The following is a 281,364-nucleotide window of genomic DNA, read 5'->3' as shown; positions in this document are numbered from 1 at the left end:
TTGTAAAAGGAACTCGTAGTTCCTTATGTAAAGAAATTTGTCAATTTAGTGCATGAGGCTGTTGGGGACCAGTTTTACCAAACTGCACCAAAGCGTGGCCTTAGCGTGTCCTTACATGGGTCATTCTCAAATGCTAAGGGCATTTTTACCACCAGGGTAAAATGACCTATTTTTCACTATTAATGACCACAAACTAATTTTTCCATTAGCGCACGACCCCCTACTGCCACCCATTATGTAGGCGGTAAGGGCTGAGGCACTAATCAGTTAGTGTGCAGCAATGAAGTTATGCTGATTAGCGCAGAACACGCCCACTCCCCACCCCCAGACTCAGCCCAATATTGTCTCTTTATTCTATTAAAATGCACGCACAAATTAGGGGCATGCCTAAATTTACGCATGCAATTGTGGGTGATTTTTATAGAAGCAGGGGGAAAGTGCATTACATCTTGGTGCCTAACTTTTGCCACCCTTTATAGAATTGCCCCCTTTGCCCCAAAACAAAAATTAATGATAATAATAAAAAGAACAATGAAAAAATCCCAAAAAAAGACTTGGGAAACTAAAGAAAACAAAATGTGTTGCCCTGCACAGTCCTAGCAAATACCCAGAAAATGACACTGAATATCCAGGTGTAAATTAACCATTGTGATTGGTATGCTGACTGCCAATGGGTGAATAATGGGTAGTCCATTTCAGCCATCTTGTGTTTTACCATCCCCAGAGCTGCCAAGTTGCTCTGTTCCAGAAGGGACTTTGTGGCCAGACTGGGGTTACCAACTAGATCCGCATTCATCTGACAGGGTTGATCCAGTCCTGGGCATACAGGGACTTGTGATTCTGATTTCCCCCAACAGATTCCCTATGAAAAGCAAAGCTATAAGTCCCTGCATGCATTGAGGTACGCTCAGGACTAGATAAACCCTGTTGGGTGAATCTGGATCTAGTTGGCAACCCTATGCCAGTCCTGGTTTTGAACTTACATCCCCCAAACAGTTTGGTATTATAATCCCTGAATCTACCCGTTGAAATTGGTGCTCCAGGTCCCATATCACGATGGGGGATGCCAGAAATCCAGGACTGACATAACATCTCCCTGCTGGAACTGAACTTCGCAGCTCCACAACCCAGCTACACTTGCCTTTCTTCTTCTGAATAAATATTGAGTTCTCTGACCCTCCACTGTGAATCCAAATTTCCCCAAGTCTTCTTCAGTATCTGAAAAGAATATCTAGTCCCCTCTGCTCTTCATTCCACTAATACTTCCCCTTTAACCTTCCTCTTGCATTGCAAAACCTCTTTGCTCTCTAATCTCACTTCTGTAATGAGGTCTGAGGAGATGCTGAGTATTATCTGGAGGACAGTTAACAGTTAATGAAATAGCAAGCCTGCTCAAAAACCACAAATAAAATTGCCTCCTTCCAAACATAGTCATTCTGGGCAGCAACAGAAGAGAGCAAAGAACTGCACCGCACCGATAAAGTTCTTTATTTTTAAAAATGTTTGAAATTAATTAATGTTGCTTAGCAATGTATATTTGTTAGTGCACATTCAGTTTGTTCCTGAACCTGAAAAGAATGGAATGCCTGCTAAATTGATTTAATGCATTAACCTACGAATTAATGTGTGTTAAGTCAATTGGTGCACATTTAAAAGCTCTAATGTGCTTTAAAACAATTGTAGTAAAAGGAATGTGTGAAATGAAGTGAAAAAATGTCTGAAAATAGGGGTGGGGAAGCCCAAATGATTGAAAAACAAACCAAAAACTGTTGCTCTGTGCACATCCCTAGTACTGTTTTACTTCTGACAATCAGTTGCATAGCCAGACTTTGAATCTTGAAATGCCATTGAGCAAAAACTGACCATATGCAGGGGGGGGGGGGGGGGGGCAATGAAGACGTGGCCCATGGAAGGTGCTGCTGACTGCCAGGTTGCTGGTGGAGGACCTCTTGTACTGGTGGGGCTTGCCACAGTTTGGGGCCTGACCCCAAGGATGGGAGTCTAGCCCTCCCCCACCTTCCATGGCTATGCCATTGATTGTGACAGAGGGACGAGTGCACACATACTCATATCCCACAGCTGAAAAAAATGGTTCTATCATGAACCAAAGGTTCTGGATTTCCATCCTTGAAGGAGATTCATTCTTTAGTATGGAGAATGAATCTCCTTCCACCCATCAAGGTATAAAATCCAGTATTATTCTTCTTGAGCTTTTTTTTTCCCCCCTTTTATTCTGATATCAAGAGGAGTTGATGAATGGTGAACTATGTTCTCACACTGTGTGATCAAAACAGTATTTTGCAAAATTACCATGTGTTTTCATAATTGTTCTTAGAAATGTAGCTTCATAGGAAAGGCATTATCTCTGCCACCATCTATATTTCTGAAGTTGATTAACTAAAGCATGATAATCCAAGCTAGAGGATAGGGAAAGGGGATGAGACTTGATATATCACCTTTCTGTGGTTAGAATTAAATCAGTTTGCAGATTATATACAGGTACTTATTTTGTATATGGGACAATGGAGGGTTAAGTGACTTGCCCAGTGACAAGCAGCTACAGATATTGTTGTAGGTGACTGTGTATTTTTATAGTCAATCAGTACCATTGAAAATAATCCATGTTAAAGAAAATATATGTTGCTGTACTTTAATGAATTAGCCTTAATGTGGTAACCACTGTACTACAGTTTTCCATAAAATAGAAAGAAAAAATGCAAAAATAATATATGGAGTTATAGAAAGTATTGTATGGAATAATTCTGGTTCTTTTAATGACAACATTGTTTCGAAACTGTAAATATTAGTGTGGTTGCTGTGTTAGTCTACTTGAATGTGTAGAAATAAAGGTTAATAAATAAAAATAACAACAAAAAAAGAAAAGAATATAAAGTGATACCTTTATATTAAGCTAACTTTTTAAAGACCTCTTTTGCTTAGCTTTTGGGAGCCAAAACCCTTCATCCTAGGCTAGTGAAAAGATCCACAGGGATCATCTTGATACTCTATGGTTTGCCTGTAAAGTGGCCATTTGGAGTGACAGAACAATATCTGGAGAAAATTGGAATCTTGACTTCAGATCTTATAAGTTCATGTACTACATCTTTCTTGTTGGTTCTCTAAAAAGTTATTACAATCTATACAAATTATTGAATATCATACACATCTTTTTTACTTGCGGATCAGTATACAGTAATCTTGATAATCAGTCTCATTATCCGTTATGCCCTTTGACAAAGTCCCATATTTCCTGATGGAGAAGAAAGAGTTCTAGACTGAGATGGCACCATGTCTAATGTTCTGTAATAGAATGAAATCTGTGGAGGGGCATAATCGAACGCAAACGCCTATCTCCATGGGCATCTATGTCCGAAAACGGGTACGTGAAGAGGCAGGACAGACCATATTTTCGAAAAAATGGACATTTTTCAGCTGGGCGTTTGTATTTTTTAGCGATAATGGAAACTAAAAACGCCCAGCTCAAAAACGTCTTAATCCAAGCCATTTGGTCGTGGGAGGGGCCACAATTCGTAGTACACTCACCCCCCTGACATGCCAGGACACCAACTGGGCACCCTAGAGGTCAGTGCGGTGGACTTCAGACAACGCTCCCACATGCACAGCTCCCTTACCACGGGCAGGGTCGCCAAGAGCCAGGGCCGCCCCCCCCCCCCCCACCTGAGGTCACCGCCCACCTGAAGTTGCCGGGCCCCCCCTCCACCTGCTACCGGGCCCGGAACTAACCTTAAGTCTCCTTTTTTCACTTTGCGCAAGCAGCAGCAGGGCAGACCTCTCCTCCTTCCGTCCGTGCCCCGCCCTCACGGACATTACATCAAGCGAGGGCGGGACACGAAAGGAAGGAGTGGCCTGCCCTGCTGCTGCTTGCGTGAAGTGAAAGAAGGAGACTTAAGGTTAGTTCCGGAGCGAGGCGGGCGGGCCACACTGCAGCGGTGGCGCCGGGCCCCCCCCCCCTGGAGGCCTGGGCCCGGGGACTTTTGTCCCCCCTGTCCCCCCCTCTCGACAGCCCTGACCACGGGTGCTGAGCACCCAACCCCCCTCCCCCAAAACCCACTACCCACAAATGTACAACAGTACCATAGCTCTTAGGGGTGAAGGGGGCACCTACATGTGGGCATAGTGGGTTTTGGAGGCCTCCCATTTACCAGCACAAGTGTTACAGGTGGGGGGGGGGCATGGGCCTGGGTCCACCTGGCTGAAGTGCACTGCGGTACCCACTAAAAGTGCTCCAGGGACCTGCATACACGCAGGCCTCTAGGACTTGTTGCTGCTATATAACATTGGCACACCAGTTGACACCTGAAGACTAGTCTCTCCAAAAACGTCCTTTATTGGAATAAGCACGCTTACTCACAGTTAACTGCAGATCAGAGGTTGTGCCCCACTGGCAACGAGTCTCCCTGGTACTGAGATTAGCAGTAGGTCAGAGTTGGCAGAATGCTGTACAATGCCCTCTTTCAGCCACATTCAAGGTAAGAACTAAGTTCTGTAACGTGGCTAACACGTGAAAGGGATCTAAAGACGTCGACACTTACTCTGACCCCAATGTTATACTCAATCCCTCATCTTCTTCCCTCCATCCTTTACCATTTCCCTCCCATTCTCCTTCCCTTTCACCTATCATATCCTTGTCTACCTTCCCTATTCTAGTTCATTACGTTCTTTTCACATGTCCTTTGTAATGCCTTTCATAATGTAAGTAGTTATGATCGTCACAATTTATAATACTGTTCCTACATTTCCTTGTTTTTACTGTATTCTTTACCATGTAAGATGCTTTCTTTTACTATGTAAGCCACACTGGACCTGCTGTATGTGGGAAAGAGCGGGGTACAAATGTAATAAATAAATAAAACTGGCTTACAAAAATGGCCACTACCTCATGGACTACCGGAAACAAAACAGGGCACATTCTAACCCAGTAAGCAGGGGGAAAAGCACCATGAGAGTAGAGCCTACCAACTACCAACATCGTGAGCATTTGCCACAAGCTAGTGGAATCACGGAGCCCAATACCCTACACCCACCACAATGCATTGCTGATGTGACTCTGCAGTGCGCATAACAGAAAGAGTGTCAGACTCACCCGAGAGCCACATCAGAACCAGGCAAAGACTGTCACAGGATAGTACACATTCTGCTGTCATGGAGGTGGGTACGGCATTTGAGGCTGGCATAGAGGCTGGAAAAAAGTATTTAAAGTGGGGGGCTTTTGGTGGGAGGGGGTAGTGACCACTGGGGGAGTCCGGGGAGGTCATCCCCGATTCCCTCCAGTGGTCATCTGGTCAGTTGGGGCACTTTTTTGGGACCTGTTCATGAAAAAAAAGGGTCCAAAAAAAGTGACCCAAAATCGCGGTCAAAACGCCTTTTTTTTCAATTATCAGCTAAAGATGCCCATCTCTCCTCGGCCGATAACCACGCCCCAGTTCTGCCTTCACCACACCTCCGACCCCCCCCCCCCCCCCCCCGTCAACTTTACCCGTTTCCGCGATGGATTTCAGTTGGAAACGCCCAAAATTGGCTTTCGATTATACCGATTTGGGCGCCCACGGGAGAAAGACTCCCATCTCCTGATTTGGGTCGCAATATAGGTGTTTTTCTCTTTCGATTATAAGCAGGATAGTGTACCAGCATTCAGGGCCACCAGCAAAAATTTCAGGCCCAGCCCCTTTATATTTTCTTAAACTATAAATCTGTAGAAATTTGCGACAGAGGTGAGTACCATAGAGGTGCTGGGCATGCACTGGCTTAGTCCTATGCCAAAACTGTTGCTTCTCTTTCTTAGCAGGATTAGGGCAACTTTGCTTGGAGCAATGTGAACAAGGAGTAGAATATGAGAAAACACGAGGAAGGGAATGGAGGACTTTAAGGAAGGGAATGGAAATTTCCAGAGGGAAGCAGAGGCTCTTTTTTATAGGGCCCTCAACAACTGCCAGCTAAATTAAGAGTCAAATATTCAATGTTGGGCCATGTCCAGGCATGGGCATTGAATATTCAGGTCTTAAGCAAACCTGTATGTTATGCAGATGCCCAGGGTCAGCTTAACCATTGGACCAGGTGAGGCTCTGACATTAAGAGTGTCAACATATTCAGTCTCTGACCTCACCTGGTCTACAGGTTAATCCTTTTCTCCCCCTCCCCACAGTCTGGTCTCTCCCCTTTTATTTTTCCCCTCTCCCCATGTCTCTGGCACTGCTCTCTCATCTCTCTTACTCCCCTGCAGTCCTGTAAATTTGCATTGGTCACCGTTGCCGGCAGCAGCAACAGCATGATAGGCTGCCTTTGGCCAGCCCCTGGATCTTCCCTCTGCTTGTCCTGCCCACAGGAAATTGCATCAAAGGAGACAAGACATGGCAGAGGGAAGACCCAGCAGCTGGTCAAAGACAACCTGCCACCAGTGACCAATGTAAACTACAGTACTGTGGAGTAGTGAAAGAAATGAGGGAGCAGTATCATACCCGCAGAGAGGGAGAAAAAGAGACTGGATCAGGAAAGGAGGCGAGAGATGTCGAACCCTTGGGGAGGAAGTGAGGTGATGGGTGGGGGGGTGCCGTCAAAACAATTTGGTTCAGTTCACCACTGTCTCTTGAGCTGGCCATGCAGATGCCAGTATTTACATACCAAAATGAGCAAAGGCCACAATAAAGGTTGTGTTTTAGAACATCTTATCCTGGTATTTTGTTTGATCTCTTGAAGTTGGTTTCTTTTCCACTTCCTTTCGTGCTGTTGAACTCTTATGGAAATTGTGAACCCCACTTGGTTTTGCCATCCTGACTCTCAACAGATTGCCTTGACACTGCCTGGATTGTCCTGTGACAGTCAGCCAATATTCAGCAGCACTTCCTGGTTTAGTGCTGCTGAGTATCATCAGCCGGCCAGCTCAATGTGGTTCCAGTGGGCAGGAACCTCTTTCTGTTTGTTCTCAGCTTGGAGAGATTTTGTTTTACAACAAGAAACAGTTCTGAAACATTTTCAACAATAATGGTAGAACTCTAAACCTATTTAAAAACTTGGATTTATGGTGTTATTTAAATTTAAAAGGTCACAAACAGGTTATAGGATATATCTTTTTACTGGGCTGACTTCTGACATTTTTGACTAACTTCTAAGTTATGTTTCTTTTCGCAGTTCAATAAAAGTTACTTATTTATTTGAGTATTTCCTTGGATTTAACCCACACCTTTTCATTGATAATGCAAGGTGAGTTTCAGATACGGTAAGTATAATGATTAGTATACAGATAAATCATAGCTATATGCTTGTGTTTGCTTAAAAGTCTGTAAAAAATATTAAATTAAAAGGTTGTGGGTAGGATGGTTTGCTAGAGAGGTGAGAAAGCTGAGGGAGTGGAGACACAGCACAACATATACAAAAGAAAATCCTGGAGAAAGGACCACAGTTGGCTGACAAAGGAATATATGGGAATGCAGTATATCACAGCACTTACTGAAGAAAATGTTTATGAGCATCTTAAAAAAAATAGTTGTATTCTTGTATTAATATTAATTGTCTTATACAGCTTCTTCTTTAATTTGTTATGTAAGCTGCATTGAACCTGAGCTCTCTTGGGAAAATGTGGGGTAGAATTGTCATAATAAATAAATAAATAAAGCTACAGGCGGACTTTCTGGTAATGAGTTGGTAAAGTAATGTCCCTATTAATTCCCTTTATCTATACCCCATTGTCTCTATTACTGCTGTGCATATTATCCAGTGCAGAAGAAGGCAAGATGGATGCCACACTGGCAAAATGAGACAAGAATTAAAGATAAGAACAATCCTTCAGATAGAGAAAATAACATACGAGATGAAGAGAAGACAGTGACACTGCTGTAGAGAGGGAAGTCTCTAGGCCAGGCAATTACACCACTGATCCAGATACTACAAAGAGACTTCAGAGCTACCCAGGAACATAAAATGAATATGATCAAACCCTTTGAAACAAACATAAAGGGACTTAATAGGGACCTAGGTTGCCTAATGATCCTTTATCTTATAGTCCTTCTGTAGCTGTAAATTCAACGGTCATTCTCATTCCTCTTTCTCAACCTGATGCAAATACATTATCCCCCCCCCCCCCCCCCCCCAACATCCTCTCAGTCCTTTTACTTTCCAACTTTTTAACACCTTTATAAGCAAACTTCATTTTTGTGGTGCAATGTCACCACTAGCTCATTTTGCATTGATCTGATGAATGGCTCTTAGTTTTAAGGAGTTAGTTACAATGTAAGACATTGGTCCAATAAAATCAAAACCAATCTGATCTCTTACTGTTAATGAATAAACATATGGGGACACATAATAATTTGTAGGCTGATCTCCAAGATCTCTGCCTATTCTTTTCTATCTCAGACAGCGTTGTATGCGGTGTTTTGCAGCTGTGATATTAACAATCGCTGGAACTATACTACAACAAATGAACAGGTTTTTAATATTACTGGGAGCTCTTTTCTGTTTCGCAGTATGGAAAAGATTCTGTTGTTGAAGAACCATGCCTGTTTAGAAAAAAAGAATTAATTTCAATGTTTCACTTCAGTTTGCTTTACATAGCATTCCAGATACAAATTCACTGCTGTGGCATCTGATCAAATAATTCGAAATGATGGTGTAATTTTATTTTTTCAATTAGGTAATAAAACATATGAAACAAAGTCATAAGTACTGTTTGTAATTTTCTAGCAATTCATGAAGCTTGTCAGGGGTTCCTGTTTAAGAAGGCAGAGGGTGAACAGTAGCTGGTGACAGCCACGCAGTCAGGAATTATTAATTTGTACTGTCGGCATAGAGACCATATTTATACCTGGCAGGTTCCTCCTGCTCCCTGGAACGTCAGTCTCATTCAGATCTATCATCTAGTAAAGCAGAGCATCACTATTCAAGGAGCTGACAAATTTAGTACACTGGCAATGCAGGTCAATATTCCGACTTCATGGTCAATGTTTCAATTAAAGCGGCTGCAGGATCTGAAGCTACACCTGAATATTCATCAACAGCCGTTATCCAGATATTGGCGTTGAAACTTCGGGTACCAAGCCACAATAACCTCCCTGCTCTGTTTTTGCTGCTATAAATCAAGGTACCAAGTTATAGAATTGCCATATTAGTGTGTGCTAAAACAACTTAATACACATCAGGGGCGTAACCAGACTTTGCGGTGGGAGGGGGCCAGAGCCCAAGGTGGGGGGCACATTTTAGTCTGCTGCCCTGCTGCCTCGCCCCCCACCGCCTTGCCGCTCCCCTGCCGCACCCCACAGCAACAAATACCTTTGCTGGCAGGGGTCCCCAAACTAGGGTTACCATGTGTCCGGATTTATCCGGACATATCCTCTTTTGAGGACATGTCCGGGCAACCAGGCGGGTTTTGCCAATCTGCCCGTTTGTCCGGATTTCTGGACAAACTGGCAGGCGGGCGGGCCATCCTATGCTAGCCTCCTGGCCCTCCCCTCCCCTTACTTACTACTCTACTGCCCTAGTGGTCTAGTGACCTCTTCCGCCTTCGGGGCAGGAAAGAGCCCCCTCTTTCCTGCCCAGATCGCTGCCCTGCATCCTGTTGCTGATCTTGGCGCCGAGAGTTGAAGCGACCTCGTGAGACTTCAACTCTCAGTGGCCATTTTGAATTGGCGCTGAGATCAGCAACAGGATGCAGGGCAGCGCTCCGGGCAGCAAAGAGGGGGCTCTTTCCTTCCCCGAAGAGGTCACTAGACCACCAGGGCAGTAGAGTAAGGGAAGGGGAGTGGAGGGAGGGGAGTGGAGGGGGGTGATGGTGTGTGTGATAGGGGGAGGGGAATATGTGAAAGGGGGAGGAGCGAGGGTATGAAAGGGGATGGGGTGGGTGTGAAAGGGGCGGGGCATGTCTCCTCTTTTTGAGGGGACTAAATATGGTAACCCTACCCCAACCCCCACCAGCCGAAGCCTTCTTTAGCGCCGGTCTCTGGTGCCACTGTGTTTGCTGCCCTGCTGCTCTTTCTTCCTCCTGACATCCTGTGCACGCTCCTTTAAGTGAAACAGAGCATGCTCAGTTTCACTTAAAGGAATGTGCAGGACGTCAGGAGGAAGAAAGAGCACAGAGCAGGGAATGCAGCACGCCGGACACCGGCGCTGAAGAAGGCTTTGGCTGGGGAGGGTTGGGAACCCCCCCCCCCCGCCAGCAAAACTAGGGGCCCGGATGAAATTTGGGGGTCCCAGGCCCCCGTGGTCCCACCTAGCTATGCCACTGATACACATTAACATATGAATTAACCTTTGTTAAATCAATTAGGAAGGAATTCAGTACATGGTGCTCACAATTCCTCACCCAAAAAATCAGCACTAAGCACGATTCTATAAAGGACACGCACACTTTATAGAACCGCACTTAGATGCGGTTCCACACCTAACTGTTGGGTGCAGGACTTACATCTGTTAAAAGCAGGTCTTGAATGTACCTAATTTACATATTTCTGCAATATTGGAATCTTCAGACTCTGACTCTGCTACTGCAGCCATTTTGTTGGCCACAGTGACCTTAACCCCAGATAAAGATTGGTTGATGAGATTGTGTTTTAAGAACAAGGCAAAGACATTTAGGGGATTTAAGATACAGTTATTCACAGATGTTTCAAGGGAGACCCAACGACATAGCAAGCAATTTTTGTTAATAACACCAGGGGTCCTTCAGATTGGGGCAACTTTCTTCTTAAGATTTCTCTGTAAATCTGTTATCACATACCAGTCAGTTAAATATGTATTCTTTGATCCATCACAACTTTTTTGGCCACTAACCATATATCTGGGGAGCTAGATTTATTCCCATCTGGTGTTAGTTCTCATTGAAATGTATAGCCTTCCCGTCCTTTGATTATTGTCCTGTATTCTCCCTGTATAAGTCTTCCATCCCATTTATATAATGCTTTAAGATGTTATTCTTTGCCTCTATCACTTCGCTGTAGAAGCATGAATTTGCTTGGTATGTTATTTTGAAAGTTAATAAAAAGAAAAAAAAAAAGGCAGGACTAAATGCCAGTGCCTAATTTAGGTGTGGATCGACCTAATTCTACAATTTCACATACAATGTTTGAGAATGCCTCCAACACATGAGTTGTTATAGAATAATGCACAGCAAGATGCATGCAAAACTACCAATCAAAGCCACAATCATTGCTAATTAAGGGCTCCTTAATCGATTCAGTTGCATGCTTATCTTGTGCGTGCATCCAAAATGTGGCATGCAGCTTTTGGCAGGATGCCCTAATGCTTGCTCTGCCAGGAGGTTGGGGGCGGGTGGCTGAGACCAAAGACTCAGAGATGTACAGTATGTGGAGCTGGCTGGAGAGCTCCCAGCTGGAGCAGCACACAGCTGAACGTGGTGCCTAAAAGGGTACTCCTGATTGGCCACTGCTGCTGGACTGTGAATCGGGTCTTGCTACTGAATCCTGCAGAGCCAGCTCAATAGTCCAAGGAAACTTGACTGACAAGGGAGCAGCTAAAAAAGGTATACCGTATCGGTGTGTACCAGCACAAAAAAAGCCCTGCTTTTACACAGGTCAGTGTTTTATAACAGATCACTAACAGGTATTTGTGACCACATACACAGGAAAATACAAAATTATCCCATTGGTGTAATGGTTAAATGAATCATGAAACAATTAGACCCTAAACAACCCATTCAATCAATTATCTGATGCCACCAATTGTAAAAGAATATTGAATTGTTAGTTAACTTCATCTTGATGTGAATTACTTGAAATTTTGTGAATTATTAAATAGTAGGTTATACAGTATGCATTTTCTATTTTATGTTACTTTATGTTTTAAATTTTGATTTGTTATTGTTTTAGTAACAATATTGAATGTTAGTCAACTTTGTCTTGATTTGTCTGTAATTTTTATTTTATTCTGTAATTGTTATGTAATTTTCGTTATACTGTAAACTGTTCTGTGCTATTGGTTGGATACAGTATATACTGCTATATTATGTTATGTTATGAATCAAAAGTCATTACAGTTAAAAATCATGACTTACTAAAAATATGCTTTATGTAAATTGATCACCTTGATCTAACATGATGAACTAAGTTTCTCATTTGTGCATACCATCTTATTGCAGGAGTAGATGGACCTGGAAAATCCATCAGATATCCAAATTAATGCCTGGTATGTAAAACTTCAGAAACTGTAGGGATGTTCCCAATAGTTTCCCAGTCAATTAAGGCAAACAAAGGTTAGTTATCACTCATTAATTACATATCAGATAACACAATGCAGTTAGTTATGTCTATTCAAGTAGTATTAGGGGCAGAGAAGCCTAATGGTGTGCTCAGTAGGCTGAAAACCTGGGGAACTGGGTTCAGCTCTCACTGTGGCTCCTTGTGATCCTGGGCAAATCACTTAACTCTCCTTTGCCCCAGATGCAAACACCAGAAGAACAGTCTAATATTTGGCAATTAAAATTGATTGCAAAAAAGTTCAAAGTGATGCATTTGGGGAGTAGAAACCCAAGGGAGCTGTATGTCTTAGAAGGTGAGAGGCTGATATGCACAGACAGGGAGAGGGACCTTGGGGTGATGGTGTCCAAGGACCTTAAAGTGAAAAAATAGTGACAAAGCGGTGGCCATAGCCAGAAAGATGCTAGGCTACATGAGAGAGGAGTTACCAGAAGAAAGGAGGCGCTGATGTTCCTGTATAAGTCGGTGGTGAGGCCTCACCTGGAGTATTGTGTTCAGTTTTGGAGACCGTATCTTGCTAAGGATGTAAAAAGACTAGAAGTGGACCAGAGGAAGGTGACAAAAATTATATGGGGCTTGCACCATAAGAAGTAAGAGAAGAGACTGGAAGACGTGAATATGTATAGCCTAGAGGAAAGAAGGGACAGGGGAGATATGATACAGATGTGTTTATGTTTCAATAATTTTTACTGGAGGCATCACAGAAAAACATTGCATGCTACTTTTTCTTTTCTGCTTACATAGTTAACACTATCTCTTCAGCAGTTTAATCACAAAACATAGTGTCTAACCTCAGAACATGGTGTCTAATGCCTTACCAAGGAGAGCTCATTTCTTTCAATCAGTTTTAGTTAACTTCCACCAACTTTTCATTTTTCCATCCCTTACCCTCCCCCCCTTCCCCCCTCTCCTATTTCCTCCCCCCTCCTCTCACTATCATCAACTCTTTTCTATCTTCACACTCTACTGGCTTTAGGACAGCATCCCCTTCACATGTTCATTATTTGTCCCCCGGCATGGGGTGTCAGTGTTAGCCAAAACGGAGTCCAGCATCTCCAAAAGGTCTCAGTGAGGAGTGGGCTTCGAGTTCTTAAGCTCGTTCTTTCCGTACGTAGCAGGTGGATCATCTGTCCTCTCCACTGAGACAACGTGGGACCCTCCGCCGCTAGCCATGCTAGTAATATTGTTTTCTTCGCCACCATTACTGTACGGTTGACAAATGCTTGACATCCCCTGGGCAGGGGTCTGGATAACCGCAAGCCGCCAAAGAGAAGTCCAGCATCCACCTGCCAGTCTGTCATCCAAATGGTGGTTATCTGCTTAGTCAAGTCTTTCCAAAACTTCCGGATTCGTAGGCAACCCCAAAACATATGGCCCAGCGTTGCTCCTTCCGCTGCACATTTGGGGCATGCTCCATCCGGATACAGATGTGTTTAAAGGTATTAATATAAAACAAATCTCTTCCAGAGAAGGGGAAATGATAAAACTAGAGGACATAAGCTGAGGTTGCGGGATGGTAGACTTTAATGTCAGGAAATTCTTTTTCATGGAGAGGGTGGTCAGTGCCTGAAATGCCCTCCCGAGGGAGGTGGTAGAGACAAAAACAGTGATGAAATTCAAAAAGGCATGGGATGAACACAGATGAACTTTATTTAGAAAATAGATGGTAGAAAACAAAAATAAATTAAATAAAATAAAACCTTACATGGCTACAGGGGGTGAATGTGTGAGTGATGTCTTGACAGCTATGCTGGCTGGTGCCAGGCAGACCTTTTAGGTCTGTGTCTGTATATGGCAATCTAGTTTAGGAATTGCTAGAAAGGGCTTCAATAGCAACTTCAGTAGCTGGAACCGAGGACAGTGTTGGGCAGACTTTTATGGTCTGGTTCCTACAAATGACAAGATGGATTTGGGTAGGTTGGAGTGGGCTTTGACGGCAACTTCAATAGGTGGGACATAAGGATAGAGTTGGGCGGACATTTACAGTCCAAGTCCCAGAAATGCCAAAGAAAGACTCATGATAAAGTATAGAATATCACATTCATTGTTCATTTAATCATGAATTGATAATGGGTGTGACTGTTGGGCACACTGGAAGGACCGTTCAGGTCTTTATCTACCATCTCTATGTTACTATCAGGCTCATTTTCGAAAGAGAAGGATGCCCATCTTTCGACACAAATCGGAAGATGGGCATCCTTCTCACAGGGTCGCCTAAATCGGTATAATTGAAAGCCGATTTTGGGCGTCCCCAACTGCTTTCCGTCGTAGTAACGACCAAAGTTCACAAGGGCTTGTCGGAGGAGCAGCGAAGGCTGGACTTGGGCGTGCCTAACACATGGGCGTCCTCGACCCATAATGAAAAAAAAGGGCGTCCCTGATGAGCACTTGGACAACTTTACCTGGTCCTGTTTTTTTTACGACCAAGGCACAAAAAGGTGCCCGAACTGACCAGATGACCACCGGAGAGAATCGAGGATGATCTCCCCTTACTTCCCAGTGGTCACTAACCTCCTCCCACCCTCAAAAAACATCTTTAAAAATATTTTTGCCAGCCTCAAATGTCATACTCAGGTCCATCACAGAAGTATGCAGGTCCCTGGAGCAGTTTTAGTGTGTGCAGTGCACTTCAGGCAGGCGGGCCCAGGACCATCCCCCCCTACCTGTTATACCTGTGGTGGTAAATGTGAGCCCTCCAAAACCCACCAGAAACCCACTGTACCCACATCTAGGTGCCCCCCTTCACCCATAAGGGCTATGATAGTGGTGTACAGTTGTGGGTAGTGGGGTTTTGGGGGGGATTTGGGGGGCTCAGCACACAAGGTAAGGGAGCTATGTACCTGGGAGCAATTTCTGAAGTCCACTGTAGTGCCCCCTAGGGTGCCCGTTTGGTGTCCTGGCATGTCAGGGGGATCAGTGTATTACGAATGCTGGCTCCTCCCATGACCAAAGGGCTTGCATTTGGTTGTTTCTGAGATGGGCGTCCTTGGTTTCCATTATCGCCGAAAATCAGAAACGACCAAGTCTAGGGATGACCATCTCTAAGGACGACCTAAATTTCAGGATTTGGGCGTCCCTGACCGTATTATCGAAATGAAAGATGGACGTCCATCTTGTTTCGATAATACGGGTTTCCCCGCCCCTCCATCGGGACATTTTGCAAGGTCATCCTCAGCAAAACTTGGGCATCCCTTTCGATTATGCCCCTCCATGTTACTTAGCTTGTGAGCCCACTAGGGTCAGAGTGAGTACCTGTATATGAAATGTAAACCACTTTGACTGTAGCACAGAATGGAAGTTTATCAAATCCATTTTCCTTTACCCTAGTATTGAATATTCTGCATTATCTTCCACATTAACTGGTAAATACTTCTATAAGGCACAGTAAATAGACCCCTTTGTCTTCTGGAGGAAAATGCTTTAATACAGAGGCACCTTGGAATAATATTTTCTAAGAAGAAGCACATTATGACAGATTACTTACTGTAGCTCCAATTTTTTTCTAACGAGGTTTATTCACTAATAACTCACAATAATGGGCACTATGCCTATTAATACATGCCGCACCTTAGTACAGTGTTCTCAACCTAGCCCTCAGAACACACCCAGTCAGTCGGGTTTTCAGGATACCCACTATGTATACACATGAGATAGATTTGCGTACAATGGAAGGTGTGCATGCAAATTTATCTCATGCATATTCATTGTGGATCTCTTGAAAACCAGACTAGCTGGGTATGTTCTGAAGACTGCATTGAACATCCCTGCCTTAATAAACACACTAGGTTAAAGTAGTGTGGACGTCGTTAGTCTGCTTTAAAGGTAGCCAATGCAAATAAAACAAGAGGAAGAAAAATAAAATGATCCTGTGAGGGGGTACATAGAATGCTGCCCCTCACCCTTAAGGATAATCCCCCAGATAGTCTGAACCGACTTAAACCCATTAGATCCACCCAGAGAGGAAGCGAGACAGAAGAGGTGGAGCCAAAGGTACAGGAAAGAGGAAGTATAAAAGGTAGGACCAGACTGGGGTTAGAGAGGCCCAGGGAAGGAAGAGTAGAAGCCACACCATATGACTCTACAACTTATGTCTAGCGACCGTGACTTGGCTAAGGTGAACCACTTTTGATCTGAGGGGTTTGAGCTTACAGGCTGTGTTTGGGGCGTGGCAGTCACAGACCCTGGTTAAGACTGTATTCGTTAAACCAAAGAGACTTTTCACCTTTTGTTCCTGGTCCTGTGATGTAACAGGCTTTAGGTTTTCTGTTAATAAAGCAGTTGTTACATTTTTACACCTTTGTCCAGCTGTGTTATTTCGTAGGCCCACCCACAACCCTCACTCACGGTATCACAGATCCCTTTTTTATTGGACTAACTCAATAAATCACTTTATTTTCCTTTGTTTTATTTCTATTTATTAACTAAGAATCTAACACACACTAACTTAGGGCACACATATACAAATGGAAAGGTATTTTATACCTTTCCACCATGCACATTTCCAATTAAGTAACGTAATAGATCCTGCTGAACTCTTCTGTAACTCTCTGACATTCCACATTTACTAGGGAGGGTAACAATGAGTCACCTAACCTGAACCCAACTATGTGCATACTTTACCTTTGAAAATCATCCCATAAAAAGTCCCTGCACACATTTACATCTGCTATTTAGATTACCCAATTTTCCCAGCAAATTTTATCACATGTGTGCATATTTTATAAAGTATGTATGTCAAAACAAATCTGTCTCCCATCCCACCCCTCGGAATGTCTCTGCTCAGGGCAGAAAAAATTAAGTGCATACAAGCTGTATCCCTCTAATTCTGAAAATGACACACAGTTACACGGGCAATTGTATGCATAGTTCAGAATAGTATCACATGTCTAACTTAATTATTTAGTTGACCCTTGATTGGCACTTAATTGGTGATAGCTATCAATTATTGGCCTTAGCTAACATTAAGGGAGGAAGTTAATAAGCAGTGTTATGGCTTTAAGTCACGTTATTTACACCTTAACATGACTTAAAGGGCTCTAATGCAGCATAATTTACTGTGGCAATATTTATGTTGCCATGGGTTGGTTACATAGTAATTTGATGCAAAACATGCAAATGCATGTAAAGCAGCTCATTAATATGTAAATACCATACACAAATTGCTTTTAGGTGGGGTTATTTTACCGTCCGGGAGTATTGGGCTGCAAAGCCATGGCCCAGTGCTCCCGAGCCTGATGTGAAAGGGGTCGTAGGGCTGCTTGAAACACCTCCCCTCCCAGAAGATCAACCTCGAATTCACCACCAAACCTTCTCCTCCTCTTCATCCTATAACCCACTCTCTCAACCAACCTACCCAGGCCTCCTTCGCCTCTTTTCCTGCTATCACCGAAGAGGAAACCGCCCATCTCCTCTCCTCCTCGAAATCCACCACCTGTTCCTCAGACCCCATCCCCACCAACTTACTTAACACCATCACTCCTACTATCACCCCCACCATCTGTCATATCCTCAACCTCTCTCTCTCCACTGCAACTGTCCCGGACACCTTCAAGCATGCTGTGGTCACACCACTCCTCAATAAACCATCACTTGACCCTACCTGTCCCTCCAACTACCGCCCCATTTCCCTCCTACCCTTCCTCTCCAAGATACTTGAATGCGCCATTCACAGCCGCTGCATTGATTTTCTCTCCTCTCATGCCATCCTCGATCCGCTTCAATCCGACTTTCGCCCCCTACACTCGACAGAAACGGCACTATCTAAGGTCTGCAATGACCTGTTCCTCACCAAATCCAAAGGTCACTACTCCATCCTCATCCTCCTTGACCTATCCGCCGCTTTTGACACTGTCAATCACAACCTACTTCTTGACACACTGTCCTCCCTTGGGTTCCAGGGCTCTGTCCTCTCCTGGTTCTCCTCTTATCTCTCCCATCGTACCTTCAGAGTACACTCTCATGGTTCGTCCTCCTCCTCTATCCCACTCTCTGTTGGAGTTCCTCAGGGATCTGTCCTTGGGCCCCTTCTTTTTTCAATCTACACCTCTTCCTTAGGCTCCCTGATCTCTTCTCATGGTTTCCACTATCATCTTTATGCTGACGACACCCAGCTTTATCTCCCCACACCAGAAATCATTGCAGAAACCCAGGCCAAAGTATCGGCCTGCTTATCCGACATTGCTGCCTGGATGTCCAACCGCCACCTGAAACTGAACATGGCCAAGACTGAACTTATTGTTTTCCCACCCAAACCCACTTCTCCTCTCCCTTCACTCTCTATCTCAGTTGATAACACCCTCATCGTCCCCGCAACCTCGGTGTCATCTTCGACTCCTTCTCTGCGCATATCCAGCAGATAGCCAAGACCTGTCGCTTCTTCCTCTATAACATTAGCAAAATTCGCCCCTTCCTCTCCGAGCACACCACCCGAACTCTCATCCACTCTCTCATTACCTCTCGCCTTGACTACTGCAACCTACTCCTCACCGGCCTCCCACTTAGCCATCTATCCCCCCTTCAGTCCATCCAGAACTCTGCCGCACGTCTTATCTTCCGCCTTAACCGATATACTCATATCACCCCTCTCCTCAAGTCACTTCACTGGCTTCCGATCAGATACTGCATACAGTTCAAGCTTCTCCTACTCACCTACAAATGCACACGATCTGCAGCCCCTCCTTACCTCTCTACCATCATCTCCCCTTAAGACCCTACCCGTAACCTCCGCTCTCAAGACAAATCCCTCCTTTCAGTACCCTTCTCCACCACCGCCAACTCTAGGCTTCGCCCTTTCTGCCTCGCCTCACCCCATGCTTGGAACAAACTCCCTGAGCCCATTCGCCGGGCCCCCTCCCTACCCATCTTCAAATCATTGCTCAAAGCCCACCTCTTCAATGTCGCCTTCGGCACCTAATCACTACACCTCTTCTCAGGAAATCTCAACTACCCCAACTTGACATTTCGTCCTTTAGATTGTAAGCTCTTCTGAGCAGGGACCATCCTAATTTGTTAATTTGTACAGCGCTGCGTAACCCTAGTAGCGCTCTAGAAATGTTAAGTAGTAGTAGTAGTAGTAGTGATTAGAGCTGCTCCCTCTCACTCAAGCCCTGCCAATCCCAGCCCCCTCAACTCATGTCCCCCATCTCAGCCCCCTGACTCCCAGTCCCCTTATTCAACCTACTACTACTACTACTATTTAGCATTTCTATAGCACTACAAGGCGTACGCAGCGCTGCACAAACATAGAAGAAAGACAGTCCCTGCTCAAATAGCTTACAATCTAATAGACAAAAAAAATAAATAAAGTAAGCAAATCAAATCAATTAATGTGAACGGGAAGGAAGAGAGGAGGGTAGGTGGAGGCGAGTGGTTACAAGTGGTTACGAGTCAAAAGCAATGTTAAAGAGGTGGGCTTTCAGTCTAGATTTAAAGGTGGCCAAGGATGGGGCAAGACGTAGGGGCTCAGGAAGGTTATTCCAGGCATAGGGTGCAGCGAGACAGAAGGCGCGAAGTCTGGAGTTGGCAGTAGTGGAGAAGGGAACAGATAAGAAGGATTTATCCTCCCCTCGATATCACTGATTGGATGCCACACATGGATCTAAGCCCTCCCAAAGTTCCCCTGTACCTCCAATGCCTCACCCCCCCTCCCATGCTAGGGCCTCAGGGCCCTTGCCTGGTGGTCCCATAGTTGTTGGACAGGAACGATCTCCCTTCACTGGTGCCACATCCAAAATGATGCCCCAGCATTGTTCTATTACCACAGGATTCAGCAACCTGCAAGACTGAGATACCACAGGTTGCTGAATCTCGTGGTATATCAAGATTCGGAAAAAGATTGCATCTACCACACCTTGATAACATCCCCCCCCCCCCCCCTTGTACTAATTTGCAGTCACACACGTAAGTTATGACCCTATTCTATAAAGTGTATGGATAAATTCTCTACCGCGTAACTGGAAAGGGAGTATTCAAATAGAAGGGACATGGGTGGTTCATGGGCCTTCTGACTGTTCTAACACACACTATATTAAATAGTATTGGTTATTTGTGCAAGGTGCTACATTTGGGAGCGTGCATTTACACTTACCATAGACATTTCATAAGTGGTTGTGCCTAAATGTTGGCTTCCAAATTACAACTTACACTAGTTTTCTATCATGGCAGTTATGCTCGTGATTGTCATTATAGAACTCACACTTAGGACCAAATTCTATATATAGCATCAAAAAATCAGCTCAAAAAATAATGAGCACTAAGCACTATTCTATAAATGGCGCTCGGAGTTGGGCACCATTTATAGAGTAGCACCTAGTGCCGGGATCCACGCCTAACTTTTGGACACAAGGATTTACACCAACTGAAACCTGGTCTAAATCCCCGTGCATAAATTTGGCACAGATCAGTCATATTCTGTAATACTGCTCACAAATCCTTGGAATGCTCATGACCTGCCTATGCCCCTCCCATGGCCATGCCCCCTTTTCAAATCCACACACAAGAATTTACACACTCATCTATACAGAATAGCACCTAGCAAGATGGGCATGTAAATTCTAATTATTGCCTCTGATAATTATTAGTACCCAATTACTGGTGCTAATTGGTTCATTACTCAATTACATTGTGCACACAAATTGGGTCTGTGCCCAGATTTGCACACACAGGTTTGTGCACCATATATAGAACCCAGGGTTAGTGTATGATATTTTGGTACCTAACTTCAGACATAAGCACCGCCATACTGGGAAAAGACCAAGGGTCCATCAAACCCAGCATCCTGTCTCCGACAGTGGCCAATCCAGGCCTCAAGAACCCGGCAAAAACCCAAAAACAAAGCAAAAATTTAAATTAATAATGTTCAATGGACTTTTCCTTCAAGAATCTGTCCAAACCCCCTTTAAACTCAGCAATGCCAACTGCTGTCACTACATTTTCCGGCAACGAGTTCCAGAGTCTAACTATGTACTGAATAAAGAAAAACTTTCTCCTATTTGTTTGAAATCTACCACATTCTAGCTTCATCTTATGTCCCCTGGTTTTATTATTGTTAGAAAGTGTAAACAAACACTTCACATCTGTCCGCTCTATTCCACTAATTATCTTGTAGACTTCTATTATATCACCCCTCAGCCGCCTCTTCTCCAAGCTGAAGAGCCCTAACCGTCTTAGCCTTTCCTCATAGGGAAGTCCTCCCATCCCTTTTACCATTTTCGTCACCCTTCTCTGCACCTTCTCCAATTCCTTTATATCTTTTTTGAGGTACGGTGACCAGAACTGAACACAATACTCGAGGTGCGGTCTCACCATGGAGCGATACAACGGCATTATAACATCTGCGTGTTTGTTTTCCATCCCTTTCCTAATAATACTCAACAATCTGTGCACCTTCTTTGCCTTCTTTAGGTGACCTTTCTTGAATTGACTCCTTTGTGTGTAAACTTACACACATACATTCCAAGCACTTTTATAAATCCTACTTTTTCCATTCAAATTAGTCATCTAAGTCATGGGGAGGGGTTGGGTTTAACTGCTAAATTGAACACTCAGATATTTTTGCTTGTTGTGAACATCACTGTTTTCTGTAGAGCAGTGGTTCTCAAACCTGGTCCTGGAGGCACCCCAGTCAGTTAGGTTTTCAGGATATCCACAATGAATATTCATGAGAGACATTTGCAGGCATTGCCTCCACTGCATGCAAATGTCTCATGAATATTCATTGTGGATATCTTGAATGCCTGACTGGCTGGGATGCCTCAGGACCAGGTTTTGGAACCAGTGCTGTAGACTGTACCTCAATAAATTTCTTCAAATATAAAATAACCACTAAATGGAATGGATAGACCCCTGAAAGACTGAGATCTAGCCCCACACATCTTTATCATTTCCAGTTTCTGTTCGAGCAGGGCTGTGAGTCATAAGGAAACTTCCTTCCAAGTAAACAGGAAAGCATTAGCTTTGAAACAGAAGGTCATTAAAAACCCTACAGAAGCAACAGATTCGCTAGCAAATGAACAGATCTTAGAAGGATGGATGGGAGATAAGAGGTTTGGTGAGTGAAGCAGTCAGGTCCCTAAATCCATTTGAGGACAGCAAGAAGAAATGAAGAGCAAAGATAATTGGGCAGTAGATAGATAGGCAAAAATCCAACATGCAACTGATCAGGTTTCCTTTCTGAGATTTGCACTGCAGGACCACCCTGATGTGGCTTGGGTTGGAGAGGAAATGGGAAGTTGATGTTCAGCCTGAGATAACTGAGCAGCTCTGAACTGCTGCCAGAGAGGTCAGTTGCTAAAATAACCTGATCTCCAGTGTTGATAAAAGGACTCATAAGACTGTGCCATCATAGGCTAAAATGAAACAGGGGCAACAAAGAGGGCCTAACTGGACATGAGGTTCAAACAGATTTCTGCTTAGGAGGTTTTCATTTTACTCTGGTATAAATGTGAAAGCTACACTAGATGACTCATGTTAAAAGGCAGAGGCTTCAACTCTTTGAGTCTCTGACTGACTAATCCTTGTCATCTTTGAGAAAATACAGAGGTGATTTATGTGTAAAAATTCATATGCAAATCTTCATACATATATAAGTAGTGATTTTAGAAGAGGCACTTCTTATATGTATATACTTTGGGAGTGTCTTGGGAGAACCTAAACATTGTATGTGAATTTTCTGTTTTTGCAATGGAATTCAAAAGATTTCCCTGTCAGCATGTATACCTGCTCCAAGATAGGTATAAACGTCTGCTAACAGCTCATTTCAACCTGGGGTCTGGAGGAGAGATTTAGGGGGGAATTGTGCTTTCCTCTTTGGGGTTCACTTCATGTGGCACTAAGGACTAGATTCTATATATGACACTGAAAAAAACGTGCTTAGCTCTATTCTGTAACATTAGGTGCAGTTTATAGAATACTCATAGCGCCCAGACCTGCGACTAAATGTAGGCACGACCATTTACACCAACTAAAACCTGGTGTCAATGCCTGTGCCTAAATTAGAAGCGGATCAGGCATATTCCATAACACTGTATGTAATTTCTAGGAACTGCCATGACCCGACCATGCCCCTTTTGAGATCAGCGCATTAGAATTTACACATACCACTTTACAGAATATGTTTAGAAAGTTGCATGCGTAAATACTAACTAGTGCTTAGTGCAGATAATTGCTTGCTATTGGCTAATTATTGGTATCGATTGACTTGTTAAACAATTAAGTTGCAGGCCCAATTTGGCCACAATGCTAAGTTTATGCAAGCAACTTTAGTCGCCATATATAGAATCCGGGGGTAAATGCATCATATCTTTCTCCCATGGCTTTATACATATTTTACAAAAGACTTTAAAATCAAATGAAAAAACTGACATCTAAATTTAGGGCACCAATAGTGCACCTAGTTTATAGAATAGTAGCCCTTACATTAAGATTGGTGCCAATAATCAGCAGTTACATGCTTAAGTACTAGGCACTATTCTATAAACAATGCACCTAAATTGCTTAGCATGCAACTGTCAGGTGGTATAGATGTGGGCAGAGTATGGGTGTACAGTTACATCAGTTTGCACCGCTATCTGGTCAGTACACTGTTTTGGCATTTCTTTTGGATTTCTAGTCTTTCTAAAGACTAAATCCATTTTTAGCATTCTTGTGAAGCATTCCGTGCTATATTTTGGCTTTATTATACATGTACAGACTCCTAAGGCAGGCATTTTAGCTGAAACATGGTGCCGTGTCATCATTTTTAAAGATCGTCTCTTTTATGGAATAACTAGTAAAACATGCCCATTTCTTGAGGAAATAAAACAGGCGCTAGCACGGTTTTCCTTCCGAACCTCCCCCCCTCCCTACTCACTCCTTTGGCATTCTGAAGGCGGACCTTGGCACGCCACCTTCAATCTGCTGCGTCGTTTGTTGTGTTGCCAGTGACGCCATTGCTCCGCCCTCGACGTCATCACGTTTGACACGAGGGCGGAGCCCCAACACAGTGTTTTTGGTGGCTTCACCACCACGAAGGCTTAGAACCGGAAGGAAGTGCCCGTAGGACCTGACAGTGACGTCAGTGTCTTCAGAACGTTGAGGGTGAGTTTTATTATGTAGGAAGTGAATATGACTTCTTCCGTCTCCCTGTCATTATTGGATGAGTTTTGTTGATCACGCTACTTCTTTGTCTGATCTGTCATGTTCATAGTGGATTGTTCCTCCACCTCACGTTCATAGTGGATTGTTCCTCCACCTCGGTGGGCGTGTCACCAAGAGGGGGATAATCGAACGGGGCACCTATCTCTAAGGATGGCCCCATAAAGGGGCGAGGCAACCCGTATTATCGAAACAAGATGAATGTCCATCTTTCGTTTCGATAATACGGTCGGGGATGCCCAAATCATGAAATTTAGGTCGACTTTAGAGATGGTCGTCCCTGGTTTTTGGCGATAATGGAAAGTGAGGATGCCCATCTCAGAAACAACCAAATCCAAGCCATTTGGTCGTGGAAGGAGCCAGCATTTGTAGTGCACTGGTCCCACTAACTGAATGGAAAAAGCCCTTCCCAATCCGGAAAGGAACGGGCATGCATGAAGGAAATTGCATGCAAATGAGCTGCTCGCTCATTTGCACACAATTTCCATCCTAAGGAGGGGAAGCAATGGCAGTTGAGGACAGCTGTTTCTGTGAGAAGGATATTCATGCCTTTGCTATGTTTGTCACACCCTCTTTATTTATTTGGATTTTGGATCACAAGTAGCAGTAGTAGGATTTGAACTGGCCACCTCTAAACTGCAAGACCAGTACTCTAACCACTAGGCCACTCTTCCACTCTACTGCACTCCCTTGAAATTTGGCCATCCCTGGCTTGGAGGAGTGGTGGAGTGATCTAGTGGTTAAAGCAATAGTCTTGCAATCCAGAGGTGGCTGGTTCAAATCCCACTGCTACTACTTGTGAAACAAAATCCAAATAAATAAAGAGGGTGTCAGAGGCATAGTGAAGGACATACTCTAAAAAAAGACAAAAGTTTTTGAAGTTGTTTTTTTTCAGGGTGGGAGGTGGTTAGTGACCACTGGGGAAGTCAGAGGAGGTCATCCCCGATTCCCTCCAGTGGTCATCTGGTCAGTTCGGGCACCTTTTTGATGCTTGGTCATGAAAAAAAAGGGACCAAATAAAGTCAGCCAAATGCTCATCCGGGCACCCTTCTTTTTTCCATTATCAGCTGAGGACACCCATCTGTTAACCACGCCCCCATCACACCTTCAGTACACTGCCGAGACGCCCCCTTGAGCTTTGGTCACCTCCGCGACGGAAAGCAGTTGAGCACACCCAAAATCGGCTTTTGATTTTGCCGATTTGGGCGACCTTAGGAGAAGGACACCCATCTCCTGATTTGTGTCTGAAGATGGGCACCCGTTTCCTTCAAAAATAAGCAGGCAAGTGACACATTCAACTTACAGAATACATGTTGATGATCCCCCTGGCCAATAGATTCATGCTTTCTCAATCTCTTTTCTGATCTTAGACTTCAACAATTTATTTAATTTGTATACATACCACTGGTCATACTCTAGATTTAGTTCTCATTGTTAGGGATAGTATTCCTCAACAACACTCCTATCTCTTGGACTGATCATTACTTGATTTCTGCTTTCCCCCCCCCCCCCCCCCCCAATCCATTCCCTTCTGATTTTTCTGGCATAACTCTTTCTAATCAGGATGAGTACTGGAATGATACTCTTCAGCAGGCATTTGATGCCATTGCCCCACTGCAGATAGTTACAGTTTACCCACGCTTCGCTCATCCCTGGTATCATTGGGTTCTTGGTCTGCTCAAATGTTAAGTTCAGCAGGCACAAAGTTATTGGCACCACAATAAATTTCAGAGCACTTCTGCGTACTTTAAAGAAGTTCAAAAGTTCTATCATACTAAAGTTACTGAAGTTTGGAGAGCTTATTACTTAAAGTTAATTACTTCCACTACTGAACTTTTTTCCATTGTATCATCTTTAACTGCTAGGCATGCTGAATATATTCCCCATTCCTTAGATGCTGAATCTTTCACCCAATTTTTTCATTCCAAAACAGTTGACCTTCAGAAGCAATTTGATCTCCTTATCCCCACTTAGTTCCCCTGACAAGCACGTCTTACCAAACTGATAATGATCCTATGTTTTCTTCCTCATTAACCACAAACAGTCTCTCTGTGGCTTTTTCCCTACACCTTTAACCTCCTTGGCTCACACATGGTCCATTTTCAACAATTTTCCTTCATCTGTGCTCCTTCAGCTTTTTTTTTTATCTTCGAGAGCCACTATTCTATTATTTTCTTGTTTTTTATATCCTGCCTAAATCAATGTGGAATCAAAGTGGGTTACATTTCTCATCCCTTTCCCATCTGGATAGCTTAAGATTCCTACTTTGAAACTTCCCCCTATGCTTCAATCTATTTTACATCATAGCTTGTCCACAGGGGAAGTTCAATCCTTATAAAAGCATGCCCTTGTTTGCCCTCTTCTAAAAAACCCTAATCTGAGTAATTCCGTCCTCTCTAATTATAGATCTATTTCAAATCTCCCCTATGCATCCAAAATTCTGGAACTGAAAGTTTTCTCTCAACTGCTACAATGTTATGATCTATGAAACTTTCTTCACCCTCAAAAATCCAAATTCTGCCCAGGTCATAGCACTGAAACACTCATTACTGATCTTCTTAGCAAACTTAATAGCACCCTTGATGGAGGTAATATTGCAATATTAGAGGAGATAGAGTTCTATTGTGGATTAAAAACTGGTTAAAAGATAGAAAACAGAGAGTAGGGTTAAATGGTCAGTATTCTCAATGCAGAAGGGTAGTTAGTGGGGTTCCCCAGGACTCTATGCTGGGACCGCTGCTTTTTAACATATTTATAAATGACCTAGAGATGGGAGTAACTAGTGAGGTAATTACATTTGCTGATGACACAAAGTTATTCAAAGTCGTTAAATCGCGGGAGGATTGTGAAAAATTACAAGCGGACCTTACAAGACTAGGAGACTGGGCATCTAAATGGTAGATGATGTTTAATGTGAGCAAGTGCAAAGTGATGCATGTGGGAAACAGGAACCCGAATTATAGCTATGTCATGCAAGGTTGCACATTAGGAGTCACAGACCAAGAAAGGGATCTAGGTGTCGTCGTTGATGATACATTGAAACCTGCTCAGTGTGTTGCTGCGGCTAAGAAAGCAAATAGAATGTTAGGTATTATTAGGAAAGGAATGGAAAACAAAAATGAGGATGTTATAATGCCTTTGTATCGCTCCATGGTGCGACCGCACCTCGAATATTGTGTTCAATTCTGATCGCCACATCTCAAAAAAGATATAGTGGAATTAGAAAAGGTGCAGAGAAGGGCGACGAAAATGATAAAGGGAATGGGACAACTTCCCTATGAGGAAAGGCTAAAGCGGCTAGGGCTCTTCAGATTGGAGAAAAGGCAGCTGAGCGGAGATATGATAGAGGTCTATAAAATAATGAGTGATGGTAGATGTGAAGCGTCTGCTCACGCTTTCCAAAAATACTAGGACTAGGGGGCATGCGATGAAGCTACAATGTAGTAAATTTAAAATGAATCAGAGAAAATTTTTATTCACTCAACGTGTAATTAAACTCTGGAATTCGTTGCCAGAGAATGTGGTAAAGGCGGTTAGCTTAGCGGAGTTTAAAAAAGGTTTGGACGGCTTCCTAAAGGAAAGTCCATAGACCGTTATTAAATGGACTTGGGGAAAATCCACTATTTCTGGGATAAGCAGTATAAAATGTTTTGTACATTTTTGGGATCTTGCTGGGTATCTGTGACCTGGATTGGCCACTGTTGGAAACAGGATGCTGGGCTTGAAGGACCTTTGGTCTTTCCCAGTATGGCAATACTTATGTACTTATGTAGATTCATCTTCAGCATTTGATCTGGTTGACCATTCCTGCTCCTCTCACATCTTTCAGATTTTGGACTCTCTGGGACAGTTTTAAAATGGTTCACCTCTTTTTCTCCACCACCATTCTTTTTCAATCCAGATTCTATCCTCATGCTCCTCACCCACACTGTTACAGTATGGTATTCCACAGGGTGTGGTGCTTCTTTTTAATGTTTTCATAAGCCCATTAGCTGCACTACTTCAATCACAGGGAATTTCTTCATATCATTATGTTGATGATATTCCTCCTGCTGCCCTTCTTAACCCTTTCTCTTCTGATCTCTCCTCCCTACAAATATATCTGGATGATATCTCCTCATGGTTGAGGAGGGGTTGACTTGTGCTCAACTCCTCTAAGTTCTGTGCTTGTTGGATCACTGGTCACTATGATAGGCCTATGTCTGTTACTCACTTGGCAGGTTCAGCTGTATCTGTGGACTAATTTAAATATCTGGGTATTATCATTGACTAATCCCTTCCCTTTGGCCCTCAAGTGATGTTCAGTGATGCTTCTAGAAGTTGTGCCAATTTTGTTCAATCTGCAACATTTTTTGCCCCCTCAGTTCAGATCAACTTTCTTTATGCTACACTCCTGTTCAAATATACTGCTCATTGGCCTTCCATCTTACCTTCAAAATACATCTGTCCATTTGCTTTCTCATGCTAGTAGGTTTGGCCATGAAACCTCCTTACTCCTTCATTTTGGAGTGGAGGAGTAGCCTTGTGGTTAGTGAAGTGGACTTTGATCTTGGGGAGCTGCGTTCAATTCCCAATGCAATTCCTTGTGACTCTGGGCAAGTTACTTAATCCTCCATTGCCCCTGGTACAAAATAAGTACCTGAATATATGTAAACTGCTTTAAATGTAGTTGCAAAAACCTCAGAAAGGTGGCATATCAAATCCCCTTTCTCTTTTCATATTTAGTTTAAAGTTTGCTTTCTTATGCACAAGGCTGTGTATCAGGGTTGTCCTCCATATTTAGCCTCTCTCTTATTCCCCTTTTCAAGCCCACATTTTCTGTGTACATCAGCTGGTCATCACCTAGCTCTTCTGTCTGTCTCTGCAGCCCACTTAGTCTCCAATAGGAGCTGTGCTTTTTTTAATTCCTGGGTCTACATATCTGGAATCACCTCCCCATGGCATTGCAACTTGAATCACCCTTCCCTAAATTCAAGGCTTCTTTAATGGCCCACACTTTGTCACCCTGACTTATAGAGATGATGTCTCAGATGGTTCTACAAAGCACACTGATCCTCTCTTTTATATCTGTTATTCTGTTTAACTCTCTCATTCCCTGTCCTATATGAAATGGCGTTCCTTTCTTCCCTGTGTTATTTTAGTTGTAAACTGCTTTGTTTTAATCCAAGAAAGGCGGTACATAAAATTTCAAATAAACATATAGGACTAGATTCTGTATATGACACCTGAAAAATCTGAGTGGAGACAAAATACACCTAGGTGTATTCTCTAAAGTATGCCTAAATGTTATAGAATAAATTTAAAGGCCCATGTGGTATATTGAATAATGCCAAGTGTCTCTTCATACTACTGAAGTTGGTCATGTCCTGAAGAGGCCACTAGACCATAAAGCCGCAAGGTAGACCCAGGAGGAAATGGGAGGGGAAGGAGAGAAGGGGGCAAGCTGCTCATGGATGGGAGGGAGAGAAGGGGGCATCTGCTCATGGATGGGAGGAAAGGGAGTGGAGAGGGGGACATGCTGTACATGGAGGGGAAGGACAGGAAGGAAAAAGAGGGAAATGCAGCACATGGATAGAAGGAGGTGGCGAGGAGAGGGGAACATTCTGCTCATGGATGGGAGGGAAAGGAAAGGGGGACATGTTGCTCATGGATTTTTGCTTTTTTGTAAATGTACATCTTTTCTAATTTTGTATTTAGACTAAAGAATAAAATGCATTTCTGTTACTTTTACCAGTGTTTTCACTGCCTGGAGCAGGGCAAGGGGCGGGCTGGGGTGGGGTGGCATTTTATTTTTTGTGTTCTCTTTTTTGTCTCTGCAAATACGATAACCCTAGGAGGGAGGTCCCTGCCAGAGGGCTGGATTGGTGGGATGTCCCTAAGTGAGAGAGAGACCAGCCCAAGGGTCAGTGGCATTTGAAATAAGTTACAGAAAGAAAGTTTATCCCTGTGACAAAACAGTCGGTTTTAAGCCTGTGAACTGTATTATTTCTTGAAGCAAATTTCTCTAGTTTGACCAGCAGGTGGTGCATGTGTATGTTTAAAGCCATTATAGAGAAATTACCATTCTTTCTTTAGTCTAACACAGATATGAAGTAAGATGCAGTATACTTTTGAAAACTTGTTGTTCTGGGTTCTGATTGACCGAGGAGCTCAATTCATCTAGGATGTACTGGCTTTTTTTCTCCAGTTTCAGATTGTGAGGGAAGAGAGAAAGATCTCTTTACTGAGACCCTGTGAGGAGTTATATTTCCTGTACTCTCCAGGCACTATTCAGGTAGTGAATAAATGTTTAAATATTTTTATAATTGATTCATATTCAGTTACCTGCTATTATGTGCTGTTTTTGTTCCATCTGTTTTTTTGGTTCACTGTTCACTATTTGTATGACAGTAAACCTTTTTTAGTTTGTTGCATCTGCTTATGTGGACTGACTAAGAACCCTGGTGGTTTGTTGTTGGGTCTGTGAGTACTTTCTAGGAACTGTGGGACCACTGGGAGTGTGACCCCACTAACCTAGAAATCACCGGGGACCACCTTGAGAGCGGGAGACTCACCCAAAGGTAGTTGGGACCCAGTCGATAGGGTGCTAGTGTAGAGCACAAGTGGCAGGTGCAGGCAGACTTGAGCTGTGCAGGGGATAGACCCTCTAAGTGGCCACAGGGTTAGCCCCAGGTGGGTGCTAGGTGGTTACATGACAATCCCTGTAGAGAGTGACAGCAGGGGTGGAGTTCGGGTTTAATAAAAGGTGTTATGGTGAGGTACAAAAGGTTTTTAGTTGCCTGTAGCCCATCCAGGACCCTCAGGAGCATTGGGGGAGCCTGGAGTGAAGGAATAAAGACAAGCTGGCTAAAGGAGCAGATGTTGCCCCTATAAGTGGCAACTGGAGAGGGTATGAGAGCTTCAGGTGGACAAGGGGAGTCCAGCCTGGGAGCGGGACCAAGACAGGGAGAGCCAGTCGAAGGCCATAGTGTACCCTGTGAGGTATACTGCTGGAAGGACAGCCTAGAGGGTCTGTGCCTGAAAGTAGCAGATTGGAGTCATGAGTAATAAAGCAGCTTTGGATTTATTGCTGGCACAAAGGACAGGTAAAAGGATAGGAGTGGGGAGAGAACTGAGAGCATTGCTAATGATCTTGAACAGGACTGTAAATAGGCCCTTTTATCAGCAGCAGTAAAAGATGGCCTCGGTGCATGGCAATGCCACGTGTTGACACCACCATGGGCCTCCTTTTACCACCATTTGGTAAAAGGGCCCCCAAGTCTTAATAATTGCTTTATACTTGGGAAAGGAGCTCTGCATTTGGAAGTCAGGGGGTAGTGCTTTCCAAAGCAAGGTGGCCAAGCAACTACAGGCTGTACTGAGGCTGTACTGGGAAATGGAAAGAGTCACTAGCAGATTGGAATTATGGCTTATGGTTTATTATGGTAAACTGTGGGAAACAGACCAATCCAGGAACAAATGACTAGAGTTTGAATAGAGTTTATTAATGAAGCCTTGACATAGTACAGTGTTTCGGCCATAGGCTTGCTTCAGGAGTCTAAATAAGCATCAATAAAATACAATTAACTATAATATACTATAATGAACATCAAATAAATTAAAAAAACATTAGTAATTTGAAAACTAGATCACAAACATAAATGTAAAAATAATAAAAACAAATAACAAAGCGATGTCAATGTAAAACATCATGTAAAAACAAATGCACCTAGACAACACGAGTAAAGGAAAAGAACTCCAAATTAAATAGGATAGCCATCAATCATACCTAGAGAGTAAAGTAGAAAACATAAAACCAGTCTTATAATATTGAGAGAAAAAATAATTAGAGGATCAAAGCGAAAAAGATAGCTGATATGGTATTAATACTGAAGCCAAATAAACACAGATACCCAAATAGAATGTGTGTCAACAGGAGGATCTTAAAATTAATCTTAAAAGCAATAGGGGGCCAGTTTTATGCAAGTAATAATGTGGAGAAATGATCAAAATGTTTGACATTATAGAGAAGCTTCACAGCAGTATTCTGAAGAAGCTGAAGGCTTCTTAACTGGTAAGAAGACAGATCTACTATAAGCAAGTTACAGTAATCAAGGCAGGTACAGTAAACAAGGGCATGAGGTACCATATTTAAAGTTCTATTGTCCAAGCAGCGTCTCAATGACCAAATTTTCCTAAGGGCAGCAAAGGATTTTTGCACCACATTCAAAATATAGGCAGAGAAAGATAAATCTACATTAAAAACAACACCTAAAGACTGAATTGCCTCCTTAATAAGGATAGAAATGCCCTGGATGGAGGGCCAGAATGGGAGAGGAGCAAGGCATCTAGACATTCGGATAGTCTTAGACATATCATGGATTGAGCAGCATCTTGTGCTGTACAATCCAATCAGCAATCTTCTCCAGACTAGTGGATAGGACCTCTGGAAAGGCTGATCCCAAGTATCATAGGCAACCAAGAGCACAATGTAATCTCTATAAAAGTAGGCTGCAATGTCTAATTGTTACACAGGGGTGGTGAGAAAGGCTATACAATATTAAACAGTGTGAATCGAGATGGAGCCTTGAGGAACTCCATAGAAGAAAGGGAGGGGACTAGAGACAGGCACAAAAAGAGGAGTGAGTGGTCAATTAGGTCGAGGGCAGAGCTTAAATAAAGTTGAATTAGAAGAACATGTTTGCAGACATCGAAGTGACGACATGATCACCAATCATGACTATTTGTCCCATCTCTAAAAAGGGCTTAAAATGATTTGGAGATGTAAAATAGTCATTACTGAATGATTAGGAGGAAAGGTTTGTCTTTTTGCAGATGGCACAAAAATATCCAACAAAGTGGAGAAAGAAGAAAGCATGAGAAGGGATCTACAACAATTAGAATGGTCTAAGGTTTGGCAGTTAAGAATTAATGTGAAGAAGTGAGAGTGATGCACTTGAGGTGTAGAAATCCAAAAGAGATACAGGGTGAGAGACTGATAAGCACGATCCAGGAGGAAGACCTTGGAGAATAGTGTCTGAGGATCTCAAGGCAGCGAAACAATGGGACAAGGCAATGTTCATAGTTAGGAGAACGCTTGGCTTCATAGAGAGGTATTACCAGCAGAAGAAAAGAGGTGTTAATGCCCTTATACTGGTCATTGGTGAGGCCCCATTTGGAGTACTATGTTCAGTTTTGGAGGCCCTATCTAGCTAAGGACATAAAAAGACTTAAAACGGTCCAGAGAAAAGCAACAAAAATGGTATGGGGTTTGCAACAAAATATGTATAAGAAGAGACTTGAAGATCTGAATGTGTACACCCTAGGGGAAAGGAGGGATAGAGGAGATATTTCAAGTATCTAAATGTATGTATCATATTTGTCTTGAAATTCATCTGTATTATGCATTTTCATGATTATCTGAATTTTAATGTTATCTGCCTAGAAATAGGTGGGCTAGAAATGTTTTAAATAAACTTACATACAAATATTTTCCAGAGGTGGGGAAGTGGTAGAACTAGAGAATATAGATAGAAATTACAGGGTGGCAGACTTAGGAGTAACGTCAGGAAGTACTTTTACATGGAGAGGATGGTGGATGCTTGGATGCCCTCCCGGAGGAGGTGATGGAGATGAAAACGGTGCTAGCTGAGAAAAGGGAAACAATTGAGGATATCCAAGCAAGATGATACAGCAAAGTAAGACAAAAGACTGGCCTGGATAAGGAAAAATCTTGCATGTGTACCCATATTGTATCTGGTTGTTGGGATGTACCTTTATTGATGTGGACAGAACTGGACAGAAGAGATGGTCTTTTTCTGCCATCGACTATGTTACTGTGGGGCTCATGTTCAAAAGAGAAAAACATCCAAAAAGTACCATTTGGACAGATTTCTTCTCAAAACATCCAAATCAGTATTTTTGAAATCTGATTTGCAGATGTCTATCTATGCATTTCATCCATACAGTATCACAAGGGAAGGGAAATGGGACTTGATATACCACCTTTCTGTGTTTTTTACAACTACATTCAAAGTGTTTTACATAGTATAAACAGGTACTTATTTGTACCTGGGGCAATGGAGGATTAAGTGACTTGGCCAGAGTCACAAGCAGCTGCAAAGGGAATTGAACCCAGCTCCCCTGGAGCAAAGTCTGCTGCACTAACCACTAGGCTACTGGGTCATGTTAGGGGCATTTCAAAGGCAGGAATAGAGTGTGCCTAACACATAGATGTTTTACAGCCATAATGGAACAAAACCAAAACATCTAGGGCAAAAACGTCAACGTTTTGGTCTAGACCTGTTTTTCTAATGAATGACACAAAAAAGGTGCCCAAATGACCAGATGACCACTGGAGGGATTCAGGGTTGACCCCCCCCCCCCCCACACACACACACACACTTACTCCCCTCCCACCCCCCAAAAATGTGTATTAAAAATAGTACTCACTAGCTTCTATAACAGACTCAGATGTTATAGCCAGGTCCATTAGAGCAGCATACAGGTCCCTGGAGTAGTCTAGTGGTAGATGCAGTGCACTATAAACAGGTGGACCCAGACCCATACGTCCTCCTACCTGTTACTCTTGTGGTGGAAACTATGCCCTCCAAAGCTCACCAGAAACCCACTGTACCCACATCTAGGTGACCCCTTCACCCATAAGGGCTATTGTAGTGGTGTACAGTTGGGGGGTGGGGGGTTTTGAGTGGGTTTAGGAGGGCTCATATGGAAGCAATGGTGAGATGTGTACCTGGGAGCATTTATATGAATGACACAGTAGTGCCCCTTAAGATGCCCCATTGCTTTCCTGGAATGTCTGGGGCCAGTTTGCTAAAAATGCTGGCCCCTCCTATATCCCGATGGCATGATTTTTTGCATTTATTTTCATAAATGGCCTACAAAGATAAACACACAAAGCACAAAATCTTGTTTGAAAAAAAAATAGACATTTTTATTATTATTTTTTAATGGGTATCTTTCCTATTTGGATTTGCTACATTTAGTGCAAAATATCCAAAGTCCGACTTAGACGCACTATCAAAAATGCCTCTCCACGAACACAGAGGTTTCAGAAAGAAGGAACTGACTAATCTAGCTGTTGCATGGCATACTTACACAACATCTGCTTTTGACTTCATATTTTGAAATGATCTGAAACCTACTATGTGTGCCAACAGAGATAAGCACTAGATACTATTAATGCTTCAGGTCAGGGCAGCAAGATTCCTTTTCGGTTTGGAGGTTCCTGGTTGTATGGGACAAAAACAGGGGCATAATCGAAAGGGGTGCCCAAGTTTTCCTGAGGACGTCCTCGCAGGATGTCCCGGTGAAGGGGCGTGGAAATCTGTATTATTGAAACAAGATGGGCGTCCATCTTTCATTTCAATAATACAGTTGGGGCGCCCAAATCGCAAAATTTAGGTCGACCTTAGAGATGGTCATCCTTAGAGATGGTCGTCCCCGATTTTCGGCGATAATGGAAAGCGAGGACAACCATTTCAGAAACAACCAAATCCAAGCCATTTGGTCATGGGAGGAGCCAGCATTCATAGTGCACTGGTCCCCCTGACATGCCAAGACACCAACTGGGCACCCTAGGGGGCACTGCAGTGGACTTCAGAAATTCCTCCCAGGTGCATAGCTCCCCTACCTTGTGTGCTGAGCCCCCCAACCCACCCACAAAACCCTCTCCCCACAACTGTACACCACTACCATAGCCCTAAGGGGTGAAGGGGGGCACCTACATGTGGGTTCAGTGGGTTTCTGGTGAATTCTGAAGGGCTCAAATTTACCATCACAAGTGTAACAAGTGGGGGGGGGATGGGCCTGGGTCTGCCTGCCTGAAGTGCACTGCACCCACTAAAACTGCTCCAGGGACCTGCATACTGCTGTCATGGAGCTGGGTATGACATTTGACATTTGAGGCTGGCATAGAGGATGGCAAAAAATATTATAAAAGTTTTTTGAGGGTGGGAGGGGGTTAGTGACTACTGGGGGAGTATGGGGAGGTCATCCCCGATTCCCTCCGGTAGTCATCTGGTCAGTTCGGGCACCTTTTTGAGGCTTGGTCGTAACAAAAAATGGACCAAGTAAAGTCGCCCAAGTGCTCTTCAGGGACGCCCTTCTTTTTTCCATTATCGGTCGAGGACACCCATGTGTTAGGTACGTCCCAGTCTCACCTTCGTTACACTTCCGACATGCCCCCGTGAACTTTGGTCGTCCCCGCGACGGAAAGCACAGCTTTCGATTATGCCGATTTGGGTGACCCTGGGAGAAGGACACCCATCTCCCGATTTGTGTCAAAAGATGGGCACCCTTCTCTTTTGAAAATAAGCCTGACAGTCAGTCAGGCCATGGCCCTGGTGGCCCAACCTATTCCTCTGCTACAGCATGTGACCTCCAATACAGTCCTCCAAAAGAGTGTATCAGATATAAAACTCTCTCTACAGGAAGGGGCCTGTTTACTAAAATAAGTTCGGTGTTTGCACTTACCATGCATTAACAGCCAAAATTAACAAGTGGTAAGTGCAAAGACTGTGCAGTAACTGTTGGGGGTATATCCAGCATTCTCCCATCAGTTTCTGTATAGATGAGTTCCATACTGTGCATTACTATCAAGCCCATTAGCATGGATATAGTTAATGCCACCTCAAGAATTGTGCCTATGCTAACTGCACATTTAACCAAGCATGTTACTTACCATCAGGGGCATAGCCAGACTTCGGTGGGGGGGGGGGGATCCAGAGCCCGAGGCGAGAGGGCACATTTTAGCCACCCCCCCCCCCCCCCCCACACACACACACCATTGTCAACCCCCCCCCCCCCCCCGCTAATGACCCTCTCTACCCCCCTCCCGCCGCCAGCCCCCCCCCCCCCCACCGCCGCAATTGCCTACCTTTGCTGGCGGGGGACCCCAATCCCCGCCAGCCAAGGTCCTCTTCTTCTGGCGCAAGGCTTCTTTCTGTTTCTGAGTCTGACATCCAGCATTGACGTCAGACTCAGAAACAGAACGGAGCCTTGCGCCAGAAGAAGAGGACCTCGGCTGGCGGGGGTTGGGGTCCCCCACCAGCAAAGGTAGCCCACGGCGACGGCGACGGTGACGGTGGGTAGGGTTGGTGGCGGGAGAGGGGTCGAGAGGGTCATCGGCAGGGGGGTCCAGGGCCAAATCTACAGGGGCCCAGGCCCCCGTGGCCCCACGTAGCTACGCCACTGCTTACCATGCACACTACAACGTGCAGTCCATACCCAATTTCTGCCCATACCCCACCCAGTTCCCACTCTATCCCACTCTAACTAGTTAGACTGGGATACTTACCAGATTGACTATGTTAGCATGCGGTAGCCATTAGCCCAGTCCTGCGCTTATGGCTAGCATGCTCCAAAACCTGTGCCTAATGGTTACTGCAGTGGCCTGAGAACCTGGGTTTGATTCCCACAACAGCTCCTTGTGACTCTGGACAAAACACTTAGCGGTCCTTTTATTAAAGCTGTGCTAGATACAGAGCATGTTTTTGATGCGCGCTGAGGCCCTCTTTGCCGCAGCGGGTAAAAGGCTGGCCATTTTGGGGAGAAAGAAATGGCTGTGCAGTAAGTGAACCACTTGACACATGGCCATTTCAGGGGGGAGGGGTGGCACATGCCAACCCTTTAATAAGAGGGCCCCTTAATCTTCAGTTGCCCCAGATACCAAAACAAGTACCTGTGATATGACATGTAAACCGTTTTGATTATAACCAAAGAAAGGAAGTATATCAAATCTCATCCTTTTCTCCTTACCTGGGTGAGTGGAGGAGTAGCCTAGTGGTTAGTGCAGTGGACTTTTATCCTGGGGAACTGAGTTCAATTCCCACTGCAGCTCCTTGTGACTCTGGGTAATTCACTTAACCCTCCATTGCCCCTAGTACAAAACAGTGCCATAGCAAGGGCTAATGGCACCCGGGGCGGGTTGCCACTGCGCACCCCCCCCCGGGTGCAGCATGGCGTGACCCCCCTCTGCGGCGCACCCCCGGAGCGCACCCCCCCCGGACTGTATTCTTACCTGCGGGAGGGCCGATCCGCCCCGAGTGCACGTCACTCGGAGCTGCGTCGGCCCCGCTGGTTCCCTGCTCTCTCTGCCCCGGAACAGGAAGTAACCTGTTCCAGGACAGAGGGAGCAGGGAACCAGCGGGGCCGGCACCCCCGAGCGCGTACACCCGTGGCGGACCGCCCCTCCCGCCCCCCCTTCCTACGCCACTGTTACAAAATAAGTACCTGTATATATGTAAACTGCTTTGAATGTAGTTGCAAAAACCTCAGAAAGGCAGTATATCAAGTCCCATTTCCCTTTCCCTATTTGAGATTCTACATGGAATGTTGCTATTCCACTAGCAACATTCCATGTAGAAGCCTGCCCTTGCAGATCAGCAACGCGGCTGCGCAGGCTTCTGTTTCTGTGAGTCTGACGTCCTGCATGTATGTGTAGGACGTCAGACTCACAGAAACAGAAGCCTATGCAGCCGCATTGCTGATCTGCAAGGGCAGGCTTGTACATGGAATGTTGTGAGTGGAGGAGTAGCCTACTGGTTAGTGCAGTGGACTTTGATCCTGGGGAACTGAGTTTGTTTCCCACCACAGCTCCCTGTGACTCTGGGCAAGTCACTTAACCCTCCATTGCTACTGGTACAAAATAAGTACCTGAATATATGTAAACCACTTTGATGAATGTAGTTGCACAAACCTCAGAAAGGCAGCATATCAAGTCTCATTTCCCTTTCCCCTATCTCACTTTAGCAAACATCCCCATAATAGTTAACATTTGACAAGCCTGCTCATAAGCCAATGTTTTAGGCCTTCACTTCCTTGCAATCCAGCCTTCTGACAGTTCTAGCTGTGGCTGAAGCCTTTCTATCGACAGTGCTCACAAAAGCAAAGTAACAGAAGGAAGTAGACAGGAGTCATATGTTCATGTTGCTTCCTCTCGGGCAAGCCAAAGACTGTTAAGAAATTATTCTTACTTTGTGCTCTTTCTAAGCCTCTGTTTAAAGATAAAAAAGAAAAGTCAGATGTGTGACTTTTATCAAGTTCAAATTACAGGAAACTACTGGACATAACTGGATTGGAACAAAGTCTCCTGTTTTCAAAAGTGAGCAAAATTAACGCTGCAGCAATTGGACCAGCGGCACAAGTTCTGTATCCAGACAGGAACACGGGTTAGAGAACAGCAAGCTTAGCAAAGCAACAGTGGAAATGAAAAAGAGAAATGCATGACTGGACCAGCTGACCGTTGTGTTCATTTTTTTAAAATAAACCACTGGCTGCTTTCATAGGAAAAACCTACATGCCACTAACAGATGTGCTACTGAAACAGAGGCACCGCATCAAGGCAGACAAAGGTGGGTGGCTGAACTTTGATGAATATAGGAGCTGATGGATGTGTGCCAAGAAAAGCTGGAAAGCAGAGATTTTTCTATTTCTAGACTCAGACACGCATTGAAAATCAAGTCCAAACAATAGAAACATTGAGCAGACGATATGGATTATACATCTGTACAGTAGAGATTTGCATTAAAACATTGCGATCTTCCTCTCTCCCTTTCCGTCCTTTTCCATTTCATCACACACTGCCCCTGTACTGTGGGAAAACAGGAAATCCCAAATGGTAGGGTGTTTCCAAACACTGCCATGGATGGAAAAACCTTTTCTCTCTAATTGGAACACACAGGAGGGAAAGGAAGTTGGGACAGAGCAGGGGGACTCAGTGTGATGAGTACAGGAGCTCTGAGCTGCAGAAGGAAGTTAGAACATTAGAGGGAGGGGGGAAGCCATGACCGAGAGGAGAGGAGAATGGTCTGTGGATGCAGTGCTGCCCTTGAAGCTGTAATTTGGGAGAGGACACTGGGGCACCGAACACAGCCTGGATCGTGAGCTTCCTCTGCCACTGAGTCCTTAATGCCAATTGCCTGAACTGGAGCTTAAGCAGAGACAGCAGGATCGGGAGTACAGAGTTCTTCCAGGTAAGGATCACAGTCCAGATCCAAGCTAGGCACACAGGACCAGGGCTAAGGGGACCCTGAAGTTTAGACAAGAACATCTCATTTAGAAGCCAGCTTCATTGTCCCCAGTTGTCCCCACACGAGCATCTAGGCCAGGGGTTCTGTACCCAGACCTCAGGACACACCTAGCCATCAGGTTTTCAAGATATTTACAATGAATGTGCAGGAGATAGATTTGCATACTGATATCTTGAAAACCTGACTGGCTAGGTGTGTCCCGAGGACTGGGTTCACAGCCCCTGTCTAGATTAATTAACCTGTGGCGCTCACAGGGTTTTCCCACCCTCTGCATTTTCTGCCCCTCACTCACGTTCCCTGTCACTTGGCCAATCTCTTCTCAGGATTTTCTTTTTGGTGGTGATATCTTGTTATAACACAGATACGACAGCAAACAGTTGTGCACAGTGTTCCTCCTCACTGCTCTTATGCAGTTTGGCTGTCAAAGATGTGACACACTCTTCTGACTGCATCTTTCCTAGGAATTCAGGAAAACAATTATATCCTTGAGGTCTCTCAGGCTGGCACAGCATAGGTAGAGCTTGATCTGTTGTGCTTTGTGTCTGTAAGAAACTGCAAATTCTTTCTCTGTAGCCTTTCAGGAATGGGCTAATGTGGGTTCGTGTAGAACACCTCAGGATACTTTTCATATCTGTTCCAATTCTGCTCAGATTCCCTTGGCAGCCTGAGGTTTCCCACAGACAATTCCATTGTTTTGCATGGCTTTTCCCACAGTCTGCATACAGCTATCCAGGGTCTGCCTGTAGAAACCTGTTGTAATTTGAAAATCTGCATCATATTGCAAAAGTCTGATACATTCAGTTGCAAAAGCACTTTTACCTAATTGTCAGAGGTAAAAGAAGATATTTTTATATTATTTGTGGAAGTAATCATTTGCTGGCTGGTGTTATTTTTTCTTGATTTTGTGTATCACGACCCATTAGGATCCTGCCTGGACTGTGATGCTTTTATACTGGACTAATACAAGAATAATGACAAGTTGCTGGTTTATTAGCTTTCAAGGTTGCACAGGCCCCCTTTAAGGTGTGATAAAAAGACTTTCCTAGTCTCAGAGGCTCATATTGCAGCCTCCTTTGCTTTATCTTGGAGCAATTAGAGGTACTATAGTCTTCAAAAAAAACACTTTTTCCTAGAATTCTGTACCATGGTTCATGAGGGTGGAAAGCAACATTGCTCTTTCACCCCACTTTACCTTCTTAACTCTAGATGATTACAAGTAAATTGGTTAGACACTGTCCATATTGTACCCAGTTGCTCTGGTACCATATTATAATGAACATAAGCCTAAAATAAGATGTCATGTTTTATAACTTTAGGAAATATTTTTATTATAGCAGAATGCTATTTATACCTGTGCATTGAAATACACCATCCTTGTCCCTCTTCTCCCTTCTCCCCAGAAAAGAAAAAGAAATAAAACCAACAATAAATACATATATAAATAACCCTAATGCCTGATATCAGCTGTTTCTATACGAAGTGTTGACACAAGGTCAGACACCTGACCTAGGGATATTATCAACATGGCAGTGTCAGCCTGTTTGGAAATACAAAATATCACAGCATGAGAAAAACATACTTTTGCAATCATTTCACACTGGAGCATTGTTTCAGGATCTAATAACATGGGGTACTTTAGGGGCCCTTTTACTAAGCTGCGGTATAAGGGGTCCTGCGCTAGTGGCGGTGGCTGTTTTTGCCACGTGCCAGGGCCCCTTTTATCGCAGCAGGTGAAAAGACCAAAAAAAAAATTGGCCAAGCAGTAAGTTCACTCTTGCCACGTGACCATTTTAAGAGGGAGCACTTACCACTACCCATTGAGGTGGCAGTAAGGGATCCCGCGCTAACCCAGCGGTAACCTGCCCGATTACCTCCAGGTAACCCCTGCACTAGAAAATCAGGTGCTGGAAATGGCACATGCTGAGGGTGGAGCTACTGCTGACACCTGCATTGAGCTGGCAGTAGTTCCGGGTTGCCATGCGGCAACCCTGTAGTAAAAGAGCCTCTTAGCAAGCAAAAGATAAGAAAGATTGTTTATTCCTTTGCTAGGCTGTACTAGAAATTGTAGGGTGATGGTCATTGTTTTCATTTCTAGGTTCTATAGTTTTCTAGAAATTGGGCACATAGTAGCCAGCAGGGCAGGTATCACTATAATGTTATGGTCAGGTTATCACTTCCTGATTCCTCTGGCCACTGTCCTATCAGAGGTCTTTAGGAGTCCTTTTACAAAGCCACGGTAAAACATGGCCTGCGGTAGTGTGGGCGCATCTTTTAGGCGCGCAATGGGCCATTTTTTACTACAGCTGGAGAAAGGACAATTTTTTAATGGGTTGGGAAATGGGTCTGTGTTAATATTAAAACTAGCATGTGCCTATTTTGGCCTGAGCCCTTACCACCACCCACTGATCTAGCAGTAAGGGCTCACATGCTACCCATGCGGTAACTATACAGCGTTCGCCAATGTGGGCGAGCTGCTTTTTTATCTGTGCTGTATACTTGTATGCTGTATTACCCTCTCTTTTGTTACTGTGAACAACCAATTGTCAGCAATAATTGGCATTCATTTATGCACACTACTTACTAAGCATGTTCTGTAACATGGTACATGTAAATATATCACTTAGTTGAAAAGTGGGCATGGTTATGGGCATGGAATGGGCGGGTCGTAGGAATTTCTAAAATCTATGCACATTGTTATTGAATACACCTGCTCTGTACCTAATTTAGCGTCAGGATTTACACCAGTTTTTACTTGGCGTAAATAACCGTGACTAAATTTAGTTGTGTGGACCAGCATTCGGCATATTATATAAATCACATAGAAATATAGGTTTATTCTTTACAGTAAGCCTAAATTAAAGCATACTTTATAGAATACGCCTAAGCGAATTTTATTTTGGTGGCAAAGTTTTAGGCATGATATATAGAATCTAGTCTTAAGGGGGGATTTCTATAAATAGTGCTAAAAAAATTGGCGCTGGAATAAATCAGCGCTAAGCAATATTCCAAGAAAGGTGCTCTGGGATGAGCGTTCTTCATAGAATAGTGATTGGCACACCTAAAGTTGAGCACCAGCTGAAACCTGGTGTAAATGCTGGTGCTCAATTCATTTAAGAAAACAATGGCTCACCAATGGTCTACTATCACCAAAGTAATTAACTCCACAAAATGTCAACACAACATTCACTCAAAAACTATTATAAGGGGGAAAAAAGTCTCATATTGTCACTGGGACATGATAATGGTTACGAGCACCGAATTCATAGGTGGATCCTGCTTGTGACTGATATAATCATTGACACCCCCCCCCCCCCCCCCACACACACACACACACACACACTACCAAAAACTGTGTATTTATATCTTTTTTGTACAATTTTTTAATGTTATATTTGTTTTACACTACAGAGTACATCATTATTTCATACTCAAAAAACAAACAGAATGACTGGCAATTGGCACAAAGATTCAAAATGCAGAGTCACTTATCTGCAAGCTCAGATCAAATGAGATAAGTGACACTGCATTTTAAATCTTTGTGCCAATTGCCAGTCATTCTGTTTGGTTTTTGAGTATCAAATAATGATGTACTTTGTAATGTGAAACAAATATAAAATAAAAAAGAAATTGTACATAAAGATATAAATACACAGTTTTTGGTAGGTGAGAGGTTTTGTCAATGATTATGTCAGTCACAAGTGGGATCCACCCATGTATTCGGTGTTCATAACCATTATCATGTCCCAGTGACAATATGAGACTTTTTTCCCCCTTATAATAGTTTTTGGGTCAACGTTGTGTCTACTTTTTGGTGCTCAACTCATGGCATTTTGGCTTGTAAATGGCGCTATTCTATAAAACTGCATGCAAATGTTCAGAGTGCCCTTGACTCATACCCCTCCCCTGGCCACACCTCCTTTTGAGTTGCGAGTTATGGGATTTAGGCGCTCAGGATTATAGAATAGTGTGCAAGCAGATGCATGTGCAAATCCAACTTAGTGCCCATTAAGTGCAATTATTGATTGCTAAGGCCCATTAATTCATACTTGACAGCTTGTTAATTAATTTCATCTCACGTGGATCTTGGATCTCCACCTAAATTTCGGCACCAATATTTCAGTACCATATAAAAAGTCCAAGGTAAAATGAATTGTACACTAATATTATAGACTATTGTTTAGTCTCCAACTACTACTCTCCCAACATGTGCTAGTGTTCCATAAAATTATGCATACACTCAACATGTAAGCACCAAGTTATACAATGAGGTTAGTTTGGATACAATTATCTTTTCCCTATTTAGGAAGCAGTATGTGCATCCATGCTAACTGCAACATTGGATATTGTATGGTAAACTACCATGTGCTAACTGCCCATTCCCCACCCATACCCTCCTTCCCATTTCTTGCCCCATAATAGGCTGTACCATTAGCACGTGAATTAGCATGCATTAACTCTCATGTCAGCATGGTAACTGCTACCGTGTTCATGCATTAACACCACATACTAATTCACGTGCTAACTACTTTGAGCAATTTAGTTATACAATCAAATAAAATACAATAGGATACTTATAATCTGCAACGTTCCATTACAGGACAGTGAGGATTAGAGAATAAGAGACTAATCAATTGCTAGAATAATACAATCACGCTAAACACATAAGCTTTACCACAGAAATGTTTGAAATAGTGAACAGGACCCTATGACTCTCGAGACTCCAAAACAGGATTTTCTTGACATTTTCCCCTATCATGTCTCAAGAACCATGGGTATTACAATGAAACAATGTGTTTTGTGCTGTTTGGTTTTGCTTTTCCTACCTAGATCCTTTGCTTGATATGATCCATTGAAAGCAAACTTTTACAGTACGTACCCTTTTGGCTATTCTGTATTTTTTTTTTACTTCTGTCCATGAGGGAGTAGGTGTGCCAACAGCCCCATACAGAGTGTTCTCCCTTTGGATTTAATGCACCTGTTATAAGAGCCATGTTTACTAAGGCACGTTAGCGTTTTTAACACGCCTACAATTAGTGCGCTCACTAACTGTGTAGGCGCCTACAGGGATATTGTAGGCGCATACACAATTAACGTGGCTTAGTAAACAGGGCCCTACATTTTCAAATAATCAGGGATGGCGTTAGGGTTGGGCAAACAGGGCAATTGCCCTGGGCCCCATGTTACTGGGAGCCCCAAACCTGCCTAAAGTTAAAAGAGGGACAATCTGCAAGCAAGCTTTGGGGCCCCCTCCCTAGCATCTGCCCTGGGTCCCATTATGTCTAGCCCCAGCCCTGCAAATAATGCATGCAGAAATATTTTTTACATGCTAACGACATAAACGTTAAGAATAGTGTTTTGTTTGTTTTCAAAGTTGTTTTGGATAGCAATAATACAAAACTATGCATCAAATATCGCTGATGTTTTCCTGACATTATAAAATAACATCACATCCTTTATCAAGGCCCAGAAACTGGCTGTGGTACCAGATCTCCCTCTGAACCTTTCTTGCTTAACTGTTCATTCACAACTGCTTACCAAAGTACACAACGGCTGAAAGTTTTGGCCTTTTCTGGTGTTCTAACCACACACATTTTATGCACTTTTAGTTTATACCAAGAAATGAGATGAGGTGCTTCAGTTTGGGAATTAGAAAGAATTAAACTCCACATCAGTTCAGTTTCCTTCCCAGAATGCCCTAAAATTATGTGCGTGAATAATAATAATAATATATGAGAAACTTTGAACTGACACCACTGAATTGGATTCAAACAAATCAAGAAGGCAATGGAATGCAAGATTTACAGGCCAATGTACAAAATCAAAAAATATTTTATGAATTCTGCGTTGCGTGCTAAAACAGGAAATGGTGCACACGGGGGGGTCTTTTTACTAAGACCCCCCGTGTATCCTAAGTGCCATGCAGCCCATAGGAATACAACAGATGCCACACCATCTGTTGTATTCCTATGGGCTGCATGGCACTTAGGACCTCTTTTACCAAGCTGTGGCAAAAGGGAGCCTGTGCTGGTGTCGGTGCATGTTTTTGATGTGCACCGAGGCCCCCATTTACTGCAGCGGGTAAAAGGTATGTCTTTCTTTGTTTAAAGAAATGGCCGTGTGGCAAGAGAAGCATTTGTCATGCAGGCGTTTCGGGGGAAGCCCTTACTGCCACTCATTGAGGTGGCGGTAAGGGCTCCAGCACTAATCCAGGCGCAACAGGCACCTCGCGGCACTGTCCGATTATCGCCGGGTACACACCGGCGCTTCAGAAATAAATGTTTTTATAGTGCTGGATATGACGGTTCACAGGGGGTGGGAAGTACCGCCGGGCTGCTGCGGTAGCCCGGCAGTACTTCCCTTTCAGCAAGCGGTAAGCCCATTTTGGGCTTACTGCAGCTTTGTAAAAGGGGCCCCTAGTGCACATTAATTTGTTAATGCATGCTAAATCCATTATTGCACCTTAGTAAAAGGACCCATTGTTTGTTACACCATGGTATTTTTTTTCTCCTTGAAATGCACTCCGTGAAACTTTCTGCCTTCGCGAAGAGTAGCAATTCAAGCTCATGTTTTCTTTCAAAATGGGTTATGTCATTATTATAATTTTTCGAGGTTTAGGCCCCAGTTTACAAAGCCGTGCTAGCTCCTGCCGATACAGTAATGCCGACAAAGCCCATTCACTTTGAACGGGCTGTGTCGGCAGTGCCGCACTGCTTTGTATACAGGGGGGTTAGTCTCACATTATTTTTTTAAATGCTTTATTGCTTTCTGCACTCAGATCCACATCTAGATGATGGAGTTTTATTATGCTTAATTTTGAGGTCTCTATAAATGAGCTTTTGATTCATCTTTCCAGTTTCCAGCTATTAAAATATGGAATATCCTTCCTAAGTGGTCCTTTTACTAAGGCACGCTAACAGACTATACACTATTTAGGATAACATTTTGCATAATAAAAAGCTTTTAAAGCTTAACAAAAAGAAAAATTGGGATATAATGGGCATCTTAGCATTTAGCGCACATTAATTGTTAGCGTGAGCTAAATCCATTAACACGCCTTAGTAAAAGGACCCTTAAGCAGATAAAGAGCCACTATTTCTATTTTTCTTTTTGTCGAGCTTTAAAAGCATTTTATTATGCAAAATGTTATCCCAATTAGTGTATAATTAGTCTGAATTTTAAATTGTATTTGAAATATATTATAAATTTCTGAGAAGGTATCAGCCTCTTTTTTTGTAAGTTCAACTAGAAGCTGTGAATAGAATAAAATACGATTTGGCATATAGTTTTCCAAGTACAAACTTTTGTTCAAATTGATAATGAGCTTTTCCAATGCAAAATCACATGAAGCACCTTTCCATCTATGAGCATACAACAAAACTAGAAGTCAAATTTGCATTGCAGATTGAATTTTGCAAAAAATGAAAGATATACCTATATATCTATATTTATCTATAAATCTATATCTATATATACACAAATATGCATATTTCATATAGAAAGATAGACATAGATATAGTTAAATGACATGTAGGGCCCTGTTTACTAAGGTAAGCTAGCGTTTTCAGAGAGAACTGGACTGGAGATACCACATGGAGAGGCCCCGGGAACCATGACCAGTCTTATTATGGCCCATGGGGACTAGTAGCAGAAATGGAAAAGAGGCTAAGCTACCTGGCTTTCTCTCTCTTATTCTGGCCAGGATCCACCCACATCCTTCCCCCTTGACCCTCAGTGCCCAGTGGCAAAAGACCATCCACCAATCCCCTGGGAAGGGGCAACAGCACCCAGTTACCATCAACTTCCTGGGCACTCCCGCCAAGGGGTTCCTTTTACCATTGTTTTGAATTATAACATCAAGTCTCTTACAACTATATGTATTCTAATATCTTAATCATATACCAAAAATTCTCAATACAATGTATTACACATATTAAAAACCAAACACAGAACTCTCACACTCCACACAAACACTCACCATACCTACTTACATCATACCCATATCATATAAATATACCATCTTTGACAAACCATAATATAAACAATATAAGCAATGCTTTCAAATGGCACGGTTTGTGAAACAAAATGAGAAAAAATGGAAATCTTTGTACTTATCACAACAGTTCTATATCTTAAAGGATGACAATCTCAATGCTTATCTCAGCAGTTCTCAACTGTAAAAATCATTACAACGTGAGAAGTACATCCTTAGGGTTGGATCGCCCCTAACCATACTGTTGCAGTTCATTCCAGCAATCTCCAAACACCTCAAAAATATTTTCCACAATTGACTTGGCTGGGTTTCTTCACTCTTGATCTCATTTCTCAGCCCGTGTCCAACTAGTTGCAATATATTGTAATCCAAAAGGTCACATCCAAGGTACAGAATCACAAATGTCCTTGACCCTACACAGTCTGTTGCCAGCCATAACGGGCCGCACAAAATTCATACCGCTCCCATGCCGTGCAGCGGGTCTCACAACAGAAAGAATTGTTTTGAATTACAGATATTTTCTCTGCTTGTTTACCTGACCATTGAGATGATTGAATATTTATAAGTCTGGATTTATTTTTCTTGGCATTTGGTTTTGTGAAATAAGGGCAGCATTCATCAACCATAAGGCTCCCCACCCTACCCCACCTCCAGTTTGGCTGCACCCTTTACCCCAGTCCAGCAATGCAACTTATATTGTTTCCCAGGAATAAAAAGTGACATAAAGGGTGTATCCATCATCGGTCCTTGGCTCAGCTGGCCTCATCCCTCGGAAACAGCAAATTATGTCAGAAGGGGTGGGACCAGCAGAGGCATCAATGATGCAGACTAACAGTGGCTCCACGTTTTATCCCTGTGAAGCACCTACACCGATGGAGAGGAAAGGAGGGAAAAAAGAATCTAAACCTGAGTGGGCCCTGTGCTCAAGGCTGCTTTGACATATGGGTACCTTGTTAAGCTGGGCCCGGGATAGCTGACTCCTTTGCCCATCTGTAAAAGTGGACCTGTATATTTCTATATCTTTTATTTTATTGTCTTATGGAATTTTGAGAAAGAATTGGACTGATCCTTTTGTCTCGGCGCCCTTTCCGATTCACTGGGAAGCATATGTGAATTAAACTCTGCTGAGTCATGCCTGTGAGAGTAAGCAAAGATTGTGCTTCTGTCAATCTGAATCTGAGGGCCATGAACACTCAATAAGACATAAAAAGGATTTAAAAAAAAGAAAGAAAGAAGAAGCAGGTGGGTGAACTCCACTTTTTTTCCTTCGGATTGAAATCCTCTTTATGAATACTATTTACAAAAAAAAAAAAGATCAGAAGTCCAAATTTCAGTGTGTGAGTTTTACTGACTTTCAAGAGTTTTAAACTGAGTTGAGCACTTAGAAAGAACTACCCAATTCTGTTCTTGTAGTGCCTGTGAGGGTGATTATCATGTAAGATTCTCTAAAGACCGAACTGGTTTGAACTCTGGGGAGTCGAGGCATCAGAAAAACTTTCATTGGTATAACATAAAGCCACATTCCATGGAGATGAGAAAAAAAACATGATAGAAGGAAAATCTAAATAAATCAGAGGCCACTTCTGTTGCTGGGGTTTATTGATTAGTTTCCTCATAAATCAGGACTTGAAGACCGATGGCACCTAAAGGAAAGGACAAGAAGCAGAAAACCTCCTCAGAGATTTTGCACACAAAAGTCTATAAGAACTTAAGAAGATAAGCATTGCCACACTGGGACAGATCGAAGGTCTATCAAGCCAGGTATTCTGTTTCCAACAGTGGCCAATCCAGGTCACAAGTACTTGGAAAGATCCAAAAACAGTAAAATAGATTTTATGCTGCTTATCCATAAGCAGTGGATTTCCCCCAAGTCCATAATGGCTTATGGACTTTTCTTTTAGGAAGTTATCCAAACTTTTTTAAAAATCCTGCTAAGCTAAATGCTTTGACCACTTTCTCTGGCAACAAATTCCAGAGTTAATTACAAGTTGAGTGAAGAAATATTTTCTCCAATTTGTTTTACATTTACTACTTAACAGCTTCATTGTGTGCCCCTTAGTCCTAGTATCTTGCTCCATGAAGTGAGCATGCCTCAGTTTTCCTGCTATGCCCAAGGGAATCTCCAGTCCAAGGCTCAGCTGCCCTAGGGACTGAATCATAGCTCTCATTGTATGACTCACACCCTTTTCCTTCCTCAGCCCCCTCCTCACACAAAGACTGTGAACTGGAAAATATGAAAAGAAAGAGAGAAATGCATGATCTGACCAGCTCACTGTTTTGTTCACATTTGGAAACAAACCGCTGGCTGTTTTCATAAGAAAAACTACATACCAGTAGCCGATTGATTGAAAAGGATGCACCCGCACCTAGGCAGACAAAGGTGGGTGGCTTAACTTTGATGCTATAGGAGGTGATGTGTGCGTTCCAAGAAAAGCTAGAAATCACTGATTTTTCTACTTCTAGACTCAGCTAAGCACTGAGAATCAGTTCAAAATAATGCAAACATTATGTCTGTACAGGACAGATTTGTGGTAAAACAACTGTTCAATATTCCTCTCTCTCTCTTTCAGTCCTTTCCCATTTTATCACACTGTCCCTGTTCTGGAAGAAAAGAAGACAAAATAGGAAAACCCAAACAAATGCAATGGATGGAAAAGCCTTTTCTCTCTAAAGGGAACACAGGAGGGAAAGGAAGTTGGGATGCAGCATGGACCCAGTGTGATGTGTATGTAGCAACTCTGAGCTGCAGAAGGAAGTTAGGACTTTAGAAGGAGGGAGGAAGGAGAGGAGGATAGTATGTGGATGCAGTCAGCCCTTGAAGCCATGATTTGGGAGTGGACACTGGGGCACTGAGCACAGCATGGATTATGAGCCTGAGAAGCAACGGTAAGACCTGTCTGCCACCGGAGTCCTCAATTCCAATCGTCTGAGCCAGAGCCTGGGCAGTGAAGCAGGATCAGTAATGCAAGGCTTTACCCGGTAAGGATCACGATCCGGGTCTGGGCCAGGGTTAAGGGAAATCTGCATTTTAGACAAGGGCATCCTACTTGTCCCCACCCCAGAAAGGACTAATTCACCTTGACCCACTCAAAACTCATTCCCACCCTCTGCATTTTCTACCCCTCATTCACTGTTCCCTTCTTACTGTCACTTGGACCTCCCCATCTCAGGATTTTCTTTTTCTGGTGATGATATCCACTGTCTTAGCAATGACAGAACAACAAGCAGTTGTGTACAGCATCTCTCAGTTAACAGCTACACTTTCTATCAAAATGTGCCACACTCTTCTGATCTGATTGCATCTTCACTAGGAATTCAGGGAAACAATTCTATCCTTGAGGTCTCCCACGCTGGCACAGTGTAGGTAGAGAGCTTGGTCTGTTGTGTTTTGTGTCTGTAAGAAACTGCAGATTCTTTCTCTGCAGCTTCTCAGGAATGGGCTATCGGAAATTCATGTCGAACACCTCCATCTACTTTTCATATCTGTTCAATAAATTGTACTGCAACCGCATCCTGCCCAGTCTCCAGATTCCCTTGGCAGCCCGAGGGTTCCCATAGACAATTCCATTGTCCTGCATAGCTTTTCTCAGTGCCTGTATATAGCCACCCAGGGGCTGTCTGCAGAAGCCTGTGGTGTTTTGAAAATCTGGATCATATTACAAACCAATGTGAAAGTCTGATAAATCCAGCTGCAAGAGCCCTTTTAACTCATTGTCAGATGTCAAAAGGAGATATTTTTATATTCTTTGTAGAAGTAATCATTTGCTGGCTGGTGGTTTTTCTTGATTTTTTGTATCACGACCCATCTTGCTATTGGTTAAGTGCAAGAATAATGATAAGATGTTGGTATACTAGCTTTTAAGGTTGCACAGGCCCCTTTTTAGATGTAATAAAAAGACCTAACTAGTCTGGGAGGCTTTATATGCAGCCTCTTTTGCCTTATCTTGGAGCAATTAGAGGCATTACAGCCTTTAAAAAAACATGTTTTCCCAATAGCAATATGACTCCTAGAATTTTGTAGTATACTTCATGAGAATGGAAAGCGGTGCTATTCTTTCAGCCTGCTTTGCCTTCTTAATCTGAGATGCTTCCATGTGAATTGACAGTTCATTGTACCAGATTGCTCTGGAAGATTATTATAATGTTATTGAAAAAGTGAACATTAATAAATACATTTTTAAATGTATATTTACAAATGATAAAATCAATTCAAAAGGAATATATTCAGGTATCATAAAAATGTCTAGACAATGTATAAAATCAAAATAAATATATTGTCTAGATGTTTTTATGATATCTGAATGTATTCATTTTGATTTTATAATTTTTAAATATATATATATATATATATATATATATAGTTTTCATTTTTGATTATTAATGTTCATTTTTTCATTTATATTTATTTGTTATTTATATATATGATTAAATTTTTAGACTCCTGATGAAGGCCTAGTGGCTGAAACATGACTTGTGTAGAGTCTTCATTTGCCAACTAATAAAGGGTTCATAGACGATGAATAGTATAATGTGAATCGATCGCCTTCGCTATGCTTGGTGTTCTTTGTTTGTGTGGAGTGTTCTCACCTCCCTTTTTCTTTTCTTTTTTTTTTTTTTGCTGTTAGCATATTGTAATGAACACAAGCTTAAAATGGTTTTCATGTGTTATGCATTTAAGAAATATTTTTATCATAGCACTGTGCTGTTGTTTAAATCTGTTTCTCTGACAACTATTGGGAATAAAGCATTGAAATATCCCATCCTTGTCCCTCTTCCTCTCCCCCCCCCCCAAAAAAAAAATAAAACAAAGCAAAGCAAAGCAAAACAATAAACCTAAACCCTGATCTCAGCTGTGTTTATACCAAGTGCTGGTACAGGGTCAGGCATTTGTCTTACGGATATTATCAACAAGGAAATAAAACAGCATGAGAAAAGCGAACTTTTAGGCAATCATTTCACATCAGAGCATTGTTCCAAGGATCTTTTAACATGGGGTACCTTACAGAACAAAACATTAGAAAGAATGTTTATGCCGTTGCTAGGCTGTACCAGAAACTGTAAGGTGAAAGTTATTGTTTTTATTTCTAGGTTCCATACTTAGGCATTCCTGAAATTGAGCACATAATAGCCAGCAGGGCAAGCAACATCATAATGCTATGAGCAGGTTATCACTTCCTGATTGCTCTGGCCACTGTCCTATCATAGAACTGGGGACATATTTTCCAGTTTCACAGTCTTTGTTTGAAGAGAGGGTTGAGGAAGGAAGAGGGTTGAGTCATACAGTGAGAACTTTGATTCAGTCCGGGGGCACCTGAGCCTTGGACTGAAGATTTCCTTGGCCATAGCAGGAAAACTGAGGCCTGGCTATTTCATCTGGCCTCTTACTGTCTCTTTGATTTCTTTAAAAGATTTTCCTCCTCTCTTTGTCTTTTTTTTTTATCTTCAAGGTTCCATGGAATGTACTTTATTTTATACCAAGTGAAAGAGATTCTGCTGCTTTGACCCCCTAGAGTTCATACTATCTCTGCCCTTAGAGAACCTCACATCATAATCGCCCTCAGAGACAACACAGGAACGAGACTGGGTAGTTCATCCTAAGTGCTAAACTCAGTTTTAACTCTTGAAAGTCAGAACACACATCAAAAACTGGGGGGCCAATTTACAAAGGCGAGCTGAAAATGGCCTACTGTAGTGCAGACGCGTGTTTTGGACACGCGCAGAATCATTTTTCAGCGCACCTGTAAAACATGCCTTTTTAAAAATTTTGCTGAAAATAGACGTGCGGCAAAATGAAAATTGCCGCACGTCCATTTTGGGTCTGAGACCTTACCACCAGCCATTGACCTAGCGGTAAAGTCTCACACGGTAACCGGGCGGTAATGACCTACGTGTGCCAAATGTCACTTGGCGTGCATCCGATACGCACGGCAGAAAATAAAAATTACTTTTTGGTCGCGCGTATCGGCTGCATGCCAAAAATGAAACTACTGCAAGAGCCACATGGTAGCCGTTCGGTAACTCCATTTTGGCTCATGTTGGGTGCATGTAGACGCGTACGCGGCTTAGTAAAAGGGCCCCTGGAAGTCTGATCCTTTAAAAAAAAGTGATTTAACTTCTAAAGAGAATTCCAATCTGAACACAAAAAAAAAAAAAAGAATTTTACCCACCTGCTTCTTTTTTAAATCTTGTTTATGTCTTAATAGGCAACTTATTCTAGTATGCTTGGAAGTTCTTTTTGATCAAGCCTGTGGCACCCAAAACAATAGGCAATGGGGGTAATTTAGAAGAGGCATTATACAGTCAAAAATGACTTCATAAAATTACCCCCCCAGAGGGGCACATAATTTTAGATGCCAAGAAGGTGCCTATTTACCTATTCTATATGCTTCTTGATCTCACCGTTGGCATTCTGTTGATGAACAGCAGCATGAAATAAGCTCTTCTTTCATTGCTTTCACCTCTGACGTAACTTTCAAGGGCTGGGGAAGGGGGGGTGGGGAGGGTTGGAGCTGACTACAAAATATTAGAACATTTCCTGCTGAAGCCAAGGAATCCCAAAGAAGGAAATGAAGGCTGAGGTTTACTTCCTTTTTTTAAGGGGGTGCGGGAAACAAGGAGGAGGACAGGGGCTTGGGAAGAAAGAGTAAGTGGGAAAATGAATTAAGAAGGAGCTTTACATGGAAACAATAGCTGGAAACAGAAAATCTGGAAACTGGCAGAAAATTGGAGGCATACAGACATTACATGCATTCCTTGTTATCAGATCATTGCCATAGAATGGCCTGCAGATAAATAGAATAATCTGACACGCAATGGCAAGGGTCTAGACATCTTTGCAGGACATGGCTTATGTACTTCTCCACTCAGTGGTTTCTGAGCAGTCACCTAATCTGAAGAAAAAGTGTGTGGGGGGGGGGGGGGGGAGAGAGAAAGAAGGGACTTGATATACTACCTTTCTGTGGTTTTTGCAACTACATTCAAAGCAGCTTACTTATTTGTACTGGAGGGAATGGAGAGTTAAGTGACTTGCCCAGAGTCACAAGGAGTTATAGTGGGAATCAAACCCAGATCCCCAGGGTCAAAGTCTGCTGTATTAACCACTAGGCTACTCCACAATTAATGACAGGGTAGCTGCAGTCTGTCTGTTGCTCAAGGGTGCTGTGCATATGTGTGCACCATCCATTGCACACATGTGCTAACTGCTCCCATCCCAGCAATGGAAATGGAGAAGGTAAGAATGAGTGCAGAAATGCACCTCCATGACCTTAGTCCATCATCTCCCCTTCACCATGGCTCCATCTTTATGTAAATGGCCCTAGGGGGAACAACAGGTCCTAACATGGGGGAATAGCGATGGAGCATCCCACAGCATTCACTTGCCTCTGTGCTCACAAGAAGCCAGGAGTAGGGGAGAAAAGGGGAAGAACTTGGGTGAGGGAAGGTTGGACATGGAATGATGAACTTGGGCTGGGGAGGTGATGGGGTCAGACAGGGAATGAGGCAGCTCTACACTGTTAACAGGTGAGAGCAAGTAGCTACTGAAAATAAAGCGTCAAACTGCAGCTCAGAAAGAAAATAACACCAAACTCTTCAAGATACCATGCTACAAGCTATGCCTGCACATATCACTCACATAGGAAGACAGTGTTGTTACTGTGTTCGTCCACTTGAATTTATATAAATAAAGGGTAAAGGGTCATGGGTTTGATATACCGCTTTTCTGTATAACCAAAGTATTTTTGATGACTGCACCCCCGTGATTGTCTGCTCCTTACCTCATCACCCTCATGTCCCCTGGTTGTCCCACAACTCGAGATTTTTAAAGACTTTTCTCTGCAGTGCAGAAAGATCATGGCGCAAATCCCATACACAAATCTCCCTTTCTGTTTACCGCACATGCTTCTGTGAGTTTTGGAATTCAGTTCACATAGCAAAAAATTAGTATTTGTGCAAGCGTATCTCCTCAGCTTATCGCCTGGATGAAGACAGGCTAAACTGTAGGAATTACACGACATAGTAGCGCCAAGCCTTTTAAGCAACCAAAAAACAATATTTCTCTCAATGCATTGCACAGGCTGCCAATTCAACCAAGCAGTTGTCCAGTGTAGTAAATAGTCTACTGCAACCCCCACAACAGAACCAGCCTGCCCAGTCTAAACTGAACTGCAATGCAATGATTTTGCTGCACACCTTGCCAACAAAATTAAAAGTCTCCACCAGGATTTACAGGCAGTCCCACCCAGTCTCCAATCAGGAGTGCACAAACTCACCCCCTCCTGACAGAGACAGATGGGACAATTTTAACCCAATGACAGAACAGACCCTTGACAAAATCCTAAGAGACCTTCAACCAACTACCTGCTCCCTCGCCCCCTGCCTCATAGAAGGCACTACAAAAATTGTGAACTCCTCTCTTTCTAATGGGTAACTACCAATAGCATTAAAAAGGGCAGTGGTTCACCCTTTGCTAAAATAAAAAAAACAACCTTGACCAGGACAAACTTGAAAGTATCCAACATTCCATTTCTAGGGAAACTTATAGAACAGTCTGTGTTCAACTCAGTGATTGGCTAGAAGAGAGAAACTGGCTAGATCTGTGTCAATCTGGATTCAGACCTGGTTATGGAACAGAAATGGTCCTCGTATCCCTACTAGATGATCTTCACAGAATTTGAGACAGGAGATTTGCCTCGGTGTTAGTATTGCTAGATTTCTCAGCAGCTTTTGACACTGTGAATCATGAAACCATACTAGCACGACATCAGAAACAGGTATCAGTGGAGCAGTACTTGCTTGGTTCAGATTCTATCTATCTGTTAAGGAACAATCCATAATGTTTGACAGCAACTCATTGCCACCAAGGGCATTGACATGGGATCAATACTGTCACCTGTTCTGTTCAATATCTACCTCAAGCCACTAGCTGAGCTGATTCGGTCAATGGACTCTCAGTTCTACATCTACACGGGTGATCTTGTTACTATGTAAGCCGCATTGAGCCTGCGATGAGCGGGAAAGTGCGGGGTACAAATGTAATAAATAAATGTGCAGCTACTCATACCCACTGAACCTGACTTACCTACAGCCCTGGATAAATTGATTACCTAACATCAATTCAAGAATGGGCTAAACACAACAAAGTTTGCCTGAATCCAAGTAAAACTGAGCTTCTCTGGGTCCCTAACAAAAGTGAATACATACTTGACATCAAAATCTCTTTTGGGACGTATGAACTCCCCCTCAAATCACAAATCAGGAACCTTGGAATACAGTTAGATTCAACACTTACTCTGATTTCCCAAATCCAAGCAACCTTCAAGAGTTGCTTCTACTATTTGTGACAGCTATGCTGTCTCTCTCTCTTCGCATCATAGTTACCTGATACTAGGTTCCAACTTTGAGTCAGCTCTCAAGAAAAAGATCTAAGTGTTGTTGTAGCTAGTACGCTGAAATCTTCTGCTCAATGTGCAGTGGCCAAAAAAGCAAACAGGATGCTAGGAATTATTAGGAAAGGGATAATGAATAAGACCGAAAATACTATAATGCCTTTGTATCACTCCATGGTGCGACCACACCTTGAGTATTGCATTCAGTTCTGGTCGCCATAACTCAAAAAAGATATAGCAGAATTAGAAAAGGTTCAAAGAAGAGTGACCAAAATGATAAAGGGGATGGAACTCCTCTCATACGAGGAAAGGCTAAAGAGGTTAGGGCTCTTCAGCTTGGAAAAGAGATGGATGAGAGGAGATATGATTGAGGTCTACAAAATCCTGAGTGGTGTAGAATGAGTAGAAGTAAATCAATTTTTTACTCGTTCCAAAAGTACAAAGACTAGGGAACACTCAAGGAAGTTACATGGAAATACTTTTAAAACAAATAAAGGAAATAATTTTTCACTCAACAAATGCTCTGGAACTCTTTGCCGGAGGATGTAGTAACAGCAGTTAGCGTATCTGGGTTTAAAAAAAGTTTGGACAAATTCCTGGAGGAAAAGTCCATAGTGTGCTATTGAGACAGACATGGAAAAGCAACTGCTTGCCCCAGGATTGGTGGCATGGGCACTCAAAGAAGTTACATGGAAATACTTTTAAAACAAATAGGTGGAAATATTTTTTCACTCAACAAATAGTTAAGCTCTGGGACTCTTAAGTTCCTGGAGGAAAAGTCCATAGTCTGCTATTGAGACAGACATGGGGAAGCAACTGCTTGCCATAGGATTTGTAGTATGGAATGTTGCCACAATTTGGGTTTCTGCCAGGTACTTGTGACCTGGCTTGGCCACTGTTTGGAAAACAGGATACTGGGCTAAATGGACTATTGGTCTGACCAAGTATGGCTACTCTTATATTCTTATGACCAATATATCAATGACAGTCAGGCCACTCAAAGGGATCTTGGTCCCTCTGTAGATGTAAATTCTGCTGTTATCACACCTCCTTTTCCTTTTATATATACAGCTTCAAACAAAAAACAAACGCCATTATAACAACATGTAGGTCCACTGTAGTTCAAGTTGGACATTTCAAGTTATACCTGTGTTTTGAGGGCTATGTAGACGTAAAACTTATGCATTTTGAAGCAATTGTAAAATCTTGTAACTAACATTTATGTACGCAATATGCAAGTATATGTTTGGAATACCAGCATATATGTGTGTATATGTGCACTCATGCAGGTAGAGAGCCCAGCAACTATAACCCTTGAAGATTATGAAGAGATGGAGATAGGAAACTGACTCCTGGAAGACTTGTGCTCTGTATTCAGCAGGGCCCATACACAACAGTGGAAACCCTGAAGCTTCCTGCTTTTGATGCAGATGCAAAGAGATACTTTTGAGGATAGACATCGCCCTGTATTGCTCTTTCACAGATAATATATGTGTTCCGATACCCTATCGTGCTACAATGCTATTACTTCACTAGGTTGTATGACTTGTATATACTTCTTTTTAAATCAGTTTTGTCTGTTTTCAGGGTCTGTTTATTAAAACCACATTATAAATGAGCCATTAATGTACGTTAATAGATGAGCTTTACAAGGTGTGGGATTCAAGTGTATTACAGCTAAAAGTCTCATTTGGACGCAACATGTGTGGGCCTTAAGACCTGAACAAACTTGTGTTGTTATATTTTCCACCTCTGCTTGCGTGCTTAGGTAGGTTGACTCAACAATGTTGCTGGCACCAGAATCTGTATGAAAATATCTCAAGGGAAATCATTGTTTCAGCTCATCTAGCAGAACTATTAAATGATCAATTCTTTGCTCAAAAATATTCAGCATTGAACAGAATCATACTCTCACAGAAGTGCCAAAAACTAAAATATTTTATAGTACATTAAAGTGTAACTGGCCAAAAGGAACATAACTGTAACACGGCCACCAAACATGTCCTGTTTCCAACTCTTCAAGACGAGTATAGGTATGAGACAACATTTGGACCTTAAATTTCTCTTAGATTCTTTCAATGGATAAAGTTCAGGCTGAACCAAAATGGAGCAACTTAATGAACTGCGATGGTTTATGTTTCTCTGTCTACTCTGATGAGAAACTGGCCAATATTCAGCATTATGTAACAGGCCAGGAATGGCTCCTGGCTGGTTAAATAGCACTTAACCAACTATCTGCAAATATTCAACAAGGGATAGCCGGCTATCTCCTGCTGAATATTTGTGATCAGCGTATAGTGGAAAACTGGCTATATCACGCAATATAACTGGCTAGCCACAATTATTCAGCACATCACCGGATAAATTTGGCAGCCAAATCGGGCCACCCAAATGGCAGTCCTAACTTTGGTTACTATAAACTTAACCGGACAATTCTGAATATTACATAGCCGGTTAAGTTTAAGCAGGCCAAAAAAAAATCTTGGATATTCAATGACAGTCACCTGAAATGGCCTGACATTGGATATCCAGGTATAGTGCCAGCATCAGGTGGACAACGCATTGCCCGGCACCGGCTGAATATTATCCAGAAAGTGTTTACCTGTGGCAAATGTAACAACTGGAGAATACTATAAAGAAAGTAAGCACCAATATTCCTTTATAGAATACAAGTCTAACCTGGTATATACATCCTTTACATTTAGGCATGAGCACTTACACCATGAGAACACAAGAACATAAGAATAGCCATACTGGGTCCAACCAATGGTCCATCTAGCCCAGTATCCTGTTTCCAACAGTGTTCAATCCAGGTCACAAGTACCTGGTAGAAACCCAATTAGTATCAACATTCCATGCTACCAATCTCAGGGTAAGCAGTGGCTTCCCTCATGTCCATCTCAATAACAGACTATGGATGTTTCCTCCAGAAACTTGCAAAAATCATTTTTAAACCCAGATATGCTAACTGCTGTTATTACATCCCCTGGCAGCAAGTTCTAGAGCTTAACTATTTTTTGAGTGAAAAAATATTTCCTCCTATTTGTTTTAAAATTATTTCCATGTAATTCCATTGAGTGTCCCCTGGTCTTTGTACTTTTTGAAAGAGTGAAAAATTGATTCACTTTTACCCGTTCTATACCACTCAAGATTTTATAGACCTCAATCATATCCCCCCCTCAGCCGCTTTTCCTCATACAGGAAGTGTTCCATCCCCTTTATCATTTTGTTCCCTCTTCTTTACTGAAGTTTTTCTACAATACAGCTTACCATATAGCTGAGGGATCAAATACAGATGGGGACAAGATGGGTAGGTATGTAAATGTTAGAACCTAAATTATGGACTTGTCCCCTATCTCAGTACTGCCTGGGGGTGGAATGCAGCCTGGGAGGACAGTCCATGAATAAAGGTCCTGGGGTGGGGGGGCAGTAAATGAATGATAGGGGTAGATAAAAGGAATGAGTGAGAGTCCAAGGTAAGGCCCCACAAATATATTTGGTGTTAATCCAGCTCTGAGTATGATTGTCTTTTTTTAACACAGTGCTACGCATACAGACACACACCTTACCTAAAAATGTTTGTGTCATCTCAGTAACAAACTCCCTCTATTGCTAGGCACTTGGTGAAATACAAAATCCTGTAAATCAGAAATATAGCACATGTAACAAACATGGCATACCAAAGTAGCATTGATTCCCAGAACTTTCACTGCATCAGCCCTACCTATGAAAAACGTTGCAATGTATCCTAGAACATTCTTCTCAATCTTTTTACTAACAGTTGGCTGCCCTCCTAAACTGATATGGATAAGTTTACTGGTAGAGTTGAAGGATGTTCCTGAAAAGTATGGGTTCATGACCTATATGCATTAGGAGTGTTCCCCCTTCCCCTTAACCCACCACATTGGTGGCAGAAGCAACATGGATGACTGGAGAACCAGCAGACCTTGGATTTAATCTTTTTCACATTAAAGTTTGACTATTACCCTCTAAGTCAACAAATATGCATCTATTTTTGTAACCCGCTTTGGGTAAAGTGGGGTATACATTTTTAAATAATTAAGTGGAGTGGAGTGGGTGCCACACATTTGAATCCCCCTCCCTAAGTCTTTTTGGCCTCCTTCTTCAACAATCTTGCTTTATACCCATACCATCTATACTCCCCCACACCGTCAACAACAGGGCCACCGAGAGGGGGGGCAGGGGGGACAAAATTCCCCGGGCCTGGGCCTCCAAGGGGGGCCCGGCGCCACAGTCCCACCTGCCCTCCATCGTTGACCATCTGCCACCGGGCCGGGCCCCTCTGCATTGAAATCACAGCACCTCTCACCTCCGTGTGAAAGCGCTGCAGGCAGCAGGGCAGCAGATCTCCTCCCTTCGGGCCTCCTTCCCTCCCTGTGTCCCACCCTCGTCTGACGTAACTTCCGCGAGGGCGGGAAACAGGGAGGGAAGGATGCCCGAAGGGAAGCGATCTGCTGCCCTGCTGCCTACAGTGCTTTCACACGAAGGTGAGAGGTGCTGTGATTTCAATGCAGGGGGCCCGGTGGCGGGTGGAGGGGGGAGTGGCAGTGGCGACCTCGGGGGGGGGGGGGGCGGCAGGGCCCTGGGGGCAGCCTTGCCCCAGGCCCGGCCCAGTCTCTCGGAGGTCCTGGTCAACACATAGCCAGGGGAGAGGGAAGGGAATGAGACTTGATATACTGCCTTTCTGTGGTTACATTCAAAGTGGTTTACATATTATATACAGGCAATGGAGGGTTAAGTGACTTGCCCAGAGTGACAAGGAACTGCAGTGGGAATTGAACCCAGTTCACCAGGATCAAAGCCTACTGCACTAACTAGTAGGCTACTCCACTCCAGAGGTATTATGGAAGGCAAAAGCAAAGGCAACCAAAGTGCTGCTGATGCACTGTCCTGTTTGGCATGTTTACTGCTCACTTCCTCCTTCTCCAACAGCTTCTCTTTTGCTAATCGAGCCTGGGCCCCCTCCTGCCCCACTGTTAAGTTACTCTGTTAACATAAGATAAAAATGTATTTTTATAGCCCGCAATACCTTGGATTACAAAACAAGAAGCTGGATAAGCCAGGAGCACATAATTTAATGGCAATCAAAAGAAACTTATTCAGTTTCAATTAGGGGTAGGCAATGATTAAATATTGTAATCAAAATTAATTGTGGTATTACAAATTGTAATCAAATGATTAGTCGCACCTCTGGGCTGGATGGCTTTGTACTAGTAAATTCTCACTGCATGGAAATTTTTTAAACCTGCAGAATATAATTAAAATTTGCATACATACCCTTCCTTCCCATAGCACATTACTCTCCCTCCTCTCCATACGGGTACCTACCTTTCTCTTCTCCTGCTGCATCCTTCCCCTGTACATACACCCAAGTGTCTCATACCTGTATGAGAAATACAGAGTGGTAATTGCATTAAGGATCAATAACTAATAGAGTACATTGGGTAGTCAAGGAGGAAGGGTTAAGTTAAAATTTTTGATCATGATTTTAAAAAATTAATTGTAGTTAAAAAAAATTTTAAATGTATTGCATCAATAATGCACTAAAAGCCCAACCTTAGTTAAAATGAATACATTCACTCCCCTGTTTACTAAGCTGCGATAGCGGCTGGCAGTGTGCTAATGCCGACACAGCCCATTCACTTTGAATGGACTGTGTTGGCATTGCCGCGCGACAGTCGCTAGCATGGCTTAGTAAACAGGGGGGTAAATTTCTAATATATTTTTGAAACAAGGATGTTTAAGCACTAACGTCTAAAATGTATATACCCGATGCCTTTAAAATCAAAGAAGAAACTTCTTTACCTAATTTAGCTGCCTGAAAAGAGAACAAAGAATCAATACATCTCTTTCTGCTGTTACCTTTCATAGATGGATGGGTAAACAGATTAGTTAATCGAGAAGGCCTAACTGAACTAGATAAACCAAAACACTGTATCAAATAAAAAGGTGCCAATCCATAAGAAACCTTATATATATTAAACAAGAGAATTTAAAAAAGGATTCTAGCATACACTGGCAACCAATGAATCTTGAAATAATAAGCAGAAAGCCGGTCCGACCATCTCAAGGTGAAAATCAGTATCAGTGATGTGTTCTGCTGTCTGCAATTTCCTCAACAATGACTGAGAACAACTCAAATAAATAACATTGCAATAGTCCAAAGAACTAAGCAACCGGAACTGATGCTCCCTGAAATACTTTTGGATACAACGTAATTTACGCATAAGAAAGAAAGCTTTCTGAACCACTTTATTTACTTAAGCTCGTTCAAGCCCATTGAGTCCATAAAAAGTCCCAAAATTCTTTCTGATGAGGAGAAGGAATAGTGTATTACAATATTGAGCTCAACGGGCCCCATGGTGTCTGTAATTAACAATAATTTTGTTTTTTTTTCTGTATTCAATTTCAACCTGTGAACCAACATACAGTGTTCTGTAGTACTAAAGACTGTTTGCAAAACATGCATTTCAGCAGAAACCTCCTTCTGCATTAGGAAAAGAACTGTAATGTCATCTGCATAACTAAAAAACACACCTAATTTCTCCAGCACAAAACCTAATGAATGTACATTTAGATTAAATAGTAACGGAGGTAGTAGGGATCCTAGTGATACCCCACACGGATTATTCCAATGTTCAGACAAACATGAGTGCATATTAACTCTGTACCTCCTGTTTAGAAGAAAACCCAGAGACCAGGACATTACTGAACCCGAAATCCCTATAGCAGCCAAAATCTGTAGAAGAATTTCAAAATCAACTAAATCAAACACGCTTGATAAGTCAAATTGAAAAAAACAATACCTTCTTCCCCTCACTAAATCACAGCCTAACTGTATCCAATAAAGCACCCACTAAAGTCTCTGTGCTGAAATTCGATCTAAACCCAGATTGAGAAGAATGAAGAATCCAATGCCGTTCTAAATATTGTGACAACTGAGAGGCAACCATGCCCTCCATTAATTTAAAAAACAAAGGAATTGATGGGATTGGTCTGTAATTGGAGACCAACCCCACCAATTCCCTAACATCTATCAATATCAACATAACAATAATCTCACCCACATCTGAAGGAAGATTCCTCTCAGAAAGACAGAAGTCAAGCCAGCTAAAAAGGTGCTGCTTAAATTTCAAAGGTGCAGTTGACATCACAGAAAGGGAATAACTATCTAACATATAGTAAGATTTAACATATTTCTTATAAAGCGCATCCACAACTTTCCCCTCCAATGGAAAAAAAGTTAGACCACACCCTATCCATTGGTACTGCTACAGAACCCCAGGTCAAGAAAGCTCCCTGTAAAGAGTCTAAAGACCCTACTAAAGACAATCTACAGTAATTTCAACTGGAAAAAATGTGCCAACTCTACAACAGAAGGCCTTTCCACCTACACATGACCCAGACAGCCACTGGTGTCAATAAGATCATGTACCAATCTAAATAAAGCTTTCACATCAGTAGTATCATCACCAATCACAGGAGAATAGAGGGCCTTCCTCTTACTCTTCAACACTAATTTATATTTGCAAACTGCCAAATTTCAGTCACAATGCACTATATCAAGTCCATTCTTATGCCAAAGCCTCTCCAACCAGCGGCAACACCGTTTCAACTCCAACAATTCTTCATCAAACCACTTATCCAATGGTCATTACCGCTTAGATCTCTGACATCAGGGCTGTGCCAACACGGTAAGCGCCGCAGGGGGGCGCCTGCCTTCAAGGGCGCCGCGCCGTCGAGTTGTATTTTTTTTTTTAAAAACCTTACTCCTCCGCTCCATCCCCAATTCCCCGGTGCTTTAAATTTACCTCACTCCACCTCCGACATTTGCGCAGCGTCAGTGAAAGCGCTGCCTGTCTGAAGGCTGGTGGAGAGACATCAGACAGGCAGCACTTTCACTGACGCTGCGCAGACGTTGGAGGCGGAAAGAAGTAAATTTAAAGCGCCGGGGAATCGGGAATGGAGCGGAGGAGGCTCAGACTGAATGAGAAGTATGCTCAGAGCCTCCTTTGCAGGCCAAACCCAGCCATTTCCTCCATCGCGCCCCAGACGGCAGCTTGGGGGAGCAGCGCTCGGCTCTTTGGCACCACCCAGCTCTTCCACAGGCCTTGGAGCCAGGCAGGTCCGGGGGGGGGGTGCGCGCGCGCGCGAACTGATAGTCTGCAGGGGGGCGCCAACTGATGGTCTGCAGGGGGATGCCAGAGACCCTAGGCACGGCCCTGTCTGACATACAGGACCTATCATATCTAAAACTCTCGTACTTGAGTCCCACCAATGCACCACAAACTCTGAAGGATCGGGACAGGTCCCCAAGCTAGCATAAATAGACCAACAAATGGTACAATCAACTTGCCCTCTAGTATAGTAACTGGCTTATTTTCGAAAGAGAAGGACGCACATATTTCGACCCAAATCGGGAGATGGACGCCCTTCTATCATGGGCACCCAAATCGGTATAATCGAAAGCTGATTTTGGGTGCCTCCAACTGCAGTCTGTCCGCTTTTGAATTTGCTTCCAGTTAAGATTAAAAGAATATAAAAAATGAACTGACCAAAGAGACTTTATCCAAACTCCGTCCAAAAGATAAATGTCAGAAGTCAAACTCAGAGCAGTCATGAAAGCAACAACATCCATCCAATTGATGCCCCTGATCATGAGTAACCTGTGGATCACAGATCTGAAAAGACATGGCATGAACTCCTTGACTGCAGGCATATCTGAAACATCTAAATGAAGATTCAAATCCATTAATAATAAGATGTAAGGAGAAGCAACAGAATTATGGGACACAAAAGTGTTGTGCTGTTTTTTTAGCTCTGGGACAGAGCATAATTGGGGGGAGAATAAAAGAGAAGCCTGGACACACATAGCTTTGCCTGTAACTTGTTCCTAAGCTGTGGGATGCTGTCCACTTGGGAATGGCTCATGTAGTGGTGAGAGGGCAGGCAGTTTAACTTCTTCCTGCTCCTCTCTACCACCTACCAAAATATTAGTGCTCAGGTGTTGCAAGGTGTAGTTTAGTTTATTCATAGGCTTGCTTGATAAATCACTTTTTATACCACATAAGCACATAAGCACCGCCATACTGGGAAAAGACCAAGGGTCCATCAACCCAGCATCCTGACTCCGGCAGCGGCCAATCCAGGCTTCAAGAACCCGGCAACCCCCCCCCCCCCCCCCCCCCCCCAAAAAAAAAAAAAAAAAAATTTTTAAATAATGTTCAATGGACTTTTCCTTCAGTAATCTGTCCAAACCCCCCTAAACTCCGTAAGGCCAGCTGCTGTCACTACATTCTCCAGCAACGAGTTCCAGAGTCCAACTACATGCTGAGTAAAGAAAAATGTTCTCCTATTTGTTTTAAATCTACCATATTTTAGCTTCATCTTGTGTCCCCTGGTTCTATTATTGTTTGAAAGTATTTACCAAACGCTTCACATCTGTTCGCTCTACGCCGCTCATTATCTTGTAGACTTCTGTCATATCACCCCTCAGCCGCCTTTTCTCCAAGCTGAAGAGCCCTAACCTTCTTAGCCTTTCCTCATAGGGAAGTTTACAGTCTTCTTGATAAATAGGTGTGAGAAGAAACCAGTGGCACTGCACCATGTGGGCGACAGGTGATGTTAAGAAGCAGGCAAATCATAGCCAGACTTTCTGGTGCCAGGTTTCTGAACTATCCAGGAACTACTGGCAATGTCAATTTTTTTTGAATGCTTCCCAAAATCGATCAGGCAATGATCCATGTGGCCCACCACATTCCAATGTCCAAATCTCAGTGCCAATACATGAGGTCTTAACCAGGTCTAATTTTTAGAATATATGGAGTAAATAGTCTTCATTTATTTATTTTTTTCTTGACTAATAGAGATAAGTTCTCTAGAGATTTGTTACTACTGTATTTTACATCATTGTTAGCCTTTGACATAAGAAGGTCATAAATAGTTCTTTTTCTTTTCAGGCTGCTAGTATTTGAAATTAATTTACCAAGGGAGATCAGGATGCAGGATTCTTACATAGAGACAGTAGGAATACCTGCAGTAACCTCAAGGCCCTATTAGAATATCTAGCTTGAACTATGCAGTAATATCACTTGCACCTGGGGAAAGATGTGAAATATTTATTAGAGCAATAAGAGTTTTACTCTAGTCTGACCTCTCTGGTCACTGGGTAAAGTATTAAGGGGTAAATTCTATATAGGTTTTAGACATGACCAATTGTGCCATGTCTATGGCTGGCATAAATTGTGGCACATAAATGTGGCAGTGGGGCTGACTGGAACCTCACTGCCATAGCCTACCCTTGCAGAAACAGGAAGTTATGTCAGAAAGGGGCAAGCCACATCAGAGAGGTTCCGGTCAGTGGCAGACAGCTAGGGCCTTGTATGGAGAAAGGGACTTTTGAGGTAAATGGGGGGTGAGAGTGGGGGAGTGCCATATCCCCGGGGACAGAGAAGAGAAAGATGTTGAACCTATAGGGAGGAGGTACTGGGCCCCTAGACTGCACTGGGCCCTAAGGCACTGCTTTGTTGTCCAAATGGTCAGTCTACCCTGGCCCACCGTTACACTTAACAAGCAAAGCTGTGCATGGAATTTATAGAATAAGGTTAGTTGTGCACACAACATAATGTAATAATTGACTGTTAATTGGCGTTAACAGCCAATTATTGGCTTAAATTGGTGTTAATTTGCAGTAATTGGTACCAATTAGCAATTGCGCACAGAAGCTATTTTAGAAATTGCACATGCAATTTCTCTTGCCCACAACTTCTAGGAGGCATGGATATGGGAGGGGCATGGGCAGTTCAGGGCCACACCTATGAGTTACATACGCAGGTTATAGAATACTAGGGGTTACATACCTAAATGCCAACAGTTAGGTTGAGCTCTTACACCAGCCTTTGACATGGCGTATGTTCTCGCGTCTAAAGTTAGGTGTGATACTGTGGACACGCTAGTATTCTATAAAGGAAGTTCCATGCCGAATTTGCTTTTTACAGTTCATGCTTAGCATACACCAACCCTACTACTTCTTCTACTACTAATCATTTCTATAGCGCTACTAGTTGTACACAGTGCTGTACATATTATATGCAGGTACTTTCTCTGTCCCTAGAGGGCTCACAGACTAAGTTTTTGTACCTGGGGCAATGGAGGGTTAAGGGGCCCTTTTACAGAGTGGTGGTAAATCCAACGTGGGCCGCTGGTGGTAGTCCTGCCCTGAGCGCACACCATTTCTGAGGGAAAAAGAAAACCCCCAGAAATGGCTTGCATGGCAATAACCCGGCGGTAATTGGGCATCGCCACGTGCTGCCTGGTTACCGCCAGGTTAGCACGGGAGCCCTTATCGCCACCTCAGTGGGTGGCGGTAAGGGCTCCCCGTCGCATGACCATGCAGTAGGAGTTCTCTTACCTTATAGCCATGTGTGTATGGGGGCTTTTTTACCTGCTGCAGTAAAAATGGCCCTGGTACATGGGAAAAATGGCTCCCACCGCTACAGAAGGGCCCTTTTTCCTGCAACCTGGTTAGAGGACCCCTGAGTGACTTGACCAAGATCACAAGGAGCTGCAGTGGGAATTTAACCCAGGTCACCAGGATCAAAGCATGCTGCACTAACCGTTAGGCTACTCCTCCACACACGGTGCCTACAGTTTGGTACTACCCCACAGAGTATACATATATTACCAATACAAGGTGAATTGTTCAAAGGAGTTAAATTACTATGGGGCCCTTTTACAGTGGCGGTAAGCCCAATGTGGACTTACCGCTCACTCTTTCAGGACTGCTGCTGGCCCAACACGGCCTCCAGCAGAAGTCCTTCCCCAAGCGTGCGCTATTTCCGGGGAGAAAAGAAAACCCCAGGATATGGCGTGCTGCCCAGTTACCGCTGGGTTAACGTGGGAGCCTTTATCGCCACCTCGGGTAGCAGTAAGGGCTTCCCGTCACATGGCCATGCTTAGGGGCCCTTTTTCCTGCAGCTTGGTAAAGGGGCCCCAAAATGCCATGCAGCTCAGAGGTGTACAATGGGCTGTGTGGCAGCTTGGTATATAAGCCCCTATGTAAATAGTTTGCCTCTGACAACATAACTACTACCAATGATATTTCAGTTTATTTGTTTTGCCAAAGGCAGTAGTAAGGAAGTTGGTTGGAAATACAGTTACCGTAGTGGTCTGGATTATTGTCTGAGAAAGGAGAGAAGGGTGTGTGTGATATGAACTCCAACATTCCGGAACATACCAGCACCAGGCACTGGTCCCAAATATAAATCTTTTTATATATGGGAAAATCTCTGAACCTGGGCACAGAACAGCACTCTGGTTGTACTTATTTTTAATTCTATCATTATTTGACAACTATTTGGGCATATGATTTATTCTGTTTTAAATTTTATGTGTATGTGTTTGTGACCTGCTTTCAGTAGGTATTTGGAAAGATAAAAATCTGTCAGATTAGACTGGATTAAGTATGTTTAGTCCAAAACTAGCCATATTTACCTGTCTTCTTTATGCCAAAAATCAGACCTGGCTGACATTTTAGAGGACTAAATTTCAAAAACCCTGAACAGTTAGCTCACTGCTCACTCATCCACACATCGCACAGAAGATACAGTTCATATTAATGTTTTAGCCCATACCCAAATGTTCTGTCATTCCCTTTGATCATTATATTGTGTATTATACCAAGAGCTGAACTAGGCTTCATTGACAACCTCTTTCCTCATTTATTCATTCAATGATTTCATATCATTGGTACCCAGCTCATTGTTACATTTTAGCCTTTGCAGTAAAGTAGACTCTGTAAGGTTACTAGGCCCATAGTTGGCCAATTTTTCTTTTCTCTTTTTGTAAAAGGCAGGGATTCTAGTAGTGAAGGCTGTTTGCTTTTCAGTTTTGACCTTAACAACTTGTGAAACACACGTTATCTTATTTATTTATTTTAAATTCTGACACTGCTCTGTGGTTTTGTGCTAGGACGACTTCCTTTAGCCTCTGCCCGAATGTTCAGATTTTGACCTCTCTCATGCCCTTAAAGAGCAGCAGCTCACGTTACAGCCGTAACTCCCATCCTTCTCGATATTCACCCCTCCACCTCCAGCTCCATTTAATAAGCCCAGCATCTCAGAACTGTTCCTTGTCAGGATTATTAGATACATCATAGGCAAGGAAAAGAAATATGAACTCAGGTTTTGTCTTCATGCCTAAAAGAGGAAGCTGGGTGAGTATGTTAGTTCTTTGCAAAGCAGTAATGGGGAAATGAGTGTTGTTTTTCTTTGTGTGATGAACCTATGGTTGATATTTTTTTTACGCTGTGTGTGGATCCATAGAACTAGGTTGGTGGAGGCTGGGGTTGACTCTTGTTTGAATGAAAGAGAGAGACTGGCATAGAAGGGGTGCATAGAAAATGAAAAACATAATTGATAATAACAGAAAGCAACACATAAAAAAGTTTTTTTGTTTTTGTTTTGTTTTTGCTAAAGCCTGTTAATTTGTTTAAAGACTGATCTCTATTTATGGGGTCCTTTTACTAATGTGCGCTGAAAAATGGCCTGTGCTGATGTAGACGCGTGTATTGGATGCGCGCAGGTCCATTTTTCAGTGTACCTGCAAAAAAAGGCCTCTTTTTTGGCCAAAAATGGACATGCGGCAAAATAAAAATTGGCACACATCCATTTTGGGCCTGAGACCTTACCGCCACTCATTGACTTAGCAGTAAAGTCTCACATGTTAACCGGGTGGTAATTGTCAGCGTGCATACACTGCTGATTCCCACCCGATTAGCTCCGCACACTGGAAATGTTCCGTCATGCCTAGGAGATGCACGTAAAAAATGAAATTACCACCCAGGCCACGCGGTAGCTGGGCGGTAGTTCCAAATTGGCATGTGTAGGGCACACGAAGGCATCTATGTGTCTTAGTATAAGGGCCCCTATGTTTCTAAGGACCCTTTTACTAAAAGGTTGCCACATGGCAATCTGGAACTACTGCGGCCCAACATGGCCATCAGTGGTAGTTCCACCTCGAGCGCACACCATTTCCGGTGCTACAGAACATAATTCTGTAATTTCTAGCAAGGCGCTAACCCGGTGGTAATTAGGCAGCGTCACATGCTGCCTGGTTACCACTGGGTTACTGGGGGAGCCCTTACCACCACCTCAATGGGTAGCAGTAAGTGATTCCCCTGCCCCCCTGCATGGCCACATGGTAAGAATAATCTTACCACATGTCCATATCTTTTTTAGGGATTTTGTACCCGCTGCGGTAAAAAAGGCCCTGGCAAGCGGCAAAAATGGTCCCCCCATCGCAGGGCCCTTTTTACTGCAGCTTGGTAAAAGGACCCCTAAATTTGATGTATGAATGTAAGTAAGTAGATTCAGTGTTTTTAGATTTTGAAACATTTATTGTCATAGGCTTGTCTCCAAGGGTGGTTTATCCAGATAAATAAAGAAGCAAATAAATAATGATGTGTTTTTAGCCTGTGCAATAAGAATAGTGTGTTTGCAACTGTGCAGAAATATCATGTCAGGAATGCATCAATCCTATTGGTTGCGCAGCTCACTGAGGGAACTTGGGTAAGCAGTATGTTTTTTGTTTTACTGGGCCACTCAAAACCATTGGACAAAAAGGCTGTGGATTTATGAGAAAGTGGAACAGCTGAAGAAAGATCTTCTAGAAAGAAAAGCTATGAAATGTGTGAAAATGTTCAGCAGAGCATAGGCAACTGATAAATAAACTGACTGCCCTTGATATGGGCCCTAAAATAACTGACTGGATTAGAAACTGGTTACGTTTAAGACAACAGAGGGTAACAGTATATGGAGTTCACTCTGAGGAAAAGGATTTTACCAGTGATGTGCTGCAGGAATCAGTCCTTGTACCACCTCTTTGTAACATTTTTGTGAGCAGTATTGAGGAAGAAATGTGTGGTAAAGTATGCCTGGTTGCGGGTGATGCCAGACTCTGTGTAGGGTAGACACTCCTGATGGTGTGGATAGGATGAGGAGGGATCTTGGAAAACTTGAAAAATGGTCTAGAATTTGGCAGCTAAGATTTAGGGGGGGAAGTCATCAATGTGGACTACTGTTAAGTTTGATTACTGCACCACATCAGATTATTTTAGCACAGGGTCTTCTATCATGCAATGAGACTCTGTTCTAAAATAACCCAACTTAACAGTAGCCCACATTGATAATTTCTTTCCTTAATGCTAAACTATACAAAGTTATTCATCTGGGGTGCAAAACCTTGAGAGAACAGTACAGTACAGGGGGGTAAAGTACTGTGCATGAAAGAAGAGAGGGACTTGGGGGGGGGGGGGGGGTGATCATATCTGATTATCTTGTGGCCAAACAGGTAGAAGGATGCTTGGGTGCACACAGAGAGGAATAGTCAGAGGAAAAAAAGGAGGTGGTAATTCCTCAGGTATAAGTCATTGGTGAGACCCCTACCGCACATAAAACAAATGATTATTTCACACACAAAACACAGATAGACTTTCACCAAATAAAGAACAACGGATCATAAATTAGAAATATGAACATCAAAACAGAACTGGGAATCCGAAGAAGTTAAACTCGGCAAGTATTGCAACACTGGAGAAATAGAAATAGAAATGCATATCATTTTGTACTGAATACAATCAGTGGCATAACCACAAAGAGGGGGAAGACTTAGATCCCCACCCCCCAAAAAAATGTATATCTCCCTTGCTGTGGCTGACGTGGCTCCCCAAGCCTCATCAGCTGATGACCACCTCCTTCCCCTACTTAGGTTCAGCGACCACAACTCTCTGAACTCGGCAGATAGCATCAGTATTTTAGAGCTGCTGCTGCATGCATGAAAACTGAACATGTGTGGTGGGAGGGTGTGGTAGTGGCAACTCAGGGATACTACCACCAGCTGGAAGCTTGGCGATGTCTGGCTGCCGGACTGGAGGAGCTGGTCTTCAGTTGGTGGGGGCTTGGGGGATCCCCACCAGTTCAAGTATTTATATTTTGCATTCTGGTAGGGATAAAATTTGGTGCCCACCCATTTTCGTCTCAACTTCCCTCCCCCATCAACAAAAAAAAATCAGCCATCTGGCTTCACCACTGAATACAATACAAAACCATCTGTGATGCACATATCCCAAAGCTAACATATTCCAGTTAATAAATTCAAAATAAAACACTTTTTTTCTCTTTGCTGTCTGAACATTTTGTCTTTCCATCATCTTGGTCCCAGTTTCTCTTTTTCTGCTTTCTTGTCTGTCTTCTGCTAATTCTCTTTCGAGTTCTTCTGTCCATTTTTCTTTTCTCATCTCTTCTCTCATTCCATTCTCTCACTACACTTGTCTCTAACATATTGATTTTTGCCTTTCAGCTATTTCCTCCCTTTCTTTTCCTTTTCTGCCTCTGTCCACTTAAATTTCACTCTCTCACACCCTTCTCCATTTTAATTTCAGCTACCTAACAATTTTGCATCTTCTCTCATTCCCTAGCTCTCCCATTTCCCATCTCACTCCTTTCATAGACTCCTATTTCCTTCCATCTATTCCCCATTACCACATTTCTACCTCTGTACTCACTATTCTCCTCACTCATCTTCTTGCCACCCCCCTTTTGACTTCTCTCACATGGTTCCACCATTTACTGAAGCTCCTCTCCCTCTCTCCACTCTTGTAGCCCACCCCAGTCTCATTGCCTGACATCTCCCTGTCCATTTCCCTCCACCCCTAGCATCTTTCTGTCCCATCTCTCTTCCCTCCATGGGTCCATCTCTCATCCTCTCTCCCCACTTCCATAATCCAATATTACTCCCTCTCATTTCTGTTCATCTTCCCCCCCCCCCGATGCAGCATCTCTTTCCTTACTCCATCCCATTGTTCATCATCTCTCCCTCCCTTCCACCCCTACACCCAACATTTCTCCCTCCCTCCTTCCCCATCCCCAGGTCCAACTTCTTTCTCTTTCTTCCAGACTGCCTCCCTAGCCACCACTCCTGGGTCCACACTCTCTCCCTTTCTCTTCCAAACTTCTTTCCCTCCCTGCCACCCTGGGGCCACCATCTATCCCTCTCTCTTCCCAATTGCCCTGCCCTCCCATTCCATATCTCTCTCTCCCTCCCCATCACTCTGGAGGCCACCATCTCTCCCTCTTTCACTTCACAACTATCCTCTCATCCAGTATCTCTCTCTCTCTCTCTCTCTCTCTCTCTCTCTCTCTCTCTCTCTCTCTCTCTCTCTCTCTCTCTCTCCCTCCCTATGCATCAACCCCAGGTACACCATCTCTTCCTTTCTCTTTCCAACTGCCCTCCCATCCAGTATTTCTGTCCCCCTCCCTACACACCTTGGGTCCAACTTCTCTCCATTTTTCTTGCCTCTCTCTATCCTATTGTCTACCATCTCTCTCTCCCTCTCACTCCCCCCCCCCTCTGTTTCCAAGCCCATTATTTCTTCTTCTTCAGCTCCCCCACCGTCAATCTAGCATCTTCCCCTCAGCATTTTCCCCTCTCTTTGAACCCCCTCCCCACAGTCTAATTCAAAAATAGCTGTTCCAGGGGGCCCCCATGAGCCAGCATGTTTCTCTTTCTCTCCACTCCTGTCTGCCATCTCCTTCACCTTCCTGGTCTAAAATGCTTTTTTCTTCGCAGAGGGTTGCTGGCATGGCAGCGATTCACACATGCAGCCTTTGGCCTCCTCGACACTTTCCCATTGCCGTGGTGAGTCCACACAGGCAGAAACAGGAAGTTGCATCAGAAGTGGGGCGGACCACAGCAGAGAGAAAGTGTCGAGGAGGCTGAAGGCAGCATATCTGAATTGCTGCCACGCCGGCAATCCTCTATAAAGAAAAAAACATTTTTAAGTTAGATGGGGAAGGTGAGTGAGACAACGGATAGGGGTGGAGAGAAGAGGAAGACATGCCAGCCCACAGGGGCCCCCTGGAGTCCCCCTCCCCCAACATTAGCCCTGCAGAAGATATGACAGAGACATTTAAATACCTCTGCGTCATAAGTGCACAGGAGGAAAGTCTCTTTTGGTTGAAAGGAGACACTCAGGCATAATCTAAGGAAATATTTCTTTACAGAAAGGGTGGAGGATGTATTAAACATCCTCAGGGTGGAGGTAGTGAAGATGATGACTGTATATGCAGTGGAGTACCAAGGGTGGGGCGGTGGGGGCGGTCTGCCCTAGGTGTCACCACGAGGGGGGTGCTGCACTCCCACTGCTCCCAACCCAAAGACCGCTGGCACCGCAGTCCCCAGTGCCCACCTGCCTACCCTAAGCTCCCTCCTCTCTGCCACCTGGCCCCCTGCATTTTAAAAACCTTGGAACTGGCGGTGCAGCGCCTCACTTCTGCCTGTCTGTGAAAGAAGCAGATCGCCTTGCCGTCGGGCCTTCCCTCACTGTGTCCTGCCCTCCTCTGATGTAACTTCCTATTTCCACGAGGGCGGGACACAGTGAGGGAAGGCCTGACGACGAGGCGATCTGCTTCTTTCATAGGCAGGCAGACGCGAGGTGCTGCACCGCCAATTCCAAGGTTTTTAAAATGCAGGGGGCCAGGTGGCAGAGAGGAGGGAGCTTAGAGTAGGCAGTTGGGGACTGGGACTGGGGGGGGCTCAGATGGAAGAAAGGAGAAGGTGGCTGGAGCTGGAACTAGGGTCTGAGAAGGGGGCAGGAGGGAGAATGGGGCCATGCCTGGGGCAAGGGCAGGTAGGTCTGGGGGTTGAAAAGGGGGGCAGATGAGAGAATGGGCTGGGGCTGAAAAGAGGGGCCATAATGCAAGGCAGGTAGATGAAGGAGACTGAAACTGGGGGCTGAAAAGAGGGTAGGTGGGATAAAGGGGCTAGTACTGGAACTGTGGGCTGAAAAGGGCAGGGTCTGAAACTGTGGGGACTAGGGGCTGAAAAGGAGACAGGAAGAAAGTGGCTGGGGCTAAAGCTCGGACTGGTGGGAGAAAAGGGCTGGGGCTGAAACTAGAAGCTGAAACTGGGGACTGGTGGGATAGTGGGGCTGGAACTAGGGGGCTGAAAAGGGGGGCAGGTGGGAGAAGTGGGCTGGGGCTGGAACTGGGGACAGGTAGGATAATGGGGCTGGAACTGGGTGCTGAAAAGAGGGGGCAGAGAGAGAGAGGGGGGCAGATCCTGGATGGAAGGGAGAGAGGGGAAGGGCAGACCTGGATGCTGGATGGATTGGAGAGGGAGGGCAAATGGTGGATGGAAAGGGCAGACAGTGAATGGAAGGGAGAGAAAGGCAGAGTGGATAGAAGGGCGAGAGAGAGAGCAGACAGTGGTTGGAAGGGGGGGGAGAGAGAGAGAGGGCAGACTGGGGCCAATGGTGGATGGAAGGGGCAGTGATAGAGGGCAGACGCTAGATGGAAGGGAGAGAGAGAGGTTAAATAGTGGTTGGAAGGGGCAAAGAGAGAGGGCAGAAAGTGGATGGAGGGGACAGGAGAGAGAGGACGGACACTGGATGACAGGGGCAGGGAGAGAGTGAAGGCAGACACTGGATGGCAGGGAGAGAGCGAAGGCAGATGTTGGATGGAAGAGAGAGAGTGACGAGAAGATGAGGAAAGCAGAAACCAGAGACAAACTGTAAATAAAATATATATATATATTTTTTTTGCTTTAGGATAAAGTAGTATTGTAGCTGTGTTAATAAATGATAATAATAGAACATAGAAATAAGGTAGACTTTTTACTGGACTAATTTTAATATATTTTGAGTATCGTTTGGAGAACAAAACCCCCCTCCTCAGGTCAGGATAGGATACTGTAACAGCAGTATACTATATTGACCTGAGGAAGGAGGTTTTGGCCTCTGAAAGCTAAATGTATTAGTCCAATAAAATTGTATTATTTTATTTTCTATATTTATTTTATTTCTATTTGTTAATTTGTAAAGTGGTGAATGGTATTTGTTAGTTTTTTTCAAATTTACATCTGCTATCTTTATGTTTTGCACAGTACTAGGGGACATTTTCTGTTTCTGTGGTGTGTTGCATTGTATGCAGAATCTGGCATCTTGGGGGTTCAGTTTAATTTTTGTCTAAATAGAAAGTTTATGGTTTCTTATTCTATAGTGGATTAGGGTGTACCTGTGTCTGTGAAAAAGACATGTCTTTCAGTTGGCATTGATGGTGCAGGATCAATGATCTGTACTATTCTGGCTGGTTTCGTTTTACAATAGGTGAATTGATGTGCACACTGCAGTGTTTAAGATGCTTTCCTTTTCCTTGTGTGACTCATAGAAATTACTGATTATGGTATGGTAAAATTTCTCTATAGGTCCCGAGTGTTTTGTATTCTAGGTATGCCTAGTACTGGATTTTGAAGGGGGGTGTTAAAAAATGACTGGCCCCGGGTGTCAAATACCCTAGGTTCGCCACTGTGTATATGAATTCAAGAGAACTTGGGACAAGCATATAGGATCTCTAATGGAGAAGAAAGGATAGTATATGATATGAATGGACAGACTAGATAAGCCATATGGTCTTTATCTGCACTCATTTTCTATATTTCTATAAAACAGAACAGAGAGATTCCAAAGCACAAACCACAACCGAAATACAAAAAGAAGTATCAAGAGCCTTCAAAAATAGAACAAGTCCTTTTATTCCACAACGTAGATTAACCTTGTATGTCAAAAACTCAATCTTGTACATCAGTGGCCCGACCCGGGCTATGTTTCAGCACACAGTGCTGCATCAGGGGTCATTAGAAGTAAAACATTCAATGTTAACATGCCCAGCATTCGAGTTAAGGGCAAGAAGTAGAATCTTGTCTGTTGCTTCGTAGGTGAACAGATTGGTGCGTTTTCCACAGTCTTCAATTCTCTTTTCTATTGATTTTAGAATCTAGCGCTTGATTGGGAGTTGGTATACTGCTTGGTGTTCTCCTGGTGGTTGCAGTAGTTTTAATCATGATCATTATGTACTAAATAAAGTCTCAGTGAATGGAGGTTTAAAGATGAATGCCAATCCAATACTTGAAGAGACTTGAAAGCTCTATAGTTCTTCTCAATTCTGCCAAGCACTAGAGTTGAAGCACTAGAGTCCGGTTTATTTTTGGGCAGTTTAAACTTAGCCGGCCAAATTGACATTCAGCGCTGGCCAGTTAAGTTTAAACCAGCCAAAAGATAGGCCTGCTATTTCAGCAGCTCAATTTGGCTGCCAAACTTATCTGGCGAAGCGCTGAATATTCACAGGTAGTCGGCTATATCACGCTATTTAGCCAGTTATCTTCTAATTGCTGGATTCTATATATCATACCTAGTGTTCTGTGCCTAAATCTAAATGTATTCCATAATAATACACTTAACTTAATTGGCTTAAGAAGCCAGTGTTGTTAACAGCACATACTAAGCAATAATGAGCACTAATTAGCAATAATTAAAATTTACACACATAACTCGCTAAACGTAAGCTGTAATGAACTGTGCCTAAATTCTAAAGCACAGAGTTCAAAAGGGGCGTGGCTATGGGCAGGGAAATGGACGTTTCCCTACCCAGAATATGGCCTATTCCACGTAAATCTACTCGCAGGAATTTAAGCCACATTTTCATTTGTGTAAATGGAAGCGTGTAGTTTTAGGTGCTGGGATATTCTATATACCACACCTAAATCTTATAGAATACGCTTAGGCAAAAATGATTTCCACGTGGATTTTCCATGTGCCAAATACAGAATCTCCCAAGTGCTGACCGTGAATATTCAATGGAAGATAACCAGCTACCTCCCGCTGAATATTTGTGGATAGCCAGTTGAGTGCTGTTTAACCAGCCAGGAACACTTCCAGGCCAGTTAAATAGCACTGAGTATCAGGCGGTTTGTGTTGTTTCATTATCTGATGATAGTGTGCATTCTTTGCAAAGAGAGTGCAGTGCATGAACAATTACACATGTGCAATCCTACCTTCCTTCCCTCCCTTATTTTAAAATTCTTACAGCTTTGAAAATAAATATTGATGTTGTAATCCAAACTGCAATTTGTTTGTCCAATCCAACGTCCTCATCCTCAGTTCATTTTGCCATGAGTTAATGAAAAGCAGCATAGTCACAAATGTGTGAGGTTAGTCCAATAACAAGATAGTATCTACAACTGATGTGTTTTGGCCTCTATTTCTAAAGTTATTCACAGAAATGCTGTGCAGTCACAGACAGCGTGCTGGGCATGATGTACCTTTGGTCTGACCCAACATGGCACATCTGCTGTGGGACAGCAAAAAAAGATAGGGTCCAAAAGTATGCAGAACAAGGCAGTACAAAAAGCGCAAAATGGCCTCCAGAACTGGAACAATGGTACAATCTTTAATGGATTGGACACGGTTCATGTTAGGCAAGTTTTGAAGGGAGTGGTCTGTTGCTCCAGGCTGAGAAATTGCACTACCATGACGTGCTGGGTTGAGAAGGAAATATAAAAATAGGGAGGAGGGGAAAATTCTGGGCAGTTGCAAGTTTCATTCATTTCGTTTCAGTTATTAGTCTTACAATATATACTACTTATCAGAGATAATCCTAGGCAGTTTTACAGGTCAAACATACATGCAATCAAATCAATCAATAAAATGTAAGGCTTATGGTGCCATATTAAATAATGGCTGGGTCCAGTTGAGCCAGAAGCACAAAGGAATGGAGGAAACTATGAATCTGGTTTTCTTGAATAGATTAATGTTTGCACATTCCCACCCTTGGAGGCTGGGGAGGACCCGAAGCTTCCTCCAGTGCTGCTCTTCCACCCATTGCTTGCTGTGCGGCTGCTTTTCCTCTCAGGTGCACATGCTCAGTTTTGAAACCCAGCATGCCTTGAAAGGAAAGGCAGCCGCAGGGATAGGCAGTCAGCGCTGGAGGAAGATGTCTTCTTCTGGCGGGGCCTCGAGATCCCCCCAGCCAAGGTATTTCAATCCTGTTGTGGCAGTGGCAGCAATCGGGGGGGGGGGGGGCGGTAGTGATCGGGGGGCAGCAGCAGCCCTGCCCCGGGTGCCTGGTTCAGTCTCTCAGCGGCCCTGTAGGTTAGCATGATTTATTGTCTCCAAGTACATCTTTTACTATTTGCTGCCTATGGCATAATAAACAGTACCTTTTTATAATAACATCTGAGCCTTCTGTCTTTCTCTCAGTATAAACTATGAAAAATATGTGTGCATAATATTTTTGGACTGTGAATTCAGATTGCTAGAGTGAGAAAGGTTTTCGTTTTCCAGAGTGCTAGAATATATTTTTCCTCTCACTCATTTACCAATTCCCTTTTGCATTTGGTAAATATGTAGCTTAGTCCCTACACGCCTAGGCGTATTTTTTTTCCACGCTGATTTTTTAAGCATGATATATAGAACCTAGCCCTAAGTGCCTAATTCACTAAAGGGCCCTTTTACTAAGCTGCAGTTAAAAGTGGTCTGCGCTAGTTTGGATGCATGAAATTGATGTTCTGGGCCATTTTTTTACTGTGGCAGCTAAAAAGGCCTTTCCTAAATGGGGCAGTAAATGACCGTGCACTAAAATTAAAAGTACTTTAACCCTTCTTACTCTCTTACCTATCTGTATGTTACATCTTTGCTTTACCATTCACTATCAATTAAAATGTTCTATTATGTATTGTATTGTATTGACATTGTAAGTAGTATACTATGCCATACTTTGTATTGTTATTTGAATATTTTTACTGCTGTAACTACCTATTGCTCATGTTTGATCTATTCTTACTGTACACCGCCTTGAGTGAATTCCTCAAAAAGGCAGTAAATAAATCCTAATAAATAAATAAATAACTTAGAGAATTGGTGTAGCGCATGCTGGGAATTGAACAGGTATAGTAGCCTAGTGGTTAGTGCACCAGACTTTTATCCTGAGGAACTGGGTTCAATTCCCACTGCAGCTCCTTGTGACTGTGGGCAAGTCACTTAACCCTCCATTACCCCAGGTACAAAATAAATACCTGTATATGTGTAAACCACTTTGAATGTAGTTGCAAAATAACACAGAAAGGCAGTATATCAAGTCCCCTTTCCCTATACTGAGTCGGTCCTTTTGTGTGAGCTTCAGACTCATCACTCATCTTATGCACTTTCTTCATATGTCTTCTTTTGTCCATTTCTTTGATTTCATATATTAAGCCTTGTTGAAACTATTTTGAATTTTATGTACATTCATTTCATATTTCTCTTTTTTTTTTTTATAGGATGATCTAATCATGGTCCTCAAAATGGCCTGTTCTTACTGCATTGCTTAAGCCTTGTACTTAAGGAACATCAAGACCATGACCTCACTTCATGGTAAGGACATAGACATTGCTATCTGGCTGTCTTCTATCCATCTAGAAAAATATCAAAACAATTTTGAACAGCATGGTTACCACACAGTCAAAGATGTCCTCGCCTTGGATAATGAGGCTCTCCAACAGATTGGTATCACAGCTACTGGTCATAGAAAAAGAATCTTGAATCATGCACGATACATTCCTAGGAACTATGAAACTCAGCTGCGTGCTCAAACAGAGCCTCTGGATAATCCATGTAGTTTCTGGGCACCTGGTGGTGATAAAGATTGTGATAGTGGTGATGCCAAAGTACTCTCAGTTCCCATTCACAAGACTGAAAATAACTCTATGACCAGCCTAAATGGCAATACAGAAAACAAGTCAACAGAGCCCACTTCTAAGCCAATTCCAAAACCCAGGACGGTCTTCCATAAACCATTTCTGGCAGTGATGCAGGAACAAGTTCTTGTCCCAACGCCAACTGCACGAATATCAGTACCTTCACAACTAGTTGCTTCTAGTTCTGGAGGTAGTTCTAATAACATTGTGATACCTGAAGGATTTGCTGCGGACAAAAGCAATGCAAATCTTGAGGATTTTGACTGCTGTGTAGAGCCATTTACTGAAGAGATGGACAAGAGTTTGAATGATACCGCTATTCAGGATGCATCTTTTGGAAATGAAAAATCCTTGCATTGTGAACACTCCAGCCCTTTACAACTGCAACAAGAGAACCATCTGCCTTCTCTACCAAACCATGACCTCACAGGTCAGACAAAGGCAGATGAGCAAGATGTAGTTTCACTGTCTTTGTCATCCCTCCCCAACCCTTCTTTGCCTCACTTAACTATAGAAATGAAAACTAATGAAATTTATTCTGGAATTTCTGGTTCAGAGGACATGGGGACTGTAAAAAAGTTACCTACTCCCGACCCATCCGACCTGGTTGGAAAAGAAGTAACCTCATCAGAGAAACCAGAGTAAGTTTTAACTTTTCAGATATTTGTTCAGAAGTATACACCCCCAAAATATATATTAGCTTTATATAATTGCATTTTACCAAAATACTGACATGTGACCTTGGGGCACCTATATGAAAGTTCCCAGTTGTAGAATTAGTCCTTGGTTTCTTTGGTAGGATTGAGCCTAAGGGAGTGTAAGGTGGACAGAATCATATCAATGACTTTTCTTATGATAATGCTTTAAGAATGATCAATAAATGCAGTGATGTTATATGCACTTGTTGCCATTTTATAAAGAAAAACAACTGTATTTAAGCCATTATTAAGATAGACTTGGGAAAATCCTCTGCTCATTTCAAGGATACACAGAATAAAATCTGTTTTACTGTTCTGGGATCTTGCCAGGTACTTGTGACCTGGATTGGCCACAGTTGGAAACAGGATACTGGACTTAATGGACCTTCAGTCTGTCCCAGTATGGCAATGCTTATGTTCTTAAGGTAACAAATTTGAGATCCAAGATAATGAAGCTACTGAAAAAGATGTCGGATGTCATCAGAAGGACTGAACAATGTGATTGTTTTAATAGATTACAGTTCAGTGCTCATTTTACTTTCCTACAAATGAATTTAAGATTCATACAGTGTCAGGTACTGGGCTTGATGAACCATCGATCTGTCCCAGTATGGCAAAGCTTATGCTTATGTCGCTGAAATTTTACAAATTTAAATAAAGACAGAGAATCAATAGTTAGTGAACAAATTAAATGAATGGAGGGAAGGGTTAGGATGGCTGTTGTAGTTGGTGATTCGATTATTAGGCATGTAGATAGCTAGGTGGCTGGTGGATGTGAGGATCACCTGGTTATCTGTCTACCTGGTGCGAAGGTGGCAGGCACCATGCATCACGTAGATAGGATTTTAAATAGTGCTGGGGAGGAGCCAGCTGTCTTGGTACATTTGGGTACCAATGACATAAGAAAATGTGGGAGGGAGGTTCTGGAAGCTAGATGTGGAGGGGCATAATCGAACGCAAACGTCCATGTGTAAGAACGTCCATCTCCGAGAACGGGTTCGTGAAGGGGTGGGCCGAATCGCATTTTCGAAAAAGATGGACGTTTATCTTTAGTTTCAAACATACGGTTTGTGCCAGGCAAATGCATAGGATGTGGGCGTTTTTGAGATGTGGGCGTTTGTTTGAGCTGGGCGTTTTCATTTTTCAGCGATAATCGAAACCGAAGCGTCCCAGCTCAAAAACGACCAAATCCAAGGCTTTGGGTTGTGGGAGGGGCCAGGATTCGTAGTACACTGGTCCCCCTCACATGCCAGGACACCAACCGGGCACCCTAGGGGGCACTTTTAAAAAATAGGAAAAAACATTAAATTACCTCCCAGGTGCATAGCTCCTTTACATTGGGTGCTGAGACCCCCAAATCCCCCCCCAAACCCACTCCCCACAACTCAACACCATTACCATAGCACTTAATGGTGAAGGGGGGGCACCTACATGTGGGTACAGTAGGTTTTGGGGGGGGGGTTTAGAGGGCTCCCATTTACCACCACAAGTGGTCCAGGTAGGGGGGGATGGGCCTGGGTCTGCCTGCCTGAAATGCACTGCATTACCCTCTAAAAGTGCTCCAGGGACAGGACTTGTTGCTGCTGTATAACCTTGGCATAGCAGTTCACACCGTAAGACTAATCTTGCTGAAAATGTCCTTTATTTCAATAACCGTGTTTACTCACAGTTAACTGCAGATCAGAGGTTGTGCCCCACTGGCAACGAGTCTCCCTGGTACTAAGATTAGCAGTAGCTCAGAGCTGGCAGAATGGTGTACAATGCCCTGTTTCAGCAACATTCAAGGTAAGAACTAAGTTCTGTAACGTGGCTAACACACGAAAGGGATCTAAAATGGACTTACAAAAATGGCCACTACCTCGTGGACCACCGGAAACAAAACAGGGCACACTCTGACCCAGTAAGCAGGGGGAAAAGCACCATGGGGGAAGAGCCTACCAACTACCAACATCGTGAGACTGTAACGCAAGCTAGTGAAATCACAGAGCCCAATACCCTACACCCACCACAATGCAATGCTGATGTGACCCTGCAGTGCACCCGAGAGCCACATCTGACCCAGGGAAAGGCTGTGAGAGGATCGAACACATTCTGCTGTCATGGAGGTGGGTACGGAATTTGAGGCTTGCATACAGGCTGGGAAATAAGGTTTTTGCAAGTGGGTTTTTTTTGGAGGTGATTCATGATTCCCTCCGGTGGTCATCTGGTCATTTAGGGCACTTTTTTGGGACCTGTTTCTGAGAAAAAAGGGTCCAAAAAAGTGTCCTAAATTCTCGCTAAAAACGCCTTTCTTTTTTCCATTATCGGCCGAGCGCGCCCATCTCTGCTCGGCCGATAACCACACCCCAGTCCCGCCTTCACCACGCCTCCGACATGCCCCCGTCAACTTATTCATTCCCACGATGGAGTGCAGTTGAAAATGACCAAAATCGGCTTTCGATTATACCGATTTGGCCGCCCAAGGGAAACGGACGCCCATCTCCCGAACATGGGCATTTTTCTCCTTTCGAAAATAAGCAGGATAGGCTCCTAAGTAGAAAGCTGTTTTAAGCCCAGTAGGTGGAATTGTTTAGACTGCACCACTGGGTTGGCACATCAAGCCCCTGACACAGCCCTTTAGAAAGGTGAAACGCGACTGTGTCTGGCTCATACATTTTATGCTTTTCTGGTGAATAAATTCATCTTTTTATGAAAGCTTTTTGGCAATTTGCTTCTTTTTTACTCCATGCTGTATTAGTAGGACAGTCCAAGGCCTGCAGGGGAGAGACTGCTTCAGTGCTAGTTCTTACCAGCCAGTGAGTAGTGCTGAGGGTTGCCTTAGAAGAGGAAACAATTCAGTCCTTGGGTTAGTTGGACTCTCTGTGCTAGGCATCCCACTGCATTCTAAGATTAGGGGGAGGGTAAAAAAAGAGTCTTGGGAGAAAATACAGTAGAGATGGCAGAAACATTTTTTACAATGGGTTAGAGTGTAGAATAAATCATTATCTCAAGCAACTGGTGCCATTCCTCCATTGCTATTTTCATAGCCAAGAGTGGGGTTAAGGAGGGCCCAGAGGGAAGGAGTGATAGCCTACTGCATACATATTCCCTGCATACCTTTGAAACGGAACCACAACAGCGAGGTAGGCCAAGTTTAACTTTGACCTTGTAGCTTTGCATGTTGGGTCCAGATTGAGGTAAGTTGGCTGGTGAAATGTTAAGAACTGTACTGATAACACTGGGAAGCCAGCCCAGAGCCAAGTGAAATATTGCTTTTCCAAGAGATTGTAGTGCATGCAGTGATCCTGCAGGAGCAGGTCACAGAGGACATTTTTCTGTTCAAAAACTAGTTTTGCATTGAATTTCTCCTTCCCCTGTGAACTCAACAGGACCCCCTTTCCCAACACCTTTAATAAATGTTAATTTCGCTCATTCTAACCTGCTGCATGGTGTCACTTTTTCTGGGCCTACCTCGCTCACAGTATCACAGGCCACCAGAAGATATTAAAGTCCAGTCAATATTCAGTGTCAGTATCTGAGCACTGGCATTGAATATAACATCAGATAATTTTTAGGTCTATCCCGACTCTGTCCCCACCCCTGACCACCCCAACACTAACCAGAAAATGCCACGATAATCAGAGTTAATATTCAGCAGCCACCAAATATTAGCGTTTGGGTGAGGCAGACGATTTAACCATGAAGGATCCTCTCCAGCCTGGTTAAGGGGCCTTTTTACTAAGCTGCTTTAGGCACTAACAGACACCTAATGCAGCTTAAAATAGCGTACCATGGGACACAATCGGGTGTGGAAAACCAACCGTAACAAATACAGTAAATGTTAGAGAAAAGGCAGTACTGATACTAAAAAAAACACTCTAGCAAAATAGCAATTCACAAGTGTGAAGGAATATTCTAATGGAGACAGGCCCTCAGAAACCGTCAGCAAAATTGCCTGCGGTTTTTTAGCGCTATTACATAAAGAAGAAGGGCAACCTTCGAAAGCTAATCAAGAAATGTATTGTTATGTCCAATAAAAAAGGTATCATCTTATTTTCTTTTCCATGTTTTATTTTGTTTGATTTCTATTGATAACCTTAAGAGTGGACTAACACGGCTACCACACTCCTCTACTTATCATTGGGCAAAAACTCCAAAGAGAACTAGGTATGATAACTCGTTCAATAATTTTACTTCCTAGTTAATGTTGTCCTCTCAGCAGCACAACTTTAAATTATAACAGAAAGCAACAAGCTAATAACAGTATCACTTAGCTTTGAGCTCTAATGCAGCACTGTCTTTTTAAAGCGTTCGACAGGGGCCTCCGTTTGACCCCGGTAACTGGCTTCTTCAGGAACTAAGTGCTGGTAGGAAAAATGCTGAGGGTTAGCTGGGAGAGCGTTTTTGCTTCTTACAAAATGGCATCTGAAGAAGCCAGTTACCGGGGTGAAACGGAGGCCCCCATCGAATGCTTTAAAAAGACAGTGCTGCATTAGAGCTCAAAGCTAAGTGATACTGTTATTAGCTTGTTGCTTTCTGTTATAATTTAACAGTTGTGCTGCCGAGAGGACAACATTTTCTAGGAAGTAAAATTATTGAATGAGTTATCATACCTAGTTTTCTTTGGAGTTTTTGCCCAATGATAGAAATTGAGCGCTTTTTACGGTCAAAATCTTCTTTACGTAATAGCGCTAAAAACCGCAGGCAATTTTGCTGATGGTTTCTTAGGGCCTTTCTCCATTAGAACATTCCTTCACACAATCAGGTGTCCTGTGGAAACTGACAAATTAGCATGTGCTAACTGCGCATCAAAAAATATTTTTTATTTTTTTGAGGTGGCATGTCAGAGGGCAGGGAGAATGGGCATTCCTATGCTAAACAGTTAATGTAGCTTCATTACCATGTGCTAATTGGTTAGCGCAGGAATACCACGTGAGCCCTTGCCAAATACAAAATGGGTGGCAGTAAGTGTCACGCAGTAAAACTTTTAAAGGGCTGTGCACTAAAGGCAACACCAGCACATGGTCATTAATACAAAAAGAGAAAATCGGCCATTTTATAGCTGCAGGAAAACTGGCCTTAGCTCATGAGAAAATCTTGAACAAGGGCGCACCAAGACCTCTTTTTACTGATGCTTAGTAAAAGGACCCCTAAATCACTATCTGTGTATCAACTGGTTAAATTCTAGTCAGCAAGAAACCAGAGGGATGGAAAATGAAGTTATTTTCCTTAATCATCAGGAAAATTAAAAACAGCTTTGCAGTTAATGAACTCACCATTCTCTGAGGAAAAGCTGAGTTGACCTATCTGGCATCTCGTGTACCCTTTTTGTTCTTTTTCTGTGACTTATCAGCAGCTCAGTTGGGTTAACTCAAACTGCAGATTACAGATGAGACTTTCAGAGAGACTGAGAGATGCCATGCCCAGGTACCTAACATTTCCTCAAAATCCACTAACTAATGAATTTTAATATATATCATTTTATTTATCTTCTATACATTTTTCATGCTTTTTAGACTTCTTGGTTGGGGGGGAAGGTGAAGGAACACTAAATTTATTATATGCTTACACATAACCCCACTGTTGCGTTCTCTGCATTGGCTTCCTATCCAATATTGGATACAATTTAAGATTATATATCTCACTTTTAAAATCTATCATTTAGATACCTACTCCTATCTGTTGGTACTTACCATGCCATACACACTCACTCGGACTTTACGTTCCCTTGATGGCCATTGCTTTGCACTACCATCATCACAGAAAACGCATTACAAGTCAACTAGGACCTCGGCCTTTTTTTCTTGGCCCCATGCCATTGGAATGGCCTACCTCCCTATATTAGGCCAGAACAGTCATTCTCTATGTTTAAATCTCAACTTAAAACATATTATTTTGAATTGGCATATGGTTTTGTTCCCTTTCCTTCTAAGTAGATGTCTGGAGCGCCTTGGAGATGTGGTAGTTCCTTAAGTTTACTGACAATTTTGTAATTTGTTCTATTTTCTTCTGTTGTGAATGAATAGTTAGAGTTTGTCCTATCAATTTTAGGGTGTTCTTATTTCCTTTGATTTTATTCATGTAAACCGCTTTGACCGTCTTTTAGATCAAGCAGTATAGCAATTTCTGTGCAATAAATAATAATCAAAAATATGTCATAGATTCAGCACGTCTTTGCTAAAACTTCTATATTCTGACATCCAAGAGTTATCTAAAATGGTGCTGCACACATTCAGGGCCCAAGTATTGGTACCTTATACTGGGGCAGACCAATGGTCCCTCTAGCCCAGTATCCTGCTTCCAGCAGTGGCCAATCTATATATGTATAATTGGTACCACCCTGGAATGCCCTAACAATGCCTTCTCTATTTTGCATGTAAAGGGCAATTCTATAACCCATGTGCCCAAATTTATGCACACATTACACATGTAAATATTTATATAATGGCATATATGTACAAGTATCTCCAACAATAAACTTTGGAATCATTCACAACTAGATCTGTAAACACAATGATGTTTCCTTAAGCTCAGACATCACCTCGGACCTCAGTGGTGCAGTTTGTCAATATCTCAACACTTCTTAATTGATGAGTCTTAAGCCCCACCTCATCATCATTCATTTGGTTGTGGGGCTTATTTCATTACTTCATTTATAGCTTGACTAATCAATATATTTTATAAATCTTAACTCTAATTTTGCCTGTCAAAACATATGTACTCAACATTGCAACATAATGTAAGCGACATTGAGCCTGCAAGTGGGTGGGAAAATGTGGGATACACATGCAGCAAATAAATAAATAAATAAACATCTTTCAAATGCAGTGCTAGGGTTTAACCCAGGAAAATTCCCCTAAATGAATGCTAAAATCAAAACTAAAATGAAGTAATGAAATAAGTCTCAGACACGAATGATCAATGATGAGGGGGGGGGGCATAAGACTTGTCAATTAAGAAGTGTTAACACATTGATGAGCTGCACCGCTGAGGTCTGAGCTTAAAGGAACATCAATGTTTTTACAGATCTATCTGTGGAAATATGCATATAAATGCAAAACAATTGTGTCTAAACACTATTCTGCAAATACCTGTGTAACATACATGGTGTGTATTTCAAAGGGGATGTACACAAGGGTTATCTGGGTACCTGCTGCACTTAGATGCACAGACTTACATCAGCTCTATGGCTAACATAGGTTCGGGCACCTAAATGTTAGTCATTCCGATATCGAGTTATGTTAGCATTCTATAATGGAATCTAGGCATCTAGGTTCTTTTTATAGAATAGGCTCCTACCATGCACCCACAGGGTGCCTAATCGGAGACACCGTTATAGAATTACCTCCCTAATGTTATGTATATATCCTTAAATTCTATATATGGTGCTCAAAATTGTGCACAATTTAATTAAATAATTGGCCAATCAGCGCCAATAATTGGGAGCTAACAATCAATTATTGGTGCTAGTTGGCAACAATTTGAATTTACATGTGCATCTTCCTAGTCAGCATTCTACAAAGATGCGCCTGTAAATTCTTAAGCATGGATCTAAAAAGTGAATGTGGCCATGGAAGGGGAATGGGCAAGTCAAGGGCATTCCTAGAATTTGTGCACAGTGTTCTAGAATATTGCAGATCTGTCCCTAATTTAGTCGTGAGGATTTACACCAGGTATCAGTTGGTATAAATCCTCACACCAAAAACTGGCTAAGCACTATTCTATAAACAGCGCCCAACTTGAAGCGCCATTTATAGAATACTGCTTAATGCTTTTGTGGTATCCAAATTTGGGCCGTTTACTGAATTTACCTCTTAGTGGACTCTGTAATTGTATGCCTACATATTGGTGGCCAGCAGGCATCTGATTGGCACATATTCTATAAAGGTCATTAGTGCCTACTTTCCCTTTATGAAATATTAGCATAACCTGAAGAAAAAGTCCATAGTCTGCTATTGACACAGACATGGGGGAAGCCACTGCTGGTCCTGGGTTTATTAACATGGAATGTTGCTACTATTTGGTATTCCAGAATCTTGTTATTGTGTGGGATTCTGGAATCTTGCTACTATTTGGGTTTTTGCCAGGTACTTGTGACCTGGATTGACCATTGCTGGAAACAGGATACTGAGCTAGAAGGACCATTGGTCTGACCTAGTATGGCTATTCTTATGTTCTTATATTCATATACAATTGGGAGCAAATACTTTCGCCAGCCATATAGCTGATGTAAATGATCGCACCTAGATTTCAGTGATACATGTCTAACTAATAATATTATATAAGGTATGAGCTTCTGTGTGTACCTATGCTCCCCACCCATGCTCCTCTAGAATCTGTCCCAGCTGTAGAATAAGTGCTATGTAAGATGTGCACACATTTACAGAATAACATCTAAGCAGATTTTCAACATTGACACTCATATATTCATGCAGACATATGTATATGTGTGTAGTCTAAACAGTTTTGCAAGTAAATGACAGGTAAATGTTTGCACCACCTTTATAAAATTACTCATTTATATATATATATATATATATATATATATATATATATATATATATATATATATATATATATATATATATATATATAAAATCCAGCCAATATTCAGCGCTATTTAACAGGCCAGGAATGGCTTCTGGACGGTTAAATAGCATTTAGCCAGCTAACCGCTAATATTTAGTGAGAGATAGCCAGTTATCTCCACTGAATATTCACGGGTAGTACATTGCGGCTGACTATCAGGCTTATTTTCGAAAGAGAAGGGCGCCCATCTTTCAACATAAATAGCAAGATGTGCGTCCTTCTCACAGGGTTACCCAAATCGGCATAATCGAAAGCTGATTTTGGGCATCCTCAGCTGCTTTCCATCGCAGGGATGACAAAAGTTCACGGGGGCGTGTCAGAGGCATAGTGAAGGCGGGACTGGGGCGTGCCTAACACATGGGCGTCCTTGACCGATAATGGAAAAAAGAAGGGCGTCCCTGACGAACACTTGGGCGACTTTACCTGGTCCTTTTTTTCTTACAATGAAGCCACAAAAATGTGCCCTAAATGACCAGATGACCACTGGAAGGAATCGGGAATGACCTCCCCTTACTCCCCCAGTGGTCACTAACCCCCTTCAACCCTAAAAAAAATTTTTTTTAATTTTTTGCCAGCCTGTATGCCAGCCTCAAATGTCATACTCGGGTCCATCGCAGCAGTATGCAGGTCCCTGGAGCAGTTTTAGTGGGTGCAGTGCACTTCCGGCAGGCGGACCCAGGTCCATCCCCCCCTACCTGTTACACTTGTGGTGGTAAATGTGAGCCCTCCAAAACCCACCAGAAACCCACTGTCCCAATATCTAGGTGCCCCCTTCACCCATAAGGGCTATGTTAGTGGTGTACAGTTGTGGGGAGTGGGTTTTGGGGGGGTTGGGGGGTTCAGCACACAAGGTAAGGGAGCTATGCACCTGGGAGCAATTTATGAAGTCCACTGCAGTGCCCCCTAGGGTGCCCGGTTGGTGTCCTGGCATGTCAGGGGGACCAGTGCAGTACGAATGCTGGCTCCTCCCACGACTAAAGGGCTTGGATTTGGTCATTTCTGAGCTGGGTGTCCTCGGTTTCCATTATCGGCGAAAATCGGGGACGACCATCTCTAAGGTCGACCTAAATTTTGCGACTTGGGTGTCCCCGACCGTATTATCAAAACGAAAGATGGACGCCCATCTTGTTTCGATAATACGGGTTTCCCCGCTCCGTCACCGGGACATCCTGCGAGGACGTCCTCAGGAAAACTTGGGCGCCCCTTTCAATTATGCCCCTCCACATCATGCAATATAACTGACTATCCGCGAATATTCAAGTGCTGGGTGGCTAAGTTTAGTGGCAAAATTGAACCACCTAAAATATTCACTTAGCTGGTTAAGTGTGAGCTGGTCAAAAAATAAAACACAGATATTCAGTGCCGGTCACCAGAAACGGCTCAGCATTGAATATCTGGGGTTAGCACCAACTGTGGCACTTATGCGAGCTGCCTCCCGCAGTCTGAATATCAGGTCCAAGATACCAAGAGATAGATAGATAGATAGATAGATAGATAGATAGATAGATAGATAGATAGATAGATAGATAGATAGATAGATAGATAGATAGATAGATAGATAGATAGATAGATAGATAGATAGATAGATAGATAGATAGATAAGTACATAAGTAATGCCATACTGGGAAAAGACTAAGGGTCCATCGAGCCCAGCATCCTGTCCACGACAGCGGCCAATCCAGGCCAAGGGCACCTGGCAAGCTTCCCAAATGTACAAACATTCTATACATGTTATTCCTGGAATTTTTGAGTTTTCCAAGTCCGTTTAGTAGCGGTTTATGGACTTGTCCTTTAGGAAACCGTCCAACCCTTTTTTAAACTCTGCTAAGCTAACCGCCTTCACCACTTTCTCCGGCAACGAATTCCAGCGTTTAATTACACGTTGGGTGAAGAAAAATTTTCTTCGATTTGTTTTAAATTTACTACACTGTAGTTTCATCGCATGCCCCCTAGTCCTAGTATTTTTGGAAAGCGTGAACAGACGCTTCACATCCACCTGTTCCACTCCACTCATTATTTTATATACCTCTATCATGTCTCCCCTCAGCCGTCTCTTCTCCAAGCTGTATAGCCCTAGCCTCCTTAGTCTTTCTTCATATGGAAGTCGTCCCATCCCCGCTATCATTTTAGTCGCCCTTCGCTGCACCTTTTCCAATTCTACTATATCTTTCTTGAGATGCGGCGACCAGAATTGAACACAATACTCAAGGTGCGGTCTAGATAGATAGATAGATAGATAGATAGATAGATAGATAGATAGATAGATAGATAGATAATACTGCCCAGTAATGCCAAACATGTATTTTTTTAATATGGGGCTTTTGTCAGATCACAAGTTGATATTTATATTTAGTCCTAAGCACGTCAGTATGAGAGGTAAATTCTATAAAAGAAAAGATTACAAGGATAGGCGACTGAAATGATCCAGAGAGTACAAAGATATTTTTTCCACGAAGCTCCAGATCTCTGAAGGATCAGTATATGCAAAATAGGCAGCTTCTCTGAATTTGTATAATTTTCACTTTGCATCCTAACACTTCAACATACCTATGGGATTTACATCACAGAGGGGTCCTTTTACCAATGTGCTGGAGGGCATTATTGTATATGTTTAATGGGAATGTTATTTGAATGGACAGCACTGCTGGTGGGGCTTCCCCTCCCAGTCTATAGTTGCAGTGTCCTGTGATTGGCTCCTCGTGAGTTCATTCCTATTGGTTGTTGGTTCTGAGCTAGGGCCAGCCATGTTTCTTTGCCCTGAAGGCTGAGTGTGAGAGCAAGGCTCAGTCTGTGCCTGCATGCCATGTGCTAGTTTCTGAGAGCTGACCTTTCTTAGTTCCACTGTGGTTCATCAAGGTTTTTGACCTTCTCTTTCTCTCCTTCTCTTTCACTCCTTTTCTTTCCTGTCTTTTCTTTCCTCTCCCCCCCCCCCCCCCCTTGGGTTCATTCCTTAGAGCAAGTCTCTTAGAGGTTTCTCCCTTAGGTTTCTGTAAAAGGCATTTTCCCTGTGTTTCACTCTGTTTGAGTATACAGCTTTGCCTCTCAGCAGTGCTGAGATCTGGCCTCTCTGTGCCTCTGAGGTGGCTGGGTACGGACTCTATGTTGCAATAAGCACAGTTCTTACAGGCAACAGAATTGTAGATTGGAATCTCTGTGTATTGGGAGAATTGTAGGAAAGAAGATTTGCCTAAGAATTGAGAGTCTAGAGGTAAAGTTTTCTACTGGAGAAAAAGGAGGTTTAACTGACTGTGAGGTCATACAGGCCGGAAACACTGGACAGTGTTTGCACTGGACAGTAACAAGCAAGCTGCGATAAAAAGTGGCCTTAGCATGTCCTTACGTGGGTCTTTCCCATGCACTAAGGCCATTTTTGCCACAGCTGTAAAAAATGGCTATTTTGTACATTTTGTATTAATGGCCACTCGCTGATGTCATTAGTACATGGTCATTAAAAAAATTAACTGTGTGTGCACTTACTGCCACCCATTTTGTAGGCATTAAGGGATCATGTGCTCTAACCAGTTATTACACACTAATGTAGCTGTGCTGATTAGCACAGGAACACCTACTCTGTACACCCCCAGACACGCCCCCTCCAAAAGAATATTTTTTAGTGTGTGGTTAGCGCACGTAGATTTGGCAGTTACTGCAGGATGCTTGAGTATGTCCCGCAGTGTGCCATCTTAAGTTCCATTTGGCACATGTTAGCGCCTAATGCAGCTTAGTAAAAGGGCCCAATAATGTTTTTGGTTTGTACATTGTACAACAATTTCTTCATTGGAAGGAGAGGAGGGTGAAATGTTGTGATTATGCAACTAGGTTTGGTAGACTGAAATAGGTGATGTTAAACATACTTGTCCATTGTCTAAGCTAACCCAGTGGGGCGGTGGGGCGGTCCACCCCTGGTGCACGCCGCTGGGGAGGTGTCGGCTCCGCTGGTCCCCTGCTCCCTCTGTCCCGGAACAGGTTACTTCCTGTTCCGGGGCAGAGAGAGCAGAGAACCAGTGGAGCCGACGCAGCTCCCAGCGACATGCACTCGGGGCGGTTCGGCCCTCCCGCCCATCCCTCGCCGCTTTCCCTCATAAGTACACGCTCCGGAGGGGGGAGGGTACGCGTGCTGCACACGGGGGGGGGGGGGGTGCACAGCGGCGACCCGCCCTGGGTGTTAGCTGCCCTCGCTATGGCACTGAGCTAACCAATAGACATTTTAGAAATACAAACTTTAGTAATAGACAGGAAATATTCTACAGCTCATGGTTAGAGACTTTTAACCCTTAAAAATAGGACTTTGTATTTGAGCTGAGTAAATTAAACTCAAGAGGGACATCTATTGTGTTTTCTTGTACTTATTGCCACAGGAAATGGTAGAGGCTAGTGAATGTTTCTGCATGGACAATCACAGGAAGCCTTGATTCTACTATAAAGCCTTTGTAATGAGTTCTGAATCATTCATTATAGAAGACTGATGTGCCTTAAATATGACAGTTTTAGGGAAATGAATCTTAGCCCTTTATCTTGTTGAACAGAGTGAGTAGATCCCCGAAAACATACAGTAAAGAAATAACAATACTTCTTAAAATATCTTTTCTATCCAACAGTCTGTCTTGTGTTAAATGGGATACAATAGAATTGGTCTCATAGCTCAAACTGTAAGACTCAAGCCATGCAGCAGTTGGGATCTGGGTTCACATCCTCATCCACTGAAACTAGTCAGGCCTGGATCCACTGTTGTGGTACTGCACTCAGGCTTCAAAAGACAACTGTTGCTACTGTGGCAGTTCTCATTGGCCAACAAGGGAATCTGAGGGTGCACATCACAAGAAGTTCCTCTTTAGCCACCAGGCCAGCAACAGTCCACTGAGTTGCCCAAGCTTATCATCAGCGAAAGAGATGCAGAGCAGGGTTGCCAGCTGGGAAAAATTTTCCCAGCCCGAAACAGCCGTAAACCCGCCCAAAAACTGCCCGTAGCCAATCCCCGTCTTCCGCGTCACCGAACCCCGCCCCCACGTCACTAACCCCGCCCCCGCATCACCTAACCCTGCCCCCACATCTTCTAGCCCCACCTCCCATGCCACTAAACTCGCCTCCCACGTCACTAGCCCCGCCCCCTACATCATCCCTGATGTCAGCCCCGCCCCTGAAAGGCTTCTATTGGTCCAATTTGGACCAATAGAAGCCCCGGAAAAGCTTCTATTGGACCGAATTGGACCAATAGAAGCACCGGAAAAAACCGCCGAACTCGCACAGCGGCGACGGGAAAACCGCCCAAAAAACCGCATCCCGCGGCCGGTGAAATTTTCCCGCCGCCGCTGGAGAAAACCCGCCCAATTGGGCGGTAAAACCGCCCACCTGGTAACCTTGATGCAGAGATGGTGGATTTACAAAGGGGATGAAAGCAAAACATTTTAAAAAGCAGATGATGCATCAAAGAACAATGGATGACTGTCAATTTGCTAAAAACTGAAATCTTATTTATTTTAATTATTTATTCATTTTTTAGGATTTATTTGTTGCCTTTTTGAAGACATTAACCCAAGACGGTAACAGCAAGAATAAGCTGGACATAGGCAATATACAATAACAGTACACATTATTCCCCGGATTCTATAAAAGTCATCCAAATTTGGGTACAATCCAGAGATGCACACACAACTTAAGCAATAATTGGATGCTAACAATCAATTACTAACATTAATTGGCACCAATTAGGAGTTGTGTTCGCATCTACCTAAGCACTACTCTATATCAATGGGTGCCCAAATCCCATGCAGTGCAACCCAAAAGGGGGCACAACCATGGTAGAGGCATGGGCAGGTTGGGACATTCTGAACATTTAGATGCAATGTTCTAGAATAGTGGGGATACAAGCCCAACTTGCATGCCAGGATTTACACCTGATTTCAGTAGACATAAGTCCTGCGGGCACAGGAATCGGCCCTATGTGCTATTTTATACAGGGTGCCCAGCCCCAATTTTTTCAACACTAATTTTTGAGCGCCATTTACTGAATTTGGTCCTATGGCATAGTATACAACTTACAATGTCAACACAAAATACATTCATTCTAATATTCAGACTGCGGGAGATAGTTGGGCTGTCTATCTCCCGTGGTTGGCGCTAAACCCAGCTATTCAATGCCAGTCCATTTCCAGTGAGTGGCATTGAATATCCAGTTTAACTTTGGCCGGTCCGATTTTAGCCAGCCACGCTGATATTTATTTATTTTCTTTGTTTGTTACATTTGTATCCCACATTTTCCCACCTGTTTGCAGGCTCAATGTGGCTTACATTGTACCGTGAAGGCGTTTGCCAACTCTGGTAGAGAAACAAATACAAAGTGAAGTTTTAATCGAATAAGGTTTATATGTTACAGACACATGGGGAATCGTAGAGAAGGAGAGTTATATAGTGTTCATTACGAGCTTTAGCTACTTTGTGTTGCAGGGTTCAGACACTTAAGTTGGGTTGGGAGGGTATGCCTTATGAACAGGTTGGTCTTTAGTGATTTCCGGAAGTAGAAGTGGTCATACGTTGTTTTCACAGCTTTTGGTAATGCATTCCACAGTTGTGTACCTATATAGGAGAAGCTGGATGCATAAGTTGATTTGTATTTGAGTCCTTTACAGCTTTGGTAGTGGAGATTTAAGTATGTACGTGTTGATATGACTGTGTTTCTGGTTGGTAGGTCTATGAGGTAGGTCATGTATTGTAGTGGCCAAATATGGCCGCCAAACTTGGCCACTCTCACTTTAAAAATCAGCGGATACCCGGTTATATCGCCCAATATAACTGGCTATCCTTAAGCTGGCTGTCCGGCACTAAATAACGCCGGATAGCCTCTTAAGTGCTGTTTTAGTGGCCATTTTCATTTGAATATCAGGCAAATTAAAAAATCTTAATAGATAGCATAGGCAGCATGGATATGTAGCATATAGACAGATAGAGTAACAGGAGTTAGACTGAAAATACAGGGACTAACTTAAGGAACAATTCCACATAAAGTCAGAAAAAGCTAGAATAAGAGTGGATAAGCAAGTCCTGCTACAGTAAGTGCAGCTGGTGTTAGTCCTTGGGGGGGAAAGTCTATATATGGCGCCTAAAAAGTCAGCACTGACTAAGCATATTCTATAATTAGCACCTAAATATAGGCGCCGGTTATAGAATGCTCTCAATTGATATTTCAACACCTAAATCTATGCATGTCCAATTACACCAAAGAAAACATGGCATAAATCTCGGTGCATAAATTTAGGCACACTGGGCTGTATTCTATAATTAGGCACCTAAATTTTGGAATGCCCATGAAATGCCCATTTCTCTGCACATAACCACACCCCTTTTGGCATGCACATGTTAGAAGTTTGGTGCACATCGTTATAGAATATGCTTAGCAAGTTGCACGCCTAAATTCTAATCAGTGCCAAATAGTGCTCATTATTTCTTATTAAGTGCTGTAATCAGTGCACATTAGCTTGTTAAGCTTGTTAAATTACATGCATTGTTATAGAATCCATGACGTGTGTATGTGTGTGACTAGCTGATTAGTTGCTTCTTCCATTAAAGTTCTGAGAGAAAAGCCAAGCTTTCAACTGCTTCCTGAAGTAGAGATAGTCTTGTGTAAGCGAAGCCTTTTTGGGAGTGTGTTCCAGAGTGTGGGGGCTACTCGGAGAATGCTCATTGTAAACCTGACCTACATTTTCTGTAAAAGCTCTTGTCAGTAGCTGGATGACATGGTAAAATATTTGGCAGCAAAAAAATCTGTTACAGGGCCTATTGCCAAAATCAAAGAGGAATTGTGCTTCACTGAAATTCATTTCAGGGATGAATATTGCTTCACAGAGATAAGTATCCTTCAGGAATTTTGTTTCACATAGAACAGCAGTGCTTCATTAAAACTAAAATCAGTGAGCAATTTGCTTGTACAGATATAGCATTTGGAGGATTTGCCTTTGTTGTGGCCGCCAAGTAAATTGAAGTGTCTGGGAGTCTGGTATGGTAACACAGTTGAGAGTTCTTTGGAGTACAGTGCACTGGAGCAGATTGTAGATGAAAGTTCGTTAAAATGGTCGCCATTGTATTTGTCATGGTGGGAAAGACTGGCTGTGGCTAAAATGGTCTTGGTACCAAAGCTGAATTATATTACGAGTATGGTACCCATTCTGTACCTGGAATCCCTTTATAAGACTCTGGAGTTTAAGATTGCTCAATTTTTGTGGGGTGGTAAACCGCCAACAGTATCATTAAGGAAATTAAAACTGTTAAATTCCATAAGGTGAGTTCATTTTGCAGACTTTAATCTTTATCATTATACATATTTGGGGGTTGACTACTGTCTCGTTTTCAGATCAGGATGATCCAGATGTCCCTACATGATTGCAGTTGGAGAGGGTGCCTGCTGCCCCATTTCCCTTAAGGAGTTTGTTTACAGCACAGGTTAGCTGGGTTGTTTCTGACAATTTACTTTTGGCAAGTGTGCCAACGGTTTTAAAGTATTTGGCACAGTGTTTGGATATGTCATGGCCAGGGTCGGACTGTATTTCTGTTTAGTTTAATTTGATGCTGTAAATTTGGGGAGAGTGTTTAGTTAGCCTGAGGGAAGAGCAGGGGTATCTGGTTTGTGCATCAGCTTCTTTGGGATGAGAGTCTTCGAACTTTTGATGAGCAAGAATGAGTTTGGTTTGGAGGCTAAGCATTATTATTATCAATGGTTGCAAGTGAGGCATTGCTCTCCTGGGTTGTTTGTGTGGTCAGTCTACTAAGAATGCTGGCTCCTTCTACATCCCAATGGCTTGGTTTTATGTGTTTTTCACTTGGACTTTTTTTTTTTTTTTTCGAAAATGGACCAAAAAGATAAATGTACAGAGCACAATAACATCTAGCAAATAAAGATTGATATTTTTCAGTTTTGAAAATGACTATATTCCCCACTTGAATTTTAGACGTTTTTAGCAAAACGTCCAAAGTTAGATATCATAATGAAAATGCCCCTCTATCAGGCTTATTTTCGAAAGAGAAGGACGCCCATCTTTTGACACAAATTGGAAGATGGGCATCCTTCTCTCAGGGTCACCCAAATCGGCATAATCGAAAGCTGATTTTCGGCATCCCCAACTGCTTTCCGTCATGGGGACGACCAAAGTTTCTGGGGGCATGTCGGAGGCGTAGTGATGGCGGGACTTGGGCGTGCCTAACACATGGGCGTCCTCAACCCATAATGGAAAAAAGAAAGGCGTCCCTGATGAGCACTTGGACGACTTTACTTGGTCCTTTTTTTTGTTACGACCAAGCCACGAAAAGGTGCCCGAACTGACCAGATGACCACCGGAGGGAATTGGGGATGACCTCCCCTTACTCCCCCAGTGGTCACTAACCCCCTCCCACCCTAAAAAAATACTTTAAAAGTATTTTTTTGCCAGCCTCAAATGTCATACTCAGGTCCATCGCAGCAGTATGCAGGTCCCTGGAGCAGTTTTAGAGGGTGCAGTGCACTTCAGACAGGCGGACCCAGGCCCATCCCCCCTACCTGTTACACTTGTGGTGGTAAATGTGAACCCTCCAAAACCCACCAGAAACCCACTGTACCCACATCTAGGTGCCCCCCTTCACCCATAAGGGCTATGGTAGTGGTGTACAGTGGTGGGGAGTGGGATTTGGGGGGGATTTGGGGGCTCAGCACACATGGTAAGAGAGCTATGCACCTGCGAACAATTTCTGAAGTCCACTGCAGTGACCACTAGGCTACTCCTAAGACCTGCTAATAAGAATAGTCATCATATATGAAACTGTCATAGAGTCTGGTATGTACTGTCACTATCACATCTTAGGGGACTGGGAGGGGGTCACTGACCACTGGGGGTGTAAGGAGATTATACCTTAATTTCTCCAGTGGTCATTTAGGGCCATAAACATACTACTTTTGGCCCTAGATGTTTTCAATTTGTTCTATTATTGCAGAAAAATGTTTGGACGCCATGATAGAAGTTTAGAGTCACTATTGAAGAAGCGCAATTTTTGCCAATTTGGGTTGTTTTGACGATTTGATGAAGCTTATGAGAGAGTGAAATGGAGAGCCTCGTTGGGAATGATATTGAAACCTAAGTGTTCCTTCTATTCATTCTCTATATTATGTGGTATCAACACTACCACAAAAATGGATAAGTATAATGATTCCGAGAATTGAGTCAAATGTGAAACAGAGTGCACAATATGAAATTAAAAATATAAGTTTTTTGTTTTTCTTGAGGCTGATGGAGGGCGATAAATGTAGGCATAGAAGAAACATAGAAACTTAGAAACATGACTGCAGTTAAGGGCCGAATGTCCCATCCAATCCGCCCATCCTCAATAACCACTAACTCTTCCTTTTCTAAGGGATCCCACATGCCTGTCCCATGCTTTCTTAAATTCTGACACAGTCCTCATCGCCACAACCTCCACCGGGAGTCCATTCCATGCATCTACCACCCTTTTGGTGAAAGAGCATTTTCTTGGATTCCTCCTATTTTAACTTTGTCATATGCCCCCTCTTTCTAGATTTTTCCTTCATTTGAAAAAGGCTTGCCTCCTATATATTGACGCCACTGAGGTATTTAAATATCTCTATCATATCTGCTCTCTCTCGCCTCTCTTCCAGGGTATACATTTTGAGGTTCCTAAGCCTGTCCTTATGTTTTACGACAGAGACCGCTTACTAATTTTGTAGCCGCCCTCTGGACCGACTCCATCCTATTTATATCTTTCCGTAGGTGCGGTCTCCAGAATTACACACAGTACTAAATGGGGCCTCACCACTAAGATTCTTGACTTGTTGCCACTGTTTGGACATTTGAGGTCTTTTTCCACCACATTATTATTCTTTTTGTGAAATAATGGTATGTTCTTCTGTATGTGCGAGCTAGTAGAACACATATTTCTTCAGCTTAGAGTGGAGACTTGAAGTTTGAATTTTTGCTAAAGTTTACCTAGAGGATTTATTGAGTGATCACAGGCTAATTTTGCCATTAGCTTGTGAGCCCCTACTGTCACCCATTATGTAGGTGGTAAGGGCTCACTTGCTAAGCACAAACTAATCGGTTAATGTGCAGCAATGTAGCTGTGCTAACCGATTAGTGCAGAACACCTCCAGCCTCCACCCCTTCCACCAAAACATAAATGTTATTTTTCAGCATGTATGTAGCGTGCCTCAGTGTGCTCTGTGGTACACCATTTTGTGCAGTGGTAAATATGCATTAGTGCTTACCATGGGCCCTGTTTACTAAGCCGCCCTGTAGATACGCTAATGTTTTTAGTGCATGCTAACACTAGAGACACCCATAGGAATATATATATGGGTGTCTCTAGCATTAGCATGCGCTAATTTTTAGCATGCTATAAAAATGTTAGTGTGCTTTAGTAAACATGGCCCCACAACTCTGTGAAAGGACTCTAAGTGTGGTAAGTACCCACATAACCCTGCCAATGTCCCGCCCATGCTCCTTCCCTGCATATGCACCTTTGTACATATCTACTATGTAAGTTAAATGGGTATTTTCAGGACAGCACTTAAGGTGCACATACACTTATAAATGCTAGTATTCTAAACATTTATGTGCATAACAAATATGTAAATATGAATGCCTAGGTTACACTACTGCCATCATGAAGGTCGTTCTATAGGGGGTAGTGGTGCCTAGATTTAGGTGCTAGGACAGCACCTATTTGATTTGTATTTTATAAAGAAAAGTAAGCACCTACTTTTCTTTATAGAATAATTATTTATTTCTTTGAATTTAATATACCGCTCAAACTAACTAGCAGAACTGAGCAGTGTACATAAAATGAAACAAAAACAAAACAAAATTAAAAAAGGAACTCCATTATTAGATAGGAAAGATGTGCCTCATTCATACCATAAGTACATAAGTAGTGTCATACTGAGACAGACCAAAGGTCCACCAAGCCCAGCATCTTGTTTCCAACAGTGGCCAATCTAGGTCACAAATACCTGGCAAGATCTCAAAAAAGTACCAAACCTTATTTGCAGCTTGAAGAAGAGATGGCTGACGGGAGATATGATACAGGTCTACAAAATAGTGAGTGGAGTGGAATGGATAGATGTGAATCATTTGTTTACTCTTTTCAAAAATACCAGGACTGGGGGGGCACATAATGAAGCTACTAAGTACTTTTTAAAACAAATTGAAGAAAATATTTCTTCGCTAAACATGTAATTAAACCCTGGAATTTGTTGCCAGAGAATGTGCTAAAAGCATTTAGCTTAGCAGGATTTAAAAAAGGTTTGGATAATTTCCTTAAAGAAAAGTCCATAAGCCATTATTAAGATGAACTTGGGAAAATCCACTGCTTATTTCTAGGATAAGCAGCATACATTCTGCTTTACTGTTTTGGGATCTTGCCAGGTACTCGTGACCTGGGGCCCTGTTTACTAAGCCATGTTATAGGCGCATTAGTGTTTTTAATGGGCTTTAACTATGTACGCACGTTAACCGTGTATGCGCGCCTACAGTATCCCCATAGGCGCCTACACGGTTTGCATGCACTCTAATTGTAGGCGCATTAAAAATGCTAACGCGCTTTAGTAAACAGGGCTCCTGGATTGGCTAATGTTGGAAACAGGGTACTGGGCTTGATGGACCTTCACTTTGTCCACGTATGGCAATGCTTATGTTCTTATGGTCTTAAGGTAACGAAATTGAGATCCAAGATAATGAAGCTACTGAAAAAAGATGATGGCTGTCATCAGAAGGACTGAACAATGTGATTGTTTAAATGAATTACAGTTCAGTGCTCATTTTACTTTTCTAAAAATTAGTTTCAGATTCATACAGTGTCAGGCCAAACTCATTTACTCAAGCAACTTTTTAAATAAAATATATTTCAAACTCATTTGAAGGAACATTAAAGAAGCACTGTACTGTACAGTTATTAGTCTTAATTTTGATTATATGATAACATTAATCAGAACTGGATTTTGTTTCAAAAGCATTTAGTCACGCTTTAATTTGAACTGGAAATAAGAAAAAACAGAATTTAGAACGCACTTGGTTATTTGGTGGGAATTGTGTAATACAGAAGCATTAAACATCAGTTTTTCTGTTCCACGAGAGCAGTAGAATCTGCCATTCCTTCTCTCAGTGAAGCAGTATCAGTATTTGATTCAATGAAACAGTATTCCTCACTGCTTTTAGGTTTTTATTAGTTCAATATTTTTATCGACTTTAAATTACAGTACAGAAATAGCAACAAATCTGTGATGCCACCAGGTGATATGTTGTATATCAAGTGTAAATAAAATAAATAAACAGCAACAACTCAAAATTTGAAAACTCTCTCCCCCCTCCCAGGTGACATAGAGGGGCATAATCGAAAGGGATGCCCAAGTTTTGCTGAGGACGACCTTGCAAAACGTCCCGATGGAGGGGTGGAGAAACCCATATTATCGAAACAAGATGGACATCCATCTTTCATTTCGATAATACGGTCGGGGACGCCCAAATCTGGAAATTTAGGTTGACCTTAGAGATGGTCGTCCTTAGACTTGGTCGTTTCTGATTTTTGGCGATAATGGAAACCGAGGACGCCCATCTCAGAAATGACCAAATCCAAGCCCTTTGGTTGTGGGAGGAGCCAGCATTCATATTGCACTGGTCCCCCTCACATGCCAGGACACCAACCGGGCACCCTAGGGGGCACTGCAGTGGACTGTAGAGAAGGGGACCCAAGCACGTATCCCACAGTAACTAGTACATTTGTGGTGGAACGTGCGAGCCCGCCAAAAAAACACTACATACCTCCTGTACCTACATAAAGGTGACATCTGCAGGCATAAAGGCTATTGTAGTGGTGTACAGTTGGGTTCAGTAAGTTTTTGGTGGGTTTTGGAGGGCTCACCATACAATGTAAGGGATAACGGTGAGATGTGTACCTGAGTGCTTTTATGTGAAGTCCACTGCAGTGCCCCCTAGGGTGCCCCACTACTCTGCTGGGATGTCTGTGTGGTCAGAGTTGATTTTCTGTGTTTTTCCTTGGATTTTGTTTTTGAAACTGGTCCTAAAAGATAGACGCACTGAGTGCAAAAATGTCTAGCAAATAGCTAATTTTGAAACAAAAAGTTGGACATTGGTTTGAAAATGGCCACATTTGCTACTGGATTTTTGGACGCTTTTCGCAAAATGTCCAAAATCAGATTTAGACGTCATATCAAAAATGCCCCTCTAAACTTCTAAAACATCAACAGGTCAAAATGAGCACACCAACGTTTACATTATGTGCCTGAACATAAATGTTTATTGTAGCCATTTTTAAAACATATAGTTGAGGATATGGCATTTCAACTCTGATTATGCAGTAAGATTTGTCTATAGCAGTCGATCTGGTTAATCATAAGATCCTTCTTAACAGTTTGGCCCAAGTCGGCATTTAAGATAAAGCGCTGCAATGGTTTAAAGGCTTTTTACAACATCATATGTTGCAGGTAGTCTGGAATAACTCTCTTTCTGATTCCTGGTGTGTGTTGCAGGGAGTAATGCAAGGCTCCCCACTCTCTCCAGTACTTTTCAATATTTATTTGAGTGGTTTGCAACATGTTCTTAAACCTTTTAAAATTAAGTACTTCTTGTATGCTGATGATATCTCCCTATTATTTCCTTCAAATCTAACCTACAAGAAACTTTTCATGTGATGTCAAGAGCATTTGATAATGTTGGCAAATGGATGTTAGCTCATGAGTTGAAAATCAATTCTGACAAAATTAATATTTTATGGAATGGGAGAAAGGGTGAAGATCTATCCCAGTATAGATTAAAACTGGCTGCTACTGATCTATATGATCAGAAATTAAAATATTGGGAGTGATACTAGATTCAACCTTAACTGTGGAGAAATTAGGGTTGAATGAACTAATCAGGAAATCTTTTGCCAAACTGAAATTCTAGAACTGAGTGCCTGCGATTAGCATAACCAGCTATCAACGTGCCTAAACTTTAGGTGCTCACGTTTACACCAGTCATAGAGCTGGTGTAAGAGCACATGCCCAAGTGAAGAAGGAACATTTATAAATTGCAGTGTTTTGTAAGTTACGTTTGTAAGTGGAAACCCCACCTATGCCCTACTCATGCCCTACACCCCCTTGCAAACACATGCTGTGCAAGTTAAATGGGTTTTTACTGAATAGATGCTACTATCCTAAACATGTATATATGTAACGCATGCATAAACGTGAGCAACTACGTTACAGAAGTGCCTCTTTTGTGATTAAATAAGACATGTCTGTGGTATGAGTTCCTGTGGCATATGGAGAATAGTGTTTGAGTGGGACAGGAGGTTCTAGGTTGACATCTGATTGGCTCTTTTTCTTCTTTTTATCCTCTAGATATCCTGGATGTGCAGAATTAGATACGCCTATGGTGCCAGAGAGACCCTCAAGTAGTCTAGGTGAGACATGGTAGAATGCAAGTGCACATGTACATCAGAAAGAAACCTGTTTGTACATGTCTATAATTTCTGCTTTATGAAGCAGGGACGTGTAAATCAGATTCCCGTAAAACATGAAAACTCTGTGAGTCAATCATTTTTACCTGGCCAAGTCATTATGGGCAGTGTCTTCTGTTGCAGTTTCTTTTTTTTTTTTACTTGAATTTTATTGCACAATTTTCAATATACACAGATCATTATCCCACTACCTGTTGTATTTTTATCATCTGACACTATTACTTAATAAAGGCTTTATCACATATCGGGTTCTTTTTATAAGCTGCAGTATAAAGTGACCTTAGCACATTCCTATGGGGGGTTTTCCCATGTACTAAGGCCATTTTTACCACAGCAGTAAAATGGACGATTTTCCTTTTTTTTGCATTAATGGCCATATGCTAATGTCACCATGAGCATGCAGCCATTTAAAAAAAAAATGACCACATTAGCAGTTACCAATACTCATACAGTAATCCTGTGTTAATCAGTTAGCACACCATAATGTAGCTGATTGGTGAGAAACACCCATTGTCTGCCCCCCTCCACGCCCTTTCTGCACAAAAATTAAAAATATTTTTATAGTAGGCGGGTAGCGCATGCAGATTAGAAACTTACTACAAGATATCTGAGTGCATCTCATGGTAAGCTATTTTAAGTTAAGTTAGTGTGCACTAGTGATTAATGCAGCTTAATAATAGGACTCCATGGAGAGGAATTAATCATTTCTATACTTACCCTTTCTTGTGAATGCTGGGGCTGCCCAAAATGAATTTTCAGCAGGTATCATGACTATGGCCATTCTTGTTGCAAATTGGCAGAATCACTTCTATCCCTAATCAAGGTCAGTAAACTAAATATTGACCATAGTTGGGCCTAGTGAAAATAATCCAGATTCAGAAAGCATTTAACTCATCTACCATAACTTCCTCTTGTCTGGCATTACTTTGGAAGGACACAAAAGCAACCTAAATACATACATTGTTGGAATGTACCTTTTCTGTTCGTAGTGACAACAGACTTCGTTGGTCCATACTGTGAGACCACAATCAACCAAACCATACAACCCTCAGAACAGAAGGTAAGGAGCTTATGTGATGATACTTAGGAGCATATTTACTAATGTGTACTAAGCAGTTAGTGCAAGATTTAGCACAGGCCTGCATTAACAGTTACCACGCGCTAAAAGAGCCAGCATGCTTAATAACCTGAGCTAATTGCTTAAAGCAGGTTGGGTTGGGGGATGGGCAGGGCATGGGTGGAAACTGGACACAGACTCCATGCAGATAGTGTATGATAATTAGCATTTGCTAACTATCATGTGTGCAAGTAGCACAGATGCACGTAACATCTCCTCAACAGCAAGCGTTAGATGTGTATCTGTGCTAATTAAAGCAGGGTAAATGCAAAGGCTGTGTGGTATCTGTTGGGGTGAAGTATGTCCCCTGCAGTTAATGTTGCCATTAGCATATGGCCATTAAAAAAGATTAGCGCATGAGCCCTTAACCCCACCTATTTTGTAGTCAGTAAGGGTCACACACTAACCACAAGCTAATCTGTTAGGACATGACAACGTAGCTGCACTGATTACTACAGAAATGCCCACTCTACACCCCCTCCATGGTAAAAATAAAAATGATTTTTAGTGAGTAGGATGTGAACTCAAACCCTGAACTTACTGCCTCAGAATGCCCCTCGGAAAGCCCTTTTAGGCTGCGGTAAGCAAGCGCTAATGTGTACCACAGCTTGGTAGAAGGACCCCTAAATCTTTTTTTGGTTTTGAGGCAGCTGTAGGAAACATTTCAGAAGGAGAGCAAGCATTCTTGTGTTAACCAGTTAGCACATCTATATTACCATGCACTAACTGGTTAGCGTACAGACAGTGCAGAAACCCTTATCACCTAGAAAATAGCAAGCAGTAAATGCTCCTGTGGTAATTTTTTATTTTAATTTATTTATAACAACTTAATTTTACAAGCACTAAAATAACTTGCCAGAAATACAGAGAAAATAACACACAAGAATTATTTCAATCAGGTAATTCTATACTCTTCCTTAGACCACAAAATAGGGCGAGTGAAACAACACAAGGAGATCAATTAAACAACAATAAACAAAGAAAACGTGGTATTAACCTGATTATCCCCAGTTATTATTTATCTGAATCATTATTCCACATTGATCGTCTGGTTGGCTTCTTCAAACCCAAAACGGTGTATAGTCAATTTATTTCATTGGAAACATACTTATTGTCCAATATTAGTGGAAATAATACACCTGATTTCATGTTTTTTCTCTTTTAAAACCAGAAATTATTTAACAATACAAACACTTGTCTCTAATCCAATTCCCACTGATTAAGGTAATCCCAGTTTCACAGGCTTCACTCCTTTTGAATTAATATACTAAAGAGGAATCATTTCAGAGGAAAAAACTTTAGGAGTCATACCCGGAACTCTGGGAAAACAACCATCTTGATATTAATCATCTGTAATAATATTCATTTTGTTCAAATTTTTCTGGTCTATTATTATTTTCAAAATCTTAACCGTTACTCCTGTAGAACTTCATTTGCTGTATCAATTTTTCATTCTCAAAGGATTCGATTAGATTATCCATGTGGCTCACTAATAAGATTATATCTGAAGCAAAATTATTTACTACCACCGTTAGGTCCTGGAGTGCCTTCCAGATGATATTCAATGTAACCTCCATGGGAGCCAAAAACTCCAAGCTGATAGCTCTTACGGGTTTAGGAGTGGCACCGCCGACACGGGTTCAGCTGTAAACGATTTCCGTTTCACCATACACTCCTAACTCACTCCTTCACTCCTTTGGACATGGTGGTTAAATGATTCGGGAGCGATGAAGTTGTTTCCAGGTCCAAGAGCATCGACACTCCTTCGCCGGCACTAATCGAAGGACTCACCAACCCAATCATCTGTGGGCAGCTTGTCGCGCAGCGGTCCCACACTTGCTGCACAGGGGACAAAACGCTGGCCATCGGCGGCTGACCCCCCCATTGTCCCCTTCCTCTCAGTTAAGGTAACTGCAAATGCAGAGAGGAAATTTCAAGTAAACAAAGACAGAACTTCACAGGATAGCTGGGCCATTGAGCGTACGAACTTCAGGTCGTCATCTTTCCACTCTCCCTAGTTTGGGACACTCGTTGTCTGGTTTCTCCTCAGAGGCCTGTCTGATATGGGTAACCCTTCAGCATAGCCCTCTGAGTCATTGAAACACAGAAGCCCCTTCACCACTACAAGGTGGTGTCCCTTCGGAGGGACCTGTGGTAATTTTTTAAAACGGCGTGTGCTAGTGGTAATATTAGCACGTTTTGTTTACTTTTTGATCAAGGCGCTAGTTTTTCTGATAGCACAAGCTGCCGTGAGCTAATACGGTTTCCCACTGGGAATCTTTTTGTGCACATACAGCTGCACTCCTGAAACTACCCTGATTGGCTTTCTCCACCGATCACTGCAGATAATAACTAATTATCATCAAGACCCCTGTCACAAGCAAGTTGACAAAACTTGGTCCATGTCAAGTATTTTAATAAAATGTGATGAAAACAAAGGAGGAGCAAACCCTCACGAAACCGTGAGCAAGCAGTAAGTACAAAAGTGAGGTGAATCCAAAGAGGATATCAAAAGAGTTTTTGTCTTTTATGTTACGGACCCTAGCCAGTCGGATGACTTTTTGCAGCTCAGCTTTTGTATACCATTGAGGATTCAAAGACTTGGATGGTGACCACATTCTTTTATTAGATGTTTTTGTAATAACATTCAGGCCTTTTGTGCCATAACATGGCCGTGTTGGGTCGTTTTTTCAGCCTGTTTATAATAAAGACTCTTTTGATAACCTCTTTGGATTCACCTCACTTTTGTACTTACAGGTCTTTTAATAAAGCCATATTCTGACTTCAGCAGTTCTTGGAGACCACTTGTGCTGTTTCCACTAGTTGGTTTACTCTGCTGTGCTTTGATTCCCTCTCTTCTGGCTGCAATATTTGCACATGGCCATTAAAGGAAAAAAATAGAAAATCGGGGGTTTTACAGCCAAAGTAAAAATTACCTTAGAGCGTGGAAAAGACCTGCATAAGGGCATGATAAGACTTATTTTTACCATAGCTTAGTAAAAGGACCCCTAAGGCAGCAATTCTATTAACTGGCACTTCATTTTAGGTGACACAAAGGGGAGCGCTTAGCATCTATTTTATAATGACTTAAGATCATGCCTAAGCTGTTATAGAACTTTAGCACAAGGTTCAAAGTTGCATTTATTTGATTGTCTGCTTAGGGTCAAACCATCAAAGTGGATTACATACATGAGAAATAAATGAGAAAAATAAAAAGAATTACAGTCTCATAGATGTAGCAGAAAATATAAAACAACATAGAACATAGTTTAAATACTTGAAAGGTATTCATATAGAAACAAATCTTTTCTAGGGTAGGGGAAATGGTAAAACTAGAGGACATGGCTTCAGGTTTTGGGGTGGTAGACTTAGAATTAATGTCAGAAAATTGTTTTTCATGGAGAGGGTGGTTGATGCCTGGAATGCCCTCCCAAGGGAGGTGGTGTAGAAAAAAACTGTGGCTGGAATTCAAAAAGGCGTGGGATGAGCACAGAGGGGCTCTATTTAGAAAATGGATGGTATTAAAAAAAAAATAAAAAGACTTAAATGGTTGCAGGTGTGTAGATGTGTGAGTGACTCTTGGATGGCAACTCCTGCTGTGAAGAACTAAGGCCAGTGCCAGGCAGACTTTGTAGGTCTCTGTTCTATATATGGCAATCCAATTAAGGATGGGATAGACAGGACCTCAATGGCTACTTCAGTAGCTGGAACCGAGGACAGTGCAGACTTGTGCAGTTTGGGTCCCGCAAATTTCAACATGGATTCGGATAGGCTGGAGTGGACTTTGACGGCAACTCCAGTAGTCGGAACATAAGGACAGAGCCAGGCGGACTTCTACAGTCTATGTCCCAGAAATACCAAAGAAAGACCATGATCAAATATATAATATCACGTTCATTGTTGATTTAATCATGAATTGATAAAGAGTGTGACTGTTGGGCAGACTGGATGGACCATTCAGGTCTTTATTTGCTGTCACTTACTGTGTTACTATCACAAAACTACATTGGTATGCCAAAAGTTAGGCGTAGCTTACTTATGACAGATCAATGACTGATGTAAGTGAGCCCACCTAAGTGCACCATGCAATGTTCTCAACTGATTGTAGTCTAAATGTTGTGTGCCTTGTTTGGTGACTCACCATGTTCTTCCCATGTGCATACCGCCTGACAGTTGCACACTAAACAGTCCTTTTACTAAAGCATAGCATGTGCTAACAGACATTAGTACACACTAAATGCTGCAATGCCTATTTTATACCTATGGGCCACAGAGATCACGTGATACCTAGAGCAGGAGCAGAGACAGCCTGCTCAGCATCTCTGTCTCCTCAAAGCAAACAGCCACATACTTTTTTTTTTTGTTATATTTGTACCCCGCGCTTTCCCACTCATGGCAGGCTCAATGCAGCTTACATGGGGCAATGGAGGGTTAAGTGACTTGCCCAGAGTCACAAGGAGCTGCCTGTGCCTGAAGTGGGAATCGAACTCAGTTCCTCAGGACCAAAGTCCACCACGCTAACCACTAGGCCACTCCTCCACTCTGTATATTTTTGCCAGATAGGGGTTGACATTGTACCAGTGCTTAACTGCGCCTGTGGGCTTTGTTGGGGTACAACTTTGAAAGGTACTACCTTTGCTATGGCATCGAAACAGCCCTGAAAAGAAAAAAGCAATGCTGCAGGGAGCACCAACCAAAATGGCAGCTCAGATGGCCCTGCCGAGTCCTTCGGTGAGCTCAGCCTGGACTTCGGAACACGTGTCTGAGGTTTGAGCAGTGGTGGAAGCTGCGCTTGACATGAAATTGGAGCAATTGCAGAATAAAATGGAGGCTGCCTATGAATGCCTAGACAGTGTGGATTTGGAATTAGATGTTCAGCAACATCGAGTCAAGGCATTGGAGGAAAAGACCTAGCATGCATGTCATGAGGTGGATCAAATTAGACACACAGTCCAGCTATTGGAACACAAGGTGGAAGAGATGGAGGGCAGAGCAAGACAAAAAATTTGCATGCAGTGGGCCTAGCTGAGTCCTTGCCAGAAACAGAGTTTTTGAAAACCTTGGACCACAATCTTTCAGTTTGAACTCTTTGGTGGGTACGTAGGCTTGGCTCCAGGAGCAGAATGTTGCACATCCTCATGTAGTGGTTTTTAGGGTTTTCCACTTTGTGCAAAAGGAAGCTATACTGCAGGCCTTGCGCCACGGTAAGATTTTGGAATATGATAGATGGAAAGTCATTTGTTTTCAAGACTATATGGCAAAAGTGTGTAATCAGCGCAAAGCATTTGCTCCCTTATCTACTAAGTTCTATGATCAGAAGATTTCCAGTGCTTTACTTTATTTGGAGAGACTCCGGATTATTGTTGGGGGTCAAACACATTTCTTTCTCTCTGTGGAGACAGCGCAAACTTTCATACACAATCTCCCAATTGCTGTGGGCACTTAGATAGCTGCCTATTTGAACATTGGATCTGTCAGTACTGATAATCGTTCTGATACTTGTTGCTCTTTGACCCCTTTCTCTTAGCCGCACTTACTCTCAAAGGTGTTACTTCAGCCCAACTAGATGGTGGATTTACCATTTCACCCTACTTCTGGCACCTCATGATAGCTTAATGGGGCTTTGTGGTTTTCCTATACTGTTTTTGAGGTGTTTTGGGCATATTATGTTTGGTTTGAGGAAAATGTGGCTTTACTACATTTCTTGTGGTGTTTTGGGTATTTCTGTGTTACGGTGGGTTTGACAGGGAGAGTTCAAGTGATAGTTCCCATGTGATGTGGGACAGTAATTTGGGGCAAGGTATTTGGGTTAGGGTTAGAGATTGGGAAGGGGGATGGGGTGGGATAAAGGGGAGGTGAAAATGCAAAAACCTTTGACGACTATTTCTTCTTTGCGGCCATTCATGCCAGCCTTTTGATGTTTTCCTTTTCCTGATCATATTTGTTTGTATTCTTAATTGAATGTACTATCGTCATACATTTATATATACCTATATACCTATGGTATATAGCTCACGCTAATGTCTGTTAGTACGTGCCAAAATTTAGTAAAAGGGCCTCTAAGTGATTTAGATGCACTTTTTAAAGAATAGCACCTAGCACTTATGTGCGTAACTGTCAATTATTGGTGCCAATCACATGTGTAAGCACTACTATTCTATAAACTAAGGGCTGCAAAGCTCAAAATTCAGTGCCGACAAAAACCAGTGCCTGAAGGTATTCTATAATGGGTGTTCTGGGATCAGCGTCCTTTATAGAATAGTGTACAGAGCCAGATCTGTGCCCAACTTTGAGCACAAGGAGTTACACCAACTGAAACTAGGTGTAAATTCCAGTGCACAAGTTGGGCACGAATCCGCACTATTTCAGAACACTGTATGCATTTTAGGGAAATGCCCTGACCCGCCCATGCCCCTCTCATGGCTACGCCCCCTTTGCAGAACCATTATGCGCTATTCTGTAAATGGGGGCAAAAGTGCATTTTCATGTGGATCTGCCATTTCTGCCCTGTTTTGGTGCCTTGCATCCATTAGAACGCTTTTCCATGCCAAATATTTGGCACAATATATAAAGAGTTCCCTCACAAGCGTATTATTGGTGCCTAAATTTAGGTGCCAGCTGATAGAATTGTCTTATAAATGTTTTCCCCTTAGACATAGAAGGGATAATTTAATAAAGTCACTTTAGTTCATATGTTGAATAGCTTTTAAAGTGCCAGACATGCAGATATGCGTGATGGCAGGGATGCATATATTTTTACTGTAGGCATTGCCAGACGCGTGATCTGGGTGGACTGTGGGCCAAAGTTCACAAGTACACACCTTCTGGCTAATATTCTGCAATATTTAACTGGCCAGGAATGGCTCCTGGCCAGATAAATAGCACTTCACCAGATATCCGTGAATATTTAGCACTTCACCGGCTAAGTTACCATATCGGAGTGTGTAAATAGCAGGCCTATCTTTGGCTGCTATATACTTAACCATCCAGTGCTGAATATTTATAGCAGCCAAAAATACCCTAGATATTCAATGCCAGACAACAAAAACGGTCTTGCATTGAATACCCGAGTTCAGCGCCAACCACGGGACTTAGTTGGCCTGCTTCCCACAGGCAAAATATCCACTGCCTTGACTATAAAATATACTAATCTGTACATGTACTTGCAAACTTTACATGCTATATATAAGTCTTATTCAATTTTCCATTCATTCAATTCAAAAGACGTGGAGAGGCATAATCGAACGCGAAAGCCCATCTCCATGGGCGTCTATGTCCGAGAACGGGTACGTGAAGCGGCGGGACAGACCCTATTTTCGAAAAAAGTGGGTGGCCATCTTTCTTTTCGATAATACGGTTTGTGCCAGCCAAATGCATCAGATGTGTGCGGATTTGAGCTGGGCGGTTTTGTTTTTCAGCGATAATGGATACCGAAGGCACCCAGCTCAAAAACGAACAAATCCAAGGCATTGGCTCGTGGGAGGGGCCAGAATTCGTAGTGTACTGGTCCCCCTCACATGCCAGGACACCAACCGGGCACCCTAGGGGCACTTGTAACAATTTAAAATAAAAAGTAAAATACCTCCCAAGTCCATAGCTCCCTTCCTTTGGGTGCTGAGCCCCTCAAATCCCCCCCAAAACCCACTGCCCACAACTCTACACCATTACCATAGCCCTTATGGCTGAAGGGGGGCACTTAGATGTGGGTACAGTGGGTTTTGGGGGCGGTTTGGAGAGCTCCCATTTACCACTACAAGTGTAACAGGTAGGGGGGATGGGCTTGGGTCCACCTGGATGAAGTCCACTGCACCCACTAACAACTGCTCCAGGGACCTGCATACTGCTGTGATGGAGCTGGGTATGACATTTGAGGCTGGCAAAAAAGTTTTGAAAGTTATTTTCTTTTGGTGGGAGGGGGTTAGTGACCACTGGGGGAGTCAGGGGAGGTGATCCCCGATTCCCTCCGGTGGTCATCTGGGCAGTTGGGGCACTTTGGGGGGGCTTGTTCGAGAGAAAAAAGGGTCCAGAAAAAGTGACCCAACTTCTCGCTAAAAACGCTTTTCTTTTTTCCATTATCAGCCGAGGGCGCCCATCTCTGCTCGACCGATAAACACGCCCCAGTCCCGCCTTGACCACGCCTCTGACACGCCCCCATCAACTTTGTTCGTTCCCGCGACAGATTGCAGTTGAAGGCGCCCAAAATCGGCTTTTGATTATACCGATTGGGGCGCCCACCAGAGAAAGGCGCCCATTTCCCGATTTGGGTTGAAATATGGGAGCCCCTCACTTTCGAAAATAAGGCTGATAATGAAACTGATCAAGAGTGGAAGGAAAAGACTTCGGAGGCTTAGCCTTATATTAGACTCTATTTTTAAGCTGAGCATAACTGTGTTTTCACATGGATCTGCCATTTCTGCCCTATTTTGGAGCCTTGCATCCATTAGAACACTTCATGCGTCCAAATTGCAACTTAGACGTTTCTTTCGAAAATGCCCCTCTATGTGTCTTTATAAAACAGGGCCTAAGTAGGTGCCCTCTTGGCCTCTTAGCCTAGGCTCTCAGTTAAAAAATTGCCTTTTGAATGGGAGAAAAGCCTTTGTGAATCAGGACCTTTATATGTGCAGAACACAAGAACATAACATCGTTATTTCTGGACATTCAATACCAGGTTATGTCCAAGCTTCAGCACTGAATATCCAGATTATGTAACACTGGCTAACACATGGCCGCTTAAGTTGATATTCAGAATTTAAGTGGCCATGGGTTGCTGCATAAAGATAGGACTGTGTTTGATGGGATCCTATTTGTGAGGTTACCCTGGCCAATTAAGTGCTGAATATCGGCACAACTGGCCAAATGCCAACTCTGCCCCCAGAACGTCCCCAAAATAGCCAGCTTTCACTTAGGTGCTAACCGCTAATTTTAGCGGTGATAACCACTTATGTTCTGCTGAAAATTAGTGATTGCCACAAACAAGCAATTTAGCCGGTCAGCAGCCAATCTGCCTGGTTAAATCATTTGAATATCAACCAGATATTTATTTTAAAAGTATAAAAATATATATTTTGAGTGTATTTCGACCTTCCTATTACAGACATATTTGCTGTGCAGACCAAAAAATTAATCTCCCAATTATTTGCTGTACACATTTTACGCTATATTTTAAACAAGCAGACACATTCAAAACACTTGCGGAGCCCCAGTACTCACCCTTGTCCTGCCCAGTGGTACTAGTGCTGCCATCCCCTTCCTCCTGCTGCTGCTTTGCTCCTACCACTGGCTCTTCCAGCCTGTATGGATCAACAAATCCAGAAGGATCACAACAGTGGGTAGGAGACTGCAACACTGCTTCTATTGAGTGCAGTGCATTTTTTCTAGCAGAAAAGGTGCCGGTACTCAAACTCCAGGCCACCTTTCAGGGGTGGGGTGAACATTGAGGGACCCACCCCACAATAGCCAGGCCCCCTACAACAAGTCACAGAGTCTATGACAAGGCAGAATTGGTGTGAAGAGCCTGGGCTTTCATTAAAACTTGGGGACCATGGGCCAATTTTAGCAGACAAAGGAAAAGGTGCCGGTACTCAATACCCCCAAGTACCCCCTCAAAAAAGCCCTGGTTGAGTGGGACATAAATGTTAGGTCACCTCAAGAGGTTTGTGATGTGTGTAGAAGCCTCCGAATCCTAGCACTGCAGGGTTCTAATGTTTGTTGATGGACACTGCTTCCAGCTAAGCTCATTATATCCAGATGAGCTGAGATATTCCCTCTGGGGAGTTCGGTATGTATTAATCTACCTTTGCATTGTATGGGGAAGGGGAGGGAGGAGAGGGCAGGGTTTCTTACCTTAAGATGTGTTTGAAAAATCTGATATGAAACAGATGGGGAGAAGGGACTGGGATGCCATATCACTGTGAGAAGAGTGCTGAAACTGAATCTTATTCAACCTCCACAAAGATCGCCAAGAATCCAAAAGTGCAAGCGCACATCTCTGCACCATCGTTGACTCCAGCCAAGGAGAGTGAGCAGCCTCGGTAAGTGGAGCTCCCCGTTTCCTTCTCTTGTAAATGCTGTGCTGCAGATCTCAACATTGCGTTATGATGTTAGGTAATATTTAAAGCTGGCATGCGCTCCTGCAGGTTCCTCTCATGGTGTAACTTGGCTTTTGGATGAGAGGACTGTGAGATGAGTGAGGGAGGGTTCTATGTAGTTCAAAGCAACTGTGAATTTTGCTTTGAAGGTGCTTCACTAATGTCTGTTTTCAAAATATCAGAAGGTAATGGAACCAAAAAAGTCCCATGGAACAAGCAATAGTGCGCAAGGTAGCGGGAACGGAGGGAGGCTAGACAACACTCAAGAACAACACAGTTAAAATTAAAATTTAATAGTTTAAAATATATGAAAAGGTAACATAAAATAACATATGTAAAACAATATACAAGAAAATGAATATACTAAAAGTATTTATTTATTATTATTTATTTATTAGGATTTATTTACCGCCTTTTTGAAGGAATTCACTCAAGGCGGTGTACAGTAAGCATAGATCAAACATGAGCAATAGACAATTACAGCAGTAAAAGTATTCAAAAACAATACAAAGTATGACATGGTATACTATTTACAATGTCAACACAATACGTAATAGTACAGTGTACAGTGATGTACAGTAAAAGTGAAAGTTTCTAGCCTCCCTCCTTTCCCACTACCTTGTGTACTGTTTTCAAAATATACCAATGAAACTAGTCCAAAAAGTATTTTATAAAACAAGGGCAATAAAATAAATCAACCCAGTGCTTAACATTTCTTTCAATATTTTGGAAAAGGAAAACGTGGGAAAGACTATATTATTGGGACACTAGTAAAAAATGCCCGTTTCTTGCGGCAATGAAATGGGCGCTAGCACGGTTTCCTTCCGGACCTCCCCCCCACCTCCCTCCCTACTCACCCCGTCTGCGTTCCTCCGCCATTGTTGCTGGCCTGGGCTCGCCACCTTTAATTTGCTGACGTTGCTCCACCCTCAACGTCAATCACGTTTGACGCGAGGGCGGGGCCCTAATACTGTGCTTTCGGTGGCTTCACCACCACGAAGGCTTCGAACCGGCAGGAAGTGCCCTGAGGACCTGACAGTGACGTCAGTGTCCTCAGAACGTTGAGGGTGAGTTTTATTATATAGGATATGGAAACCATGGCAGCACCCTGTGGCTTGCCAAACTCATCATCGGCCTCCTTTAATGCAGGGGGCCCGGTGGCGGACGGAGCCATGGGCAGGCAGGTGAGACCGGGGACTGCAGTGGCGGTGGCCTTGCCCTGGGCCCGGCTTAGTCTCTCGGCGGCCCTGCATATAAAAAGTACTCATGGACTCCACAGTTACACGGGCATTATGAAAATTACCTGCATAACCAAAAGCAGGAAACACCAAAGCAAATTCATTGCTCTGATTACCCACCTCAAGAAGCTTCATAACATGGATATGACAGTTCGAAGGTACCAGTTGTGTACACAGGAAGCTGTATGAAGGGGAAGTCAGTACATTCATCCCCCCCCCCCCCCCCCCCCCCCCCCCAATATTCAGCACTGGCCGGTTAAATAGCACTTAACTGGCTATCCATGAATATTCAGCAGGGAATAGCTGACTATCTCCTGCTGAATAGTCATGGCCAGTCCATAGCGGCTAACCGGCTATATTGAATGATATATGGCCACCTAGCCGTGAATATTCAGCACATCGCCGGCTAAGTTTGGCAGCTAAATCTGGCCGCCCAAATAGCAGGCCTATCTTTGCCAGTGCTGAACATTGACTTGGCCGGTTAAGTTTATACTGGCTAAAAATAAACCGGATATTCAATGCCGGTCACCACCACCGCTAACTCACCGCCGATTGCAGGAGTTAGCCGGGCTGCCTCCTGCGGTCTGAATATCGGCCCCAATATCTCTGACTTGCAAAGTTACTGCAACAGCACTGTGACACAGTGTCTGCTTGCAATTCATGGGAGATCCAGGTCTGGTTTGTAGTCCAGCAGGGCAGATGAGGGAAGTGCTTGGAAGAAGGACATTGTTTCTTTACATCTGAACCATTTAAGCCGTTCTTGTTAGTAATGTTCTTGGGTTACCACTTATGAATAGATGACATTTTGGACTGAACAAAATTCTAAAGATTCTGAGACCCAGTACCTTCATAGGAATGAAGCCTGACTAAACTGTAGACTTAGAGGCCTTTAAGCAGCTAGCGTGTTAAATGTCAGCACAGGTCCATGCTAATGTTTAGTGTGCATTAAGAAAGCCTGAGTGGTAAAAAGTCTCCATTAACTGCTGAATGCAGGAATGGATGGGAATCCAGCCAGACCAGGGCAGAGTGAGGATTAGCCTGCAGTGACATCTAGCACACACGTCATTACCATTCGTTGATATGAGGCTAGTGCACCTCCTATGACTTCTGCCACATTCTCCAGATCTCACCAGCATCGCTATCCTTCTCCCCATCCCCCTGGCATCAAACCCTTCCACAACATTCAAACCCCTCCACTGACATGAAAACCCCACCCCTTCCCTACCCTCTCCTGAATTCTTTTCTCCTAGGACTCTCCTAGAGGTCTTTCAATAATAGTTCAGGTTTTGTGGGTGGCAGCAGTCCTCCACTGCTGCCTGGGGCAATGCCATCCTCCAACATGGCACCTCTGCCTCCTCTGACCATTGCCAGCTACATTCGCCACGGATATTCAGTGCTGGGTAATGTTTGGACACTGGCACTGAATATCCAGGGCTAATTGTCCCACTACTAGCTGCCAGAGCTTATACACGTGCCAGTCAATATTCAGCCGGGACCTGCATAACAGAGGTCGTGGCAGCCATTTTGAGGGTGCAGCTGTTAGGGGCAGGAGCAAGTGGGGTGGCTCCTACCCCCATTGCCCCCACTGGACCACTAAGGATCAGATGTAGGCCAGGAGGGCCTATCAAGACTGGGGGGGGGGGGGGTTAGGGGTTCTTGATGTCTCAGGCTGGGGGAAGAGGGAATGGAAGAAAGAGGGCTGTTATGGGGGCAGGAGGGGACTCAGGGGGGGCTAAAGGGACAGTTGAAAAGTTATTCAAGTGCCAGCCAGTATTCAGTGCTGGAACCTACATAGTTAACCAGACAAATTTGGGACAGCTTTCGAGTTGTCCTAAATTCACCCGCTTAACTATGCGGGTGCCAACACCGCCCACTTTATACATGGGTGATCAGAGCTGATATCCAGCAGAATATCAGCAGCTGGGTGGCTCCAAGTAATTTAAGCAGACTATTTATAGAATAGTACCGAGCACATACACATGTAACTCCCAATTACTGGCACCAATCATATGAGTAAGTGCTAGATACTTTTGCATGGTATTGACATCTAAATTTATGCATCCTTTACAGAATTGCCTTTTACTGTATATAAATGGATACTTATTATATTAATAGTAATATGGCTGTAGTTCTTTGAGACTCAGCTTGCACTAAATTAGCATATTGAGAGACAAGTGTGCTGGGTCATATCACTGACCCGCTCGAATCTCTACTCATTAAGAAGCTCTACAGTCAGGAGTGAAGGTGGTAAATTCACAGTAAAATCAAAGAGGAATAAATAGTCATTAGCATAAACCCTGGATCTTTCAGTATATAGTATAAGCCCTGTCCTTCTCTTTTTTATCAGCATATAAATATAGAAACACAGTTTAAACACAGGTAAGCATTGAAATAATTATTCTTAAAGGAGGAAAACGCCTCAAGAAGCACCTCTTCTCTTTTTTATTACAGAAACTGCACTGAGACTAAGGATGAAAAGAAGAATGAGGGTCGAGAGTGCACATTACAGATCATTGACCGAATTGTGGAGAATGAATCTGAAGGTTATTCCACGGTAGAAGTTCCTCAGAACAAGAACAATAGGTTCAGCCTCCCTGCTCACCTTTACCCAGATGAGGTCTTGGAAGACTTAACAATATCTCCTTATGCCAGTTTCACTTCCCTTTCTGACCACTCACGCCCAGTGCTCAGCGGCTGGCTAGACAAACTCTCTCCACAGGGGTAGGTTTCATGCCAAACTGTAAGATGAATGAAGTTTGTATTTCTCAGTCAGGGGTATTCCAGGAGCTGAACTGACAGGGGTTTCTTACAGGAAATGATGGTACTGGATGCAAATCACTTGCAGGCTTATTTTCAAAAGAGAAGGGCGCCCATCTTTCGACACAAATCGGGAGATAAGCGTCCTTCTCTCAGGGTCGCCCATATTGGCATAATCGAAAGCCGATTCCTGGGGGCGTGTTGGAGACGTAGCGAAGGCGGGACTGAGGCATCCTCGAGCGATAATGGAAAAAAGGGCGTCCATGATGAGCACTTGGTCGACTTTACTTGGTCCATTTTTTCTTACGACCAAGCCTCAAAAAGGTGCCCGAACTGACCAAATGACCACCGGAGGGAATTGGGGATGACCTCCCCTGACTCCCCCAGTGGTCACTAACCCCCTCTCACCCTCAAGAAAACAACTTTAAAAACTTTTTTTGCAGCCTGAAATGTTGTACTCAGGTCCATTGCAGCAGTATGCTGTGTGTGTGTGTGTCAGCGGAGGTATAGCGAAGGCGTGTTCTTTCAGACATTTTGGACATTCTGAACTGCCCCCCCCCCCCAACAGGGATGGCCAAATTTCAAGGGTGTGGAGTGGAGGAGTGGCCTAGTGGTTAGAGCACTGTCTTGCAATCCAGAGGTGGCCGATTCAAATCTCACTGCTGCTACTTGTGATCCAAAATCTAAATAAATAAAGGGGGTGTTGGAGGCATAGCAAAGGCATGGACATCCTTCTCACAGAAACATCCACATTTTGGACATCCTCAACTGCCATCGCAGGGATGGAGGCTTAGCAAAGGCACCCAACACTTGGACATCCTTGACCCATAATGGAAAAAATGGACGTCCCTGACGAGCACTTGGTCGTCTTCAGCTGGACTTGTGTTTTTGTCTGTGTGTATGAAGCCGTCTTTGGCATGCGCAGAGCAACCACGCATAATGCTTGGCTACTCTGCACTGGCTTCCCCTCCTTAGGAAGGAAATCATGTGCAAATGAACTAACAGCGAGCATCTCATTTGCATGTGATTTCCTTCATGCATGCCCGTTCCTTTCCGAATCGCTAAGGAATCAGTAAGGGAAGGGCTTTTTCTATTCAGTTAGTGCATCAGTTAGTCCACTGCAGTGCCCTCTAGGGTGCCCGGTTGGTGTCCTGGCATGTCAGAGGGACCAGTGCACTAAAAATGCTGGCTCCTCCCATGACCAAATGGCTTGGATTTGGTCGTTTCTGAGATGAGCGTCCTCGGTTTCCATTATAGCTGAAAACCAGGGACGACCATCTCTAAGGTCGATCTAAATGTTGAGATTTGGGTATCCTCGACCGTATTATCGAAACGAAAGATGGACGCCCAACTTGTTTCAATAATACGGGTTTCCCCACCCTTTCGCGAGGACATCCTCAGGAAAACTTGGGCGCCCAGTTCGATTATGCCCCTCTTGGTCATGAAATTTTATTTTTGGACTATCAACGCTAGAGAGGCAACTTTTCCACCAGAAAGATGTTAAAAAGAGACATGTGGAGGCTCATTTTCAAAGCACATAGATTTACAAAGCTTCTACAATCTTGACCTTCCTGTATAACAGAGTATGTTTCTCTTGTCTTGGGCAGGAATTATGTTTTCCAGAGAAGATTTGTCAAATTTGATGGAACAAAGTTGATGTATTTCAGCAATGACAAGGTAGGTTGTCTCCCGATCATGAGCAAAGGAGACAGATGAGATTATTTCTTTAAGCAATTTGCACCTTCCTGACTTGTGCATATTTTGTAGATGTCTAAATGTTATTGAAAATATAAGTACATAAGTATTGCCATACTGGGAAAGACCAAAGGTCCATCGAGCCCAGCATCCTGTTTCCAACAGTGGCCAATCCAGGTCACAAATACCCGGCAAGATCCCAAAAATAGACTTCTTGAAAATGTAAATTACAACTCAGTACTCTTTTTTTTTTTTATTTTCACGTACAAATTTCTTGTGTTTTTAAAAGTTAAGATCTTTTCTGCTTTGAAGACAAACTACGTGATAAGGCAGTAATTCTCAGGTACAGTCCTCATCCCGGAGGAATCTGCATTTCAAGCTAACAAAATAAGCAAATCAGTTTTGTTTATTAGTCAAAAGCAGACCAATTTATTATGAAATATTTATTGTGTGTGTCCTGAAAACTAGCCTATTTCTTAGCAACTAGGGTCAGTTTAGAGCCACAGGATTAAGGTAAACACGAACATTTAAAAAGGCCTTACTACAAACTCCATATTAACTAAAAATGTCTTGTGTAAACTGAAGTCTAGGAGCCTGAATTCAAGCGAGCCAGCATCAAATGTGAATGCTCTTATGAATCATTACAGGAAATATATCCCAAAGGAGTAATCCCATTGGCTGTAATCGAGATGGTTCGGCCTGCTAGAGAGAACAAGTTTGAAGTGGTAACAAGTCATAGGATTTTTGTCTTTAGAGCCGAGAATGAAGGTGAGCAAAACCACAAACTGTACTTTTCTTTCATTCATTTCTTTACCTGTCCACCAAACACTCCTCTGCCACATGTGCTACATACATTATGCCACTCTCTTCTTCATGTATATCATCTATCTGTAAATTCTTATGAAGGAAATATAAAGGAGAAAACCAGAAGTGTCTTAAGAAAAGCTGAACCCTTCAGAGATGTTCCACAACCATAAGAACATAAGAGTAGCCATACTGGGTCAGACCAGTGGTCCATCTAGCCCAGTATCCTATTTTCCAAACAGTGGCCAAGTCAGGTCACAAGTACCTGGCAGAAACCCAAATTGTAGCAACACTCCATACTACAAGTCCCAGAGGAAACAGTTGCTTCCCATGACTGTCTCAATAGCAGACTATGGACTTTTCCTCCAGGAATTTGTCCAAACCTTTTTTTAAACCCAGCTATACAAGGAGTTCCAGAGCTTAACTGAGTCTCAGAAGTCTGGAGCCCAATGTCTTTCTCTGACTTAGGGGTCAATGCAGAATAAAGACAAACAGAATTTTGGTTTTGGCTTTGGCGCCAAACTGGCCCAAAATTTGAATTCAGCCATATTTCTCTGACCCTCCCAACCAAAACCAACACCCCTCAATACCCATAGGGTCTCCCAGGTCTACCTTAGAAACCCTGGTAGTCTAGTGGCCCAGTTGGGGTAGAGGCAATCCCCAGTCACTCCTACCCGTGCCAGCTCCACATTAAAAATGGCTACCATGTCCTCCTGCGGCAGCCTTACTAGATAGACTGTCACTGCAGGTCCCAGCAGCCATTTTGAGATTGGGGCAGCCAGCTTTCTGTTGGGGCATCCAGGGGAGATATGCAGTATAATTTTAGAATATAAGAACATAAGAATAGCCATACTGTGTCAGACCAATGGTCCATCTAGCCCAGTATCCTGCTTCCAACAGTGGCCAATCCAGGTCACAAGTACCTGGCAGAAACCCAATTAGTAGCAACGCTCCATGCTACCAATCCCAGGGCAAGTAGTGGCTTCCCAATGTCCATCTCAATAACAGACTATGGACCTTTCCTCCAGGAAATTGTCCAAACCCTTTAAAAATCCAGATATGCTAACTGCTGTTACCACATTCTCTGGCAGCGAGTTCCACAGCTTAACTATTCTTTGAGTGAAAAAATATGTTCTCCTATTTGTTTTAAAAGTATTTCCATGTATTTATAGAATAGTGTACAAATTACTTTTTCTATTTGAAACTCATATTTGCACCCCCTGAAAAACTACCTTTTTGTTAGGAAAGTAAATAAAAAGGAGGAAAAGGAGGTCACTACAGTTCTTGAAAAAAATAGTTGAAAAGGTAAGGAAAAGAGATCACAGAAAGATAAGCAACAACATCTGGTAATGCCCTTATCCTGAGTGAACTTTATTGCCTTTTGTCACCTTCCACTTAAGTAGTTCCTAATGCAGTCAATGACTTTAGGGCCCATAGCAAAGGTGCTCACTTTATTATAAGTTGCTATAAGTTAAAGGCCTTATACACCACATCTGGTGCTCTCACTCAATTCTATGACAAGACCTACCTTTAGTAAAACCATGCTGCCTTGACTCCTACATAGGTACATAAGTACATAAGTATTGCCATACTGGGAAAGACCAAAGGTCCATCAAGACCAGCATCCTGTTTCCAACAGTGGCCAATCCTGCCAGGTCACGACTAATATTCCGCCAGGGTCATTATGTTCATATTAGCCCTCTCCTCAAGTCACTTCACTGGCTTCCTATCCATTTCCACATACAGTTCAAACTCCTCTTATTGACCTATAAGTGCATTCACTCTGCAGCTCCTCAGTACCTCTCCACTCTCATCTCTCCCTACATTCCTCCCCGGGAACTCCGTTCACTGGGTAAATCTCTCTTATCTGCACCCTTTTCCTCCACTGCTAACTACAGACTCCGTTCCTTTTATCTTGCTGCACCTTATGCCTGGAATAGACTTCCTGAGCCGGTATGTCAAGCTCCATCTCTGACCGTCTTCAAATCTAAGCTAAAAACCCACCTTTTTGATGCTGCTTTTAACTCCTAACCCTTGTTCACTTGTTCAGAACCCTTATTTTATCATCCTCACTTTAATATTCCCTTATCTCTTGTTTGTCCTGTTTGTCCTAATTAGATTGTAAGCTCTATCGAGCAGGGACTGTCTCTTCATGTTCGAGTGTACAGAGCTGTGTACGTCTAGTAGCACTATAGAAATGACAAATAGTAGTAGTAGTAAATACCTGTCAAGATCCCCAAAAACTACGAAACATTTTATACTGTTTATCCCAGAAACAGTGGATTTTCCCCAAGTCCATTTAATAGTGGTCTATGGACTTTTCCTTTAGGAAGCTGTCCAAACCTTTTTTAAACTCCGCTAAGCTAACTGCCTTTACCACATTCTCTGGTTACGAATTCCAGAGTTTAATTACACATTGAGTGAAGAAACATTTTCTCCAGTTTGTTTTAAATTTACTACATTGTAGGTTCATCGTATGCCCCCTAGTCCTAGTATTTTTGGAAAGCGTAAACAGACGCTTCATTTCTACCCATTCCACTCCACTCCACTCATTATTTCATAGACCTCTATCATATCTCCCCTCAGCCGCCTTTTCTCCAAGCTGAAGAGCCCTAGCCACTTTAGCCTTTCCTCATAGGGAAGTCATCCCATCCTCTTTATCATTTTCGTCGTCCTTCTCTGCACCTTTTCTAATTCCACTATATCTTTTTTGAGATGTGGAGACCAGAATTGAACACAATATTCGAGGTGCGGTCGCACCATGGAGCGATACAAAGGCATTATAACATCCTCATTTTTATTTTCCATTCCTTTCCTAATAATACCTAACATTCTATTTGCTTTCTTAGCCGCAGCAGTACACTGAGCAGAAGGTTTCAACGTATCATCAACGACGACACCTAGATCCCTTTCTTGGTCTATGACTCCTAACGTGGAACCTTGCATTACATTTAGACGTCCAGTTTCCCAGTCTCGTAAGGTCCTCTTGTAATTTTTCATAATCCTCTTGCAATTTAACAACTTTGAATAACTTTGTGTCGTCAGCAAATTTAATTACCTCACTAGTTACTCCCATCTCTAGGTCTTTTATAAATATGTTAAAAAGCACTATCCTGTATTGTATCAGCATTTTCCCTAATTTGCTTACCACAGAGATCAGAATAATTGGCTTGAAGTCCCCAATCTCCTCCTTACTTCTACTTTTGTGGAGAGGGACCACATCCACCCTTCTCAAGTCCTGGCCTTAAACATTGAAAAGGTCAGACAATACAACAGTATTGTAGAAATTTAATATGAAAGATTAAATTTCTACAATACTCTTGTATGTATTTGATGCAATCCCATCACTTTTTCTACTTTAGTTTAGCTACCTTTTGTAAACAGTCTTCTGAAAATCATTCAAGAACTAGTCACTTGCATTCATATTTGTGTTTGTCTTCAACGGGCCTACTCTCAACCCTTCATCTGTGGACACAGTATGTAAATATTTATTTATTGGGATTTATTAACCACCATTTGATAAGCAATTCCATTTTATCCTTATCTGCTTCTACATAGTCCTCCCCTTTGCACTTAAGTTTTGTCCACCTTTTCCTTTATTGGCTATTTTTTTTTCTTCCATTTGCATCTTTGCCTTCCTACTTTCCCAGCTTATTTTAGGTTTTCCAAATATTGCTACTTCTCTTACTCTTTCTGCAATCTTATGTAGTTTATGAAGTCTAACCTCTTTTTTCATATCTTTTCAGCTACTTTTTTGAGAACTATAGAGGCCTCCTTTTTATCTTACTTATATTTACATTCCTAACAAAATTTTTCTTTGATCTTCAGATATTTCATTTTTATTTTCCCCACTACTTTTCTACGTCACCCAGCCAGCTAACAACTCTTTGAGGTATTCCTCCATCTTTACAAAACAAGCTTTCCTGTAGTCTAGGACTCTCACTTTTGAATGAACCCTCCATCAGGGGCTCTTTTACTTAGGCACACTGGTGATTTTAGAATGCGTTAAAAATAGGCGCATGCTAAACGCTAAAGATGCCAATGTATTCCTATGGGTGTCTTTAGCATTTAGCGCATGCCTATTTCTAATGCACGCTACAAACACCAGCATGCCTAAGTAAAAGACCCCCTCAGTGTCCTAATACCGAACTGTGTCATCATTGATCACTGGGTGCTAGATGATCATTCACTAAAACATTAGAAACACTCTCCCCGTTCATAAGTACTAGTTCCAGTATGACCGCCCCCCCCCCCCCCCCCCCCCCCATATGTATTCCATTACTAGTTACTGGAACAGTTTTCCCCATAGAGAATCCAAGATCTTCCTGCTTCCAGATAACTTTGCAGGGATGACCCAGTCAACAACCAGCATATTGAAATCATTTATCAGTAGCGCTTCCTCTTTCATAGCAATATTGTAAATGTTTTCAATTAAATTTTTGGTCATTTCTATTTTTGAAACAGATCTGTAAATCACATGAGTGTAAATAGATGTTCCATTCCCTCTTTCCAGATTAACTCATAGTGCATCCTCCTGACCTTTTAAGTCCTGCAAATTTGTTACTTTAATATCATTTTTTATATATAGTGCCACTCTTCCTCCCTTTTAAACCCTTCCTCCCCCCCCCACCCCCGCAATGATTTCAAGTTTTCAAATTTTGGAAGTTAATGGCTATTCTGGATCTTTGGGAACTAAAAAAACAAAAAATGGAGACAGCAGCAGTTTCTGTATACTGTCCTTAAGGAGATGATATAACTGTACTTTTGGAAACTTGCTAGTTACTTCAATGAAAAAATTACAAACCTACACAAAACGTTGCCCCGGGACAATACCGATATCGAAAACTTCATCAACGGCATGGACCCAACCCCTGGAGAATACCCAGTTGACCGAATCTGGTCCAACTTTACTCTCCTCACCGTCGATACAGTCACCCAGGCAATCAGTAGATTCTCCAGCACTCACTGCAAACTGGATATCTGTCCCAGTTACCTACTAAAATCCGCCCCAGACCGCTTCATAGGAGACCTCACTTCCCACCTAAATTACATGCTTCAGCAAGGCCTCTTCCCCAAGGAAAATGGCAACATCCTACTCACCCCACTACCAAAAGATACCAAAAAAAGCGCAAACAATATTACAAACTACCACCCAGTAGCATCTATTCCACTGGTAGTCAAACTGATGGAAAGCATAGTAACCAAACAACTCATGGAATATATAAATAAATTCTCAATACTACTTGAATCACAATCAGGATTTCGCCCCCTCCATAGCACTGAAACAGTACTAATTACTGTTCAAGCAAATTCAAGCAGGAAATAGCAATAGGAAAAAACATACTTCTCCTCCAATTCGATATGTCTAGTGCATTCAACATGGTAAACTATAATATACTACTAAGACTATTAGATTACTTCTGGATTGGCAGTAATATACTCAGTTGGATCAAGGGTTTCCTAACCACTAGAATATATCAAGTAAAATCAAACTCAGACATGTCATCACCGTGGAAAGCAGACTGTGGAGTACCTCAAGGATCACCACTTTCACCGACCCTTTTCAACCTAATGATGACCCCACTAGCCAAGTCCTTAACCAACCAAGGCCTTAACCCTTTCATCTATGCAGACGATGTCATAATATACATCCCTTACAAACATGATCTAACAGAAATCACCAACGAAATCAAGCTCAGCTTGAACATCATGAACTCATGGGCAAATGCATTTCAACTGAAACTCAATGCAGAAAAAACAAACTGTCTCATCCTCTCATCCCACTATAACACAGACAACCCCACATATACAGCCTGAAAATCCTAGGCGCAATAATCGACCCAAACATCACACTAGGGAGCCAAGCAAATTCCACAACTAAGAAAATGTTCCACTCAATGTGGAAACTCAAACAAGTGAAACCATTCTTCCCGAGGGAAACATTTCACAATATGATACAATTAATGGTACTAAGCCATGTAGACTACTGCAATGGAATTTATTCGGGATGCAAAGACCAAATCATAAAGAAACTTCAGACCGCCCAATACATGGCAGCCAGGCTTATATTCGGAAAAACACGATTTGAAAGCACAAAACCACGCCATGAAAAACTACACTGGCTCCCAATCAAAGAACGTATTGCTTTCAAAATTTGCACCATGGTCCATAAAATCATCAGACCTCAATAGACCTACCAATTAGAAACATATCCAGATCCACATGAACATACCTAAATCTCCACTAACCAAGCTGCAAAGGACTCAAATATAAATCAACTTATGCATCCAGGTTCTCCTACATAAGCACACAACTATGGAACACATTACCTAAAACCGTGAAAACAACGTATGACCACCTCAAAGTCCGGAAATCACTAAAAACTAACCTGTTCAAAAAGGCATACCCTATCGATCCAACTTAAATATCTGGACTCTGCAACACAACAAAACCACAGCACGTAATGGACACAACAAACTCCTCCGCTGTATGAATCCCCAACATGTTTATTCCACACGAACCTTATCCTATCACAATATCATTTTGTATCTGCTCATACCGGAGTCAGCGAACGCCTTTCCAATACTATGTAAGCAACATTGAGCCTGCATATAGGTGGGAAAATGTGGGATACAAATGTAACAAATAAATAAATAAATAAACATTTCTGACCTAACACTCACTGTATATCTTCCCTTCCCTATTGTCCCACCTACTCACAGCTTCTCTCCTCCACACTGCTCTCTTCCCTTATTCTCTATTTCTTGTTCAATTTTTGCTATCTCATGCCCCTCTTGTCTTTCCTCTCTTTTCCTCATACAGCTCAGAGAAGTGAGTGGTGTACAACTCTTCAGGGCAAGGTGAAAGAACACCATTTGGTATTCCGTCGGCCACGCATTGGCTCCACCGCACATATTCAAAAGTCTGGCCACCTGGAACTGAAAGGATATAAGTCCAAAGTTTTCACAGTTCTCAGCATGCATGAGTTGTGGCTCTACAAAAATGAGCAGGTGAGGAAGTGGAGCAAGATATATGTGAAGATTTCTGATGGTTCTATAAATGGGTTGAGCATTTTTTCATTTCTGCCAAAAGGTGATTAATTTAGATCATTCTACTTCCATATTCATAGGTCTCATAAAACTTTTGGAGATGGTAAAAGGGGCTGGAGACTTCCAAAAGGATAATTCCTTGTCATATTTTGATTCACAGAGCACAGTCATTACCATTAAAGGTCTTGGATGCATTTTTAACTAATCATTTAGTCAACAGGTACCTCCCATTACTGCATGGAACAAATAGCTTATTCAGTTTGTTTCTGTTCACCAACTGATTTTGGTCCAGAAGGCTATAAAGAAAAGAGTTCACATTCATTATTTCTATTTTCTAAGATTCATATTGAGTTTCTACTTTAGATTTTTTTTCAAACCACTAACTTCCATGAATCTCTAGATTACACACTGGTAACAGGATAAAGCACTAGGGTCTTCATTCTGTCAAATGTTTTTCCCCCACCCTTCCCCACTCCATTTATCAGTTTTTCTGTCCTCACCCAGTGAAGCAATGGATATGTCAGATATCCTAGCTGGCCAAGCGAAGAAATAATTTGTTTGATTTGTTTTAAATTTACTACTTTATAGCTTCATTGCATGTCCCCTTAATTAGCTAACAAGCCAATCAGCACCGATAATTGCCAATTAACAAGCAATTATTGACATTAATTGTCATTAATTAGAATGAATGCGCATTTTGATTTATGATTGCACATTTACACTATTATCACTTCACAATTGGTTCGCTCTAGGATGTATCCGGGCATATAGTAAGGGTCCCGTGAAGCCAAAGGTATGGTTTTACCATGGCTTGGATAACTGAGAGGAACCATTCACTTCACTGTATATTTTTGTCCATCTTCTATTGTTCTATATTGTGATTGCACATTGGAAGTTCTCGTTGTTGGACTATGTAAGATGGGCATATATTTAAAGAATAGCACGTAAGTGCATTTTCAGCATTACATATTGTCCCTTGCATTCTATATATGGCAACTAAAGTTGTGCATGCAAATCAGTGCACATAGCCGATTTTTGCGTGCAACTTAATTGATTAATGAGCCAATCAGCACCAATAATTGGCTGATAACCAATTATTGGCATTAATTGGCCGTTATTGGGTGTTACGCTCACACCATATTCTATAACTATGTGCGTGTAACTTCTATAGCAGGGAATTTCAAAAGGGTGTGTGTTAAGGGGGCATTTCAATGAGTTACACACATTTTTATAGAATGTGCCCAATCCACGACTAATTTAGGTGCCAGCATGTACACCTGGTTTCAGCAGACGTAAATGCAGGTGCCTTAAGTAAGGTGCAGATTAGGCTTTTAGGCGCTATTCTATAAAGTGCGGATACTCTTTATAGAATAGAGCTCAACAGATAATATTTTCTGCGCTGATATTTTGGTGCAATTTACTGAATCTAGTCCTGTATGTGCACAAAAACATCTGTACTAGTATTCTAGTTATTTACATGTGTATTCGCCACATAGATGTTGGCGCCTGATTTATAGAATTACCCCCATTGTACCAGCATGGTGACTGCGCTACACATATATTCTGTGCAGCTACCTGCTGGATAAAGATGCTAGAGATACATATTAAGTTAGCACCGGTACTGGCAGTCACCGCATTGACTGAAAATGTAGATTTTAATGCAACAGAATGCCATTACCATACCACATTGCTTGTTTGATATTAGGACTTGCCAATTTATAAAGCAGAAAATGCTGGTGTGATGACTTATTTGAATCAACATTCAGATAACAAAAACATTCAGATGTGTTTGTTAGGGCATGCTATTTGGAATTAATCATAGAAAAGCTCAGGTTCTTACTCTCAAGACACTCCCTTGTTTCATGCAGCAGTTCACGTACTTCAGAATGACCTAATCCATAGCATGTTGATAATTATAATATCTTGGTGTTCTGCCTCAATTAATGCAAACCTCTTGACTTGCAGTGGCCTTGTTTTGTGTGAACAGAGGAAGGGAGACAAGTCTTGTGCTGTATTCCTCACAAGGTCTGAAAACTTTCACGTCTAGGTTTATCTTGTATGCCTCTTCCAGAATTAATCAAACTCACCTTGTGTTTTAATTATTTACAGTTCTTTAAAATGGGCATCGGGATTTTTGTGATTGAGATGCAGAATTCCACAATCCGAGATGCTCGGAACAAGAGCTTTGAACTCATCACCTCACAGAAGACCTTTAGGTAATGGCTGGATGAACAAATCATTGATCTCTTCCTCATTCCCTCCAAACCTCATTCTTTACCCTAGCATTTTATTCCTTCAGCAATGTTTTTTTTTCCTTTTAAATCTTTCTTTCCTCCTCCAGAAATCCCTACCTTCACTTTTTCAGATTGATGGCCATTTCTTTTCTTCCATTTAACCTCTCTTCCTCCTTGTCTTTGAGTTTATAGGTGAGAACTGGGCATCTTGCTATTCTCAAATATAGTCAACTTCCTATTATTGCAAGAAACTTAAATCTAGTTATGTCTGGGGTGAAACAGGGCCACCAAGAGGGGGGCAGGGGGGCTTGCGCCGGGGTCTCTCTCTCTCTCTCTCCTGCTACTGATGGGACCCGGGTGATCGCATCCCAACAGGAGCAGGAGAGAGAAGACTCTGGCACCAGGTCACCTTGGAGGCTGAGGAGGACCCGGAAGAGTAGACACAGCAGGCTGGCAGGGGTCCCCCCTGGACCCTGCCAGCAGAAGAGATCTTCCTCTAGCACTGCTCTTCTTCATTCTGCCGCATTACTTACCAAATGGCTGCTTTTCCCCTCAGGCTGCCCATGCTCGGTTTTGAAACCGAGCACGCGCGGTGAGAGAAAAGCAGCCACGAAGGCAGGCCATATGGCAGAGCGAAGAAGAGCAGCGCTGGAGGAAGAGTTTTCTGCTATCTGGGCCTGGGATCCCTGCCAGCCAAAGTATTTACAGTTGTGGCGGGCGGGGGGGCAGCAGCAGCGGTGGCAGCAACACTGGTGATCCTGGGGGCGGCGGCAGACGGCGATGATCCATCGGTGGGGCAGCAGCCCTCCTCCGGGCCTGGTGACAGCGGCCCTGCCGTGGGCACGGCTCAGTCTCTCGGTGGCCCTGGGATGAAATTTTGGATTTTGTAGTCCCCAGATGAGACATGGAACCTTATTGCTTGCATGGTAAGAGCTGAGACCCGGAATTTTACAGTTCCTTGTTGGGATTTTGCTGGCACCAGAGTAGAGCTGGGGCCTTACTGTCCCTTGTATAACAACTTGAATTATACCATCTCTAGGATAAGAGCTAGGGCCTTCCTGTCTCTGTGGTAAGAGCAGAGATCTTACAGACTCTGGCATGAGAGATGGGAACTATTTGTTATGGCTTGGGGAGGGGGAGAGGAAAAAGTGGTAGAGCATTTCAGTCTCTGCAGTAGGAACTGACATTTTTCTGTCTCTGAGGTGAGACATAATGTGTTGGGAGCTTTGCAGTTCCAGACGTGAGAACTGCTACTTATTTTGCAGTTTTGTCTTCCTGTCTCTAGACTGAGAGCTAAGCCTTTCATTCCCTGGTTTTAAACATGGGGCATGGTAGTCTCTACATGGGAGTTTGCCATCGCTGAGATTCTTTTGGATAAGAGCAATGATCTTGCTACCTCTGGGAGGTGCTAAAGCTTTGAGTTCTCTAGAGTGTGAGTTAGGATTTTCCTAAAGTCTCCGAAGTTAGAACACAGAGCTTAATGTTTCCAGGAGATGCTTTACATTTCTAAATTTGTGAAATGTGATGGAGATTTCTTTAGTTTCACAGCAGACTCAGAGCGTGAGAAAAAGGAATGGATGGAAACTCTCTTAGATTCAATCACAGAGACATTCTCTGATTACGAAGTAGCTGAGAAGATATGGTCTAACAAAGCTAATAAATTCTGTGCCGACTGCAGGGCTGTGAACCCTGACTGGGCATCGATTAACCTCTGTGTCGTCATCTGCAAACAGTGTGCAGGTAAGTGTGTGCATGTTAGATAGAGATGCATTGACAAGTTATATACAAGTTATATACAGCAACAGTGTACAGGTTTCAGAGAAAGAGTAAGTAGATTATAGAAAGAAGATGTGTACAAATCAGTATCTCCAGGTTACAGAGGAGCAGTGTGAAGATAAAAAGAGAAAGGTGGATATGAGAAAAGATATTGGGCAGGTTTCAATAAAGTACAAGATTGATGCAAAGTTCTATCAAAGAATATGAAATTCAAGAACAAAAGTCTATGAATTTGGAGAAGTTGTGAAGAATTTGAGAAAATATTTCTTTTTGGAGAGGGTGCTACAATCTTTATCTCCTTGTGGAAGTGGGGAAAAACACAACTCTGACAGAATTTAAACGTGCTTGGGACAGGTAACAAGGACAATGGCAAGAACAAGGTTGAAAACAGGATGGCTAAGACAAATCTGAAGCCTGAGCATTAGTTTAGGTATGGGAACTTAGGTGTTGCTTATTCAGAATGGTATATAGACCATAAGAAGAGCAATGGCAAAACAGATGTAGACTAGGCATGATCTGCAGGCAAGAAAGCTTGTACATCTGAGACCTTGGAAATATCTTTAGCCAGAACAGTGTGAGATAGCCAGGACAGGCTGAGTTGACCAGTATTTCCTTATCCATGAACATGTACTATAGGATACATATTCAGAGCACTCTAGCTGCCTAACTAGACATTCCTGGTCGAGTGTTGACTAGCTAGCTAGTGGCCATTCTTGCTTATAGCAAGTTAGGTGGCTGTCCCTGTGTATAGCAGTAGCTGGCTTTAGTCTATCTGGCTATGTACAGACCTCCCACACAGAGCAATATTCCCCATCCTAGTCTCACATGCACAGCACCATTCATTCAGGCTAAGCTAAAGAAAGAGCACTTCTATCTCAATCTAGCCCTTTCCCTCTTCCCCCAACAAGACATAAGTAAGTTATCACCCCCCTCTGTTCTCTTCCTCCCTCTCCCATAGTCACAATCTAAGCCATGATTCTTGGTAGTCTAGTATCCATCTGCCAAGACCTTATCAGGCCTTACACCCTGCTCCCCAAGATCCATCCTTTCCAAGATCTCAGTCTAAATGCTAGCAGCAGGAGAGATATATGGCACTAACTTGCCTGACACTGCACTATTCCCAGACACAGCAAACAAGGCTGAAAAATCAACAACTATCAGCACTATTAGCATGCAGCAGATAACACCACAATTATTTGCACAATTGTATACATTGTTCACAATTAGTGCTGCACCATATCCCACATAGCATCATCTGCAGGGCACAGTGCAGCATCAGGTTGGCCAGCATTATTTTGAAGCTACAGGGATCTGCCCTTCTTCTTGCCACTAGCCTTAGCCTAAGACCTTCAAATGGTAAGGGAAAAGCATAAAGGGTATCAAAGCTAGGTGAAGTCTTGACTTCACTTGACTTGGATAGTGATTGTCGAGGTGCAAAGATACTTGTCAGCCTATAACTTTTCAAGAGTGGGAGGTCAGATCAGAAGAGGGTCTTTTCAGATTGGGATACCACAGTAGGAAGGAGGGGATCACTAAGTTTGTATGGGGTTTTTTTTTTCAGATCAGGACTCCAAGGGTGAGAAGGGTTCATCACCCACTCTGGGGGATAAGGAGCGTTTTTTAAAAGATCTTGGTTCTAGGTCATGTCAGTTTTCAATAAGATGCATAACTATGATATATTATAAGCAGCTAAGTTAACACAGGAGAATTTTGAGCCACACCTCAGCTGGCTTCTCTACTGAAAAACTCTTTAGTCACTGTTTGTAGATTCTCTGAGAGAAGTACATAGGTCAATGTATGAAGATCACACAGATGGGCAGTGTGCAGATCTCTTTGTGCATGTGTGTATAGTAGGTAACTTGAGAGAAGCAGTGTACAGACTATGTATGACGGTTGCAGAGGTGAGCAGTGTACATGCCAGTGTGCATAGGATGCAATTATTTCGAGCAAACTTGTGAAGATTATAAAGAGTTCTGAATTCTACATTTGTCCCTGCAGGTCAGCACCGAGGCCTTGGCACAAATGTCTCCAAAGTGCAGAGTCTGAAACTGGATATCAGCATATGGAGCAATGAAATTGTCCAGGTATAGAAATTTATCCTGTCTGCCTACACTCCAGGCTTCCAGAAGCAGCAAGCTATCCTCTGCTTCCCCCGACCCCTCAAACACAGTTAGATCTCTGATATCAATTCACGTATACAAGGTATAGGTTCAGAATCAACAGGGATGGCAGAGATGGGTTGGTAGATTGCCACTAATCTATGGAAGAGAGATAGATGTAAAATACCACTTGCGTCATCATTTCATTATCCTAAGCAAAGTATTGTTGGGTTTGTGTTAGTCCACTTGAATATGTAGCAATAAGGATCAATAAACTAGCCTAAAGTTAGGCACCATATATAGAATCCAGTGGTTAACATGTAACTGCAAGGGGGGATGTGTATGTGGGTGGGACATGGGCGGCTGATACATTATGTGCAAAACTTAAAGAATACGGTAAGTTGTGCCCAATATAGAATTTAAGCACCTCTCTTTAAATTAGTCACCTTATTTTCTAACTCCTTTTACTCTCATACCTAACTATATGTTAACCATCTCTCTGACATCATGTGCAACTTTCTTTCAATTAGGCACCTTACTTTCCAACTCCTCTTACTCTCTTACCTATCTATATCTTCCATCTTTGCTTATACCCTACACTGTCAATTAAAATGTTCTATTGTATACTGTGTTGACATTGTAAGTAGTATACTATCCTGCTTATAATCGAACGAAAAAAACGCCCAAGTACCGACCTAAATCGGGAGATGGACGTTTATCTCACAAAAACGAATAACGCGGTATAATCGAAAGCCGAACTTGGACGTTTTCAACTGCACTCCATTGCGGAAGCGTACAAAGTTGATGGGGGCGTGTCGGAGGCGTGGTGAAGGCGGGACTGGGGCATGGTTATCACCCGAACAGAGATGGGCGCCTTTCGCCGATAATGGAAAAAAAGTATGCGTTTGTAGCTAGAATTTAGGGCACTTTTCCTGGACCCTGTTTTTTCACGAATAAGGCCCCAAAAGGTGCCCTAAATGACCAGATTACCCCCAGAGGGAATCGGGGATGACCTCCCCTGACTCCCCCAGTGGTCACTAACCCCCTCCCACCACAAAAAATGATGTTTCACAACTTTTTATTTTCACCCTCAAATGTCATACCCACCTCCCTGGCAGCAGTATGCAGGTCCCTGGAGCAGTTGTTAGGGGGTGCAGTGGACTTCAGGCAGGTGGACCCAGGCCCACCCCCCCCCTACCTGTTACAATTGTGCTGCTTAATGCTTAGTCGTCCAACCCCCCCAAACCCACTGTATCCACATGTAGGTGACCCCCTTCACCCCTTAGGGCTATAGTAATGGTGTAGACTTGTGAGCAGTGGGTTTTGAGGGGGATTTGAGGGGCTCAACACACAAGGGAAGGGTGCTATGCACCTGGGAGCTCTTTTACCTTTTTATTTGTTTTTGTAAAAGTACCCCCTAGGGTGCCCGGTTGGTGTCCTGGCATGTGAGGGGGACCAGTGCACTACGAATCCTGGCCCCTCCCATGAACAAATGCCTTGGATTTATTCGTTTTTGAGCTGGGCGCTTTCATTTTCCATTATCGCTGAAAAACAAAAACGCCCAGCTCACAAATTGTCGAATAAAACATGGACGTCTATTTTTTTTTTTTTAATACGGTTCGGTCTGCCCCTTCACGGACCCGTTCTCGGAGATAAACGCCCATGAAGATAGACGTTTTCATTCGATTATGCCCCTCCACATATCAATATATAAACAACTGCCAGGAGTAAAAAATGTATAAAGAAACTACTACTATCATTCCTTATTCATAATGATGCTAGTATGGTGTTGTGATCAAAATATGATTAAAATGTAATTGAAAAAATAGCCTCAGGTGCCCAGGGAACCAATACATAAGATTCCACTGTATTGGTTAACATCACAGGCCCTACCACCATCCAAAAAAACCCACAATAATCAAAAAAACTCCCCTATAGACCCGAAATTAGGGAGAGAAAAAAATATTGTGGTCAAAAAACGGAATGTGGAAACCATACCAATTATCAATGGATTACAATGAGAAGCAATTTTTTGTACATTGTATTTCTCCTGATGAAGTAGCGAAACAGTTGGGTCCCTTGCTGTCGAGAAATTAAAAGAGACATTGCGAGTTTGGAAGCACGAAACCCACACAACATTTTTTTGATGATGTACAACGTTTGAATTGGGTGATTGAATGTAATCCACTACTGGATGTAATCCACTATTGAAGTACTGACTTTGCTCTTTCATGCACTGTGGACTACACGAAATGGAAGGTGTTACAAGGAGCCATTCAGATAAGTCTAACGATAACAGTTATTGTTCACAATGTGATTATTGAGGCTCTCCACCGGCTATTAGTATGCTGAGAATTAAGAATAGTGTAGTTATTGAACTTCCGAGTGTTTAGGGTCAGTTAGCGTGTTTGAGCCAAGTGAGTGGATTGTTGTGTTTTTCACAAGTTCCATCATCATTCATTGATGTTTAGTGTGGGTGGTTTGATCAGAATTTTGATAATTGGTATGGTTTCCACATTCCGTTTTTTGACCACAATATTTTTTTCTCTCCCTAATTTCGGGTCTATAGGGGAGTGTTTTTGATTATTGTGGTTTTTTTTGGATGGTGGTAGGGCCTGTGATGTTAGCTAATACAGTGGAATCTTATGTATTGGTTCCCTGGGCACCTGAGGCTATTTTTTCAATTACATTTTAAGTAGTATACTATGCCATACCACTTTATATTGTTATTTGAATATTTTTACCACTGTAATTATTTATTACTCATGTTTGATTTATTCTTAGTGTACACCACCTTGAGTGAATTCCTTCAAAAAGGCGGTAAATAAATCCTAATAAATAAATAATCATTGCCAACTTACGCAAGTATTCTATACCAGCTTTGGCAGGCAAATTTGCCATTACAGAATACTAGCTTTGCAGTCATTTAAAGAATTGTGCCTCATCTGTATAAGAAAGGGATGGAGGGAGGACAGGCTTTAAAATTATCCGGGCCTAAACTAACCCTCAAATTCTATAAATGACGCTCAAAATTGCACAACCAAAAATGTGCGTGTAAGCTAATTGAATAACAAGCTAATTAACACTAACAATTGAGCATTAACAATCAATTATTGGTACTAATTGAATCCTCGGACCCAAAATTGGGTGCAGATCTCGGCACTAACCCCCGGATTCTGGTGGGGCTGGGAATATCTCTTTCAGTACTTCCTCCTCCTGGAGTAGTGGCTGTAGATCTTTTATGATTCTTCTCAATTTTTCTAGCTCTGGATTATATGTCACTACAAGAAGGATTCTTTCTGTGGCTTTCTGTGCACTAACACGGCTACCACACTACTTTACTCATAAGATTGTTTACAAATCAGTTCTTGCAGTGGGATTTACTTATCAGGGCACAAAATATTGGAACTCCTTGTCGAAGTCAATTAGGGGTCACTATGATTACATGATATTCTGTAAAATGTTAAAAACTTTCCCCTTTGAAAAATTTCTAGATGTGGATACTGATCTCCCTGCCTAGACAACTTTTGGTTGCTGATTCTTTGTTTTAATTGTTATGTATTGTTTTTTGTACTACGTATTTAAGAGGGTCTTTACTAAGGCGCGCTCAAGTTTTTGGCGCACACTAAAATTGTGGGCACGCTAAACATTACAGACGCCAATGCATTCCTATGGGCATCTCTAACGTTTAGCGTGCTCACAATTTTAGCACACGCTAAAAACGTGATCATGCCTTAGTAAAAGACGCCCATAGTCTAGTACAGCATTTCCCAAACTGTGCACCGCAACACCCTGGTGCGCCATGGCAAACTCGCAGGGGTGCCACGGAGGGACAGGCAAGCACATGCTGATTGGTTGCCATGAGCTGGGTTATCGCATTTTAATGTGTTAACGCTGCTCTTCCACTGGCTATATCAATCCTTTTATGCAAACTTTATTTATACTTCTCAGACTTCCATCCAATCCCTGCACCAGGTTTGGTACTACCACACACATATTGGTGGTTGTGATGTCAATTGTGGGAGAGGGGCGGGCACTGTGGCCATGTGCAGGGTTGGTTGCACTGCAGGCAGTGTCAGATGTTAGGAGTTGGCTCTCGCAGTGTCTAAAGGCAGACCTGGAGAAAATGTTCCCAGGACTGCTGGATATCATAAGTAGCTTGATGTTTAGCACACTTTCGGAGTGGAGGAGTAGCCTAGTGGTTAGTGCAGTGGACTTTGATCCTGGGGAACTGAGTTTGATTCCTACTGCAGCTCCTTGTGACTCTGGGCAAGTCACTTAACCCTCCATTGCCCCTGGTACAAAATAAGTACCTGAATACATGTAAACCGCTTTGAATGTAGTTGCAAAAACCTCAGAAAGGCGGTATATCAAGTCCCATTTCCCTTCCCCCCCCCCCCTTTCTAGCAGAGGAGGGCTTCCAGTCCTATGCTCCGCTGAACGAAGCTTCAGTGCATCAGTGTTTAGTCACAGACAGGATACATTTTTCATTTGATGAAGTAGATCTCCATGCAGCACCGAGTGGTTAGAGAAAAGATTAGCTGTGCTGTATAGCAGTGCCTGCATTAAGGATTTTATACACTGTATGCCAGGTCTCTTTCAGCATGTACATGTGTCGTGCTCTCCATTTATACCCACCAATAATCCCAGCCTCTTTCTTCCAGGTATTTGTAAATTTAACGGCCCTTGCAGGTCATAGAACAAAGTTTGATATTAACCCAATTTTGAAAACTTTTTGGGGGGCGGGGGGAGGAGAAATATGTGGCAGGGGGGCACCATGAAAAATTGCATGGACACTAGGGGCGCCGCAGACTGAAAACGTTTGGGAACCACTGGTCTAGTCGTATGTTCACATGTGTTCTGTATGATGTGATTTCACTGTATTGTTAGCCACATTGAACTCAGGTTGCTGGAATAATGTGGGATATAAATGTTATAAATAAATAAATAAGATCCATTTACTAGCTGTAAAACAGGCTTTTCACATAAAAAATGCTTTATAAAAATTATTCCTATAGTGTCATAGGAGTATGATAATCACACAGAGGATCCCTAACTAGCAAGAGAATGGGGGTCAAAGCAAAGCAAATGACATAGAGGGGATAACATGCACAGAGCAGCAGGTACAATCCTAAACCAAAGCACAGAGGAGGTAACCTGCATGTTCTGCACAGAGTGGCAGGTACAACTCTAGCCAACCTGCTAAGCAGCCTAGATTGACCATGCTGGACTTTACCTGCCATCTGTTACTCTGTTGCTATTCCTACCTTCGTCATCTTTGTTCTTTTCCTTAATTGGTAAGTCTGTTTTTAAGCTGCTTGTTGATGTTTCATTCTGATTTTTTACTAGCTGTTTATTGTCTTGAGTAATGAGAGAGCCAACCGGTTCTGGGCAGCTCGACTGCCGCCAAATGAGATGCTTCATCCCAATGCCACTACGGAGCACAGACGGGACTTCATTATCCACAAGTATCGTGAGGGAAAATACAGAAGACCACACCCCAACTTCAGCACTCAGGAGGAGATACTTCGGGTAATAAACCAGCATCGTGGTCCCTGAGTATCTGAATATCTATTGTGAGACACAGCTTCCTCCGAATTCTATAAACGGTGCTCAAAGTTTCACAATTTGGGCACTCACCCAATTTGCATGCAACCTAAATGAGTAACAAGCCAATTAGCACCAATAATTGGGCAGTGACAATCAATTATTGCTGCTAATTGGTAACAATTTGAATTTACGAGCGCATCTTGCTAGGTGCTATTCTATAAAGATGGACAAGTACATTTTTCACTGTGCAACTGAAAAGGGGACATGGCCATGAGAGGGGCATGGTCGGGTGAGGGACGTTTGCTCAAGATCGTGTGCAATATTATAGAATACGCGAGATCTGCGCCTAATTTAGGCACAAGAATTCACACTAGGTTTCAGTTGGTGTAGATCCTCATGCCCAAAACTGGGTGCGGATCCTGGCACTAAATGCTACTGTATAAACTCAGAGTGGTGTTTATAGAATAACACTCAGCACTTCGTTTTTTCAGTGCCCAAATATGTTGGAGAATGTCCTAATGTAGAGGCCCTTTTACTACGCTGCTATAAAAAGTGGCCTGTGGTAGTTTGGACTCGTGAATTTAGCGCACATTAGGCCATTTTTTACCGTAGCTGGGAAAAGGGGCTTTTTTAATGGGGCTGCACATGACCGTGTGCTGAAATTAAAAGTAGCCCACGGCTATTTACTGCCTGAGCCCTTATGACCACCCATTCACCTAGCATTAAGGGCTCACGCACTACTTGTGTGGTAATCAGATAGTGCATGCTAATGTGGCCAAGCTGCTGATTACCAATGGGAAAAACCCCCGTGGTAGAAAATAGAAAAATATTTTCTACTGTGGAAAACCATGCATGTGAACTTCAAAATTAACGTGGAGGGGAATAGTCGAACGGCGCCGGCGAAATAGATCGCCGGCGATCTATTTTGGTGGTGATGCAACAGCTGGCCGGAACCGTATTATCAAAAAGATGGCCGGCCATCTTTTTTTTTCGATAATACGGTTTAGACCGGCCAAATGCCTTGGATGTCGCTGGGTTTGAGATGGCCGGTTTTGTTTTTCAGCAATAATGTAAAAAAATGTTGGCCATCTCCAACCTGGCGACATCCAAGGCATTTGGTCATGGGAGGAGCCAGCATTTGTAGTGCACTTACATGCCAGGACACCAACTGGGCACCCTAGGGGTCAGTGTGGTGGACTTCAGAAACAGCTCCCACATGTATAGCTCCCTTACTGTGGGTGCTGAGCCCCCCCCCCCCCAAAACCCCCTACCCACAAATGTGCACCCACTAAAAGTGCTCCAGGGACCTGCACAAACTCAGGCCTCTAGGACTTGTTGCTGCTGTATAACCTTGGCACAGCAGTTGACACCTGAAGACTCACAGTTAACTGCAGATCAGAGGTTGTGACCCACTGGCAAAGAGTCTCCCTGATACTGAGATTAGCAGTAGGTCCGAGCTGGCAGAATGCTGTACAATGCCCTCTTTCAGCAACATTCAAGGTAAGAACGTTTTCTAACGTGGGTAACACATGAAAGAGATCTAAAACTGGCTTACAAAAATGGCCATTACCTCATGGACTACCGGAAACAAAACAGGGCACACTCTGACCCAGTTAGCAGGGGGGAAAAGCACCATGGGAGTATAGCCCAGTACCCTACACCCACCACAATGCATTGCTGATGTGACTCTGCAGGGCACCTAACAGAAAAGGTGTCACACTCACCCGAGAACAATCTAATTAAGTAGACCTTAACTTATAGTGTGGGGAATATTTCAAGTCACATATTGTCAATCTCCCAAACACATAATTATTCAAATAACTTTCTCAACCTTTATCCTCATAGCATGTCTACTAATGATGGACATATTTAATTATAATTTGTTGTCCGGGGATCTTCAGTTATTTCAAAAGTTTCCACCATATGGGACTTCGCCCCAAACTGTAAATGGTGTTCTTTACATCCTCATGGATCAACACGTGAAACACTTTGTTTTCTTTTTTTAGTTTTCTTTTGTTGTTTAAATCTTAAAAGACATTTATCTTTAATTAATTTTTCAAAAGATATTACTTAACTTAATTTAAAGTAAGTAGCAGCAGCGATTTTTCTTCCAGTCCAGAGGTTTGAACTGGACACGCTATGAGGATAAAGGTTGAGAAAGTTATTTGAATAATTATGTGTTTGGGAGATTGACAGTATATGACACTCACCCGAGAGCCACATCGCAACCATGGAAAGGCTGTCAGACGATACAACACATTCTGCTGTCATGGAGGTGGGTACGGGATTTGAGGCTGGCATACAGGCTGGCAAAAAAGGTTTTCATTTTAACTTTTGTAGTATGCGAGGGGGTTGGTGACCACTGGGGGAGTAAGGGGAGGTCATCCCCCATTCCGTCCGGTGGTCATCTGGTCAGTTGGGGCATCTTTTTAAGACTTAGTTATGAAAATAAAAGGACCAAGTAAACCCGGCCAAATACCGCTTAACGCCGCTTTTTTTTTTTCCATTATCACCGAAAGCCGGCCATCTGGTAGCCACGCCCATGCCTGCCCATGCCCCACCTTCGCGTCGCCGGCAACATGCCCTCTTGAACTTTCGCCGGCGAGGCGACAGGAAAGCGGCGATGCTGTTAAAAAGCCAGCTTTCGATTATACCCTTTTAGCCACTTTTGCGAAATCGCCGGCGATCTCCCAATTTGTGTCGGAAGATCGCCGGCAAAAAGTTTCGATTATAAGCTGGATAGTAACATAGTAGATGACAGCAGAAAAAGACCTGCACATTCCATCCAGTCTGCCCAACAAGATAAACTCATATGTGCTACTTTTTGTGTATACCTGACCTTGATTTGTTTCTGCCATTTTCAGGGCACAGACCATAGAAGTCTGCCCAGCACTAGCCCCGCCTCCCAACCACTAGCCCCCCACCAGCTCTGCCACCCAATCTCCGCTAAACTTCTGAGGATCCATTCCTTCTGAACAGGATTCCTTTATGTTTATCCTACGCATTTTTGAATTCCATTACTGTTTTCATCTCCACCACCTCCCGCAGGAGGGCATTTCAAGTATCCACCACTCTCTCCGTGAAAAAATACTTCCTGACATTTTTCTTGAGTCTGCCCCCCTTCAATCTCATTTCATGTCCTCTAGTTCTACCGCCTTCCCATCTCCGTTAAAAGGTTCGTTTGAGGATTAATGCCTTTTAAATATTTGAACGTTTGTATCATATCACCCCTGTTTCTCCTTTCCTCCAGGGTATACATGTTCAGGTCAGCAAGTCTCTCCTCATATGTCTTGTAACACAAATCCCATACCATTCTCGTAGCTTTTCTTTGCACCGTTTCAATTCTTTTTACATCCTTAGCAAGATACGGCCTCCAAAATGGAACACAATACTCCAGGTGGGGCCTCACCAATGACTTATACAGGGGCATTAAAACCTCACTCACGCTAACCCGCACATGCTAACTGCGCATTAGCCCTACTGCAGCTTAGTAAAAGGCCCCCATAGTGAATCTTTCCCAGTGTACCAGTTCCTATTATGCACTTATAGGAAAAATCATTATTATAGTGAGCAGCTCCCTTATCACAATGAAATATCAAGTGATTCTTAAAAGAAACATTTTAAAATTGAGTTTTCATTCTTATTTGTAAAACTAACAAAAGCAACAAAAACATCAAAGAGAAAATAAACAAAATCTTCCATCTTCTCTTCCTAGCCTTGTATCGGGACTCATCCAGCTCCCTTGAGGCATGAACACCTATTCAGCCGCACTGGTTTTCCTGTTGGGAAGTAACTGCCCACTTAAAATACTGGAACATTTCTGTTTCAATGTCTGCTTTATGTGTAGATAATATGCCCATTCATATAATGCATTTCGTAAGCTTTTAAAAACTTGGATGCTTCAATTTTATTTGATCTGCTAGAGATTTGTTTAAACTGCACTATCTGTATGTGAGATTGTATTGTGATTTTAAATTTATTATTATAACTATAAACTGCTTTGACACTGCGGTATAAAGCAGTATATGAAATCAGTAAATCCAAAGCAACCCAAATACCAGAAAAAACACCAGATGAAATTTGTGGACAACACAGACATACCTATAAAAGTAACTGATCCTTTATGTGATCATTATGGGCTCTTTCACAGCACATTTTGGAGTAAACACACTAGAAATGTTATACCTAAAAACAATCAGAGCCATTTATCTGTATCCGAATAGTGTTGGCCCAGCATGGGTAAAGCGAGGGAGAAGCTGACGGTTATCCAGGGATCAGTGATAAAGTTAGGACAGAAAAATTGTTGTCCTAACTTTATCCACATGAAGGGCAATTCACATTTAAGTACCGATTGCACATGTAAATGTCTAGAAAAGGTGTAACCAGCAGAAGGAAGGAGGTGTTAATGCCCTTGTACAAGTCATTGGTGAGGTATTAGTATTGTGTTCAGTTTTGGAGGCCGCATCTTGCTAAAGATGTGAGAAGACTTGAAGCGATCCAGAGGAAGGCGACAAAAATAATATGGGGCTTGCACCAAAAGACATATGAAAAGACACTGGAAGACCTGAATATATAAACCCTAGAGGAAGGGAGATATTTTTTTTAATTTTTGTTACATTTGTACCCCGCGCTTTCCCACTCATGGCAGGCTCAATGCGGCAGGCAATGGAGGGTTAAGTGACTTGCCCAGAGTCACAAGGAGCTGCCTGTGCTGGGAAGCAAACTCAGTTCTTCAGGACCAAAGTCCACCACCCTAACCACTAGGCCACTCCTCCACACACTAGGCCACTCCTGATACACACTTTTAAAAACTTGAAAGGTATTAATATAGAAACAAATATTTTTCAGAGAAGGGAAAGTAGTAAAACTAGAGTACATGAATTGAGGTTGCAGGGTGGTAGACTTAGGAGTAATGTCAGAAAATTCTTTTTCACGGAGAAGGTAGTTGACCATGGTGGTGAAGAAAAAAACTGTGGTGGAATTCAAAAAGGCGTGGGATGAACAAAGAGGATCTCTAATTAGAAAATGAATAGTATAAAAAACAAAACTGGTTGCGTGCCAAGTGGTGCTTAGATGACAACTCTGGCTGTATCAACTAAGGCTGGGGCTGGGCTGGCTTGTACGGTCTGAGTCCCGCATATAGCGATCTGGTTTAGGATGGGCTAGAGAGAGCTTCAATGGAAACTCCAGTAATTTGGAACATCAGGACAGTGCCAGGCACACTTTCATTTGTCCCACAAATGACAAGATGGATTCAGATAGGCTGGAGTGGGCTTTGACAGCAACTCCAGTAGTTGGAACATAAGGACAGAACTGGGTAGACTTCTATAGTCTATGTCCAAGAAACACCATGATCCAGTATATAATATCATGTTCATTGTTGATTTAATCTTGAATTGATAATGAATGTGATATTTGGGCAGACTGGATGGACCATTCAGGTCTTTATCTGCCATCACTTACTACTACTACTACTTAACATTTCTAATGTGCTACTAGGGTTACGCAGCACTGTACAATTTGACATAGAGGGACAGTCCCTGCTCAAGGAGCTTACAATCTAAGAGACAAGTGAACAGTAAGTCAGAAAGGGGCAATCAAATACTAGCTCTTATGTGGATATGTGTTCTTACCCGTTTAAATGCTAGCATTGGATCTATTCTGCAAATACCTGCTTAACTGACATTATATTATAAGAATTCTTATATTCCACTGTCACCCACCGGGGTCCTATGCGGATCACAATATCTAAGAATAACCTGGCAGACCCTGGGAATTTCAGCTTTCAAGCATTGAAAAATGTCTTAAAAAGAAAAGTTTTTAGCAATTTCCTAAAAATAAAATAATTTCATGTCTCTCTGATATAAACGGGAAGTGAGTTGCAGATTGTTGGAGCCTGGTATGCAAAACCTGAAGAGAAAATAGTGTTGTTCTTCAACTTGCTAGGGTTAGGAAAATGAAGACGCATAGAATCTTGTAGATTTCTTTCCTTTGTTGGGATAATAATCTTATAAGTTAAGTACACTCAGGACCAGAAGAGATCTGAAAAATAATGTACAGATCTTATTTGCAAAGGGGTGTACACATGAGTGAGACATGGATGGGACTCCCACTTATGTACTTAGGGGACCTTTTACTAAGCTGCGATAAAAAGGGCCCTGCGCTAGCAGCGGAGGCCATTTTTGCCACACGCTGAGGCCCTTTTTACCACAGCGGATAAAAAGGCTGAAAAAAGACATGTCCATGCGGTAAGATTGCTTTTAACACGTGTTCATGCGAGGGGGAGCACTTACCGCCACCTATTAGGCCACTCCTCCCATATCGGGAGGAGTGGCCTAATGGTTAGTGCAGCAGGCTTTGATCCTTGCAACCTGGGTTTAATTCCCATTGCAGCTCCTTGTGACCTTGGGCAAGTCACTTAACCCTCCATTGCTCCAGGTACAAAAAACTTAAATTGTGAGCCCTCTAGGGACAGAGAAAGTACCTGCATGTAATGTGTACAGTGCTGCATATGTCTAGTAGCACACTATAGAAATGATTAGTAGTAGTAGTAGGTGGCGGTAAGGGCTCCCGCGGTAACCGTGTAGCACATAGTGCTGCCTGATTACTGCCAGGTAACCCCCTGCGGAAATATTTTTTAAATATTTCCACTAGTGCCAGACATGCTGCATGCTGGGGGTAGAACTACCACTGGCGCCCACGTTAGGCCAGTGGTAGCTCCAGATTGGTGCGCAGTAAGCCCACAGTGGGCTTACCACCATATAATAAAAGAGCCCCTTATGGCATACTGGAGTTATGTGTGCCTCTGCCACATTTAAGTGCCCACACATTCATGCCAGCTCTGTGGCACCTAAATGTTCAATGCATTGATACTGGGTTGCAATAGTATATACCATAATGGCATCTGGGCACTGAGGTTCTGTTATAGAATAGATTCCTACCGCATAGCCTTGGGACACCTAAATGGAGCCCCCATAGTACTTTGACTATCACCACTGTCCAGAGACTGGTGGCACTTTATTTATTTATTTATTTATTTATTTATTTATTTATCTATTGATAGCCCACTTGGTTCACAAAAATACATTCATAATAATAACAATAAAAACATACTCAACAAAGAGAAAGGCAAAATGATATACTATCTTTACATTCCAACTAAATGATAGTCTGTTTAGCCTTCCCAGATATTTAGCGCCAGTTCATATCTGGATAGCAGCTCTGAATATCCATGTTTTATTTAGCCACTGCAGCCAGCATTTAAAAACAACCATGATCCCAGTGGCTGAATATTACCCTGCAAATAGATTAGCGCATTTTTCAAAAAGTGTAATCTGTGCCAGCTATAGTGAACTTCATTTATTCACACAAAATCAAATCATGGAAAATGCTGGATTTATTGAAGATCGTCATCTTCATCAACAGCAACTTTAATATACTGCAGAGTCTGTAAAAACATCTAAGTGGTTTCAATTTAAAAATTAAATACAAGAAACAGACATCAAACTAGGAGAGTGACAAGGTAGCCTAGGTTGCAATTCATAATCAATAAAAAGGAAATAGAAAGCAAATGTAAAATCCATAATGGAGGGAACATACAACAGAAAAGTGTAGGGAGTATAAAATCACAAGACTAGTGCAAGTTGGAGAGACAGTGTCTGAGGATTTTAAGGCAGTGAAACAAGGGGCCGTAGCTAGAACAATGCTAGGCTGCATAGAGAGAGGTATAACCGGAAGAAAAGTGGTGTTAATGCCCCTGTACAAGTCATACTAAATGAGGGCAAATAAAGACCTGCATGGTCCATCCAATCTGCCCAACTGCTGCATTCATTATCAAATCATTATTGAAACAACAATCCAATAGTATGTAATTTTATTCGCTAAGTTCTACTTTATGATGTCTTCCTCTCCACCATTGAGATATAGAGGACCTGTGCTCATAGCATACAATATGAATGTAGTATTCAAAATAAGCATACTTGATCCTGATCCATCCCAGTGGCGTAGCCACAGGTGGGCTTGGGTGGGCCAGGGCCCACCCACTTAGGGCTCAGGCCCACCCAACAGTAGCACATGTTTAGCGGTAGCTGGTGGAGATCCCAACCTCTGTCAGCTGAAGACTCTCCCCTGATAGTAACAAAATTCTACTCTCCACAATACTGGCACCTGCGCATGCTCAGTTTTCAATGCATGCCTGCATGCCTGCCAAGGTGGAAAGAAGCATTTTCCTGCCAGCTGAGATATTTTTGTGGTGGTGGTAGTGGTGGTGGGGGGAGAACATTTGGTGCCCACCCACTTCTTATCTAGGCCCACCCAAAATCTGTTGTCTGGCTACGTCCCTGATCCGTCCTTGCCATTTTCAGGGCCCACATCATAAAAACGTCTGCCCTGCACTGGCCCTACTTCTCAACTACTGAAGTTACTATAAAAACCCACTCCATCCCATCCTGATGTGTCTTGCCATATACAGGATGCAGAACATAGAAGTCTGTCCATCATTGTCCTCACGTTCCAACTACTGGACTTGCCATCAAAGCCCTCTCCAGCACAGACCACAGAAGTTTAATGGGTTAATTTTGCATTTGATGAATCCCATATTTTGGCATTCTAGAGTGCTTGGCCCAGGTATGCAGATGTTGTCCACATTCCCTAGGCTATGACTGTTCAGCAGAACAATGGAAGGCTTGTTTGTTTCTTACAGACTCTTTGTGCTGCGGTTGCTGGTCCCAACCTGCTAAACACTGTCATACAGTTCTTCTCTGATGCTGAATCTGTGAACACAGCAGATATGGGTTGCCCTGATACTCCGAGCTCTCCTGCACAGATTTTAGACCCTCGATGGACATTGGAAAGTAGCTCACACAAAATTTACAGTGGTAAGTACAGATTACTACTACCTGTGTTCCCTTGATTCAGTGCGTAACAGATACTTTATCCAACAAATCTCTTTGCTTTCTGAATCTCTATTTTCAGAGCATGTTACTATTTCATACTGGGGAAAGTCTACCTCCATGCAGCTAACAAACTGGATCAGTCCTGTTCCAAATAAAAGGGGTGGGCCTATAAAACAAAAAAAAATTATACGTTGCTATATGTTTTGGACTTACGTAGTTTATATTGTTTCATTTTCCCATGTACTTTATACTGTTTGATTCATTTTAACACACTCCATTTTTACAATTTGCATACTTTTGACCATTCTGTTTCTTGTCAACCAGGGAGCATATTGTTTTCTCCCCTTGAGTTTTTTTAATCTTAATTTATTTCTCATCATTCCTTGCATACATTTTTATTTTGTTTATTTATTTATTTGTGGCATTTATATCCCACATTATCCCAAACAAGGCTGAGTTCAGTGTGCATATATAACAAAGAATAAAGTAGTCTGTTGTAAGAATCCAATTTAACAATGCAGTATCATAAACATACTGGGATAGCTATGGATGTTTAACATTTAGAAAATCTATTATGAATGAGAAACTGTACATGAAGCAAAGAGAAGGTTAATGGTAAATAGAGTAATAACCAATTCAAGTAATAATTAGTTATTTGAGATATGGCTGTTCTTTGTGAGGGTTTGTTTGAATAGGAATGATTTGAGGATTTTGTGGAATCTAGTATACAGTTACTGAGAGAAAGGAAAAATCAAACATCAAGCAAAGATATAAAGAAATCAGATGGATTTCCATCAAAATCAAGTACCTAATCCAATAAAACCCATATTTCACATTCCTCCAACAGACTGACAAGCTATGAAAAAACAACTACGTAACTTCTTTTTCCAACAGTAACTTTTCAAGTTCTAGGAAAACATAATCAGGAAATGTAATCAAGCTTTCTCTCCTTGGTTTTAATGCATCTATCTATGAAAGTTCGTGAATTACACACACTGAAATGATTTAGCACACATTAACATGACAAAAATTCCAAACAATATTTTGTTATGTTTTTATGTCATTTTTAGATGGGGAAATGACACATGACATAAAAAATAATTATGATGTTTCTCCATCATTTAAAAGAACATAGAAGTGAAGATTTAGCAAACTGGTTAGAACAGCAAGCTAAAAACCAGAGCACCTGGGGGTTTTCTCCCACTGATGTTCTTTCTGTCCTTGGCAAGTCATTTCACCTTCCGTCGCCTCAGGTAAAACTTAGGGCTAGGTTTGCTACAGTGCGCTACCACATTTGCACTGGCTATTAGTAAATACTCACATTGCATATAGTGGGACAGGTGATAATACACATTAGTGTGTGTTAGAACAGAATCGCTCATTTTAGTAACTTTGGCCCAAACATTGCAAACCCATTTGAGTAGTGAAATAACTCCATTATCTGAACTGTAACTCGCCTGGAGGTCAGATTTGGAAAGATGAGTAGTAAAAATCCTAAACTTATATCCCTATTTTAATTGAGCCCTAAGGAGCACCCGTCTACACCATTAACTGGTATAAATTTAGGAGGTCTTTTACAAAGGTGCTCTGGCATTTTTAGAGTGCACTTTTTTTAGCGTGCATTAAAATCGGTAGCACACCTTTGTAAAAGGGGCCCTTAGATAACCTCTGTCAGTGTTACAATACTACTACTACTACTACAAATCATTTCTATAGCGCTACCAGTCGTACGCAGCTCTTGACTTGAGATGAATAAAGTTTGTTTCTATGCCTTTGTTGCCTTATTCATATATTGTAGGTACCTGTGGGGATGAGATTTAAGAAAATAAATATTCTTGAAAAGGGTTTATTGGAACTCTTGATGGTGACACAGTTCCAGCAGAATGTTGTTGTAGCTTTATTTTGACTAAATCAGAATGCTTTGTTCACTGATGCTGGTGTTTGTAGACATAGTGGGTGCAATATTCAGTAGAACACGGACTGCATAAAGATACCTTGTCAGTCCATGCCTGACCACTCAAAACGCCAGCATAACTTTATGACAAGTAGGCATGTACTTCTACTCGTCCCAAGTGTAAGTATGCATGGGGGAGGAGTTTGGGCAGAGCATGGGTGAAGTCACAAAGTACGCAGGTAGTTTAAACCTTTGACTATGGGGCCCTTTTACTAAGCTGCATTTAACAGCTAACGTGGGGGTTTTAGAATCGTTAATAAAAGTTCAGGCCTGCACTACTGTCAACTGCATTAAAACAGGAGCCTTTGCATTAAACATGTTCCATTAGCTGCTTAAACGTGGGAGTATGATGGTTCTGGATGTGACTTGGGTGGATGGAGGAGTGGCTGGCTGTGATAGCTAGCACATGGGTCATTTCTGTGCGCTAGCTGTCAGGATTGCCAATAGCACAGCCAAACATACTACCACTAGAAGTCATGGAGGCCATTTTGGATCATGACACAGTCCTGAGTCCTGGGGCTTAGATGCTATCTGGGGACCTCTGCACCACCATAGAACCCCCCCAGTAGAGTCAGACTTTGGGGGTCTGGGACATTTTTGATTTGTGGGGATCAGAAGGGTTGCTATATCTGGGGGGCAGATGTACAAAAGGGGGGATCAGAGCTAAGGGAGGCAGCATCTCCTTGTCTGTGGTGCACAATTGTTTTCTGGGCCTGCACCACTGTACAAGTAGTGCTTGATAGTGTAACGTGGTATGTGTGCTGTGCTGCCTGACTGCATATTAATTTCTGTGTTAAATGTTCAGTAAGTGCAAAATTTACCACAGTTCAGTAAAAGGGCTCCTATGATACACAAGTCCATATAGGGGAATAGCACCATATAGATGAACAAGTTCATTAAGACATACTCACCTGAACATTTGCTAGGCTCAGAAAATGATATTTTCATAAATTCCATCAGACTGGCAATCCCATGGAACTAAGTGGCCTTAGTGTGTCCTTAGCGGGTCTTTCCCATACGCTAAGGCCGTTTTTGCATTATCCATAAAATGGGTGATTTTCTCTATTAATAGTCATGTGCTAATGCTGCCATTATTTATTTGGATTTTGCTTACATCTTTTTCAGTAGTAGTTCAAGGTGAGTTACATTCAGGCACACTGGGTATTTTCTGTCCCTGAAGGGTTTGCAATCTAATTTTGTACCTGAGTCAATGGACAGTTAAGTGACTTGCCCAAGATCTCAAGGAGCAACAGTGGGGTTTAAACCAACCACCTCTGGATGTCAAGACCGGTGTTATAACCACTAGGCTACTCCTCCACTCCATACTTCATACATTAGGCTGTATATCAAATTCTATCCCCTTCCGTTTCCCATTCCCACAAAAAAAATTTCCACATAAGCACTTACTGCCACCCATTTTGTAGGCAGTAAGTGCTCATACAGTATTTCTGCACTAATTAGTTAGTGTATGCTAATGTAAATGTGCTAATTATGCATAGGGCTATATATGGCGCCTACAAAATCTGCTCAGAATAAATTTCTGCCTAAATGTATTCTATAAGTGGAGCCTAGATTTAGGCGCAGTATATAGAATACACTTAGTTGATATCCCAGAGCTTAGAACTATGTGCATCCATTTACACTAAGGGAAACATGGAATAAATACCAGCGCATAGATTTAGGCACAGAGGGGCATATTCTATAACAGTGCGTGTAAATTTTGGAATGCCCACAAAATGCCCTTTTCCCCACCTTTAACCACGTCCTTTTTTGGCGCCATGCATTAGAATTTAAGCACTGTGCGTTACAGAATAAGCTTAGCGTGTTATGCATATAAATTCTAATTATTGTCAATTAGTGCTCATTATTGCTTGCTAAGTGCTGTTAAAATGCTGATTGGATTGTTAAGTCAATTAAGTTACATGTGATTTTATAGAATAAGCGTGGATTTTGGCATAGAACACTAGGCATGATATATAGCATCCGATGGATAGTGCATAATGAAGCTTACAAAAAGGACCCCTTAGGTATTTTAAAGTATGATGTATGAATTATTTTTATCCTGTCTTGGTCTAGTTATGGTCAGAACTAGAATTTGTTATAGTGGCCAGGATTAATGGACAGATCCTTATCAAAGTGGGTATGAGGTTCCATGTTCTTTTAATAGGTTATTGGCTGGAGTTTACAGTTGCTACGTTTGCACTTCACCCACTTACATTTAGACCAGCTCCTAAGCTGGTATTTTATAAAGACAAATAGGCTTCTATGGGTCTTTAAAATATAATCTCAAAATAGGAACCTAGATGGCCTGTTATAAAATTACCCTCCACATAACTCATTCATATAAAATAATCCCTGTTATTTCTGCATTCATATTTGGATGAATAAGTAATATGAAGAATGACTGGATACCACCGCTCTCTATATAAATTCTATCCCTAGCCTTAGACTTGTGTAACCAGTATCCGATGCTGACTGCATGAGTCATTTTGAATATTGGCTCCTCTGATTTTATACAGTGTTACAATGTGATCATTGATATCTGTCCAAGGACTGTTCCATAATTGCTCTTCAGTAGAATTTGAGATATAATGTCATGTACTAAGGAAAATCCTCATAACATTTTTGCCTGTGTTTTACAGAAAACCAAACCTCTGACGATACAGACCAGACTAGAGTATATGATGAAATAATGCAACCTGTGGTGATTTGTGGGTATCTCTACAAGACAGCAGCTATTACCAAGCTTGCAACCACCAAGAAGACAAAAGATGGTATGCCTGGATCACAGAAGGGTGCATAGAGTAGACAGTGGTTAAGACCTCAGAATGAATATGGGAAAGAAGGAAGGCTGAAGGTACAGGGTCAGAAAAAGTATTACAAAGACTAAGATAATATGCTATTATCTGCATAGACAGACAGAGCCAGTTCAGGCAGGAGAAAAGAATCTAAAAGCCAGAGGAGACCATCAGACAGTGGGAAATGTTCTCAGTTTCTTCCTACCTTAAATCCAGATTCTTCCTGAAGACCCACCTATTTCAGAAAGCTTTTGGTATGCAATGCAGTTGGATGACAATGAAGGCTTGAGGGTCCGCTAACCTCCACGATCCCTCTTTCTTCCCTACTTTTAATTTTTGGCAGTGGCCCTTTCCACTTCTTTCTAGATGTGTTCTCCTGTCCTTCTCCTTTCCTATGATTAATGGTGTTCCTTTCCTTTAGACATAATTATTGATTATTGTACACCACTTTGTTATCTTTTGAGGAAAAGCAGCATATTAAATCTAACAAACCATAAACCATTTTAAATAAACAAGATCCTATTTCCAAATAAATTTCCTAGTATAAGGGACCAAGTGAACCTGGCTGTACTAAGTTAGTCTTTTAAAGATAGTCATAGAGATGAGGAAGAATGGAAAGATATTATAAGTGAATTGAAGTATATTGGAGAAATTGTGGCAGGAAATGAGAGTATTACAAAAAAAGAGGTATGGGGAGTAGAATGGGGTGGGCTACTGGGGTCATTGCCCCGCAATATTTTGTACAAAACAGCATAAGCAACTTGGGAACATGGCTGGAGATTGGTTTGTTTAGCCTCTCCAACCAAAAAGGTGTTCTGCTGCCCCTGATGGCTAGAGCATCTGGCTAAGACCCAGGGAAGCCAGAGTTCAAATCCCACTGACACTCCTTGCGATCTTCGGCAAGTCACTTTGCCTTCTGTTGCCTTAGGTACAGACTTAGATTATGAGCCTTAAAGGACAAAGAAATACCTACTGTATCTGGATGTAAATTGCCTTGAACTACCCTGTTTCCCCGAAAGTAAGACATCCCTAGAAAATAAGACCTAGTAGAGGTTTTCCTGAATTGGTAGATATAAGGCCTCCCCCGAAAGTAAGACCTAGCAAATTTTTGTTTGAAAGCAGGGCCGCCGAGAGCCGGACAAGGCCGCCCCCACCCCCCCACCCGAGGTCGCCGGGCCCCCCCTCCACCCACTCTCCGTCGCTCCCGGAACTAACCTTTAATGCCTCCTTTCACCTTCGCAGCAAGCAGCAGCAGGGCAGACCTCTCCTTCCTTCTGTGCCCCGCCCTCGCGGACGTTACGTCAGGCGAGGGCGGGACACAGAAGGAAGGAGTGGCCTGCTCTGCTGCTGCTTGCTGCGAAGGTGAAAGGAGGCATTTAAGGTTAGTTCCGGGAGCGATGGAGGGTGGGCGGGCCAACCCCGATCCAACCCTGATGTTTCCCCGAAAAATAAGACAGCCCCTGAAAATAAGACCTAGCGCATTTTGGGGGGCAAAAATTAATATAAGACAGTGTCTTATTTTCGGGGAAACACGGTACTACAGAAAAGAAGTTAGCTACATCCAAATAATATTAAAAATAGGAATTGTGTGAAATTGATAGCGAAAGAACTATTGATCAGAATATAAGAAATTGCCTAGAAGGAAAAACAAAATATATATAGAGAAAGGGACAACAAAACATGATTGTGGAAAAAGCTAATAATAAAACAGCAGAAGATTGTGAGGTACTGCAGAAGGATCTTTTGAGGTTAAGAGATTGAGCATCTCACTGGCAAATGAAATTTAATGTGGTCAGGTGCAAATAGGGAGAAGTAATCCCAACCACAAATTTTAAAAAATGGTGAGTTCCAACTTAGAAATTACTACAGGAAAACGGTCTTGGAGTTGTTCTGGAGAATACACTGAAAATTTCAGAACAGTGTACCACAGCTGCCACAAAATGCAAACAGGGTGTTAAGGATCACTATAAAAGGGATGGAAAGAAATCTTAGAATATCAATTAGACCCTCTGTATAGGTCCACAGTACAATCACACCTTGAGTATTATGTGCTGTTCTGATCATCCAGTCTCAAAAAGGATATATTGGAATTAGAAAAGGTCCAGAGACAGGCAATAAAATGATGAAGGGGATGGAACACCTCTCTTATGAAAAAAGGTCAACAACTTAGGGCTTTTCAGCTTGGAGAAAAGACAATTGAGTGGGGATATGATAGAAGTTTATAAAAATCCAGAGTGGAGTCCAACAGTTAAATAGGGAACGGTTATTGAATTTTTCATACAACACAGGAGGATATAGTGCATGAAATTAACAACCAGCAGATTGAAAACAAATTATAGAAGATATTTTTTTATACAGCACATAATTAAGCTGTGGATTCTGTTACCAGAAGACATAGTCAAGGTTACTAATGTAAAAGGGTGCAAAAAAGGTTTCCTTAGCATTTTACCATACCAGTCCAAAACTTGTGGATTATGTCCATTGACCAGCAGATGTAGATAGAGAATGAAGGCAGTTCTTTATGATTCAACCTTCAAAGGTACCATGCAAGGATGGAACACTCAGTATTTCTCGGTCTCCAGAAGATGGATGACAAACTAACCATGCAGCTCCTGAGCTGGTTGTTTTGCTGGTTTTCAGTTGAGCTATGAGTGCCTTTACTCTTAATCTTCTGGACAATGTTTAAACTGGTATTCAGTTGAGTTGGGGTGCCTTTTTAGGCTTGTTCTCCTGACCCAGTTTCACAACTGGGTTTCAGTTGAGTGGGGAGGGGGCGTACTGGACTTCTTTTCCTGAGCTAGTTATGCCTGGACTTCAGTTGAGTTGGAGGTGCCTTGCATGGCTTATGAACCTGAAAAGATGGGATTTCAAAATCAGAGTTGTGGTATCTCTACCACCCCCTTCCCTGGGATGCCAAGACTCTTCTTCAGGAGACAGCCAACAAGTAGTAGTGAACCTGTGATTTATTTTACATATATTCAGGTACTTATTTTGTACCAGGGGCAATGGAGGGTTAAGTGACTTGCCCAGAGTCACAAGGAGCTACAGTGGGATTCGAACTCAGTTCCCCAGGATCAAAGTCTACTGCACTAAACACTAGGCTACTCTCTTTCACACACTTTGTCACAGTGGTGGTGTTTATGCCTTTGCCTTTGTTAGGCCTGCATGTATAGCTTGTTTGTGGCTTCGAGCAAGGAACGCTTTGTTTCTGGGCTGACCAGCTTCAGGGCAGGGAAGCTCACCATTCCTAATAGGCAAACATTCATTCTTTTCAGCATCTGCTATTCTGGTTTTATTTCAGAAAACTCTACCATTCTCTTTTAGTTACTCATACTGGAGTGCTTTTGGTGCTTCCAACAATGGAGATATGTGCTTGTTGCCTTTTCTGCCACAATCTACCATTTGGCTCCATCATTTTCTCCTGCTCTGCAGCAGTACTTTGCTGGCAGTTGTTTGTTTCAGCCACTCTTTATAGTTTCTGTTCCTGGCATCTTGTCACTGACTTTCAAGTTGTTTTCTATATTTTCTTTTATACAGACCCTTGACTTTAGGTCTTGGCAAAATTCAGGTGACTTCCTGGTATTGACTTGGGAGGCTCTCTATGTTTAATTCTCTCGTTAAGTCTGGGGACCATTTGTGATCTTTTATTGAGCATCATTATCAGCCTCATAGCCAGTCTGTCCTACTGGCCTGGCTTCAAGTAGGCTTCAATGACCTTTCATACTGCCTGTTCTATGTTTCTCTCTCGGCAAGGTCTGTGTTTCATTCAGGAGTGACCTCATATTTCTCTTACAGCATCAGGTACTTTTCTGGAATGGCACTGGCTGTTATGTTTTATTTGACAAATTTCCCTGGAGCCTATCCTCTCAACTTAAGATGTATCTCGCTTCTTGTAGTCCACTAGGTTTGCTTTCCCAGGATTCCCAATCCTTACTTTTCAAGTTCCTTTCAGCAGAACTTGTTTTTCCCTTACAGTTGAGGTTACCCTCTCTAGGTCAGCTCTTTTTAACCTCATAGTTTCAACTATGCATTTCTTTCAGAGCCTGCTTAGATTTCTGCTCTTTCCCACACAGTTGGCTATCCCCTAGCAAGATTAGCCAGGCATAGTTCCCAAGTCAGTAATGTTTTACCTTGCAGATTGGGCTCCACTTATTCTAGCCAATTTAGTTGGCTACCCTTTCCCTGATGGGGTCAATTTTGTTTATCCTTTCAGTCTTGGAATGGCTTAGCTCTCTGAGCGTCCTAGCTACTCTTTACTACCTAGAATAACCTGGGCATCTTCCCTGACTTGGCTATTTATCACCTTCCAGAATCGGCTAGGTCTCTCATCTGGTTTTCCACTCTCAGAAGCAGCTAGTCTGTGGCTCACTGAAGCAACTGATCTCCTATTCACAGAAATAGAAATTCTACTAATCACAGAAATAAACTGCTCAGAGATTCAGCTACTCTGCTTCTCATAGAATCGTCTACTTTCCTGCTGTCTGAAATTGTAAGCCACTTAGATGGTATTCCCAACTGGCGGATTAGTAAATCCTAATAAACTTTAAACTTGAGTCAGCTGCTCTCTTGCTCAAGGATTCAGGTAGACAGCTTCTGAATCGATTGAGCTGCTGCTCACAGAATCAGTTTCACAGGTCCCTTCATGTATGCTCACATGACCAGTTTGTTTGGTTTCTGCTCACGTGATCAACTAGATGTCTTCTTCCAGAATCACCTGACCAGTTCAGAGAATTACCTGAACCACTGCTCACAGTTTATGTTAATCTACTGCTAACCTTGTAAGTTAGTCTACTGCTCTCACAATCAGTTGCGCGGCTGTCCTAAAACTCAGTAGAGCTGCTATTCGCACAATCCTGGCATGCTATTTGCACAATCATGTGGTATGCTGTTACACAGGCACCTGAAGGCTATTTCCATCATCTTGACATGCTGTTGGCACCTTCTCCTAGCATGCTGTTGGCACCTTCTTCTAGCATGCTGCTGGCACCTTCTCTTGATGTGCTGCTGACACCATCTCTTGGCATGCTGCTGGCATGTTGCAACCGTGATCTCCTAACATGCTGTTACAGCCATCTCTTGTCATGCTGCTACAGACAACTCCTCACATGCTGCTCACACCATCTCCAGGAATGCTGCACACCACCTCCTGGTGGGATGCTCGCACATTCATCTGGTATGCTTCTCATTCACTCTCCTAGCATCTTGCTCACACAGTCTAATGGTTTCAATCTCTCAGTATCAGCTGCATTTAACCACATTGAGTCTGCAGCTTAACTACTCATATTCAGATCAGTATCAGCTAGACTTAACTGCATGGAATTACCCGGATTCCGCCACATGGAATCAGTTAGACTTCCCCACATGGAATCAGCTGGGCTTCACCATACAGAGTTAGCTGGGCTTCATCTCACCATATCGATTACGTTTAAACTCTGGGCATCACCACACAGAATCAGTTCTTCTCTTTTCACCTTTCAGCAATACTTCTTCCGGTTACTATCTATGATTCAGCATGTTTTTGTCATTTGTTATTCCTGTTATGACCTGGTAGTAGTGAGCCCCTGTGCCTCGACTGAGCACGGCAGAGATGGAGTGACACCGCACTCGGTCAGGCAGCCAGACAACCCCTAGCTTCACCTGGGAAGCGACCACCATTCACCAGGAGTTGAGCTCCCAGCTGCAGGTGGCCACCAGGACATCTGGAACCGGCGGGGTTGCACGACCACTGACCAGACAGGCAGGCAAACAGACACAGTCCAAAAGCCTGGAAAATCTGTAGGGCAAAGAGTAGTCCAAAACAGTCCACGGTCTAGGCAGGCAGCAAAACAAGCGAGGTCCGGGAAACAAGCCGAGGTCTGGAACACTGGAACTGAAGATAAGGAGCACCGGTGTGGACCTCAAACACAATTGAGGCCGAAGCAACGAAGGACTGGAGGCAGGGCTTTAAATAGGGTAGGAATCAGTCTCAAACATGTGCAGCTGATCCAAGATGGCTGCCCCATTCAGCAGAGTAGCACAATGCCCAAATATGGGCGTCCTTCCTGTTCTTGTATACAAGATGGCTGCCCCCTCCTGAGCCAGCCAAGATGGCTGCTGTCCTTGATCCAACCAAGATGACAGCTGCCAGAAATAGGAAACAGAAACAGACCCATCCTGGAGAAACCACATCCAAAATAGCCGGCTATCTCTGCCGGACCATGCCTCGTCGGCGAATCGGCCGCAAAGGCCTGGAACCAGTTGAGGAACGTATCATTCCATCTCTGTTTTTTTCCATCTTTCTTGCTGAATGACTTCAGCCTCACAATCCCTGTATTAGCTATTAATTAATCTTGCAGATTTAGCTACATTTTCAATCTCTGGTGGGTGCTGTGCTTGGGCTTTCTTTTTTCGACTATACTTCAGCCTCTAGTTTTTGAGTTACCTTCCTCTAACATTCTCATCTGTGTTTCATGCTGCACTCTCAGTCATACTGTACCCTTGCAGTATCAGAGGCTTCCATACTCAGTTTTAATTGTGTTCTGATTTCACTGTGTCTATTCCTTGCAGCCTCTCACTGTCACCCATACTTTAGTGGTCTCTATTTATTCTGTCTTTAGGTCTCTATGCCCTTGCTCTCTAGGTCTCTCACTGTCTGTTGAGCCTTGGCTTTTCAGTCCTTTGGCCAACACATTCTTTTTGCTTTAATTTCGTGGACTACAGTTTACTCTCCTGCCCTATGTGTGAACCCTTTGTTATATCCCACAAGTTCTGGACTGGTATGGTAGGATGCTAAGGAAGAAGAATTAATATCTTAGCTGATAATTTTCTTTTTTTTTTTTAGCCCTACCATACCAATCCAGAAGCCCACACTTCTAGATTCTGTCAACTTTTCCTTCTTTTACAGAGGGTTCTCCTTCTCTCCATTACATTAGATATGATACCGTACTTGGGGATTTTTCTTTGAAGTTTTTTTTAGGCACTTATGCCTTTCTTTGTAGAACTCTGTGATTCTTTTTGGCATTAGCTCCTACTCACCTTGAGAGCTCTGTTTATAAAGAGGGTGCCTCCTCCTGCTTCAGTTTGGGACCTCTGTATTACTTGACTTCTATAACATCTACTTCAGGGTACAGAGTTCTATGGCAGCGCACTTCAATTTCTGTATGTCAACTGCTCACTCTTTTGTTGGGGGTCTGTACTAGCTTCAGCTACAGCTGCAGTTTGGGACCTTGCTCATTTCAGTGATGCCTCATTGGTGTGTATCCCCAATGACTGAGGCACTCACCCTGAACTATTTGTACCTGCTCTATTGCTTTGTCATTCAAAATACTGAGTGTTCTATGCTTGCACAATACACTTGGGTGAATCACAGAGAACTATTTTCTGTCTCCATCTGCTGGCCAATGATTATAACCAAAAGGGAGGGTCCAAGAAAACAGCAAGGCAAACGATCTGCAAACTCCAAGATGAAAGGACAAAAAGAAGCAGATCAATCAAATAAAATAGTTTACTGAATGACAACCAAATAAACAAATCAGCCCGACACTGGCCGTGTTTCGCCAACAGGGCTGCGTCAGGGGCTATAAAACAAATAACATAACATTTAAAAACCACAGTTAAAATAATAATAAAGATTATATAGAGAGACTGACAAAATATTTAAAAACTATTTTAAGAAATATATTATGTTACTTAAAAACAGTGTGTTAATACCCATGTATATAAAAATATGAAAATTGATGATATACATACTCAATAACAAAAATGGCATTATTATACATAGAGACTACATAATACAGATGTTAATATCCCACATCAATAATTAACACTGAAGATAATATTAATGAACATATTTGTGAATCCTCAAGATATTAATATCATTTATAGACATTAATAATTATTATAGGCAAAAAAATGTTGAATATAAAACAAACAAGACACCCACCTACACAGTATTCTTTAAAAGTCGAGATGACAACTGATAAATGTGTATATAAATAACCATAAATATCTACTATAATAAAACTCACCCTCAACGTTCTGAAGACAACGTTCTGAAGTCACTCAGTCACTCACTGAAGGGTTCATGGATTTATGGTGGTGAAGCCACAACACTGACCATGTCTTTCTGCCCCGCCCTCACATGATGAACCAATCAGAAAAAAAACCCTCAACATTCTGAAACACAAAGGACCATCACAACACCGTTCCCAGGCAACACTAGGCAACGTAAGATGGACCAATCAGAGGAAACTACGTGACAATAAGGGAGGAGCATTCCCCAGCAGAATGGCTCATTATCTGTGCAGCACGGAGAGCACAGAAACACCGCTGGAACGAGAGAAGAATATTCCTGCTGTGGGTATGTGCAAAAATAGACCGGGGGGGGGGGGGGGAGGGAGAATTTTTAAAATGCCTAATGCCAGTACTGAAGAGTGCCAGAGGGCCTATAGCACAGACTATATTTGGGATCGCTTGACATGGAGTCAGAGGAGCCGGAAAACAACGTGCCCGTCACCATCTGGGATGTGGGCGAACAGGACAAGCTGAGGCCCAGCTGGAAGGATTACCCGCGACCCAGCCAGCAGCAAACAGCGACCAAGGAAGGGGGAGGAGTACTCCTTCCCTGCCTAGGAATCGCTGGAGACTGGCTGCCAAACTAACGAAACAACCACGCACCGACGCACCACCTCCATCATTCGAAAGGCATCCACTCTTTCTTCAACAGAAATGCAAACTAATAATACAAAACAAACAAAGAATACATGGTTTCTCAGGCGGCTACAGGTAACTCCCCACCCCCTTCCTCTTCCCCTTTTGCCGAAGCGGCCAAGGACGTGCCCAACCATCCCCAGCCTCAGGCAAGCTGTCTCCCACCTCGGGGATTCCCCGAGCACCCGGAAAAAGACGGCGCTGATTCCTGCAGCGCATAAATGTTCCAGCATTCCCCTGCAGCTGGCCTGAAATGAACCAAACATACCGGATCACCCCCCGACGGCCCGAGACCGTGCTCTTCTCCCTTCCGCCAACTTAAAACAACCATCCCCGTCCTCAGGCAAGCCGTCACCCACCTCCAGGATGCCCAGAACCCCAGCCCAATGGAAAAAGATGGCGCTGCTTCCAACAGCACATTTCTCTTCCAGCATTCCCCTACAGCAGCCCTGAAACGGCCAAAAAATACCGACAGACAAAGAACGTGCTCCTGTACCTTCCGCCCATCTAAAACAGCACTGCTGCCTCAGCACAACACAAAAAAAAACATGGAAAAAAAAACACTCAACAAAGGCTGACCCCCCTACAACCACATTTACATTTCACCAACAGAAAGACCCCCCTCCACAAACTTCCTTGACAGACAAAACCACACACACACAATACAACAGAAACACACCCTCAAAGCCACACACCAATCCAACCCACTCTGCCAACACAGCACAGCACATCCCCCAACCCCCAAGCAAAAAACAAAACAAAACAAAAAAAGACACACATCAACAACCTGCACACACACCGCACCCTCACACACTCACACACACACACACAAAATAACTCTGTGACACATACACACACACACAAAACCACATGCTAGCGCCCGTTTCATTGGTTTCGGAAACGGGCCTTTTTTACTAGTATTGAATAAAAGGTAAAAATGTATAAAACGTAAAAAGGACAAATTCAAGAAACTTACAGTTATGGAAGTCTAAAATCATGAATCTTCCAAAATGCAGTAAAAAAAACAGCATGAACCGAATGAATCATAAAAGATAGTGACCTAAATAGTAATGATTAAACAATTTTAATAAGATCAGCATCTTTTTAATTTTAAATTATGACTCTTCTTATCATTATATGTTTATTCCAAATAATTTAATAACTAATCCGATTAACAATCTTTTTGCTTCTCTATTATTGGTTTTTTTATTTAAAAATCATTTTATGATGATAATCAAAAATATATTGATTAATAAAAGTATGTACTGTTATATTGCCTTCCCCTCTTTTTTTCACCTTTTAGAAGAACTTGGTAAATGATACTCAATCTATGTGCTGTTTGGGAGCTATTGAATGCTTTTTAGGTTAGTGGGTTGTGGTCAATTATAGCTGATTTAAAAATACAGAGAGGCACTTATATAAACTTCTTTTTCTGCTTTTATGAGCTAGTACATACTTTTATTAATCAATATACTTCCATAACTGTAAGTTTCTTGAATTTGTCCTTTTTACGTTTTATACATTTTTACCTTTTATTTAATATATTTATGGTTATTTATATACATATTTTTCAGTTGTCATCTCGACTTTTAAAGAATACTGTGTAGGTGGGTGTCTTGTTTTCATATACATGGGTATTAACACACTATTTTTTAGTAACATATTTCTTAAAATAGTTTTTAAATATTTTGTCAGTTTACATATTTTGTCAGTCTCTATATATAATCTTTATTATTATTTTAACTGTGGTTTTTAAATGTTATGCTATTTGTTTTATAGCCCCTGAGGCATCCCTGTTGGGCGAAACACAGCCAGTGTCGGGCTGATTTGTTTATTTGGTTGTCATTCAATAAACTATTTTCTTTGATTGATCTGCTTTTTTTTGTCCTTCCACAATGATTATAACCTACAAGTTCTGAACTGGTATGGTAGGACTAAAGGAAAGAAAATTATTAGGTAAGATATAATTTCTCCTTGGACAAATTCTTGGAAGCAAGGCCTTTTAAAAATTATTAGCCAAGGTGACCTGAGACAGCTTATCCGTTGAATTGAGCTATGAGAGATTGTCTATTTTTTGGGGATCTGCTGGGTGCTTGTGACCTGAACCTGTCACTGTCAAAGACAGGTGCTGGGCTCGATGGACCTGGGATGGATTTAAACATTACTTATCTTATGTTCTTATGAAAGGGCCTATAAATTAAATCCAATCAGTATTTATTATTTATGATTGTTTCATATTGATTTCCATAGATTTCCATAAACACTGGTGTTCCTTGGAACGATCCCTCCTCTTCTATGAGAGTGACAAGAGCAATGAGCCAGTTGGAAGGATCGATTTATCAGATGTTGTGTGCTTGGGTGTGACAAGGTTGGATGTGACGCATAGCCCAGCGCCTGTGGAAAGGTATTGGTGGCATTATTGTTGTTTTTCTTTTCTGCATTTCTACAACCCACCAGAGGAACAGATAATACCCATCCCAAGAGTGTTTAGCCAGTTTAACAATGTGGTATAGTTCACCCAGACCATATGAATAAAAGTCGCAACGAATATGTTGCTCACTAGAAAGCCATGAAGCTAATCACAGAATGGAACAGGGCTGCATAATCAGTTATAACATAAATAATGCCTTTAATGCTTTTCCCCATGAGTTTACATCAAATCAAAGTCTGCTATTTGATTATGATTGCAGAGGAGTCTCCACTGCATTAGAAATGAATTCCACACAACTATACACTGTTCTCTGGTTCATAATGTAGTGAATCAGGTCAGCTTTAATAGACTAATGCAGTCCATGTTTTAATACCATCCCTGTTACATTATGGTGTTTTTCCTACTAAAGTATAAGTAAAAAAAGAAGAAAAGTCTGCAAGTCCCAGCATTCCGGGGGAGGGGGTGGTATTTCTACAACAAAGAGCCTAGAATTAGCCATCCAGAGTGCACATGGTAGGAGCCCATTCTAAAATGAAAAATGGGTGCCTGCTTTCCTTGATAGAATACTAGCATAATCGGGTGTATACCCATGTAGCATTTACATGCGACCACTTGCACTAGCCATAGAGCTGGTATTAGTGTGAGTACTAGGTGCAGCAGATACCCAGGTAACTTACAGGATTCTTACGTTATTTCCTGGTTTCTATATATGGCGCACAACATTCTACGCACAAATTTGGGCACATACCCAATTTGTGCATGCAATTTGCTTGAATAGTGAACCAATTAGCACTGATAATTGGGTGCTAATAATCAATTATTGACGCTACTTGGCAATAATCAGAATTTACATGCACATCTTGCTAGGGGCTATTCTATAAAGATGTGTGTGTGTGTAAATTCTAGTGTGCAGATCTGAAATGGGGGCAGGGCCATGAGAGGGGCATCAGCGGGTCATGAGCGATCCAAGAAGTTACATACAGTGTTACCGAATTTGGCACATCCATGCCTAATTTAAGTGCGGGGATTTATACCAGGTTTCAATTGGTATAAATCCTTGCTCCTAAAAGTTACGTGTTGATCCCGCCGCTGGGCGCTATTCTATAAATGGCACCATTTATAGAATAGTGCTTAGTGCTCATTTTTTTCAGTGCCATATATAGAATTTGGTCCTCTGTTGCATAAGTTGGATCCCTGTTTATGTCCCACTTGTCCTTTGCCCCTGTATACGCCCCCTGCAAAGATGAGCTATGTAAGAAGCAGGTATTTGCGGACTAGCGCTTAGGTGACATGCTGGCATATGTATATGCACATAAGTGCACAAATACATGTGCGTATGCTGGTATTCTAAACATTTAGGCATGTAACACACATAAATGTTAAGGGGCAATTCTGTAACTTGGCACCTCAATGTTGCACACTGAGTACCAATTCTATAATAGTATCTTAGTGCCAAAAATCCATTATAGACAAGTAATGTAAGTCATCATCGATGTGCCTACTTTAGGCAGGCCCACTTAGGCCAGGTCTATACCTGGTGTAATTTAGTGCACTTAAATGTGCCATGCAGTGTGCATGACTTATAGTGTTCTATAAGTAGGACACACACAATGTCCTGGCCGTGCTCCATCCATGTGTATGTCCTCTTGCATTTATGTGCTGTAACCATTGTTCCCTTTAAGCTGGGCAGGAGTCTTGTATTTGTATTGCTGCCAGTGGTGGTGGGGGGTGTGCTTCAATATTGTATCTTCCATCACTATAGACAGGCAGGTACCTCAGAGTACTGCAGAGTTTGTCTCTCTCTTACTATTGAGAATGTGATAGTGAAACAGCACCCTCTACTGGCAGGATTATAGGTGGAGGACTTCTGCTCAGTTTAGAGGGAACAGTGGCTGTAACACTTACATGCTCCCTTATAGAATAATACTTAATACATTTGTGCACATAAATGCCAATTAAGGTGCCAGTTATGTGTGCAAGTTGTGCGAAACTGTACACACCAAGTTATAGAATTGACCAGTAACACCTACAAGGCAATTCTATAAATGATGCCTAAAGTAACACACCAAGGGGGGGAATTCTATATATGGCGCCTAAAAAATCTACATGGAAAACATTTTTCCCTAAGTATATTCTATAAGCAGTGCCTAGATTTAGCTGCTATATACAGAATACACTTAGTTGATATCCCAGCGCCTAAAACTACTCATGTCCATTTACCCAATGAAAACATTGTGCAAATCCTGGTGCATAGATTTAGGTGCAGAGGGCCATATTCTATAACTATTTGCATAAATTTCAGAAGCCCCACGAAATGCCCATTTCCCTGCCTATAACCATGCCCCTTTTTGTCTGCGCATGTTAGAAGTTAGGCACAGTGCGTTACAGAATATGCTTAGCGAGTTGTGCGTGTACATTCTAATTATTGCCAAGTAGTGCTCATTATTGCTCGTTAAGTGCTGTTATCAACACTAATTAGCTTAAACCAATTAAGTTACGTGCACTGTTATAGAATCCGCCTGGATTTCGGTGCGGATCTCTAGGCACGCTATATAGAATCCAGGGGTAATTGTGCACTAAAGATAATAGAATAACAGCACTTATGAGTGTGATTGGCGTAATTAATTGGCCTTGCATTAGTGTTCTGTGACAGGTTAGGGTCAATTTAACACCCTTATATTGTTGGTGCTACATATGTTCCATTGTGACTCCGTAATTTAGGTGCTGCTTTATAGAATTTACCCCTGACTGGGATGCAATTCCAGAGTACTGGATCAGCCTGTTAAGCCTGACTTTGTTCCAATGACAATGCTAAATTGAAAATTAGATTTTTAAAACCAAAAATGATCACCAGTGGTTCTATCTGACTTTGGAATTAATGCTCTGCCCTCTATTAGTACTTCAGCTTCAGCCTAGTATTAATGACTGCAGAATACGTAGATTTTGCAGCTATTTGGGACTTTTTTATTTATCTAATCTAATATTTTGCCAAATCCTCATTAGGGCTCAGAGTGGGTTACAATAATGTAGCTACTATAATATAACAGGGAATTATAAAATTTCTTCAACAATCACAATTTTATATACACTATGCATTACATATAGTTACAAAAATGTCATGAACGTTTGAAATAAGTATGTCAAAGGCATGAACCTCCTGCCCCTTCTCAAGGTATGCAAAATAACCTATTCTAACGGGTATGCATTACCTAGTGCTGCGTGACTTATCTCAGACTGTATCATCCATTATAATTCAGACTGCCTAGGAAATAGGGATATATAACCCAGCTTTGTATAATGACAGCAGCATTTCCATAAAGATGAGATGATATGCATGCATTCAGAAGGTTCCAGCGTAATAAAAATTATCAGCTACCTCCAACAGCTGGAGTTGCCAGTTGAGAAAAAAGGTTGCAAATTGTTTTCCACATGATGTCAAGAGAAGGATTTTTTGCGCTAGGCTCCAATGCTTATCTGCAAAAGGTTTATGATGTGGAAAATCAGATGACATCAGACTTAACGTTGAGGTGAATGAGGACACAGACATTTTGTACATTGTGCTTTATGAGGTATATCAATTTTTGAGGAACAGGAGGTAATTAAAATCCTTTCATTCCTGTACAGTCTGATTGTAGAAAATCTGGAATCCAAGGAGACATGAAAATTAATTTTTTAGACTCCTGGTTTTCAAATAGTAAATCACAATGTGCTCGACCCTGCGATCACATAGGGGTCAATTCTATAAGTGGATGCACTGATACCACATAATGAAAGCTTAATCTACAACGGCATCAGTGCACCCAGTTTATTGTTATAGAATACTAGTAAAAAAGGCCCGTTTCTGGAGCCAATGAAACGGGCGCTAGCAAGGCTTTCCTCTGCCCCCCCCCCACCCAACCAACGCACCTTCGTCGTCACTGACACCATTGCGCCGCCCTGCTCGCCGTCGATGTGTGACTGAATTGCTCCACCCTCAACGTCATAACGTTTGACGCGAGGGCGGGGCCCAGAGACTGGGTGATTTTCGTGGCTTCAGCACCACGAACTTACGAACCTTGGCTTCAGTGACGTCAGAGAATAGAACGTTGAGGGTGAGTTTTATATATATAAATAGATTAGCATAACCCAGCATTGGTGTGCCTTACATTTATGCACCCACCAGTCATAGACCTGGAGTAACTGTGAATGTGTACAAGAGACAGGTACTCACACAACTTAAAGTATTCTGTAATTTATCTGCATAAGTGGGACACATGCCCATATCCTGCCCATTCTCCACCCCTATGTACGCCCTCTTGTGTAACATCATGAGAATTTTAACAGCTGTTTGTGCTGTTTTAAATTCTCTATGCTGTGCACAGTTAAGTCAGGCCATAAGTCAGTGCTTCCGTTGCTGTCCTATGGCAGCCTTGACAGCCAATAGGAAGAAGCTGCCTGCATTTTATTCCACCTCTCATCTCTATGCTTCTATCTACTCAGCAGATAGACAGCTTGGAGCCAGCTTCAGTTGTGGCCTTTCTGTGTACCTGTTGTTTTTTCCTGTTCAAGCATCTTTCAGGAAGTCACATGTTCAGACTAGAAGTTTCCAGAGAGGGTAGAAGCCTCTGGAAATTGATAGATCAATAGGAAGGTTTAGGATAATTTGGAGGAGGGTCTGGTGGCAGCATTTACCTCCCCCCCTATGTGTTATAAGCTCACTCTTTGCCCGCCAAATTTGTCTTGGGTTCTGTCTCCTGCCTTTTACCCATTCCAAGAGGGAGATCCCTCCTGACCAGCCTGATGCAGAAATCCTGAATGCAGAATCAGCCTGTCATACTCCCATGAGTTGGCTCTAATAGGCACTTGCTAAAGGAGCAAGGATTCGAGGACCAAAGAACAGAGTCAAATCCCAGTTGCTGGCATGTTTTAGTGGGAAGGTATGGGGAATGGGGAACCTTTCCACCCTTGTGTAGTTCAGGGAAGGAGGAGAGAGGAAGTCTTTCAAAGTACCTATGGTGACATTCAGGCAGCCTGCAACGTATATCCTTAGCAGGCAGGAGGAGAAAAGATCTGTTTAAAATCTATAACATCCTTGCTACAGAGCCATAGTATCTAAGAGTAACAGCAAGTAAATTGTGCAAACCAAGCCAAGCCCTCACTACTCTTTTGAATGGTTTGAGAATAAGGAGAAGCTATTTGTAATTTTTATGCTTTATTGGAGGAGAGGAGAAAGCTATTGTAAATAGTTGGCCATCTGTATTGAAATATTCAAAGTTGTACTCTCATCAGTTGAAGGACAGTAAAGGTTCCAGTTTTCTGCAATAAGACCTTGTGTGGTCTCCTTCATTGTGTGAATTGTGAAGTGCAGTGTGTTTTTTTCTAGCAAAAAAGATGCCGGTACTCAAATGCCAGGCCACCCTTCAGGGATGGGGTAATCACTGAGGGACCCACCCCATAATAGCCAGGCCTCATGCAACCAGTCACAGAATCTATGACAAGGCAGAATTGGTGTGTAGAACCTGAGCTCTTTCATTAAAACTTGGGGACCATGGGTCAATTTTACCAGAAAATGGAAAAGGTGCCAGTACTCAGTACCCCCTCAAAAAAAGCCCTGGTGGTGTGAAGTCTGGTGCAGAGCTCACTCAGCCTGCTAGGTAAATCCTAGTCCCGCCCTGGTCCCAACAAATAATAGTGTGCACCCCTGTTGTCCATCTATCCTGGGCATAATCTAGGCAGCCGCCTAGACCACTTTAACAAGGGGGAGGGGAGGTTTTACACTTGCATGTACATATTATGCTACTTACATGTGCCATTACAGAATTGTGCTTAAGCACCCAGCTGGCACTTTTGCAAGTAAGAGTGCACTTATATACACAAGGGTTTAGTTTTCTATACACTTATGCTCACAAGGGGCATGTAAATGCTGGCACACAGTTGTAGAACTGCTCTTATAATCTCAGCATGTGGATCTCTGAGCTGGTGGGCGCTTATAATTTCAAGTTAACCCACAAAGTTTCAGACAAGGGAGGGCATCTACTGCCTTAACAAAATGTGTTTGTGCTTTGCAGGTTTCGTGACATGTTTGAGATATTTCTGTGTTCAGAGAGAATGTATCAGTTTGGAACAGACAATACAGACATGCTCCAGGCCTGGACTAGTGCCATTGGAAAGGTAAGATTGGGAGACAGGAGGCACACAGTGAAAAAGGGGAAGAAGACAGCAAGGCACATCTTTTCCAATTCTTAATTAGTTTCAGAGGTAGACCCAGTAGCTTAGAGCAAGTTTTCCCCATCTCTAATTCCTCTCAGTCCAACACTCACACCTGCATGTTGCTGTTTATGGTTTGTAAAACCTGTAGTCCATTACCTATAAACAGGAGGCTTGATATTCAAAAAAAAAAGCTGAGCTCCTTAAATTTGGGCTCCTAAGTTAGGCTCCTAGATTGGTGCTTTATTTTCAGCCAAATTTAGAAGCATTTCAGCTGAAAATTCACCTTAATTTAAGAGCTTAAAAGTTATGTTTATAAATTTAGGGGTCCTGTTTACTAAGGTGCGTTAGCATTTTTAACATGCCTACAATTAGCACGCGTGCTAACCATGTAGGCACCTACAGAGATATTGTTGGCATGTACACAGTTAACACGCGTACATGGTTAACGTGTGTTAAAGAAGCTAATACGCCTATAACACAGCTTAGTAAACAGGGCCCTAGGTCTGCCATTCATTTGCCTAGAGTTAGGAGCATAATTCTGAGAATTAGTTATAAGCTCCTAACTTTTTCTCCACCCTAAAGCTGCCCCTGTTGACATCCACTTTTTATGCTCCTAAATTTAGGAGTATAGGGCCTGATTTTCAGCCAGCGGCAAACAGCATTTTGCTGACTGCCACTGGCGTTATCCCCACAAATTCAGTGCTAGGTCATGTCCGGGCTCCTGCACTGAATTTTCAGATTTATGGAGCCAGCAAAAAGATAGCTGGTTAAGTTCAATATTCAACACTTAACCAGCTATTGTAAACAGCATAAAGATCGGACTTGACTTTTAAGCCATCCTATTTATGCGGTTAGCATGGACAGTTAAGTGCAGAATTTCAATACTTAACCAGTAAAGTGCTGACTCCTCCTTGGAATGCTCCCAAAATAGCCAGTTTTGAGTTGGGTGTTGACCAGACATTTTATTATTATTATTATTATTATTATTATTATTATTGTTTATGACATTTATAGCCCACATTATCTCAAACAGAATTCAAGTTCAATGTGCCTCACATTATAACATATTTGGAACTTACAAACCATTCTAGTTACATGAGCAAATACAAGAAAATTCAATAACAAGTAACTTGAAGTCTAGATCAGATAACAATGCTTGTAATACATAGGGTGCAATTTGGATACAGACATGGTTTTTGTTTCTGCAAGTTTAATTTAAGGTTAAGTTTTGCTATTGTTAGAGCCCAGCTCATCAGATGAGTTTTCAGTTGTTTATGAAATATGAGATAGTCTTCAGTTTGATGGACTTTCTTAGGTAAAGAGTTCCATCTAGTTGTACTTTGGTATTTTCAGTTGCGCTATCCGGTGAAGTGCCGATGAATATGCCCAGGTAGACCTGAACAAGTGATTTAACCAGCCAGGAGCTGTTTCTGGCCAGTTAAATCTTTTTGAATATCAACCCCTTAAAGTTTCACAGCTGTAGTAAATTTTCAGTTTATGACCATAACTCTCAGTCTTTATTTATTTAAAAAAATTATATTCTGCTCAGTCCCAGAGTCCTGGACATATCTTGAGACTTGCCTTGAAGAATTGCCTGGAACCTATTGCTCTGTGCTACGATGTACTCTTGTCATAACCCTACTTGCATCCTTCCCTTAACTGTTTGCTACCAGTAACCTCATGTTTTTCTCTTCCATCCAGTGGTTCACTCCGCTCAGTTGTCACTGCCTCTTGGTCCATGAATTCCAGCGAGTTGGGAAGATGCGCTACAAGGCCATGCTGAACCCCAATCAGTGGAAGGAGGGCTTCTTTCTGCTGCAGAAATCCCATCTCTTCATCTGCCCAGAGGAGGATGGAGCAGCGGAGGACAGTGTGAATCTCCGCAGGCTTCAGGAACTCAGTGAGCATGGGGATGAGGCTTTCTCAGGGGACAGTATCACAGTTTAGCACATTGTGTACATACACTACATCACTAGACTGTGTTGTAAGCATGTGAAATTGAATGAGTCTGGAACAGTGGCTCCTAATTCTGTTTGGCTTTTATGGCATCAGTCATGAATATATGAGATATATTTCTGTACACTGAGTCCCTCATGTATTGAAATGTGTGTCACGTGTATTTGTTATGGATATCCTAAAACCAGACCAGTTAGGTGTACCGCTAGGAGGAGGGTGAGAACTGCTAATCTAAAAGCATACAGGTCAATCCCCCTGATATTCAGTGCTATTTATCAGTCAGAACGGCTGCTGACCAGTTAATTAGCGCTTAACCGGCTATCTGCCGATATTCATCAGGGGATAACCAGTTAGCAGTTAGCCAGTTATATCGCCCAATAAAACCGGCTATTCACCGATTTTTAAATTGGGTTTCGGGGCCATTTGTGGCCGTGTGAAAACTTGGTATGTCTTTGGCCGGCTTAAAGATAACCGGCTATGTCTGAATATTGACATAGCCGGTTATCTTTAAACTGGCCAAAAAAAAACCCCGAATATTCAATGCGGGTCACCAGATTCGGCCCGGCATTGAATATCTGGGCTTAGCGCCGATCGTGGGAGTTAACCGGGCTAGCTCAGGTGGTCTGAATATCGGCCCCAATGTGTAAATGGAATATGACTAACAGAATGTAAGTACCTGTGCCACAGTAATGTAATGTTTTTAAACTCGAGGTGATACCTATTTTCTATGTACAGACAGTTTATACAGCATATCTAGCATTGTATATCTGCCTTCCATCTTTTATTTGTTTAAACGATTACTAACCCTATTTTCTACTTTTTAATAGCTGTGGCCCCTCAGACGGAAAATTCAGACAAGAAGGAGGTTCTAATCCTGGTGGAGAAGGGAAGGTGAGAAATATTTATGTTTTTTTAAATTTATTACGGTTTATTTACCACCTTTTTGAAGAACGTCATTTGTTGGATCAACTCATTGACTTGTAATGCTTCATTACATAACATAGTAACATAGTAGATGACGGCAGAAAAAGACCTGCGCGGTCCATCCAGTCTGCCCAACAAGATAAACTCACATGTGCTACTTTTTGTGTATACCTTACCTTAATTTGTACCTGTCCTTTTCTGGGCACAGACCGTATAAGTCTGCCCAGCACTATCCCCGCCTCCCAACCACCAGCCCCGCCTCCCACCACTGGTTCTGGCACAGACCGTATAAGTCTGCCCAGCACTATCCCCGCCTCCAAACCACCAGTCCTGCCTCCCACCATCGGCTCTGGTACAGACCGTATAAGTCTGCCCAGCACCATCTCCGTCTCCCGCCAACGGCTTTGCCACCCAATCTCGTCTAAACTCCTTAGGATCCATTCCTTCTGAGCAGAATTCCTTTATGTTTATCCCACGCATGTTTGAATTCCGTTACCGTTTTCGTTTCCACCACCTCCCGCGGGAGGGCATTCCAAGCATCCACCACTCTCTCCGTGAAAAAATACTTCCTGACATTTTTCTTGAGTCTGCCCCCCTTCAATCTCATTTCATGTCCTCTCGTTCTACTGCCTTCGCATCTCCGGAAAAGGTTCGTTTGCAGATTAATACCTTTCAAATATTTGAACGTCTGTATCATATCACCTCTGTTTCTCCTTTCCTCCAGAGTGTACATGTTCAGGTCCGCAAGTCTCTCCTCATATGTCTTGTAACGCAAATCCCATACCATCCTCGTAGCTTTTCTTTGCACTGCTTCAATTCTTTTTACATCCTTAACAAGATACGGCCTCCAGAATTGAACACAATACTCAAGGTGGGGCCTCACCAATGACTTATACAGGGGCATCAACATCCCCTTTCTTCTGCTGGTCACACCTCTCTCTATACAGCCTAACAACCTTCTAGCTAGGGCCACCGCCTTGTCACACTGTTTCGTCGCCTTCAAATCCTCAGATACTATCACCCCAAGATCCCTCTCCCCATCCGTACCTATCAGACTCTCCCCGCCTAACACATACGTCTCCCGTGGATTTCTACTCCCTAAGTGCATCACTTTGCATTTCTTTGCATTGAATTTTAATTGCCAAACCTTAGACCATTCTTCTAGCTTCCAAAGGTCCTTTTTCATGTTTTCCACTCCCTCCGTGGTGTCCACTCTGTTACAGATCTTAGAATCATCCGCAAATAGGCAAACGTTACCTTCTAACTCTTTGGCAATGTCACTCACAAATATATTGAACAGAATCGGCCCCAGCACCGATCCTTGAGGCACTCCACTACTCGCCTTTCGCTCCTCCGAGCGAATTCCATTCACCACCACCCTCTGGCGTCTGTCCGTCAACCAGTTCCTAATCCAGTTCACCACTTCGGGTCCTATCTTCAGCCCATCCAGTTTATTTAAGAGCCTCCTGTGGGGAACCATGTCAAAAGCTTTGCTGAAATCTAAGTAGATTAAGTCCATAGCTCGTCCCTGATTCAATTCTCCTGTCACCCAATCAAAGAATTCAATGAGGTTCGTTTGGCACGATTTCCCTTTGGTAAATCCATGTTGTCTTGGATCGTGCAACTTATTGGCTTCCAGGAAATTCACTATCCTTTCCTTCAGCATCGCTTCCATTACTTTTCCAATAACCGAAGTGAGGCTTACCGGCCTGTAGTTTCCAGCTTCTTCCCTATCACCACTTTTGTGAAGAGGGACCACATCCGCCGATCTCCAATCCCTCGGAACCTCTCTCGTCTCCAAGGATTTATTAAACAAATCTTTAAGGGGACCCGCCAGAACCTCTCTGAGCTCCCTCAATATCCTAGGGTGGATCCCATCCGGTCCCATGGCTTTGTCCACCTTTAGCTTTTCAAGTTGTTCATACACACTCTCTTCCGTGAAGGGTGCTCTATCCACTTCAATCTCATTTGTACTTTTTGCAGTCCATCGCGGTCCTTCTCCAGGATTTTCTTCTGTGAAAACAGAACAGAAGTATCTATTTAGCAAATTTGCTTTTTCTTCATCATTATCCACATAGCAGCTCGCAGTATCTTTTAGTCTCACAATTCCCTTTTTAGTCATTCTCCTTTCACTAATATACCTGAAGAAAATTTTGCCACCCCTCCTTACATTTCTAGCCATTTGTTCTTCCATTTGCGCTTTCGCCAGACGTATCTCTCTCTTGGCTTCTTTCAGTTTCATCCGGTATTCCTCCTCGTGTCCCTTTTCTTGAGTTTTTTTGTATTTCTGGAACGCCAACTCTTTAGCCTTTATTTTCTCAGCCACTTGCTTGGAGAACCATATCGGTTTCCTTTTTCTCTTGCTTTTATTTACTTTCCTTACATAAAGGTTCGTGGCCATATTTATAGCTTCTTTCAGCCTGGACCACTATCCTTCCACTTCTTGTATTTCCTCCCATCCCATCAGCTCCTTCCTCAGGTATTCCCCCATTTTACTAAAGTCAGCATGTTTGAAATCCAGGACTTTGAGTTTTGAGTGGCCACCCTCCTCTTCAGCCGTCATATCAAACCAAACCGTTTGATGGTCACTGCTGCCCAGGTGGGCACCCACTCGGACATTTGACACATTATCCCCATCTGTGAGTACCAGATCTAGCATTGCTCCCTCCCTCGTGGGTTCCGACACCATTTGTCTGAGCAAAGCACTTTGAAAAGCATCCACGATCTCTCTACTTCTTTCCGATTCCGCAGACGGAACCTTCCAATCTACATCCGGCAGATTGAAATCTCCCAACAACAGCACCTCTCTTTTCTTCCCCAACTTTTGAATATCAGCAATCAGATCTTTATCTAGGTCCTCCAATTGTGTCGGGGGTCTGTAGACAACACCCACATGGACAGAGGTTCAATCCTCTCTTTTTAAGGTGATCCATATTGCTTCTTCCTTTCCCCAGTTCCCTGTCATTTCAGTCACTGTGATATCATTTCTCACATACAGAGCTACTCCTCCACCTTTATGCCCCTCTCTATCCTTCCTAAAAAGATTATAGCCTGGTATGTTTGCATCCCATTCATGGGAACCATTGAGCCATGTCTCTGTGATTGCAACTATGTCCAAGTCTGCCTCCAAGATTAGGGCATGAAGGTCATGAACTTTATTGCTTAGACTGCGAGCATTTGTGGTCATCACTTTCCATCTACATTTCCAAGTATGTGTTTCGGTTTTAGTGATTTGGGGGTGTCTTTTCTCTTTGGGTACCTTCATATCTTTTTGTTCCACCTTCTTTGCTTTTTCTTTTTCTTCCGCCTCAGTTTTATTTTCAGGAGCATCACAGTGCTGTAGTGGAGCAAAAGAATTCTGTAGGGGCAAAACTTGTGAGGGCGGATGCTTCTGTGTCACATAACGAAGCCTGCCTGAGCCTACTGTGAACCATCTATTCTTAGGTGGTATTATCCTTTGAGGCAGTGGTGAGAATTTGGTATGATTTTGTGCAGTCCTAGAAGTTGCTTTAAGTGCATTCATTTGAATAGCCCCCTTGTGCTGTACTAGCTGTGTTGTGTTTGTTAGTAGTCTGTATTTTTGTATTTTAGATTATATATGCCTTGCATAAAGGCGGGCTATAAATAAATAAACATAAACATATAAATTCACCCAAGATGGGGTACAGCAAGAACAATCTAGACAATTTCAGCAGAAAAAATATTCAATTAACAGTGCATATTATGGCATAGTACTTACAGTGTCGACACAACACACAATAAAATAGTTTAATAGCCAGCATAGGACAGTGTTTCCCCAATCTTTTGTGCCTGTGACCACATAATTGCTGCCAAATAAAACTGTGTGATACCCCTGGAGCTACAGAATAATGATGTACCTATGGAGACCCCTCCTAGGTTGTGACCCCATTTATGGTCTTGACCCACAGTTTGGGATGCTCTGGCATAGAGTGTAAGCAGATGTGGAACATATATTATTTAAATTTCCAACTCCAGAGGTCCATCACTGTTTTTGTCTTTACCACCTCCTCCAGGAAGGTGATCCAGGCATCCACCCTCCTGTCTGTGAAAAAGTATTTCCTGATGTTACTCTTAAGTCTAAAAAAAAACAGCACCAAGGGCCTTAAAAAGAGGGACACAGTTCTTTAATTGTAAACCTTTGTAAAACAGTCTTTGAAAAAGACCCGACATGGGCCGTGTTTCGGCGCGCCGCGCCTGCGTCACAAGTCTACATCAAATACAAACAGTAATCAGTGAAAAAACTTACATAATACAATAAAATATATATCACAATTTAAAATAAGAAATAAAATATACGGTAATAGGAACCCATAACAAATATATAACATGTAAAATAAAATAACATGCACTCATAAAAGCAATTAATGTATGTCCAAAAATCTACCTGATGGTGTATAAAAATAACATAAAGAAAGTAGCATATTTTTTTAAAGCTGCATTCACAGAATCATAACATGATCCAGATAAAGTATAGAAAGTTAATTCAAAATAGCTAGCATTCTTTAAAGTAGTATTTATTAGAGCCATATCATAGTCTAGATAACCCAGATATCGATATACCTAAAAGGGGTGCCTTGAAATAATAAACAATCAATCATGATAAGGTATATGTTGATATATCAAAATAGGGTGCCTTAAAAAACGTGTGTTTATTTATCTGACATCAAGTGTTTAAACGATCAGTATAAGCAGTGTAATATAATCGTATAAGCAGTGTAATATAATCGTAAAATGATGATTAAACTTTAAAATACTTACATCGAGTTTAAACAACCAGTATAAGCAGTGTAATATAATCATAAAATGATGATTAAACTTAAAAAGAACTTACCGCGATGATGGCGGGGAAAATTTTTGTGATGTAACTCAGCAAAAATAATGGATGTTACCTCTAGCTGCGGTATACGTTCCTTATAAAGATTAATATCATGTTAGTAAAAATGATAGAAAACGTGGTGTTCATTAAAATATTCACAAAAGCAACAGGTATTGATAATCTAATCAACATAACTTTTAGCGCTGATAGCGAGAGTATGTTACATCTGACAGCGATGTGTGAACCTTGCGGAGATTAATATCATGTTCATAAAGAACAACAGGCAATAAAATCTAAAACAGCACAGCTTTCAACACTAGTAGCGATATCATATAGATATGCATGCTGTGTATGAGAAATGTATTAGAGTGAGCGGAGTAGACTTTTTAATAATTAACTATATAAGAGCAGTACAGGCGGGTAGCTTGAACCATCCTGTAATCTCAATTAATGTCCTCTAGTTCTTTCACTTCCCATCTCTAAAACAGCTTTGTTTGTATATTAACACCTCTCAAGTATTTAAATGTCTCCACTGCCCCTCCATTCCTCCTTATTCAGGTCTTCAATTCACTTCTCGTACTTCTTTTTGCGCAAACCCCATTCCATTTTTGTCACCTTTTCTGAACCACTTCAGGTCTTTTTATGTCTTTAGTAAGTTACGCAATACTCCAAGTGGGGACACCAACTTCTACATGGGCATCCATAATGAATAAATATGCATGAGATAATTTTATACAATGGAGGCAGTGCTTAGAGATCTATATCATGCTTATTAATGGTCAATATCTTGAAAACCAGACTGCATGGGGACACTCAGGACTGGCTTGAGCAACAAAGATGTAGAATAGTAACAGTAGAGTTACCAAATATCTCTTTTGTTCAATCAAAGTACTACTACTAGTATTTAGCATTTCTATAGCGCTACAAGGCATACGCAGCGCTGCACAAACATAGAAGAAAGATAGTCCCTGCTCAAACAGCTTACAATCTAATAGACAAAAAATAAAGTAAGCAAATCAAATCAATTAATGTGTACAGGAAGGAGGAGAGGAGGGTAGGTGGAGGCGAGTGGTTATAAGTGGTCAAAGCTGAGTCAGACTTCATTTTACTGCCCTGCTTTCACAGATTTGTCCTTCTTTTGGTATGGAAATCATTAGAGAAATAAGAACTAGAAATCCTTAGGCAGTGGGGGGGGGGGGGGGGGGGGGGTAAGACCAGAACTGAATTGGTCTGCTGTAAAAAACAATGTTTTGACTCTTACAGATTGAAGCTAAATCCAGACAAGTCTGAATGTTTCTGGGTCATTTGATGGGGTAGAAATCTGTTAGTGAAAACTTCTGTTACAGAAATTCAGAAGAGTGGGACCTTATGGTCAAAGGTGTAGGGAGGCAGTTGGGTGTCATGACGGGGAACGCTGAGCACCAATTCTATGTGCACACAGAAGCCTTTATAGAATAGTGGCTTATTCCCAAAATGTATGCACAATGTTAGGTGCGGGACAGATCAGAGAGGGGAAGTCCCGGTGCAGGCTGTGAGTGCCACTTCCTGGATGAAGAGGGTCAAAAATTTACATCAGGCGTATTAAATATTTACATCAGGCAAAAATATTCCGCATATTAAAAAAGGAGGACGGAAGACCAAACGACAGCCAGCATGGTTAAAAGTGAGGTGAAGGAAGCTATTAGAGCTAAAAGAAAATCCTTCAGAAAATGGAAGAAGGAACCGACTGAAAATAATAAGAAACAGCATAAGGAATGTCAAGTCAAATGCAACGTCATGCAAGGAGTCACGGACCAAGAAAGGGATCTAGGTGTCGTCGTTAATGATACGTTGAAACCTTCTGCTCAGTGTGCTGCTGTGGCTAAGAAAGCAAATAGAATGTTAGGTATTATTAGGAAAGGAATGGAAAACAAAAATGAGGATATTATAATGCCTTTGTATCGCTCCATGGTGCGACTGTACCTCGAATATTGTATTCAATTCTGGTTGCCGTATCTCAAAAAGATGTGGTGGGGCATTTTAGAACGGGGACGCCCATCTGTAAGGGCGCCCATCTCGGAGGATGTCCCCGCGAAGGGGTGGGGAAACCCGTATTATTGAAACAAGATGGGCATCCATCTTTCGTTTCCATAATACGGTCGGGGACGCCCAAATCTCAACATTTAGGTCGACCTTAGAAATGGTCGACCTAAATGTTGAGATGGTCGACCTTAGAGATGGGTGACCTCGGTTTCCGGCGATAATGGAAACCAGGAACGCCCATCTCAAAAACAACCAAATCCAAGCCATTTGATTGTGGGAGGAGCCAGCATTCGTAGTACATTGGTCCCCCTCAAATACCAGGACACCAACCGGGCACCCTAGGGGGCACTGCAGTGGACTTCACAAATTGCTCCCAGGTGCATAGCTCCCTTACCTTGGGTGCTGAGCACCCCAAAACCCACTACCCACAACTGTACAACACTACCATAGCTCTTAAAGGGTAAAGGGGGGCACCTAGATGTGGTACAGTGGGTTTTGGGTAGGTATTGGAGGGTTCCCATTTACCACCACAAGTGTAATAGGTAGGGGGGATGGGCCTGGGTCCACCTGCCTGAAGTGCACTGCAGTACCCACTAAACACTGCTCCAGGGACCTGCATACTACTGTGATGGAGCTGGGTATGACATTTGAGGCTGGCATAGAGGCTGGAAAAATGTTTTTTAATTTGTCTTTTTTGGGTGGGAGGGGGTTGGTGACCACTGGGGGAGTAAAGGGAGGTGATCCCCGATTCCCTCCGGTGGTCACCTGGTCAGTTCAGGCACCTTTTCGAGGCTTGGTCGTGAAAAACATTGGACCAAGTAAAGTTGGCCAAATGCTCGTCAGGGACACCCTTCTTTTTTCCATTATCAGCAGAGGACGCCCATCTGTTAACCACACCCCCATCCCACCTTCGGTACACTGACACGCCCCCGTGAACTTTGGTCATCCTCGCGACGAAAAGCAGTTGATGACGCCCAAAATCGGCTTTCGATTATTCCGATTTGGGCAACCCTGATAGAAGGACGCCCATCTCCCGATTTGTGTCGGAAGATGGGCGTCCTTCTCTTTCAATTATTTCCCGCTGATAGTGGAATTAGAAAAGGTGCAGAGAAGGGAGACGAAAATGATAAAGGGGATGGGACGACTTCCCTATGAGAAAAGGCTAAAGCAGCTAGGGCTCTTCAGCTTGGAGAAAAGGCGGCTGAGGGGAGATATGATAGAGGTCTATAAAATAATGAGTGGAGTTGAACGGGTAAATGTGAAGCGTCTGTTCACGCTTTCCAAAAATACTAGGACTAGGGGCATGCGATGAAGCTACAATGTAGTAAATTTAAAACGAATCAGAGAAATTTTTTCTTCACTCAACGTGTAATTAAACTCTGGAATTCGTTGCCATGCCAGAGAATGTGGTAAATGTTTAGCTTTTCAGAGTTTAAAAAAGGTTTGAACGGCTTCCTAAAGAAAAAGTCCCTAGACCATTATTAAATGGACTTGTGGAAAATCCACTATTTCTGGGATAAGCAGTATAGAATGTTTTGTACTTTTTTTAGGATCTTGCCAGGTATTTGTGATCTGGATTGGCCACTGTTGGAAAAAGGATGTTGGGCTTGATGGATCTTTGGTCTTTCCCAGTATGGCAATAGTTATTTACTTAGAGATGGCTTTCAGGTACTAGTGGGACGGGGGTCCACGGGACATGGGAGCAGTGCAAGAGATGCATCCCCTGTAAAACATTCCTGGTTATGCCACTGTTCTGGGTGCCCGCAATTATATGCCCCTTGTGGACTTCAATGTCTAATGCTATCACTTTTGCATATATGTGTACATATACCCACAAAAGTGCCAACAGATCAACTAAGTGTCATTCTACAAATAGCTCCATAACGTACATATAGGGCTAGATTTTATATATGAACCTGAAATTTCCATATGGAAAAAAATACGCCTAAAGTTTCTAGAATATAACGCTGAGCGCCTCTCCATGCAACCAAATGTAGTTGCGGCCATTTATGCCATGTTTTACTTGGTAAATTCCGACGTCTAAGGTGCAGAGCGGATGTATTCTATAACAACACACAAAGATTTTGGGAATGTCCACGCCCTGCCCATGACCATGCCTCCTTTTCAACTATGCAACTTAGAATTTAGGCACACCAACTTACAGAATACGCTTAGCGAGCTGTGTGTGTAAATCTAAATTAATGCCAACTAGTGCTGATAATTGCTTGCTAATATCCAATTAACAGTGCTGATTAGCTGAACAATTAAGTTAGGCACATTGATAAAGAATACGCTTTGATTTCCACACAGAAATTAAGGCATCATATATAGAATCCCAGGGATAGTGCATATTTGGAAGGGGCTGTTCACATGGGTGAAATATGGATGGGGCTCCTACTTATCTGTATAACTTACAGAATACTGTAAGTTACTTGCATCCTTGCTGCATTTAGGCATCCACATTTATTCTAAACCTAATCTAGTGTAACTATGGACACCTAAATATTAGGTGCACCGATATGTGGTTAAGCTAATATTCTATAATGGAATTTTTATTTATTTCTCAGACTTGATATACCAAATAGATCCAAACAGGCGATTAAGTGGTTTACAATACAAGTATAACAGCGCTGATGGAGGAGAAGAAGGGGAGAAGAAAAAAAGACTAGGTGTAGTGAGACTCGAAGGCCAGAGAAAAAAAGATGAATTTTACGGAGGACTTTAAAAGATTGAAGGAAAGGGGAGGATTGGGGGGATGGGGAGGAAGACAGTTCCCAAGCTTAGGACCAAGATAACTAAATACGGTATCATGGGAGATGGTGAGATGTACAGCAGAGGGGGAGGAGACAGACAACAGATTGTCAGAAGAGGACTGTAGGAAGTGGGCAGAGGCAAGGCACCCCTTGAAAACTAAAAGACGTTTGTAATGAATTTGAGAAGAAACAGGGCACCGGAGGATGGGGGTAACATGATCAAAATGGTTTGCTTGATGAATAAGTTTGACAGATGTGGATTGGATTAATTGAAGATGTTTAAGTGAATGAAGAAGGAGGCTGGCATAGAGAGAATTACAATACTCAGTAGAAGAAATAACCAGGGCAAGGAGCAGGGAGCGAAGAGACAGAGGGGACAGAAAAGAACGGGCAGAACGAATACAATGGAGGGCAAAGAAGGCAGAATGAACAGAGTAATTCTGGGTCTTAAAGGTGGAGTTTAGCGTCAAAGATGACACCCAGAAATCTAATAGCATCACAAAAACTAAGAGAGTGGTTGTAAATGACAGGAGAAGGGGGAGGGGGAGTAAGGATTAGGAAAAAAGGTGGATTTGCATTTAGAAAAGGTAAGGAAGTGTCCGTAATCCTTAAGCCAAGCAGAGACGGCATTAAGGCAAGAGTTTAACACAGAGGAGAGGAAATATCAGAGATATGGTATAAGATTTGTATGTCATCTGCATAGCAATCTGGCTGCCCGGGTTCTGTTATAGAACAGGCACCTACCATGCAGCCTTAGGATGGGTAAGGGGGTGCCTGTTGTAGAGCTGCCTCCAGAGTGCTCACCCCACAGGAGAAGCTGTGTCTTAGGCCGATCCCAGCAGGTTCACAGCCAACGTCAGCACCTAACAGCTGAGCCCCTACAAGCATGGAAGACAAAGGCTACAGGGCAAAGGTTAACACAAAAGGGTATTCAGCCCATGGTAGTGAGTGTCTGTTTAGTTGCAACCAGTGTTATCTCCAGATATTTAATGCCAGGGTCATGTCTGGGCACTGAAATTGACTATCTGGGTTTATGCAGCTGGCTATCTCTTATACAGTTAAGTGTAATATTCAGCACTTAGCTGCCTAAGCAACATGGCATAAAGATAGGACTGAGTTTGCACAGTCCGATTTGGCCGCTTAACATAGGTAATTAAGTGCTGAATATTGTCTCCGTATAAGTACCAACGCCATTCCTGGACCACCCAGAAAACAACTGGCTTTCAGTTTATCAGTTTGTGGTAATATTCAGTGCCACTAACCTGTTAACCATTGCCATCTGAAACTTAACATGACTAAGACTGAGCTTCTTTATTTATTTATTTATTTGTTGCTTATATCCCACATTTTCCCACTCATGCAGGCGCAATGTGGCTTCTTATCTTTCCTCCAAAACCCACCTCTCCTCTCCCCCATTCTCTGTGGATAACACTCCTATCCTCCCTGTCTCATTAGCGCGTAACCTTGGGGTCATCTTTGACTCCTCTGTCTCTCTCTTTTTCTGCACATATCCAACAGACTGCTAAAACCTGTCTTTTCTTTCTCTATAATATCACCAAAATTCATCCCTTCCTTTCTGAGCACACTACAAAAAACTCTTATCCACACTCATCACCTCTCGCTTAGACTACTGAAACTTGCTTCTCACATGTCTCCCAGTAAGCCATCTCTCTCTCCTTCAATCTATTCAAAATTCTGCTGCACGACTTATATTCCACCAGTGTCGCTACGCTCATATTAACTCTCTTCCGATCACTTCATTCACTTCCTCATACAGTTCAAACTCCTCTTATTGTCTTACACGTGTATTCACTCTACAGTTCCTCAGTACCTCTCCACACTTATCTCTCCCTACACTGCTCCCTAGGAACTCTGTTCACTGGGTAAATCTCTCTTATCTGAACCCTTCTCCTCCACTGCCAACTCCAGACTCTGTTCCTTTTATCTTGCTGCACCATATGCCTGGAATAGACTTCCTAAGTCAGTACTTCAAGATCCAGTTCTGGCCATCTTCAAATCTAGGCTAAAAGCCCACATTTTGGGGGCTGCTTTTAACTCCTAATCCATGTCTGTTTTATCATTCCCACCTTAAGTAATTCCCTTATCCCTTATTTGTCCTGTTTGTCTGTCCTGATTAGGTTGTAAGCTCTTTCAAGCAGGGACTGCCTCTTCGTGTTCAAGTGTATAGCGCTGCGTACATCTAATAGCGCTATAGAAATGATAAGTAGTAGTAATAGTAGCCTTTGGGAATCTTGCTACTCTTTGGGATTCTGCACAGAATTCTTTGGGATTCTGGAATCTTGCTACTCTTTGGGATTCTGCACGGAATCTTGCTATTCTTTGTCCTTATCACTTATTTGTCCTGGTTGTCTGTTTTGATTAGATTGTAAGCTCTGTTGAGCGGGGACTGTCTCTTATATGTTCAGTATACAGCACTGCATACGTCTAGTAGTGCTATAGAAATGGTAAGTAGTAGTAGTAGTTAAATGCCGCTGAATATCAGGGGCTAGCCCCGCAAAAGCGATTTAACTGGCCAGGAGCCATTCCTGGACAGTTACATCACTTTGAATATCGACCCCACAATTTTTTGCTTTGTTGTAGTGATCTTAACATGCCAACTTTGGGAACCTGTATGTGCAGGATCTCTGGTATCTCTGGATTTTGCACACTGCAGACAGAGTCCAATTTCTTGGGGTTTCAAGTTCAGATTTTGCCCATTTCTAATTTTTGGTCATTTGTTCTATACATGGAGAGGCTTTCTCCATATTTTGCCTACGTAACTAAGGTGAAGGTTTTCATAAGCATGTGGTTTTTCTGTGGCAATTTATAGCAGTCTAATTTGTTCTCTTTTCCCAAGTAGAGATGTGTTCTAAGGACTGGTGTAATATTTACAATGCTGCCATTTCATAGACTCTGTGGCCAGTTGTGGGGGAAGAGAACATAGCTACCATGGGGATGGCTCTCTTATTGGTCACCCCCACTCCTTACCCATGGCACCTTTTTTGCTAGAAAGAAAGAATGGATCAAAAATCAAATTATCTGTGATTCCCTATGAAATTTAAAACTTAGTTCTTCAACAGATGAGAAGTAGAAAGTAGGAGAGTATTATGAGAGGCGTTGTAAGTATTGAGGATTGTCTGATTAAGTGATGGGGGAATGACTGTAATGAGGATGGGGGAGCAAGTGGTTTTAATATGGGCATTTTATTGCATTACTGTAATATTACTTACTTTGATTTTGTAGCTCGCCTTGGGCATCCTTAAGAAGGCATATAATTAAATTGAAATAAATAAATAATGTGCAAATTTGTTCTCTGTAGAAATCAAGCAGGCACATGTGAATTTTAGGCAGATCTGCATCAAAAATCTATCACAGTAAGTTTTATTAACAAGGAATTGTGGCAGCATTTGCTGCATTTGTGGAAAAATCAAAACTGGTCTGCTGTAGGTTTGCCACAAGAATGGCTTTAAACAATAAAACCAAAAATAGATTTACTAGTAAATCTTTAAGTAGTGAATTTCACAGAAAATCATGAGATTTACTCATGAATGTAAATTTTAAGAATGATACATCCATAGTTTAAAAGGGTAGAGAAGAGTAGATAAAGGCTAACTGGCATGTCCAGTCTACCCAGTTACTGTATTCTGGTATATACTGATAAGAATATCTCCTATCTGCCAATCACAGAACTTATGCACTTGTACGATATAGTGGAATTAAAAAAGGTACAGAGAAGGGCAACAAAAATGATAAAAGGAATGGGATGACTTTTCTATGACGAAAGGCTAAAGCAGCTAGGGCTCTTCAGCTTTGAGAAGAGATGGCTGACTTGAGATATGACAGAGGTTTATTTGTCTTGATTTATTATTCTTTACACTCCTAATGGATCTCTTTGATCTTCTCAACATAACACTTTGGTTGTACCAGCTTTTAGAATCATTTATACTGATACCATACGTACACAAACTTTTTGTGTTATTGGAATGCTTTGCCTTTACATCTTGCAAAACCTTTAAAGGAAGATTGAAGACATTTTTATTTAGGGATGCATTTGATTCTGGGGGCAGCTAGTGGTTCTACTGCTTTTTGGATAACCTCATAGGAATGAAAACGACATGCAGTCACTCTACTCTTAACTACACTTTGTTTTTAACTACGTTTTCTCCTTCCTATTAAATATGGATTTCTTTTCTTGCTGATTTTATATTGTTTTAATTATGTATAGCGGTTAGCATGTTCCATGAAATAAGCAGTATATCAAATACTAATTAAACTTGGAAATTTGGAACCTGGAATATCACTGTTGTTTCTAGTATTATGAATGTTTTATTTGTAAGCCACCTAGAACAATTTGGATTTAGCGGGTTATAAGTATTTTAAATAAATAAATAACTGCTGGTTTTCCCTCTGACTCCGCCGCAGGACAACACCATTACTAACCTAGCAACTCTATCCAATTATGTGCCATTGATTATTGACCCCAGAGTAAGTGATGACAGATAAAGACCAAAACGGTCAAGTCAGGCTGCCCAGTTGGTATTCATCATCTTTTGTTTGATGTGCACATGAAATTCACTAACTCTCCCTTTGCCCATATCTTCCACCCGACTTCTCAGTCCTCCCCTCATATCAGTTCCAAAATCCATCAAAATGATGGCCTTTCTTTACATTCTTGGACCCCTGATAGAATTGTAGCAATGCTGTGCAGTCATACCATTATTGTTTTGGAGTGAAGTATGTGCCACTCCATTCAAGGTTACTCTGGTGCTTCATTTCCATCCTCTTGCCTCTAGAGATCATTTGGAGCTGATATTCAGACCATGGGAGGGAGCCTAGCTAACTCCCGCAGTCAGCGGTCAGCCCGGATATTCCATGCCAGGCCATTCCCGGTGAGTGGCATGAAATATCCGGTTTATTTTTAGCCGGTTTACCCGGCTAAATTGATATTCAAAGATGTCTGGTTAACCTTAAACCAGCTAAAGATATACCAGTTATTTAAGCGGCTTGATGTGCTCGCTAACAATAGCCAGATATGGTTTGAATATTCGGGTGTGTGATATAGCTGGTTACCTCCTAAGCACTAACTGGGATTATTCGTCGGAGGATCAGCAGCTAACCCCTGCTGAATATTGCCAGATAACTGGTTAAGTTCCTTTTAAATGGCCAGGTAGTGTTCCAGGCTGGTTAAATGGTTTTGATATCTGTGGGTTTGTGTTTTTCCCATGCTTCTTTGAATTCCATTAGCATTTTATTCTCCACTGCCTACTCCAGAAGACCATTCCAGATTCTGAGTTCAACCCCCTTCCCTTCTTGAAAAAAATATGTTTCTTATGCATTATTTCAATCTTTCATGGATTCTTAATGTTTCTATCATATCCCCCTATCTCTAAAATAGGCTTGTCCAAGTTCAGTCACAAATAGGCCAGATTTTCAAGATACCCTAACAAGAACGTAAGTGTTGCCATACTGGGATAGACCGAAGGTTTATCAAACTCAGTATCCTGTTTCCAAGAGTGGCCAATCCAGGTCACAAGTACCTTGGCAAGATCCCAGAACAGTAAAACAGATTTTATGCAGCTTATCCTAGAAATAAGCCATGAATTTTCCCCAAGTCGATCTCAATAATGGCTTATGGCAGGGGCGTAGATACGGGTGGGCCTGGGTGGGCCCAGGCCCATCCAAAGTATACTCGGGCCCACCCAGTTGTCCTGATAGGATCGGATCATCGGATGTGCGCTTTGGCACCTTTCTGAGCCTCCACAACGTGCAGCGTTTCGGTAGCCAGCAGCGCTGCAGTCTTCCTCCTGCCAGACAACTTTTTTTTTCTTAATTCGCGTCTCCTTTCCTGATGTAGACCTGGCCAGTCTAGCGCTGCCCTGCACTCCCACGACGCTACTCCCATGACGCTATGGGGTCTGACTGTATCTTCACTCTGGACTCTGCTTTGGCTTGCTCCTCCCCCCCCCCCCCCCCCCCCCCCCCGTGTGCACGCTGGCGCCACAGTGCAGCAGGGGAAAATCTACCGGCTGCCATCAGTGTTGTGGCTCTTCTACTGTGTACTACTGTGGCTTCATTACAGCAATATCAGCCTTTTCTTGACCCCCCCACCCCTCCCCGGCCACCCTCAGCACTCCCCTGCGGCCCCAGAACAGGCATAGGAGACAGCACACACAGAACGGAGCATGGTGCTCAAGTCTCCACATTTCCAAATTCTTTTTAGGGAAAGGGGATGGGATTTGATACACCACCTTTCTGTGGGTACAATCAAAGCAGTTTATATATTATATACAGGCAATTATTTTGCATCTGGGGTAATGGAGGGTTGAGTGACTTGCCCAGAGTTACAAGGAGCTGCAGTGAGAAGAGCCCAGTTCCCCTGATTCTCAAACCACTATACTAACCACTAGGCTACTCCTCCACTCCTACCAGTCTGTATCCCATCGTATTCTGCCTCCTACTTCCATCTTTCCTCTCTGTCTGCACCTTTTTAAAGGTATTTATGCTTCTTATATTCTGCCTGCAAGCCTGAAAGTTATCACAGTGGTGTACATTCAAGTACAGTAGGTAATGGTGTAATCAGCTCCCTTTGTCTGTCTTCCATACTCCAGATCTTCTTTTTGCCTCCTCTGTACCCCTTCCCCCAAGTCCTACTCACAAACTCACTCATAGGTTCCCTCTTGTTCAGCCATTTTCTTCCTCCTGTACATTGCTAATATTTTGTAAGGCATCATTTCCTGAATAATTTGAGAGTACCATGGATTCTAACTTGTATGAGTGTTGTTTTTTGAGTATTCGAGTGCTAATAATAACAGAAATAGCATTGTATTACCTCTCTGCAGCTAGGTATTTGAGCTCCAGCACTACTGGTGAGAATTTTAGCACTGTCTCATATCTTTGCTCTGCTGTTCCTTATTACTTCCATGTCTCTGTATCTTGGGGAAACCTGCAGAGCATATGCATAATGCTATACATGATCGCCATCTACTGCTCGATGTAAGAAAGTAAATCTTTCTGCAAAATATTCATTCAGGTAGCAGTTTTTGTACGAAAACATTAGAAAGGAAATTCTGTGAACTAGGCACTAACATTTATGCACCCATTGTGCATATAGATATTTAGAATACTACCACACATGTGTATAGGTGTCCACTTACATGCATTTATTTATTTCTTTAGTAGGATTTATTTACCACCTTTGTGAAGGTATTCACTCAAGGCAGTGTACAGCAAGAATAAGTCAAACATATGCAATAGACAATTACAGCAGTAAAAATATTCAAACAACAATACAAAGTATGGCATAGTATGCTACATTACAATGCCAACACAATACACAATAAAATATTTTAATGGACAGCATAGGGTGTAAGCAAAGATGAAACTTATAGCTAGATAAGATAGAGTAACAGGGGTAAAATAAGGGACTAGTTTAAAGAAAGCTGCAAATGAGGTCAGAATGGTGCTTGAATATTATCTTAGGGTAGGAGTGGATAAACATGTCCTGCTATAGTATAGTGTATATGCACCCTAACGCAGCAAAAAATAGAGACCACACTTCCTGTGGTAATTTTGCATTCTGTGCGCACTGCCTGTGTGCTAAAAATATTTTTTGAGAGGTCGTGTCAGGGGCAGAGAGTGAGTGTTCTTGCACTAATCAGTTAGCTCATCTACATTACCATGTTCTAACTGGTTAGTGCATGGGTAACACAGAAGTCCTTAGTGCATACAAAATTGGTGACAGTAAGTACTTCAGTGCTAATTTTGTAATTTTGAAAAATGACAATGTACTAAGGACAACACTAGCTCATGGCCATTAAAGGAAAAAAATAGAAAAAAGGCATTTTTACCGCTGCATTAACATGCTATTCTTTCTTATTAACATTTAAAGGGTAAACGTGGAGGGACATTTTCAAACAGAGACGACCATCTCTAAGGGTACCCAACTCTAAGGACAGTGCCATGAATGGGCGGGGCAACGGGTATTATCGAAACAAGATTGACGTCCATCTTTCGTTTCGATAATACGGTCAGGGACGCCCAAATCTTGACATTTAGGTCGACCTTAGAGATGGTCGTCCTTAGGTCGTTTTTCAGATGGTCGTCCTCGGTTTTCAGCAATAATGGAAACCAAAGACGTCTATCTCAAAAACGTCCAAATCCAAGCCCTTTGGTCGTGGGAGGAGCCAGCATTTGTAGTGCACTGGTTCCCCTAGGAGGCACTGCAGTGGACTTCAGAAATTGCTCCCAGGCGCATAGCTCCCTTACCTTGGGTGCTGAGCCCCCCAACCCCCCCCCCCCCAGGTCCGCCTGCCTGAAGTACACTGCACCCACTACAACTGCTCCAGGGACCTGTATACTGCTGCGATGGACCTGAGTATGTATTTGAGGCTGGCTTAGAGGCTGGCAAAAAAGTATTTTTAAACTTGTTTTTTATGGTGGGAGGGGGTTAATGACTACTGGGGGAGTAAGGGAAGGTCATCCCCGATTCCCTCCGGTGGTCATCTGGTCAGTTCGGGCACCTTTTTGAGGCTTGATCGTGAAAAAAAAATGGACCAAGTAAAGTCGGCCAAGTGCTCGTCAGGGACGCCCTTCTTTTTTCTATTATCGGCTGAGGACGACCATCTTCTAATCATGCCCCAGTCCCGCCTTCGCTACCCTGCCGACACCCCCGTGAACTTTGGTCATCCCCGTGACGGAAAGCAGTTGAGAGTGTCAAAAAATCGGCTTTTGATTATGCCAATTTGGACGACCTTGCGAGAAGGACGCCCATCTCCCGATTTGTGTCGAAAGATGGGCGTCCTTCTCTTTCGAAAATAAGCGTGATAGTAACATAGTAAATGACAGCAGATAAAGACCTGAATAGTCCATTCAGTCTGTAAAGTGTCATGGATTTGATATACATGGAGAATCTCCAAGCTACATGACCAATCTAATCGACCTTCCAGCCAGGAACAGGTCCAAATCTTCTCGAACATATCTCAACCTTCACCTGCCTAATTGCAAAGGTCTCAAATACAAAACCTACTATGCATCCAACTTCTCCGTTATAGGCAGCCAACTTTGGAACGCCATTCCAAGATTCATCCGAACAACAAACGAACATCTATGCTTCCGAAAGCTGCTGAAAACATACCTCTTCAAACAAGCCTATCCAAACGACCCAACTTAATTTGCGACCCTAATCCACACCACTAACATTAAACATGCCTCAACCCTCCCCCCAACATCTCTTCCTCTTGTCCTTCCTTATACAACTGCATTATCTTTGTGATACTGTTTACCCATACATTGTATTACCTTTATGATACTTTGTACCCATACATTGTGTTATCTATGTGATACTTGTACCCATACATTGTAAGCCGCACTGAACCTGCTATCGAGCGGGAAAGAGCGGGGTATAAATGCCAGAAATAAATAAATAAATAATACTGCTTTTCTGTGGTACAACCAAAGTGGTTTACAAGTTCTAAGCAGGTACTTTTTCTGTCCCTACTGGGGTTACAGTCTAGGTTTTATACCTGGGACAAGTGACTTGCCTATACAGTCACAGTGAGAATTAAACCCACTTCCCCAGGACCTCAGTCCACTGCACTAACCACTAGGCAACTCCTCCATTAATTCCAAAATAGATTATACCAAATGAAAAGATTTGCAATGGTCATACAATATATAAAAAGCAGAAAAAGAAAAAGGAAGTAAATCATTCAAACTGCAAATACATAAACCACATCAATGAAAAAATGTAGAAGTAAATACAAAGAAGCAATTCAATCAAACAAAGGGAATGTTAATCCCTACAATTAGTGCTGCAATACAGTTAGACCCATACCTCATCTTGAAGCTTCTCAGCAAAGAATACGCCTCAGCATTTCTATCAGAAATAAATTTTTCCAACAGAAACAAAATTAATTCAGTATCCTGAGGATAATTGTATTAAACATTTCCATGTAAACTTAAGAAAGAAAGAACCACCTAATGCTAAAACAAGCAGTATTAGTAATAGAAATTGTTTCCAACACTCCTGTGTGGAGCACGCCACATCAAGAAACTTCTGAATCACCATCAGGGGCATTTTCGAAAGAGAAGGACGCCCATCTTCCGACACAAATCCATTTTATCAAATTTATTATTTATTTATTTATGGCATTTGTATCCCACATTATCCCACCTCTTTGCAGGCTCAATGTGGCTTACATTTTGTCATGGATACTGGAAATAGCAGTGAATATACATTTGGTTTACAGAGGGTTTTGTGTTACATGGTGGTGAAATACATAAGGGCGTTAGAGCAGAAAGACATTATAAAACATTATAAGACAGTCTGGAAGTTTTAAGACTATACAGTTATACATGTTAAATTATACAGTTACACATGTTGATCTTTGTGATATATCTTGTCGAAGAGATAGGTTTTCAATAGTTTGAGGAAATTGGTCAATTCATAGACCGTTTTCAGGTTACGTGGCAGCGCATTCCAGAGTTGCGTGCTCATGTAGGAAAAGGTAGATGCATGCATTGATTTGTATTTCAGACCCTTGCATTTGGGAGGATGTAGATTAAGGAATGTGCGAGAGGATCTTTTTGCGTTCCTGGGTGGTAGATCTATCAGGTCTGACATATAGGCTGGGGTGTCACCATGGATGATTTTGTGGACCAGGGTGCAAAGTTTGAATGTGATGCGTTCCTTTAGTGGGAGCCAGTGTAGTTTTTCCCGCAGGGGTTTCGCGCTTTTGTATTTTGGTGTGCCGAATATTAGTCTGGCTGCTGTATTCTGGGCTGTCTGGAGTTATTTAAGTATTTGCTCTTTACAGCCAGCGTAGAGTGAGTTGCAATAGTCCAGATGACCTGGATGATTGTACCAGATTGCGGAAGACAGTTCTTGGAAAAAATGGTCTGACTCTTTTTAGTTTCCACATTGCATGAAACATCTTTTTAGTTGTGTTATTTGCATGGTTCTCAAGTGTTAGGTGTCGATCAATGGTGACATCAAGGATTTTTAGGAAGTCCGAGACTGGTAGATTTAGTTTAGGTGTGATGATGGTGGTAAATTTATTCTTGTTGTATTGTGAGGTAAGTACCAAACATTGGGTTTTCTCTGCATTGAGTTTCAACTGGAAAGCATCCGCCCAGGAATTCATGGTATGTAGGCTTTGTTTGATTTCATTGGAGATTTCCCTTAAATCTTGTTTGAATGGGATGAAAATCGTTACATCATCAGTGTATATGTATGGGTTTAGGTTCTGATTCGATAGTAGTTTGGCCAAGGGTGTCATCATTAGGTTGAATATGGTCGGTGAGAGGGGGGATCCCTGTGGAACTCCGCATTCAGGTATCCATGTAGCTGATGTAGTCGACTTTGATGTCACTTGGTATGAGCGTGTAGTGAGGAACCCTTTGAACCAGTTGAGAACGTTGCCTCCGATTCCAAAGTATTCGAGGATGTGTAGTAAAATTCCATGGTCAACCATGTCAAATGTACTTGACATGTCAAATTGTAACAATAGAATATTGTTGCCATTTGCTATTAGTTGTTTGAGTTTGGTCATGAGTGTGACTAGTACGGTTTCAGTGCTGTGATTAAAGCGAAATCCTGACTGAGAATCGTGGAATATTGAGAACTTGTTTAGATAGTCTGTGAGTTGTTTGGTCACTATACCTTCTGTTATTTTGGTAATTAGTGGGATGGATGCTACTGGTCTATAGTTCATTAGTTCATTAGCATTTTTCTTTGCATCCTTGGGAAGAGTCCATTTTGTAGCATAAAGTTCACGTGGTTTGTTAGGTCCATTATAAATTGTTGAGGAGCCGATTTCATGAGGTTGTTTGGGCATATATCTAGTTTGCAGTGGGATTTGGCGTATCTTTTGAGCATCCGTGAGTTAAGATCGTCCGGTAGTGTTGTGAATTCAGTCCAGATCCTGTCTGCTGGGTAGATTCCAGGGTCTGGGTCTAGGCAGTCTAGGAGTGTGGTGTATTCGATGTGGCTAACAGGTATTTTAAGTCGCAGTTGAATGATTTTCTCCTTGAAGTATTTCGCCAAGTCGTCAGCTCCTGGTGTGTCTTTGCAGTTGTTGGTGACTGGAGTGGTGTCTAATAATTTATTCACAAGTTGGAAGAGTTTGTGTGTGTCTTTGTAATTTGGTCCAATTTCAGTTTTTTAGTATTGTCTTTTGGTTTGTCTTATGGTGTATTTATATTTCCTTCGAAGTTGCTTCCAATCGTTAAGTGTGGGATCGTATTTCTTTTTGTTCCACGCACGTTCCAGTTTCCTAACTTGTGTTTTGAGTTTTTTCAGTTCTTCGTTGAACCAAGGTATTGAGTTCTTTCTGTGCGAAGTTCTGGTTTGGATCGGGGCGATGTTGTCTAGTGTTAGTTTACATCTATCATCCCAATTTGAGAGGAATTGAATTGTGTCTGTCTTTATTGTCCATCCGTCGTTGTAGATCTGTTGCCAAAATTTAACCGGATCAATTTTTCCTCTTGTGGTGTAGGTGTTTTGTATTTGTTTGTTAGGTAGGTCTTTCGTTCTCCATTGGAGGGTAATATGTGCTTTGTAGTGGTCAGACCACTACAAATGGGTGACCATTCAGTGTATGTTAATGTAACGTTTGCGTCATGATCAAATTTGTGTTTTATGATGTCTAATGTGTGTCCTTTTTCATGTGTTGGTTGCATATTTGGTCCTTGTAGATCCAACAGTTGTAAGAACTCTATACAATCCTGGGTGCTTGTTGTGGTGAGATCTTCAAGGTGTAGATTAATATCTCCTATTATGATGAGGTTAGAGGAAGAGATACAGGTGTTCGAGATGAAGTCCATGAAGTGCGTTTGGCAGTCACGCCAGTTGCCTGGTGGTCTGTAAAATATAACTGCGTTAAGGTGTTCCCACAATTTTGGGTGACTGATTCTTATGGAAGCGATTTCAAGTTGTAGCAATATGGATTCAGCTGTGTTTGTGATGTTGAACTCATGTTTGTATATTATGGCTATTCCACCTCCTCTTTTTCCATTTCTAGTCTAGTGTGTGACTTTTTATCCTGGTGGGCATAATTCTAAAATTATAGGATCTTGAAGGTTGTGGATCCAGGTTTCAGTGATGAAGAGGAAGTCAAGGTTATCTGCAGTGATCCAGTCTGTTATAGTCTCCGTTTTGGTCACTACTGATCTGGCGTTTACGTATCCGATCTGGATTGAGTTGTCATTCATGTTCCAATTAATTGTTTTGTTTATTTTTAATTTTCAGGACACTTTACCTTCAAGGAGTGACGCATCTGGACTTCCTGATGTGGTGTGCTGATATTAAGGCAGCAGCTGGTGGACGAGGAAACTTTCTACGAGACCAGCAGCTGAGCAGGAATGATATCCCCATCATAGTGGATAGCTGTATAGCCTTCATCACCCAGTATGGTACGCATGAGAACTTCAGTAACAAAGCAAAAGCAGAGCTTAAGTATCTGTGTGGCTGTCAAGTGCAAAGTGATGCATGTGGGAAAGAGGAACCCGAATTATAGCTACATCATGCAAGGTTCCATGTTAGGAGTCACCGACAAAGAAAGGGATCTAGGTGTCGTCATTGATGATACATTGAAACCTTCTGCTCAGTGTGCTGCTGCGGCTAAGAAAGCAAATAGAATGTTAGGTAGAATTAGGAAAGGAATGGAAAACAACAATGAGGATGTTATAATGCCTTTGTATCGCACCATGGTGCGACCGCACCTCGAATATTGTGTTCAATTCTGGTCGCCGTATCTCAAAAAAAGATATAGTGGAATTAGAAAGGGTACAGAGAAGGGCAACGAAAATGATAAAGGGGATGGGACGACTTCCCTATGAGGAAAGGCTAAAGCAGCTAGGGCTCTTCAGCTTGGAGAAAAGATGGCTGAGGGGAGATATGATAGAGATCTATAAAATAATTAGTGGAGTGGAACGGGTAGATGTGAAGCGTTTGTTTACGCTTTCCAAAAATAATAGGACTAGGGGGCATGCGATGAAGTTACAATGTAGTAAATTTAAAGCAAATTGGAGAAAATGTTTCTTCACTCAACATGTAATTAAACTCTGGAATTCATTGCCAGAGAATGTGGTAAAGGCATTTAGCTTAACGGAGTTAAAAAAAAAGGTTTGGGCGACTTTCTAAACAAAAAGTCCATAGACCATTATTAAATGGAGTTGTGGAAAATCCACTATTTCTGGGGTAAGCAGTATAGAATGTTTTGTACTTTTTGGGGATCTTGCCAGGTATTTGTGACCTGGATTGGCCACTGTTGGAAACAGGATGCTGGGCTTGATGGACCTTTGGTCTTTCCCTCCCCCCCCCCCCCCCCCCCCCCTCTCTCTCTCTCTCTCTCTCTCTCTCTCTCCTTTCCTGCTCAGTTCGTTTTCACAATTCTCTCTTTTACTAGCTCACTCAGCAGAGATGTGTCTGTCACACTCCATGGGTCAATCTTTTTTTGTCAGGGACACTTCTAAATCCTGGCACACTCTTTTATCACCTGGTTTTTGACTGCCTCTGGTTTACTCATCTGTAGCTAAACTCAGCTGGACTGTGTTTTCTTATCTCTCACAGGATAAGCAAACACAAAAGTTAGTTCAAACTCTATTTTTGTAGGTGACAAGTAAGGCTTCCCTTGCAAGGTAGTACCATAGGTCAGTGTCATACCTATTTATTTATTGTCCATATTCATATAGTAATGTACAATTGACAGTGGACAATATTATCAATGATGAAGTGTTCCTCTTCCATCACAGGCTGATGTAGATAGTAAGGGCATTGTTGTTGTCACCATCAGTGATTCTTCCTCACGTGTGCTCTAGGTCTGAGGCACGAAGGAATTTATCGGAAGAATGGTGCTAAGTCACGGATCAAACTACTCATGGAGGAGTTTCGCAAGGATGCCCGGAATGTCAAGCTGCGCATTAGTGATAATTTTATTGAGGATGTGACTGATGTCCTGAAAAGATTTTTCCGGGAACTGGAGGATCCTATATTCACCACAGAACTACATTGCCAGTGGAAAGAAGCAGCAGGTATTCCTTCAGCAGTAAATCTCATCTCTGTTTGTCTTCCTTCTGACCTCCTTTTGATAAGGTGTGTGACGGTGTTATATAATATATTTGGTATTGATAAGCAGAACTCCCCACATGACCATTACGGATGGGCTGCCAGAAATATTTCATTTTCTGTCGTTCCTGTGTCATTTCTGGGGATGTATGTTTCAATTGTTTTCATTTGGACATTTTTTCATCACAGCAGCAAAGTCGTATAGAACTAGATTATATATATCTTGCCTAACAAATTCTATAAAGTATGCCTAATATTCTACCCCCATATTCATAGAGCTCAGTATAATACCCGATGAATGGCCAATTTTATCAAACAAAATTCAAAAGGATCCCAAAAGTATACAAAAACCATTATTCTCAAAGGTATCCAGCAAATCTTCAGTAAAGAAATTCGAGCAGCGAAATCTTCTTCAATATAACATTTTTACTTTCACTTTCACATTATATTGGTGACCTCAGTGGTGCTCATTGCTAAAATTTTGAAAATACTACTACTAGCAATGTACTCAGCATCCACCTCTTCATCAGTTCACCCAATTACTATTATTGAAATATTTGTACTTTATATATTGTTTTACTTATCTTTTTATATATATATCAGACCCAGGGGTTCTGTTGTCCGACATGCATGTTTCGCTCGAAAGCGAGCTGTCTCATGGACATTCCCCTATAAAAAGAAGAAAACGTCATTTAATCTCCTATCCTCACCCGAGAGCCCAACATTACCCTGCTCTCAAGCAAAGGAAATTTTTAGAAGTTTATTTTAATCAAATTCTTACCCCCAGCTTCCATTAGCGCCAGCTCTGCTATTACTAATCGGGACCAACCCCCTTGCAAAGATGGTGACGGCGTTCCTTCAGCTCATTTAAATGCCCTCAGTGGCGTTAGAATCCCTCCCCATGGCTCCCATAGGACAAAAAATCTTTAACTAAACCTACACTTCTCTGAACAATGGTGTATTTATACTTTACAGACGGTGGCCCCTGAATGGGCGGCGCTGATTTGAGGAAGTGTAGGTTTAGTTAAAAAATGTTTGTCCTACGGGAGCCAGGGGTAGGGATTCTAACGTCACTAAAAGTGAGGACATTTAAATGAGTTGAAGGAACGCCCCCTTTTCAACTATGCGTCTTAGAATTTGCATGCATCACATTATAGAATACACTTAGACAGTTCTGCACATAAATTCGAATTAATGCTAAATAGTGTCAATTATTGCTTGTTAAGTGACAATTATCAGCAATGATTGACTTGTTAACTAATTAAGTTGCGTGCACAAATCCAGAATATGACTGGATTTCCATGCGCAACTTATGTTGCACTGTATAGAATCCTGGGAATAGTGCACTGTCTTTTTAAAAAGTACACACTATGTTTTCAAGAGATTGTGCACTCTTCCCAATAGCATATGGATGAACAATGGTTCAAAAAAATATATAGTCCACAAAACTATCAGAGTGGAGGCAATAATATATCCACAATCACATATCAACCCAGCGGTTCAATATTTACTCAATGACTTCCAAAGGAACACATGGTTAGAAGTAATAAATTAAGTCATGGAGCAGGGATGGGGTGGGAACGGAGACAGAACCTGCAGGCAAGGTACGGGGACGGAGACAGAACCTGCAGGGGCAGGGCGAGGATGGAGACAGAACCCACGGGGATGGGGCGGGGACGGGGACAAACTTTGTCCCAGTGTTATTCTCTAAGTTGCAGCAGCACTCCAACTGGTGGTTCCTCCTCCACTCCCATACTACAGATACCATTTTCAGGCCATGCAGGCAACTATATGTCTCATTAATATCTTGTTACAGCAGTTGCTATTTGGTAAAACGTGAATATTTCTTGTTCTTCATTCTGTAGGCACAAAAATAAATGTGGGTGTTCAACCCTTAATTATTAGTGCTTGCTCAGTTTTATGACCAAAACTCTGTTCTTCAGAGATACCACTGAAACAGAAACGGCTGGAGAGATACAAGGAGCTAATTAACCATTTGCCCAGGGTGAACCGGACAACGCTGGCTGCTCTGATAGGTCACCTTTACCGGTAAGTCCAGACACCCTATTAAGCCAGTGATCACTGAGCAGCCAGGTTATTGTATAAGTTGAGCCACTGATTTCATACAAGCTTTTGACACTAAAAGAGATGACATCAAAGTAGATGCGAACTTCAGCGTGTTTTGGGTACAGTTATTTTAACTGGAAATGGCAAGCAAGTTGTAATCTGCAATAAAAACGTGAGAAGTGGCAATCCTAATACAGAAGGTTATCAATAGAAATCAAACAAAATAAAACATGGAAAAGAAAATAAGATGATATCTTTTTTTTTGGACATAACTTAATACATTTCTTGATTAGCTTTCGAAGGTTGCCCTTCTTCGTGTGGGCCAACACTTTACAAGACCAGAACGCTGCACCAGTGATTTCACAGTAAGAATACTGAAAGGTAATTTTAAAAAATACAGGAACGTAAGACCTTTGAAATAAGAATGATTGAATATATTGACACCCAACAAACAGGACTTAATAAGGATCTGGGTTTTCTAACCCAATATAAACCATAAAGCTGTATTTCTCTGTTTATTTCTCTGTTTATTACCCTCCTCTCACCTACCAACACCCATCCTGTTAGAATATCAATGAAATGCTTTGATGTCCCCATGCATACCCCCACCTTCCCACTCTGTCAGACTGTCAAAGTAATGCTTTGATGTTTCTCTTATATATACTATCTGCTACCACATTTGCTTATTTCCGATCTGTCAAAGAAGGGTAACCTTCTAAAGCTAATCAAGAAATGTATTAAGTTATGTCCAATAAAAAAGGTATCATCTTATTTTCTTTTCCATGTTTTATTTTGTTTGATTTCTATTGATAACCTTTAAGAGTGGACTAACACGGCTACCAGACCTCTCTAATACAGAAGGAAACAGAAATAATTACCTCACAAATTAATCATTCAACAAAACCTTAAGAACTTCTAAACTAACATTTACAAAGTGGTGTTAGCGGCTGGCGGTACGGTAATGCCGACACAGCCCATTCAATTGAATGGGCTGTGTCGGCATTAGCATGCGGCTTTGTAAAAGGGGGCTTTAGTATGACCTGAAATCAAACTTAATTTTGCATCAACTCAAGCATAAATGGCCAGATACTGATGAAGTATCTCTGTAAGTTTACCAGCTACTATCGCATCATATTTATATATCGTACACATTGGGTCCGATATTCAGTTGGCAGCGATCAGTGTTTTTTGCTGACTGCGGCCAGTGTTAAACCTGGAAATTCAATCCGGCATTGAATTTCTGTGTTTCTGGAGCCAGCAGCTAGTTAAGTGTAATATTCAGCTATGGGTTATCACGTAAAGGTGGAACTGACTTTTATGTGGTCCTATTTATGCAGTTAATCTGGCCCATTAAGTGCTGACTATTGGCCCTTAATCAGTCAAGTGCCGACTCTACCCTCGAAACACCCCCAAAATAGGAAAACAAAACAAGCAGATCAATGAAGGTAGAGACAAATGTTTATTTATAAAACACAAACCAGAATGATGCCCGACACAGGCCGTGTTTTGCCCACACAGGGGCTGCATCAGGGGCTATACGGTGTATTCAAAACTCTTCACCACCATGAATATACAAAAACACTTCTTGTTTTGTTCTCCATGTTGGAGTTTGCAGATCGGCTGCCCTACTGTTTTCTGGGACACCCCCAAAATAGCTAATTTTCAGTTCGGTGCTAACTGGTTATTTTCACCGGCAATAACCGGTTAATGCTGCTGAAAATTAGCGGTTAGCCTGAACAGGTGATTTAACCAGCTAGGAGCCGTTTCTGGACAGTTAAATCTCTTTGAATATCGACCCCCATGATATTCCCCCCTGCAAGTTTATTAATGTTCACCCTGTTTAATTTGGTTTTGATATATTTCAGTTTATAGCAGGGGTTCTCAGGCCATACCTCAGGGTACACCTAGCCAGTCAGGTTTTCAGGACTCCCACAATGAATATGTATGAGATAGATTTCTAGACAGTGGAGGTAGTGCATGCACTTTTATCTCTTGCATATTGTTACTATCCTGGAAGTGGAATCGGCTGGGCATTGAGAACCTCTGTTTTGTAGCAAAGAACTTCCAAACAACATTCCTAAAAGAGAAATCATCTCTTATGTGCAATATACTTTTGCAGGCCTGCAAGCACAATTTTACAGGTGGGGGGGGGGGGGGGTCTCCTGTTGAAACTTTGATCCATTGATGCAAGTCCTCAATTGAATCTAGTTATAACTATGGGGCCCTTTTACTAAGCTGTGTAAGTGCCTATGCGCGGCAATTTGAAGTTATCGCCTGGCTACCGCGTGGCTCTTGTTTCATTTTTGCCGAACTTCCGCTATGCGTGTCCAAAAAATAATTTTTATTTTCTGACACGTGTGGGTCATTACCACCCAGTTAATGCATGACACCTTACTGCTAGGTCAATGGCTGGCAGTAAGGTCTCAGACCCAAAATGGACGCGCGCCAATTTTTATTTTGCTGCACATCTATTTTTGGCAAAAAATTTAAAGCTTTTTTTTACAGGCGCCCTGAAAAATGGATCTGTGCACGCCCAAAACCCACGCCTACACTACCGCAGGCCATTTTTCAGCACACCTTAGTAAAAGGACCCTATGCTTCTTTTCCCTTGATCTATGAGATGTTTTAGACTCCATATACCTTTTGAGTACCAGGTGTATACATTTAAACAAGGATTATTATTTTAAACAGCAGATTGTTCCTGGAATTTTAACTCTGAAGTGGATTTTATGTTCCGCAGTAGTAGAATTTGAACTAGGATAGTGAAACTTTATGTAGAGCAACTCTTAATTCCAAATTCTATGGAATGAGCTGATAAATTTTGAGATCCTGAATTTTACTAGGTTAGAATTTACCTTTCCTGATGCAACATCCAACAGTGAATATGATCTAAAGTTTTAACCAGTGTCCTGATTCTTTTAACCCTTCTCTCCCTCTTCTTCTTCTTGTGGGAACTCAGGGTGCAGAAATGTGCAAGCCTCAATCAGATGTGCACCAAGAACCTTTCTTTGCTGTTTGCTCCCAGCCTCTTCCAGACAGATGGAAAAGGAGAGCACGAAGTGAAAGTGATGGAAGATCTGATTGATAACTATGTTCGAGTGTTCAATGTAAGTTTGTATCCCCTTCTTCTTCCCTTTTTACCTGTTCCTTTCCCTTTACTCTTTCCAGTTTCTCACTCCTTGCATATTGTCGCTGTCTTTCTCTCCTCTTCTGCTCCTTTCTTGTCTCTGTTCTCTTTCTTCATGTCCTTTTTGCACATTCTTCCTTCCTTCCTTCCTTCTCTAAATTTAGTTCTCCATTATTTTTCTCTTCTTTTTTTACCTATACTCTTCCCAGACGATATTCATCCAGTGGCAGTCAGCATTTTTATGTTTGCTTCTGGCTGTATTCCACGATACTCAATGCAGGGCCATGTCCGGGTATCGGCACAGAATAACCGGTTATAGGTTGGCCATTAAAGCTTATACGGTTAAGTGCAATATTCAGCCCTTAACTCAGTGGTGTTCCTTGGTCGGCTGCTACCTGGGGTGGATTGCCGCTGCGCAGCATCCCCCCATGGGTGCAGCGTCATCGTCATCCCAGCACATCATCTCCAAACACCCCCCCCTCGGGTGCATTACTCATCTCCTGAGGTGCTGGGAGCAGCCACGCGGCTGTCGGCTCCACCAGTTTCCTGCTCCCTCTGCCCCGAAACAGGAAGTAACATCAGAGGGAGCAGGGAACCAGCAGAGCCAACAGCCGAGCGGCTGCGCCCTGCAACCCCCGGCAGCGTGCAATCCGGGTGGACCGCCCCCACCACCCCACCCTCGGTACGCCACTGCCTTAACTACATAACCTTAATTGCTTAAAGATAGGCCTTCTATTAATGTGGCCCCATTTAAGCGGTTATCTTATGCTGTTAAGGGCTGAATATTGGCACTTAACCACATATGTGCCAACTCCATCACTGGAGCGTTCACAAGTTAACCAGTTTCGGCTCAGTCGCTAACTGAGAAAATTCAGCAGCAATAACCAAATAAGTGCCACTGAACATTCACAGTTAGCCATAGACAAGCGATATAAGTGGGCTGGAGCCTCTCCTGCCCACTTAAATTGTTTTGAATATTATCCGGTTCATTTTTATACTCTTTATGTCTCCTTTTCTTCTCCACTTGAGTGTGCTTCTTCTCTGTTTCCTCACATCCCATCTCACCTCACTCTCCTCAGTCATATCTCCTCTCTGACTACGAAGTTACTTTTCACTGTTTGCCAAATTGGATCTGCATGCTCCTTCTTCGACTTAAACTCACTTCATTTACTAGTCCAGTCTTTGGCAATCTCCAGGTTGGATTACTGTAACGCTTTATTTTTGGACCTTCCACAATATCAACTAAGTCACCTCCAATTAACTCAGAACACAGAAGTAAATCTGATTTACGGTGCTAAAAAAAATATGATAGTGTAACTCCTCTCCAGATAGCTGTTGCTTAGCAATTGCACTTCAAGGTTCTACTGCTTGCCCATCAAATAATCACAATGGGGCTCCCCTCATTTTTACATAGAGGCCTTATGCCTTATGCCCTATCCTATACACTCACAATAGCAACTCCTAGTTGTTGCAACTCACTATCTAATTGGATCTCACTCAGCTAGAACCTCCTCCTTTGCTATTCAAGGATCTGTGCTCAGAACTCAATCTCACATTGTAGCAAGAGCCTAAGGTCAGCAATATCTTTGGCTTAAGTCTCCTATTCTTTGTCTCTCCCCTACTTATTTTGTAGACTAAACTGATTCCAACTTCCCTACCTAGGCCTCCTCTTGTTCCTCCTCCTTTCTTTTCTAATTACTTTACTTTTAATGCTTTTTTATAATCTGCTTAGCTATTTTCAAATCATTTCTGGTATAACAAATACAATTTAATGTGAAATGTGAAACACATTAAGGATTAGCAAATAGTACTTGTTGCTGCCACTTAATAGTTTTAAAATATTACCAATTAAGCCTGATATCAAATAATCTGAAGGTTTTGTGCTTATGATGTGTAGCTTCATTCCTAGATGCCCAGATTTGTAGGTGGGTGAAATATAAGATTTTGTAAATAAAATAAATCTCCTTTTTTGTCTTTTCCAGATTGATGAGGAGCAGGTGACACAGATGGATTTAGAAAACAGTTTGATCACAACCTGGAAGGATGTTCAGGTAACAGGACCTTTCATACAAATCTGCTTCTTCCCTTCATGACATGACTCTTCTTTATCCATTCTACACATGTCCGTTTCTTACTATGTCAATTATAATTTGTAATGTTTTACTACAATCTTTAATTATTACAATAAACAAGTATGTATATAACACCTTTAATTTAAAAATTCTACTTTAATATGTCTGTTCTTTCCATCCTTTTCTCTTGTCTTTATCCTCCTTCATGCCATCTATGATTAGGCCCATTCTCTGCCAGCATGTTCTAATTCTATGTTTTTTAAGTTGGTCAGCGGTTAGAGACTTGTTTTGCATATGAGTGTGCTCTTGTAGTCAACTCATTGGAAGACATTCAGATTACCATAGACTGGTTTGCCCAGGAAGCTGGACATTTTAGGCTCCACATCAGCCTCAAAACATGGACATCATGTAAAGGGAAAGGGGATGGGACTTGATATACTGCCTTTCTGTGGTTACAATCAAAGCGGTTTACATATTGTATATAGGTACTTATTTTGTACCTGGGGCAATGGAGGGTTAATTGACTTGCCCAGAGTCATAAGGAGCTACAGTGGGAATTGAACCCACTTCACCAGGATCACTGTACCTGTCAGCTCTATTTCATGCCTATGCCAAAGCCTTCATTTTTATTAAGAAAACTCAGGGATTAATATTCAGCAGTGGAGGTCAGTGTTTTAATTTAAACACAAATTGTGCCATTTAAATTAATGTGTATCTTCAGTACCAGTGTGAGGATAATTCTATTACAGGACACCTAGATTTATGCACTAGGAAAGCCTATTCTATAAAGAACAGGTATTGCATCATCAAATCATGGTGCTTTTCTGCTAGCTGGTATTCTGTGAGAGGCCGTTTCCACACATATGGAGGGGCATAATCGAACAGAAACGCCTATCTCCATGGGCGTTTATCTCCGAGAACGGGTCCGTGAAGGGGCAGGCCGAACCGATTTTTTAAAAAAAATGGACATTTTTGAGCTGGGCGTTTGTTTTTTTTAGCGATAATGGAAACTAAAAACGCCCAGCTCAAAAACGTCTTAAACCGAGCCATTTGGTCGTGGGAGGGGCCAGGATTGGTAGTACACTGGCCCCCCTGATATGCCAGGACAACAACTGGGCACCCTAGGTCAGTGCGGTGGACTTCAGAAAAAGCTCCCACATGCATAGCTCCCTTACCATGGGTGCTGAGCGCCCAACCCCCCTCCCCCAAAACCCACTACCCACAAATGTACAACACTACCATAGCTCTTAGGGGTGAAGGGGGCACTTACATGTGGGTACAGTGGGTTTTGGAGGCCTACCATTTACCAGCACAAGTGTTACAGTTGGGGGGGGGATGGGCCTGGGGCCACCTGGCTGAAGTGCACTGCGGTACCCACTAAAAGTGCTCCAGGGACCTGCATACACGCAGGCCTCTAGGACTGGTTGCTACTATATAACATTGGCACACCAGTTGACACCTGAAGACTAATCTCTCCGAAAACGTCCTTTATAGGAATAACCGCCTTTACTCACAGTTAACTGCAGATCAGAAGTTGTGCCCCACTGGCAACGAGTCTCCCTGGTACTGAGATGAGCAGTAGGTCAGAGCTAGCAGAATGCTGTACAATGCCCTCTTTCAGCCACATTCAAGGGAAGAACTAAGTTGTCTAACGTGGCTAACACAGGAAAGGGAACTAAAACTGGCTTACAAAAATGGCCACTACCGCATGGACTACAACAGGAAACACAACAGGGCACACTCTGACCCAGTAGGCAGGGGGAAAAGCACCATGGGAGAAGAGCCTGTAACACAAGCTAATGAAATCACGGAGCCCAATACCCTACACCCACCACAATGCAATGCTGATGTGATCCTGTACTGCACTCGAGAGCCACATCTGACCCAGGGAAAGGCTGTGACAGGATTGAACACATTCTGTTGTCATGGAGGTGGGTATGGCATTTGAGGCTGGCATAGAGGCTGGAAAAAAGTTTGTAAAGTGGGGGTTTTTTGGTGGGAAGGGGTTAGTGACCACTGGGGGAGTCCGGGGAGGTCATCCCCGATTCCCTCCAGTGGTCAACTGGTCAGTTGGAGCACTTTTTTTGGGACTTGTTCGTGAAAAAAAAGGGTCCAAAAAAAGTGACCCAAAATTGCGGTAAAAACGCCTTTTTTTTTTAATTATCAGCTAAAGACGCCCATCTCTCCTCGGCTGATAACCACGCCCCAGTTCCGCCTCCACCACGCCTCCGACATGCCCCCATCAATTTTATTCGTTTCCGCGACGGAGTGCAGTTGGAAATGCCCAAAATCGGCTTTTGATTATACCGATTTGGGTGCCTTTGCGAGACAAACGTCTATCTCCCGATTTAGGTCGCACTATAGGCGTTTTTCTCTTTCGAAAATAAGCAGGATGGCCACTTACACATGCAAATGAACAGAATACCTCTATTTATCCACTCTCCTGTCACCTAAAACTAGATGCCTCCTTATGGAATTACTCCGTGCTCTGTATACATCCTTTGCTTGTTAGAAATTTAGTAACTTCCCATTTGCTTGTCTAACAATGAATATCACTGTATGAAATCTATAGTAGAATCTAATCTATATGTTCCTGAGATTGTCTCTCTCTCTCTCTCTCTGTCTTGGCAGTTGTCACAAGCTGGAGATTTGATTATTGAGGTGTATCTGGAACAGAAGCTATCAGATTGTTGTGTCACTCTAAAGGTTAGTGAAAACATAGGTGTTCTACCCTTTCACTGAGGTGATTGACATGCAGTTTAAACCAGAGTATAGAACGTCACTATGAGAAGACTCAGAACTCTTGAACCAAAATCGTCTTTAATCCAATAATCAAACACAGAAAAATATCTTAAAGATGTGCAGGACAAGAGTTTTTGCCTTGCAAACTGGGAGTCTGTTCTCAACCAGCTCTCTCTCCATGCAGGAGAGAAGCTGGGAGTAATTTACCAATATGCTGAGAGTAATGCTGTTTATACTTCTGCACTAATAAAATCTTGATAGCGTCACAGTAACTTGAAGGGGGTCATACAGCATAGATAGACAGTTTCCGTTCACAGAGGAGATATGCTTCAGACTAACTTACAAACCTGATGGAGAGATGAGAGGGGGAGGGGAACTTGCCCAGCATGCACAGAGAACAGGGCAAGCTAATAGAAACAATTACAAAAGATACAGGGATCTGGGACATGTGCTCTGGAAGAGCCTATAATAGAGAACTACAGGATTACAGGGATTTATAGTTCGAGGGGCACAACCTTAATTAAAGGTACAGGCAATGTAATCTGTTACAGACAATGCTTAACATATATATATATATATATATATATATATATATATATATATATATATATATATATATATATATATATATATATATATATATATATATATATATATATATATATATTCCCATTCACATGGAGGCAGGCTTTGTTTTTTATATCTCTATCTATCTATCAATCTCTCTGTATCTATCTAGCTCTATATCTATCTATCAACAAATAGCCTGCCTCCATGCAAATGGGAATATACAAAAGAACGGAGTGCCAATATACCAAAGATGTGGAAGAACTTATCTAATGTCACATAATATTTAAAGAATAACACTTCTCTTCTCTATCCACTAATTTGAGTCCATTTGATATATTTATCTGTTCTACTTTGTTGCACAAAAATAAGTCCGCTGTAGCATATAAATGATGCGGAGAAAAATGTTTTGATTGAGAAGGGGAACTTCTCAGAAATATAACTCACCCAAGCAGGGTTTTCAACTGCCAAAGTGGATTAACAACCTAGAGGGTGGACAAGCTTCTCAATCACTGAAAGTCCCCCTTCTTTAAATTTTTTAAGCTTTTAGTTGTTTTAAGCACACTATGTGCCTATAGAACCTTCTCAGGGGTGTATTCCATACACAGTGCAACAAATTACGACAAAAATGCAGCAATATAAGCAGTTAACAAAAGCAAGTGACAAAATTACTTAATTACTAAACTTCTGAAATGCGCTATCCACAAAATTGACATGTTCCCCACACTCTGCACATTACACTTTATTCATTACATGTTACTTGTGAGGGATTGTTTTCTAAATCCTTGCAAATGGGGGCACACCTTGCTACCCTTCTGCTCAGAAAGATAGTACTTACAATCAGTTTCACATTTATTTTCACTTTGCTCATTTTCCATTGCTATAATCAATTATAGTGTTGCTCTCTTCCCTGTCTTAGATCAATTGCATTGTCAGGTGTGCAATTCCCTATGAATGGCACCCTTGACTGGCTTTGTATCAGTGAAGTGTCCCATATGAATGAATACACTCTTGATCTGCAGTTTTTACATTATCATAGTATGTGTTTCTGCTTCTTATCTCTACCATTGCAGGTATCACCTACCATGACAGCAGAAGAGCTGGCCAATCAGGTGTTGGACATGCGTAATGTGGCAGCAAGTGCGGACATCTGGTTAATCTTTGAAGTGATGGAAAATGGGGAATTAGGTTAGTAGGAAAGATATATAAATTTATTAAGAGGAGGGAATGGTTGGTGGCTAATTGTTGTCATTTTGTAGATAAAAACAACTTCAAAATTGGATAAACCCACATTATTGGTCTGGAAGCATTTGGGGATAGATTATTAGTATCATACTTTTTTAAGCAGAGTTGGAATTGAAAGCAAGCAATTAGAGAATGGTTTAAAACTGTCCAGATTGTTATTTGCATTGCAAAAGGTGTTTCCTAAATTCAAGGCCCCGACTGTCATCATAAACTGAAACTGTAAAACATTTTCTGTTTGATTGTTTAATTTTCACAGAACGACCTCTACATCCCAAACAGAAAGTCCTAGAACAAGCCCTCCAATGGTGTAAGCTACCAGAACCAAGTTCTGCCTATTTACTGGTAAAGAAAGTTCCTATTGGAGAAGGAAGTTGCCTTTTCACAGGTAAGTAAGTGAGACTCTATAACATCTCAATGACCTGAAGATAAACGTGTTTGTAGTAACAGAAAAACATAGAAGTCCATATTCAAATGATTTATGTGTGTAAAATCTTTTAATATAAAAATAGAGGCATCCCACTACAAAGTACACCAGCTACCAAAAAAACAGTAGTGGGTCCACAAAAGCACAATCCAGGATATAAACAATATTAATATTAATAAATATTAAAAGTACTAGACTGAAGTGAGGGGGGTTGAGTTAATAGATGGCTGAGAGATGGGAGGGGAAGGGGGGGAGAAACTGTAAACATGAACGGTGATGATGACAATCTGTACTTATGTTATGCTTTGAGAATTGTATATGTTATGTTGCCGTTAATAAAAAGATTTAAACATAAAAGTACTAGACTGATACTCGAACAAAACCTAACATTTGATGACCAAATAGCCACAGTCACAAAAAAACCATTAGAACACTATTGTCAGGTTCTCAGGTTCAGAGCCCGCGGGGCCAGGCTCTGGAACAAGTGTGAACCCTTGGGCTGCTGACGAGGAACGACAGCAGCAGGAAAAACCCACCAACCAACACTGGGCACGCACACCAGCACCGGCAAGGACTGCAGGCACTGCCCAGCGAGCCGGAACACATGGACTGGAATCCCCTGGACTGGAGGACACCGGACTGGTCCGCACTGGACCGGAACACACTGGACTGGAACACACTGGACTGGAACACACAGGACTGGAGCACACTGGACTGGTCCATACAGCTTCACCTGCACTTAGCCACTGCCCCCCAAGGGTTGAGCCCTTGGGTTTGAGTGGCTGGCAGGACTTACCGGATACCGGATGACACAGGGATCAGGACTAGAACAAGCTAGAAACAGAAGTGCTCCTAAAGCCTAAACTGACATAAGTGCTCCCAAGCCCTAAACCAAGTGTTCCTAACAGTAAACTAACAGACCTAAGCACTAAACTAACAGCAGCGCTACTAAGCGCTACACTAACAGAAGGACTTCCAAAGCCCTATACTAACAGGAGTGCTCCTAAGCACTACTAGGGTAAGCAGGGGAGCCACAGGGAAAGAGCAGGGAACCTAAACACATAAGCTAACAAAGGTGCTTCCTAAACACCAAACTACAGCACTGCTACACAGCACTAACCTAACACAGGTGCTCTGAGCACCAAGCTACAGCTCTACAACCTTAAACTAACTAAGGTGGTCTAAGCACCAAACAACAGAAGAGCTCCTAGCACTAAAAGGGAAGACAGGGGAGCCACAAGGGAAAAAAACAAGGAAGCTAAACACGTAAGTCAGCAGTGCTTCCAAAGCACCAAACACAACCGAGCTTCTAAAGCCCTACATACAGCAGTGCTTCCAAAGCACCAAACACAGCAGTGCTTCCAAAGCACTAAACACAACAGAGCTTCTAAAGCCCCAAACACAGAAGTGCTTTTAAAGCACCAAACCCAGAAGTGCTTCTAAAGCACCAAAACACAGTAGTGCTTCTAAAGCACCCAGAGGGAAAGCAGGGGAACCACCAGGGAAAAGCAGGAAAGCTAAACACACAAGTCACAAGTGCACACTGCACTAACACTGACCTGGCCCTATAGCAAGCGCAAATGCAAACGTTGCAAAGGCCCTGAAGGAAAGAACACCACTTCCTTATCAAGGCCCTGCCTGATGATGTCACCACCACCAGACACCAGCAGCCAGCATACTGAAACACAGAGCAACAGAACCACAGAGAAGCTCAATATACTCAGGTGCAGTATAGCAGAGCAATTAGAGCCACGCTGGAAGCAACCAGCACACAGAGGCAGAGCTAGCTCAGGTAACACACACAGCTGCAGTATAGTAAAGCAATTAGACTCATGCTGGGAGCAGCCAGCCCACAGACACAGAGCCAGCTCTAGCAACACAGACAGAAGAAACAGAAGCCAGCACAGAGCTGACCACCAGAAATAAGGTACGTCTGGGAGAGGTCACGACCACAATCATGACAACTATCAGGCTTATTTTCGAAAGAGAAGGATGCCTATCTTTCGACACAAATCGCAAGATGGGCGTCCTTTTCACAGGGTCGCTCAAATCAGCATCGAAAGCCGATTTTGGGCATCCTCAAATGCTTTCCATCGCGGGGAAGACCAAAGTTCACAGGGGCATGTCGGAAGTGTAGCGAAGGCGGGACTGGGGCGTGCCTAACACATGGTTGTCCTTGACCGATAATGGAAAAAAGAAGGGCGGCCCTGACGAACAGTTGGATGACTTTACCTGGTTCTTTTTTTCTTATGACCAAGCCACAAAAGTGCGCCCTAAATAACCAGATGACCACCGGAGGGAATCGGGGATCACCTCCCCTTACTCCCCCAGTGGTCACTAACCCCCTCCCAATCTGAAAACATTTTTTTTACCCTCCCACCCTCAAAAAAATTTTTTTTTAATATTTTTTGCCAGCCTCTATGCTAGCCTCAAATATCATACTCAGGTCCATCGCAGCAGTATGCAGGTCCCTGGAGCAGTTTTAGTGGGTGCAGTGCACTTAAGGCAGGCGGACCCAGGCCCATCCCCCCCAGTTACACTTGTGGTGGCAAATGTGAGCCCTTCAAAACCCACCAGAAACCCACTGTACCCATATCTAGGCGCCCCCCTTCATCCCTAAGGGCTGTGGTAGTGGTGTACAGTTGTGGGGAGTGGGTTTGGGGGGATTGAGGGGCTCAGCACACAAGGTAAGGGAGCTATGCACCTGGGAGCAATTTCTGAAGTCTACTGCAGTGCCCCCTAGGGTGCCCGGTTGGTGTCTTGGCATGTCAGGGGGACCAGTGTACTACGAATGCTGGCTCCTCTCACGACCAAATGGTTTGAATTTGGTCATTTCTGAGATGGGCGTCCTCGGTTTCCATTATCGCCGAAAATCGGGGACGACCATCTCTAAGGTCGACCTAAATTTGCTGATTTGGGCGTCCCCGACCATATTATCGAAACAAAAGATGGACGCCCATCTTGTTTCAATAATACAGGTTTCCCCACCCCTTCGCCGGGACGTCCTGCGAGGATGTCCTCAGGAAAACTTGGGCGCCCCTCCAGAGAAACTATGAAGAACCAGGAGCTTCTTCCCAATACCAACTTTCCAATTTGTGGTCCAATCTATAATCCTATCCCAAGGACCTCAATCTAAAAAAACTACAAACTATACAGAACACAGCATAGCATCTGATTTTCAGGTCTCCACGATACCAGAGAGCCTCTCCACTGCTACAAACACTTCACTGGTTCTCTATAAAAGCCAGAATTAATTTAAAGGCTGCAACTCTTGTCTTCAAAATTCTTCAAAGTCTATCCCCAGAATATCTTACAACACTCATTGAACTTCCCTTGAGGAACCCTGTAGTGAGTACTCACAATTTTCTGACTCTCCACCACTGCCAATGCAAGGACATACACTACAAATCTATATACACTACCTGCATCTCCTATTTCTGAACCTTGAACTGGAACACCCTCCATCCAACATCAGAAGTATCACTGAATACTTAATTTTTCAGAAAATGTTAAAAGCACATGTGTTCAAAAAACAGAATAGTTACACTGACATCACATCCATTTCTCCATAACCCTCATCAATACTTTCAAAGAACCGATACCCATTAACAATATCCGAGGAGTCCACCACCCTCAACACTGTACAATTCTAAGTAATTGACATCTGCTCCCGATCACCATGTCTGGCCCTCCTTTCACTGATTTACACCACTAGGAGTACACATACTAGCCCAACCACGACATGCTTACCAGTCTTAACTGTCACCCGATGTATTCATTCCTTACTTCCATTTACCCTGTCCTCCACCATTATAATGTTTAGTTTCACACATTATGATTACCATTTATCTGTTAGTGGTTTATCACAATGTATATTAAGTTATGTTTAACGGTTGTTACTATTTACTACGTTATATGTAAACCACATTATTACTTTTAACATGTTGTATGTGAGCCACATTGAACCGAACATGCTTTGGATAATGTGGGATATAAATGAATAAATCAAATGAAAATGAAATGATTCTGTATGTATCCTGGACTGTGTTTTTGTGGATCCACTGCTATTTTGGTGGCTAAAATCATCTTTATCAAAAACCCTAAATATCACTCTTTTATTCACTCAATAGTTGGACGTAGGACTTTGACCTAAACTAAATATTTACATGTAAATGAAAAATAGCCTCAATAGCCCAGGGAACCTCACATTAGGACTCCACTGAAGTGGCCAGCATCATAGGCTCCTACCGCCTTCCGAAAAAACTGTGATGAAAGAGATTGGCTTAGATTTAGCGGGTAGGAAGAAAGGGAGGAAGAGTAGCATTATATGTTAAAGATAATATTAAAGAACCAGAATTGCAATAATTATGAGGTAAGGGGTAGGAAAGAGGAGAGTGCTAGAGGTGAAAGGCTAGGAACAGGACTTATCTCCATAATAGAAGTGTGGCGGAATCAAGGATAAAGTCCCATAGCTGTATCCCAAACGCAAGCCCCCCCCCCCAAATATTCAGCACTATTTAACTGGTCAGAAATGGCCACTGACTGCTTAAATAGCTTTTAACTAGCTAACTGTGAATATTCGGTTATCTCCGCTGAATATTCACAGTTAGTGCATAGTGGCTAACCAGCTATATAGCACAATATAGCCAGTTAGTGACAATATTCAGCGCTGAGTTTAGTGGTTAAGATAAGCAGTCCTATCTTTAACCGCTAGGAATTTAACCAGTTAGCGCTGAATATTGGCTTAACCAGTTAAGTTTCAGCGGCCAAAAATGAAACCGGTTCAGCGCTGGCAGTGGGCTTTAACCATGCTGCCCACTGCTGGCTGAATATCAGCCTCAAGGTACCTTCAAGGGCAGGAAGTGTATACATGCATATGTACCTGGTTACAGTAATATTTTGAAGAGAAAAAGAGGCACCTGCTTTTCTTTATAGAATAGGCTCCTACCATGCTGTCTATAGATGCCTAATTATGAATGCAGTTATAGAATTACCCCCACATATTTCAATAACATTTGAGCGTGACATATCGTTTTCTTTCTGAAAAAAGTGCATCCTGGACTTCCAAGTCCTGTTCTCATAGGCTTCCGCAGCTGGCGTCATGATTGTTGCAGTTGAACAGGTCTTGCTGCGGGGACCCGGACAACCGCAACAATCATTTCCAAGTCCTGGTTATTACTGCAACCCCATCTATTTCCTTAACCACCATGGTAGCTTTTAGGTCAACAAATTTGTTAGATAAGCTATGAGTATTTGCATATATGACCTTCCAAATTGTTTTACCTTTTTTCTCTCTTGTTTCCTCTTTCTTCCTTCCTGGGATTTACACCAGTCCTCCCATTGGCCTTTCATCAGTCCCCATACTCTCCCCAAGTCAAAGTTATCTTATTTGTAGCTGGTACTTTAAACACCTTCCATTTTTAGGAAAGGATGACTGTTTTGTTTTCATATTGTTAAAAAAAATAAATTCCCCAACAGTTTTTAATATTAGATCAGAAAAGGTGTAGAGTGATGATACAGATAATTACATAATCTAAATAATAAACAATTCAGAAGATTATTAATACATTACTATTTTGATTCCCAGTTCAAGACCAGATACAAATCAAACTTTGTTTTTTTTCTGAGCGTTAATATTAATAATTTATTATCGTGGGGGGGTTCAGTTAACCATCCAATACCTTTTAATATGTGCTATTATATCATTGTTTTCCTCCAGGCACAAAGAGAGACAGTCCCAAATGTGGCTTACTGAGGTGCCGAGAAGAACACCCCAAACTGCTTGGATGCAAATTTCAAGAAAGATATTTTGTGATCCGAGATCGCAAATTACTGCTGCTAAAAGAGAAAAAGGTACACCAACCAGACATTTCACTGTCTTTCTGAAAAGCCTACTATCTTATCTGTACTGAGACCAACATTTTCTGACTCTGATATGACCTCACAAGTAATAATCATGGTGTGGTCTCCCCTATCCTGGATCTGCAGGTCTCCTCTCCAAAGCAGTGTTGGTTTATTTGTCATCATAATTGTAATTGGCGCTGGCCCTTTGCTGAGGTCTCCCTATATTGCAGCAATACTGGTATCTCCTTCATTGTGACTGTGCTGGAGATTCCCCTATCAAATGAATATCTTGGGTTCTGTAAAATTGTAGCTGTATTATTGCCTCCTTATTGTGCTACAGTGGGAATTGCTATGTTCCCTGTCATAACTAAAATGTTCTATTACATATTGTGTTGACATTATAAGTAGTACACCATGCCATACTTTGCACAGTTATTTCAATATTTTTACTGTTGTAATTGCCTATTGCTAATGTTTGATTTATTCTTACTGTACACCGCCTTGAGTGAATTCTTTCAAAAAGTCAGTAAATAAATAAATCCTAATAAATAAATCAATAACTGAGTACCTCCATACCTTAGCTATACTAAGCCATCCATCTGTGGTTAAACTGAGGTTTCTTTCCCATTTCATATGCCTGATTCTGTTTTATCTATTTTGGTTCAGTGATGTGCATACATCATTCACTGAGGTGTGTAGACTAGTTAACATGCATCTCTAGATTTTAGTAACGTTACATTTATACCCTTTGATTACAAGTACATTCACTTTTTTTTTTTTTTTTAAATAGAGCTCCAAGCCTGAACGGGAGTGGCCTCTTGATACTGCAAAAGTTTACATGGGCATCCGGAAAAAGTTGAAGCCACCTTCTCTGTAAGTCATCAGTTTCTGGATGTAATAAAATGCTAGATTAAAATGGCCAGTGAGACCCCACTTAGAATATTGTGTTCAGTTTTGGAGGCCATATCTTTCTAAGGACATAAAAAGACATGAAGTGGCTCAGAGGAAGGTGGCAAAAAAGGTATGAAGTTTGCAGCAAAAGACGTATGAGAAGAGACTAGAAGTATCCATTGCCAGTCAAGTTTGCAGGATATCCATAATGAATATGCATGAGCTTGATTTGCATATACTGCTTCTATTATATGCAAATCTCTTTCTTGGGAAACAGTGTCCTAGAAGAAAGGAAATGGAGGGATAGGGGAGATATGATTCATAGACTTAAATACTTGAAAGGTATTAATATACAAACATATCTTTTTCAGAGATGACAAAGTGGTAGAACTACAGGACAGGAATTAAGGTTGCAGGGTAGTAAACTTAGGAGTAATATCAGGAAGTACTTTTTTACAGAAAGGATGATGGTTGTCTGGAACGCCCTTTTGATGGAGATGGTAGAGACAAAAACAGTAGCAGAATTCAAAAGGGGAGGAGAAGGCATCTTAAGTTGAATTTATTGAACAAAATGTTAGTAATACTGTTGTATAGTTGGTTTCATCATGAAATAATAATGAATGTGACTGTTGGGCAGATGTATGGACCGTGCAGTCTTTATCTACTGCCATTTATTAAGTTACTATCCAGCTTATTTTCGAAAGTGATCGCCGGCCATTTTCCGACATAAATCGGGAGATGGCCGGCGATCTCAGAAAAGCGGCCAAATCCGTATAATCGAAAGCCGCTTTTTTGGCAACATCACCGCTTTCCCATCGTGTCACCGGCCAAAGTTCAAAGGGGCGTGTTGGTGGTAAAGAGAAGGCGGGACATGGGCGGGCATGGGCATGGCTACCAGATGGCCGGCTTTCGGCGATAATGGAAAAAAAACGGCGATAAGCAGTATATCGCCGGGTTTACTTGGTCCTTTTATTTTCACGACCAAGCCTCAAAAAGGTGCACCAAATGACCAGATGACCACTAGAGGGAATGGGGGATGACCTCCCCATACTCCCCCAGTGGTCACCAACATCCTCCCATACTAAAAAAATAAAACTAAAAACCTTTTTTGCCAGCCTGTATGCCAGCCTCAAATGCCGTACCCACCTCCATGACAGCAGAATGTGTTGTATCCTCCGACAGCCTTTCCCTGGTTGCGATGTGGCTCTCGGGTGAGTGTGACACCTTTTCTGTTAGGTGCCCTGCAGAGTCACATTAGCAATGCATTGTGGTGGGTGTAGGGTACTGGGCTCTACTCCCATGGTGCTTTTCCCCCCTGCTAACTGGGTCAGAGTGTGCCCTGTTTTGTTTCCGGTAGTCCATGAAGTAGTGGCCATTTTTGTAAGCCAGTTTTAGATCCCTTTCATGTGTTACCCACGTTAGAGAACGTTATTACCTTGAATATGGTCCATAATGCAGCGGCATGATTGATAGCTGGGTGGGTAAGTTTGCTCATGTTTCACCATTTCTTAAGAACTTGCACTGGTTACCTGTTGTCCAGCAGATACAGTGTAAGGTCCTGACACTTATCCATCAAACTTTGTATGCGGTTGCTCCTGTCTATTTTCAAGAAGTCTTGAAGGTATATCATCCTACGAGATCTTTGAGGTTGGATAAAACAATGCAATTGTCCAATTATGCAATCACACTGTGCAGAAAGAAGGTCCTCATTGTTTACAGTGAATGGCTCATAGTTATGAAATGCACTCCAAGGTCACTTATGTTAATGTAGTGATGTGTCTCGATTTAAGAAGCAGCTAAAAACATGGCTTTTGTGGCAAAATTCTATTGAGTGGTGATTTTTATACTGTTTATTTGATCAAATTTAGTGAGTAATGATTGGATTGTTTTGTGTCTTCTGTGTTTTGTTTTTATTATATATGTATTATTGGAAACCACTTATGTTTTAAGATGGTATATACATTTTAAAATAAATAATTCAATAAAAGAAAGCTGAGTGTTGTGAAATTGCCAAACAGAGGAAATAAAGCCTAAAAAGAACACAGCACACAGAGGTTTAAGGGATGATTAGGTTGGCAAGATAGGGTGGTGAGTCATGGTACAAGGCATGATGATCTAGGGTAAGAATCTAAGACAGGAGGTGACGGAGCCATGGTTTAGAAGGACTGGATCTGTGGAATCTTAGTGGAGATTGGGTGGCGATGTTGGTATTTGGAGAGTAAGACCGGTGCAGGGTGGACTTCTACAGTCTGTGCCCTTATCGTGACTGAATAGATAGGGATGGGCTGGAGTGTAAATTTTAAGGGGCTTCAATGTTAGCTTCAGAACTTTTAGTACAGGAACAGTGCTGAACAGACTTTTACGGTCTGTGCCCTGAGAAATGCAGGGACAAATCAAACTCGGGTATAAAGTATCACATACCATGTAAAATGAGTTTATCTTGTTGGGCAGACTGGATGGACCGTTCAGGTCTTTATCTGCCATCATTTACTATGTTACTATGATGGAAAATCAGGAGGGGAGTAGTAATGGTTGAAATGGTTTACATCATAAAGAAACTTAACAGCTGTGGACTGAATGAGTTGGAAGGCATCTCAGAAAAGAAAGGAGCAGATCATTGTATAGAGAGTTGCAATAGTCAGTTCTAGAGATAACAGGAGCACAAATAAGGGCCGTAAGGTGAGCAGCTGGTAAGATTTGAGAGAATGGATTTTACAGAAAGCAAAAAAGGATGATTTCACAACTGCATCTAGCTGAGATTTAAAGGTGAGGGAAGAATCAAGAATGACACCCAAGGGATCAATATTCAGCCGGCAGTGGTGTGGTTTTTTAGCCACTGCCAGCATTAGTCCCGGATATTCAATGCCGAGGCCATCTCCAGGAACCAGCATTGATTATCTGGGTTTATGCAGCCGGCTATCCGTTATGCAATTAAATGTAATATTCAGCACTTAACTGCATAAAGATAGGCCTGACTTATATGTAGTTCAATTTAACCTCTAAACTTAGATGGTTTAGGGTCCCTTTTATGAAGCTGTGGCAAAAGGGGGCCTGTGCTGGCATGGGCGTGTGTTTTGCGCTGAGGCCTCCTTTTACCGCAATGGGCAAAAGGAAGGTCTTTGGGTTTTTTCAAGAAATTTGCCGTGCGGCAAGTTAAGCACTTGCCGCATGCCATTTCGGGGGAGAATCTTACCGCTACCCATTTTGGTGGCAGTAAGGGCTCCCGCAGTAACCCAGCAGTAACTGGGCAGCGCACGGCAATGCCAGATTACCGCCAGGTACACACTGGCGCTACAAAAATTTAAACATTTTTCCAGCCCCGGAAATGGCATGCACTGGGGGAGGAAACTACCGCCAGACTGCTGCAGTAGCTCGGCAGTACTTCCCTTTTAGCAAATGGTAAGCCCGCGTTGGGCTTGCCACTGCGTCGTAAAAGGGTCCCTAAGTGCTGCATATCGGCACTTAACCATGTAAGTGCCCACTCTGCCCCCAGACCGCACACAAAAAAGCTAGCTTTGAGTTTAGCAGTCTGTGGTGAGTTAAGTTCCACTAAATGTCAGCAGCTAGCACTGAAGAAGCAATTTAACCAGCCCAGGAGTCGTTTCTGACTTGCTCGTAACCTTTATCTTATCTTCCTCTCTTCAATAGTCCCTTTCCCTATATGTCCTTCTTGTTGGATTATTTTTGTAGTAAATAATTAGCAGATTTTAGTACACACAGCTTCAGCTTTAGAAATGTTAATTTCTTTCTTCATCTCTCTCTCATTCACCCCTGAATAATTCACTGCTGAGTCACTTTAAAGTTGAAGTAACAAAACATCTGTTTACTCACAGTTTGTAGTTAGATTATAATCAGACAGGCTTATATTTACATATTACTATACATTTGTATTATCAGCTCCTTCCATGTGCTTAGATGGTAATGGATGCTCACACCACCATAGATCCTCTCAGGTTAGGAGAGATCATGAGCTCCATGTGCTCCATGTGCTCCATGTGCTGCATCTGACCCCCACAGGAAGTTGCATAGCTATGTGACCTCTCTAAGTAATTCACATCAGAGGTCACAGAGTAATCACAGAGAAATAATAGGTGACAGGCAATGCATGCAAAATACAATTACATTCCAACAAACCCCTTCTCATGCATAACTGTCATGCAATTATTTATTCATACAAAGTCCAAGCTTTATACGCAGATTCACAAAATGTTCTCTGGGTAACGGTTTGGTCATGATGTCAGCTGTCATCTCACTGGTGTGACAATAGTGTAGACTGATGACCCCTTCTTTGCCAACTCTCGCACGTTGTGGTATTTCGTTGCAATGTGCTTGGTGCGTGACTGAACCTTGTCATTCTGTGACAGTCGGATGCAGCTCTGATTATCTTCCATTATCTGGATTGGTCTCTTTTCAGCTATTCCAAAATCCAGCATAAGTTTTTCAATCCACATCAGTTCTCTGCACGCTTCCGATACAGCCACGTATTCAGCTTCTGTAGAAGACAAACTCACAATACTTTGTTTATGACTGGCCCATGAAATTTGTACATTTCCATACATAAACACATATCCACTTGTGGATTTATAATCAGAATGATCCCCTGCCCAATCTGAATCACAGTAACATATTAGTTTTGGATTACTATTGGCTGAAATCTTTAATTTACAATCAATGGTACCCTTTAAATACCTTACCATCCTTTTAACTGCAGTCCAATCTGATTTGGTAGGTGAGCTGACCCTTCTGCTCAAAATTCCTACTGCATTTGCTATATCAGCCCTGTATGTGGTAGCTAGATATAAAAGCTTACCTATGGCTGATCTATATTGGATGTTATCTGGTAAAGGTTCTCTTACTGTTTCATCCTTCAGAAAATCAGTGATCATGGGAGTGCTTACAACTTGGGCATCTTGCATACCTAAACTTTCAATAAGCTCATTTATTTTCTGCTTCTGGCTTAGAAGATAAGAACCATCATTTTGTTTCTCAATTTCTATACCAAGATAGTATGACACATTACCAAGTTCTTTTATCTCAACATTGTGGTTTAAACACTTTACAATGTCCTTGTACTCTTGCTCACTTTTGCTTGCAATGAGCAGATCATCAACAAAAGCTAAAATGTATGCATATTGTCCATTTGTGCACCTAGTGTACAAGCATTTATCTGCTTCACCTTGCTTAAATCCTAAATTTGTCAATATTTCATGCAATTTTTCATTCCAACATTCTGCACTTTGCTTTAATCCACAAAGACCTTTGTTTAATCTACACACTAGCTGTCTTTGTTTTGTATTTATGAAACCTGTTGGTTGTTCCATGTACAAGTCTTCAGTTATATCTTCATGAAAAAACGCTGTTTTCACATCAATGTGTTTGACTTGCATGCCTTTTGAGACTGCAATGCTCAGAAGTGTTCTTATTGTCGTGTGTTTCACTACAGGTGCAAACACTTCATCAAAATCTTCTCCATATTTTTGAAGATATCCCTTTGCCACTAATCTGGCTTTATACCTTTCCACTTTTCCTTGTGCATTCCCTTTTAACTTGAATACCCATTTGCATCCTATAGCTTTCTTGCCAGGAGGTAATTTTGTAAGAATCCAAGTATTATTTTTATCCAATGCATCAATTTCTTCTTGTGCAGCTTTACGCCATTCAGCAGCTTCTTCTGCTGGCATTTTCTCAATCTCATCCCATGTTAAGGGCTCTTGAGCTTCTGCTGACTTTGTTAGGTAAGACAGTCTTGGGGGTGGAACACCTTTGTTTTCCCTGGATGAGCGTCTGACAACAGGTTGGTCTGACCTTTCTGCATCCTCAAAATCTGAGAGTTCTTCTCCAATTGATTCCCCTTCTCCAACTGTACTGTCTTCTTCAATGATCCTTTCTGTGTCTGTTTCCTCTGCCTGTTCCTCGTTAGATACAGGTGAGTTGCTTTCAGACATCTGCCTTGGTATGGCATTTATATACACTGGCATGTCTATTATGGTTCTAGTTTCATATTCTGGATGATAAGGCTCATCTGGGATAATCCAGCCTTTATCAACCCTCTTGTTTTCATCAAAATATGTAACATGTCTTATGCCAACAATGCCAGTTTTCAGATTCAAAATTCTATATCCTTTGTGTCCTGGAGCATAGCCAACTAAAATGCCCCTTTCTGTTGTGGAATCCAGCTTATGCCTTCTTTGCTTTGGTATATGAGCATATGCTGTACTTCCAAATGTTCTTATGTGTGACAGGTTTGGCTTCCTACCATGCCATGTCTCATGTGGTGTGCGCTCAGCGCCTTTAGTTGGCATTCTGTTTTGTAGGTACACTGCTGTGAGAATGGCTTCCCCCCATAGTCTTTTAGGGAGATTGCTATCTGACAGCATACATCTGGTCATTTCCACAAGTGACCTAAATTTTCTCTCTGCAACAGAATTTTGCTCTGGTGTATAAGCTACTGTTGTGATATGCTGAATGCCTTCTTGTTCTAGAAATGTGCGCATGCTTTGTGAAGTGAACTCACCACCATTGTCGGTCTGAAGAACCTTTGGTTTTCTTTCAAATTTATTGCTCACCATGGCTACGTATTTCTTCAGCATGTCTGTGACTTGACTTTTTTCTTTCAGCAAATAGGCCACACAGTATCTAGAGAAATCATCCAAGAATATTAGCACAAATCTGTTATTTCCCAATGATGGGATATTAAACGGTCCACATAAGTCACTGTGTATTAAGTCCAGCACTTTATTACTCCTATTTCCTGTGTATGCAGGAAATGAGGGTCTCACACCTTTTTGAGTAACACAGTCTATGCATTTCTCCATTTTACCAGCATCTGCACTTATCTGAATGCCGGTGGCCAGTTGCTTACTGTAAAGATCCTGGATCACCTTAGAATCACGATGTCCCAGGCGGCGGTGCCAGATTTCCAGACTACATTTACCATCATTCTTCCTTACTTGCGCCATATGTGAGGCTTCACCTGAAATGTTCAGCTTATAAACATCATTATGCATAAAAGCTTCAGCATACACTTCATCATTTTTAGAGATTGTGCACTTACTTTTTTCAAAATGAATCACAAATCCCTTCTTATCTAATGTAGATACACTAAGCATATTGCAAACTGCTTGGGGAATATACAAGACATCACTTACAGGAATTTCTTTAACTTCATTAGACACTTTGCATTTTAAGAATCCAATACCTTTTGCTTGGATCTTAGCAGTCCCTGCGTTTGCAGTTTTAAGAATACCTTCCTCTGGACACATTTCCTGAAAGAAATCTTTACAATTGGTTAAATGGCATGTGCTCCCTGAATCCAAAATCCAAGTACTTTCATTTGAATTATTATTTACCATAGTCAAAGATTTTTCTGCCATTAGAAAGCCCTTGTGTTTATCTTTGTCCTTCATACATTTCCTGGTTTGAAAATTCTTTAGTTCCATTGGCTTAGGTGAGCTAGAGGGAGTGTTTTGTGTTTCCTTACACCATTTAGATACATGTCCCTCCTTTCCACATGAGTAGCAAATCAGCTTGCCCTTGGGTGGAGTTTTCCCATAGCTCCGCCTTCCTCTGTTCTTTGCCAAGAAATTTGTTTCATTTCTCTCTGACTGACTTTGAGAACACATCTCCTCAGAATCATTTATTATGCATTCCTGCCTTAGTTTTGATGTTGCCTGTTCAAAAGATTGCCCTTCAATGGCCTCATTTACAGACCTAAAAACATCAAACTTCTTTGATAGTGAGGTAAAAAGAAATGCTCTTTTCAATGCATCACACATGGGAATTCCAGAAAGTTCTAGCTTTTGAAATGAAGACATAAGATGCATAATGTGATCATTACATTTACTTTTATCCCTTAATTTGGTTTCATTCAACTCTGCCAACCAAATTGGTTGCTGCTTTGCATATGTAGTTGCATACATAGTTCTCAGTTTATATAAAATGTCCTTTGGTGTATCTTTTCCCTCCACTAATATGGCTTGTTTCTCTGAGAGAGCTTCCAAAAGCATGCACTTCACATAATAGTTTGCATTGTCCCATTCAGCCATATTTTCATCTGTTCTGTCTTGGTCTAAGCATATATCTAATCTTTTTGCTCGAAGGAAACATATGAATCTTAATTCCCATTGCTGATAATTAAACTCAGTTAATTTAGGCACCTTGAGAGAATAGAAAAATGGTGAATTTCTTCCCTCAGCCATTTTCTTAGCCTTCTGTCTGCTGTGTGGGGGGAGAGAGAGACAGACTGAATCTTTCCTTTAAAACTTAAGAGAAAAATGTGGCCTTTTTTTTTTTCTGCCTGGTAATATTTCTCTTCTTTTTCAATTCCTGGACCCTGGGCCCATAACCCTTTTGTTGGATTATTTTTGTAGTAAATAATTAGCAGATTTTAGTACACACAGCTTCAGCTTTAGAAATGTTAATTTCTTTCTTCATCTCTCTCTCATTCACCCCTGAATAATTCACTGCTGAGTCACTTTAAAGTTGAAGTAACAAAACATCTGTTTACTCACAGTTTGTAGTTAGATTATAATCAGACAGGCTTATATTTACATATTACTATACATTTGTATTATCAGCTCCTTCCATGTGCTTAGATGGTAATGGATGCTCACACCACCATAGATCCTCTCAGGTTAGGAGAGATCATGAGCTCCATGAGCTCCATGTGCTCCATGTGCTCCATGTGCTGCATCTGACCCCCACAGGAAGTTGCATAGCTATGTGACCTCTCTAAGTAATTCACATCAGAGGTCACAGAGTAATCACAGAGAAATAATAGGTGACAGGCAATGCATGCAAAATACAATTACATTCCAACACTTCTGTCTGTCCTACCCTTATCCTTATTGGTCCTGTCTGTCTGTCCTGATTTAGATTGTAAGCTCTTTTGAGCAGAGACTGTCTTTTCGTCATGTTCAATTGTGAAGCGCTGCGTACGACTGGTAGCGCTATAGAAATGATTTATAGTAGTAGTAGTAGTAGTAGTAGTAGTAGTTATATCGCTTTAAATATCAACCCTCAAATGTCCAAACAGAATCATGAAGGAACAATAGAGAACCAGTAAAAAAAGGGTGGGGCCAGAAAAGGTTCTCTCAAGAGCATTGCTGTAGTTGCATTTTCAAAGAAATCACTGAGTAGTTTGTATTTGAAAATCTGCCTAAAGTTATGAGGGTAAGACATGCCCAAATTTTTCACACACTGAATTTTTGAAAATTGCTCCCTATATTGACTAATTAGGGATCTTTTCAGATCTTTGTTTTTTTAAGGTTTCTTTTAGACACTGTCTTTTGTGAAACTGTTTTCCATTACAAGACTCACAGTGTTTTGTTTGTATCTTCCTTATTGATGACTAGGTGGGGATTCACTGTATACCTGGAAAAACAACAGCTGTAAGTATTTTGCCACTTTGTATATTAATTTCTGTCCTAGCTGTGCTAAATAGCTGAAGTGACCCTCATTTACGCTACCTGACTCTTAGTCAACCTCTCTTCTCTTCTTCAAAACTTCTATCATATCTTTTTATTCTATTCATGTGATCTGTTTTTTGATCTCATATCATGCTTTCCAGAGGATCTAATACTAGGATCACAAACATTGTAACAAAGATAATAATTTATTACCATTTTCAGACTGGACTCACCTAAGTGTGGCTTATACATGGTCTCTAAACCATGTTTATTCTTTTTACACAGTGAAGAGCTCTGAGGTACCTACAATACATTCGGATACATGGCAAATGTCGGAGACTGCTGGATTAGCTGTCTTGGTTAAAATAACTGGTTTTTATGGTCACTCTGCCTCACTGTGTTCTTAAAACTTACGTGATAGCATTTATAGTGGTCCTTTAAGTGTTCAAGATCTGTGGACAGGAGAATCTAAAATATCCACAGAAGATATTGATTGGAAGCATTTCTGGGGGAAGGTCATGTGCCCTCCCTTATCAGCTAAACTTATGCAGTCCATGTAGTTCACACATAGAACTACATGGACACCCAATAAATTTAGACTGGGCCTATGACAAGGACCACAGTTCTAATACTGTAATCAAGAGAATGGCACTATTATCTACATGATATTTGAATACCCTCCAATTTATTCTTTTTGGGAATCTATATGGAAGGATATTAGTGATATTCTTCCGATACCTGCCTACTTCGGGGCCTTTTTACTAAGCTGCGTAAGCGTGCCAAAATGGAGTTACCACATGGCTCTTGCGGCAATTACATTTTTGGCATGCGGCCGAAAAATCATTTTTCAGATGCGTGTATCGGATGCACGGCAAGTGGCATTTGATGCGCGAAAGTCATTACCACCCAGTTACCGCGTGAGACTTTACCGCTAGGTCAATGGCTGGCATAAAGGTCGCAGACCCAAAATGGACGCACGGCAATTTTGATTTTTCCGCACATCCATTTTCAGCAAACGTTTTTAAAAGGCCTTTTTTACAGGCGAGCTGAAAAATGGATTGGCGCGTGCCCAAAACCGGCGCCTACACTACCGCAAGCCATTTTTCAGTGCACCTTAGTAAAAGGACACCTTAGCTTGGCAATTATTGTATTTCGTTCTTCCTGTATTTGTCACCAGTGCAGAGTCGTTTATTGAATATTTTGGTTTCTCTCGCTCTTCAACAATTGCTCAATAATTGGAAGTCTTCTCATGCTAATAATGCATATTTTGATGGAATACTGTATTGTTATGTTATAAATATAAGACTGCAATGGTGAGCAAATGGCTTGATTCACTGCAGAAGATTTGGCAGCCGCTTAATCAGAAACTGGATATGTGATTTTTTTTTTTAGTATTCCCATCTGCCATGTTGATTTCTGTCTACAAAGTCACTGATGGTTTACTTCTTAGTTTTATTTTTGTAAGATTAGTGATTATTTCTTTATTGTTTAGAACCTTTCTAGATTGTGCCTCACTCTGGTGTTTATTGGGGGTTGAGTTTGGGTTTGGGGGTTTTTTTTGGCTCTGTGTGTGTTTGTGCTTTGTGCTTTTTTTTAAAAAGAAATTGAACTTAAAAAAAAGAGCCCTGCAGTACCCCCTGAGTAGGCTGAGTAGAGGCTGGCATTCCACTCTCTCTATCTCAAGGTCCATGTTGGGCTGGGGAGAAATGTTGCTTCAAGGCCTACATTTGTGAATTTTATCTCAGTGTGTTTCATATTAGTAAGCACAAAACTCAGCTCTGCGCTAACACTCTGTAATGCTTTGCAACTCGCCTAAGACTAAAGATGGCACATCTTAAATTTAAGATAGGGCTCAAAACACATTTTTTACATAGGCTTTTAATCAATGATAATGGTTTCCCCATTTAATTCAGGGTGTTGTGTACTGCTAATGGCCTAGAAGTGAGGCACAGCAATGCTGATCCATCTCTTTTTCTCTCTTTGCTTAACAATGTAATTGTATAATTCTTCTCTTTCTCTCTTTTTCTTTTTCTGAATATTAGATTACATATCTATATTTATTTAACAATCTAATATAATAAAACGCACCCTCAACGTTCTGAGGACAACGTTCTGAAGTCACTCAGACTCCCAGAACGGTTCGTAAGTTCGTGGTGGTGAAGCCACTGAACGACTTGCTGCCCCGCCCTCGCGTCAAACGTCATGACGTCGAGGGCGGAAAACCAACAGAAAAATGAAAGAAGGGACCGCATCAAGGAAGGGGGAGGAGTGTGTTTCCCTACTCCTCCCCCTGCCAAGGAAACGCTGGCTACCAACCTAGAAAAACACCCAAAAGCTACATAGATAAAATGGAGCCCCGCCAGAGAATGACCGAGGTCCAACACCCCCCGCCCCCCTCGCGCAACGCCCCCCCCAAAAAACAACCAACAAACCTCAACAGAAAAAAAGAAATCCCACAAAAAAACAGGAGGTGCAACACCCCCCCCCCCCAAGCCACCCACCGTCGCGTACCTTTGCTGGCGGGGGACACGAAACCCCGCCAGCATAAGTCCTGTCTTCAGACTCCGGCGTGATCTTCAGCATTACTAGCCTCTGCAGGCAGGGCTTCTGTGCGTCTGACGTCATGCACGTACAGGACGTCAGACGCACATAACCCCGCCCAGCAGAGGCTAGCAATGCTGAAGATCACGCCGGAGTCTGAAGACAGGACTTATGCTGGCGGGGTTTCGTGTCCCCCGCCAGCAACACTACGCAACGGTGGGTGGAATGGCGGCGGCAGCGGGACTATCGTGCTGGGTGGGATGGCGGCGGCGGTGGCGGGGGGGGGGGGGAACATCGCGCGGAGGAGGCAGTGAAGGCAAAAAAACAAACCCCTGCAATCTAGCAGCGCTTCTTTCACTCATCTTCAAAGCACCGCTTCCAGAAACCCCTGCCCCCACACACTCACTCACTCACTCATCTGGCAGCACTACCAGACCCCCCCCACACCCCTCTTCATCCAAGTTGAACACCACAACACACCCTCCACAACCCTCCAACACACACACTCTCTCTCTAAAAATCTCATCTGCCAGCGCATCCTGAACCCCCCTCACACACACATACACTCTGTCTCATATGGCAGCGCTTCCAGAAACCACGTACACACACACACACACACACACTCACTCACTCACTCTCATTTAGCCACACTTCCTGAACCACCCCACCACCACAACACACATACACTCACTCTCATCTGGCAGCGCTTCCTAAAACCCCTGCCACACCCACACACAGTCACTCACTAATCTGGCAGCTGTTGCTGAACCCCCCCCCCCCCACACACACACACACACTCACTCACTCTCATTTAGCCACACTTCCTGAACCACCCCACCACCACCACACACACACACTCACTCTCATCTGGCAGCGCTTCCTAAAACCCCTGCCACACCCACACACAGTCACTCACTAATCTGGCAGCTGTTCCTGAACCCTCCCCCTCACACACACACACTCACTCACTCTCATTTAGCCACACTTCCTGAACCACCCCACCACCACCACACACACACACACACTCTCTTATCTGGCAGCGCTACCTGAACCCCCCCCCCCCACACACACACACAAACTCACTCTCATCTGCAAACGCTTGATAAACCACCCCCCACACTCATCTGGCAGCGCTTCCAGACCCCCCACACACCCCTCTTCTTCCAAACTGAACCACCCAACACACCCCCCACACCCCTCCAACATACACACTCTCACAAAATCTCATCTGCCAACGCTTCCTGAACCCCCCCTCCACGCACCTCACCCCCACACAATCACTCTGTCTCATCTGGCAGTGCTTCCTGAAACCCCTGCCACCCCCCCCCCCCCACACACAGTCACTCACTAATCTGGCAGCCGTACCTGAACCCCCCCCAACACACACACACACTTACTCACTCACTCTCATTTAGCCCCGCTTCCTGAACCCCCCCCCCCCCCTACACACACATTCACTCACTCTCTCATCTGCCAGTGCTTCCTGAACACACGCCACAAACACTCACTATCATCTGGCAAAACTTGAAAAACCGCCCCCCCCCCCACACACACACACACACACACACACACTCACTCATCTGGCAGCGCTTCCTGAACCACCCACACCCCTCTTTTTCCAAGCTGAACCCCCCCCAACACACCCCCAAAACACACACACCCACACTCTCATCTGGCAGCGCTTCCAGAAACCCCATACACACACGTACTCACTCTATCTCTCATCTGGCAGCGCTACCTGAACCCCCCCTACCCCCCCCCCCCCCCACACACACACACACACACACACTCACTCTCAACTGGCAGCGCTTCATGAAACCCCATACACACACACTCACTCTCTCTCTCATCTGGCAGCGCTTCCTGTACCCCCTGCCCCCCCCACACACACACACACTCCCTCACTCTGTCATCTGCCATTGCTTCCTGAACCCCCCCCCCCCCCCACACACACACACACACACACACACACACTCACTCTCTCACTTTCATCTGGCAGCGCATCCTGAATCCCCCATACCCCTCTTCTTCCAAGCTGAACCCCTCCAACACATCCCCCCCACCCCACACACACACTCTCTCTCTCTCTTCCTCTCCTCCAGCACACCAATTGCTTAGGTGCAGTGGCAGCAATCTCAGACACCAGAGAAAGAGGGGGGCCTGACACCATAGAGAGAGAGGGAGGGAGGTATCTCTGTCACACACACACACACTCTCTCTCTTTCTCTCTCTCTCTCTCTCTCTCTCACACACACACACTCTCTCTCTCCCACAGACAATGTGTTTCTGTCTCTCACTCTCATACACTCTATGTCTCACAGTGTATCACATTCACTCTCTATGTGTCACACAGTCACTTACATACTTGCTTGGTCTCATACACTCAGTCTCACAGACAATCTGTGCCTCACACACACTCTCATTCTCGCACACACTGTATCTGTGTGAAACACACTCTCTCTCTCTCTATCACACTGTGTCTCCCATACGCAATTGCACACACTCTCATTCTCACACACACACTCTCACACAGACACACTCACACCCAGACTCACTCTCTCTCTCACACACACACACACACTTGCACTTTCACTCTCTCTATCACACACAGTCACTCTCGCATACACTCTCCAAAACATACACATTATGAGGAAAACCTTGCTAGCGCCCGTTTCATATGTGTCAGAAACGGGCCTTTTTTACTAGTTTTATATAAACCACTCAGATGTATGTGATAATGTGCAATGTATCAAATATAGACTACACTTGGAAACTTAGAAATATGTATGAGATAGATATCATTGCCCACTGCCTGCACTGTATCAAAATATTTCTCTGTTTCATATTAGAAATACCTTGAAAACTCAAATGGTTTGAAGCCCTTCAAGACTGGAGGTTGAGATCTCTGATTTAACATAAACTTTGCTATACTGGGACAAGCCAAGTATCTTATTTCCAACAGTGGCCAATCCAGGTCACAAGTACCTGGCAAGATCCCAAAAGAATAGAACAGATTTTATGCTGCTTATCCTAGAAATATTCAAAAATAGAAAAGTTGGCTATGCTCTACCTGAATAATATTGTAGAATACACAAATAACTATAGGAAGAGCAGACTACTACAACAGCAGAAAATTTTTTAGCAATGAGGGGGATGTCTCATACAGTCATGCAGGCATGCTGTGTTAGGCTCTGCAATTATGACACATTATTCTAATGCGTCTACATTTTGGAAGCCATATACAGAATCTAGTGTTCTGCATCATAGAATGTGATCTAAATTTATTTATTTATTTATTTATTACTTATATCCCACATTTTCCCACTCATGCAGGCGCAATGTGGCTCACAGAGAATTAAATAAGAGTACAAACTTAATAGCTTAGTCAAGCATAAAGAAGTAGGTTGGAGGGAAGAAACTAACAACGTGAACTAGGTAGGGTAAGGGACAAGGGATACTTTAATCAACATGGCAAGTTGAGTGGTAAGTCTTAGCAAAGAGGAATGTCTTTAACAACTTCTTGAAAAGGGCATGATCCTCTTGAGTTTTAAGGTGACGAGGTAATGTGTTCCAGTATTTGGGACTCCAATAACAGAAGGACGAGGCGAAGATTTTCTTATACTTAACTCCCTTACAATTCGGAAAATGGAGGTGGAGATAGGACCGAGCAGCAGGGTTGGCATTTCTAGGCGGAAGGTCGATCAAGGGGAGCATGTAATCCGGGGAGGCCCCATAAATGATTTTATGTGTTAGGGAGCAGATCTTAAAAGCGATGCGCTCCTGTACTGGCAGCCAATGAAGTTTAAATCGCAGGGGTTCAGCATGTGCAAAACGCCTTTCTTTAAGGATGAGCCGTGCCGCAGTGTTCTGAGCCGTTTGGAACGTTTTCAACAAGGAGGTCTGGCAACCCACATAAATACCACTACAATAATCCAGGTGGGATAGGACAAGCCAGTGGACAAGGGTACGGAACAGTTCTCTGGGAAGGAGATATCTGATGCGCCGAAGTCTCCACATGGCCTGGAACATGTACTTTGTTATTAACTGATAGTTTCTGTTGCACTTTGGTAAGGCAAAGCAAAGCGGTATATAAAATCAAGGAATCCAATCCAATCCTTTGTAGAATGTTATACTTTTCTCCCCATGCCCCCTCCTCCTTCCCTAGGAAATCATTCTTGTTGTTTACATGATCTTACATTCAGTTTTGCTCTGTTTTCCTTCTTCTGCAGATATTTGTGTTGTATGGAGCAGTCAGACATGTGGGACTGGATTACCAGCATTCTCAAAGCACAGGTAATTTCCAGCACTATATTCTTTGATGGGATCTTAATGAATAACAGAATACTGTATAATTCCCTAATACATGGTGGGAACTTCTATGTACAACCTCACCCAATGTTTACATAAATCCGATCGTAGCTATATAAGTAGTAGTCTAAGAGGGCCCCTTGTACAAAGCAGTGGTAAGCCCAACGTGGGCTTACCGATCACTAAAAAGGAAGTGGCAGCCCGGCGGTACTTCCCACCCCTAGCACGTGATAATCGGTCAGTGCCACGCGCTGCTCGGTTACCACCAGATTAGCGTGGGAGCCCTTACTGCAACCTCAGTGGGTGGTGGTAAGGGTTCCCCCCCCCCTCCACCCCCGAAATGGCCACGCACCAAGTGCTTCACTTGCAGCAAGGCCATTTCTTTTAAAAAAAAAAAAAGAAAGACCTGCTTTTTACCTGCTGCAGTAAATGGGGGCTTCGGTGTTCATCAAAAACACACACCAACACCAGCGCAGGTCTCCCTTTGCCGCAGCTTGGTAAAAGGGGTCCAGAGTGAGCTAATAGAAGTAAGATGTGAATCTGACCTTTGACTAAAATGATCATTGCGTGGACTTTAGGCTGTTGAGGCAGATATCATAAACTGCTAGAGGCAATTCACTAAGCCAGAAGGGAATGTTGTTTTGTCTCTAACCCAGCTGAGATGATATAATAAATCTGATGAGAATGATATTAGTGATATTTTCAGATGAAAGCCCATATCTGGGCTTTAATGCAGGCATCTAGAGAGTTGGTAGCATTACAGGCCTATTCACAGAAAGTAATGAAACAGCACCGTTTACCACAATGCAGTAACCCCATAATTGCTAAAGTGCAAGCAGTAAAAGACACTATTAACACAGCCAGTGTTTTGTTACTGCAAATTGTGATATTGTACCATGGACCACATTATTTCTACCTTCTATGTGTACACACTGCTCATGATTGTCAGTGCTATAAGATAGGTTGTTAGTTTTAGGTGAGAGGTAGGCGAGTCTATGGTGAGAGGTAGAGGAGAAAACAAGAGAAGGAAGTAGGATTGTGTTTTTTGTTCCAGTCTGTTTTCGTGTGTATTTTTGTTTTAGAGTGAGCATTAGAGAACTATATTTGGGCATGGCTGGGGTATGGGTGGCCATCTGCACTTTCCAGCCTTCTGATAAAGTAGCATCTTCTCCTTCCTTTTGAAGAACTGACCAGTCCTCAGCAAACATATTGATACAGACAACAAAAAAGTCAGCTATTTGGGTATACAGTATTTATGTAGGGGCTGAAAGTGAAAGAAGGTGAGAGGTGTATTGGCTTAAGTCACTTGGAGGGGAATTTTCGGTATGACGGCTAAATCTGACTTTGGATGTTTTGCAGACAATGACCAAAAATCCAGTAGCAAACATGGCCATTTTCAAAACAGAAAAACATCTATCGTTTTGTTTCAAAAATGGCCATTTGCTAGACTTTGTTTTGCTCACTGTGTCTATTTTTTTGGATCATTTTTGAAAAAGATTAAAAAAAAAAGACCAAGTGAAAAACGCATAAAATCAAACCATTGGGGTGCAGGAGGAGTCAGCATTCTTAGCAGACTGATCACACAGACATCCCAAAAGAGCAGTGGGGCACCCTAGGGGACGCTGCAGTGGCCTTCATATAAAAGGACCCAGGTAAACATCTATTGTAGTGGTGTACAGTTGGGTACAGTAAGTTTTTCGTGGGTTTTGGAAGGCTCCCCATACAATATAAGGAGGTAACGGTGAGATGTGTATCTGGTTTCTGCAATGTCCCCTTGAGTGCCCCACTGCTGTGTTGGGATGTCTGTGTGGCCAGTCTACTAAGAATGTCCCCACCCCTCCCCCAATACATCCCAATGGCCTGTTTTCATGAATTTTTCCTTTGGACTTTTTTAAAATCAAAACTGGTCCTAAAAAATAGACGCACTGGGCACAAAAACGTCTAGCAAATGGTCCTTTTCGAAACAGTTGGACATGTTCGCTTCTGGATTTTTGCACGTTTGTCACAAAATATCCAAAATCAGATTTAGATGTGATATTGCTGGAGTGGACAGTGGAAGTTACTAGGAGATCAAAAAGAGAGAGATTGAAAATCACTGAGAGTGTGGAGTTAACACTAGGGCCTTGGAAGAGTCATCTATTCCCCGCTCCTCGAGACCTCAAATAAGAGGAGAGGCCTCTCCTCCACACACTATCCCCGGGATTCTATATCTCACGCTGAGATTTACGTGCGGAAATCGAAGCATATTCCATAACAATGCTCATAAGCTAATTGGTTAACAAGCTCGTCAGCGCTGATAATTGGATGTTATCAACCAATTATCAGCATTAATTGGCATTAATTAGAATTTATGTAACCTACTTGCTAAGTGTATTCTATAACATGGTGCACGTAAATTCTAAGTTGCATAATTGAAAAGGGAGCATGTCAATGGGCATGGAATGGGTGAGCTGTAGGCGTATCTAAAATCTATATTCATGGTTATAGAATACACCCGCTCCACGCCTACACATTGGGATTTAGACCGAGTTTCACTTAGCGTAATTGGCTGTGACTAAATTTAGTCGCATGGACCGGCGTTTGGTGCATTCTATAAACCGCGCAGAAATTTAGGCTTATTCTATAAAGTACACCTAAATGAAGGCGTACTTTATAGAATATGCTTAAGCAAATTTCATTTTAGCGCTGAATTTTTAGGTGTAATATATAGAATGCAGTCCTATATGTGGGTCCCTGGAGCTGCAATACATAGTTCGCCTGTGGACCAGCTACCTCTATGTGTACAACAGTGCTATACAGTGGCAGCCCTACCATTAGAGCACCTGAGGCAGGGGCCTCAGGCGGCACTCTTTTGGAGCAGCATCCACCCCCATGCCTGTTGCATTCTGCCATCGCCCCCCCACCTTTCCTTCCCTGAATTTACCTTCTTTGCTTGCCTTCCAAAAGTCAGGGTGGCAGCAGTTCCCATTGACCGCCTTGCCATTGACCCTTTCTCTTTTATGGCCTGCCTCTCTGACGTACTTCCGATTTCCTCAGAGGCGGGGTGGGCCGCAGTAGAGAGAAGTGGCCGGAGCTGGCAGCAGGACAGCATATGGGAACCGCTGCCACCCCAACTTTTGGGATATGTCAGACTGGAGGGTAGGCAAAGCAGAGAAGACCTGGAGGTGGGAAGAGCGGAGCGAAACCGGGGAGGCAGACCATCCCCTCGCCTCAGGCGGCAAACTGTCTTGGGTCACCCCTAGTGGTATATGTGGAGTGTAGGAGTGGCCTAGTGGTTAGAGCACTGCTCTTGTAATCCAGAGGTGGCCAGTTCAAATCCCACTGCTGCTCCTTGTGATCTTGGGCAAGTCACTTAACCCTCCATTGCCTCAGGTACAAACTTAGATTGTGAGCCCTCCTGGGACAGAGAAATATCCAGTGTACCTGAATGTAGCTCACCTTGAGCTACTACTGAAAAAGGTGTGAGCAAAATCTAAATAAATAAATGTGTTACATAATACAATTATTAACTCAGACGCATTATGAAGTAGTGGAAAATCACACAAATTGCTGCAAAACTGGTTACCTACACTGTGTCCCTGAAGAAATCTTTCCCTTTAGCTGCCATTTTGGTCTCATTTGAATTCCATTACCTAGATACCACTGACTTTTTAATGTAGCCAGTTATAGAATTAGAGCCCAATATTCAGCCCATGGTATTCAGCAGTTTTTAAGCTGTTGATAGCCATGGGCTGAATTAAAGCCACACATTCAATGCCAGACCATGGGCTTCATCACTGACTATCTAGGTCAGTGCTGCCACCTAGATGTTAACCGGCCACTGGCCAATATTCAGACCAGTGCCCAGTTAGCTCTGTAGATAAGTTAGGACATCCTTTTTGCTGTCCTAATTTTATGTGCTTACTTAACCAGTTAGTAGATTGAATATTGCTGTTAACGGGTTAAGTGTCAATTCTGCTCAAGCTATAGCCCCAGATCATCCCAGCATACTGGTCAAAGGCCCAGTTAAGTGCTGCTGAATATCAGTGTCTGGTCTGCTCCGCATGGTTTAAGCGAGTAGGAGCCTCTCCTGCCCTCTTAAACCATACTGAATATTGCCCCCTATACCTCTGTAAATTTTGATAGAAAATGTGTTGATTCTTAAAAATCAGCAACTATCTATCTTTTTATAGCATGATGACCTCCAACCTGTGATTTTGCGGCGTCACTCTTCCTCTGATCTTTCAAAACAAAAGTTTGGCACCATGCCTCTGGTTCCAATTAGAGGGGATGATACTAATTCAACAATGGTGTCTGCAAATCAGACGCTGGTAAGTTACCTGCATTGCCTGAAACTGTTTGCTTAGTATCGAAGAGAAAGGACATTGTGCTTAGTAAATACTTATATATAAGGAGAGTCTGTACAAACCGTGAATGAGCACTGCCATGTTAACATCGGTGTGAGAGCTTACTGTACATACATTTTTAGACAAGTTTTTTTATGTGAGCTATAGGTATGTGCATGGCAAACATTTTTAGTTTGGTTCATATTCAATCAACTTTTATTATCCCTATTTTCCAATTCTGAATTATTCAGATCATTCAAATCGATTCAAGTCAATGAGGCATTCACAAAAATGACTTTTTCCATCCATTTTTAATCAAACTTACATAAAACATGTTAGCAGGTATATGCCACAGAGGCAACAGCACTTCAAAACATCAAGAGTGGCATGAAGATCCCTCAGCACCAAAAGAAGTGCAAACAGCACTAACAGTGGTATAAAATCTCCCAGCTGCTTTGAGAGGGCAATGCAACACAAACAGTGAAATAGACCCCAAGGTATGGAGAAAGGGGCAAAGTAGCACTAATATTGATAGAAAGACCCAAGTACACCAGGAGAACGGCAAAGTAGAGAGTTGCATTGGGACAGAAATCCAACCCGTTACCGTGGGGAATCTAGTTCATCCACGCCTGTCCCCGCAGAAATCTAGCCCGTCCTTGCCACAAGTAATCTCCTCCATCCCAGTTCCCGGCCTGCCAAGCCCTTGCCATTCCGCAGTCACCTTGACCTCCCCCCCCCCCCCCCCCCCCCAGAAAGCCAGATTCTAAAAGCAGTAAAAATACTGGTAAAAGTAACATAAATCATTTTCTTCTGTACTCTGCTAAGACAGCAGTTGTACAGATCAGCACAGGACACAAAGCAGTCCAAATTCCAAAACAAGTAAAGTCAGAAACAACACAGTTTATACCTAATTGTTCAACCACCCTTAGGATTCACGTTTGGGATTAAAAAGCAAAACCATGTACATGTATGGACTCGATAAATTAATTCAAACAAAGTTTAAAGCAAATGCCCTTAATTTGTAATACTTTATGCAATATTCACATAGCAAGCAGTCAGAGGCAACAGATTTATTTTCTACTGAACATAATTAACTTTGTATGAACTTGTCGGCTAACAGTGTTCTGAACTGGACAATGTTGGCATATTTAGACTGATGCTGGACAAAACTTCTGCATGAAGGAAGCCCTTCTCTAATTATTCAATCTTTCTGTGAAAAAGTAGTAATAAAAAAGGCAAGTACATTTTATAGACCACAGGACCCTCGCAAATTTAAAAACTATGGTCAAATTTGCTGGGCAATCAGGACCCTGGGCAGTCTCCCCCAGATTCCACCCTCCTACACAACATGAACTAAGGGCAATACATCTGAACAACTATCTGTGAGTATACCATCTAAATCCAAGCAATTAAACCACCTCCCCTGCCCACCAATACTAAAAAGGACTCAGATCAACCACAAATCCCAACACTACAAAGGCTTCAGAACCACCACTGACCACACAAGACCTTTAGACAAGCCGAAAATACATAAAACACATAAGCCCAGAACATAAGATCCACCCATAACGAACAAAGCCCAATCACACAACCACCAAACGTACCTACCAGCAGCCTAAAGGGAACACATACCACATGAACACCGCCAAATTACTCCTAACAATCTACTCCATATCTCTGATCCACCACACACTATCCACCCCACTCGCAGAACTCAACATCATTCCCATAATACATAACCACAATAGACTGACCAAATACACCCCACCAAATTGGCAACATCCCAAAAAAAGATAGTACACCAACATGCGGACAACAACAACACAAGGGAAAAACAGGCCAGAACAAACCCAGACTACCAAAGAATTGACAACTAACAAAAGTCACCATAACACCGAACACAACTGACCCTTACCAAAAAATACAAGTGAGTTACATCAACGCCAGATCCGTGGTAAATAAAGTAGAAATAATAACAGACTGGATCATGTCAGAACATTTCGATCTGCTTTTCATTAATGAAACATGAATCCATGAACAAAACGAGCCCATAATTCTAGAACTATGCCCCCCAGGATACAAAATTACCCACTGGACCAGGAAAGAAAAGAGAGGAGGAGGCATAGCACTAATCCACCGATCCCACTTCACCACCGCAACCACCGCCAAGTCCATAACACCCCAACTCGAAATCACCTCTATCAGAATCCACCACACAACCTTGCTTGACCCCTAAGCTGAGTCTTATTTTACAGACCACCAGGAAACTGGAACGATTGCCAATCACACTTCATGGACTTCATATCAAACACCTGCATAGCAAACTCCAATATATTATTACTAGGCGACATTAACCTTCACCTAGAAGACCCAAACTCCACCTACGCACGGGAGTGCAAAGACTTCCTACAACTATGGGACCTCAAATTGCCATATATATAAGCAACACATGTCAAAGGGCACACACTTGACCTCCTCACACACAAACTGTCCCCAGACCAAAACCTAATAATATCAGACATTAACTGGACAGACACACCATGGTCAGACCACTACAAGCTAAACCTATCTCTTCAATGGCGCAAAAAAAAGGCACACACCAAATACAAGAACCCATGACCTATACCACAAGAGGCCAAATAGACCCTGAAACATTTTGGCAAAAGATCTACGATAATGAATGGACAGCCCAAACTGACTCGATATACTATCTCCTAGACTGGGATAAAAGATGCAGAAGCATATTAGACAAATTAGCACCATTAAAAAGAAGAACCTCATGCAGTCATAACTCATTGCCTTGGTACAACGAAGAACTGAAAAAACTAAAAACGCAAACTAGAAAACTAGAACGAGCATGGAAAAAAAAGATGCACACACACTCAACATATGGAAACAAACTCAAAGAAAGTACAAATATGCAATAAGACAAACCAAAAGATCATACTACAAAACCAAAATAGGGCAAGACTACAAAGACACGAAGAAACTTTATCACCTTGTGAACAAACTACTAGACACCACATCGGTCACCACAACCAACACAGATATCCCATCTGCAGACGAACTTGCTAAATAATTTAAACACAAAATGGTAAATTTACGCAACACGTTACCACAGAACACCATCGACATAGAGAAATTCATTGAATGCCTGGACCCAACCCTTGATGAATACCCAGTGGATTGAACCTGGACAAACTTCGCTCTCCTCACCACTGAAACAGTCACCCAGGCGATTAATAAATTCACCAAGACTCACTGCAAATTGGACACCTGCCCCAGCTACCTAATAAAATCTGCTCCTCAATGCTTCATATTAGCTCTTACATCCCACCTTAATTACTTACTTCAAGACGAACTCTTCCCCAAGGAAAATGGCAAATCCTACTTACCCCATACCAAAATATACAAAGAAAAAAATGAAATCACCAACTACCGGCCGGTAGCATCTATCCCACTGGTAGTCAAACTGATGGAAAGCATGGTAACCAAACAACTTACTGACTACCTAAACAAATTCTCAATACTGCAAGAATCACAGTCTGCATTTCGTTCCAACCACAGCACTGAAACAGTACTAATTACTCTCCTAACCAAATTCAAACAAGAAATTGCAGCAGGCAAAAGCTTACTTCTTCTATAATTCGACATGTCTAGCGCGTTCAACATGGTTAACCATAAAATATTACTAAACATCCTTGAATACTTCGGGATTGGCAGAAATGTACCTAGTTGGATAAAGGGCTTCCTAACCACTAGAACCTATCAAGTCAAATCAAATTCGAATATATCATCACCATGGAATACAGACTGCGGTGTACCCCAAGGATCACCACTATCACCGATCCTCTTCAACCTAACGATGACCCCACTAGCTACATCTTATCCAACCAAGGCCTTAACCCCTACATATATGCAGATGATGTCATGATATACATCCCCTTCAAACACGACCCTACAGAAATCACCAACTAAACCAAACTCAGCCTGCAAATCATGAACTCATGGGCGGATGCATTCCAACTAAAACTAAATGCAGAAAAAACACACTGTCTCATCCTTGCATCCCAATATAACACGAACAAACCCAATAATATAACCACCCCAGACTACACCCTCCCTGTTTCCGATAGCCTAAAAATTCTCAGAGTTACCATCGACCGAAATCTCACACTTGAAACTCAAGCGAAAACCACAACAAGGAAAATGTTCCAATCACTGTGGAAACTCAAACTAATAAAACCTTTCTTCCTGAGGGCAATATTCCGCATCCTGGTACAATCAATGGTACTAAGGGTCACCTAGACTATTGTAATGCAATCTAAGCAGGATGCAAGGAATAAATCATAAAGAAACTCCAAACTGCTCAAAACACCGCAGCCAGACTTATTTTTGGAAAAACAAGATGCGAAAGTGCCAACCCCCTATGTGAAAAACTACACTGGCTCCCGATCAAAGAACGTATTGCCTTTAAAATCTGCACTCTAGTTCATAAAATCATCTACGGCGAGGCCGCAGGATACATGATAGACCTCATCAACCTACCAGCCAGAAATACTACATGATCAACACGCACATACTTAAACCTCCATCACCCAAGCTGCAAAAGACTTAAATATAAATCAACCTATGCCCAGCTTCTCCTTTATAAGCACGCAATTATGGAACGCACTACCAAATGCCATGCAAACAACGCATGATCTACCAAAATTTCAGAAATTACTAAAAACTAACCATTCAAAAAGGCATACCCCAAGGACCCAACCTAAATGCCTCGATCCTGCAACACAAGGAAACTATTACTCGACTTGGACATAACTTAACCCTTCCTCCCTATTCCCAAATGTGTCTATCACACATGAACCTTCTACAATATCCCTCTGTATCTGTTATACCGGAACTGGCGTTTGCCACCATGGTACTATGTAAGCCACATTGAGCCTGCAAATAGGTGGGAAAATGTGGGACACAAATGCAATAAATAAAATAAATAAATAAAATAATATACCATTTCAATTCACAAAACAAAAGGAGCAAGTTCCCATATGCCATCTTTTTCTTTTGATGTAGGCACAAGAAAAAAAAAGATTTTAAATGATCCCAGGTTTCAACTTAATTCATGCTTAATGTGGGATATAAATATCATAAATAAGTAAATAGTTAGAAACTGTCTCTGCACAAATATAACAGTGCTAGGGTGTCCCTGTAACCATCCCCTCCAAATAACACACTGATTATATTTATAACAAATTACTACTCTACCTATGTAAAATTATTCCGTCATTATACTTCCTCTGTGTACATCTGTATGCTGCACAAGCCAGCATGTTTGAAAACATAAGGGAGATTAAATAAAAATGCCACCAGCAATAAAGAACACCAACATGGATGCAGCAGTTCATAGGTTCACTCACTTTGTTTTGAGTGTACGGAGATGACGGCAGCATGAGGAAGGGGAAACATTCACACTTTTACCTTCCTGACTCTATCCATCCAGCTCCCCTCTGACCCTGGGTTCACTCCCGGCACATAGCTCGAGGCAGCCTGGTGATCTAATGGCTTTCCCTTCCCCCTCCTTCAGAAGGGTTTAGTAAGAGTTCAGCACACTTCAAATATAGTACAACAGTTCAGAACAAATCTTCATGGACAGTCTTTGCACATCAAACAATACCACATATCACCTGCCTTTTCACAGCACAGAGAGAACCCTGTAAGGAGCAGGGTTGGCAGTTTCTCCCATCTCTCAGCACCACGCCCGGTGTGGCCTCCTCCACTGCCTTCAAGTGCTGGGCAGGGCAACCTTTGAATTATCCCACTCCATGGTAGCTGGCTCCTCTCCCTTAGGCAGCTCTAGTGGCAGGCTACTTCCTTCCTCCACATACTCCATGGAATCTCTCTCTCTCCATTCATCTCCCCTCTCTCCTGGTGACTGAGAACCTCCAGGAAATCTGCCCTCCCCTTCTCACAGCTGGGGGGGAAATTATATACTGATGGTGAAGCCAGGGAAACTGAGCTTCATCCTCCCCTCACCCTCTAGTGGGAACAGGAGTAACAGGCTCACCCAGCCTCAAGTCATTGCTCCCCCTGCTGGGACTGGGAATCCATTCCATCCTTTTAGGACTACTCTCCTCACTCATTCTTGCAAGGACTTCTTGGACCCGTAGTTCTGGGCTCAACTACTTCACTGGGGAGTCTCTGGGGCTTGCCTTGTCACAATGTGCATTTATGTATGTAAGTGCCAGGTGTTATTCTAACGCTGCATAACACAGGCGTCAGAATAAAGGGCTTCTCCTCCCCACATAGTCCAGCATATTCCCATCTCTCTCCTCTCTGCCTCACTAGTAGCTTCTTTACCTGCTCCCCCCTCCCTGCCACCCATTGTCCAACCCCCTTAAACCTTGGTGGTTTCCATCATAGCTCCAATTTTAATACAAAAATGTCAGCAGTAATGAAAAAAGGTAAGATAAGGTCCCACGGAGGCTTAGGCTCAGGATTCTGTGAGTCTCTGCCAGGTCCCGCCCTCTCTGATGCACACTTCTTGTTGATGTGGGGGCACATCATTACTGGGCTCGTTTACTTCTTGTGCTTCTGTCATTGATTAATCTTCATAAAGATCAAGATGGTGCTGTGTGCTCTAGAGGGACAGGGAAAATTAAGCATATGCAACATGCACATAAAGAAGAACTAAGTGGTCAAGAACCAGGGGAACCCGGGTCAATTCCCACTCTGGCTCCTTGTGACATTGGGCAAGTCACTTAATCCTCCATTTGCCCCAGGTGCAATAGGGACAGGGAAAGTACCTATATATAATATTTAAACTGCGTTGATTGTACCACAAAATGGCAATATAGTAAATGCATGACCCTTGAATGCCATCACAATATGAAGTTAGAGAAAGTCACTGCAGACAGAATGGCGCATCAGCTAGCATTGCACATAGAAAGAAAATGCCAAATTAAGGGGTCCTTTTACTAAGCCGTGGTAAAAAGTGGCCTGCAGTAGCGTGAGCGTGTGTTTTTGGCATGTGCTGGGCCATTTTTTACCGTGGCTGGGAAAAAAGGCCTTTTTTTAATGGGGACAGTAAATGGCCGTACGCTAAAATTAAAAGTTGCACTTACCACCACCCATTGAACTAGTAGTAAGGGCTCACGTGCTACATGCGTGGTTCTCATGCAGCGTGCACCAATGTGGTCGCGCTGCCGATTACCACCAGGAACACCTCCGCGGGTGGGTGGGTGTGCTAATCAGGCGGTACTGTCGATTTCACACACACTACACGTGCAGTAGCCCTACCACCGCTTTGTAAAAGAAGGGCCCCTAAAACCGCTACAGGCCTTGAATATTTTCAGAAAATCTTCAGTTTTAGAAGATTTTACAATATCTGTGGTCATGAAAAGGGCCTGAAGCCAGTCTTTCTGGCATAGCAGTGCATACTGCACGTTGACCTTGTGCAGTTGACATGTTAAGATCAACAAAGAGGAAAACAAAGAAACGAACAACCAAGCAAAAAAAGTGGAAGATACCAAAAGAGGTTCCAAAATACCCAGAAGGCCTGGAATCCACAAACGTCTTAAAAACATTTATAGAGATCTATATTTTCAATTACCAAAACTAAAAGTTAGATTGCCAAAATAAGATGTGTTTATATACGTATGTCCTGAATTTCCCAGCTAGTGGTTATATTAGACATTATTCACAGTATAAGAATATTCTTTAGCTCAATATTCTTGTATCGTTATCAGTTTTAGAAAAATTTAGGATATATGCAGGTTGTGATAGCTTTGACTGGACCACTATAAAATGATTTAAAGGTGGTGCTGTACATGAGTACAGAGAGCAATTCATATGTGGTCATATCTGACGAAGGGGGCCTATGTGGTCCCAAAAGCCCATCTACAACACTATCTTTGACTAAGTCTTACACTGGATCACAAACTTCAAAGGGTTTCGTTTAGAACCCCAACATCACTCAATTTCTATTTAAAATGAAGGCTGTAGCTGCTTGTGGCTATTGTTATACTGTCTCATGTTGCTAGCTTAATCTCTTTGTTTCTGTCTCCTTACATTTTACTTTCCTTTCTCTCATGCCATTTTTCTATTTCTTGTTCTCTCTCGCCTTCAATTTTCTTTGTTTTCTCAATCCTCTTTCTTTTCCTTCTATTTTTTTCAATCATGTTTATTCTTTGCTTACGTTTCTTTCCTTCTTCCTTCTTTCAACTCTTTTTTCAGCGTCGGCTACACACACGAAGGACTCTCTCAATGTTCTTTGTAAGTATTTGCATGGTTATTTGCATGCTGTTCCATGATGTTTTGCATGTTTGTTGCATATTGTGCCTTAATCTTGATTTGTCTTCTTCCCCTCCCAACCCCATGTCCCAGTGGTGGGAATGGTAAATGAAAGATGCAGAGATGCTGAATGGCCAAATCTGTTTATCTCATTCTGTACAGTTAATCCTTTAATCAGATCTTCTGCAAACAAAATCACATACCAAAAACTAGAACATCTACTGGTTATCAATTTTAACCTTGGAAACATAAAATTAGAACCTTCATAATTGTTAATGTCTCTGACTCATTAATATCAGGCCTTTGCATCTTCATTTTTAATTATTGGTCCATACACAAATCCATACACTGCTGCTATCATTTATGTTTGGTTGTTATATCTAAGAATACTGATCTATATTGCAGTAGCAAACCTCTGTTGGTGTACAAGTCTCTTTTGTATACTTCCTTAATTTATAGCAACTGCATAACCCTGATTCCGAAATGTTGTCAACACCCAGGGCAATCTTCAACTGAAGGACACAATCTTCATACCCTTAAAAACTGACAGGCCTAATCTTAAATTCCTTGGGTGATAACTCCGAAACCACAATAGATTACTTCTTTCTACAACCTTCCTAAGTACTCTTGTAGCTGTGAATCATTTTTGGATTTGCATATCCAAAAAGGAAATTCAATGATGATCACAGTGCGTAGTGAATTTCAGATGGTTATCTCAATGCATTCAGGTATCCTACAAAACCTACCAAATCAGCATGTGCCTCTGTCCATTCCACAAAAAAAATGTCATGAATAAAATCTGCTCCATTTTCAGATCTGTTTGTACCATTCTGATGTGTATTTATTGATTGATTGATTGATTGATTATGACATTTCTACCCCGCATTTTCCCCAAGAAAGCTCAGGTTCAATGCGGATTACATAACAAATTAAGAAGAAGCTGTCACGTCTGTGGCCGTGACCACCCTCAGACTTACCCTGTTTCTGGGAGTCAGTGGCTGTGCTGGCTTCTGCTTGTCTCTGTGTCTGTCTCTGTCTTAGTTTCTCTCTGGCTCTGTGTGCTGATTGCCTTACTGGACCTAACCTGTGTGGGCTATGCCTCTTCCAAGATGGCTGCCGCCTCCTCTATGCCAGTATCCAAGATGGCTCCTGCTTGTCCTTCCTGTGGGCTCACTTCCTCTGTGTGTCAAGCCTCTGTTTGGAGGCAAGGAACTTCCTGCTTCTGTCCTGCTGGTGGTGACTCATCAGTGAGTTCCTTTATAAGGAAGGCCTGTGCTTGCAGTCAGGGCCTTCGCATGGTGTCATTGTCTGGTGTCATGCCCAGAGGCTGACAGGTTAGTTAGTGTGTTGCTGCGCTGCTCCTAAGCCTGTCTTCTGTGTGGGCTTCTTGCCCCTCTGTGTGGGCTTGCCCTTCTGTCTAGTACCTGTGGGCTGCTTGCCCTTCTGTGTGGGGTAGTGCCCTTCGGTTCCCAGTACCTGTGAGCTCCTTGCCCTTCGGCGTGGGCTGCTAGCCTTCTGCCTTTAGTCTGTGTTCAGAGCCTGCTGTTCAGCGCTGGTTTCCCCGTCTGTGTTTGCAGCCTGCCCTACTCCCTGCTTGTATATTCTGTGTGCACATCCTGAACCTTGTATATCCTGTGTGCACATCCTGGCTGCTATCCTTCTGCCTTTAGTCTGTGTTTAGAGCCTGCTGTTCAGCCCTGGTTTCCCCGTCTGTGTTTGCAGCCGGTCCTACTCCCTGCTTGTATATTCTGTGTGCACATCCTGAACCTTGTATATCCTGTGTGCACACCCTGGCTGCTAGTCCTTCTGCCTTCGCTGTGGAGATAGCCTCTGCAGCTCAGTCCAGGTTTCCCCATCTGTGTTTGCAGCCTGCCCTACTCCCTGCTTGTATATTCTGTGTGCACATCCTGAACCTTGTATATCCGGTGTGCACATCCTGATCCCTGCTTGTTCGTCCTGAGTCCTGGTTTTGGCTAGCTAGTGTTATCCGGTTTCCCGCTCTGCCTAGCTACCTTCTGTCCCGTGTGTCTACCTTGTACCTTGCTCGTATATCCTGTGTGCTTATCCGGATCCCTGCTTATGTATCCTGATTCCTGTATCTGTCTAGCTAGCGTGTATCTTCTGGGGGATTTATCCTGTTACCTGCCTCGACCTAGCTAGTGGGTTTGCCCTGGGGGTATTCCCAGTCTCCCCTTCTTCCTTGCTTGTATGTCTGCCCTAGTCCCTGCTCCTGATAAGCTTCTGTCTGTCTAGTCTGTCTGGCTTAGCGGCTGCGTGCAGCGCTTAGTGCAGTCTAGTATTGTTCCCTTGTGTTTCCTAGACCCAAGGTGGGTCCTCTGGATCTTCAGTTCCGGCCTTGCCCTACAAGTCCTGTCGGCCGCCCGCACGCTAGAGCTCAAGGTGGCTAAGTACAGGTGAAGCGGTTCCTGTTCTGCCGGTTCAGTTGCCTACTTCCAGTCCAGAGTTCCGGTCCGGTCCTTCCGGACGTCCAGTTCCAAGACGGTCACAATTCCCAGTGCTGCCTTGAGGACCTGACAGCATGCCAAGGCCCTCGAGAACGCAACAGAAGCATTACAAGACAATTAATATTAATATAAGAATACTATTTTTAAAAAATTCTTTTCATATTAGCTAAAAACAGATCTAAAGAAGTGGGCTTTAAGTAAACTTCTAAATTACATTTAATTGTCTGATATACTTGGGTAACGAGTTCCAGAGTTTGATACTTTGGTAAGAAAAATTAACATTATGGATTGTTTTCTATGTTAAGTTTTTACAACTTGGGGAAATATAATATGAGATATTCTCTTATCAAATTATGCCACATACGAATTGGCAGTGATGAGAGCCATCTGGATTCCTTTGCAGTGCCTCGGGTCTGTTCATTATATCTTTGCTGTAAAATGAAATAATTATTACATAGTGCTAATGTGGCGCGGGACCACATTCTGTGATCACAGTCTGAGTTCAAATGTACTTGTGGAATGCCTCACAAAGATTTTCCTTCCCTTTGCCCCATTTTAGACATGGATAAAAGCAATGGTATTTTATGGTATAAAACATTTTAATTAATGACAAGTTAACAAATACACGTACAAAGAAACATTGTCTTGAGTAATGCAGATTCCATTTTCTGAGCGCACTTACAAAATAATGAGAGGTATATATCGTCATCAAGCTTTTAACATATAATCTCCCCTTCCCCCCTTACTTCCTATCCCCTCCCTTCTAACAACGAGACGTTGAGGCCTACTATAAAGCTCCAATATCAGACCTGTCATAGACACAGATCTCTATTCAACATGCTGGCTAGGGCATTCCAATTGCTCACTCCCCACCCCTAGCCAAAAAGCAACTCTCCCCCCCCCCCCCCCCCTCAATTATAAAAGCACCAGTGTTTTAATCGACACAGGCATTTTTATCCAGATAGTGGTGCATAATTTTCTTCAAGACCTTTCCCATGGGAAAAGTTTTGACACATAAGTTGCACTAATTTTCAAAAGAAAATGTAGGCATATACTTGCTCTGTTAAAACTACCGCACAGGAAGTACGTGCACACATTTACAATTACTCTGAGGCATTCACAAATTTCTGGTTTAATTTACTCACAAGTATGTATATACCTGTGGCAATTTTATGAACAACCAGTTCTGCACACAAAAACCACAGTTTTCCAAAACTAAGAATGCCTTGTAAAATTAAGCCTTTTGTGTCCATCACACCAGCTTAAATCAGCGATGACCATTTGTGAGCACAAATCTCACAGGGGCTTTAATCAGCAACTTTGCACAGTTTCTGTAACCACCAACACTAATGCAGGTGAGGTCCCATTTGCTGTTTGCCATAAATACAGTATCAGGCTTATTTTCGAAAGAGAAGGACGCCCATCTTTTGACACAAATTGGAAGATGGGTGTCCTTCTCACAGGGTCGCCCAAATCGGCATAATCGAAAGCCGATTTTGGGCGTCCCCAACTGCTTTCCGTCGTGGGGACGACTAAAGTTCCCAGGGGTGTGTCGGAGGCATAGCGAAGGCGGGACTTGGGCATGCCTAACACATGGGCATCCTTGACCCATAATGGAAAAAAAAGGGCGTCTCTGACGAGCATTTGGACGACTTTACTTGGTCCAGTTTTTCTTACGACCAAGGCACAAAAAGGTGCCCGAACTGTCCAGATGAACACCGGAGGGAATCGGGGATGACCTCCCCTTACTCCCCCATAGTCACTAACCCCCTCCCACCCTCAAAAAAGAACTTTAAAAATATTTTGTTCCAGCCTCTATGCCATCCTCAAATGTCATACTCAGGTACATTGCAGCAGTATGCAGGTCCGTGGAGCAGTTTTAGTGGGTGCAGTGCACTTCAGGCAGGCGGACCCAGGCCCATTCCCCCCCTACCTGTTACACTTGTGGTGGTAAATGTGAGCCCTCCAAAAGCCACTAGAAACCCACTGTACCCACATCTAGGTGCCCCCCTTCACCCCTAAGGGCTATGGTAGTGGTGTACAGTTGTGGGGTTTGGGGGGGGTTTGGGGGGGCTCAGCACACAAGGTAAGGGAGCTGTGTACCTGGGAGCTTTTTCTGAAGGCCACTGCAGTGCCCCCTAGGGTGCCCGGTTGGTGTCCTGGCATGTCAGGGGGACCAGTGCACTACGAATGCTGGTTCCTCCCATGACCAAATGGCTTGCATTTGGTCGTTTCTGAGATGGGCGTCCTTAGTTTCCATTATCGCCGAAAATCAGAAACGACCAAGTCTAAGGACAACCATTTCTAGGGATGACCTAAATGTCAGGATTTGGGCATCCCTGACCGTATTATCAAAACGAAAGATGGACACCCATCTTGTTTCGATAATACGGGTTTCCCTGCCCCTTCGCCGGGACGTCCTGTGAGGACTTCCTCAGGAAATCTTGGGGGTCCCTTTCAGTTATGCCCAGGGGCGTATCTGGACTCGGGCGGTAGGGGGGGCCAGAGCCAGAGGGAGGGGCACATTTTAGCCCCCCCCCCGGCGCCACCGATCCCCCCCCCCCCCCGCCATTTCCGGACCCCCCCCTCGCCACCAATGACACCCCCCCCCCCGCTGCTGTCACTTACCTTTGCTGGCGGGGGACCCCAACCCCCCACCAGCCGAGGTCCTCTCTTCCATGCAGGCTGCGCCGCTGCAAGTTGCAACGCTTCCTGTTCTTCTGAGTCTGACGTCCTGCACGTACAATGTGCAGGACGTCAGACTCAGAAGAACAGGAAGCGTTGAAACTTGCATCCTGCACAGAAGAGAGGACTTCGGCTGACGGGGGCTTGGGGTCCCCCGCCAGCAAAGATCGGCGACGGGTTGGTGGCGGGCGGGCGGGGGAGGTGGAGAGGGTCTGTGGTAGGGGGGTCCAGGGCGAAATCTGCGGGGGCCCAGGCCCCTATGGCCCCACGCAGATACGCCCCTGGTTATGCCCCTCTATGTGTACTAAGCCCAAAGAGCCCTACTAGAGATTTGCTCTACTGCAGCCATTACCTGTACTAATACTGTTAAGGCATTGCTGGATTACCTTTGGTTTTTCTGATCTCACTTTATCAGCTGCTGCTATTTCTTGTAGTTCTCTCATACTTGGAGCTCTGCGTGATAGACTGAAAAAAGGCAGTTTAACCCTTCTGTCTTCTTTGGGAATTCAGATTTCTCCTCCTTGGTTGCATCCTATACTTGGGCTCTTATTTCAGGACCAAGCCCACATGTAAATATCAGCTTTTACACGTGTAGATTGGAATACATTTGTAAAGGAGGCTATTTTCAATTGAGGATGGTCACCATATTTAACCTGACAGGAGGTATTGTAAGAATGGAGAGAGGAAGTGGTTTGGGTGGACCCAACACATGGACATGACTTCCCCATCTTAGCATGGAAATCGACATTGATCTTCAAATATCTAAATGCCGGCATTTACATCTGCCCTAAGGCAAGCATGCATAAGTGCCTGCCTGAAGGGGCAGGTGGCAATGCTGATTTCTGGCACCTCAATCAATGATACTTAGGCATGATTTCCCTTGACCATCAACCCCTCCCCCTGAGGCATCTAAAGACCACCTGGCCCCTGAACACAGCTGATCCCTCATAAACACAGCCAATCTCCCCAGGTACCTCCCTCTGTGAAAAAACACCCCATCCCACCTGACCTCTCCATAGCATAAAAAACACCCCTCCCCAAGGTCACCTCCTTAAGACAACCTACACGGAATCCCCTCAATCTCATCCCAGCCTTACCAGGGGTCTCTGGTGTCTATCAGGGGCAGGAGTGGTCCCCAGTCACTCTTGCTGTAAAAGCCCAACACTCAAATATGGCTGCCATGACTCCTAACAATCACAGCAGCTATATTTTGAATCCCCAGCTGTAAGAGCAGGAATGACTGACAATTGCCCCTGTTCCAGCTAGACATCAGGATCCCTGGTAAGACTGGGGATGAGATTTGGGATGGAGGAGTGTTGGGTAGGGGTGCCTCAGGGGGTTATTTATTCCATGGAGGGGGTTGGGTGAGGGGGGATGTTCATTCTTGGTGGAGCACCTGGGGGGATTGGCTGTGTTTGGGGGGAGGAATCAGCTGTATCGGGGGGAGGGGGGACGTAAGTCAATCTTTGGTTGCCTCAGGGGGAATAGGAGATCTTCTAATGCCTCAGACTGTAAGGGGTATCATCTGTCTGGGATGCTGATTGAGGAAGTAATCACTACCAAGGAGAGACAGTAGCAATGATTTTAAAAAGTTGCTCTCATGCAAATGTAGGGGATTCTTTCCTGGATTCTTCCCCCACATCCAGCTTTTTAAAATCACTGCTCACACTACATGTGGAGAGTCCTACATGTACTATCCTGCACCTATTTACAAGAGTTTCTCTGTTTGGGTGACCCTTTTGTAAAATACTATGAGAATTCTCCAGGTCCTACCCGGATGAGTGTATTCTCTACTCTACATACTACCTGAAATCTGCCTCTTCTTCCCTTCCACAGGTTTTACCCTAACCTTTGATCTGCTATGATATGAAAAGAATGCTCTTTGCATAAAACCTTCAGGACAGATATTGCTTAAGTGCTTTCTTTTTAAAAAGAAGAGATGAGCCTCAATAGCATAGCAAGGTGGAATGATAGCGAGAGACAGCACCTATCATAACAATGCATCCAGCTTTGATAGCAAAGCTTTCATTTCTAGAAATTATTCATTTATTTTACTTTGCTATGTGATATTTTCTTTCTTTCTAAGCCAATGAAGATGCACCAGGATTCCTTGGAGGAACAAAGTGAGAAAGAAATGGCTGACTCTGAACCTGTTTATGAGGAAGTCGGTAACTTTGCTAACTTGATTCCACCAGAAATGCACAACAGTGTCCTTGCTGATACAACTCAGTTGCCTCCAATAGACAAAACAAGGAATCCCATTCCAACCCAGGATCATATAATAAGTACAGCACTTGTGGAATCAAACCCAGTGAAAACTCGCTCCCTGGAAAGGGGTGTAAGGGCTGAGTTACCTAAGACAGTTTCTCTTGAAAAGAGTTTTAGCATGGATCCTACTAGGACCTCCCCCGTGAACAGGACTATAGAGACCAGCCCTCCCAAAACTGCTTCTCTTGAAAGAAATATGAACCTTGGCCCAACGCAATCTGCAAGGGGTCCTCTAGGCAAAGGTGCTGTGGACTTTGGCACTATGCGCCCCCTCTTCTTTGAGCCCATACCTCTTTTGGATCCTTCAAAGGCTGCCCTAAAGAAGAAAAATGCCCAGTTGCCCTCCCCAATGCAAGAAAAGCTGATTCAGGAGCTCAGTACCATCATCCAAAAGAAAAGTGAGCCTGAAATAGGTGCAGGGCAACAAGTCACATGAGCCCAGGGGGATCATTATTCAGAAACTGGATTTTGCTCCTCTGATCTTTGATTCTTGAAGACCCTGTTCATCACATCATTGCCAGGGCTCGTTTAAATACTTTCTTTGGTCATATAAAGGCTGAAGGGGAGGTAGATAAATTGTACAATGGCATTGCAAAAAGAATCACTTCTGAAGGACCACATCCATGTATGGTCAGCAGTTCACTATTACTATTCTGTTTCCAGCCATGGTCGTTGATGAAATTGTATACATAAGAACATGCTTCCTAAGGTTGTGTGAACCCCTGAAATACAGGGGCTGGTGTCTTCTCTATCAGTGCTCTGCTGTGCCTTCTTCCTTGTGTCCATTCTCTTCCATATTCCCTCTTTTCTGTTGATCATTTTCATCTCTCTCTTTCCCTCTTGCATTTTCACCTGTCACCTTTTTGTACCCTGTTCCAATTTCTAATGTCTCTCTCTTCAGTGTTAGGTAGAACATTGAAAGGTAAAACAGCAAAAGAACAGGATGAGAAGCATACTATAACCAGTGATTAAGCATATTTGAACCCAGCATGCCATGCAACAGCAAGAGGCTTAAATTTCCTGATTTCATGAGCATGCTGAAGGGACAGTAATGGTGATAGGAGAGACTAAAGAGCAGCAGAAGCTTGTCCCTAGTATTCAGAGCTACAGTATTTCTGCAGTAAGAGGCCCCCAGAGTACCCTGCAGAGAAACCGTAGCAGTGCAAACAGCCAGGAGAAAACCCATATGGTCAATATTAAGTCAGTGGTAGTCAATGTTTCTTTAAATTCTAACCACCGTCAACTAAATTAGACCTGGATAGTCACTGCTGGGCCATATCAAGATATCTATATCGACACTGATACAGAGCACACTTTGGTTAGTGATGGGGTCTGGGGTTGGAGTCACGGAGGAGTGGGAATTATATTCATTGCCAGTGTCCGCATAACTAACTGGACAAGTTGGACTGCACAAAAGGCAGTCCTAACTGTGCCCAGAAGTCAGAAGTTATGTGGGTATGGCCAGAGCCGCTGAAGACATAGCCGGGCCCGGGGCAGGACCGCCGCCCTACCCCGCCCCTTACCTTCCTGTGTTTGACTGCTGCTCCCTCGGTCTGTCGTCTCCTGCTCCTGTGTGCCGGGACCCAGATGATTGCATTAAAGCAATAACCTGGGTGAGTTATGGCGTTATTGTAATCATCAGGGTCCTGTCAAGCAGGAGCAGGAGAGAGACAGACCCAGAAGCAGGCAGGCAGGAAGAAACTTGCTGGCACTGGGCCCCTCCCCCCTTGGAGGCCAATCCCAGGGAATTCCCTCCCTCTGCCCACCTCCTCTTGGTGGCCCTGGGTATGGCCAATATTCAGTATTTTACTTGCATATTTAACTGGGCAAGGTTTGTATATGCATACTTGATCTTCATTTGTCTTTGCCATCTTCAGGGTACAGTTGTGTGGTCCATCTTGCCCGTTTAGCTATCATTGGTGCCCATATAACTCTTGGCTTCTGCATGACTCTGCCACCAGACTGCCCCAGTACTAGCCAAAGAATGACAGCAGTCAGAGTCAGTATTTAGCAGCATTACCCACTTAAGTGCCGCTAAATATTGGCGCATGGCTTCCTTACAGCATGCTGAATATTGGCCCCATAGAATTTATCAGAGCACTGAGAGGCCTTCCTTTCTTTCAGCCTAATTTTCTGGGTGAAAAATACGGCATTGTCAACTAAGAAGTCATTGCTAGAGGGGCTGTGACCTTGGAATTCATTTTTGATGCTTCATATAGCTGAGAAAAGTATGTATTTTAAAATATTTTATTAAGTTGATCAGAGTTAATTTGTTGGATGGTATAGATGGAACCAACTCTCTCATACAAAGTTTTATTCCTTAATTGAAAAAGTCATTTTGAAAGATAATTAATACTATTAGCTGCAGAAGTGAACATTGTACCTGGTGAAATGAATGTAAGTCTCCAGGCTCTGATACTGTTATGAAAAAGTATTTATCACACATGACTATTGATTGGGGGGAAAAGTGGAGAGAAAAGGAGGGCAACTCTCCAAGGCCCTGTAATGATGTGAACAGACTCTTTATACACTCCCAATAATAGCACACAGGACACCTTGAATGTGATTCTTAAAGCGTCCTTACTATAGGAAAAGAGGCAAGGAAAAATATTGACAAAAGAGGAATAAATATACAGTAATTTTGTGGGACCCCCCCCCCCTAAAATGAGTCCACTGTTCTCTCTAAGCTGCGTAGAAGTCTTCCACTAACATTGTATGGCAGGAATGTTGGTGGAGGCACAGATCCCCGTTTACTTCTTTTTACTCCCCCTCCAGAGTCATTCACTTTCCCTACTCCCAGTTCTTCATTCATGACTTTTCCCACATATTTCACCTCTCTAGAGTAACAGGGGAAAGTGAACAGGTTAGAAGTGGGTGTGGTGGCAGTAAGAGCTTGTGGGTGAACATGGGGACTAGGTAGACACATGCTTTAAATGGAGTGGCTTCATGGTTAGAGATGAAGAGCTGATAGCTTACCAGTTCCAGAAGGGAAATTTTAGGCTAGTCTTGGATTTTTGACAAACGTATCCTGACATTATGGACCTACAGCACTGATATCAACGGGTATAATCAGGGAATACAAACAGAACATTGAATTGGGACGAAAGTTCAAAAACAGGATTAGCCAAAAAGTCTCCATACGAGTCTGGAGCAGTGGATTGAGACCCTGGAAAGTTGGGCAAGCCATTTGCACCTTCCATTGCCTCAGGTACAAGCCAAAGATGTCAAGGATGGACTGCCCCAAATAGTAAGACTTATGGCGATGTGTCTAAGGTATAAATTTTAAAAAGAATTATGCATGTAAAAAGCTTCACAAATGCAAAAAAGCAAAAGATAATGAGTAATCTATTTTGAGTGTGCACAAGCTCCAGTTCCTTACTTTCATTTTCCCCATCCTTCTAAATATCAGGAGGCTGTGACTCCTTTTCTCCTATGGATCTTGAATAGATTTCTTTGGAACCTGACAAGTGCTGGATTGGTTACTGTCAGAGACAGGATATTGAGCTCAATGGACTTTGGGTCCGAAACAACATGCCATGCTTCATGTTCTTATGTTCTCCATTTTTTACTGTTTCAAAGAAAAACTCCTCTCTGTAGATTTCTTTCTTATGAGGCTTGTTAAGATGCCTCTGAAGAAACTTTAATGTTCACTTTTTCTTTTCTCATGCACCCCCACATAGATGCCTAGTAAAAGAGGTTTGGAAAGGCTAAGCGTAAACTTCAACCTAAGATCTCTTCCAGATGGACAGACTATTGTAGGAAAGGAAAGCAGTTCCAGGGGCCCTCCTTTCCCCTTTCCCTCTCTCACTGCTGTAGCTGTAAGGAAAATTGCTTTGAAGGAGAACAGTTTTTCATCCCTCAGCCTCCCCTACTGTGAATATGAGTGTTAGGTTGCTAGCAAGGGACATGGCCATTAAAAAGGGAGAAGGGTGAGGAAGAAGGAAGGCTTGGTGGGGTCTTGGATGGGGGGAGGGGGAAGGAAAATGGGTTAGGAAAAATGGGACGAGCAAAAGATGCCCTGAAAGTAGAGACCAGAGGATTGGAAATGGGTGTGAAGAGGGTAAGTAAACACTAGGGATTAACAGAGAGAGTAAGAACTTGGGGATGATGGGAAGAAAAAGTGACCTGGGAAAATGAGAGTGGAATTCAGGGATTGGTGGGGGGATTGTTCTTCAGGCTGATGGCTGAATAGTGGGAGTACTATAATTCCTTAGCACTAGACTAACAACCATGGAAGCCTGGTTCAAATCCTGCTGCTGCTCCTTGTGATGATGGGCAAGTCACTTAACCTTCAATTGCCTCAGGTACAAACTTTAGATGGAAATATCTAGTGTACTTGAATGCAACTCACCTTGAGCTACTACTGGAAAAGGTGTGAGCTAAATCCAAACAAATAAACTCAGAGAATGGGGGCAGGGAGAAAAAGTTACCTTGAAGGAAAGAGTGGGGACTTTGGAGTCAGATTGGTGTGTTGTCTGTTGGGGACAGTATGAGAAGGAGGAGAAAATGTGGGAGAAAAGACCTGTATGGGGAGGAGAGAAGGGAATCAGAATGGGAGGAATAATGCTGATGAAGAGTGGCAAAAAGAGTGCACCAATGTAGTTGAAAAAATAAAGGGGTTAATATTTATTGGGACTTATTTGGGTAGGAATCAATCCTATGCAGAAATGTCTTGCAGACTGGGTCATACCTTGATTTTCAGCAGTACTTAACTGGACAGTGCCACTGAAAATCCAGTCAGACTGCCTTGGCACTCTCTGGGCAGTGTCAGGCTGATATTCCAGGGCAGAGTCTTAATTTTATCTGGATAGTTACTGGGTACCAGTCTGAATATCACAGTACCTAGATATGGGCTTAATGGGCAACTGAAACTTATATTCCTCAGTGATATCCAGGAATGGCCAGGCATTGGATATCCAGTTATATAAAGCAAAGGGCAGCTGGCATTTAAAAACATGCTGACCACTGCAGGCTGAATATTGCCCCGAAAATATCTAGATAACAATGGTAGATAGGGAGTTTTATTTCCATTGCCTCTCCCAAATAAGCTACAGTTTACAGCAAGAAAGAAGGAGTGAGGAAGTAAGTGCTGGAGCTTTGGATATGGTTAATGAGTGCTGGGAATCCAATTTCCCTCTCTGTCTTCCTCAGGGCTGCTGCCCTGCTCTGTGTGTTGCTGTTGACTCCTTACTGCATGGACAGGGATGAGAGGCACAATTTTGGAGTTCCTGGCCCGTTTCCTAGAACTGTTCACATTTCTAGTCTTGATCCAGTCAGGACCAGCCCTAGGGTGTCTGATGCCCTAGGCCAGGGGTCCTCAAATCCAGTTTTCAAGGTACTCAACCCAGCCTGCTACTGACAAATTCTAAAGAAACTTTTGAATACAGACTGGGTGGGTAGATGCCAGAGCATGGGGAGAAGTGTGGAGGGGGGATCAAGAGAGAGGGGGAGATGCCAGATATTTGAGGGGGGGGGGAGAACAGGGGAGGGAGATATGCCAGACTCTAGACTTGGAGATTGCCATCCCTGGAAGCTGCCTAGTTTGCCTAGTGCTATGGCAAGCCCTGGATCCAGTTGAGTAATATGCATCCTATGGGCCAGGTATTCAGCTGGCAGTGCTCAGTGTGATCGCCACTAGCGCTATACCTGGAAATTCATAGCCTGGCACTGGAATGTTTGGATTTGCAGAGCTGGATACATAAGTACAATATTCAGCAAGGGAATAGAATGGGACTTGATACACCACCTTTCTCTGGTTATAATCCAAACGGTTTACATATTATGTACAGGAATTTATTTTGTACCTGGGGCAACAGAGGGTTAAGTGACTTGCCCAGAGTCACAAGGAGCTACAGTGGGAACTGAACCCAGTCCTCCAGGATCAAAAGCTGCTGCACTATCCACTAGGCTACTCTTCCACTAGTACCATTCCATGAAGAATCTCAAATAGTAGCAACATTCCATATTCCACTGCACTAACCACTAGGCTACTCCTACACTACAATATTCAGCACTTAACTGACAATGGGTTACCGCAGTCCTAATTATGCGGTTAACCTGACCAGTTAAGTGCTGAATATACTACTACTACTACTATTTAACATTTCTAGAGCGCTACTAGGGTTAAGCAGCGCTGTACAGTTTAACAAAGAAGGACAGTCCCTGCTCAAGGAGCTTACAATCTAAAGGATGAAATGTCAAGTTGTGGCAGTCGGCACAACCGGCCAAGTGCCGACTCCACCCCCGGAACACCCCCAAAATAGCCCATTTCCAGTTCAGCGCTAACCGGTTATTTTTAGCTACACTAACCGTTTAAGTGTCGCTGAAAATTAGCAGTTAACTGGTCAGGAGCCATTTCTGCTTGGTTAAATTGCTTTGGATATTGACCCCTATATGTCTGCAGTGTACAAAAGGAAATGTGTTTCTGTTTGTCTAGCATGGCACTGTATACAGTCTGGCTTCTCAGGATTTTCTGTTCAGTTGTTTGCACAATTTCTAATTTGTAGCCACTTCTTCTGAGTTTGGTGAGAGGATCTTTCTCTGTGTTTTAAGTGTATGACTGACTTCAGGATTTTGTGTTACTTCCAAAGTGCTTGCTAATGGAAAGTTTGAGTTGTTATTGAGGCGACTCCTGCATTTGTATATTATGTACATTGTATTTTACCTCTGAAGATATAATTGCATATTTCTGCAGTTGTAAATGTTTTATAGTTCAATAAAAAGAACGTTTAAAACTTCAGTTGGATGGTGAAGTTGAATTCCACATTGACATAAATTGGGTTATTTAAATCATGTATAGCCCACCTAAGCGGGTTACAATAATAAAAACACACGTTTATGTTTATTTAATCTTGATATAGCACCATTACTGACGATGCAGATCAAAGCGGACTACAATATGATGGTAAAATCATAGAAAAGATCTCTATAAATATAATAGGAATGTATTCATTCTCAACAAAGAATAGGCAGAGAGAAAAGTAAAGTCAAAACAAATACAAGAAACCATTATCCTTGAAAGGGTGTGTTAAATCTTAATATACACACAAACAGAACATCACAAGACATCTGCTGCAGCACAGTATTTATTCTATCTTTGTACTATCCTGGTATTATCAAATTACCAAAATACATGTACAAAAAGATGTGGTTTTAAAGTTTCTTAAAGTAACTCTCTCACCACCCCAGACAAGTCTAACTGTTCTGGCAATTTGTTCCAAAGAGAGGGGCCATTGCCCTGGTTTCAGTACAAGAAATGTGTTTCTGTTTGACCAATGTAGTACTGCTTGCAGTCTGACTTCTCAGGATTTCCAGTTCAGTTGTTTGCACAATTTCTAGTTTGTGGTCACTTGTTCTGTGTTTGGTGAGAGGGTCTAACTCATTTATTTCTTTTCTCTAAAAATACGTGTGGGACAGGGGTAAAAGATCATATCATCCCTTTTAAAACTGTCCACCCTCGTCACATCATTGGTTAGGACTGTTGATACCCCTGCCATGCAGCTCTACCCTGCCCCACTCCTCTGCTTCAGCCTCCCCAAACAAATGAGTCACCAGCTGTCTATAGACTCCCCAAATCATTCATTAAAAATAAATCCTCATAAAACCAGCCATTTAAGATACACAGGGAGGGTGAGAGTCTTCTGAGAGGCCTTTCATACACTCTCATGTGCAGTAGTGATTTCAGAAAGAAAAATTTGTGGTGGTATCAGGAAGGCAAGCTAAGTATGGGGGGGGGGGGGGAGGAAGCCACTGCTCCCTCTAAGTTGAGCGGGAGTCTTCCACCTATGGTCCTGCCAGTGGGTGGTGCTATTTCACTATCACATTTTCAATAGCGAGGGGCAGGCAAGCTCTGCAGGACTCTAGGAAACCTGCCTGTCCCTAGCGAATGAAAACACAGTATTGAAGCACCACCTTCCACTGGCAGCAATGCAGTTGGAGGACTCCCGCTCAGAGGGGACAGTGGGAGAAACCAAAGTGACATTTCTCTATGTGAAGGGAAATTCTATAATAGGACACCTGGTAGGAGCTTATTCTATAAATGAAAGTTGGACCTACTTTCCTTTATAGCTTGCACCTAACCAGACATACACATGCCTCCAAGTTAGGTGCAAGCTACAGAGCTAGTATAAATGCTTGTGCTCAAAACACCAGGGATATACATATACTCCTGGATTCTATATATGGCGCTCAAAATTCAGCATGCAAATTTGGGTACGCAACCAATTTGCGCATCCAATTTAATTGAGTAACGAGTCAATTAGTAAAAATAGAGTGCCATCAATTATTGGCAATAATTGGCAACAACTTGAATTTACGTGCACATCTTGCTAAGCGCTATTCTATAAAGACGCAAGTGTAGATCTTTTAGCGTGGAACTGAAAAGAGGGCATGGCCACGGGAGGGGCATGGGTGGGTCAGGGGCGTTCACTAAAGATGCACGTACAATCTAGATTTAAGCTCTTTCAGCAGAGACTGTCTTTTTCTGTATGGTGTACAGCGCTGCGTATGCCTTGTAGTGCTATAGAAATGATAAATAGTAATAGTAGTAGTAGTATTATAGAATTTGGGGATGTGCACCTAATTTATGAATCTGGATTTACACCAGGCTTCAGTTGGTGTAAATCCTCACGCCAAAAGTTGGGTGCAGATCCCGGTGTTATACGCTATTCTATAAACGGTGCCCAGCGGGAAGCACCATTTATAGACTAGCGCTCAGAGCTCATTTTTTTTGGCACCCAAATTTGAACGCCATTTGCTGAATCTAGTCCATAACTTACAGTATTAAGGGATCTTTTTACTACACTGTGGTAAGAGGGGTCCTGCAATAGAATCATCATCACATTTTTTTTATGCGCCCTGAGGCCCCCTTTTACCACAGCAGGTAAAAGGCTGTCTTTTTTCTGGAACAGAAATGGCTTTGTGGTAAGTGAACCACTTGCCGCACGGCCATTTGGGGGGGGGAAGAACCACCACCCAGTGAGGTGGCGGTAAGGGCTCCTGCACTAACCTGACGGTAACCGGGCAGCATGCAGCACTTCCCAGTTACCACCGGGTAAGCACCAGCGGTACAAAAATAGAAACTATTTTTTGTAGCACTGGAAATGTCGTGCGTGGGGGGTGGGGAACTACCATCGGGCTCCTGCAGCAGTTCTGGATTGGGCGGCAAGCCTGTTGCCGTGCGCCAACCTTTTAGTAAAAGGGCCCCTCTATAAGACATGTGAGTAAGTGTGAGAGCTGCCCAGGCTGTGCCCCTGTTTACAACCACTGGGCATATACATAATTTGGGAGAAATGCGTGTATTTACAGAATAGCACTTTGACAGAATAGTGGCATGAATACCGTCAAAGAGAGGTGAAAAAACTGCTTAAAACAAATATAGTGTGAGCAACGTGGAAATGCTCGTTTCTTAACTGAACTGCAGAAAGGAATCGACTAGATCTCATTATTAGATGTTTGATATTTTGGCACTTAAATTTGAGATTCCTTATTAAGGTAACATCATGTGCCCCTGAAGTAGGTGCAATCTGAAATGTGGCCACATCAGGCAGGTGACATCTGTACCAGCAAATGTGCTAAACATTATTAAAGACTTTTTACCACACTGCTCTTATTTTCTTAAATTTTTCCAACTCTATCTTCTTGACTGTGGAATAATGACATGTACAAGCGTATGTGCAAATTTACACATGTATATTGTAGTATTCAAAACATTTTCACACATAATGGGCACATAAATGTGAATTGCCCCATCACACCCATTGTCACATCACAGCCCCTCCCCCATTTTAAAATCAGCTATAAACGACACTAAAAGACAAAGTTCTGGGGTCTTCTATGCATAAAGAATCTCCCCAGTAAGTTTCACCCACCCAGTAAAACTATCCAGCACTCAAACTGCTGTACCAGTAAAAAGACTGTACTATAAAATAATATCACAGCAACAGGAAGAGGCTCTCGTTGTCTGCAGTAAAAACACAAGACACATCCAAGCAGACACGACAAAAGGCCAAAGCGTAAAATCCAAGGAATCTTTATTACACAAGTCCCAAAAAGGGGACTTGTGCATTAAGAATTTTGGGACTTGCGAAATAAAGATTCCTTGGATTTTAAGCTTTGGCCTTTTGTCGTGTCTGCTTGGACGTGTCTATAAAATAATATTACACCAGGCCATGAAGTGCCAACACAGCTGTTGTTGGGAAGCTAGAACAAGCTGGACTGCTATTCATCCCTACATGGGAACTAGACACTAGCAGAATCCTTCACATACCCAGAACATGGGTAGTCCTTCAACCAAAATAGAATAAGGGACTAGAAATTAGAAATGAAAATGTGCAGACAAAACCCCAAGATGGACTCTATAAATTCCAATACTGGAAAAAAAAACAAATATATTTCCTCTTGTACTCTGCAAAATACAAAAATAGAAAAGATGTGCATTTCCCAATGCAGATACACTCCAGTCCCTAAAAATTTAAAATAACATCTTCTCTTTTCTAACTTTGTTTCCTAGGCGTTTTATTTTTCCACTTAGATTTTTTTCCACTTTCCTTTTTTTTAATTTTTTTCTCCTAAGTTTTCTCTCTTAGGTCTTCTTTCTATTTTCTTCTCTCACCTCCTGTTTTCTTTCCTCTCTCCTGATTTTTTTTTTTTTTGCTCTGCTGCCATCTTTCTTGTTTTGCTTATTTCATTCCTATATCATTTTTTGTTTTCCATTGGTTCTTTATCCTATCTATTCTCTTCTGTTCTACTTTCTCTTCTTTCTCATACCCCCTTGTCCCTCAGCTCCTCACACACACCTCGCCTTTCCTTTCCCAGCAGTCACCCTTCCCCACCTGACACATACTGCCCTATCAAGCATCCCTTACCTGATATCCTATCCTATTATTTCTCTTCCATTCATACGAGCTAACTTTTTTAAATGACTGGGGATGTTTAACTTGGCACAAATAATCAAGTCCATATAAAGGAAATTAAAGCATAGTGGGTTGTGAACAGTGGTGTGCTGGAGCTGGCTGTTAAATTTTTTAACATCTTGCGAGCCGGTTGTTCTGCAGGGCGAGCCGGCTCCGGTAAACGAGGTAAGCATGGCAGAGGGTGCCACAAGCCATGCTTACCCTGTTTACCTCACCTCCCACCACTGCCCTCGTTTGCCTGCGCCACCCTGGGGGGTTAAATCTTTTTTATTACCTCCGTCCTGTCACGTCATTGAAAGCCCTGCCCATCTCTAGCCTTCCCTTCGTGAGTTCGTTCCCTCAGAGTCCCGCCTTCTGACGTCATTTCGTCTTTCCGCGAGGGCAGGACTCTGAGGGAACAAACTCGAAGAGAAGGCTAGAGACGGGCAGGGCTTTCAATAACGCGGCCGCTTCGACGGAGGTAATCAGGGGAGCGAGGATCGCTGGGTATGGGTGGCTGGAGGGGGGAAGGGGAGAGAAGAGAATCACTGGGTATTGATGGATAGAAGGGGGCAGGGGAGAGAAGAGAATTGCTGATATTGATGGATAGAGGGAGGGCAGGGGAGAGGAGTGTTGCTGGACATGGATGGATGGAGGAGAGGGCAGGGGAGAGGAGAGTTGCTGGACTTAGGTGGATGGAGGGGAGGCAGGGGAGAGGAGAGTTGCTGGACATAGGTGGATGGAGGGGAGGGCAGGGGAGAGGAGAGTTGCTGGACATGGGTAGATGGAGGGGAGGGCAGGGGGAGAGGAGGGTTGCTGGACATGGATGGATGGAGGGGAGGGCAGGGGAGAGGAGGGTTGCTGGACATGGATGGAGGAGAGGGAAGGAAGAGAGAAGAAATGCTGGACATGGATGGAGGGGAGGGAAGAGTGAGGAAGGAGATGAGATGAGGGAAAAGGAAGAGAGGAGAAAAACTGCACATGGATGAAGAAAATAGGCAGAAGCTGGATCCACTGGACAGTCAAGTCTGCAAAGGACCCAGCTTTTACTTACAGATGTAGGGCAAGAAATGAAGAAGAAAGGCAGAAAGTAAAGAAATAAATGGAAAGGAAGCCCTGGAAACGGAGTTAAGAGGACAGATAGCAGCGGAATCGGATACTGGGCCAGCATGATCAGAAAATCAAAGTCACCAGACAACAAAGGTAGAAAAAATCATTTTATTTTCATTATAGTGTTTGGAATATGTTCACTTTGAGAATCAGGTGCTCAACATTAAAAGTTTATATTTATTTACTTATTTATGGCATTTTATCCCACATTAAACATGAATTAGATTGGAACCTGGGATCATTAATTTTTTTTTCTAGAGTAATGCATTGCCCCCCCCCAGGCTCTCTCCCCGGCTATAGCCAGCTCTGCAATTTGGGGGGGGGGGGCACAGAGGTGTACGGGGGGGGCGCAGAGGTGGACGAGGGGCGCAGAGGTGGATGGGGGGAGCAGAGGTGGATCAGGGAGAGAGCCTGTTGTTAAACATTTACCAGCACACCACTGATTGTGAACACAACTGGTCAGGCTGTCCAAGAGCAGAGCAGGTGGAGCACCACAGGAAGGACTTGTGGGTAAAAGAAATGCTAGGGGTAGCACTGCAAGGCCCACCAGTTTCCCTTTCCCTCAACCCCAAATCATCACCACAGTTTACCATTCAGCTTATCTACACCACACTCACACTGTCTTCCAGTCCACCTTGGCCCATATACAACCCATATTCTCCCCCTCCCAGCCAGTCCTTAATAGCTCCTCTTCCCTACCTAACCTATGTACACCATACACTTTCTTTTCTCTCAGATCATCCCAGTGCGTTTTTCTAGAAAATACATGCCAGTACTCAAATGCCAGGCTACCCTTCAGGGGTGGGGTGATCACTGAGGGACCCACCCCACAACAGCCAGGCACTCTGCAACCAGTCACAGAATCTATGACAAGGCAGAATTGGTGTGTAGAGCCTGAGCTCTTTCATTAAAACATGGGGACCATTGGTCAATTTTAGCAATGGAAAAGGTGCCAGTACTCAGCACTCACCCACCTTAATGCCTTCTTCCTCCTCTCATCTTCTTATTCTGTTTTTCCCTCATTTCTTTGTCCCATGCAGTTTGACTTTTGTTCTGGGGTGGGATGCTTAATATCACCCCACCCCTGTACCTACTCCATTTCCCCCATTCTATACTTCTCTGCTCTCTACTTCCTCCTGACCTGACTTGTTCCCTACTAATTGCTCCCCCCCATTAGGTTCCCTCTCACTCTTAGTTGGTGCCCCCTCCCCTGCAGGCTAGACTCACTCATGCCTCATACCTCCTAAGCAGATTCATCACACATATCAAATCCCGCCTTCATCACGCGTCCAATATGCCCCCCCCCCCCTGAGATTTGGACGTCCTTGCAACGGACTGCAGTTGGAGACCTCCAAAATCGGGTTTCGATTATACCGATTTGGAAGTCTCTGGGAGATGGACGCCCGTGTTCCGATTTATGTCAAAAGATGGACGTCCATCTCTTTTGAAAATGAGCCTGATAGTAACATAGTAAGTGACGACAGATAAAGACCTGTACAGTCCATCCAGTCTGCCCAACAAGATAAACTCATTTTACTTGATATGTGATACTTTATATGTATACCAAATGTGAAAGAGTAGCTCTAAGAATAAAGAAAGTTGATAAAGTTAGGAATCTAACTGGTATTGCTACTTAAGGAACATTAAAATAAATGTCTCTTCACTGATAAAAAGTAAGCAAATAAATTTATATAGTACTTTATACATGATGTATTATAACTTATGTGTCATTCAGAAGGCTGTGATGCAGTGGCATTCCTAGGGGGGCTGACATCCGGGGCAGATCGCCGATGCGCCCTGCCCCCCGGATGCAGCGCGACCCCCCCCCCCCCCCGTGAAAGAACCCCCCAGGTGCACGCCGCTGGGGGGGTGCCGCGCGCGCCTGTCCATTTGTTTCATGCTCCCTCTGCCCCGGAACAGGAAGTAACCTGTTCCGGGGCAGAGAGAGAATGGAACGAACTCAGGACAGGTGCGCGCGGCACCCCCCCCCCAGCGGTGTGCACCTGGGGCGGACTGCACCCACTGCCCCCCCCCCTAGGAACGCCACTGCTGTGATGGAAACGTAACATAAACATAGAGCATATTGTGCAATTCTACGAAGATTACTAACAGAATCAGGGTTTTTTTTCCTGCAGTAACAAGAACCTTTTCTAAAGCTGAAGTAGGGCATCATGTGATTCACAGAACATCCCATAGCCATGCACTGTTTATTTTTATAGGCAGATTAGGTTTGGAAAGAGGTGAAAGTCAAAGTGGAATGGCTGTGAGCCTTTAGTCCAGAGAGTTATATAGGAAAGTTACAAAAATGGCTTAATGGAAATATATGTAGGAAGACATTTTTGCTATTGTGTTTAACTGAGATTATTGACTATGTGGAATGCAGATTTACCCTCTGAAGCAGTATGTAGAAAGCTTTGGCAGCACTGAAATCCGCAATACAGCATTGCAAATAACAAAGCAAGCTCTGGAGCACTGACACATTTTGAATTTATTTATTTATTTATGGCATTTATATCCCACATTATTCCCACCCATGGACAGGTTCAATGTGGCGTACAATAGTCTATTAAGCAACATTAATACAAAATACAGGAATTAGCGTAAGAGAAGGGAAAGAGGAACAACAGGAGGGAGAGGGAGAGAGGGGAAGGTGACAATTTGTCGATGTGGCTGCCGTGGCTCAGAGGGATGTAACACCAGGAGGGCCCACAGCATATACTCTACCGAAAAGGAAGGTCTTGAGCCGCTTCTTAAAGGTCGGGTGATCTGGGGTGAATTTGACCACTTGGGGCAGTCCGTTCCAGGATTGAGTGCTAAGATAAGAAAAAGAGGAAGCATAGACAGTCTTATATTTGAGGCCACTGAGAGCTGGATAGTGGATATTGAGATACGTGCGAGCTGACTTGCGGGAGTTCCTGGGCGGCAAGTTAATCAGAGTGTCCATGTAAGCAGGAGCGTCTCCATAGAAGATTTTGTGCACCAATGCACAGATCTTGAAAATGATACGGTCCTTCACAGGAAGCCAATGCAAGCTCTCACGTAATGGGCTTGAACTTTCAAATCTCGATTTACCGAAGATGAGTCGAGCTGCTGTGTTCTGAGCAGTTTGCAATTTCTTTAGTAGCGTGGATGTGCATCCCCCATAGGTACTGTTGCAGTAATCGAGACGACTTATAACTAGGGACTGAACTAGGTAGCGGAAATAAGGCTGGATACGCTTAAGTTTCCAAAGAGTGAAGAACATTTGTTTGACTACAGAGTTCACTTGCTGCTCCAATGTCAAAGATTATGACTCCCAAGATTTTTAGGGACTCCGAAATTGGCAGGACGAGCTCAGGAGTGATTAGTGTAGGAGGTCTGAGTTTGGTAAAACGAGAGGTGAGGACCAAACAATGTGTTTTCTCGGCATTGATTTTGAGTCGAAATGAGTTGGCCCAGTCAAGCATGGTGTTAAAGCCTTGTCGGATCTTACTAGTTACAGTATTTCATTTAGGTCTTTCTCAAAAGGGATGAAGATAGTGATATTGTCGGCATAGATAAATGGGTTTAGTCCCAGTTTGGAATAAACCCTCCTCCCTTCATAGACCCCTTGAAACTCCCCCAAGACCCCTCCCCAAATCTCCTTACATCCTCCCCCCCCCCCCCAATCCACTCCTAAGAGAGAGAATGCAAAAACTAGGAGGTTTAATAGAACAATATCAAGTTTGCTATTGTTTTCAATAGCGATTGCTAATATTTTGTTCTGACCAATATGGCTTCAACTTTTTGACATCATGCCATCTCCTGTCATAAAACCTCCTTGATTGGACAGGCTGCAGGGGGAGGCAGAAGAAGTAACTACAGAAGCAGTGAAGCACTTCCTTCCTGTGTTTTCCTGTAGCTCTGAAGAATGGAGCTTATTTATTATATTTCCATTTTGCTCACACCTTTTTCAATAGTAGCTCAAGGTGAGCTACATTCAAGTAAACTGGATATTTCTCTGTCCTTGGAGGGCTCACAATCTAAGTTTGTACCTGAGGCCATTGGAGGGTTAAGTGACTTGCCCAAGATCACAAGGAGCAGCAGTGGGATTTGAACCAGCCACCTCTGGATTGCAAGACTGGTGCTCTAGCCACTAGGCCTCTCCTCCACTCCAAATGTGCCCCAGATCTACATACTTACAGGAAACAAATATTGGGGGTGCTCAGGCACCCATAGAGCTGGTGGTGGACCCAGAAATTATGTGGGTGCTGGCTGATATTTGATGCTGGTATCCACATACCTAACTGAGCAAAGATAGGACTGCGTTTTGTACAATCCTGTCTGCCCAGTTAGTTATGTGGTCACTAGCACTGAATATTGCCACAGCCCATATATTTTGCAGGTCTGCCTTGACTCAACCCATGGACTACTCCAGATCTAAGTGGAGCAGATATTCAGCAGCACAGCCCAGTTAAATGTCACTGGCCTGTTGATCAGGGTTTAAGCTGTCAGGAGCCTCTTCAGACTGCTTGAACCCCTTTGAATATCTACCCCTATGTTACTCATATGTGTAGTGCAGAGGTATCTTCATTCTTCATGGTTCTGCAAGCTTTTGCATTTTCTTCAGTCCCTCTTAGGTATTCAGTACAATCTCTCCCTTTACCTGGACCAATCCACAGTTTGCGATCAATACGTTGTAATATTAATTAATTTAGGGCACTATTTACTAAGCTGCGTTATAGGGGTGTTAACATTTTTAATGTACGTTAACCATGTATGTGCGTTAACTGTGTACGCGGCTACAGTATCCCTATAGGCGCCTACACAGCGCACGCGCTAATTGTAGGCACGTTATAAATGCTAACGCGCCTTAGTAAACAGGGCCCTTAGGGGTCAGGTGTTATAGTCTATGATCCTCTTGTCAGGTGGACTGTGAATCATAAGATGACTCACAAAATTTGAGTTATCCCATCTCTAAACGGAGTCCTAACACCACCATTGTGATCTTGTGATGTATTCAGATGCTGTCACTGTGCACAGTTTGACTTTGCTAATTAAAAATAAGACACACCCCACAGGTAGTTTCTCTTTGAAAATATACATAAAGGGGGCAATACTCCAAAGATGTCCAAAATGTAGGTGCTGGGATGCTAAGCGCAAATCCTATAATGGTAATTATATGCATAATTGCTGGTATAGAATACAATCATAAGTTCACAGTTAAAGCCTATCTTTAGGTGCGAGCATTTAGGCCAGCTCAATGGCTGGTGTAAATGCTCATGTCTAGAAACAAAACAACAAAAAAGCCAAAGTGACCCCTCTGCAAAACTAAATGAGGAAAAACAAAACGAAAAGGGGAACGACCAAAGATGTGCCAACCACAGGTTTGTGACATTTTTAATAAATATCCCTTGATTGAAACTTACTTGGTCGTTCCCCTTTTCATTTTGGTATTCCAGAACTTGCATGCCCCTGACCCTGACTTTGGAGTTTCAGAATGCCCTATGTTTAACACATTTCTGAAAAGAAAGAGGTCAAGCAACCATGTGGCACAAGCATCCTATTTTTCAAAGACATTTATTGCTCACTGATTTATTTCAGATGCATACCTGAGCTAAGAAAGTCTGGGTCATGCTAGAATGCGCATGGCTCCCTTCATCCTTGGTTTGTCGGTGCATTGCAGACTCATCCAAGTCATTTGAATTTCTTATTTTTCACTGGATTTTAAAGCCTATATTTTCTGATCTCACCTCCTATTTTTTCATATAAATGTTTTGGGACTTCTAGGGGAATTTGAGAAAGTAAAGGGTTGAAGGGAAGAAAGATTTCGTGTTCATGTTTTAGGAACCTTTCTTTTCCTCATAAAGCTATTTTTTGTCTTTTCAATCTTTTCTTAGTTATACTGAAACTGAAATATGTATGGCTTATTAAACTCCAGATCCTGTAGATTATAGTATGTATCTTATTCTCTAGTGAATTTTTGAAGTCAAGCTTAAGTCTGCTAATCAATAGGTGCTAATACATTATTGAACTGTGCTTTAAAGTGCAAGCATTGAAATTGCAAACCAACATGAAACGCAAACTCACTAGTATTTAACAGCCACTGGAGACGTTTTGAGGCAGAACACAGATGGATAAAGCACTTGGTACCATTATAGAATGATCACATGGAAAGAGATAACCAAACCCAGAGGTCCAAGGCCCGGACTAGAATGGGGAAGATTCTGATCCAAATACTTTTGCTTATCACTGTGTTTGGAGTCATTAATGGATTTGTTTCCGTAACTGAATTGTATTCCTCCTCCTTCTTCCTTCTGACACATACTACATATGAAAGGTAGTGTATTAAATAAAGGTGAAACTTGAAACACTGGTGCTCAGCTCAGCAGTCAGCAGCTGCTTCCTAAGCTGCCGACCTCAGCACCCTACCAATGTCGGCAGCTGCTGACTGCCAGGCTGAGCACAGGTGTTTCTGAGTGCATTTGGGGAGACCTTCAGCTGGCGGGGGCTTGGGGATCCCTGCTGGCTACTGCAACAGTGTGCTGCTATTGGATAGGCCTGAGACCAAAGTGGCTGGGACTGTGCCCACCCTGACCCACCAGTAGCTATGCCACTTGCTTATCTTTCTGCCCTCTCCCAGGTATAACGGTACTAGTTACCTTTAACCTGGAATGTCCAGCACACCAGGGATTATGGTCCTAATGCCACCAGGTGGAGAGACAGAAAGACACAGAAGGCTATGGTAATATAAGAATAATCAGTAATTGTTTATTACACTTACCAATCAGGACTACAATTAGAATACATAATATAATTAATTAATTCTCATATGAGACAGCAACTGGGACACAAACGTGACCTCTGACATTAGCTCTCTGATTGCCTCTGTCCAGGATTCTCCTTTTATGCCTTTTTCTCGCATAGGCTAGTATTGGAAATACAAAGTCAGCATATTCCAGTAAATTCTATCTTACAGAAACAAAGTTCTTCATAACATATTTGTTTATCAGAAGTAAGGTCAGTAAGGTTATTCTACTTTGCAAATACCATCTTCCCAGCAATCAAAGTTATGTCTTCTTCATTATCTGCTTTCATAGTCAGCAGCAAATTTCCCTTACATTACTTCATTCTCCTGCCACACATGTCTCTGTTATGACTCCATATCTGCCTGTCTCCTCAACAGAAAGGGCAAACTAACATGAGACTCACATTCTGTGTAATTTCTTATGATTTAACTTCTCAGTGATTCTTAACCTGTTCATAGCCTGTTCACAGAGGCATAGCTTTGCTCATAATTCTGTTACTGTTGCAAAGTTATTTTATGGTTCATGACCTGCATGTCCCATATAAACAGTTCCTCCCTTGAAGGTCTTCATAAGCAAGACCTTCATCAAAGTTGGGAGTTACCAGTGTTTTTTATATGACACCTAGTCTCATCCCTAGGTGAATATTCACACCTTAGGATCTTGCTCCAATTCCAGGCTGTCTTAGGTTGCAGGCCTTAGAATCCCATAGTAGGGGGAAAGACTCGGTCCTGACTTACCCGTTATGGCTAGGCAATTGCATGAGCACCAGGTGGTGGATAGTAAATAGGAGAGACACACTACTGTACTATATTTGTGAGGTACGGTGGCTAGGATGTGTAACAGATAAAGGATAATGTGTAGCAAGACAATAAGGTGTAATTGGAACCCTTTAAAACACCCACCCATTGTCTTATTAAATTACCCATTGGCACTTGGTTACAAGGGATGATGATCTTGCACGGATGCATTATACATCACTTTCATTAAGAACATCATCTATATGTGCAAGATCAGCATACAGTTCAGCATATTCAGGTGTAACAGTATGAATCATTTTTTCATACACTACATATTGTCCTATAGGATTTTGCTTGCTCAAAGCGGTTTCAATTAAGCGTTCCAGTGGTCAGTTCAGACAGAAGTTCTTCCATTTTCCTAAGGCATTGTCCAACCATCCTATCCGGGAGGTATCAATGCCTGAGTTTTCTGCCAACTCGTCAGCCAAAGTAGTAAGCCCTTACAAAGCTTTGGTTATAGTCTCCAATCAGGTGCAGTGTTAGTGGTCTGGCACCCCCCTCCCCCCTTTGGCACATCTCCAAATTCAAACTTTGAGTGGTAAACCGTAGTAATAAAATCATATTAATACAATTCCTTTCCCATAATAACAGACATACCAAAGCAAACAAGAGTTCAAATACAGTAAGTTATATATTAGTGTCTCTTAGACACGTCTGTTACAAAGAGATCGTGTAACATCGGAACTGTGGAACACTCATTGTTCCGGCCACTGAGGCTTGTTACATGAAGCTCAATGCCGTGGAGTATAACCCTGGCACATCAAATCACCTGAAGTCTCTGTTATTTTTATGAAGTCTCTTTTATTGAATAAATCACAGATAATTTACTCACAGATAGATGTTCAGGATACAGAGACTTCTTAATCTGGAGGCTGTGGGGGTGGAGATCTAAAGAGAGGTAGTTGTATTGCAGGTGGGGAGCAGGGCAGGGTAGTTGAACAGGTAGAAATAGTCCAAAGCTGGGTGACTGGAATGTGCGATATCTCATTTGGAAGGAGATATTCTCAGGGTAAAAACCAGGTTCTTTACAGGGAGTGCTCAGCAGGACAGAGCTGTCTGGAGCCAGATGGTGTTAGCTCCATGTCCCTGGCTAGAATGGTGAAAGAAGCAGGGTTGCCAGGTGGAAAATTTTTTTCACACCCAATCCAGCCTAAAAACAGCCCAAAACCCACCCAAACTCAAACCCCGCCCCTGACACCCCCACCCCCGCGTCATCACCCCCGCCCCTGCCGTCATCAACCCCGCCCCCACCGTCATCGGCCCCACCTCCCCCGTCACCGGACCCGCCTCCCCCGTCATCGGCCCCGCCCAGAACATCACTAACCCCGCCCAAAACATCACTAACCCTGCCCCCCGCGACCGAAAAAACCGCCCGAAAACCGCGGAAAAGAAAAAAAAGAAGCCCAAAAAAACGCGACCCGCCGCGGGCAAAAGTTTCCCGCGGCGGGTCGCGGAAAACCGCCCAATTGGGCGGTAAAACCGCCCACCTGGCAACACTGGAAAGAAGCCCCTCGTGGCTGAAAGGACAAAGAAGTGGTGGGGCTTCACACAGGGAGGAGCAGATAGAGACCAATGGGAACAGAGCCTGCCATCGGGTAGCAAGGGGTAGTCCTAGAGATAGGAGGGAAAGGTCATACCTGGCTGACCTCTGAGGACAGAGATAGTAAGACTGAACAGGAAGTGACAGCAGGAAGACAAAAGAGCCAAGCTTGGCAGAGAGAGAGAGAGAGAAGGTCTGGGCAGCCTCACAACCAGTGGTAACAGTTCTTACACAGCCAAACAAGTGTGGTTGCACTGCCTGTGAACTACATTACCCACAGTGCATTGCTCATGTATTTTTTGCAGCGAGAAACTGCAGCAATGATAGTCCTTGGAACTGAGAATAACAGTAAAGGCATTATACACATTTTAGGATCACGTTATAAACTAGTGCGAGGCTGTCGGAGGACAGAACACTCATATGTCTCTTAAAAATGGAATTATATCACAAATTGTTCCCAGGATTGTTATCTGTTTGTCGGTCGAGGTCTTGATTGCTTTCCCCTTTTCCAGTCATCCAAGGGGACTCCAAATTGTTGTTTCAGTCCATTGCTCACATGGGTCTTCTGGATCAGATGTTAAGGCTTCCATTTCGACCCTAAGTTCTTGCTTGGGTTGTTGTTTTCTTCACCGGGTTTGAGACGAGGGTTCTTATTGAAGCACCTCCCCTTTGTAGCCGGGCTTATCCCTGCGAGAAGTTGGTCTATTCTGGTTACCCAATTTCAACTGGAAAGAGCAAGACAGAGATGTTATTATAGATTGTAACTGGTCTCAATCCAAGGTAAGAAAAAAAAAACACACTGCAGGCAGCTTTGTTTCAGGAAAGCTGAGTATTTGCTGAGATATTCTAACATGCACCCCCCCCCCCCCCCCCGGTGTTCCTGATGAAATCTGTGTATCTCCCAGAACCGGATGGTTGTAGTCAGGCCAGGTTCTGAAATTACACTGCAGAACACCGGGAGTGATGCAGAGACACTAACCACATCTCCCAGAGGAGAGGAAAAATAAACTTATTTTGGAATTCTTTCCCAAATTTACCTTGTAGAGAAATGCAACACTTCAGAATTTCTTTAAATATGATAATCAATTTATTATAATAATTTTACTGGTTTTCCAATTATTTATTGCAAAAAAACACAATTGCACTTTTCATACAACAGATACCAAAATTTTATAACAGTTAACTCAATTAATAATTCTATGTTCTTTTTCTTTTTCAGGTACTTCTTCCCTCAACCAGAGTATCAATCAGATAAGTATTACCCCTTTCATTTCCAAATTTCTTAAACTAACATGCAAAGTTTTTTTCCTTACACTCCTTATAAACTTCAAGAATTTGATTCTTTGTGTTAAATTCTCTATTACAGGTTTTTATAACACCATCAACCCCTCAGGATCCAGAAGGTAAGTATATATTTTTCCCCTTTTCCCCTAGTCCCCTCTTTGTTCTTTCCTTATTTAAAATATCCCTGTGTCCCACTCAGTTACTTATCTGCTGCAGCATTTCTTTCTTCTTTCCAGGACGTAGTGTAGACTTTCTTGCGGTGGGGCCCTTGACATTCACAGCGTGCTGCAGCTCCTCCTTCCATAGCTCTTCCTCCTAAACCTTTTCTTAATGAAATTAACAGTAGGCAAAACCCTAACTTCCTACTACGTTGACATAGTTTCTATGCTAGGGAAGATTTTAATCTCAAGACTGTGGCCAGTAACCTCAGTGAAAACAAAATTAATTAAAATTCCCTTATTCTTCCAAGCCTGTGCTAATTTTTGTCACTATCCCTATCCTACATAGAGTGGCTAGCCAGCATTCCCTTACTGCAACTAGTCACACCATTCCACTTTCAGCACCATATTGTAACATTCCATCCCCCTTTCTACCTTGTATGCACTCAAATCACTCAGTATCTTTTCCCCTAGATTAAGATTTTATTTCCCAAAATCACCTCCCTTACTGTTCCAAAGCTCACCAAAATTCATTCATACAAATTTCCAAACCTGTTTTTCCCCCACTACACCTATATTAGAACCCCAAATACAGTTGAATTTCAAAAAAAACCCTCCTTACCGTACATCCACTTTCACCCTTATTTCAGTCAGTCCCTGTCACCCAAAAATCCCTCCTTGTACCTATTTCTTCCTTTTAAAACCCTCCTTTACTGCTCACACCCTTCACCGCACATCCAGTCACACATCCAGTCACTCCGGCTGCCTAACCAACTCTGCTAACTGCCCACTCACTTGGTCACCTAGGAAACTGGCTTTAGCTTGGGGTTCCAAACCCTTCTCAAACTTCCAAGCTACATTGCTGACCGGCGGAATGTTCACCAGCACAAGTAAATCCCCATTTTACAACTTTTTTTTTCTTTCCCTAACCCCATGTTACAATATCATGAAAGAGAAGAGGGCATCCCGGAGTGAAAGATTTTGTAGACCTGAGATAGGATTTTGAAGGTTATTCTATGAGAAAGCAAGAGCCAATGGAATTCTTTCCAACCTCCCTGCCAGTGTTTATATATGTGTGTCTGTGTGTGTATCTCTAAGAAGTGATCACAAGGCAATGCTACAGAAAATATTTGCTCCTGTCAACTCAGACTTTGGAAGGAACATTGACCACAGTCCACTCATGCTTTAGCTGTTGATATTCTGCACTCTCTCCAGTTTCTTGCCAGGTGCTGGGTAGGTTCTAGCTCATTTCCATGCTTGTTCAAGCTTTTTCTGGGGTGACTCCTGAGTCCACCAAGACCCGCTTGGGCTTTGGCTGCATGCCAGAAAATAGTATCTCATGACACATGCTATGTAACAGGAGACTCACAAGTAGTTGATTTGGGCTTCCAGGTGCACAAATAACAGACCTCAGGACTACACCATCTATTTCCTACATTCTTCACCTCAAGGAAACTTTCACCCCATCTGTGCACATCAAACTATAACCCCTCCAATATATTCCTATCCTTTTCCTTTCTCCCTCTTCTCTC

At 42.7% G+C, this 281,364-nt stretch overlaps 1 protein-coding gene across 3 annotated transcripts; it reads left to right on the top strand.

Moving 5' to 3' along the window:
* The first annotated feature begins 40,134 nt into the window (after positions 1-40,134).
* ARAP3 (ArfGAP with RhoGAP domain, ankyrin repeat and PH domain 3) lies at positions 40,135-259,010 on the top strand. 3 transcript variants are annotated; one of them, XM_030211195.1, is made up of 35 exons: positions 50,671-50,754; positions 50,945-51,353; positions 81,929-82,986; positions 106,982-107,043; positions 108,090-108,160; positions 118,172-118,248; positions 121,995-122,264; positions 123,908-123,977; positions 124,643-124,763; positions 131,622-131,809; positions 133,958-134,064; positions 135,623-135,822; positions 137,857-137,942; positions 143,307-143,489; positions 152,209-152,383; positions 156,998-157,129; positions 168,092-168,245; positions 174,320-174,422; positions 176,163-176,361; positions 177,245-177,308; positions 200,200-200,363; positions 201,771-201,983; positions 203,961-204,066; positions 207,044-207,191; positions 209,194-209,262; positions 211,915-211,989; positions 213,666-213,780; positions 214,094-214,222; positions 219,981-220,114; positions 220,896-220,978; positions 230,350-230,385; positions 237,174-237,237; positions 241,425-241,562; positions 249,810-249,848; positions 257,103-259,010. In XM_030211195.1, the coding sequence occupies exons 3-35, from the start codon at positions 82,007-82,009 to the stop codon at positions 257,718-257,720; spliced, it is 5,373 nt and encodes a 1,790-aa protein (XP_030067055.1). In that variant the 5' UTR covers positions 50,671-50,754; positions 50,945-51,353; positions 81,929-82,006; the 3' UTR covers positions 257,721-259,010. The 3 variants fall into 3 exon arrangements, with proteins under 3 accessions (XP_030067054.1, XP_030067056.1, XP_030067055.1); XM_030211194.1 differs by lacking the exons at positions 50,671-50,754; positions 50,945-51,353 and adding an exon at positions 40,135-40,327; XM_030211196.1 differs by lacking the exons at positions 50,671-50,754; positions 50,945-51,353; positions 249,810-249,848 and adding an exon at positions 40,135-40,327.
* The last annotated feature ends 22,354 nt before the right edge of the window (positions 259,011-281,364 follow it).

Source organism: Microcaecilia unicolor, chromosome 8 (genome assembly GCF_901765095.1).
Source record: "Microcaecilia unicolor chromosome 8, aMicUni1.1, whole genome shotgun sequence".
Classification (NCBI taxonomy): domain Eukaryota; kingdom Metazoa; phylum Chordata; class Amphibia; order Gymnophiona; family Siphonopidae; genus Microcaecilia; species Microcaecilia unicolor.
The sequence above is the reverse complement of the archived record's forward strand: the minus strand, read 5'-3'. Positions and strand labels throughout refer to the sequence as shown.

Coding starts and splice junctions, on each gene's coding strand:
- ARAP3 (XM_030211194.1), top strand. CDS start 82,007: ATGACCTCACTTCATGGTAAGGACATAGACATTGCTATCTGGCTGTCT. Junction 135,823..137,856: donor CATCTGCAAACAGTGTGCAG/GTAAGTGTGTGC, acceptor TTGTCCCTGCAG/GTCAGCACCGAGGCCTTGGC. Junction 237,238..241,424: donor CCAGCATTCTCAAAGCACAG/GTAATTTCCAGC, acceptor ATCTTTTTATAG/CATGATGACCTCCAACCTGT.